A 288,358-nucleotide genomic window follows, 5' to 3' on the forward strand; every position below is an offset into this window, starting at 1 on the left:
TGATTCCAGCTTGTGTTTCATCCAGCCCAGCGTTTCTCATGATGTACTCTGCATATAAGTCAAATAAGCAGGGTGACAATATACAGCCTTGATGTATTCCTTTTCTTATTTGGAACCAGTCTGTCATTTCATGTCCAGTTCTAAATGTTGCTTCCTGACCTGCATACAGATTTCTCCAGAGGCAGGTCAGGTGGTCTGGTATTCCCATCTCTTGAAGAATTTTCCACAGTTTATTGTGATCCACACAGTCAAAGGCTTTGGCATAGTCAATAAAGCAGAAATAGATGTTTTTCTGGAACTCTCTTGCTTTTTCCATGATCCAGCGGATGTTGGCAATTTGATCTCTGGTTCCTCTGCCTTTTCTAAAACCAGCTTGAACATCAGGAAGTTCATGGTTCACGTATTGCTGAAGCCTGGCTTGGAGAATTTTGAGCATTACTTTACTAGCATGTGAGATGAGTGCAGTTGTTTGGTAGTTTGAGCATTCTTTGGCATTGCCTTTCTTTGGGATTGGAATGAAAACTGACCTTTTCCAGTCCTGTGGCCACTGCTGAGATTTCCAAATTTGCTGACATATTGAGTGCAGCACTTTCACAGCATCACCTTTTAGGATCTGAAATATCTCAACTGGAATTCCATCACCTCCACTAGCTTTGTTTGTAGTGATGCTTCCTAAGGCCCATTGACTTCACATTCCAAGATGTCTGGCTCTAGGTGAGTGATCACACCGTCGTGATTATCTGGGTCCTGAAGATCATTTTTGTACAGTTCTTCTGTGTATTCTTGCCACCTCTTCTTAATATCTTCTTCTGTTATGTCCCTACCATTTCTGTCCTTTATTGAACCCTTCTTTACATGAAATGTTGCCTTGGTATCTCTAATTTTCTTGCAGAGATCTATAGTCTTTCCCATTCTATTGTTTTCCTCTATTTCTTTGCATTGATCACCAAGGAAGGCTTTCTTATCTCTCCTTGCTATTCTTTCAAACTATGCATTCAAATTGGTATATCTTTCCTCTTCTCCTTTGCTTTTTGCTTCCCTTCTTTTCACAACTATTTGTAAGGCCTCAGACAGCCATTTTGCTTTTTTTGGCATTTCTTTTTCTTGGGGATAGTCTTGATTCCTGTCTCCTGTACAATGTCACAAACCTCCATCCATAGTTCATCAGGCACTCTATCAGATCTAGTCCCTTAAATCTATTTTTCACTTCCACTGTATAGTCATAAGGGATTTGATTTAGGTCATACCTGAATGGTCTAGTGGTTTTCCCCACTTTCTTCAATTTAAGTCTGAATTTGGCAATAAGGAGTTCATGATCTGAGCCACAGTCAGTTCCCGGTCATGTTTTTGCTGACTGTATAGAGCTTCTCCATCTTTGGCTGCAAAGAATATAATCAATCTGATTTTGGTGTTGACCATCTGGTGATGTCCATGTGTAGAGTCTTCTCTTGTGTTGTTGGAGGAGGGTGTTTGCTATGACCAGTGCATTCTCTTGGCAGAAGTCTATTAGCCTTTGCCCTGCTTTATTCCATACTCCAAGGCCATATTTGCCTGTTACTCCAGGTGTTGCAGATAATGGATAACATGAATTAAACACCATGTGTGTGTTGTCTTACATGTATCATTTAATCTTCCTAACCCTGAAGTCGGGACTCTTACCATGCCTGTTTGGCAGATAAAGAGATCAAAGCAGAAAGATTGAACACTGTGCCCAAGGCTGATGATAAGAGAACCAAGATTTGGACCCAGGCCCACTGTCTGCTTTGAAACCCTGCATTATGGCGTGTACCAGGAAGTCCTAATTTTCTTAGGAAAAAAAAAAATTCCAACCTACTTTTCAGAAAATCTTTTTGGGGAAGTGTTGTAACGTTGACTGTAACATTATACACACCCTTTAGACAGAGGGGATTGTAACCATTCACAGAATTGGTGCCTTGTTCCGGGAACATAAAATAGTAAAGAGCACAAAACAAAACACTAGCGGCAAACATCTCTCTCTTTACGCCTGAGAAACTGAGACCAGGGGGTGGTTTAGGTAAATCGTGGAGTCACAGTGTCTGGGTTAGTTTTCTGGGCGTGTTGCCCATAAGTTGAGAGACTTGGGGCTACTTTATGTCCCTACGTGTCTGTTTTCTCATTTGTAAAATGGAGATGTTAACTGCACCCTACTGCTGAGCGCTGTCTTAAGGAATCAGAAGTCAGAATCCTTGCCCCAGTGACTTGCACTGGGGAGGGCCTGGGGAGGGAGCAGTGTCATCAGTCCATGGTACATAACAGAAAGCAGATGAAATCTCACGTATAAAAGCAGGGCTGAGTACTGTGGAAGGGGAGAGGTAATGTGGATTGGAGGGCATGGAACAGGGGAAATGGCCCGGCGGTTTGATAGAATTAGTCCCTGGCAATCCATGGCCTCCTATCATACTTGGCCAACTTCTTATTGCTTGAGACAGAGCTAGCACCCTCCCACCCTGCTCTCAGAAAAACATATTTAATAAACTTGCTTTTATTCACTTCAAAGTGAACAGATTGTAATTTTAACTGTCCTAAATGCATAGATTTTTCCACCCTATTTTTCATTGATTTTTTTGTTTTGTTTTGTTTTGTTTTTTGGCTATTCCCCATGGAGGAGAATTTGCCAGATTGAGTTAAATTTATAGGAAAATTTCTTTCTAAAACCAGTTAACCAAAAAGGTTCCTGAGAATATGTACAATCACAATTATTTCACTGGGTCTGGATCAGTTTACTTATGCATAACCTAAAAGGCTTATTTAGTATATGTTCAGGAAAAATAAGGATTTACAAGCATGTTAAACTATTAAGGCAACACACACATATTTTTATATGTATAAGACTTTCAAAATTTCAGTTAAACAGTTGCTAATGAAGTTATTCTGACAAGAGTTTACATTTGAATTGCTGGTTACATAGTCTGTACTTGAAATAGAGACTGAATAGTAAAAAATATTACATTTTCCAACAATTTTTATTAGCTTACTAGTGAAATGATCCAGGTTAGAAAGATCTTTCTTCATTAAAATGAGTGGTTCTGTATACTGAAATAGAAGCTTTAGGTCTGAGATGCCTTAAGCACATAAAAACAATCTTTAAATGGGGATGATGTACTGGGTTTATGTATTTCAAGTCTGCTATTTCCTTATGGTGGTGTTACATGGTGGTGCTTATTTTAAGAGGGATGATGTTGAATGTGAAAATATTTGGCATAATTCACAGGTTACTTTTCTGAACATTGTTTTGCTGTGATTTTGCATGGGGGACCCATACTCAATTGTTGCCCCCAGGAAAAGGTTGTGGGGAGGGAAGCGGGGTCCCAGGCAGGGAAGCATACCCTGCCCCTCACTCTGATGAAACCAGAGGCTCTTCACGTTGCTTCCCCAATGGGTCTCTGTGAACTCATCCTGTTCTAACAGTTTTCCAAAATGCAGTTTCCCTTGTTCCTTTTACCAAATGGTGATTATTTTGATTGTCTTGTCCTCATTTCCAAGGTTTTGCTATATTTTGTCTCGTGTGGCAATTTGACTATTTTCTGGTTACTTCCTTCAAATTTTATTGGCCAAATGTGGCCACTCTCTCATAACACTTAAACAATTTCGGTGGGGTTTAGAAATCTTAAAAACTTCATCCTGTGTGAAAGAAGGAGCCATGAGTTAGTTGTTGACTTATAGGCTGATTTAAACCTGTAACAAGGACAATCTTGGAGGCTTTTCTGATTGAAGAGTCAAAATATAGTAATTTTATTTAGAATTATTTTTATTGTCATCATTTTGGCCACATTGTGCAGAATGTGGGGATCTTAGTTCCTGGACCAGGGATTGAACTCACACCCCTTGCATTGGAAGCTTGGAGTCTTAACCACGGGACCACCAGGGAAGTCCAAAAATTATTTTTTGATAATTATTGAACTACCAACTCTTACAAAATTAGAGTTAACATACCCCACTTTTATATTGCATTGAATGGGATTTACAATGCAGGGCTATTTTCAATTATCATTGGGGTTGTAGATAAAATGTTAACGTTGTTATTAAACAGATATATACCTTCTCAAACTATAGTTATAGCAGTTTTGAAGGTTTTATGAAGAAATGTAGTTTCTAAAACTAGCAATTAAAACGAACACTTTTCTTTATGTAATGGTACAGTTTATTTCATTTTTAATAAGAGGACAAAAATGTTTAAAATTTGCAGTTTAAAACATGCACATTCACAAAAGGCCAATGACATATAACACTGTGTGGAACTGAATATTACTCGACTTTAATAACTATTTATAAAACAGTGCATTGAACATCGAGATAAACACACCTGAGAAAACGACTCGAATCACAGGTTCGGTGCTCTCCACTCATGCAGCGTCACAATTTCTACAGCAGTTTCAGCAGGAATGGTTTTTCATGGAGCTGAAAATACTATTTTATTTTGAATACAAACTGCAATTTTCCATAGTAGCTGCCTTCCAAGGCTGCCTTTTTCTTTTTTCAACCTAATAAACTTGAAAATGTGAAAAATGAAGCTTGAAGGAGTAAAACAAACAACAAACAGTATTTACTGCATTTATGGCTTCTAGTCTAGAACTATGAAACAAAAACATGTACTTTTAAATATTCTGCTCACATCTTTGCAAGAGCAGATTTACCTATGGAAAGTTGCTGTTAATTCAAAGTAAGCAAGTATGAAATCTAGCTTTTTTTTTTTTTTTGTCCTACTTAAGGGAGATTTATTTGCTGAGAAATTTTGTGAGCTTTATTAAGAAAAGTTCTTAGAGGCAAGCTAAACAAAAGTTTCAATTAAATTAGTTCAAATTTGTTTGTAAAATAATTTACTTATTAAAAAAAAAGTTGTGTGGAGAACCAGTTAATTTGTCCATTGAATATTAAGTCTCAGGTAGGCCATGAGATAATTTTATAAGGCAGAAATAAACATCAAGATTTACAGCAATAGCCATGCGTTGGCCTAGACCACTTTAAATATTAATTCATGCAAACCATAAACCTATCAAAAACACAGCTGCTCTCATACAGAAAATAAATCAAGACGAAAAATGGAAAACATTTATTTCCCTTCCTTCAAAATTCAACTTACATTCCATTTTAATAGCTGTTGAAGGTTAATTAAAATGCAGCAAAGTATAACAGTTTCACAAGTGACTTCACTTATTTTAATGTGAGAAAAATCAGACTATGGTCTCTTTAAGAGGCATTATAGAAATGTTCATCATTAAAAAGCGTTTATTAGGCACCAGACTGCATGGTGTTTACATTAAATAATTTACAAAAAGAATTCCATGGGCCTGGTTCATATGATGTGAATAGGGTGGCAATTTGCTCAATAAATTTTGTACATGATTATAGATTTATCAGATGATATAAGTCTTAGAACCAGGACATATCAAAGGGCAAACTGCACAAAAATAAACACTAATGATTATTTAGCTTTGTAATAATGATGATTTTGTTATACATAAAAATTTGTGAATATGCAATCTAGTACATTCATATTAGAATTCATTTCCTGAAAGAACATTTTAAGTGACAGATAAGTGATACACAGCATACACAAAGGCAGAACAAATGATCACATGATTTTCACACTGGATATTTAGGATGCAGGACTGCAAAATTAAAATATAAAAATGTAATGACCAGAATAAATATAGATTTCTTGAATTCCTTTTTTTCCCCCTTGGAAATTAAGAGAGAATTGCTGATTCCATTCAGTGACCACACAATTCATGTAAATGGCTAATACTGAATATAATACACAGTCACCTGACTTGATTAGAAGAAGTTTTCCATTAACTTTGCCACATTGCCCAAGCGGGCTTATGTCAGCCAGAGTGTTGTATGGGAGGGTGGATGGCACTTATTCCATTTAAAATTTACTACATTCCTGAGAAACACCATTTTTCCTGCTCATACTTTCTACCATATAGCATCTTTCTGGGTGTGAGATACCAATATATTTTTATATGTATATATAAAACATTTAGAAAGTTCATGCTCAATATCACTGTGTACTAGTTGATGCTAAAGAAGCAACTTCCAACTTTTCAATGCAAAATAAATGAGGATTTTCTGCTGTGAGTAGTATTTTCTGAACTGTAAACGTTGTAAAGCAATGGTGTTAGCATTTGCCAGAGTCCCTATAAGGGACTTTTTAATTGAAGAATGTCCCTTATTTCAGAAAATACACATTAAAAGTCACTTCAACTATTTATTTTAATCCTGGTAAAACCTGTGTTACCCACCCCCGCCTCACCCTACTTAGGAAGGTTAAAAAAAGGAGGGTTTTCTCTAACACTACAGTCACTGCAGTTGCAGCGCTGTCTTTGAAGTTTTACCAAGGTGGTCACTCCCTGCTGCCTACCCCTCAACTCCCTACCGAGAAGCCAAGAGATTGACTTAATGTCGATAGCTCAAAAACAGGTCCATGGGACAAAAAGGCATAAATCAGTCATGTTTCAGATCATGCTCTTTCACATTTTTAACCATGAGTCCTCCACTCATGTTGAAGAGCTCCACAGAAACAAATCATGTTTCAAGGTAAAAATAAAGCTTCCAGTTTTCTTAAGTCAGAAAAGTCAGTTCTATTACACTCATCACATTTTTATATTAAAATTATGGAGAAGGATGTCACCTGTGAGGTGAGGGGAAATGGAAGCAGCCCTTTTCTGGAACTCCTATTAATTGTTTCTCCCGACGGATGTACTTCATTCTTCTTTTTAAAAAAAAAAAAAACAAACAACAAAACCTTTATTCCTTTCCCTTGATTCTTGTTTTCCATTTTTTTTGTGGTGTGACTTCACCTGCCATCAGGGAGGCCTGAATGTGCTGAATAGCCATTCAGTAAGAAACACTGTGACGTCTGAATTTTGAAGATGATCTTAGACTCTTAGGCCTGCAGTCTTGCATATTTGAATTCATGCTTTTCTTAATCTGAACTCCGAATGGAAAGGGTGTGGAGAGTGAAGTATGTCACATTCTTAACCCTTTTAAATTCAAATTATGTATGTCATAACCTCTCTTATTTGTAGAAAGTGTGGGAGGCATACGTGTAACTAAAGAGCTAAAAGTTCAGAGAAGGAAATAATATATAGACTAAAATTTTAAATCTAGATTGAGAAAAAGGGTGAAAAAGATGTGAAATTATTAAACTCAAGGGGGGATCTGAAAATCACCTCTCTCCTTAATTGTAACTGACTTATTTTTTTAAAGAGGAAGTTCTATCTGTTTTGCTGGTAAGTCCACTTAAAGGCAAACAGGCTTTTGAATACAAGGCAAAAAGTTTGCTTCAATCTCTGAAATGTATCTGAAAGCTAGAATTTTTTTTTATTTCTACATGAAAGCATTATGTTAAAAATAGTGTAGAAAACTGGTTGTGGTTTTTAAACAGCCCCTTCTCCATTAGTTGTTGGCATAGCAAAATAGGCATTTTCAGGAGATATCTTGGAAATGCTGAAACAATTAAATTGAATCTATATTTTAAAGAATATTAACAAAATCTACTCATGATGAACAGAGTTCTTTGTAAAGTTATAGGCTTGAATAAAATAGGTGTTTTTAAAATGGAAGGAACATACTACTTATTTGTTCCAATTAGCAGCATGTGACTAATTTTGGGAGCTGCTTGACAAGTGAACTGTTAAGCTATTCTTGGTTGTAAGTTCAGGGCAGTCACCTTAACCTGGGGCATGCCATCAAGGACAACAGGCATCTGGAATGGGCACTACTAGGGAAAATCAAAACACAGGACAAAAAGCTGAGCCTACAGATGTTACAAAAGCCCAGGCATTTATCTGACATGGTTTTTCAAACACCTCGACAGAAGTATTGGAAATCTCACATAAACACTTATGTACATTTTTCTTAAAAAAAAAAAAAAAAAAAAGAAAACTCAAAGACAAAATGACATCACTTAATCTACAGCAGAAGCCAGGTTGTAAGAAAAATCTCCACGATGATGAAACCTCATTAGAAAGGACGGAGACATAAGTACAGTTTTACAAATCAGTATTGTAACGACAGTCACATAACCACTTGTGCACTTCCACTTGAACAAATAGACAAGACAAACGAGAAAGAAGCATTTGTAAGGCCAAAGGTGCAACATCACAGATATTAGTAGCAAATGCCTTGAAATACTCATTTTTACAAATCACTCTTAGATTTGAAAAGTCAGGCATGCAGATCTTACAGCAGAACTGGAGGTAAACTTTCTTGTAAATTTCTGGGCAAATGACTACTGAAGGAGAAATAGTAATACATTTATTGGACTTCTTTGGCAGACATTTATCAAGACAATTTTTGACACAAACACTTATCATTAATGTCTTGTTTAGAAATTTTGCTCAGTAAGTTGCTTCCTTAAGAAGGCTGTTTCCGCCCCCCCTCCCCAGCATGTTCTGAAATCTAAATTTGGATATCAAGAGTCCCTCTAATTTACTACCATTTTACAGATTTTTAATGGTGAATAGCCTTGTGGTGTATCCAAGACACTGATAGTTACAGCTCCAGAGAAACAGCAAAAGAATACTGACCTTTTCTCAGTTGGAAAAAACACTCTGGCAAGATGCAAGGTCATTTTCAATGTCTGTTTACAAAGACTTAGCAAATACTTTAGAAAATCTGAAAGAGATGGTGTTACAGTATAGTTGCACAGTGCTTACGTCTATAATATACATGAATCTGAATGTCAGTCAATGAGATGAGCTCAGATCCATTTCCCCTCCTTGGACCAGACTGGAATTGGTCAGCAGATTCTGGTGAGGAGCTGGGACTCCCCTTAGAGATGTAGCTGAGCTGGCCTTGCAGCCCCTCGACCCGTCACCACTCATCAGGTCTCTGCTTTGTGGTATCATATGCTCTAATCACTTCAGACTGTGAGACGATTCCATTTTCATCTTGAGAGAAGGCATACCCATCTGTAAATTAAAATAGAAATGGTGGGCTTGAAGTCACAGGAAGTCTCTGTTATTCTGAGTTTTGAGTGTTCATTTTCTACCTTGGGGAGCTAATGCATCCTTCCCTGCCTTTAAAAGTATAAAGACACTAATTTTACAACCCAAAACCTGTGGGACACTATAAAAGCAGTGCTAAGGGGAAAGTTCATAGCATTACAGGCATACCTCAAGAAACAAGAAAAAAGTCAAATAAATAACCTAAGTACACCTAAAGCAATTGGAAAAGGAAGAAATGGAGAACCCTAGGGTTAGTAGAAGGAAAGAAATCTTAAAAATTAGGGCAGAAATAAATGCAAAAGAAACAAAAGAGACCATAGCAAAAATCAACAAAGCCAAAAGCTGGTTCTTTGAAAGGATAAATAAAATTGACAAACCATTAGCCAGACTCATCAAGAAACAAAGGGAGAAAAATCAAATCAATAAAATTAGAAATGAAAATGGAGAGATCACAACAGACAACACAGAAATACAAAGGATCATAAGAGACTACTATCAGCAATTATATGCCAATAAAATGGACAAATTCTTAGAAAAGTACAACTTTCCAAAACTGAACCAGGAAGAAATAGAAAATCTTAACAGACCCATCACAAGCACGGAAATTGAAACTGTAATCAGAACTCTTCCAGCAAACAAAAGCCCAGGTCCAGACAGCTTCACAGCTGAATTCTACCAAAAATTTAGAGAAGAGCTAACACCGATCCTACTCAAACTCTTCCAGAAAATTGCAGAGGAAGGTAAACTTCCAAACTCATTCTATGAGGCCACCATCACCCTAATACCAAAACCTGACAAAGATGCCACACACAAAAAAAAGACTAATTTTTAATGTCTGGAAATGATATGGATTCAACTGCAAAATGAAGAGTGAAACGATGGTGGCTTAGATCCTCGGCGTTCTGCTCCCTGCATGAACAGATGCTGTAGCCCTCCTCCATTCTTCCTTCAGCACATCATGTCCAAGTCCTCTAAGGTCTGCTTCCTGCTAGCAGAGGGGTGGGGGCGGTGCAGTCAAGTGGGAGCATGTATTCCAGATAGATTAGGCAGATGAGAGTGAAGGAAGAATAAGAGCGAGGAGATAAATACACACAGCTTCCCTTAGAAGACATGGTTCTGGACTCTCAGCACCTACAAATAAACTCACTCATGCCCTAGCCTGGTCACAGGGGGCCTGGGGATAAGAAATGACCCCCGAGGGGATCACATCTTTAGAAAAGGCCTCCTGAAGCATAAAGAGCAAAAGCATTAAACATGAGTATATATACATGGAAATAAATTACATGTGGAGACAACATGAAACAAAAGACATGTTACCAACAAAATGCATTTACTACAGGGCTTTATATATTATATTCTTTTTGAGATCCTTCAAATGTTAAGAGGGCATGATACCTAATAATTTCTTACAACTCTAAATATTCATAAATATTTTTGAAGGGGAAAATATTTCAGTGTGTGCTGTTTCACACACATGTCATTGTGTATGAAAGCTGAAAAGGCTCTTGCAAAGTTATTCAAGTAGAAAAGATAACAATACCGAGTAAGCTTTTAAGAGTTAAGATTTATTTCACTGGTTCTTTTTTAAGATTTAAGGAGGTAAGGGGCATGCAGAAATATTTTTTTGTGAAGTGAAAGCAGCAAGATTTTCAAATGCTCTATCTTTTCTGATGAAAGTGAGATGGCTGTGGTCAAAAGACTCTCTAAACATTTGTTATTAATATTTTTATAATGTGTTGCAAGTGCACAAAATTTGTTTTAGGTGTTAATTGTAATTAGTTAAATATCCTTCAAGTCAAAATACTGCTCTTACAAACGCTATGAGGTAATGGCGGAGAATGTGTTTAAAAATCAGAACTCAAATACTTACGGAGCAGGTTTTGTTGCAGTGATTCTGACCGGTACAAGTTCACGTGGTTTTTCTTAAAGACGTTCTTGAGCAGTTGCGCCCTCTCTGTGAGGCTGCAGAGCAGGTGCAAACGTGCGAAATGAATTATCAACTCCGCGGAGACCCCAGCGTGCCCACAAGACCACCAGAGAGAGTCAGACTTAAACAAAAGACTATTTGAGAAATCTGTAGTCTACTGATTCTTTCTTACCCTCTTTTCTCAGACAGCAAATGGGGTTTCAAGTATTTAGACAGATACTTTAGAGGCCATTTTCCCCTACAGCTCAGAAGAGTTCTGTCTCCCATAGTGCAGTCAAAAGATGTCCCCAACCCTAGTTTTTAAGTCAAACAGAGGTACAGAACCTGCACAATACAATTAACAAAAAACACAAAATCCACCAGTAGTGATAGTACCTTCTAAAATCTTAGCTGACTTACTACATATAGCAAGTATGGCATTTGAGAATTTAAAAAAAATGAACCATTACTATACCTTTTTCCTACTTTGCATATATTCTGGTATAAATTAATTTTTTATACAGAAAAATCCAAAAAATTATGTAAAGAAGAAATTTCATAGACTTTTTAGTTAGAAAAATTCCATTACCACTCTAATATGGCATGAAATGTGTTCCTTAATCTCATTTTAAAATAAAAAAACCATTTTCAGAAAATAATTTACTAGGTAAAGTGACAAGGAAAAACACTTATTTTTCAATAAACATTTAGAATAATCTTTTCTGTAGAAAGGAATCCATGTAATTATGTAACTTCTAATACTGCGTCTGTTTTTCTCTCCTGCTCATAGAACAGTGTTTCACACAGTGGGAAGTCAAATATCTGTCAAATAAATAAATTTGAATAATAATTCTGAAATGCACTTTAAACATCATCAATCCTCCTAGTCATGCCATTTCTCCACTGGTTGATTTATAAAACTTTGCTTTGATATTAAACCACATAACAAGCATGAAGAGCTAATAAGTAATCCACATGTGTTGCAGCAAATGTTTATGTAATTTTGTTTTAATCACTGGAACTGACTCAGTGGACAAATTTCCATCTTTTAGCTTCCCCATTTTAAGCTTTGGTTAAACTGTTGTAAGTTATGTTAGTTCTGTATATTGCCAATTTTTTTTAGACCTTGAAATGGAACAATATTTATCATACACACAAAAATAGGATCATCTGCAAAATGAACTCATCGTAATTACAGAAACATTTAGGCTTTTGCTGAAGTAAAATATTTGGAAATGTTGACATTTGTAGTAATCTTCCACAGATATTTTTTAAAAGTCTAGGGGTGTTAACTGGTACTTATTAGACATACTTTATTGTCATTGGGAATTAAGGCAAGAAAGCTAATTAATCTTAAAACTCCAGTGGTTTTGCAAAAACTTGTAACAACTTGTTTTCGCCAGTGAAATAAACAGATATGGGGAATGAGAAAGAGCCATTTTTACAGACTTTTCTTACTCTACTCTTAAAATGATCTACCATTACAGACCTGGGGACTCAGAGGGACACTAAAACATCTAACTGCTTTGAGGAAGTCAGCAGCTTTAGCAGCAGGTGGTCTGACTTTGTTAGCAGAGCACTGTGCATGGGGTGCTGGGAAGTCTCTCGTGTTTAAAATTGAAATGACTACAGAAGACAAGAGGACAGCAATGTATTATGACGGAGCTTCTTCTTCCTAAAATACGTTTTCCAGGTTTTAGGCTGGACTTCTTAAATGCATGATCCTTTAATATAGAAGTGCCCCTTTCATATTATGGCAACCAAAATATATGAGACAACGTAATTTTGTTTTGTAATGGCCATTTAAGGCTATATTTTCACTCAGCTGTCATGTCACATTAACGTCTAGTGTTTATTTAAAGAAAAAAGTTTCTTTAGAAAGAAGCACACTACTGTGGAAAGAGCCTGGGCTCTGCTGTCTTTGATTTAATTCTGTTATTTGTTAGCTGGATTGCCTTAGGCAGCCGTTCTCAGACATCTCATGGAGTTTAGGAGGACAGTCCCTAACCTCGGGCTGATGGAGGATTCAGGAAGACGGCAATTAGGAACCACTCAGCCACTTAGAAACACTAGTTCTTCCCACCCTTACCATCCCCTAGATCCTAAGAAAACAATAACCAACCAACTAGCACAGAGATCATCACAAGACAAATATACTTTGTGAGGATCATTTCTGATGCCTGGGTTTATATTCAACATGGACTCAACAAGAGAAGTCTATTGCTACACATGAGTTTTAATTTATAATGCCCCCCCCCATTCTTTAGGAAAGCTACTAGATTTTGTTTTTTGCCTTAGCTACATCAAACCTCTTGTTTCTCATTAAGATAAACAACACAGAGAAAAGCTAGGAGAGACCACCATCATTGTCTCCAAGACCAAATTATCTGACATCTATACTTCCCTACTTTAAAAAGTTCGGGCTTTGGGCCAGACAGTGGTGATGGACAAATTAAAGAGGACTGACCTGAAGATCCTGGGCTAAAATACTATTTAGTAGAGGCTGATGATGTTATACTGGCTAATGTCTATAGATATGTGTAAAAAATTATGACTCTGATTATTCATGGCCTTACCATAAGACGCATTGCTTCACACACACAGGAAAGATGTCCAGTAATAACTGCGTGTCTCCAATGAGCCCAGTGTCTGCAATCCATTACTTTAACACTTTGGGGTTCTCAATTCATATTTTTGTTTTGTTTTAGGAAAGTAATATGTTACACACAATTTATGTATGTAATACTCCCAAGTGAGACCTTAGAGACCAATATCCCCCAAATTAATATTTCTGCTATAAAACACAGACATATTTACACTGCAGAAAAATAAACACTATCAATGTTCTTATATTTCGAGAACAAATTGTTTTGAAAATCCAGCAAATTTCGCTATAAGCTTGTGGAAAAATGGAATTTCAAAGCTTTTTGGATTTTGGAAATGTAGATGCTTCTGCTCCCTAGTGTTGGAGCATGTCCATAGAAAGTAACAGCAAAGGACAGTTTCATAGCTTGTGAGTTAGTTTCTTTACCCAAAATAATCAGCCATGGCTACACAGTGATCTGGAGGAGGAAATGGCAACTCACTCCAGTATTTTCGCCTGGGAAATCCAGGATCTTCTTGACTCAGAGATTGAACCCGGGTCTCCTGCACTGCAGGCAGATATTTTTTTACCATCTGAGCCACCAGGGAAGTCAGGATGATAATATGATAAATGGCATACTTATTTCTATTAAAAAAAGACTAGTTCTTTTAACCAAGATGTTTTAATTTTTGAAAATGAGTAGAGATGAGAAATGAATTATTGTAAATGCTAATCTGGAGACAGTGCTTACACGTTAGTTTCTCTGACACAGAGAAGCTGTGTGTTTACACCTAGCTTGACTTCACAGTAGTGCTTAGTGAAGATTAAAAAATTGGGGTGATCCACTTATAAGGTCGTTCTTAAGAACTGCATCCTTCTATGACAAAAAAGTAAACAATCATTACACGGGAGCTTGCTAGTTTGGGAAGTGTAACCTAGATAGTTCTATGTTCTCGTGTATCACATTTTCCTTTACCACAGGTTAGCCCACTACTCAACTATCCTTTCACCTACCCTTCCATTAATGCATTTATTCTCTGGTTCATTCTCCTAACCATTCATTCATCCATTCAGTAAACATTAGCTGAGCGTTACTATGTTCCTGGCTCTGTGGTTGGTGCTGGGTTGCCATGAAGACTGAGACAGAGGCCTCTCTTACAAGGAGCTCCATCTAGTCGGGGACACGAGCAGACACAGGTTGAAGACACACACTCTGGAATACTCTGGTAAATGCAGAAGCAGGAGAACACACCAAATGCAGAGACAGCGGGTGGGAATTGGTTTCATCTGGGGAATGCTGAGGTGATCGCATTTGCACTGGGTTCTGAAGGCCAGGAACTGGATTACCCGTCTGTAAGAGGGTCTCAGCTTCTAGACAAGGGATCAGCACAGGCCGAGGCCAGGAAGCATAAAATAATGTGTGTGTTTCAGCCCTCAAGGAAGCCTGCTGTCACTCGAATACACAGAAATCACCATTTCTCCCTCTTTGAAAAATGCAGATGGAATCAGCTCATGTTTGAAAATTTGACATGAATCTCATTCTCCAAGGTTCCTGAAACAATTCTGTCAATAAAATCAATCTGACAATTGCTAAGCTGCCTTAGAATGAGATGTGAAGGCTTTGCCAACCAGTTGCTACTTTTCCCCTCTCAGATCTTCCTCTCTAGCTGCCACTCAGCAGGGAGACACCATGGCCAGGCTGACCATCACCATCATTTTGCTCAGCGATCAGCAGCAATGGCAACATGGGGTCCATACCAAACTAGAGGTTTTTGACTGGGCTATTCAGCTAACAACTAACTTAGTCCTGAGTCCCCGAAATAAACTGAACCACTATTTTAGGCAAATGAGCTGAGCAGCAGCAGGAAATTTATCAGATGCATTTTCTATGGAGAAGTTGGTGGTCATTTACATGGAATTCATTTCTTTCTTTTTAGGCTCTCTGATTTATTTAATGTAAGACTCATTGACTCTTTAGGACCCAGAGACCAGAGGTCATCACATCGAACCCTCAGTCTGACTTATGAATTGTTGAAGTCACTGATATACTACAAATGATGAAAAACAGTATTACATGAAGGGGCTTAATGTAAGTTTTATTAACATACAAACAGGAGAAATTTATTAAGGGCAGTAACAGTACTATCAGTGGACTTTCCCTAATAATTGTGAATATTTTTATTTATGATTCTGTGAACTATTAATAGAACTCTTTTTTAAAAAAAATAAACATTTTTATACTGGAGTACAGCTGATTAACCATGCTTTGATAGTTTCAGATGCACAGCAAAGGGACTTGGTCATACATATACATGCACCCATTCTTTCCTAAGAGCTAGAACTCTTGGTATATCCTTTTCATAGCTGAAGGGAAAGCGAGAGTAAACATTTACTGAGGGACGGTTTATGAAAAATAGTGGGGTTGGTGTAGAGTTGGAGGTGAAGGGAAGAGATGAGGGGAAAGCGCGGGGAAGAGGAGCTACTCCTGTCATCTGAAGGTAGGTGTCACCAACTCATCATGTGCACAGGGAAGCTGACACGGAAGGGTCAGAACTGTCGTGTTACAAGCAGGCTCTGTCTGGTGCCACGCCACTACACTCCTGAATAGCAGTGAAAGGAGGCAGCATAGTGCTTGCTTAGGGTTTCTAGACTCAACTGACATGGGCTCAAGGCCCAGGACGGTCACTTCTGACCTGGAGAGCTTGGGTCTCTCTAAGCCCCAGTTTCCTCATCTGGAAAAACCGGGGATGATGGATTTGTCCATGAATGTCATGGCGGTTCAATGCCACAGTTGCTATGAAGTGAGGGGTGCAGTGCCTTGCCCGCGGTGCCCGCCACACAGATAGATGCCAGCGCTGTTAATTTTAGGAGAGAGGCGCAGACTGGTGTATGACGTGCCCCTTTGGCCTAATGAGAGCAAGAGCAGGCTGGAAGCCAAGGTCTCAGCCCAAGTCCCCAGTCTGACACTTACTCCATTGTGTTAAACTGAGTAATGACAGTGAATCACGATGAAGGAGACAGAGACCAGGGCGAAACGTTTCCTAGGGTCGAGACAAAACGCTAACTGACTTTAGTGTGATGAGAGAGAGGGAGAATAAATTCCTGGTATTTTCATCATAATTGTGGATTATTATAGAGTGCTTTCGAATAATTTTAGTTTCTTTTTTGTAATGCTTTGTAAAGTTTAGTAAATAACATTGCTTTTTTTTTTCTGGGTTTGGGGGTGGGTAGGTGGTGGTGATGAAGAGGATTTGGAAGACATAACTCACTTCATATATGACCCTCAGCTCAGTTCCCAATAAAGTACTGAACCATGAAGGTAACTGAGGGAGAGTTGACTCTATGTCAGCCTCTGACTCTGATTGTATTCTATTGCATTATGAATACTGCAGTTTCTTTTTCTTTTTTTGAAGTCTCTTATATATGGAATCTTTATTTTTTTTATTTTTTAATTTTTTTAATTTTAAAATCTTTAATTCTTACATGCAGTTTCTTTTTCAGTTTAACAATAAACACTATTTGTAGCCACCATTTATTTAGTGCTCATGAAGCCCCAAGCCACCTGCTTTATTGACATTATTTTCAATTCTCATGACTGGCTGTGAGAGAGATACGTAGATAAGGAAATTGTTGGGAGGGATTGGGGGCAGGAGGAGAAGGGGACAACAGAGGATGAGATGGCTGGATGGCATCACGGACTCGATGGACGTGAGTCTGAGTGAACTCCGGGAGTTGGTGATGGACAGGGAGGCCTGGAGTGCTGCGATTCATGGGGTCGTAAAGAGTCGGACACGACTGAGCGACTGACCTGAACTGAACTGAACTGAGCACCAAGCAACCTGGCTGAGGTCGCAGGCAGCTCAGTGAAGAGAGATTTGATTTGAATCTGCATCTCTCTGATTCCAAAATCTGTCAGTGACACTGCCAGCTCCACGTTAACAGATAAATACAAGTTTAACTGCTTATTTCCAACCGCTAGCAAAAGAAAAATGTAAAGCTCACTGAGAAAAGAACATAGTGTGTATTTTACCTTTTTCCAAGCACAACTGCTCCTGGGTCTTGAGATTTTGCCTCCAGCTCCTGAACTTCATCTACTAATGTTTTAAATGCAGTCCTCTTGATACTGCAAAAACATAAAAGGGAAAGAAAAGAAAAAGTATAGAAGTATTTGTATGAAGATTTAAAACATTATAAAACAAGTTGTTACCATGCTGCTTCCAAGTACAATAGTAATCAGAGTACAAGGAATTTTTTCTTAGAATCTAAAAAATTATAGTAATTTTGGGCATTAATATAATTATAGAAACAATAGTCATAAATAGTTTAGGTTGATAGTAATAAAACTTTCATAGTTATTAAACAAGCATCACATTAACTAATGATATCTTTTTTGTGGGAAGAGAGAACATTTTAAAACTTACAGTCCTTGAGAAGGATTAATAAGATTGTGGACTCTTCTAGTCTCTATTTTATATATGTTTAGAATCAGGTGAGCAAAAATTTCCTTTCACAACTATTGTTCACTGAAAATTTATGTGTGTGTGTGTGTGTGTGTGTGTGTGTGTGCGCGCGCGCGTGCGTGTGTTTGGAGATAACAGAACTTTTTCTTCTACCTTGAAGGGGTTTTTCAGGCTGATTAATAAAAATGTTAATTGAAACTACCTGCTTTACTTCTGCTGGCTCTTTTAAACTAATATAGTTTTCTAGTTCCTCAGTTGGTCCTTTCTCCTTTATTTACATAGAATTAATTAATATTTCTAATTCCTATCTTGTAAGCTCTATATTAGAGTTGACGTTACAACTAGAGAAATCTGAGGATTAATACGCCATCTATGTTGTTATGTACATAACTGAGTATTATACTTACACCTTATACACCACATCAAGGAGCAAGGAGGCCACAGGGATAAATAACAGGCCCGTCCAAAAGACTCCAGAACTGAACAACATGGCTGCCTGAGTATCAGAAACAGTATAACTTTAAAAACCATAAAAATACATCAGTAAATACAAATTAAGTTTTTATATGATTTCAAGTAAAATAATTTTAAGAATCTCATTCGCAAGAGGGCATAAAATAACTCTGAATTCAAACTTGTGAAATATTTGGAATTAAAAGTCTAATTTATGAAAACATGCCTTTCTATTTTTCCCTCAGTAGCTAATACAGCAAAGTTTTATCATGAACCAAATCTTTTCATATTTTTATATTAATTTTTTATTATTGTGACCAAAACATGGAGTAATAAACTTTGACCTTCTTTTATGGTGGATTCATGTCAATGTATGGCAAAACCAATACAGTATTGTAAAGTAAAATAAAGTAAAAATAAAAATAAAAATAAAAAAAAAGGAAAAAAATAACTTAGAATATAAAAAATTATCTTTTTGAGCAAACTTCAAACATATACTGGATTAAATTCTCTTATAATACAATACATAAAATCAGTCCCAATTAGAAACTAAATTTACTACTTCTGGAAAATAAAAATTTACTTTTTCTAAAATAGTACACTATGCTAAAACATCATCCAGATACATCATGAATACAGTATAAACAAGTTAGGGTATCTATGAAAAATAACAATTTGATATTATATAGGAATAATACTAATTTTTGTTCAAAGATTTATATAACTTGTTTCAGTGTATTCTGAAAAATTATTTTAACACCCTTTCATTTGTATTAAATCCCAAATTGCTATATCAGAGCCTTTGGGGTTGCAAAGAAACTGATTCTATAATAAAAATTAATACACTGTTAGTTGTTTGTGATTATAATAAAAACCCCTTTATAATGTAATTAGATTACCTAGAGCTTAAAGTGGATAGTGTCATATAAATAAATAAAACCAAAAGTAACATTTTATTTCACTTTGAGTCTATTTGTTTATCAAGAACAAATTTGCAGTACCTATTTAAATCCATAAACGTATTGTTATAACTCCGTTATATAGTAGCCAACTAATGCACACCCATTTACATCCCACTAAGTATCACACAAGAAACTTGTTTTTAAATAGTTGTGGGTCAGGAATTAAAAATGATCTAGAGTTTAATTTATATAGGTGGTTTCACAATTATACATAAACAAACAGTCCTAATCAATCCATCCTTATCAAATATGAAGACTGCTAATTTTAAGTTGTGCTTCAGATTACCTATTCATTTTGACTCTCATTTGGAAACTGGGAGCTGCTATTTAAAATTTTTGTACATTAACAGAAGCTTATTGACACCGACTCTTGGTGCAGAATACTTCAGTATCTCAGATGAAAGAGCTCTGAACACATTAAAAACAAGAACATGCTATTACCCCAAATTTCAGAAAATAAACGTTGCCACGTGGATTCAGTGGAACAGCACCCACTTTCCGGACACCACCAAGACGAAAGATATTCACATAAAAGTCATTTTATTTTATAAGCAAAACATGATCTTCGACATGCTTGCTGACATCTTCAATAGTGAAAACCAACAATAACTGTGTAATAGGAAATGTCCATCAAGTCAGTGGGTTTTGTTTAGTTGGAAGGAAGCTTTTGAGTTAGGTAATGACTGCAAAATGCCACATTTCTTTTTCCTTTTGCAGGAAAAAGGTAAGATAAGTCTAAGTCATGTAACTGAAAATAACCTCGTTTCTTTGGTTTAATTTTAATCTCTTTTAATTTGGGGGGCAAGAGAAGAGAGGTTTATTCTTGCCTTTGCCACCTTGTATTAAATGTCCCCTGGTGGGGACAGAGGCTGCTAATTCTGACTATTGTGATGTTAACTATGACGGGGAGACTGGCGCCCACTATTCAGTCCACCAGCCTTTGGCTTTGCAAATGCATACCATGAATTGAGGGGAAAAAAGTTTTTCTGCGTCATATCTGAAAGCCTGTCAGATTTTTTTTTTCTTTTGCAGAGTTAATCCAAACCTAAGAGATTTAAAGCCGACATTCGCATTAAAGACAGAGAGTCTCTTTGTATTTTTTGGATGAAGAGGGGGGGAAAAATAAAATCCCACAGAGGTATTTCCTTCCTTTCTGTACAAGAAAGCTCTCTCTCACTCTGTAGAGACCATTTTTGTCTCTAACTTTTCACATCTCTCCACTTGCAGGCAGGTCAGCTGGGAAAAGACGCCTGGTCCGCAGACAATGGGGGAACAGGGGCAGCCTGTTTGGGGCTGGGCTGAGGCTCCCGCCAGGGCAGCTTGCAAGTCACTCTTAACGTGGGAGATTGGGGGGATCACGCCAAGTGGCCCCGCCACCCCTCTCAAGGCCCTTTGAAACCAAATGGAATCTGCCACAAAAGTGGCTCCCGGGGGACTTGAGAGGATCAGCCCAGGGAGCTGCAAAGCCGGCAAAGCGGAGGGCACAGGCCCTGCTCTGGGAACAAACAACTGCGTGTCTGCAGAGCAATGCTGCCTCGGCATCGGCCTCAGGCTTCAAAAGTGAACTGTCGCTGCCTGAAGACACAGAGGACCAGGGAATTGTTCTGAAATTTCCCTACGAACTTGCGGAGAAAGAACATTTGAGAAAAGCCTAGCTCCTGTGCAGGGAGCGGATGGGAAGGCTTACCTTCTGACCCACAGTGAGGTGACCCCTTGGTACCCATGTTCTCACACAGACAGGAACACTTACTCTTTCACCTGCAGGGTCCTCCAAGTTCAGGCTCGGAAGAGAGAGGATTTCGATGTGCTTACCTGCCTACAAACTTTCAGCAATGCACTTCTTAAGTCTGTCCCCCCCGTTTACCCTATAAATGTCGAATAGGATGCTGATTCTTTCCTAAAGTACAGATGCTATAAGAAGGCCCCTTGGGGAGTGCTAAAACTATATCCGCAGACCCCAACTGGACCAGGGCTGTTTATCACCAGCCCTGGAAGCGGTCCTGGCTCTGTCCCGGCTCTCAGGGCCAGAGGAAGTCACTTCTGGGTCTCTGCTTCCTCAGCTGTAAAGTGGATTATAAGAATTAAACCAATAATGTTTATTAAGTGGCTGCTTTTATTACTAACATTGATTATCAACAAACGTTTTTTTCTTTAATTTTCAAATTCCTCTAAGCTCTCTAGTCTTGTGTTCCTTTTAGTGATCTCTCCCATGAGCTTCAAGGAAGGAAGTGTTTTTTTATCACAACATCAAATTAAATGCAAGTTTATAAATGTCATAGTTTTCATCACATTAACATCTACTCCTCTCCAGACTGAAATTGGCCAAGTAACTGAATCTTAATAAATTGCCATTCATCTCAATTTGCTAATTTAATAAATGGAGATAAATGTTTTTTAATTCATAAAAATTATTCAAGATTGTATGGGTACTATATATTAATTTGGAAGGGAAAATTATTCAGAGAATAGTGCTGTAAAACTTGGTTAGTTTTCTGGGAGGGGGAAGGGTATAAGATAAATTAATATATTAATAAATACCAGAGGGGTTAAGAATTAATGTTAACAACAACAAAAAACAAGAAGTGATTACTAAGTGTCTAGATAAAACTTTATAAAAGGATTTTCTAAGCCTTAAAATGGTGAAAAAAACTATAGAAACCACTACAATATTGTAAAGTAATTAGCCTCCAATTAAGATGAATAAATTAAAAAAAAAGAAACCTATTCAAAAGAAAAAAAAACTATAGAAAGAAATGCTTTAAAGAACTGATTCATGAAAATGTAGAAGCACCACAGGTTCAAAAATAACCTAACTGAAAAATAAACGATACATAAGAACTTGGAAAATGGCTGTCAGAAGTATATGAGATTCTGCATTAATATCTGAGATAAAAATAGACCACTTATTTTCATAAGAGTAGCTAAGATCCCAATAGACAGGCAAAGGATCTGAGAAGGTATTCACAAAAGCAGCACCAAGTAATCAATAACATGGGAAAATGTTGAGCCTCTCTACAGTTGCAAAAACATTACCAAATTAGATCAGATTTGAACAATTCACAATCACACCTGGGGGAGTGGGAAGGCATGGTGAAACAGGTCTGAGTAGTAATTTACACTCCCATAAGCAACGCACTCACTTTGGGAAAGGCAACTGACATGTGTATCAAGAACAAAAACATTCATTCCTGTTAATTTGGTAATTCAATTTCTGAAACTATGTGTTGAAATTTGGTACACTTTTTGGGTAGAGGTTACTATCCCATTAAACTGTTTGTGGTTACTAGTCCTGAAAGCACTTTGTCCAAAAGCTTGTCATGGCTCAAACAAACCACAGCAGCCTCTAGTCCTGGTGAGTCACAGGATAGAGTAGCTTATTTAAGTCTTTGAGAAATCATAATAAAGAACCTACTAAATAGTGTTTTAAACCAAGGTTTCCAAGATGTATTTATTGACCAAGGGACACTTTTCCCCGTATATTGCTTACTAATATCCCAAGGAACTAATTTTGGGAATTGCAAATATTCACTGTGAGATTTTTAAAAACAGTAGAACACCAGTGAAACTCATAGGAAAAACTACATGGACATTCCACAAGAGGTGGTGACCAAACCCATTCACAAGAAAAAGAAATGCAAGAAGGCAAAGTGGTTGTCTGAGGAGGACTTACAAATAGCTGCGAAAAGAAGTAAAAGCAAAGGAGAAAGGGAAAGATATACCCATCTGAATGCAGAATTCCAGAATATAGCAAGGAGAAATAAGAAAGCCTTCTCAAGTGAACAATGCAAAGAAATAAAGGAAAACCAAAGAATGGGAAAGACCAGAGATCTCTTTAAGAAAATTGGAGATACCAAGGGAACATTTCATGCAGAGATAGGCACAATAAAGGACAAAAACGGCAAGGACATAACAGAAGTAGAAGAGAATAAGAGGACTTGGCAAGAATACACAGAATATACAAAAAAGTCTTAATGACCCAGATAACCAAGCGGTGTCATCACTCAGCTAGAGCCAGACATCCTGGAGTGTGAAGTCAACTGGGCCTTAGGAAGCATCACTACAAACAAAGCTAGTGAAGGTGATGGAATTCCACCTGAGCTATTTAAAATCCCCAGAGATGATGCTGTTAAAGTGCTGCACTCAATATGCCAGCAAATTTGGAAAAGGAAAAGTCAGCAGTGGCCACAGGACTGGAAAAGGTCAGTTTTCATTCCAATCCCAAAGAAAGGCAATGCCAAAGAACGCTCAAATTACTGTACAGTTGCATTCATTTCACATGATAGCAAAATTATGCCAAAATCCTTCAAGTTAGCTGAGAGCTTCCAGATGTACAAGCTAGATTTAGAAAAGGCAGTGGAACCAGAGATCAAATTGCCAACATTCGCTGGATCATAGATAAAGCAAGGGAATTCCAAAAAAAATCTACCTCTGCTTCACTGACTATACTAAAACCTTTGACTTTATGGATCACAAAAACTGTGGAATATTCCTAAAGAGATGGGAATTCTAGACTACCTTATCTGCCTCCTGAGAAATCCGTGTGCAGGTCAAGACGCAACAGTTAGAACTTGACATGGAACAACAGACTGATTTCCAAATCAGGAAAGGAGTATGTCAAGGCCGTATACTGCCACCCTGCTTATTTAACATTTATGCAGAGTACATCACGCGAAATGCTGGGCTTGATGAAGCACAAGCTGGAATCAAGATTCCTGGGAGAAATATCAACAACCTCATGTATGCAGATGATACCACTTTAATGGCAGAAAGTGAAGAGGAACTAAAGAGCCTCTTGATGAAAGTGAAAGAGGAGAGTGAAAAAGCTGGCTTGAAGCTCAACATTCAAAAAACTAAGATCATGGCATCTGATCCCATCACTTCATGCCAAATAGATGGGAAAAATGTGGAAACAGTGTTGGATTTCATTTTCTTGGGCTTCAAAATCACTGTGGACGGTGACTGCAGCCATGAAACTAAGACACTTATTCCTTGGAAGAAAAGCAATGACAAATCTAGACAGTACTAAAAAGCATAGTCACAGCTATGGTTTTTCCAGTGGTCATGTATGGATGCGAGGGATGGACCATAAAGAAGGCTGAGCACTGAACAATTGATGCTTCTGAACTGTGGTGCTGGAGAAGATTCTTGAGAGTCCGTTGGACTGCAAGGAGATCAAACCAGTCAGTCCTAAAGGAAATCAACCCTAAAATAGTCATTGGAAAGACTGATGCTGAAGCTGAAGCTCCAATACTTTGGGCACTTCCTGTGAAGAGCTAACTCATCAGAGAAGACCCTGATGCTGGGAAAGCTTGAGGGCAAGAGGAGAAGGGGGTGCCAGAGCATGAGATATTGCGTTGGATGGCATCACTGACTCAATGGATGTGAGTCTGAGCAAACTCAGGGAGATAGTGAAGGACAGGGAAGCCTAGTACATGTGTGACTGAACAACAAGATAATATTGTCCAAGCTATTCACAGAATGTAATTATTAGGAAGCTGACTGTTTGGATGATCCCTGAATAAACAGAGAAGTGGATTATCCTAGCATTCTCTCAGGAGTCTTCTGTTATCACATATATACTCTCCCTGGGATGGTTGACGGTTTCTATTATCTACAAAGGGATCAGTTATGGTCCCTCCCTGTGGCTCACATCTCTTGCTTCTGCTTCAAACACAGATTATCCAGTTCTGAACTTGAATGTTACATATGGTAGTTTATTCTCTAAGTTGTGTCTGACTCATGTGATCCCATGGGCTGGGGCCCTTCAGGCTCTTCTGTCCATGGGATTTTCCAGGCAAGAATACTGGAGTGGGTTGCCATTTCCTTCTCCAGAGGATCTCCCTGACCCAGGGATTGAACTGTGGTCTCCTGCACTGCAGGCAGACTCTTTACCGACCGCGCTACATAGGTACTTCAAACTTAATACATCCCCAGCACACACTGTCTACCTCCCAGACCTGCTCTTCCTTTGTGCAATCTCTTCAGAGAACAGCTTCATTGCCACCTACCTGAGACAGACACCTGGACTGTATTTGTGAACTGTCTCTTGGTACCACATCCATCATATAGCCTGGTTCTCTTGTGTTCTAGTAACTTTGGACCTGTCTACTTCTTTCTCACCCACTGCCATTATTCCAGTCCAAACTTTGCCTGTCCTTATAGACGCATGGGTGGACTTGTCGACTCCAGTCGTGCTCTGCTTCTAGTCACTCCCCACACTGTAGCCAAAGGGATGTTTCCACAGTGTAAATTAGATTTGAGCAGTTCTTGGATGAAACCCTTTCAGTGGCTTCACACCACCCCCAGGATGGCATACAAAATTCCATAATATGATTTCATGACCTTTCCTATTTGACTTCTGATTACTTCCCCCATATCATCTCTCAAGACAGCCCTCATTTCTAGCTACACCACGTGTTTCAGATCCTGGAAGCCACCCAAGCTGATTCTCGTCCTGAAGCCCCTGTGTCTATGATTCTTGTTGGCTTTTCAACTTTCACACTGGACGTCACTTCTATCCTTAGATTTGGGTTAGCTGACTCTACTTTGTGCTTCCAATTTGGGTAACTATTCCAAAATGGGTAACTATTATCCATTTTCTAATTACCAACTATGATCCTTGTAAGAAGAGGAATACACCTTGATGAATTCTTACAATCCAAGTGCTTAACCACCAATCAGGTGTTAATAAATAATTGTTGAAATAAGTAAGTTCTTACAACTTAGTGTTTAGAATGATTAAAAGCCAAACAACATCAGAGCTTTGGGACTATATTCCTGAGATGTTGCTTGGTTTTCTTGTTCTGGCATGGAGCTATTCTGGGAGCAATCATAACTAGATATTTATGTAATTTGGGGAGAGAGGAGTAGGGCTTGATCCATCTTTTTTCAGTGGAAGTCCCCTCCCTCCCTGTTGTGCTTTCACACTCTGGCCTCATCAGTGTTTGCTCCTCCTGTCTGTGACTCTCTTCGTCCAGGGAGCCATAGGTCCTGCCCACCCCGCTCTGGTCTTTGCTCAGAGGTCATCTTCAGAGCTCTCCCACGGCCACGCCACCTGAAACAGCACCCCACCCCGTCTGCAGGGCTTTCCATCCTCTTTCCTGCACTGGGGTTCTCCATAGCACTCACCATCCGTGTGCTGGAGAATAGACACTAAGTTCACTACATACAAACGAGTTCTGTTCTGCGAGCACATTTATAAGCCCAATTTGTTCATAAGTCCAATGAAATTAGCCTAGGTACTCAACTAACACAATCAGCTATATAGTACTATACTAGGATAGATTCACAATACTTTGAAAACTCCCAAAGCTTGTATTGCATACAGCTTATATATCCTATCATGTGCTTCTTAGGATTTGGTCGAGTGTGGCTTCAGATCCAAGAATTTAAGTGTTTTTTTTTCTGGCTACAGCTTCTCTGAAACAGTTGGGTAGAACATGATACGGTTTTGTGAGCCTCGAAGCCCATGACCTCCACTGTTCTCTTTTCAGAGCCATCTACCCAGTTAATAGATAATTAAACTCCTCTTATCTCCCTGGGTTGGGAAGATCTCCTGGAGAAGGAAATGGCAACTCACTGCATTACTCTTGCCTGGAGAATTCCACGGATGGGGGAGCCTGGTGGGCTACAGTCCATGGGGTCACAAATAGTCGGACACAACTGAGCGACTTCACTTTCACTTTTCCATCTCCTATGTCTCAGTTCACCCTTCCGATCTCCTCTGAAAGCATTTTCTCCATGAAATCATTTTCATTAAAAGAAAAAAAAGTCAGTGCTCAACTTCAGGTTTGCATTTATTGCTTCTTTTCATACAAACTTTCTAGATTTTTCCCACCGAGCTGTGGATCTTCCCTTCCTATTGCTCTTAAGTGTTTTGTCTCTGCTGTATGAGTTGAACGTTTCTTTGGAAAAGGTAGGTTTCTGTGGCTGTGTTTCACTTTCAGTCCCATCTCATTTAGCCTACCTGCACGGTTACATTCTCCTTGAGCTCCCTTTCTCAGGGGATGAGAGGAGCTGATTCACTGAACCTGAGATACAGTGATATCCTTTAGAGTCTTGAATGCTAAAGACCACACAGAAGAACTATACAAGAAAGATCTTAATGATCCAGATAACCACAGTGGTGTGATCACTCGCCTAGAGCCAGACATCCTGGAATGCGAAGTCAAGTGGACCTTAGAAAGCATCACTATGAACAATGCTAGTAAAGGTGATGGAATTCCAGTTGAGTTATTTCAAGTCCTAAAAGATCATGCTGTGAAAGTGCTGCACTCAATATGCCAGCAAATTTGGAAAACTCAGCAGTGGCCACAGGACTGGAAAAGGTCAGTTTTCACTCCAGTCCCAAAGAAAGGCAATGCCAAAGAATGTTCAAACTACTGCACAATTGCACTCATCTCATACACTAGCAAAGCAATGCTTAAAATTCTTCAAGCCAGGCTTCAACAGTATGTGAACCGTGAACTTCCAGATGTTCAAGTTGGATTTAGAAAAGGCAGAGGAACCAGAGATCAAATTGCCAACATCTATTGGATCAATGACAAAGCAAGAGAGTTCCAGTAAAACATCTACTTCTGCTTTATTGACTACACCAAAGCCTTTGACTGTGTGGATCACAACAAACCATGGAAAACTCTTCAAGAGATGGGAATACCAGACCACCTGACCTGCTTCCTGAGAAATCTGTATGCAGGTCAAGAAGTAATAGGGTATGGGGAGGGAGGTGGGAGGGGGGCTCAGGGAACATGTGTACACCCGTGGCGGATTCATGTTGATGTATGGCAAAACCAATACAGTATTGTAGAGTAAAATAAAGTAAAATTAAAAAAAAAAGCAATAGTTAGAATTGGACATGGAACAACTGACTGATTTCAAGTCAGGAAAGGAGTATGTCAAGGCTCTATATTGCCACCCTGCTTATTTAACTTTTATGCAGAGTATATCGTGTGAAATGCCGGGCTGGATGAAGCACAGGCTGGAATCAAGATTGCTGAGAGAAATATCAATAACCTCAGATATGCAGATGACACCATCCTCATGACAGAAAGCGAAGAACTTAGGAGCCACTTGATGAAAGTGAAAGAGGAGAGTGAGAAAGTTGGCTTAAAGCTCAACATTCAGAAAACTAAGATCATGGCACCCAGTCCCACCACTTCACTGTAAATAGATGGGAAAACAATGGAAACAGTGACAGACTCTTTTTGACTCCAAAATCACTGCAGATGGTGACTGCAGCCATGAAATTAAAAGACGCTTGCTCCTTGGAAGAAAAGCTAAGACCAACCTAGATAGCATATTGAAAAGCAGAGACATTACTTTGCCAACAAAGGTCCATCTAGTCAAAGATATGGTTTTTCCAGTAGTCATGTATGGATGTGAGAGTTGGACTATAAAGAAAGCTGAGCGCCAAAGGATTGATGCTTTTGAACTGTGGTGTTGGAGAAGACTCTTGAGAGTCCCTTGGACTGCAAGGAGATCTAACCAGTCCATCCTAAAGGAGATCAGTCCTGAATATTCATTGGAAGGACTGATGCTGTAGCTGAAACTCCAGTACTTTGGCCACCTGATGTGAAGATCTGACTCAATTGAGAAGACCTTGATGCTGGAAAAGATTGAAGGCAGGAGGAGAAGGGAACGACAGAGGATGAGATGGTTGGATGGCATCACTGACTCAATGGACATGAGTTTGAGCAAGCTCTGAGAGTTGGTGATGGACAACTCTCAGAGAGCTGGTGAAGCTGGTGTGCTATAGTGCATGGGGTCACGAAGAGTTGGACACGACTGAATGACTGAACTGAACACCTATATTTTTAATGCAAAATATAAATAGAATGCTTTTACTGCATTAAAATTGTGCCTTCTCCTGGCAACACTGCCCTTGATGTATGAAAACCTGATATGAGCTCATCAAAATCAAATCTGCTTTCAGGTAATACTGTGTTATTTGAATTTAAACTTGCAAAGGTTTCATATATAGGCCTGGGAAACACCATGGTGTGACAGAGGTCTCCAAGTTGTGGGAGCCTTTCTCTGAAACTTAACCCTTTCTGTCTGAATCTGTTATGGTACCTGGGCACGGGGTTGAACTCAGAGGTACATAACAAGCATCAATGGGTCAACACTAAATGGTGAGTTCATCACTCTGCACTTTAATCAGAGACAAATTTCAAGCTCATGTGGACTTTGGCTTGAAGAGATGAACTTCCATGGAAGGTTTTCTGCTCATGTTGGGTAGTGAGGCTTGAAACTTCCCTCTGATAAAACCTGAAGACAGAGGAATGCACATGCCAAGTTCTATGCTCTGGTGGTTATCATTGAGATAGGTCTTTGATGTTTTATTTTAGCACAACAGCATTCTTACACAATTTCAATTATGTGATACACATTCATGCCAAAATACAAAATTTTTAAATCACTCACTAGCTTATTACTAGCATTTATATGCCATAGCCTCTGACCCAATTTGTACTCTATGGCCTCGGGTACTTTCTAGAATACTATGAATTTCATAAAGAAAAACAATCTGCCATGGTTTAAGGGAATGATGTAAATGATAATCAGGTAATTTTCTGTGACCTAGTCTTTGCTAAACTTTTCAGTTCTAGTTCCAACCATCCCCTCCCTTGGCAACTCCAACCTCCCTCTTTGTTTCGGCTGCTGTCTACTTTGAACGGTTTCCTTGTTTGCTCAGGTGCTAAAGAATCTGCCTGCAATGCAGGAGACCCAGGTTTGATCCCAGGGTGGGGAAGATCTCCTGGAGATGGGAATGGCTACCTACTCTGGTATTCTTGCCTGGAGAATCCCATAGACAGAGGCGCTTGGTGGACTATAGTCCATGGGGTCACAGAGTTGGACATGACTAACCATACACTACTTTGAAAGTCCTTCTTTCTCTTGCCTTCCTGAACAGTGCAGGGAACAGTAGTTCCAAGAAACTGTTCTAAACTCTCCAAGCTATAGCGTGCAGAGTGGCTTCTCCTGGGCCAGCCCCTGTGCGTCCTGATCTTACATTCTAATGTTCTGTCAATTTGTTGGTTTGCTCACAACTCAGGCTCCATAGAAGGACTCTATTTTGTCAACTTTTGATCCACTGTCACCCAGTATAGGTTCTGATGCAGAGGCGCTCCATAAATGTCAGTTGCACTGAGCTGAATTGGGCTCTTATGCGGGATGAATTACTTTCTCCGTAAAAATAGACAGGGCAGAACACCCAGAAAATAACTAAGGAGAAGGGTGTTTCGGATAAACCTCAATATGTTTGCAATTATTACCAGAAGCTCTTGATTACTCTGAGACAAAGAAAGCCCTTCGCTTGGATTATCCCAAACAAACAAAAATTTTAGAAAATATGCAAATTGTTTCAAGCAAAGAAAATCTGAGAAAACATGCAAATGAGATGCCTGTTCACAGCGTTTCTGTGCTCCTTCCCCCTTGGACATTCCTGGGTGGCGGTGAGGAACTGAAGAAGGCATGATCACCCTGTGGGACTCAATATTCAATCCAGCTAAATAATGCGAGAAACAACCTTTGTATCTCCACTCTCTGCAAACAAATGATTAAAAAAGGTTATCAGAGGAATAGGAGGAAGAGCTACTTGGGACCTAGATCAATCAGAAGCTAAGTTTTTTTTAAGTAAAAGTTGACTGTGTGTCAATGTGCTGTGATTGTGCTTAGTCGCTCCGTTGGGTCTGACTCTGCTACTCATGGACTGTAGTCTCCAGGCCCTCTGTCCATGGGGATTCTCCAGGCAAGAATACTGGAGTGGGTTGCCATGTCCTCCTCCAGGGGATCTTCCCAACCCAGGGATCAAACCCAGGTCTCCTGCATTGTAGGGAGATTCTTTACCATCTGAGCCACCAGGATCAATCAGATCAATCAGAAGCCAACTTTATTTTTTTAAAGTAAAATTTGACTATGTATCAATATATACTGAGAAATGAACATGCAAAAATAGTCTTTTTTAAAAGAAATCAAGAGCATTAGAAACTGTACAGCTCTGAAACTTTTATAGGGGTGTAGTTCCCAGAACAGTAAAAGTAATTAAGAACAGAATTTGTTTTGCTTTATTTTAATCTTCTTCACTGTGCTATTTAAAAAACTTAAAAGTACCAGAAAAATGATGACAAAATTAGTAACAAAATATTCTTCTTGCTATGAGAAATACAATTTAAAAATGTTCTGATGCTACTGGAGAAGTTATATTAAAGATAAGGTACCATATCTCAGTGCTCTATATTTTACCTGCTTAAAAGCCATCTAAAAAAAAAAAAGGTAAAAAATCAATACCATGAGATAGGTACTATTTTATTCTCATTTTAAAGATGAAAAAATAAAGGAAAGTTCAAACAAGCAAAAAAAAAAATCTCATAAAACATCAATTCTTTGATTACTAGTAACTCAATCTGTGAAACATATATGGCCTATGTTGCAGATGGCAGGAATTTTTTTTCTTTAAAAAATTTATTTTCCTAATTTATTGAGATATAATTGACATATAACCTTATATAAGTTTAAGGAGTGCAAAGTGTTGATTTCATACATTTATATATTGCAAAATCACCACCATCTAACTAACATCTCCATTCATCTTCTAATTACCATCTGTTTTAGGAAATTATATTTTAAAAATTCAAAACTTCAAAAAAGATTTACCTATGGCAAGACATAAACTGACATATGGCTTATGTAGAAAAATTGTTGACTATCATGGCAGAGACTTCTAGTTGCCTCCTAATATGTTTCTGCTCACTTTCTTAGATGCAGCCACTTGAATCTTGAATCATCTTTTCCTCCAGCTCAGACTATATTCCTCTGGCTGTCTTATTGTAGCTAAGTATGACCACGTGACTAGCTTTGGTTAATGAGAGCTAAGTAGAAATACGGTGGGCAACGTCTAGGAAAGAACTTCAAAGAGAAAGGGTTAATTTTTTCATGTTGGCTGGAATGTTGATAAAATGGCTAGAGCTTAAGCAGCCATTTTGGACTATGAGGAAGTACACTAAGGTTTACTATGCAGCAAGATAGAAGAAGTCTGGTCTTTGATGACTGTGCAGCTACCACAACAGTCTTGAACTATCTGGCTCCATTGGACTTTTTTTTTTCCATATGAGAGAGAAATGTTTCTATCTTGTTTAATCCAGTTACTTTTTTTAACATCAAAAATATGCCATAAAATAACTTGCTTTGCATGATACACACTAGGGGGGCTAAGTGATAATTTGGAACCAACTAGCTTTCGAACTCATTGACTCATTCTTACCATATCACAGAATGCAAGAGTTGTGTCCAATTATGAGGTTTATTGAAGCAGATGGCACGGTGACATTCATGGTTTCTTTTATGAGCATTTCTGATTGTTCCCTGGCATGCAGCTCAAAAACAAGCTGTACCGGACTCATGAGCTAGAGCGCTAAGCTAGGAGTGGTGATCTACTTTCTGCCCCCTCACTGGCTCCTTTCATAGTGCTCTTTCCTACTTTTTCGACTCCAGTGACACTGACTTTTCAGTCTTCGAACACATTAGCCTCATTCCTGCCTCAGAGCCCGGGCATGAGTTGTTCTGTTAGCCCTGGAATGCTCTTCTTCACTTGAAGGTATCTCTGGGTCATTTAAACTTCAGCTTAATTGTCCCTTCTTCCAAAAGACCTTCTTGGAGCAGCCATTGCAATCCTGTCCCTTATCATATCACCCTGTTTTCTTCCTATCACTTTGTGAAATCATCTTTAATCATTCAACATTTAGCCATTTGTTAACTGATTTAGTGACTTTTCCCCTCTTATTCACTGGTCCCGTCAACCTGAACACTCATGGGAATCTTGCCTAATTAATCCACTATTCAGACACCATGCCTAGAACCAACTACATACTTGATGCATAATTATGGAATGAATGGATGCGAGAATGAAGTGACTCTAGAAAACAAACAGCCAAAGTTCTGCCATACTAAGAGCAGCTTTATTCTGCTTTCCATGCCTTGCTCACTATCATGGCACTTGGGGTGCACTGCCTCATCCCTCACATTTATGACATCCATATCCCATCATTAAAAACAAAATCCTTAAGGATCTTGACCAATTCTGTTCACCTGTGCATCCTCCACTGCTTAACACAGAGTAACACACATACCCTAGATGCTCAATACATATGTGCTCCGTATTGTAGGAAAAGGTGCTGTGCCTACAAAAAGCAATGCCAGCTCTCACAGCAACTCTAAAGAGAACTCTATGCCCATGTGTGTGCCCGTGTCCTGATCTGCCGTTGGTCACATTGATGTCTCTGCTTCTCAGCATTTCTTCAAGACTTCTCTTTACCAAATGGGCTCGGAAGTGGCCACGTGGCCAGCTTCTAAGATCCGTGACAGTCTGCCTGTCTCATTCACTGTCAGAGCTCTGAGGATGGTGACCAACGGCACGTTTTATTAGATGGGGCCCCAGCTGTTGGTTGGCTGAAGAACATTCGATAGAGTTTAGAGCAGTCGTTCTCCCCAGGCTACTTGGCTAAACCCAGTCATCTCGGACGAAACTCCTTCACATCAAAACACTGCCCCACCCTATCCACCAGGGCAGGTCTTGTGACCTATAAATTGTTACATGCTATCTAGGTAATTAAAAGCTGAGAGATGGATAAGGACTATTTGAAACCAGGAAATTCCTCGTACGTAAAGTGACTCACTGTGTTGGTAAAATGGGCAACAGCACAATTTAGGAAAATCTTATCACTAATGTGGTTGATTAATACCTTTCCTACAGGGGTGACAGTAAAGGGTTCAACAAAGATTTTTATTGTTTTTCAGAGAGACTTTACAAACCTCAGTCAAGAGATCTGAAATTCTGTAAAACACATGCTCGTTCCTTAACTCCAATTTCCTTCAGTAGTTTTATAGATCCCCCAGGCCAGGGAGAGCAGAACCAGATGGCGCTCGGGAAGACTTTACAGCGTGTGTCTGCGCGGCCGCGATGCGCTGGAAAGCTCTGCCGCTACTAACCTTCTGGTATGCGTCGTGATATGAAATGATCCTTGATGGAACTTGCTTTTTATTTTGTAATCTGGTGTACTAATCAGAGTGCCTAAAACATTTCCTTCTGAAACTTCAAGAAATACTCAGTAACATCACTGAGACACGTCAGAAAAAGCAGGCCAGCATATGTTTATATAACACAGCACTTCTCCCCAGGGTCTACCTTGCCCCATAAATTGTTGTACTGGTGTGAAAAAATACAAGTCAGGTCTGAAAAAAAAAAAAAAAGTCCTCCCCTTAAATCACAACCATATTTGTGAGAGGAGGGGAAGACAGTGACATATTTAAAGTCACAGTCAAACTTGTCATGCTATTTTTTTTCTTTCTTTTCCTTTTCTAAATAATTTCTTATTGTCTCATTCTCCACCTTTGCAGAACCCACTCTCCCCCTGCTGTGATGTCGTAATTCCTTCTTAATAGCTAAATATTTCAATATTTGTGGTACTGGAATGCTTGTTAATCATTATCATTTGAATCTTATTATGGGCAGAGATGTAGAATTACTGTAGTGGAAACAAAACTATAGGAAGGAATGTTTCCCAAATGGCAACACCCTGCCCACCAACTAAGAAGAGTCCTCTCTGGCCCTGGCTGGAGCGGCTCATGTCTGCCCTGAAGGCTCAGATATCTAGGGGATGGATTTCTGGTAAATTTCAAGCATGTAGAATGTGTTGAAGGAACGATGCCTGATTAGTGATACAGGCAGCTGAGCACAGCTGAAGATGGAAATATTATATGCAGATAATGGATGGCTTAGTTGACCAACCAGATGGAAGTAAGTACTTTGATTGGGGAACTGACATTTAAAGGCATTTATACTAACGGCCGGGAGAAAAATGTAGAGAAGTGAAAAGGCGAGAGAAAAAATGTTAAAGGGACTGAGAACAGTGTGTATAGTGGTAAAGGGGAAAGACTGGCTGCGTTCCAAAGGCAGCTCAGAGATAACTTACAAGCTGTGTGACCTTGAGAAAATTATTTAACCACTCTGTGTCAGTGAAATGTGTGACAGGAACTACCTTACAGTGTTGCGTTAAAGGTTCTCAGTGTTAAGCGAGTGAAGATATGAAATCTTCATACAATGTGTCATACTTGTGACAATGACTGACCCTCAGTAAATGAGGTCCTACTAGCATCTGAGTGGCAACTGTACATTCTCTGATGATGTGGGTTGATTGGGTTTTCAATTACATATATATTATATATATATATATATTTAACGAGTGGATATTAGACACGCTGATATTGCTAAGAGGACATGAGAAGTTGGGATACAAAGTGAGATAGAGTCTCTATATGTGTGTTGAGGGAGTTAGGTGGTGTTGAGAGGGGAGAATTATAAATCTAGGCACTTTTAAAGAGAGATGGGAATGCTTTTATATCTGACAAACTAAGGGAAATTGATCAGGGCTCTGGGTATCCTGGGAAATAGCAGATATATCAGGGAAATCAATAGAATGCAAGGAAAACGGTTGCAAGGAGAAAAGAAAGCGTCCCTATCTGAGAGTAAGGAACAGGAATGGGCATTAAAGAGAAGGTATTTAGTTCCTCAGGATGTTAGAGCAACTGAAGGGATTTGAGAGGAAAACCTGGGGTGAATTCTCTGGGTGACTTGTATTGCTCTGCTTACTCCATAGGTTTGTGATATGGATTTAAATGAAACAGCCAAGGCCTGGGATCAAAACCAGTGCCTGGAGAATAAAATGGGTGCACAATAAATGCTAGTTCTCTTCCCTCCCCTTCCTCGTGAACAAGGATTTTCTTTCAACATATTGAGAGAAATGGCTCTGTCTCCAGATGGCTGAAAAGACACATCAAGAACACAGATTGGAAACAACTATAAAGCCCTGATCAGTGTATGAGTATGTGTCCAAGCTGAATGTAGACGCCTGAGACCCATACCTGTAAGTGGTCTAACTTGTGTACAGTTAGTTGCCTAACGTGTATAATTTGCACCCTGTGCTCCAGTTAGTGCTAATCAGAGCAGAATAATCTGTGCTCTTCAACATGTACGATGTTTGTCTGAAGACAAAACACTGGAGAGAGGTCCACAGAGCACCCGAACCTTAGGAGCAGGAAGGAGCTTCACAGGCGCAGATGAGCGTGGCTCTGTGCTGATGAGTGGTTGGTTAAGAGAGGCCAGCATCCTGTTCTGCGGCCAGAAAATCTCTGGATGTCAGCACCAGGGTCTTATCTGAGCCGAGCTCTGTCTCTCTATCAACTCTATGCCACTGTTTCTCGTGTGTTTGTTCAAAACAAACAAGCATGGAAAAAAGGCAGTTTTACTTCGCAATCATTTACTGAACACTAATGGGGCACTCGACATCATTACGTCAGAGCAGATCAGTAAAGACAAGAAGGGGCAGTGGACGCGTGAGGAGGAGGGGGAGCACCGCAGCTGGGATGCGAGGGTGGATGGAGGAAGGCCAGGACGCCGCCATGCCCACAGGGAGAGAAGCACGGAGGAGCCACAGCTGTCAGGAAACCAGAACATAGAGATCTCCTCATCCACCCAGATCCTTGAAATAGCAACGAGGGGGAGTCCCCTCAGAATTCCTCTGAATAAACAGGATCAGAGCAGCAGCATGGGGCAGTGGGTAAGGCAGCTGACCATGGGCCACACGGTGAAGTCTGTCCTCTGTCGCTTCAGATTTGGGTATCAGACGAGGCACTTACTTAACTTCTCTAGGCCTCTGTGTTCTCATCTGTAAAATGGGTATGGTAACAGGTTTGCTGGGAGGAGTTGGTGAGTTGAGGACAAGCACGTTCTAATGGTCGCGACCAACACGATGGCGCCCGCCTCGACTTCTTTTCCTGTCACTTCTCACATCCAATCTGTCAGCAAATCCTACAGGGTCTACCTTCAGATCAGCTTCAGACTCTGACCCCTTGCACCACGGCCGCCCTCCTGGCCCAAACCACTGTTACTTTTGGCCTAGGTTCTTGCAACAATCTCCTAGGTGGTTCATAACACCGTGGTCACAGTCCTGGTGCGACAGCACACGTCAAGATCATGACACCCCCTCTCCCAAGCCCCTCAAGAGCCTGTGACTGGACCATGACTGAAAGCCACAAGGTATGGGAAACAATGGAGTCATGGTTCTCAGTTTCTCTTGCCTGCTGTGTTCTCTCCATAGCACTTATATCCATCTATATTTCACTTATTTTGTCTCCTTCCAGTAGAAACATTGAGAAGGGCATGGATTTTTATTTATTTTATTCACTAATGAATCCACAGTGCTTGACCCACAGTAGAAGCTCAACAAATAGCTGCTGAATCGATAGAATAAATGCATATAAAATACTCAAAGCATTCAACAGACCTTATGTATTTTTAGCATTGTTCTTCCCAGATCTTAGCTGTCTTTTTGAAGAACTTCTCTATTGTGTCAATTCCTTTTAAACCCCATAGTACCTCATCCTACAAAATACCACCTGAACCAGGATGGGGGGACTGGGGCTGCTGTTTTTAGTCTGCCTAACCATCTCTATTAACGCTTTACTATGCCGAATGGCCTTCTTATGCCTTTAAGACAACCCAAACATACACACGTATTTAATTATTTACTTTAGGGAGGAGCTGCCACCAAATCAAAACAGGAGAGATATGGAGTCCCAGGGGTAGGGTCCTTGGATTAGACACTCACGACCCTGTTGCTGGTGGTGACAGAAAGTTACCTTCATAGCACACCAGGAATCCTTTGGAACAGCATTATTATTTTCTGGAAAATGCCTGGGGTTGTGTTTCATTATATGGATTACGTAAAACATGTCAAGTCAGGGAATGCTAATATTTGTACTTATCCCCGTGTTATTTACAACACTATATTGCTACTTGCAATATACAAATAAAATATTTGTAATATACACTGTAATAGTATATTGCTGTGAAAGTTAAAGGATGAACAAGTAAGTTTTACTCAAGATAGTTGGCCAATGATATATGTGTGTGTGTATATATATGTGTGTATGTATATATATGTGTGTATATATATATATACATACACACAAGTATAACTCCTGGCACATAAATGAATTTTTCACATATATGCATTTGGCTACATTCTTGGTTGAAATATAGAATTTTAAGATTAAAAATGCAAATCTAAGGGTAGATATTTCTTTTTGAAATTAACTGGATTGTAATAGAATTAGTGACTGTATACAATAAAGAGATTCAAATGCAGAGTATTGCTATAACATTTTGGGTCCTAAAACCCTTGTGCCCAGGAAACTGTGAGCATAGACTCTCTCTCCCAGAGAATGTGAGTGCTGCTCTTGTCATCTTCCTTTTCTGGAGTGGCCGTGAAGCTCATTAACACACATATGCACACCAGGACACTCTGCAAGCACCAAGTACTGCATAATTTTAAAGTATTACTCTTTCCTTTAAACACATTAAACAAATTTACATCTTGGACAATTTAGCCAAGCCAACAGCTGAATTAATCCATTCTTTCTATTTTCCATAGGGCATTAGCTATTTAAACATTATATTCAAAGTATTAGTAGCAATAAAACAAGAAAAAGAAGCCCTGTTAGCACTTCCCACTGTATATGAAGTGAACAGAAATGTGATGGGGTACTGACATTCATTTCACTTTGAATTAAACACAGCATCACCGCAAATCTCAAGAGAAGATATTAAGTTTTGTGTTTGGGTAATACCAGGAATTCTATAGGCAAGGGTAGAATTATATTTGGTTGGCTAAAAGCCAGTCAAACTTCACACTTGTCCTAGAAGTAGGTGGTCAAAAACTCTGTTCTTGTCTTCAAAGCGACTGGCTACAGCTGCTCAAACTATCTCGATTTCAAAATCTTTTGTGTCATTCATTCTGAAAATAAAACATTCAGACATGAGGTAAAATGAGGTCTAATGAAAAAGGTATTAAGTTAGAATCGACCTTGGGGAAAAGCTGGTCCAATCAGACAGTGCACATCAAATAAAAACAGAGTAGGATTGGAATTTCCAGGTGGCATAAGTGGATATATGCAAGCTTTGATTTTATTCCTTCAAGGAAAAAGGATGCAAATCAAGGGAAGGAGACATATTCACAGTTTTCTTTCTGTTCTCCTTAAAATACATGCTTGAGTTCACAGTCCACGTTTCAGAAGGAGCCTTCCCTTTGGTGGAAGGAAGTACATACTCCTCAATACGTCTGGTTTTGCTGTAATAGTATATTAAGCCTCTCTCTAATAAATTTACCCACAAATTTTTTTTAATGTGTCTGCATTCTGCTAATTTATAAAAAGCAGGATGCTGTCAGATAAAATTTCATGAAAATGATCTATAAACCAGACTGTCAAAAGTGAAAGGTACTCAGGCAGTACTTAGGGAAACAAATAATAGAAGCCCCTGGAAAGGTTTCCTGTGACTGCGGGAAAACAATGTGCTTTAACGGAGCTCACGTTACCGCGATTTGCAAGTTACTGTGAGGTCACAGGAAATCCTGAAATGTTTTCCACATTTTCTTTTATACATTTTATGTCAAATTTCCTGCAATTGAAATAATACACTCTCCTACTGCTGGAATCCCTTCTGTACGAAAGGCGATCTTATGACACTCCCCCACGAACACCTAATAACTCAGTTCCTACCAGTATAATGAGAAAGTGACAGATGGAATTGAAAGTGGACCATGATAAGGCTAAAATGTCAGATAGCCTAACTCTTTCAAAATGAAAACCAAACTGATGTCATTAAGGCAACTCTAAAAGTGCATTTAATACAGGACAGTAGCCTTTTTCTTTAGAACGAAAGATAACAGAAGAAAAGACAGACTGTCCCAAGACAAACTCACCATTTCCCCAAACCTCTTATTCAAAAAGTATGTGTGGATTGATGGTCTAATTTTAAAATGGCATCTTCTGTAGGGATAGTCTTAACAGGATTCAAGCTCCTGACAACCATATTTTATTATCCCAGCAATGCTTATGAAAGGGTAAGTCAGATTTAAGTAAAATGTCCAAGTTTAAAATATTCTCTCAATTTTTATCACTCACAACTGTGGAGTTTTAAAATAGCTTTTTAAATTGGTCAATGCTGTTTTAATATAAACCTAAGCCAAGCAATTAAGGCTCATTAATGAATGACAATTTTTATGGTTTGCCAGATTATCTGTTATTAGGATACATTACCTCTCCTGACATATCAGGAGCCATCGGAACAGCAGGCCACAAAGATGAGTAGATTCCAAAAAACACCACCCAGAGTGCGATGCTGCCCCAGATGGCTATGTGGCTGAACTGTGGAGGGAGGGAATCTGTGTCAGAGACTTGCAGGTGGACAGAGGACTCACACACTAATGAAGCTTTCACAAATTTCCTTATTATTATTTTTACTGTATCCGTAAATATTATCTATGGCACTTATTAACTAAATATTTGCATGTTTTAACTGGATCTTGCATGAAATACATCTCTTCTATGATGATATAATACCTGTGGTATGTTCCTTTCCCACCTCCTTTGGTGGGTCTCACCTTTCACTCTTATCAGTTTTATCTGCTACCATCTTTAAGCCTCCCTAGTTTTTGTCTGTATGCTCTGCCTGAAAGATGCTGACACTTGTGCAAATACTAATCTCTGTGCTAAGGACTGTCAAATCCAGATTTCTTGTGCCCACCTTTCCCTCGAACATCTAACTTTCTTTTTGTTGACTGTGTCTCTTTACCTGGACATGAGTGTACTTCAACACTAATGCATCTAAAATGGAACTTCTTTTATTCAGGCTGGAAATCTGCAAGTGTCTGAGGACAAATCTTCCACTAATATTAGCGGTCTTCAGAATCATTTTCCAATGGCTTTTCCAATGAGCATGTCTTGTGACTTACTCTACCATGAAAAGATTCCTAGTCAATAGGTTTGAAGGACTCCCACTTTCAAGCGTATTTACAATGTACAACCATATATTAAGGGCTCTGAGAAGTCTTGTGATACATATGCTTATTTTTTACTCAGTGTTTCCAAACTAGAGTCCCCCATTTTCCTCCCTCCAGTCCCGAACCCCCATAGAACCACCTGTGGAACTGGGGTAAAGGGACACATCAAGTTATAATGAAAAAACAATGAATATTAATGATAATGTGTAAATAAATGTGATATTCCTTGGTTGTGATGGAAGATCCTCTTACCCAGGTCCAATATGATGTCTCCAATCCAGCTTTCAAGCACACAGTTATCACCACAAACTAGAACAGAAGGGAGACGTTATTTTACTTCACAAATATGATAGTTCATAAAATGGGCTGGTAGATTATTCACAGCTGGACTTGTACGTCCAACCAGCAAAGAAATGAGTGAGTTAGCTGATGGCTGAACATTGACTGTGGCCGGCTGGAACTGCCACGCACAGCCTTACATTCCTGCCTCTTTTCCCTGCCTCCTCCTCATCGTCGTTGTCCGACAGTCCAGCCACAAGCCTTCTGAGCATGGGCCTGCCTGCTTCTCGTAAAATTCATGAGTAGCGATCGACAGTCGTCTAAGGGGTACAGTAATCTTGGGTTCCTGAGATTGCTTTAAGTTTATTTTACATCATCTGTAGTAAAAGACTTCATTTTCTAAATTTTAAAGATGAATTATAAAAGTCATATAACTGGATATTTAGAAATCTGAACACTTATTCTGTAACTTGACTTATTAGAAACTCTGCGGAGTAGCATGTGGGAGCGTGTTTACATCTCCACGCTGTATACATCCACTGTCATCAGTGGCCATGCTATTAATCCTAAAGCAGGGGACCCAGATTTAATGAACTGCCCTGTGTCCTCCATAGGAGAGCATAACGTTTAAATGGAGTCAGACTACATTGCCCTGCAGTCAGACTATGTGTGCTCAAGACTCCATCACTTATTGGCTGTTCTGATAAGGAACAAGGCAGGTTACTTGAGCTCTCTGGGTCTCATCTCCTTCATCTATAAACTGGGATCTGATAAACTTACCACTTTATAGGTAAAATACCAAGAATGGTGCTTAGCACTGCAGCATTATCTATGATTATCTATTTGTGATAAAAAAAACATACTGAATGCTGCTAGTAGTCAAAGGAAATCGGGGCACTTCCAATAGTTTGCCAGGATGGAAGTGTGGTGCTTGCCTAGCACTGGTGATTAGTGAGTGCTTAAGTGCACAGTTCTATTTTTGCTTACGGTAGGGTTTATATGCAGTATTAGATGCTGCCCACTGGGTCATAAAGTCAGGATAAAGTGAAGCACTTGGGCTTTCTCAGCAGGATATCTAATAGCAATTCAGGATAAAGAGCTGCAGAAATAAAACATTTACTAAAATTTAAATATTTAATTTAACTACATAAAAAAATTCCAAAATAAGAGAGAGATTTTGACACAAAATGAAGGAAATACTCCCTATTAAGACTTGGATAGTTTAAAATGTCTCTGAGACATCCAATGACATCTTCTGATTTATATCTAAACTTAGTCCATCAAGTATTATTTGTTTTGCACTCATGTTGTACGAGAACAAACCACTAGGCTCCCAAATATGTTTTTCCTTTTTTTTTTTTTTTCTTTCTTTTACTACTTGAGTGGGTTGATGTCAATGGAAAGGAGAGCCTGGATTTACCAAAACCTTTATCTCTCTGTTACTAAGTAGTCTTAACTTCCTATTAATCAGTTATTTAAGCATCACATTATAGTTTTTCCACCAACGGAATCAGCTGTATCAATGCCCACTTAATATTTAGGACAGCACACGGTCCCCACTTGTGAAGCCATGGACGGGGACACAGGAGAGGAGAGGACATTGGCTTGAGAATTCAGAGTTGAAGGTTGGAGGGCACATCTTTTGGAGACTAACTATATGACCTTCAGCATTAGTATCCCAGTGGAGCTTTTGACTTTAGATGAAAAAATGGTTGTAAAACATTTTTTAGCTCTTGAATGGCAGGGTGGGACTCACACTCATCTGTGCATCCCTCACAAGTGTTTATACAGGGATTTCATACAGTGGAGTCCATGTCTTGTGTGGCTTAAATACCTCAAAAAAATGGAGATTTTTTATTTTTAATTTTTTTGGCATTTTAATGAGACTCTAGAATAATTAGCTATTAAACACCCAAGTCTAGTATGGCAGTATTTGCCATGAATTTAGGAAAGCAAGGAAATATGAACAAGGGCAATAAAACAAACCTGAGGAAAAAGGGACAAGGGAGACAAAAAGGGAAAGTGAGGCAATAAGAGTGAAGAAAGAATACAGAAAATAAGAACAACCAAAGGCCTATACAGTCAGTGAACCTAAATGACATTTTTATAACCTAATATAAGATAATCTCTTAGCAGTCAAAACATCTCATCTCATTTTAAAAGGGATGTGCGAACAACCCTTAAATACAGAAATGCACACATTTGAATTTGAAAATAAAATGAGCTCGTATGAAGTAATTCAATTTCATATGCAAACGAGGCAAATGTGCCGCACTCACTGTGTAAACAAAGTTTCCCAACAGCAGGTAATCAGAAGTCTTCCCATTTTCAAATACAGTGCCTACATGAAAAGAAGAGAGGTTTGTTGGGAAAGGAACTAAATTCAGAATCCATTCAAAGATTAATCAATTTAGGAGTGTTGAACAAAAGGTGGAGAACCAGGGGTTACACAATGGAGCCATTGGAGTGAGTTGCCATTTCCTTTTCCAGGGGATCTTCCCGACCCAGGGATTGAACCCGGGTCTCCCGCATTGTAGGCAGATGCTTTACCGTCTGAGCCACCAGGGAAGTCCTCACATATGAGGGAAATCCCACTTCACAGAGACATGGAGTTATAAAGGAGAGAAGTATTTGATAACCTTTTCTAGTAACTGTGGCTATTCCCTGATACTACTTAAAAACTCAAGTCATTTCTTAAAGATGTGGAGATAGTTTCCTAAAGGTTAGTTGCAGTGGAATCTGAAACCGTTCTGCTGGTGAACACGCTGCAGCACATGCAGAACTAGGAAACATACACCGCTGTACACACGAAACCTACACAGTGCTCTAAACCCATGTTACAAGAAAGAATACTCCTAACATCCCCACTCTTGCCTGAAGAATCCCACGGACAGAGAAGATTGGTGGCCTACAGTCCATAGGGTCACAAAGAGTCAGACATGACTAAAGTGACTTGACACACAACCTTAAAAAAAATTCATTGGAAAAATTCATTCTGAATGGATCTTTTACTTATGCATGATTCTGTAACCTCATGGATGTAGTTGGTTCAGCTGATAACTCAAACAAGCCCCCAGACACTCTAGTGGATAAAGCTGCTGCTTGTTGATGTACGGCTGAAGTACTTTATGCATACTTCCTATTTTGTCATGCAGAATATTAGCAAGATGTGTATCAAGTTTCAGGATTTAATAAAAGTATTAGGTTTACAGCTTCTTCAAGGGTATTCTTAAGGGAAACATTTTTTTTTTTTAAATGTGGGTGTGTGGTAGTGAAGAATATAATGATTTCTAGTACAATTGTACCACTGTTTGTGTCAAGGTACCAGTAATTTTGCCCACTGCTGCTTTTGGAGCAGCAATGAAAAGACAAATAATGTCTTCATAATATAAAAAATTTGAAACTATGAAATTTTGACCTCATTCATAGACCTCAAAAGGTCTTGAGTATTCTCAGGTGTCTATAGACCATACTTTGAGAAACACTGAAGCAAGTGAATGAATGTTTAGCCATATATTATACAACTATTTCTATCTCTTCTGTATCTCATCCTTTCAAAAGCTGAAGAAAACAAAAACTTCTTATTTAAAAACAAAAAAAAGGGCAAAAAAAGTAGAATGTTAAAACACAATTTATGCTATACGTCATTTATCTCTTGAAAAGAGGAAGCACATGTTCTCTGGACTTGGCTAGGTTTGGGTTCCCCAGGCAGCACCCCTTGTGAATTTATTCTTCTGAGGCTGGAGGGCTTGGCAGTTCCCCAGACAAATGCAGAGAGAATCCTGGGATCTGTTTTTCTGGGGCTGGAATTAATTGGGAATTCCTTTCAAACCTCTCATTGCTAAAGTGTTTTGAAATGGTAAGGTGTTTTGGATGCTGTCTGCTTCATGCTACTTTAAATTTTTTTTTCTAATTTAGAGTACCTAAATAGCTTCAGTGATGGACATTGCTAGTTTTTCATGCCTACACTGATTTTGCATTAGGAAAATAAACTACCTAGAAAACTTACTTAAGTCCTATATGGTACCCTGGATTTCAACACCCCATGGCTCCGCAAAGTGGGAGGAATCCAAATGTTCATCAATGAATGAATGAATAAACAAAATGTGGTCTATCCATACAATGAAATAGTATTCACCCATAAAAAGGAATGAAGTCCTGATTTACGCCACAATAAGGATCACTTAAATTCTTGTATCATGACTCCATTTTTATGAAATGCCCAGAATAGGCAAATCCACAGAGACAAAAATCAGTGGTTGCCAGGGGCTGGGGGAGAGGGATAGAAAAATGAGGAGTGACTGCTCACGCATAAGAGGTGATGAAACTGTTCTGGCATCAGAGAGTGGGGGCACTGGCACAGTTCTGTGACTATACTAGAAACACTGAATCATATAATTTAAAAGAGTGAATTTTATGGTATGTAAATTTTATCTAAAAAATGCTATTATGATTCTCCTGGCCCACTGGGTCAATATTTTATATTTAATTAGATTTTACTACAGCTATTTCCAGGGTCTAGTAATGAGAATCTATTCACTTTGTACTGGCAGAGCCGTGAATGTAGGAAGGAGATGAAAATCTCCGAGCAGGACACGAAGCTACTGCCTTGTCTGTGATACACATTCCCTGACTCAGGCCACAGGTTCTCATAAAGGCGTCTGTGATGGACTGGGTGCCCACAGTGAGCCAGGAGCTGTTCTAGGCACTACGGGAAACAACAGTGAACTGAACAGACAGTGCCCTGCCCTTCTGGAGCTTTGGTTCTAACAGAGGAGGATGGTAATAAAAAAAAAAAAGAAAAGCAAATATATCACACCCACTAGGCAAGCACCAAGATACAAGAGGAGAGGGAGGGAAGGTCAGGCGCAGAGGGCGTGGGGTTGGAGGGTCTCTGAGGCAGGGCGATCCGGGAGCGTTTCTCTAAGCACAGACCTGAGGGTGGGTGGAGGGAGCAGCTGGGACACCTGGTGAAGACGAGGAAGAGCGGATGGATGGCCTGTGGGCTGGAGCACAGCGAGGGTGGGAGCTGGCCGGGGTGGCAGAGGTGGGGCGGAAGGAGAGTCAGGTGGGGTTGGCCAAGGCTGGGGCTGTGGATTTGGTTCTAAATGTGACTGAGTCTGTGGGGTTCTGAGGAGGGAGGCACCTGGTCTGATTTACATTTTAAGAGGATGCCTCTGGCAGCTTGGAGAGGAGACTGTTGGTGGGACAGAAGAGCTGGCCCTGCATCTTACGGGCCAGTGTTAACTCAGCCGCGAGGACAGCTAGTACCTCTGAAGGGCGCGCAGACCTAGGGTGGCCTGTGTGTCTCGTTTGAGGTACAGGTCTGTGAGCTGAATGTTCAGCCGTCTTCCTCTGGATCCCAGGGCAAGGTCTGCTCCGGACATAGCAACGCCAGCTTAAGCATCCCAGGGACCTCTTCTCTAAAGTGACTACTTAATCATTTTTATGTGTATAGGAAATTCACCATGATCCCATCTCTCAAAACTGACACAATAACATCACCCCCTCAAAACAAGCAGAGATAAAAGCTTACACTCAAAGACGAACATAAAAACATACTGAAAATCTCATTCAAAGCTGCAGCTCAAGTACTTTAAAATACTAGCATGTCTGATTAGGTTCAGTATAAAGATCTGATACAAGTCTCACAGGTATAATAAGTAGACCACATAAAATATCAGCACTATTGTCTTCTAACTATACATCAACAGAGGGGAAAAAAAATCCTAAAATTTCACTCTCTGCAAGTTTGAAAAACATGAGAAGTAGAGAAGAAAGGCTTTGCATATATTAAATCACTTTGCTCCCAAAGGAATAGTAAAAATCTTTAAAGTTGTACAACTTTTAGATGCATGTATTTAGGTTAAGGAAAAAATATCATAAAATGAAACACCGCTATAATTTTTAACATACATTGACAATGAATTATTTTTCTAAAAAAGTAAAAAGTCACCTCTTAGCATTCATATCCTTCCTACTTACCATATTGAAGGGCTTTTAGTGGAAACCAAAACAGAATAACTGAGTGGAAGAGGCCATTTAAACAATGAACCCAGAAAACCTGAGGGAAAACAAAAATCCATGAGAACCATTTGCGATAAACTAGCTCTGTGAACTCTGACCTTTCTTTTTATCTGTGAGCTAGATTCACAAAACGTGTTTCTGTCGGGCCACCACTGTGAATTAATAGAACTGACAGACACTTTCTGCCTCTTAGACCTTCATGGGTCATTTATTTATTTTTATGTTTCTCTAAATGTTTTTTCAGCTTCACTGAAATTTTTTCTACTTTCTAAAAACCAAGGATTAAAAGTTTAAATTTCTGCCTGAAGAAGAAAATAAAATTTAAAATTACCGTTAGATCATGAAATTCTTTAAGTGGGACTATTTTCATAATTCCAGACGAAGAGACTTTTGAAAAGATTGTAATTTGGTGAGATCCCTACTTTTTCTTTTCCATGTGCAATAAAAGTGTAAACTTTTAAATGGTAAGGATATAGTGCATTCTCTTTTTCCATATACACCCACACGCACAACACTAAAAATAACAAGTGTAACATTTAAATTGCACAGTTCCTCAAAGCAAAGCCCTTTTACCAGGACTGACGTTATAAAAGACTTTCACAATTTGAAAACACCTATCAACATCAAACTTCATACAATTATAATATCATTTAATAGTTATTGCTTTCTCATCTATTGTACTTTATTAGCAAGAAAGCAAGTATCACTGGTCTTTCCTTTGTAACATGGATGTAAAAGATTAAGTTATAGAAAAACTGTTTAGAACTCTTACAGCCCTTTGAAGGGTTGCAGTTTTGTCATTCAGAAGTGCTTCTTGCAAACAAAATGTATGCTGAATAAAACTGGCATGTATTAAAATATTTTTAAGCTGTTCAAACAACAGAAATTAAGTTGCCTGCCTCCCAAAATTTTCCACTGTGATCTCAACCTCCTTTGTTAGTTCACCCAGCCACACTGGATTGTATGGTCCAATTTACGCTCCAATACATTACACATTTGAACTTATGTTACTCATTAACCTTTGTCTCTTCTCTTCACTATGTCATTACCGCAAGTTTTTATTTGACAGAAAGCACAGGTGGGTGCAAGAAAAATTAGTTCTACTTTTCCATTTTCCTGACCGATACTTATTGTCACATGTTAATCCTTTAACCCCTGTCACGACCTCAGCACCTCCGACCCTTTTTACCATAACAAACGTAATCGTCATCATTCAGGGCAACAATGCTTCTACACTGGGGACCTGGAGCAACTGCTGTGTATACAACTGTGCATTCTGTAACCATTTGTTCCTGAATTTTAAAATGTTTATATGGGATTTATTCAAACAATTTTCACTGAAATCATTAGAAAAATCCATAAACCCCTATAAAAATTGCTGGCAGCTTGTGTATCTATAAATATTTAAATGAATACAGAAGTTGTATACTCTATTTGGATTGATATGGTAACTTTTCTAAATGCCAGGGCTTTGCAGACTATGAGATACTTTGCATGCAAGAACAGCAAAAAATACAAGGAAGGCTGCTTTCACTTTAAAACTATATATGACCAGTTACACTTTCTTACTGGCCACAAAACTTTCCAAGTTGCCATATACAAAGGGTACAAAACGATGTGACTTTCTAGGAATGGTTTTGGGTAATCCTGTGACGATCGGTTTATAAGCAACAGGAGCAAGGTCAAGGCAGTGGCTGGGAAGCTAACTCTCAAGAGACACCATGGAGCCTCAGCAATGGGAGATAGGGATGTGTGGCTGAGGTTGATGTAACTCTGGGCTGGTGAGGGTTATTGTTAGCCTGCCAGAAAGTCTGGAACCTTCCTAGCTCTCAGATTACATTTTCAAGGAAACAAGAGCTCATGGTCCATTGTATCTGCCCCAATTGTGGCTTTCTGTCACTTGAAAATACTCACCATAGGTAATGAAAAACTTTTTAGCAAGGCAGTAGAATTTAATACAAATTGGACATCAAAGGTAAATTTTTAAAAAAGCAAAAAATAAAACATTAAGAAATTAAAGCACAGACATTGCGTATTATAAATAGCAACAGTTTTAAAAGACCACTAAAATACTTTATAGAACCAGTGGGTTCTATAAAAACCCACTTATTCTCCACTCTACAAAAAACCTTGTAGTTTTTTTATTTTTATTTTTAATTTAACCAAATTCAGTTATATCATCCCTCAAGTTGTATGCATCTGCACACTGGGACATGTATGCACAGTGCATTCATGAAGACCTCATCTCAGAAGATGAATAACATCCTGGCAATAAACTTAACACCACCATTTACTGTATGAGGTTAGAGGCGTTGACACACCTGTCTCACTCTATTCCCCTGGTATACTGAGAACAAATGTCATTTGACAGTTTTATGAAATAATAAAATTTAAAATATCCTACATTAGTTTCCTAAATTCAAAACACCAAATTAAGGTTACATATAATTATTGGTAATATAACATGCATGACATAACCAACATGTACCATAATAAATGAGAAAAAATTCTGTGAAGGTGTATTTGATACTTTTATTATAGTTTCAAAATTATATCTACCTTGACTGTTAAAAAACCTAAACAAACAAACAAACAAAACTCCTCAGTTACACTGGATAGAAACCTGAATTACTAACAAACACTAGTGGAAACACTTTAGAATACATAATTGCAGGAAAGTGAACCATGCAGGAAATAGGTATTTTTGTTGCTAGGATGAAGAAATACTGTGGATCACAAAGATGACAAAAGTCTGTGGCTTGCGATATAGGCTATAAACCCGGAATACGATTTTAGATAAAATGTTGGATATTTTATCTTATATTAAGTTTTGTGGCTCAGTAGTGATTGTAAATAATGATTATTATTGGTAAATGAGTTATCTACCAGAGATGGTATTTTTAATGCTTAATATAATCTAATATTCCAATGAAGATAAAGTTATTTCATAAAACAGAAAATAAGTAAAGAATGATATATCATCCCTCATCACTTTGTATGTGTAAAGACTGTCCATGCCAGTCCTGGATGACTGACTTCTGAGAAGAGGGAGCATTTCCCCACAAAACTGCAAAAACAGAAAGTCAGAGGGCCACTCCCTCCGCCTGCCAGGCCCACTTTACAGCTGCCTGGCAAACTCCAGTGAATTGTGGTTACAGTTTAAACTCACAGCAAAACCAAACACCTTCTCAGGTCATATCAGAACCTTAAGCAAATCTGGCCTGCCATGGTCAGGACCCTGGGGTTTCCTTGGCTTTAGAAGACCGATGCCCCAAGCAACTGGAGCAAAAAAGCAAGCCCCGCCCGGGCACTGGTTCCTACCTTGGTGTTGAAGTCCAGGGCATTCTGAGATGTTTTGTATAATTCAGGATACTTCAACATATTCTCCTTTCTGCATGATCTCTCAAATATTCCCAGAGTTAAGGGAGGCATTGCTGTAAACATCTAAGGTACACAAACTAGTCATTATACCAGGTAGCCAAACACAGGGTGAACTTCTATCTCAAAGTATTCAATAGAACAGGAGCAATTAAAAGTCCTAAACTTACCACATTATAAAGACCTATGCACCATCTCTCAAAGAGGATCTGTCCAGAAAAGCCATTCACGAAGGCAAACCAGATCTAGGAAGAAAACAATCCAAACCTCCCAAATTAGAATGCAGAAACCATAAACTAAATCTTTAAAATCTGCTGTTATTCAACCAGTGCATAAGAGCTTCACTGACATAGTAATTTCATGATTCTCTTGAAAATGGCGTTTCTTTGCTTTACTTTTTAATTTGAAGGGATTCTTTCATAAGGTCTTTGCTATTTAGGTCAGGATTGGTTTCACTTGTTGAATCAAAAAAGAACTATACCAATAGGCAATCATAGATTAAAAAAAAATTAGGTATAATCTTGTTTCCTAAAAGACACTTTAGACAATATATTTTATGCCATTACAATTTTAGACCTTGAATTCCCCTTTAAAATATCTATCTTCTGGTAGTTATTTACAGATTTTTTTTAAACCATAATTAAAAATTTTGTTTATTTAGAAAATAAAATAATTTCCTATACTAACACCATCACCATTTGTTGTCTTCTGCTTTGGTTATATTCATGTAGCTCATTTATATACATTCAATGATTTATCTTACTGGAACTCTATATGCAGCATCATGTCCTGTTCCTTTTCTTCTTAACATTATATAATACCTACTTTCTTAAGTTGTTACATACCCTTTAAAATGATGTTAATGGAAATGGATATATATATGCCCTACTATTTTGGATATTTAGCTTGCTTTTGGTTTTTTCTACTATACATAATTCAGAACTGGATATTCTTTCAGAAATCCTAAATATCTCAATTTCTTAGGATGAATTACTTTGAGTAAAACATAGCTTAACTGAGGTAAAATTGAATGCAAAAATGACACACATTTAATGTATACAGTTTGGTGAATTTGGACATATGCATGAAACCATCACCTAATCAAGGTAACAGACATATCCCATCATCTCCCAAAATTTCCTCCTGCTCTTTTTTGTTTTTCCTTTTAGAATGAATTCTTAGAAGTAGAATTAATGTGTCAATGCATTTAACCGTTTAAAAAATTAGTTCTTGATAATTATAGCCATCACAATGCAAAATTTGAATTTATAATATTAAAAATAATTTGTAACTTAAATTTATACTTTGATTAAAAAAATCTTTAACTAATAGAGTGACATGTTCTTATATATTTTGCAGTTTCTTAAAAGCAGAAAACTGAACTTTGCCTACAAAATTAAGGGACAATAAAGAGAAACTTTCTCCAGCATATTTAAGACAAATGGAAAATTTAAGTGAATGTTAGTAAATCAATAATCCCTATGTTATTTTAAAAAAAGCAAGACTAAAACATAATTAAAAATCATATTGATCTGGAAGAGAAAAATGTCTGGCCCAACATGACATAAACACAAACACAAAGCCAAACTATCACAACAACAACCAAAAACCCGTTAGGGGACAGCAGTCTGGACGTGCTGGTTAAGTGAATTTTTGAACTGGAGTTGCATGGACTTTGCTACACTTCACGTTTCATTTAACCTCATTATGGAAGCATGAATTGCTACAAATTCACCATTTATCAATATGTACCCAGGCTGGCCTCCCTATGAACAGTTTCTGTACACACATTGATCTTTTTCCTTTTTATAGGGAAAGGAATGACTGAGCATATATAAAAACCAATGTCGGCTTCATGAGATGGAAAAGAGAACAAAGCAGCAATAGCACATGAAAAATAAGTCCAGATTGTGTCAGGGTTGTAACATGCATTAACAACAACAAGAACAAAAGCATAGAAATGGGAGGCAAATCTCAAATTCTCACTTGCTTGCCACATATATTTACAGAAAAGATTTGAACTTGTGCTCTCAACTAGAAGTCAGATCTTTCACTGCTACATGCAAAAGTACTTAGCATCTTCATGCGAAGTTAAATTTATTCCTTGGAGACTTCCTTTATTCCTTGCAGACTTTAAACTTTTTTTTTTTTTTTTGGAAAGCCTTAAGTAGACACAAATTGACAGGACAGACTTCAACGCTATCTATTGTTTTCACATTTGGCCCTTTTGAGATGTGGATTCTGTAAATACATATTTGTGATACTCTGGGTGATGGTAATGTTTTCCCTGTAGGTGACTGTGAAGCTCACTCAGATTTCTTACGGAGTGATGGTAATATGAGGAATTTTTAAACACAAACTTTCAGTTGTGGCCTGAATAGTCTATGAGGATGCAGCCTAATCTTTGTTGGTCTGAAGAAAGCTGAAGCTGCATACATACCAAATTCCTTTAATGGACATGATTTGGCTCAAAGGTTAGTTATAAATGCATTTGCAAACATCAATACTATATAATAGGAGACATTTATGTTAATAAATTTGTGTGTGAATAAACATTTGTAAACGTGAATGGTCTCCTGGCTTCTTTGTATGTAAATTTGGTGATTAAAACACCACTAGGAACTTGAAATTGAGGAATCTAAAATTGAAATTTAGGAATCTAAATCAATGGATATTTATATTCAGTTTCCAATTCAAAATAACTTGCAAATAAGCTAACATACTCGCAGTCCAAGTTTATTTTAAAATGTACTACTTAACTAACTGCTTTGTGAGAAAAATGTAGACATTTTTAAGTTGAAAGCTAGCAAAGCATTTTTGCCTTATTTTTCCTACTGAAAGGTATGTGAACATGTTTCTAGAGATTCTCTTCCTGTGCTTTAAAAAGTTAATATTTTAATTTTTTTTAAAGGAGAAATGACTAGATAGGAATTGACTCTTCTAATATAGTACCCACATCTTCATATAAATATTTTGGCACTGAAGTTTACATATTTTAAAGGAAAGAGAGATTTTTAACAGTGAAGACATCTACCAGAAGGCTGATTCCAAGTTAGTCTGAGATTTGCAGTTTAAAGATACATTAGAAATGCATCCCATACTAAATAAAACACCACCTAAATTACTGTTAACACATAAAAGTCCCTCCCTTGACTCAACAAAACCGTGGATGCAGAAAGAAAACATGAGTCCCTCTGGGGAGGTATCTAAATTATTTAAATTCACAGGAATCCATATCTCAGCACAACTTGGTGGGAAAGTATCACCTCATTGACTTCAATCAAAGCTTCTGGAAATCAGAAACGCTACACTGCCTTGGGACCTTACCGGAAAACCTGGATGTGACCAACTGTTTGAGAGAAAAGGTCCTACTTTGCTAGCAAGGAGTCAGGTGTTGCAGAGAAACTAAAATCTCTATAGCGAATGCCAGTCATTCCAATGAACACCTAGAGTCGCAGTTGAGTGGCCACCACAAGCAAGTGCTTTATACAGCCACCTGCCAAATCTGTTTTTATTTGTTTGGCTATATGGCAATGGAGTAGCTAGATGGTGACATTCCTGGCAGTATAGCAATGGGAAAAGCAGTTTTTACAAATAGTCTATAAAACCCATAGTGTTCCATATTATTTCTTTATTAGCAAAGAAACGTCAGACCTGCCTGTCCTGTCCTGTATTATTTTCTAACTTTCGCGTCCCAGTAGAGGCGTGGCAGTTACAGCTTCACAGACATTTCCCTGACGGAGCATTTCTGCATATTAAACAGCAGCTTACAAACAGTCAATGAGCCCTCTGCTCCCACGCCCGATCAGCACAAAAAACTGAAAGGGGAGATTCGAGACTGGCAGTTGTCCTCACTAGAGACATTCAATGATGTGTTTTCTGTCTATTCATTCACAGTATTGACATGAGCCATTAACATCTGCAGAACTTGTTTTAGCTGGCAAAAGTTGGGTATCTGGGAATTGATTTAAAAGGTCAATTCATTTCCAAGATAGTTGAATTGTATTCAAAATACATTTCCATAAACTGCTAAAAGAAAAATAACTTAAGAATGAGATTTCCAGTAAAGTTTAGGACTGACTTCCTTTCCAGTGTGTAAAGAATTTGATCAGTGTTAGTTATCTCTCAGAGAGGCTTTAAATTCAAAGCCAAGTGAAATTTAGGGCTAATCAACCACAAATTGCATAACTCTGGATTTGAAACAGAGCGTGCAGATTTAGTTTTTCATTTGAGTTTGATATATTTTATGTCTCCCATTAGTATGTAATTTTGACCACTTCATTGTTGATTGTCAAATAATCTAGATTTAAAAAGTGGCAAGTTGAGTACTCATTTTATTTTACACAATTATATTTTTGCAAGCAGATTTATTGCTGCCAGTGGCTTTAAACTCCCAGATACTTCAAGAATATATGTAAATAAACTGTATAAATTGGTATTCTTTCTAATGTCGATAAATGTTGAGGGATGAGAAAAAAAAATCTAACTAGAAAAGTTAGGACTATAGAGGGGACTGAGAATTGAAAATAATTTTATTAGAAAAGAATAACAAATTTATATAAACAGAAAATATTTTGTATGATCTCATAAGCTATTTTGGAAGTGCATTTTGTTTCAAAACAGACTATTTCAGACCAAATTCAGCAGTAATGAACAATAACTAAATTCATAGATTATTCTGTTTATGTTTCCAAGTATTTAATTATAGTATTTGATTATTTTACCAAGTGGGTTGCAATCTAATTACAGATTTTTAGTGACCAATAAATAAAACTGCCTGCACACTTCGAAACTAAAAAACCCAGGGATCGAACCTGGGTCTCCTGGATTGCAGGTAGATTCCTTGCCGTCTGAACCACCAGGGAAGCCCTTAATTTTATTAATCTGACTCATAATAAGAACTATGCTCAGTCAACATTTTGATAAGAAGATAAGCATTCTGACGGGCATAAAGAACAGCTGAAGCAAACATACAGCAGTTTCCAACTAACATCTCAGCAGGGGAAATGTAAAGCCTACTGACTGTTTTGTTTATAGTGTTACTTTTGTGGCATGAAGTATGAGATATTATTTTCAGATGGCACATGGGAAGGTTCTGCCTCTTCTGATGGATGTGTAGAAGCAGTCAACTGAGTAGAGAGCAAGGTGGCATAAACAAGCATGTGTAAGGGAGCCCAGGGCAGATTTATGAAGGCGTAGGCAGGTCCTCTGACAGGAGCGGAAGATGGAGGGCTTTCTTAACAAGCTATGGAGCGCTCCTTGTCGGGCTCTGTGACGCTGCAAGAGGAGCAAGGAACTGGTAATGCCTAGGGTTCAAGTATTACGAATACAGCTTCTGATGATAAGATGGTCATATATATATATATATTTTAAATGTAAAGAACTTATTTATCACATCCTGAGTGTTCAGTTACTGGTGCTGTGCTACCCAGAGGAATAGCCGCTGGCCATGTGGTTCTTGAATACTTGAAATGTGATTAGTCCAAACTAAGATACGCTGTATGTGTAAAATACACACTAGACTGTGAACACTTAGTTATGAAGAAAAGAATGTGAAATATTGCTTTAATAATTTTTTATAGAGATTCCAAGCTGAAATAATATATTGAATATACACAGTTAAATGAAATATAATTTAAAATTAATTTGGGCTTTAATTTTTACTTGTTGTTGATGTGGTTCCCAGAAAATGTAAAATTACACATGTGGTTTGCTTTATATTTCTATTGGCAAGTTTTTGGAGGATAGAAACCTCGCACGATTTACTTCAGTTACTGAACTAACCCTGGTGCCTGGCAGCCTGTGGAGACTGCAAAACATGTTTGCAGAATAAAATGCATCCTTTCAGAAATGATATTCCTGACCCAAGTTAAGTTTACATGTTAAAAATGATGTTATATTTGCCATATGAAAAGGAATATAGAAATTCCTTGTGATCCAGACACAGTAACCAAATTATTCTGATAAATTTTAGACAAATTTCTCATTATCTGGACTCTTGTTTCCTACCAAATCCAGACACCAAAACTGATCTGAAGAGTAAGGAATACTTCTATCCAATTATGTAGGCCTGAAACATAATAAGAACTATAAGATGACCAATACTAGCAAAACTACCTATGTGTTTTTATCGATTAGATCCCTTAGTAAAACTGACATCCTCAGTTTTATGTCCACTATTCCTTTCCTTTTTTTAAAAAAATTGATTTTTATTGTAGTTGCTTTACAATGTTGTGTTATTTTCTACTGTACAGCAAAGTGAATCAGCTATATGTATATCCCTTTTTTTTGGATTTCCTTCCATTTTCCCTTCCTTTTCTCTTTAAACACAGTTTTCCTCATGTGAATCCCCAAACAATTTACTATTTTCTCTCGTATGTTTTTGAACTTTATAAAAAATGCTATGTAGATTGTAGTTTTTTAAGAACTGTATACATTACTTTATTAGCAATTATAATCCAACATTTCTTACCAAAGCAACATAATGTTTTTAGCCAGAATTTCAACATTATTCTCCACAGCTGACAAACTTTTTAACATATTCAGAAGTTAAAAAAGTGGGCTGATGAAGGATTCATTAAAATTATGCAGAAATGTCTTCCCCAAAACGTTTCAAATATATATGCAAATGACAAGGATTGTTAGACTTAGCTTGCAATTACCTCGATAATATAGAGGACTATATTCTTGTAGAAGCAGTATAAGATACACTTGGAGACTCTGTTATAGTTCCAGGCACCATGAACCATCAACAAATTCTTCAAATATTTGAACTAAAATAAGAATGGAAAAAAATTAACATTTTCCTCTTCATAGTGTCACTTGACAAAGATGAATGGTGTGTTTGGCAGAAATGATGGTTTACCTGAGCTATAGAGTAGTCAGAAGAATTAGCTGCCTGAAGGCCTTCATTGCCACTTATTCCTACTCCAACATGTGCTGTCTGTATCATACTGACGTCATTTGCTCCATCACCAATGGCGAGTGTTATGACTTTAACTTGTTTCTTAACCATCTCAACAACTTCAGATTTTTGAAGAGGAGAAACCCTTAAAGAACGACAAATTATCACTTTTTTTTCTGAAAAAAAGGAATTTTAAGATGTCATTGTCTTGAAGAATAAAAGCAGCAGAAGAGCTAAATGAATAGGTCTCTGAAGAATCATCATGGAAAAGTCTTACATATAAGTGTTTAAATCTCTGTTAGCCTGATTTGCCACTTTAAGGGAAAAATAAAGTCACAGAAGCAAAACTCTAGGTGACAGACAGAAGCTACAATGCCTTGTTAAATATTAGTTTCCCAGAATGTGTGCATAAATTTGTTAAAAGATGACATTTGTGTTCAGAAATCCCATTACTTCCTAACAAACAATATCAGGATTTCTGAGTCTTCACTTTTGAATGAGAAAGAAAGCCAGAAAGGCTGTTGAATGATAGTTCAAATACCAATTGTTTTACTATACTTTGAAAATAAAATTTTGGACCTCCATAAGCTGATCTTAGATGGTTCTTATACATTTAAACAATTTAAATAAACAATAAGGAACTGGGGAACTTCCCCACCTGTTCTCAGACACCCAGGTGAGTCAACTAAGGTAAATACCAAGTACTTGATTACATAGTTCATGTGCCTGTTTCTTTTCTAAAGCTGCTGACAATGGCCAAGTAGAATCAAGCATCCTTTTATATAAAGGTGGGTCAGGAATAGAGAACACCAGCATCCATACTAAAGTTGTATGGTATTAACATTAACTTTGGAGCAACTTATCATAGACTTAAAACCCCACAACAATTACAGTTCAATGACAAAATATTTATTTGCGTGATTAACTTAATCTAGTATCCATGCTATCTCGGTGAGTAGACAGAAGGAAAAGAAACTGAATAGTGACCTGGCTCAGTAAACTATTAAGAGAGTAATGAACTACTGAGAAACAACTAATATAGACAATGTTAGTGAGCAAAATAAATAACCCAGAGCTAAATTCTTTACCAAGGTTAAGTGTAGCAAATACCTGCTGGAACATCTGGTAAACCATTTATTAGCCTACTTAGAAATGAAGATCATGACTCTGAGTTTCAATACATCTTTGCACATCTTCCTGATTATTTCCTTAGGAAAAATTCCTAGCAGTGGGTATTTTGCACAAATAAGTGCCTTCAGGAGGCCCAGCTGTCCCTTCTTAAATGTTTTAGCCAAGAACAGATTCAGTCTTTATTTCAAGTTTGAGAATCATTGTGTTAGAGTGTGAGTTGCTTGCACAGTGAACAGGTCTCCTCATCTTTGTATCACTTGTGCTGATCCAGGATAAGTACTCAATAAATGCTTGCTATATGAAAGAATTATTTTTAATTCTTTCTTTGAATTTCCTTTCAGAGTCTGGCAACAGTACAAAATGACACAATTGTGAATACAGGAAAGGAATGGATGAGTATCACATTATTAACAGGCTTTTCCACTGTTAGCTCTCATTTTTCTTTGAAGCAATTTTCATTTCATTTTCATATTTTATTTAATTTTTCTTAACAGGCTATTATAAATTGGTCAGCCCACTGGCTCTAGGCCAATGTTTCAAATATGAACTATAGCTGACATTTAGTAAATGTCAAAAAAGAATGCTCACCAAGAAATGATCTAAAAAGCAAATGGGAAATGGGCGTAAAAAGAGCGAAGAATTTGAAAACATTTGTCAAATTCCCTTTACAACCTAACAGGCTCACAGTGCAAATACATTGTGAAGTCATACTATGGGATCAATGGAGCTGAAAAACACAGGTGTTTTTTTTTCATAAGCTGCATGTATAATAAAGGATAAATCTCTGCATGGTGAACTACTATTAATGATTTAGAGAATCATCAGAAAAAAGCTGGAGTAAACTTTGTTTTCTTTTCTTCATGACTATTACAACTAACCACTGCTTTCTCTGCTTGACATCACAATTTTTAATACCCCCAAATTAAAACTGGCTGAGGATTTTTACCAACATTATGGATGGAATTCTAGCCAAGCTATTTAAAATCCTAAAAGATGATGCTGTTAAAGTGCTGCACTCAATATGCCAGCAAATTTGGAAAACTCAGCAGTGGCCACAGGACTGGAAAAGGTCAGTTTTCATTCCAATCCCAAAGAAAGGCAATGTCAAAGAATGCTCAAACTACTGCACAATTGCACTCATTTCATACGCTAGCAAGGTAATGCTCAAAATCCTTCAAGCTAGACTTCAACAGTATGTGAACCAAGAACCTCCAGATGTCAAGCTGTATTTATAAATGGAAGAAGAACCAGAGATCAAACTGCCAATATACATTAGATTATAGACAAAGCAAGGGAATTTCAGAAAAACATCTACTTTTGCTTCATTGACTATGCTAAAGCCTTTGTGTGGATCACAACAAACTGTGGAAAACTCTTAAAGAGATGGGAGTATTGGACCACTTTACCTGTCTCCTGAGAAACCTGTATGCAGGTCAAGAAGCAACATTTAGAATGGCCATGGGACAACAGGCTGGTTCAAAATTGGGAAAGGAGTATATTAAGGCTGTATATTGTTAACGTGCTTATTTAACTTCTATGCAGAGTACATCAAGGGAAATATTGGGGTAGATGAATCACAAGCTGGAATCAAGATTGCTGGGAGAAATATCAACAAACTCAGATATGCAGGTGATACCACTCTAATGGCAGAAAGTGAAGAGGACCTAAAGAGCCTTTTGATGAGGGTGAAAGAGAGTGAAAAAGCTGGCTTAAAACTCAATTTCCTAAAAACTAAGATCACGACATCTGGTCCCATCACTTCATGGCAAATAGAAAGGGAAAAATGGAAGCAGTGTCAGACTTTATTTTTTTGGGCTCCAAAATCACTGCAGATGGTGACTGCAGCCATGAAATTAAAAGACGCTTACTTCCTGGAAGGAAAGCTATGACAAACCTGGACAGCATACTAAAAAGTACAGACATCACTTTGCTGACAAAGGTCTGTATTGGTTTTTCCAGTAGTTATATATGGATGTGAGAGTTAGACCATTAAGAAGGCTGAGTGTCAAAAAATTGATACTTTCAAGTTTTTGTGTTGGAGAAGACTCTTGAGAGTCCCTTGAACAGCAAGGAGATCAAACTAGTGAATCCAAAAGGAAGTCAATCCTGAATATTCATTGGAAGGACTGATGCCGAAGCGCCAATACTTTGGCCATCTGATGTTAAGAGCTGACTCATTGGAAAAGACCCTGATGCTGGGAAAGACTGATGGGGAGAGAAGGGGGTGATATAGGATGAGGTGCTTGGATAGCATCAATGATTCAACGGACATGAGTCGAAGCAAAATCTGGGATATAGTGAAGGACAGGTAAGCCTGGCGTGCTGCAGTCCATGGGACTGCAAAGAGTTGGACATGACTTAGAGACTGAACAAACAAAAAACCAAACATGGATGTGACTAACTCAGGTCTTAAATCAGAGTATGAATTCCCTAGGCAAGAACACTATCTGTTTTTCTTTAAGAAAAGGCAACGATGTAATAAGAGACAACCCAAATTACATTGCAAGTAGCACAAGCAAGGATATCTGCTTCCATTATCAAGATAAAAGAGGACAAATGGAAGGACAATCCTTGGAAGGATATTCAACAAACAGCAGAAGCTCTGGTATCTCATGGGTTTGAAATAGTAGTTGGTTGCTAAAGAAAGATATCAGGTTTAAGTAGATTTCATAAAACAAAATATACATACCTTATAAAATTTAACTCAGAATATAAATGTATAAGCTTGTGATGTAAGGCAAAGAACCATACTCTGCAAAGGAGTTTGTGTTTGAAATTCTGCATATTTTTCTTACAGAAACCTCACTTTGAGGCACAATCCATGTCTTGTTTCATTAAGTGGAAACTATAATGTCATGATGCCATCCACCCCAGTTTATTGTTATCTTGTCCCCAGCAATGTTTTCTGGGCAACTCAAAAAGTCTTTCTAGAACGCTATATTTGGTTTTCCTACCAACAATTTTGGCTAGACTATCTTTTGGTGGCTTATGAAACATCTAAGTGATGATTACTTTGAGAAGTACAATAAGAATAAATAGATTAAAGAAAGAACACCCATGGATTCCTAGTAAGCACCAAGTCAACTCATGGACGCAAAAGTATAGGCATGTACTAAAGACTGTCCTTCCAGCCCTGGGTATGCTGTGCTGTGGGCATCCTTCAGCATGTCTTAGGGAGGGAATGTGGTTTAACGGGACCCAGGTTAGTCAAGCTGAGATCAGTTAAACAATCTTCTACTATTTGTACAGCACTCATTTAAAAAATTATTTCTTGCTACAAGAGGTATTCAGTCAGATCAGTCGCTCAGTCATGTCCAATTCTTTGCGGTCCCATGGACTGCAGCACGCCAGGCTTCCCTGTCCATCACCAACTCCCGGAGCCTACTCAAACTCATGTCTATCATGTCAGTGATGCCATCCAGCCATCTTATCCTCTGTTGTCCCCTTCTCCTCCTGCCTTTACAAGATAGCAAAACCAAATTAGAAGACATTAAAAACAAGTGTTGCAGAAAGCTTTTTGATATACTTGTCAGTACTTAATAATTTCCGAGGATGTAGAAGTTAGCATGGGTTGCAAGAGCCTCCCTTGATAAGTCAGAATTTGACAAGGAGAGGAGAGTTCATGTCAGGTAAAAGAAACAGCATACATTAAATTTCACGTTAAAAATTCTCCAGAATACATTCCTTTCCACTGTGTGTTTCTACCATATAAGAAGTCCTCTCCTTCACTCATTAGTTTACCTTCTTAACTTTTATATACTTGCTTCTATATGTGTACAATTTTCTGAACAGTCTGGAACAAGCTTACCACACAAGTTAATCTTCCCAATATCTATCAGAAACCACGAATTCATGGTTGAGAATATATGAAACCTAAATTTTATAAATAGCAATAGTGATCCAAGGCATAACTCATAGACCTCATAAAAGTGCTCTGTTTTCTACCCTAGATGTATTTTTTACCACCCAAGGGTGTGCATCAGTGCTTAAATTATCCATGGTTCTCTTCTCTTCCACTGTTGCTCTTTCCTCTTTGGAAGAAGTCAGAGCCTCTGTGGGAAAGGACTGCACATCAAGCATGTGCTGTAAAGTCCAGTTTTCTTTCCTGTGGCTCCACAAACAGAGGGTGGTCCTTTGCGACACAACCTAGCAGTACACCGAGTGCAGAATGCTTTTCAGATATTATGTTGGCTGCAGTTTCTGCATGTGTTATTCATTATTTTTCTTACTTGCTATGTAGTAACTCTCCCTGCCCTGTGAACATTAGTTTGGAGTACTGGAAATTTTTACCATTTAAGCTAGAACATATATACGGTGGCCCTTACATGAGCCTCATTTTGCACCCTTTTAACGGGATTAGCTAAATGAATCACCTTTTCAAATGCAATATGGATAAGGATTATATGTACATGCATATATACACAGTCATGTATTAAAGAATATTTAAAGGACTTTTTATAGGTAGCTAAAAGTATAATAATTTATCTTACTGTATTGTATACTTAGGTTAATAACCTAGAAAAATCTCATATATACACTAAAAATTAGGCCAATAATACATTAACTTAAAAACTCATATTATAAACTTAAAAATTACTATAAAGTTGCTTTCAGAAAGTAAATTTAGAAAACACATTGAGAACATGGAGGAAATACAGTATTTCTTCATTATCCTGAAGCGTTTTGTATAATGACCTTGTATTTGTGGAGACTTTGCGTTTAGGAAGCTAGAGAGCTGCTCCTGGTGACTATTTAGAGGTCAGGGTCATTAGTGGGGAATATGCTGTACTTTCCTTTGCAACAAACTTCCTAAGTTTTCCCTTTGCAAATATCAGTCTATTCCCCATTGAGTCATATTCTGCTGACTAATAAAGAAATTACAAAAGGAGAAATACCTAAGAGAAAACCTTATGAGACTGAACTTAACTCTTCTTCGAACTAAAATTTGTAGGCTCATTTATAAAGTTTTGAATTGAGGAGGAGTTAAAACATGGCAAAAATAATTTGGGCTACACGTACTAAAATTATATAACCATTACAGTGCTTCCAGAAACTCGCCATCAATTTATTACTGGAATGAAAACAGCCATTTATATAGCAAATCCTAAAGACGATTCTTAGCATAGGGTACATAATGAAACATTCACCCATTACTAGGTAAGAAAGTTGTGTTATTCAAATGACTGATGAGTGAGTGCTTTCCTAGTCTCCAAAAGCAACATTTGCTGATACACTGTGAAGTCAGAGCCATCGAGGGCAACTTGTAATTCAAGGATTCAGTCTACAGAAACAAAATACAGACAGATCATATTGACAGTAATATATGTTTGCATATGCATGTATGTATGTGTGTATAGGCACACTGAACTACTGACTCGCAAATATACCTTATAAAAGGCACTAAGAAGAAGATACTTCCTAGTAGAAATATTTATTATAGTATTCACACCATAGAACAGTTTGTCCACAGTGGTACTGCTCATTAAAAAAAAAGAGAGAAATCCATCCATCCATCCATCCATCTATCCAGATATCTGGGACCTAACATTGTACTTAGCATATAGACTGCTGTAAGCAACAGGAATCAAAAAATAATATAGTAGTAGTGCCTTAAAATATTAATTTGGATCACTCAAAAGATATATACATATATACATGCCTTAATTAAAAATACTTTTCTTGCTAAAAAATGGTAACCATTATTAGACAACACAGCGTTATTACAAACCTTCAATTTGAGAAAGCATGAAGAATCCAGTATTCTTTACTAGTTCCTCTATACTCTAAATATACAACAGGCTGCCTCCTAACTGTGAACTGTCAAATATGAACAAGAGTTGTAATCTTAGCATCATGGATGAGATTATTTTCTCTTTTTTGGAAAAATGTCCATTTACTCAGTTCCTTTATTACATGGTGAAATTTCTATGGAAGAATATAAGGAGAAGAAAAGAGAGTAGATCTCAGAACCCTCCTTCTGCCCCTAAGAGATATTAGCTTAAGGACTTTGATTGAGCTACTGACCCAGGAGTTAAATGTTAAGAGCCTATAGACAGTGGTTTCTCTATGGACTCTTGCTACAAGGAGAAAGAAGTTTCTCCAACAAGGGACGGGCTCAGCCACCTCTGCGTAGGAGCCTCACATGATACCATGGGTGGGCTTTCAACTGGGGAGCACATCTACTCAAGAAGGATGAGTGCCCTTCCCCTTCGCGCTCTGCTCGATGGTGACCTTGCTTTCAAGAGTGGTAAGACCAATGGCCCCACCTCCCATTCACTAGATCTGTTTGGAGAACACGTGGGCACTGATTCTCTTCCCTTTTCCCATGACTCTGGGTAGGTAAGGAAAAGCTGAAGTGTCTTAGTTGTTGTTTAGTCACTAAGTCATGTCCAACTCTTGCGACCCCATGGAGTGTAGGCCATCAGGCTCCTCTGTCCATGGGATTCTCCAGGCAAGAATACTGGAGTGGGTTGCTGTTTCCTTCTCCAGGGGATCTCCCTGACCCAGAGACTGAACCTGCGTCTCCTATGTTGCAGGCAGATTCTTTACCACTGAGCCACCTGGGAAGCTAGAGCTTCTTTAAACTTAAATAAAACCAGCTTGCCCATCTTTCTTTCCTTCCTCCACCTCCCCACTCCCTTGTTTTTGAATTTTCTCCTATGTAGATGGGTTTCTCCAAGGAACCTTCTCTCAGAAAGACCTAGTGGAAGATGGAACACGTGGTAGCAGACACTACTGACAGACACTGAAATAAAATCCTGAAGATGCCATGAATTAAAGAAGGAATTCACTAGATTTCAGAGTCACAATTACCTGTCAACACAAAACCTGAGAGTCCTTTGGGGTAACAGGAAATGTTGGATGACTATCAGAAGATAAATGGCATGGAGAGAAAAAGTGGTGTGCCAGAGAACATAGAGGAACAATCAGGTGGGGAAAGCTCTCCACCCTCTCTATGGTGCCCTGTGCAAGCCTGGGGTAACCAGTGTGACAGGGCTGAGACTGGGCTGGATAGAGCTAAGCGGTTCCTCTCTCTTTGCAACTGTGAACTCTGGCTTAGGCTTAGAATCTCTGGAAACTCAAAGTCCACAAAATAATGTGAAAAACAAAACATGCCAATTTCAGGATTGTCTCCAAGGTTCTAAAGCTAAAACCTCAGGACAATTCTAAACTCTTGCCTAGGAAGAAGAAAGTCAGACCTTTCTGGTCAACCTCAGGGCGTGAAGCCAGGCAGGGACAGGTGCCAATATTATGAATGTGCTGAGAACCCTTGAATTTTACCTAATTAGGGTAATTCCATCAGAATGTGGCTGCCTCTAACAAGAGCAGTGCTTGGGTAAAGACACTGGGGTAAAATAGGGATTCCCTAAACCAAAGCCTTTGACTGTGGGGATCACAATAAACTGGAAAATTCTGAAAGAGATGGGAATACCAGACCACCTGACCTGCCTCTTGAGGAATCTGTATGCAGGTCAGGAAGCAACAGTTAGAACTGGACATGGAACAACAGACTGGTTCCAAATAGGAAAAGGAGTATGTCAAGGCTGTATATTGTCACCCTGCTTATTTAACTTATATGCAGAGTACATCATGAGAAACGCTGGACTGGAAGAAACACAAGCTGGAATCAAGATCGCCAGGAGAAATATCAATAACCTCAGATATGCAGATGACACCACTCTTATGGCAGAAAGTGAAGAGGAGCTAAAAAGCCTCTTGATGAAAGTGAAAGAGGAGAGTGAAAAAGTTGGCTTAAAGCTCAGCATTCAGAAAACGAAGATCATGGCATCCGGTCCCATCACTTCATGGCAAATAGATGGAGAAACAGTGGAAACAGTGTCAGACTTTATTTTTTTGGGCTACAAAATCACTGCAGATGGTGACTGCAGCCATGAAATTAAAAGACGCTTACTCCTTGGAAGAAAAGTTATGACCAACCTAGATAGTATATTCAAAACCAGAGATATTACTTTGCCGACTAAGGTCCGTCTAGTTAAGGCTATGGTTTTTCCTGTGGTCATGTATGGATGTGAGAGTTGGACTGTGAAGAAGGCTGAGCGCCAAAGAATTGATGCATTTGAACTGTGGTGTTGGAGAAGACTCTTGAGAGTCCCTTGGACTGCAAGGAGATCCAACCAGTCCATTCTGAAGATCAGCCCTGGGATTTCTTTGGAAGGAATGATGCTAAAGCTGAAGCTCCAGTACTTTGGACACCTCATGCAAAGAATTGACTCATTGGAAAAGACTCTGATGCTGGGAGGGATTGGGGGCAGGAGGAGAAGGGGACAACCCAGGATGAGATGGCTGGATGGCATCACAGACTCAACGGACCTGAGTCTGAGTGAACTCCAGGAGATGGTGGACAGGGAGGCCTGGCGTGCTGTGATTCATGGGTTTGCAAAGAGTTGGACATGACTGAGCGACTGAACTGAACTGAAGCTTTGGCCACCTCATGTGAAGAGTTGACTCATTGGGAAAGACTCTGATGCTGGGAGGGATTGGGGGCAGGAGGAGAAGGAGATGACAGAGGATGAGATGGCTGGATGGCATCACTGACTCGATGGATGTGAGTCTGAGGGAACTCCGGGAGTTGGTGATGGACAGGGAGGCCTGGCGTGCTGTGATTCATGGGGTCGCAAAGAGTTGGACATGACTGAGCGACTGAAATGAACTGAAATGAAGCTCAGACTGAACCCTATTTGAACCCTTCCAAATTTGCCTCAACTTAGGACCCAGCTTTCATCTTTCCTCCAAAAGGAATATTACTGCTCCATAGGGCAAATGGGGAAAAATAGTCTCACAGGGATATTTATAAGACAGGAGAAGCTCATGAACACAAAGAAATACAGTAACTTATAAGAGAACAGAACTTGTAAAAACAAACCTAACAAGAATTTAAAAGAAGTATGAGGGGGAAAAAAAACCCTGGAAAGATATGGGAAGATACGGGACATGTGAGACAGAAATAAGCAGTTATAAACAAGAACTAATTAAAAATATGTTACATAAAAATGTAATTGCTAAAATAAAGAAACCAATAGGAAAGTGATATAACCTGAAAGTGTAAATTAAAAATTTTCCCAAAAGATACCAGGAAATTAAAGGACAGATTGTGAGAAAAATTAAATGAAGGAAAAAAGGTGACTACACATATATAACGGGAATCCAAGAAGAGAACAAAAAAGGATAAATGAAAAGAATGATGAGTAACTTCAAAGAATTAAAGAAAGATCTATATCTCCTTAGACTGAAATGACTATATTAACATAGCACCAAAATGTAAGAAAAAGTTTCCTATCACCAGACATATTATGGTTAAACTAAGATTAAGAAATATTTCTATAGCCTCTAGAGAGAAAAAGTAGATCACTTACAAAATAAGTAACCTGACTAATCCCAGATGTATGCACAAAATTACTTTAATATCTTAAGTTTTGTCTCTGTGAGGGAGGGGAAGGAAAGACATTTTAATACATACAGACTATAAGCCAAGTATGGCTATCAGAACATTAGAGATAATCAGCACAGTATCAATATAGATTGTAAAGCTTACAAACCAGCTAAAAAAATTTTTATTTAACTTGTATGCAGAGTACATCATGTGAAATGCCAGGTTGGAAGATTCAGAAGCTGGAATCAAAATAATCTCAGATATGCAGATATCACTCCATGGCAGAAAGCAAAGGGGAAATTAAGAGCCTCTTGATGAGAGTGAAAGAGGAGAGTGAAAAAGCTGGCTTAAAACTGAACATTTAAAAAACTGACATAATGGCATCTGGTTGCATCACTGCATGGCACATAGATAGGGAAAAAGTGAAAACAGTGACACATTGTATTTTCTTGGGCTCCAAAATCACTGCAGACAGTGACTGCAGCCATGAAATTAAAAGAAACTTATTCCTTGAAAGAAAAGCTATGATAAACCTAGACAGAGTATTAAAAAGCAGAGACATCACTTTGCTGATAAAGGTCCATATAGTCAAAGCTATGGTTTTGCCAGTAGTCATGTACAGATGTGAGAACTGGACCATAATGAAGGCTGAGTGCCAAAGAATTGATGGTTTCAAACTGTGGTGCTGGAGAAGACTCTTGAGAGTCCCTTGGACAGCAAGGAGATCAAACCAGTCAATCCTAAAGGAAATCAGCTCTGAATATTCACTGGAAGGACTGATGCTGAAACTGAAGCTCTAATACGTTGGCTACCTGATGTAAAGAGCCAACTCACTGGAAAAGATGTTGCCACTGGGAAAGGCTGAAGGCAGGAGGAAATGAAGACAACAGAGCATGAAATGGTTGGACTGCATCACTGACTCAATGGACATGAATTTCAACAAATTCTGGGAGATAGTTAGGACAGGGAAGCCTGGCGTGCTGCAGTCCACGGGCTCACAGAGTCAGAAACAATTTAGTGACTGAACAACAACAATGAAAATCTGTTTCACACAGTGGAAGTTATGGGGAGAATAAAGAAATAAAAAGCACAATAAATGGAAAACACAAAATAAGACTAAAGAAATAAGGCTGAATATGGCAATAAATATAATATATATAAATGGGTTAAATTCACTGATCGACAACTTATTGACCAGAGATGTATCAATATATCTTATTTTGTTGTTGTTGATTCTTTTAAGATTCAAGGATGATTTCCTTTAAGCTTGACTGGTTGGATCTCCTTGCAGTCCAAGGGACTCTCAGGAGTCTTCTCCAGCACCACAGCTCAAAGGCATCAATTCTTTGGCACCCTGCCTTCTTCATAGTTCAACTCTCACATCCACACATGACCACTGGAAAAACCATAGCCTTAACTAGACAGACCTTTGTTGACAAAGTAATGTCTCTGCTTTTTAATATGCTGTCTAGGCTGGTCATAACTTTCCTTCTAAGGAGTAAGAGTCTTTTAATTTCACGGCTGCAGTCACCATCTGCAGTGATTTTGGAGCCCAGAAAAATAAAGTTAGCCACTGTTTCCACTGTTTCCCCACATATTTCCCATGAAGTAGTGGGACCGGATGCCATGATCTTTGTTTTCTGAATGTTGAGCTTTAAGCCAACTTTTTCACTCTCCACTTTCACTTTCATCAAGAGGCTTTTGAGTTCCTCTTCACTTTCTGCCATAAGGGTGGTGTCATCTGCATATCTGAGGTTATTGATATTTCTCCCGGCAATCTTGATTCCAGCTTGTGCTTCTTCCAGCCCAGCGTTTCTCATGATGTACTCTGCATATAAGCTAAATAAATCTTAATGTACTCCTTTTCCTATTTGGAACCAGTCTGTTATTCCATGTCCAGTTCTAACTGTTGCTTCCTGACCTGCATACAGGTTTCTCAAGAGGCAGGTCAGGTGGTCTGTTATTCCCATCTCTTTCAGAATTTTCCACAGTTTATTGTGATCCACACAGTCAAAGGCTTTGGCATAGTCAATAAAGCAGAAATAGCTGTTTTTCTGGAACTCTCTTGCTTTTTTGATGATCCAGCAGATGTTGGCAATTTGATCTCTGGTTCCTCTGCCTTTTCTAAAACCAACTTGAACATCTGGAAGTTCATGGTTCACGTATTGCTGAAGCCTGGCTTGGAGAATTTTAAGCACTAAGCAGTGTAAATTCAGACAGGACAGCATCCTTAGCCACTACATTATACAGAAAGATGGAGGATTTAGAGGGAAAATAAGACAAGGCCATATGAAACAAAAGAAGGCCAGGTTAGCAACTTTAGTATCAGTATAGAATTTAGTATAGTATAGAAGAGTCCATACTACTCAGAGAAAAATCTTTATATTCTTATCAGAAATGATGTAAAAGTAAATTTGATAGGATTTCTAAGAGAAACAATTTTAACAATAGATATCAATGCACTGAATATATATATTAACATTTATTCCTCAAAAATCTATCTATAAGAACAATTATTTTATCTCTATTTGTTTTCTCTTATTTATTTTATTGGAGTTTGATTGGTTTACAATGTTGTGTTAGTTCCTGCTGTGTGACAAAGTGAATCAGCTATATGTATCCATATATCCTCTCCCTCTTTATCTCTATTTCAAAGATACAGAAAACTGAACCAGAGAAGTGAAGCAGTGTGCTATTTAGCTAATAAGAGGTGGAGCCTGAACTTGAACCCTGGAAAGTTTGGCTCCAGAGCTTGAGTTCCAGATCATATGGCATGATAAATAGAAGGAAAAGGATGGACTGTTCGGTATTGGGACTGAACCCAAGACTGTTCAGGATTGGGTATTGTGAGAATTTGCTTCCTATGTAGAAATGAATAATATTGGATCCCTTCTCCTTCACACAACAAATATACATTAAAAATAAGCTTAAAGACCTATCCAAAAAACATAAATGTGTCAAGTTAACAGAAGGAAATATAGGAGAATATCTTTTTAATTGGGAAGTTCTTACTATCTCAAAACACAAATCATAAAGGGAAAAGCTAATGGAATTTAACTGTCTTAGGGTCAATTATTTATGCTTAAGGAAGAACCACAGACAGAAGTAAGAGGGAGCCAGATGAGAAAATATCTGCCATATCTAGACTCAACAAAGAATCAATATCCAGAACACACAAAGAATTCTTATATGAAAGCAGAAAGAAACATAGGAAACACAATAAAAAAATAATCTTCAACGAGAGAAGGAAATAGCAACCCACTCCAGTATTCTTGCCTGGAGATTTCCATGGACAGAGGAGCCTGGCGGGCTACAGTCCATGGGGTCTCAAAGAGTCGAAGATGACTGAGCGACTAACACACACACACACACACACACACACACACACACACACACCCTTTTCAATGTCTTACTTTTCTTCACAGCAAGTAGAATCACTGACTTTATGTCTAATATATAACAAATCATTACCATTCAGACACACAGTAGTTATTGCCTTTTGAATATGCATGTGTGTATTTATTTTATTAACAACTATAATGTGAAGGCAGGGAGCATTTTTTTTTCTTCTGTCATTCACTGCTCTGTTTATAGCACATATAAAGGTGTCTGGCACATAATGCGTTCTTTGAAAACATCCCTTGAATGAATGAAAGAAAAAAAGAAAGAATGAATTCACTTCAAAAGCAGAAATCCAGAGAGGTAAATAGTTAAATAAAGAGCTACTCAATCTCCCTAGCAATCACAGAAACAAAAATTGAGACGAAGTGCTACTTTTCAAACATCAAATTGGCAAAGTTATAAAATAAGGAAAGCCAAGTGCTGGTGTTAAGGTAGGGAAATAGCAGCCTTCCTACATGGACTGGGAGTACACACTAGTACGGCTGTTTTGGAGCAATGAGACAATTCTGACTGAACTGATATCACAGCCAAGCATTCCCATTGCAAGGTATTAAGCTATATCCTACTGTGTGGGTATTCATTCACACATTGGGTATTCATTTCAGCACTTTCCATGTTAGCAAAGATTTTGGGGCAACCCATGATCACTACGGGAACAGATAAAATGGTGTTTATACATTAGAGCAATAGTTAGCAGTGGTGCACAAAAATAAACTTGTTCAACATATGGTAAATGAAAAGGTCTTGGAAACAGGTAGAAAAATAGAAAAGGTAAAAAATTTTGCGGGTTGTCATTACAAATAAGTGTCTTCTTCAATTAAAATCACATATAACAATATCATATATTTTTCAAAGCTACTGCTGCTGCTGCTGTTGCTAAGTTGCTTCAGTCGTGTCTGACTCGGTGCGACCCCATAGATGGCAGCCCACCAGGCTCCCCCGTCCCTGGGATTCTCCAGGCAAGAGTACTGGAGTGAGGTGCCATTGCCTTCTCCGTTCATAGCTACACAGATACACAAATAAAGTATCACCGATAGATAGGCACATACTAAATGCGAATGTTTGTGTAAAGAGGAGTGAAAAGTGACTGGGAATGTTGGGCAAACACTAAAGTAATGTATGAAGATCCAGGAAGAACTTCCTTTAGTGTAAGACTCTACGATGCTTCCAGCTTAGGGAGAAGGTGGGAAGGAATTCAGCCTGATTCCTTTGTTGCTCTTTCCTCGCAGCACCTTGCTGGTGGTTTTCCTTAAAACAGAGGGAGGGCCCTGAGGTGACAGAGCAGGATGCACGTGTGGTCCTGGGTCCTTTCATTTCCTTCTCATGCTTTCAGCTGCGCCATGTCTTCGTTGCAGCATGCGGCTCTTTTCTAGTTGCAGGGAGTATGGACTGCTCTCCAGTTGCAGAGCACGCGCTCTAGGGTGTGCAGGCTTCGGCAGTTGCCACGCATGAGCTTAGCTGCTCTGTGGCGTGTGAAATCTTCCCAGGCCAGGGATTGAACCTGTGTCCCATGCGTTGGCAGGCAGATTCTTAACCAATGCACCACCAGGGAAGTCCCAGTCCTGGGTTCTTCATATATCTCTTGTCATTCACACTTCACTTTGAAACAGACTGACGTCAGGACACACCCAGTTTTTAAGGGGTTTGCTTCAATCCAAACACATGGAAAGATTGAATGGAGATGCCAGACTGTCACCACAGAAAGAACACCAGTCATTTTTGAGGAATCAGGGAGGAAGGGAAATAAGCCAGGTGAGGAGAGATGGGCAACGTCTCAGCTTTCAAGAAAAGAAAGAGCCTATAAATTACAGACTAGGGAGTCTGGGGTGAATTCCATCAAAATTACAGGAAAATTTCTGTCAGAATCAACTCTCTCTACTGCTCATTTATGAGCCACAGACACCCCCTACAGAGCTGGCTGACTATGGTCCCAGGGTCAAATCCAGGCAGCATCCTATTTTTGCTTAAATTCTTGAGAGAATATAGTTACACCCATTCATTTACATATTATTTAGAGTTCCTCCCAAGCTACAACGTCAGAGTTAAGTTGTTGTGACAGAGACTGCATGGCCAGCAAAGCCTAAAATACTATCTGGCTCTTTACAGAAAAAGTTTGCCCACTTTTGCTCCATAAAATATTGCCTTCTGGAAAATGCTACCTGGAACCATCCATCTTTCATGCTTCAATAAAAAGTCCGTTGTACGTTCACGTCTTTCTTCTCTCACTGCTCAATGCTTGGCAACATGCTTTTCGTTTTCCAGTAGGATGCTGTTTCTCTTTTATCTTCACTCCATGCCCCACAGCTTCTAGACTGCCACGACCTACTTACTATTCTACCTGATCTTGGCTCCTGGAACCCTAGTCTGGCTCGAAACACCAACCTTTAACTTGCCCTAAGTAGGGATCACTCACATAGGCTTATTCAGTTCAGTTCAGTAGCTCAGTCATGTCCGACTCTGCAACCCCATGAACTGCAGCATGCCAGGCCTCCCTGTCCACCACCAACTCTCAGAGTTCACTTATTACCAAAAAGATAATCACTAGAATCCATCAAAGGTTCAAGGAAAACCAGTTAAATCAAACTAACTCTGTCCCACATGGTGCGATCACTAGTTTGACAGAACAGAGAAATGCTGTAGGTTCCATATATCATGTCCTTCGTAATCTGGAAAATGAAATCCTTTCATTCTCCCATGGTAGACCTTAAGGAGAACTGCAAGTCATCTCTTTGGTGAATCTGTATTTGACTGAAGAACACGTTAGAGTACTGATTTACTGACTGATGCAAAGCTTTAGGGAGGCCTTTAGTGGAAGGCCTCAGAGCTCTGTACTTAAAACTGCTCAACAGAAAAAAGAATTTGAATATAGTTATGGAAGACATACATTTATTCCAAGTAAACAAGATACAAAACAGACTGAAATGAGTAAGATATAACTTAAGAGGGATGGTGACAGAAATCAAGATAGCAGTTATCCTTGGAAGGCTAATAACATAAAGGTAGCATGAAAGGTCATCTGGGGTGTGGGTTATGTTTATTGACATGGGAGTATGTTCACTGTGTAAAAATTCACTGAACTTTACACTTATGCTTGATGTACCTTCCAGGGCAGTCTAACTCTGTTTTATCAGAATTATACAACCTGTGGTTCTAGTTACTGTGTGTTTATGTATGTATATTGGTGTTGGTGGTTTGAGTAAATTGAGTCACATCTAAAACTATAAAATGCTGTATTACAGTGGGATGCTACAGCATTAGATTTCTCATAAATTTTTAGATATTTTACCATCTCATATGGACTTCTCTGATGACGTACATTATAATTGGCTACCAGGTTGTAATATGGTCATGTAGTTCCTTTAACATTACTCAGTAGAGGTAGAAAAGCAAATGAGATGATAATATTATGATAATATTATTATATTAAAGCAAAATATATGCAGTTATGAAGTTATAAAATTTATTCAGTGTGTCCTCTTTTAGCCATGTATGAAAGAAATTTTCTCTCAACATTTCCAACATTTATTCATATTTCCTTGGAAGCAAATATAGGGTTGACATTCATTAAGAATTTGTAAGTCTTCCCAAAGCCAGACATCTGCTTGGCATTCAACGTGTTCACAAACTTCTTTCTTTAAAGGAATGTCTGTTGAGCATTTAGTAGCTTCATTTGTGCTTTATGGCTACCCTTTAAGTAGAACATTTATTTAGAGAAATCCTTAAAGTTTAAGACAATCCCCAAAGATTCGAGAAGCAGATCTGTCTTGACCCTTTACTTAACATACTCAAGCAATGACAAAAAGTATTCAAGGTGTCCCTTTAGACCTCTTCTTGGAGGGCCCTTTGATCAGACTAAGGTGAAAGGTTTTGCCTGGAATGCCACTCCTGAGTGACGACACTCACTGAAGTCAAGTGTTTTTTTATGCACAATGGGGAAAATGGCCTAAAAGGGGGTTAAACTTTGATTAGAGATGTTGCAAGTAGGGAAAAATGCTTACTTCAATTTAACTTTTGCTTCTCAGAAGACATGAGTACATAAATTATGTAGGAGAACGGTGATTACTAGACAGTCTAAAAGCTTGGAGGCTCTAGGCCAATTTTCAACCAACTGTCACAGAACATAAGTTTCAAAATATGTTTAAACTAAACTGACAACTACAGAAAAAATGTAAGATTCTTTGAAAGGCTGACTTATGTGAACTGACGAGGATCTCAGAAACCACATGCCATTTAACACACAGCAATAACTCCACTGTAACGTTCCCACTCTCTTCTGGAGGGGATATTAAAAGAGGTTGACCAGATGCTTCCCTGAATTAAGCAGTTCCAAGCAGGAGACAGATTCTTCCTAGCATAGAAGTGGCCAACAGAGGTAGGGTTCATCCAAAGTCTGACAGGGCGAGAAGTCGCCTGGCTCAGTGGCTTTCATGTTGGAAGGAGCTGATCCAGGAAGGGAGCATGTGTGCAGGGACCTCACACCTTTCTATGCCAGAGAAGCTCCAGTCTTAACTGCTGCAGACATCTAGGGTCCCTGGAAGACTTCACTGCTATATGGCAAGTTCTCCATTTTACAAGTTACAAAACCAGAGAGAGGTTCCATCAGGTATCCAAAGTGCCAGAGAGGTAAAGTTGGAGTAAGTATTTCATGAATCCCCAACTATACAAGCTGTAAGACCCTAGGGCGTAAAATATTGGTCACTGAGACGAGAAATTATTACCTGGTACAGTTAGTTTGCAGAATACCTCTTGCTTTTAGCTGTGTACACACATCTCCGTGAGTCTTGGAGCAGGCTTTTTCCCTCTACCTATCCAAGGAGTTCCAGGGAGCCTGTGAAATCTCTAACATGGCAAATTCAATTTTACGTGTTTGTGTAAAATTGGTACAGACTTTTCATTTGTTCTCCAAAAGTATCTGTGATCACACTGAATGGAAAAAAAATCAATGTAGGGAACAGAAGGGAAGGACCACAAGAGGAGTAGTTTATAACCAGGAAAACTTACCTTAGCATAAGATGCACATTTCCTATTGAACTACTCAGGTTATATGGGTAAATGTGCACAGAGGTAAAAGCAAAAACTGCATGTGGCATCTAGGAAAATACAGTACTTGGTAGACTGATAAAAACAGATTTTATTGTACTTCTTGGGTTTTCCATAATTGAAAAAATTATCTGATGTAGAACATGCAACTTCATTCTGTAAACCAAAACCAGGACTCCAAAGCCCTGAATAATTTGGGGGCCAGGGGATTATTCCTGTCTCTGAGTATTCCCTTTAGAAAATGATGGTGAGTAAGAGATGTAATGACAGCTGACAGAGAACAACTGTTTCTTTCAATTCAGCTGTAGACTCTTCAGGGAAAATGCTCATCTTTATAACTGCGTCAATTAGGCAAACACTAAAAACTGCCTCCTGCCCTTCATGCTGATAATGTCAGGGAAGAAAGTGGCTGATGTAATCCTGAAGATGGAACTAATGGCCAGAGCCTCATTATCCATTAAGGGAGGCTTTTCCCTTATTTCACTCTAGCAAAGAGAAGATGGCAGAGGAAGAGCAGATTCTGAATTATCTTCACCTGTGGACTGACAAGAAATAAACTAGTTTAAGGGGAAAACCCAGAAAGCCATCATGAACGTAAACGAATTTGGGAAACAGTGGCCCACTATAGTTTGAAATAATATTCGGTATTTATGTGGAGGGTTTCTTATAATGGAGTGAAATAGAGAATTTCCTGAGGCAAGGAGATTACAATCATCTGAGAAACCAGGAGCCAGAATGCATGCATTCAATTTCAAAGAAGGATCTATAGAACCGCCTACCTACTACTCCTCCCAGTGAGGAATCATCACGGAAAGGATGCTTCAAGGTCAGTAAGCGAAATAACAAGAAGATGGTCTGTACCCATAGTTTAAATGCCAAGAGGCACCAGGCCAAGAAGGTGCGCCAACATAGATCGGGCAGTGGCACTGATGTATTGATAATTATGGGCTCAGAAGAATTCCCAAAGCCAGATGGGAAGCTGAACCACAGTCCTTATGGGAAAAGACAGAATATGGTGGTAAAGAGAAGAAAAAAGAGGAAAGCGATTTCACTTTTAAAACGTCCCCTAAAACTCTACATAAAACTCTTAGTGTCTGTCTACGGACCTTCAGAGTCCTCCAGCATGCATAAACCAGGACGGAGAGAGGAAGGGGTCACACACATCTTTATAAGTTCAGTGTCAGAGCTGAGCTGCACGTTCAGTGCAGAGTGCGAGTCCCTCCCAGGGGGCCTGGGACCTGGAGGAGCCCTGAGGTCCCTGCGACTTGTGAGCTTTCAGAATAAGGATCTCAGGAGGGAATTTCACAAGCACAGAACATATTTTTTTTTCCTCCCTTGATTCTGCTTTCTAGTTTTTCTCTCCCTCTGCTATTGTTTAATTTTGTGGTTCGACTTTTTGAAGAATGGTGGGAGGTGCCGAGTTAAGCAATACTCTAGGAATGAGGCTCAGCTGCGATGAAACTGGCCTCCCACATCTTTCAAACCGATTGTGAGTCTGTTTAAAACAAAAGGCAGACACAAACACGAAGGAGAGCAGGCAGGACGTCTTTTGCATCCTTGTACGTGTAGCATCCTCGCCCAGCACACAGTAGGCACAGAATGAATGCTGGCTCAAGGAAACTGGTCCTTTTATCTAAACAGCTCTGTGTTCTGTTTCTGAACAGAAGCCAACAGCCACATCACTTAATGTGTTTTTGAGCAATCTTTTGCTGATCCTTGTGATCCTATTAATGAAAGTGATTAAACAACCAAGTCTGGAACAAAATTATCCTGATGGGAGAGTGTCAGAGTTGAACATTACTGAGACGTTGTCAAGAGATCGGCAAGGAACCAAGAAAAGTCACTGGAAAAGCAGATTTAAGAAATCATGAGTATCTTCATGCTTTTAAAATGAGACAGGCAAGATAAAATAATTTCTATATTTTTTCTTCATGGTTAAGCTGAATCTGATTATTATTAATATTAAATACCTAATACAATATTGCCTAAAGCTTTAGAGTAATAAATAATATTTATTAATACATGCCATAGACATGTAAAAATTAAATGACTGATATAATTAGATTTCTAGGAATAATAAAGGCTTCCCAGGTGGCTAAATGGTAAAGAATCCACCTGTTAACGCAGGAGACTAGGGAGACTCGGGTTTGACCCCTTGGCTGGGAAGATCCTCTCTGGAGGAGGAAATGGCAACTTGCTCTAGTATTCTTGCCTGGAAAGTTCCATGGACAGAGGAGCCTGGTGGGCCATGGGGTCGCAGAGTTGGACATGACTTAGCAAAACTCCAATATTTCGGCCACCTCATGAGAAGAGTTGACTCATTGGAAAAGACCCTGATGCTGGAAGGGATTGGGGGCAGGAGGAGAAGGGGACGACAGAAGATGAGATGGCTGGATGGCATCACCAACTCGATGGACATGAACTCTGGGAGTTGGTGATGGACAGGGAGGCCTGGCATGCTGCGATTCATGGGGTCACAAAGAGTCGGGCACGACTGAGCGACTGAACTGAACTGAGCAACTGAGCACAACAACAGGGATAATAAGCAACTCTTAATGCTCTGAGTACAATTTTATAGGCTGAAATGATACTTATCAGGGAAACTTATTAAGTATGAGCTAAACTATATTTCACAAAAAAACCCCACTGAAATTTAGGAAATATCTATAAGGCATGGCTTGTAAGTTTGGTGACAATATCATATATAGGATATTTAAATAAAGAAACAAGTAAAGCCTGGACCAAAAAGAAAAGTTTCAAAGCAGAAGACTCTTTTATTAATAAATATATTTTAAAAGAAAAATAAAGGCCAATAGTACAGTTTTCAAGATAATGTTAAGAGCACAGATTCTGAGAAATTCTTTAGAAGTCTTGTGAATTTCCCCTTCCATTAAAAGAACGCAACTTGAGAAACTGCTACCCCAGACCTAGTCTGACCAGCTGGTTAGACTCAGCAAGTGGGTCCCAAAGAGGAAAATCTTTGCATTTCACGGTAACCAGCAAGGAAGAGACTGCACATGGGCATAGATTTACTTTACATTTTACGAAGACATGAGAGAGGTTCTTTGCCAAAAGTTCAGGAAGCACTGGAGCTAAACAGTTCACAGAAGCACAATTCTATGGAGTAGGCCTTGATAACTCAAAACAGACTTTAACTTAGGATATATGCAATATTACAAATTAGAGGGCAGAAGATTGTACGGTCAATAAATAGCCTTCAGAAAAATGCTTGGCTGTTTGGAAAATGACTCAGTTAGTGCCTCCCACCATGATTTCCCCACAAATAAGTCCAACTCACAGAATCAAAGATATAAGTGTAGAAAATAGAACCTTTAGAGAGACAACCCCGTACAGAAATGCAGATAGTCTTAAACACAGAATGGCAAGAAACCTGCTGATTCAAATTGTGAACACTTGTCATTAATGACGGGCTTCCAATCAGGACTCACTTTCAAAACAGCACCTTAGCTAAATCCATTCTCTCACAGCTCCAAGTCAGTGAATGAGCCTCACCATTTCTGCTCAATGAGGGATTCCTGCCAGACAATCCTGCAAATAGACCTGTCCATGGCTTGGTCACAATGTTCTTAAAGCTATCCCAGTTTGTGAACCCTGAGTCCTGAATGAATGAATTAACAAATAACTGACATTTACAAGTTCGAGATAAAATAACTTCAAGGAATGTTAAAAATCAAGAGCTCAGGATCTAGTTGCTCTTTACTGAAATCTGACAAATCCCAGAGAACTTACCTGCAGCAAATAACAGCTTTGCACGACAAAGCTAAGTCCAGGAAATACTGCCTTACTCCAAAAGTTAAGGCATATTTGAGGGTTTTCCCGTCAATTATAAGAGCAAAGTCATTCTCCTTCCGAAGAGCATCACCCAGGGTAGTGCAGTGACGACTGAGAGTTTCCCGTGTTCCCTGTAAAATTAAACAAGAAACGCCCTCAACACTTACTCCCATTTGTTCTTTCAAGATGTCTTAAGGTTGTTCGGCAACTACACTTAGTTATTTTTAGTGCTTTTTATGTTTCAAATTGCTTTTACATATCTCCATTCATTAGGTTCTCACAAAAGCCCCATCAGAGAATATTGGACAAACATTATCAGAAAAAGTAAGTGACGTCTTTAAAGTCATACCCTGTTCCTCCCAGGGTTGGGATCAGATTACACGTCATCCATTCCCCTGCCATTTTTGTACATTATTCCAACCACATAATCAAAATCTTGTGAAAATATTTTCAGTACAGTATCTTCTTAAAGCGCAACAACACTGAACTAGTCAAAAGTGCTTAGCTATGAATCAAGGACTGATGCTATAGCTGAAGTGCCAATACTTTGGCCACCTGATGCCCACTTATTAGAAAAGACTCTGATGCTGGGAAAGACTGAAAGCAGGAGAAGTGGACGACAGCGGATGAGATGGCATCACCGACTCAATGGACATGAGTTTGAGCAAGCTCCGGGAGCTGGTGATGGACAGGGAAGCTTGGTGTGCTGCAGTCCATGGGGTTGCAAAGAGTCAGACATGACTGAGCAACTGAACAACAATAAATGAATCAAGAGGAAAAGTTGGAGAATATAATTTAAATAATTAATGGGTTTTCTTCATAAGTATTCAATGCGATTGAAATTAATTCCCAGTAACTCAGAAGAGGAAGGGCAGTATCTATAATCTCTTGCCACTTCATGAATTGGCATCTGTAATTTCAGTCATGATTTCATGATGCTGTATTTCAGTTGGGGAGGGTGACATGTGGCCCTAGTAACCTTGGCAGATCCAATGAAAGAACCCATTCCATCAGTGAAGAGTTCACTTTCAGGCAAAATAAAAACCTTTAGTGTCAAGGAAGGCTTTGTTTACCTCAACCGTACAGAGGGGTTGTATCTCTCTCCCTCTGTTAAGAATTACTGCTTTCCCAGCTCTTCAAAGGCAAAAAGTTTTAAGATACTTCGTATTTCTTTCCAAATCCTGTCCTCTTCCTATAACCTAATAGGGACAGCTTATTTCAATAGAGCCCTAAACATGATTATTATTATTTCTAAAAAATTATCTATTTGTTTATTGCCCTGTCGCATGTGGATCTTAATTCCCTGGTTAGGGTTCAAACCCATGTCCCCTGCATTGGAAGCGTGGAGTCTTAACCACTGGATCACCAGGGAAGTCCCAAGCCTTGACAATACAAAGAAACAGGACACACACTCTGCACAAGGAGGTGTAAGAAACAATTGCCTTCCTATTAGAGTTTTGTTCTGAGTGCTACAGTTTTGTTCTGAGTGCTACAGTTTTGTTCTGACTGCTAACTGAGTCTGTAGTTATTTATATAACAAATTTAACAAATCCATATTTATAGAAATATACCTATAGTAAAAATAATACTTATAGAATAATTTTTGTTATACTCATGGGAGATATAATTATTGTTCCAATTTAAGACTGTGGTACAGTTATCTGAGTTATCTTCACAAAGAGGGAAGCAAAGGCAGAGGTAATTAAAATTTTATATTGCGGATTTCTGAAGGCGGTTTTGCATTCGTATTTCAAATGTGGTTCACACTCTGTTCTGGAATTTCAGAATCTGTTTATCAAAATAATAGAACTATGCTGTACTGTAAAGTAAGACTGCCCAATCCTCCCAACACTGGGACTTTGTTTAACACTTCCCCTGTTCCTTGTTATACACAGTGACATGAAGGACCACCATATAGCAGCATTCTTTGCAAAATTCTCTGTTCACACTTTACATCAGAGGTGAAAGAGCTGTTTTAATTTACAGACCTCACCCTCCTATTTCCTGCTGGAAATGTTTGGCCCAAGAGAATTTAAGAAAATGAGGCAAAAAAAAAAAAAAAAAAAAAAACCCAGTAAAATTTTGCAAGCAAAATTTACCAATGACTATCCATAGTTGATTATTCTGGATTGTCTTAAAAGCAAACTCCCATAGAAATGAACAACCAAGCAAATTAATGCACTGATAAAAAATGAAAATAAAATAATACTTAGCATGTATCACACACCAGTCATGATTCCAAGGCACATAGATACAACACTTCAGTTAACACTTATTACACACCTATGCAGGAGGTATAACTATTGCCCCATTCTGCAGATGATAAGCCTGAGATTTTAAAGTTCCTTGCCCCCAAACACATGGCTACTAAATGGTGAAACCCAACTGAGAGTTAAATTTCTGTGCTAGCTTGTCTTTCTCTACATTATCCAGCAAAAACAAAACCAACAGTACCAGGCATAGCAAATTATAAATGGAATCCCCAGACCATTCCCTCTGTCGTCTCCCCCGAGCCCTCATCATCTGTCTCTCATCTTGCCTTTACCGCCAACAGCGACTTCTCTCCACAAAACAAGCCTGAAACACGAATCATGCCTCTTTCTGCTCTCAAATTTTTCAATAGCTTGCTTCTACTTACATGATAAAGTCCCAAACCTAAGCCCAACTAACTTTCGCTGGCTTTTCTCTTTACAACCTTGACTCCTTTATCCCCTCTCTGGACCGCTCTTTTCTCCTGAGGATATCCCACTCTCTCTCAAACCCAGCTTACCTTCTCAAACCCTCCCAGATACACTCCATGCTACCAAGCGTAAGTCCCTCCATGCAAGACCTTCAGATCCTTGAGCGAACAGACAATGTCTAATCTCGTTCCCAGACACAAACACAGCTCCTGCAACTACAGATGCTCAGCAAAAGTCATGTTTATGGAATGAGCACTGATAAATTCTGATTTCACCCTACTCGCAGCAGTCCATTTCTCCTCTATTATCACTTCTGATTTGAGAGAAAGAGAGAGAGACTGACAGAGAGAGAGGTCAGACTTCTCTTTCATGCTTTTTTTCTGGAGAATAATCCCTATTACTTCAACTGTCTTTCAAACCAAGGCACTGCCCACTAAAATGCAGGTGTGTGTATTTGTGAATCTATTTGTCTGCCTGCCTATCTACCGACTTATCCATCCATCCATCTGCCACTCTGTGTGTGTGTTTTTTAAGCTTTTGCCCATGTCCCTCTTGATTTGAAAAGACAAATGAAGCCTGAGATGCACCTAAGGAGGGCTTCCAACTTCCTTACAGACCAGCTGCAAAGTGAGACTGCAAGGCAAGTGAACTCCTGAGTTGTGCAAGCTCCCTCATGAACCAGCCTGAGGGCCACAGTCCTGGGCGCCCAACCTTCCCTCCTTCCAGGGTGTTCTCTAACACCATAAGATGTGTTGAGAACTTATTTGTGGCGTCAGGACCCCTGGGTTTGCTGGGTGATTATCACAGATCTTCGGCAAAACCGAAAGGTGTCAGGAGATGTGCTAGAGGTCACAGTTCAGAAGGTGAGTCAACATCTTCACACAGTGAATTCTTTAGTCAGCCCACCTCGGGTGCAAGGTAACAACCACAGAAAAGCTGCAAACATTTTCTTATTTTAGTTTACAGTTTCCTTTTGTAAGCAGATCTGTCGTCGGCTGTGTGCTGCCAGTTACACGTTGCATTTGACCGTTATTTATACTGCCAGGAGTATTTTAAAATTCCTTTATTTATGAAAGTTTATTGCTTCTCCCTTAAGCCTAGGAGCCATACTTTATGGCCATATTGCATTGGAGCTTATCTCCTGTAGCTAGAAATAAATTTATTACTACATTAGCTGTTGCTTTGTTTTCTTTTTGGCTACTGAAGGGGGAAATGTTTAAACATTTAAACTTAGTGACATGTGAAAGTGAAAATATATAAATGAAAAGCTAACTCAGAAAAAGGATAAAAGACCACAGAGTACAACAAAATAAGAGCTCTGTCTCCCTTATGCTACAAAGTCTTATTTGTGGGTGGAAAGAAAAGGCGCATCTGTTGCTATAATCAGGGAGAGTCAGAAGCACAGGCAGTTTGGGGAGACAGGCAGGGGTCCAGGCGTCTCACCAGATGGGGATCCAGTACGGGAGGGAGCTGCAGGGAAGGTGAGATCTGCCCGCACCTCCTGCAGACTGCATCCCACGTGGACATGCATTTGAGCACTCAGCTATCTGCTCATCAAGGCCCTTAGGCGCTCCCTCCATGCCTTCCTGCTTTGGCAAGTCACAATCCAGTCCACCACCCACACTTCTCTGCTCTTAGTTCCGACCCCACAGAAAGAAAAGAAAATCACCTCCCTCAGAGGACAGGCTCTAACCAGCTCTCTTTTCTATGTGTGCTCATTGCTACCAATTGCTCCTTTCCCCCAGGTCTAGCCAATTCCACTGCTTCCTGAGGCTACCCCAGACTCCAAATTTGCCCCTTAATACTACAGCTAAAAACATTTACAGTTAAGAAATAATTCTCTTAACTTCAAAAACTTCCCTTTCCCTAATCTTTGCTGACTCCTGAGCCAGGTAGTCAGGTGGTGCGGGAGACTGACTTTGCTCATCTCTGTTCCTCCCTCTTCTCCCTTGTATCTTTATTTTCCCCCACTGTCACGCTCTAAGACTACAGACTGAAAACAATGAACAAATAAACAAACTGAGACAAGTCCTTCTGACTTTGTCCTTTGAGTCCTCCAGGTGACATGAATACCTCCAACTTTCAGACTTTCTAAATACTTGTTTATACTTACATAGGGCAGCATGATGTATAGTTGCTTATCTGTCTATATCTCTAGGTCTCTTTGGGACTGAGGCCCTTGATAAAGAGATGAAATACAATTAATATGAGCTTGGTGAAAATGGAATAACCAAATTATTAATGACTGGAGAATCCCATGTGGGAAGTTACAATCCTTTGTTGTGTGATTATTCTGAGGATTGTTTTTTGCTGCCCATAAAACTCCCGTGTAATCTTGGCTACTCTTAATTAGAACAGTAAATAAAACGTTAGTGTGTTTATTTTATGACAGAGGAAATGGAGAACAAAGTGATGGTTATGATTGAGCATCTCCTTCTATCTTATATAACATAAATTATCTAATGAATATAATGGAATCAACACCTAGACTAGCTACTTAGTGATCAAGCCAGGTTATATAACAGTAGATTGATGAGAAGAAAACAACTTGTATTTGGTTTATAAGAAACATCCTTGAAAAAGAAAAAAGAAAAGAATGATGCTTAGCAGATAATTAGATCAAGCAGAATTTTTCATAAAAGATAACTCTGACCAAAGGACCCTAATAAATTTCTATGTGAATCTTCAGGGTATTGCCTGGCCCAACAGATGGCATGTTCATATAATACCTACCACGATGGGGGAAATTTCCCACTCTCTCTTTCTTGAGTTCTTTTGGCTGGTTTAATAATTAAATTGGCACAAGAGAGATTAACGCGGGAGAAAACCCCTCAAATTAGTATATATGGAGGTCTCTAGAAATGGGACCTAATAAGTGTCTAAAGCATGCAGGTTTTATGCTTTTTAGAAAAAGAAACAATAAATTCATAAAGACTTGACAAGATAGAGAAGTTTAAACTTTGGTAGTAAATTAGTGAGGAAGTAACAAGTTTTGTTTAAACAGCCTTCTGGGCCCTAAATTTCCTATCTCTAGTGATAAGGATGTCTCTACCTCCTGAAGCAGAGAGGCTACCTTCCAAATGGGAGATTTATTTCTTGCTTTCTAAGACACAGGAGGGTCAGAATGTTTTTCTTGGATTGGATGGTTTTTCTAGAGTAACTTTAATTCAAAATATTTGATATGCCAGTCTGGAATATTTTGAGAGGGTCTACCCTGAGCCACAACATACCCTCCAATGAAATAAAATAATTTTTTAAGAAATCAGAGACTGGCAGCTTTATGATAATTTTTTTAAATGTTACTTTTACATGACCTTTGCCAAGGAAATTCTTGATAAAAATCACAGCGGGCACCCTAGACAATGAATACGATTTTACAGTGAAATAAACGGAAAGCCCTGACTTGTCTGGGAAGTATCCTAGCATGCAAGATGTCGTTTTCATTCTGGCAAAAACTCTGCTTGGAACAGCCTAAGGAACCCAGAGGCCAGATGTGCAAAGAACATTTTAGGCCACCTAAGAGCTATGTTTCTGATGGCCCCAAATGTAACGTTGCAGAAAGCACCTGCATAAAAATGGCCCTTTTCAGCTTCTGGCTTTTCTTTCTGATTCCTTTCAGGGGTTTATAGAACAGTTAGTCTTACTTAGGAACATATCCAGGAAACACCCTAGTAGAGAATGTGGCCAACATCCCTAAGCAGAGGAAAATGAAAGCCTCTTGTCTTTGACTGGAAGACTACTCTATTCCAGTCTATTTCCAGCAGAAATGAGGTGAAGATTACACACAGTCTAAGATGTAACACCTAAATGTCATGGCTCCCACACCCTGCTCCAAGGCTGCAGTTACTTACAGCGACAGAAGGAAATGTGTGATCACTCATCTTATCCCAGAGGTGTCATCAGCGAGGCTAAGCCAAACAGCTAAAGTTAAAAAAGTATACATACATACTTATTGAGTTCAAACTATATGTTGGTGTGTGGGTCTGAATACAAATAAGAACTCAGCACCTGTAGTTTTCCTGGGAATCTGTTAAATGTGTGCAGGTCAAATGGTAAACTTCTGCTTACCATCATTTTATCATAAATTCACCACCAGTTAAATGAAATAAGCATAGCGTTTTGGCTAATTTTGAATTACTTTTGGAAGACACGCAACTCTGACCCTTGTCGGAAAGGCTTGGTAAGTGTATGAAGCCTGTGCTTTTCACTTTAGTATTAGCACCTGTGGTTTCGGTTTTCACTTACTTTCCACCAAAAGGGCAAAAGTCAACATACTATTATAGGAAAGTATCTTTTTGAGCAAGATGGGGACTCTGATGAAATAAGACCATTTACCAGAGGTTGAGTCACTGTAAAATAACTTTTCAGAGCTTGTCAGCTGATGTGCACAAGTCATCAGTCAGTGTAGAGAAGGCAGCCATCAACATACAACAAATGAAGTGAAGGGAAGGGAAGTCACTCAGTCGTGTCCAACTCTCTGCGACCCCATGGACTGTAGCCTACAAGGCTCCTCTCTGTCCATATTCTCCAGGCAAGAGTACGGGCCTGGATTACCATTTCCTTCCCCAGGGGATCTTCCTGAGCCAGGGACAAATGTGTAACCATAAAGAATGGGGCTTCTTTAGTTAGAAAGTCAAGAATGGCCATGAGGGTTCAGATCATGCTTCTGGGCATTGATAACACTGACTCAAACAATGGAGCCACATTGCAAAGAACTTAAGTTTCAGAAGACGAAACATACATCATGGCTAAGAACTCAAGATATTCCTCAACTTTTGGTAGTTGCAGAGTATAAGGTGAAAACAAGGTAATCAAACATTTTTCATCTTCCTTGGAAAGGAAATATTTATTTTGAAAAAAGTTCCTTAATGATGCAAAAGGAAAAAAACCAAATGAAAAATAAGGAATAGTTTCAACCACTAACAAGTAAAAAATACCAAGAAGTCCAAAATACTTTCAGATAAGGTGGCTACATAGACGCAGTGTTCTAGAAAGGATTATATCCCACATCACATATCACAGGTAAGTTCATTTCATGGTGGTCAATGAACTTTTTGCCAGGAGTACATGTATATTCCAAACTACCTCCTTATTTATTTTTTCATTTGACTAACTCTAGAAGGCAATCAGGGGCTTCCCAGGTGGTATCAGTGGTAAAAAGCCCAACTTCCAATGCAGGAGACATAAGAGACACAGGTTTCATCCCTGGGTTGGGAATAGACCCTGGAGGAGGGCATGGAAACCCACTCCAGTATTCTTGCCTGGAGAATCCCATGAACGGAGGAGCCTGGAGGGTTACGCTCCATTGGGTCACAAACAGACATGACTGAAAAGACCTAGCATGCAGAAGGCAATGATATGGCATCAGAATGGCTTGGGTTGGATTGTTGCTGTCCCACTTTAGGCAAGTTACTTCTCTGAGTCTTTTTTTTTTTTTTTAATAAGATTGGGTTAATATCTCTTCCTAGGGTTATTGTTGTGACAAGATGTGCTAACTCAGGTGTCCTGTCCAGTGCTTGGCTCAGAGGTGACATCTGAGAAAGATTAGTTCTTTTCCTTCCTCTGACATCAGATCTAACTGTATTATGAACACATGATGAAGAATGAATGCTCTGCAACTTGTAAATCACCGCATAACATCAGTGCAAAGCAAGTGGTATATTACTGAGATGATTTTCAGTTTCCTTTTGAAATCTCCTAACAGCAATTTTTTTTCAATCTACTTTTTGATTACTAACACTCAATTTACTAGCTATGACTTCTTTTATGTAAAAACTATCTGGAAACCTGTCTTCCCTCAATCATAGAAAAGATAGCATTATCCCTTCCCATATGATACGTGGCTCTTGGTAGAGAGTAGGAGGACAAATATTTATCAGGTTAACCTAGACTGTTTTTCTTTATCTCTAAATTTCTGTCTCTAACCTGAGATAATTCTTGAGCAGAAAATAAATTGAAAGTTACAAACTGACTGGCATGTCTCTCTTACTATCTATGTTTTTTGCAGATGACCACATCAATATATGTTAGACTTTAAGCTCCCATAAAGAATATAGAGTTTTATATATATATATATGCGCAGAGTAAATAGCATTATATGTAAATGAGACCCTCAGAAATAGTAGGTTGAAAACAATGATAAAGAAAACAGTGAGGACTCACTTTGCTGGCATATTTTTCAGCAATCACACCATCACCTTAACTTCTTAGGTACTGATTATTTTTTAAACCAGATTTATAAATATTCATTGGCAGGGGGAAACCTTAGTTGACCTACTTAGTTTTAAAACCTATTATCAATTAACATAAGATGTCAAATAAGAGGATATATATATAAGAATCTTAAACTAACATATTTCATTAGCTGTTTTGGTGGTTTGTGGCCCTATCTCATCACCATTTACGACATGAGGTGTTTATAAATTTATGGCCAAATAATGTTTCATTCTTTCTCTATTTTTACACTCTCAGTATTCATAACCTAAAATTACAAATTAACAGAGTATTCCAAGGACATTCTTAATAATACATTATGACCATAACAAGTATGGATAACGTTAGCATGTTCTTAAAGAGTAAGTTATGACTCCCATAAGAACAATGTGGATAAATCATTGGGTATTATTTTTTGACAATGTGTTATTGATTCAGAGAACTACAGGACATTCCATATACCCCCATGCAACACATATATCAACTACTTCTTTACTGCAGGCTGTATGTTGTACGTTTAATGTACTGCAGGCTATATGTTGTACTGATCTGTACGTTGTGAAGATCATATACCTGGGAGTAAAGAGAAACTATATTTATATACAACTGGTCCATTTACTATTCATCCCAGTCAGGATCACTAGCTCTCTTGGACAATTTCTAACCAAAAACATGGTGTTCTAAACTCCTAGGCTATATCAGAACATAACCTTCAAAAAACATATTCATATAGAATCAAACCAACTTAAAGTAATTTTTCCAAAATGGGTAAAGGCAGATAGAAGGTGAAATCATGGACTATGTGGGAAAAGGGGAAGGTGGGATGATTTGAGAGAACAGCACTGAAAAAACATGTACATTACCAAACGTAAAACAGATGACCAGTGCAAGTTTGATGCATGAAGCAGGGCACTCACAGCCAGTGCTCTGGGACAACCCAGAGGGGTGAGGTGGGGAGGGAGGTGGGAGGGGGGTTCAGGATGGGGGGACACATGTACACACGTGGCTGATTCATGTCGATGTATGGCAAAACCCACCACAATTCTGTAAAGTAATTAGCCCCCAATTAAACAAATAAATTAATTTTAAAAACATATGGTCAATGAGGTCTTCTAAAACAGCTTAGTGGAAAACAGTCAAGTGAATGAATTTAATCAAAACATATTGCTAAACATAATGGAAAGGGAAACAAAAAGATCTTGCTCATGCTTTGCTGGTATGCAGATATGAGCTTTCCAGGGCAGGTGTCGATACAAAACACTATAATTGAGGAAATGGTCCAATCTCCCAATAGGGTCATGCCATGTGAAAAAGGTCAAAGGTTACAGGATGGAAGAAGGTAGGAAGAGGAAGTTGTAGAGGTGGGTAAATTGCTCTTGGCCCCTGGGCAGAGGTTTGGGATTTGGGGTTATGATAGGTTCCGTCAGGCAAATAACTCCTTGTGAGGCATCTAGTCTCATTTGGGGTACCCTAGAGAGAAAGGCTGAGAAGTGTCTAATCTGGGTCCAAGTCTGTCTTGCAGTGTAGGATGGAGGCACCAAGCAAAGAAAGACAAACCCCGGGAAAGGAAGGAAGAGTGAGGCAGGGGGTATAATTATATAATTTAAATAGTTTTGTGGATAAAGGCTTTTACCAAAGCCCTCATAGTAATTATTTGAAACCACGACTGAAAGCCTCCTAAACACTTATTTTGAGTTTGGTATTAAACATTCTCCAGCGGCGGCAGTGACTCAAGTGCAGGAGGAAGCATCCTGGAGGAACTGGGTGGGCAGACATCCAGTCTCTCATATGGCTTTCAATTCAGCCAGAAGAGACTGCTTAGAATATACAACCATTTTTTTGAAAATAAGCAAATTACCAAATCAACGGTTTGGAGAAAGTAACAACTGGTGTCTGTGAGAAGTTCTTACCAAGAACCACAAAGAAAGCTAAGGTTGGGTCTATTTTCCTAATGATTTGAATTAATTCATGTAGGAATACAGAGGAATCATTATCTACTGTGTTTTCTCACTGCAAATTCCAAAGGCACACCATATCCATTATTTTCAAGTATACTATCATGTAAGAATTGAATCGCCAGTCTATGTCTGATGCAGGATACAGCATGCTTGGAGCTGGTGCATGGGGATGACCCAGAGAGATGTTATGGGGAGGGAGGTGGGAGGGGGGTTCATGTTTGGGAATGCATGTAAGAATTAAAGATTTTAAAATTTAAAAAAAAATACATGTAAAACTGTCATAGTAAAATGGAATATAGGGTCTTTTGTAAATTTCATAAATACAAGATACCCAACATCCCCAATTCCCAGAAGAGTACTTCTTTCCCAGCTGCTCTGGAGCCTTGGTGGTGAGTAGGAAGGGAGGCAGAGACAAGTTGGAAAATCTGGTAGGGGGGCTCCCAGAAGGCTTTTTTCTGGGACTAAGGCCCTGTTATTTCTGGAGAAGGAAGGGTTGTTTAAAAACAAAAGGAAAAACAATTTTGGGATTAAAGTCATCTAGGTCAAAATTCAGGATCCCACATTTGCTAATCCTGTGAACGCACAGTCTCCATCTGTAATTGAGACAAACATCATCATTCATGTAGGAATGGAGACAAAAAGCAACTATGAGCCAATAAAAAAGTAAAAATGAAAAAAGGGACAGAGGCGAATGCATACAGACACACCTGGGACATAGCTTCCTGCAAACTGTCAATTTTATAACTCATCAAAAGATATGGGTGGCAGAGATGCAAAAAAGTCCCAAGGCACAGCAGTCTGTTCCCCTCAAAACTGCCCACAAGCTGTGAGGAAATGGCAAGACGGTAGACTGGTTAGAAAGGATTTATCGGTAATTCTAGGTCTCAGAGAGCTCTTGAAAGAGCTCAGATGTTTAGCCAAAAAGAGAGAGAGAGAGAGAGAGAGAGAGGGAGAGAGAGAGAGAGAAAGAGGGATTAAGACTATTCAAGCTTGCGGCAGGAAGAATTTCTCAAAACAGAAATACTATGAATTTGTGAACAACTTCACTTTGGGTTCTGCATACAAGCCAAGATTACTGAATTTTGTTTAAGAAAAGGGGACACATTTAGTTTTTCTGAGACCAAACAATGGACTTGATGGAACTTGTTCAACCACAAACTTTGGTTTGTGGCAGACACTATCTTAAATCAGAGGAAAAGAGAACAGATTATTTGTTCATACGTTATTTTCATTTTTTGTAATGTTTACATTTTTTTTTTTTAACTAACCTATTTCTCTCAAATGTAACAAAGTTCGCTTTCTTCACTGAGCGCTACTTGAAGCAAGCTGTGTGCCAGACAGTATTTGAACAATCATCCTGCAACGGGACATTACAAAAACATATCTTTGCTTCTGATAGGGACACATTAACACCTTGAAAGTTAAACTGAGCTCTTAAACATTTTCAGGCCAAAAAGCTGAAACAACTTTGCCAATGGTAACAGAGAATTCACAATCCTAAAGGTCCAAAGCTGGCAGTGGAAGAAAATTCACTGTGGTTTAAAACCTGCCTGAACTATTTTTCAAAGCAATACAAAATGTATTGTATTAGACTCATGGGACATATCAAGACAAAACCTGAAGTAGCCTCAATTCTCCTTTCTCCCCTTTTTCTGGAGCCAAGTCAATAAGTTGCTTATTCTGGATTTCTTTCAGAAGCCATTCAACAGTGATTGGTTTCCCAAACAGTAAGGTTTGTCTGCATAATACATGTAAGATGAGCTTAAAAGGGTACAGATGACAACGTCACCATTTATGTCATGAATGCTTGTAAGTTATATTTGAAGCTTACATGGTGTTATAAAACCAAATTTAGCTAGAAAAAAATGCACAACCCTATAAAGGGCTTTCTTTTACCATGGTGTTGAAAAATATATATTCTTATGCTTGTTAATATCAAATGTGGTTAACAATTCATTTTCTGCAAAATATACGGGTGAGAGAAAACACTGGTATCCATAATCAAACCTAGGCTGGCTTAAGTTCATATTTGCAAATTAAGCAGAGAAATTTAAGTAGTGAGGAGGACGGCTATTTAAAATCACCTCTTATAGCACTTGGGAAAATGAAACTCCCTCTACCCCCAGGAACAAAGATGTTAAAAGAAATAATAACGATGATCATGAGAATGGTTCACAGTTCTCACGTGCTTACTAAGTGCTAGGCATTGCATTTAAAATGTATTGTTTTGTTTAAGCCCCACAACACCCCAGAGATGGGTATTATTATCACTCTTGTTTTACAAGTGTCACTGGAAACTTAGGCTCCAGAAAATTCTATTCGCGTAGACTCCAGAATCCAGTGACTTACATACATCCTCCAGAGTTTGCTTAGCACTAGAGGTCAAGTTTCCTTTCAAGACTGGGCGTAATGGTGAAGTGAAGGTCACTCAGTCATGTCCAACTCTTTGTGACCCCATGGACTATACAGTCCATGGAATTCTCCAGGCCAGAATACTGGAGTGGGTAGCCTTGCCCTCCTCCAGGGAATCTTCCCAACTCAGGGATCAAACCTGGGTCTCCAGGTTTCCTTAACAGCTGAGCCACAAGGGAAGCTCGGGCATAATGGTATCTGCCTATTAATGTTTTCAGGTGTAAATGTGATTGTCCCTGTAAAATCTTTAGTCCAAATATAAGCTAGTGTTTTCTTATGACTCTGTCAGCCATGCATAGAACCCTGCAGGGGCAGCAGAGCTTCCTCTTCACACAGTCAGAAGCCTGCGTTTTTCTTTAGGATCCATACTCTGCACTTCCCATATATTGGGTACTGACTCCTCATCAGGCTAAATGTGAATATCAACAGAAGCAGAAACTGAAAAACAACTATGCCCAGATGATCAGAAGGAGAGGCAGGCAGGGTTTCTCAGGAGTTAAATTTTGGAAGACTGGAAGCCTTTTGACTCCAAGTAGAGGAAATTTATTTCTGCAAATTCCTCACATACATATTTAACCATCATTCCTGTTGATTCCATAAATATAATTTTCCTCTCTGCCCCTTTCTTTTTCCCAGGGAATCCAGACAGTAGAAAGGAGGAGAAGAAACAATAAGAACAAATTTAAGGTCCAGCGCTGCCTCCCAGGACAGATCCCACAGTTGTCTTAGGAGGTGCTAGAAGGAGGAGAGGTCAAGGTTACAAGTATATCATGCGAGACTCAAGAAAGATCATTTGGACACCTACAGAGTTAATGGCTTGAGAAATTATGGTTCCTTCCACTTACCCAGACTTGACAGATGAGGGTAGTGAAATCCTGAGCTATCTCAATGAAACAGTCTTCACTTTCTCTCTACCTTTTACAGAAAGTTAGATAATATCCATTAAAAAAATATTCTGGGTCACCTGAAATATTTTCAGAGATTCACAGAATTAGAATGCTATGGGGGAATTGAATACTATAATCATCACACTCCTTAATATAACATAAACCCATTATACTACATTTTAAAATATATTAATTAGACAATGGCAGCTAAAGATAGGTCACATGGGAGATTCCCTAGTTCTTAGCTCACATTTTTAGATGTTTCCAGTTTTAACAGATATATTTTGAACAAGTTACTTCATGGCAAACCAAAAGTATAAAAGAGATGCTGGAGGATAAATTGGGAAATTGGAATTGACATATATACATTACTATATATAAAACAGATAATTAATAAGGACCTACCTTATAGCACAGGGAAAGCTACTCACTACTCCCTAATGGCCTTTATGGGAAAGAATCCAAAAAAACAGTGGATCTATGTATACGAATAACTGATTTACTTTGCTGTACAGCAAAAACTAATACAACACTGTAAAAAAACTGTACTCCAATAGAAATTTTAAAAAAAGAGATACTAGAAGAATCTGGATCTAGGTCATCAAGCCAAAGGGGTTTCTGAGAATTTAATGGGATCATTTCTGGGCATTTCTGTAGACTTAGGGAAGAAGCACAAAATATTCTTTAAGCCAGTAATTTAAAATTCTTGCTTTAGCAGACCCTTAAGAAAACGTCTCATATCAATATCATAACCAGAACCCTTAATAAAACGGCTCAAAGTTACATGATAAAAAGTAACATGTAACCTAAATTATCTGCTTATTATAAATATCTAACAGATTTTGACCAACTTTACATGATTATTAAAGATGCTTACCCATAAAATTCTTACTTTCTAAATTAAAAGCAATATGATCAAGCTCCCTAAGAACCTCTTTTGCTGACACTGTCAGCATCTGGCAATAGTTGGGTAGGTGACTGAGTGAGAACCCCCAGCTCTGCACTCAGGCATCATGCTAGCGGGGAGTGCTGCTCTTTCCGGGAAAGGAGCTGGGAATGTACGGAGGCAGAAAAGTCAGATTTCCATATTAGGTCCGTAGAGCAGGATTTCAACATGGGCTATTTTTCTACAAAATTTTGTAACTTTCATTTTATATGTGCTGTGCCCTGTGCTAACCATACCGATCCTATGCCAAGGGTAACATTATCATTACCTCAGAGGCAGTACAAGCGGCTTAGAGAAGTTCTCTAATTTCCGTTTGTCCAGAGTCCGCCACTCAGGTGGGGCAGAACTGGGCCCTGAACCACTGTGCTGCTGAACAGAGTGATTTGAGTACATTCATCAAAATTGTGATTTAACAAAACTTTGCACACCTACAATTTATTTCCTATTATATTATTTCCCAAGGTGGTGTGTTTCTAAGTTCATTACCTGAATGTTAATTATTCTTTGTGCTGATGGAATGATAAATGTTTTATTATTATCAGTACAAATGTGAACACAGAGGATGCTTTTCTTTTCCATGGCAATGAAAAATAATCATTTCCCTAGACTCATTCTAATGATTTGCCTGAAATCTCAGCCGTGGGTTGTATCACACAAGACCTGGAGGAGCTATGATGCAAAGTGGGGTTTCCTTTCCTGCTGAGAAGCAAATGAGTTCACCGCAGCAGGTCTGACCCCAGACAGCCAGATCTGTTTAAAGTCACCACTTAACGGCCTGGGAGAAAAAGCCTCCTCCAGACACCAGTGCGAGAACCAGAGGCAGTCTGATGCTGGACGAATCAGTGTCAATCCGCTCAGCCATAGCGTCTGCCTGTGGTCTTTCACACCAAACTGACACAAATTGTTAAGGCCGTTTCCAATCACTTTGCTCTTTAAATATCTGCTGTGATCGACTATTACCACATTTAAAACTGATATACAAATTTTTAAAACACGGAGCCCTTAATTCAACATTATTCAGTAACTCATTTCTCAAATATTTGTGGCTCAGTGGTAAAGAATCCACCTGCCAGTGTAGGAGATGTGAGTTCGACCCCTGGGTCGGGAAGATCCCCTGGAGAAGGGAATGGCAACCCAAGCCAGTATTCTTGCCTGGAGAATTCCATGGACACAGGAGCCTGGTGGGCTACAGTCCAGGGAGTCACAAAGAGTCAGACACGACTGAGCAACTGAGCACGCCCACAACAATGTGCTAGGCAACTTGCTGGAGACCGACAGAGATCGCAAACCAAAACAGACAGAAGGGGTCCTTGCTTTCATTGAAACTGAGCATTCCCCTGAGACCATTTATGTTTGCTCTTGCAGCAACACAAAGTGCAAAAACCTTTGAAGTGTCTATTACTTTTGAGTTACCATCTTGGAAACTTCAAAATGAAAATAAATGCCTCTGTCTTAACAATACAGGATTCAGTGCACAGAATATTTTCGGTATTTCAGTTTTCTCTGTTTTTTTCTTTTTTCCTTGAGATTACTGTTTACATCATTTGACACTAAAAACAAGAACATTTGGATGTGTTTATCCAAGAGTTGGAGAAAAATGATGAAACAGATGGAAACAAAAGGAGCAATGCCAGCACGCTCTACATAAGGTGAAAGTCTAAATCCAGACAAAAAGGAAAGGATGTCAAATCAAGCATGTGATCAACCATGCTTTCACTTCAGTCTCACAGGTCCCACTTCTGATTTCCTTCAAGTGTCAGAAAGTCTGTTCATCACGTTTAACCTATGACGCTGACAAAGGCCTAAAGGTCTATAGGGATTATGGAAACGTTCACACTGAAGTTTTTGCAAGGTTGTGAACAAATGCAACCCAGTTCTGGAACCACCTTGGATGGCTCCTTTTCCAGGGACCCCCCCCACCCCCCCATGGGGATGAGTATCCTGAACTTTATATCACATCGCTGGCAGGGTCCCCATTTCCTCCTCCTGACTCTTATCCTGGTCCCTTGTTTGCACCCTTCCAACTTGCCAACTGCTTCTATACATCACACTTCTTTTAAGAGGCTGATGAAGTCACACTCCTGGCCTATGAAGGCAAACTCTCAAACCTGGCCTAGCTTTCCACAATTGACCTGAGACTACCTCTCCAGGTTTAACCCTCTCTGTCACTTTTTAATGGGTGCCTTATAAATACTGTGCCCACTGTTAAAATGAATTGGGTAGCTTCATACGGACCATTATAAAACAACTGCTAAGATATATTAAGTGAGAAAAACAAAGTGCAGTATCAAGGAGTATGGACAAGATGCTGTAATGTGTGTTTAACAACAAAGGATGTGCCAATTGACATGCACATAAATCCCTTCGATATGGCAGAACCTCTCTGGATGAACACACAAGACTGGAACTAGTGGCCACCCCTGGGGAGGTAAACTAGTAGCTTGGATATAAAGGTGGGAGATTCATAAACAACAAGGTCTTCGTGTATAGCACAGGGAACTATATTCAATATCCCATGATAAACCATAATGGAAAAGAATATGAAACAATATATATATATATACACACACACATTACATACATACATATATGTATATGTGCCTATACATATACATATATATATATAACTGAGTCATTTTGCTGTACAGTGGAAATTAACACAACATTGTAATCAACTATACTTCAATAAAATAAACAAATAAAGGTGAGAGATTCACTTTTTACCATCTATATTTTCTCTTTTCATAACTTCTAAGTTTTATATTCTGTGCTTATATTTATTCAAACAAAACATACTTAAAAAACTATAATCTTGTGTTCAAGTTTAATATTCCTCTTTCAGGCCCCCAAAGAGGAACTTAACTTGCACTAACTTTCTGCTTACTCTCCTTTTACTCAGTTACTCAAGTTTTACTCACCTTTATATAACTAAATGCCACTTATTTTGTAAATAGTTCCTTGAACTTCATGATATTTTCACAGCAAGTTATCTACCTTACTTACCTATTTGTTTTGCTTTATTACTTGTATGCAATTTACTTCGCTTAATATTTGTAAGCTTTTGGAGGGCTGGCTTTTTGTTTTTGTTTGTGTTTTTAGGATTAAAGCCTGGTTCACAAAAAGCACTTCTCCAATAATTAAAGGCATAAGCAGTTCCCATGATTGCAAAATCATATATTATTCCTCAGGCTACAAGGTGCTCAAAGACTTCACAAGAAAGGGAAGCGCATCACAAGGATGGTTTTAAGCACAATAATAAAGAAGAGATCATCATTCCAGTTTAAAAATCAGAAACAAAGTTCTTTTTACATGTAATTCCCTGTCTATACCCAACTTCTAAACATCTACCTCTTCACCATCCCTTCCACAGAGCTGGCCTCTCAGCTTCTCCAATGTCCCTAGTTACCAGGTTTCCTCTGTTCTGCTCTTTGCGTCACAATGGCTATTTCAAGCAGCTGTATATCACCTTTCCTGTTCTGTCTTCCACCTTAAATTGCAAACAGTCATCTTTCCTTTGAAATATTTACAGGTCATCACCTACATTTTGGGGGGTTAACTTTTATCTTTTATACTTCTAAAAACTCTTTCCCTCTTTTCCAAATATAACTTCATGCAATCATAGTCATGAAAAAAGACATCCTAGGAATTTCTATTTTAGCTCTGAATTTCCGACATTAAAAAAAAGTTGACTGTTGGCTATTTGGTGTTGTTCAATAGCTTTCACATTTTTAAAAAACAGAAGTAAAATATTAATACTGAAATATTACATATATAATATGTATGTAATACTGAAATATACAAAATACTCAGGCAGAAACAAAGAAGCTGTAGTCACTCAGCAATCTCTTGATATAATGCTTTTGTAAAGCACCTTTTTGGTCTCACAACGATTAGCAATTTCTTTTAGCTGTTAAAGACACAAAACTAGCATCTATTTACATCAGTGATTCAAAACAGTGTACATTTGTTCCAGCAGAATGATAGTAATAAGGCACCTTTCAACCCAGGAAAACAAAATATCTCAACAGTTAGCTGAATATAAAATACAAGGAAAGTTACTAAAAGTCTTTCAAAAAGATAATCTTACTTACATCAAGAGAACCTTCATTTATAACAATCATTCCCATGTTCTTCCTCAGAAGTTTGCAGGAGTGTCCTATGTCCAAAGAGAGTAAATTGGTTGACACAATTAATTTCTCTAGAGAAAGAAGATGAAGATGTTAAAATGCTAAAACTACAAAAATTCTGAATTTTATCTGTATTATTTGGTAAAATTAAAATGCTATCTATTTTAACAGGAAAGATGGCAGTCAGCTGTCTTCTAGATCTGTAGAAGTTTGAAAAAGAAATCTTCTTGCTTGCTATAAGAGAGGGATACAATACAAGGACATCACCTGCCAGGTTAAGGCTACCTTGATAGACGAACATGGAAAGAGAGTATAGTAAGGATTCTCAATGTTCTGAAAACTGATAAACGCATATGGCACACCCTTCATGGTGACCAACATGTAGAGCAGAAGATGGGCCAGTGGTTGTTTGGGAGAAGGATGCAGGAGGTCGTCTGGGTTTCTCTTGGACCATTGATCCCACCACTATCTCCCTGCCCTTGGACTGTTATCACGTTTTCTTTTCTTCCGCTCTCTCTTGCTTTGCTGTACTTGGTGCAGGGCAGACTCACCTGCTGATCAAACCAACTCTGCCCACTTGCACTTGTGTGCCTATAGCTGAATGTGGCTAGACAAAACCAGGCAACCTTTTTGGCCCAGCTCACATTTAAAACAGTACCATCTACACTTACTCTTTTTGTGATCTCATTCCTCAGTTTTCATTCCAATCCCAGAGAAAGGCAATGCCAAAGAATGTTCAAACTACCGCAAAACTGCACTCATCTCACACGCTAGCAAAGTAATGCTCAAAATTCTCCAAGCCAGACTTCAACAGTACATGAGCTGTGAATGTTCAGATATTCAAGCTGGATTTAGAAAAGGCAGAGGAACCAGAGATCAAATCGCCAACATCCGATGGATCATCGAAAGAGCAAAAGAGTTCCAGAAAAACATCTACTTCTGCTTTATTGATTATGCCAAAGCCTTTGTCTCTGTGGATCACAGCAAACTGTGGGAAATTCTTCAAGAGATGGGAACACCAGAGCAAATTACCTGCCTCCTGAGAAATCTGTATGCAGGTCAAGAAGCAACCGTTAGAACTGGACATGGAATTACAGACTGATTTCAAATAGGAAAAGGAGTATGTCAAGGCTGTATATTGTCACCCTGCTTATTTAACTTCTATGCAGAGTATATCATGAGAAATGCTGGGCTGGAGGAAGCACAAGCTGGAATCAAGATTGCTGGGAGAAATATCAATAACCTCAGATATGGAGATGATACCACCCTTATGGCAGAAAGTGAAGAAGAACTAAAGAGCCTCTTGATGAAAGTGAAAGAGGAAAGTGAAAAAGTTGGCTTAAAGCTCAACATTCATAAAACTAAGATCATGGCATCTGGTCCCATCACTTCATGGCAAACAGATGGAAAAACAGTGGAAACAGTGTCAGACTTTATTTTTCTGGGCTCCAAAATCACTGCAGATGGTGATTGCAGCCATGAAATGAAAAGACGCTTACTCCTTGGAAGGAAAGTTATGACCAACCTAGACAGCATATTAAAAAGCAGAGCCATTACTTTGCCAACAAAGGTCCATCTAGTCAAAGCTATGGTTTTTCCAGTAGTCATGTATGGATGTGAGAGTTGGACTATAAAGAAAGCTGAGCACCAAAGAATTGATGCTTTTGAACTGTGGTGTTGGAGAAGACTCTCGAGAGTCCCTTGGACTGCAAGAGGATCAAACCAGTCCATAAAGGAAATCAGTCCTAATATTCTTTGGAAGGACTGATGCTAAAGCTGAAACTCCAATACTCTGAGTTTCCAGCACTGTGAATAAACTCCAATAATGTGAAGAACTGACTCACTGGAATAGACCCTGATGCTGGGAAAGATTGAAGGCAGGAGGAGAAGGGGATGACAGAGATTGAGATGGTTGGATGGCATCACTGACTTGATGGACATTATTTGAGCAATCTCTGAGAGTTGGTGATGGAAAACTAAAGGAGGAACATGTTTTCTGGAGGGAAAATTTCCTTCCTTATAAAGGGAGATTAAGAGCCTGATTTTAGATGTGTTAAGTTGGAGATGTTTATTTTACACCTAAGTGTCTGTTATTAAGTAGGCACTGCCATGTGAGAGTCCAGAGTTCAGGAAAGAGGGATTTATGAGTTCTAGAATGGTCAACATTTCAGTCCAGTTCAGTCGCTCAGTTGTGTCCGACTCTTTGCGACCCCATGGACTGCAGCACGCCAGGCTTCCCTATCCATCACTTTGAAGTTACCTGGGATTCCTTCCTTTCTCCCGTACTGTGCCTAATCTATCAATCAATCCTGTTGGCTGTACCTTCAAAAATACATCCAGAATCCAACCATTCCTCACCACCTCTGTTTTACCACCCAGGTTCAAGCATCATCATGTCCTACTTGGATTATTACTTCAATAGCCTCTGGCCTTCCTGCTTCAATACTTACTTCCCTTTGAGTCTACTCTGAGTCTAGCAGCCAGACAAATACATATAGTTTTTTTCTTTTTTTAATAGGAAAGTCAGATCAAGTGTTTCCTCCGCTTTGTTCAGTACCATGCAGTGGTTTTTCCATCTCACTCAGAGTAAATGCCAAGACTGGACAACAGTGTAGGTGGCTCCATCCAACCTGAGCTCTGTTACACCGCTCACCTCTTCTCCTCCTCTAGCCCTGGGCATATCCGCTCTTTCTGTAGACAGAAGATAGCTCTCCCCAATCATTCGAGTGACAAGCTCCCTTTCTTCTCATAGGTTGTTTCTGGGTTTTCACTTTTCCAATACTTCTTCCTGACTTCCTGATTTAAAATTGAACCCCTCTGTGTAATGCCCTATTCTCCCTTCCCTGCTTTATTTTTCTTTAGAACAATTATTGCCATCAAGTATATTATGTGTTTTTCTCATTTATTTTACTGTCTGTTTCCCTGACCAGAATCTGAGTTCCGATGGCAGAGGTTCTGACACGTTTTGTTCTGTGTTCTTAACTGATACCTGGTACCACATGCACCATAATCATTTGCTGAATGAATGAATCTTACTTTCCTTTTTCTAGGAACAACTTTTAGGATTCTAGAAGTTAAGGGTTACTAGAAACCACCACCCTTCTCTCCTTTCCATAGGTATTTTCACACTGGCTACATATCCAGGACCATCCTGAGGACTGTTCATCTTCTCCACAGCTCACTCTTAACCACCATACATTCCCCCTCTATCTGTAGTTACACTGCTTTATCATATTTGCATTTTCCAGGTCTCCTGATTCTGAAGAATTCTGTATTCTCATACATCTTCTTTTCATTTTGTCTCTAACACCAGTGATAATCTTTATAATCAAAATTAACAACTTGCGTGGCTTGTAGGTTTAAATTTTATTGGCTAGGTTTCTTTTCTTTTTTTCCCTGTTTTTGGCTGTTCCCTGTGCCCTGCAGGATCCTAGTTCCTTGGCTAGGGATCAAATCTATGCTCCCACAGTGGAAGTGTGGAGTCTTAACCACTGGATGACCAGGGAAGTCCTAGTTTTCTTTCAAAAATTAATTTTCCCCTATTAACATCAACTTACTATGAATTTATAGTATTCATACTATTTAATATAAATATTGTATTTATAAGTACAGTGTTTATCACAGAATATACTCTTTGATTACTCACATTTCTAAAAGGAATATTAGCTAAAATCTTTTATTGCTTCTCGGCCTTTTGGCCGAGATCGCAGATGGTAAAGCATCTGTCTACGATGTGGGAGATGCGGGTTCGATCCCTGGGTTGGGAAGATTCCTTGGAGAAGGAAATGGCAATCCACTCCAGCACTATTGCCTGGAAAATCCCATAGACAGAGGAGCCTGGTAGGCTACAGTCCATGGGATCGCAGAGAGTCGGACACGACTGAGCGACTTCATGTTCACTTTTTTTTTTTTACATAGATGATACTTAATGACTTTCAAAAAATGTGGTTTTAGTTTGTGAATACTCCTGAAGTGGTTTCTTTAATTTTGAGAGAGTTTTGTGTGTAATTTGTATCATCAGTATCATCCAGAGGTTGATGTCAGGGTTCACAGTGTCAGGCAACATACTACTGCTGAATATGGGGGGAAAATGACTATATTTTTGCACATTATTGGTACTACAGGCCTCTACCAGCAAACATGACCTTTCTCCTCTGTTACAGACTGACTTGTGCCCCCACCTACCAGTTCATACGTTGAAGCCCCAACCACCAATGCGACAGCATTTGGAGACAGGGTCTTCAAAGAGGTAAAGTTAGATGAGATCATAAGGGTGATCCCTCATCCAACAGGACTGGTGTCCTTATAGAAGAGGACAGAACACCAGACGCTCTGAGCATCCACAGAGAGGTCAGGCGAGGACACACAGGGATGTGACCATCTGCAAGCAAGAGGGGGGCCTTGGGAGAAACCAACTTGCTGACATCTTGATTTGGGACTCTAGCTCCTAGGACTGTGAAGAGATAACTTTCTGATGCTTAAGTCACCTATGTGCCATATTCTATTATGGCAGCCCGAGCTGACGAATATAACCTCTTTCTGTAAAATCAGAATTAATTGTTAGATCAATGAAAACTGGCAAAACCTTACTTCCTATCTCAGAAATAATCTTTGGTCACATAAACAAGTGTCAGTATACAAGCTTGCCATAATCCTAGTCTCCAGACTATGGCAGACAACTGCAGAAAGTTCATCCCCGTGTGTCAATTATGGAGGTGAATTAGGGGCAGGCAGAGTTCAAAGGTGAGAGAGGGCACTATGTGGCTGCAAGAGCTAAAGTTTGGCTGTATACATAATCACTGCATCTTTAAAGGGGGCTCTGGGGCCATAAGTAAATAGATAAGCTGAGTGGAACCACAAATAAGGAAATCTCAAAATACTAAATCTTCCAGATCTTGAAATATCTCAAATCTATCTTCTAAAATGTATCAAAACATGTTAAAAAGCACCATGACAAACAGTTTAAACTGGGTGAGTTACCAATGTTAATGGCAGTTTCCTGCTTGTCTCCTGTAAGGATCCAGATTTTGATGTCTGCTTTCATTAGCGTTTCTATGGTTTCAGGCACTTGATCTTGTAATTTATCCTCAATGGCTGTAGCTCCCAGTAGTTGAAGATTCTGAAGAAAAAGAGCAGCAACATTTTTAAGATTAAGAAAATGGTTTCGAGTCGTTAAGAACAAAACACTAAAGTGTTTTAAAATCAGAGACTAAATGATTATCCATGAATTCAGTGTGAATTCCAACTATCCCATGGAGTTTTTTTCTCTCAAGGATCCCTAAATCTCATCCAGTACTTCTGACAGAAGACTGAAGCTACCTTCCTCCCCTCTAAGGTAAGGAACTGATTCTAAACACACACACACACACACACACACACACACACACACACACACACACGTAGAAGGAGGGAATCAAAAACAGTTAAATAGGAGCAGGCAGCTACCAAGAAAAAATAACACAAACTATGGAAAGTCACCACAGTGAAGAATAAGCCAAGTGACCTGGTTGAAAAAGAGTAAAGTTACATGCTGACATTATTAAATGACAATTGGATACAGTGTCAGGAAATGTAGACACACAATACAGTTAGGATGAATAAAGGCGCAATAAACAAAGTGACAGCATTAGTCTCTGACAGAAAGAACAGGCTGAGTGTTTTCCACATGGTTCCATGTTTGTGTGGTGGAAGGTCGGAGTCCATTAAAGATCTCCTGCTTGTTTGATGGTATCTTTAAGACTGAACACAACCAAAACACTCTGTGGAAAGCTGTTCCAATCTCGGACAAAGAAGACTGGTTTCTTCTCTCAACTTCCTAAACGGAGGGAAACGGAGAACAGTCTCCTGGCTGCTAGGGAACCCTGGCTTGCCAAATGGAAACAGGTAATGGGGTTTTTGGTCCTAAATACATAGGTATGTGCAACGACAGACTAGGATTTAAACCTATCTATCACGTGACCAGGCACTGTCACCAGTTGGGAACCCTTCCCAAGGGTGTTCTGCAAGCCACAACAAACTAATTCTTAGTCTTAGGCATTTTCCCCATAACCTAACCTCCACAATGAACTACTTCGGCGTTTATCTCTCTTCTCAACCTTTCTCTTCCTGCTTGCCTTCATGTTTCATTCCCACTATCAGATAAGGACAGAACAGATACAAGGGAAATGATTGCAAAGGATAGTGTCTGGGTTGGTAATAACGAAGAAGGCATTCCACTTTCTATTTTTTCTCTAACATTAAGTCCTTATTTACTTTTCATCAAAACCCAAGTCTAAAAATAGCCCCAAGTCTTGGTAGGTATGGAAAATAAAGTTAAATATATATACAAACATGTAAAATTGAGAGAGTGTGTGTGGGTATAGTTGCTGAGTCTATTACTTAGGAATGTTTTTGGCTATAAATAATAGGAAAATCTGACTAAAAGTAGCTTAAGTAAAGTTCCATATTTCTTACATCATTGGTACTGAAGTGGGTATTTTGGGCAAAAGATGGTTGGCTTGACTATACTTCCACTCATTCTCTAGATCGCTCTCAATGTCTCAGTGTAACTGTCACAGCTACAACCACCACTGTGAAGACAACAATGAGGTGAAACCAAATGTATTCATCTGTTATTTGAAGAGCAAAAGGGTTTATAACATTCCTCAGCATATTTCCAAATATAGCAACTGGCCAGATGGTGCTACATGGCCATCCCTAACTATTAACATTTAACTTTTCTAGACTTAGTGGAGGTGGCAAGGCAGAATGGGGATGGGAATAGGTAGTAAATTAGCCAGTTAACAGTCTCTCCCACAATGCTCAAACATAGATGTGTGCATATGCATTCAGTTCAGTTGCTCAGTTGTGTCCAACTCTTTGCGACCCCATGGACTGCAGCACATCAGACTTCCCTGTCCATCACCAACTCTCAGAGCTTACGCAAACTCATGACCATCAAGTCAGTGATGCCATCCAATCATCTCATCCTCTGTTGTCCCCTTTTCCTCCCGCCTTCAATCTTTCCCAGCATCAGGGTCTTTTCCAATGAGTTAGTTCTTTCCATCAGGTGACTAAAGTACTGGAGTTTCAGCTTCAGCATCAGTCATTCCAATGAATATTCAGGACTGATTTCCTTTAGGATTGATTGATTGGATCTCCTTGCAGTCCAAGGGACTCTCAAGAGTCTTCTCCAATACCACAGTTAAAGGCATCAATTCTTTGGCACTCAGCTTTCTTTACAGTCCAACACTCACATCCATTCATGACCACAGGAAAAACCATAGCCTTGACTAGACAGACCTTTGTTGACAAAGTAACATCTCTGCTTTCTAATATGCTGTCCAGGTTGGTCATAACTTTCCTTCCAAGGAGTAAGCGTCTTTTTATTTCATGGCTGCAGTCACCATCTGCAGTGATTTCGGAGCCCCCAAAAATAAAGTCTGACACTGTTTCTACTGTTTCCCCATCTATTTCCCATGAAGTGATGGGACCGGATGCCATGATCTTCGTTTTCTGAATGTTGAGCTTTAAGCCAACTTTTTCACTCTCCTCTTTCACTTTCATCAAGAGGCTTTTTAGTTACTCTTCACTTTCTGCCATAAGGGTGGTGTCATCTGCATATCTGAGGTTATTGATATTTTTCCCAGCAATCTTGATTCCAGCTTGTGCTTCCTCCAGCCCAGCATTTCTCACAATGTATTCTGCATATAAGTTAAATAAGCAGGGTGATAACATACAGCCTTGATGTACTCCTTTTCCTGTTTGGAACCATCTGTTGTTCCATGTCCAGTTCTAACTGTTGCTTCCTGACCTACATACAGACTTCTCATGAGGCAGGTCAAGTGGTCTGGTATTCTTATCTCTTTCCGAATTTTCCAGTTTATTGTGATCCACACAGTCAAAGGCTTTGGCATAGTCAATAAAGCAGAAATAGATGTTTTTCTGGGACTCTCTTACTTTCTGGATGATCCATCGGATGTTGGCAATTTGATATCTGGTTCCTCTGCCTTTTCTAAAACCAGCTTGAACATCTGGAAGTTCACGGTTCACGTATTGCTGAAACCTGGCTTGGAGAATTTTGAGCATGACTTTACTAGCATGTGAGATGAGTGCAATTGTGTGGTAGTTTGAGCATTCTTTGGCATTGCCTTTCTTTGGGATTGGAATGAAAACTGACATTTTCCAGTCCTGTGGCCACTGCTGAGTTTTCCAAATTTGCTGACATATTGAGTGCAGCACTTTCACAGCATCATCTCTTAGGATTTGAAATAGCTCAACTGAAATTCCATCACCTCCACTAGCTTTGTTTGTAGTGATGCTTTCTAAGGCCCACTTGACTTCACATTCCAGGATGTCTGGCTCTATGTGAGTGATCACACCATCATGGTTATCTGGGTCATGAAGATCTTTTTTTGTATCGTTGTTCTGTGTATTCTTGCCACCTCTTAATATCTTCTGCTTCTGTTCTGTTTGTCTATTCAGTTCAGTTCAGTCGCTCAGTCATGTCCGACTCTTTGTGACCCCATGAATCGCAGCACGCCAGGGCTCCCTGTTCATCACCATCTCCCAGAGTTCACTCAGACTCACGTCCATCGAGTCAGTGATGCCATCCAGCCATCTCATCCTTGGTCGTCCCCTTCTCCTCCTGCCCCCAATCCCTCCCACCATCAGAGTCTTTTCCAATGAGTCAACTCTTCTCATGAGGTGGCCAAAGTACTGGGGTTTCAGCTTTAGCATCATTCCTTCCAAAGAGATCCCAGGGTTGATCTCCTTCAGAATGGACTGGTTGGATCTCCTTGCAGTCCAAGGGACTCTCAAGAGTCTTCTCCAACACCACAGTTCAAAAGCATCAATTCTTCGGCACTCAGCCTTCTTCACAGTCCAACTCTCACATCCATACATGACCACTGGAAAAACCATAGCCTTGACTAGACGGACCTTAGCCGGCAAAGTAATGTCTCTGATTTTGAATATGCTATCTAGGTTGGTCATACACGCATGTATTTATATGTATACTTATGGACATAGATACAAACATATCCCCCACTGTCCTGCTCTGGCTCACCCTATAAGTCCAAATTCAAAAGCTACTGCTTTTTTGAAGTTTTCATTTACTTCTTAACTCAAGTTTTTCCCTCTGCTGTGCTCTGATAGAGCTTTGCCATTTTTACACATCTTGTAAGTAAAAGTGTGAGTTGCTGAGTTGTATCTGACTCTTTGCAACCTCATGGACTACAGCCTGCCAGTCTCCTCTGTCAATGGAATTCTCTAATCAAGAATACTGGAGTGGATTGCTATTCCCTTCTCCAGAGGAGCTTCTAACCCAGGGGTTGAACCTGGGTCTCCTGCATTGAAGGCAGATTCTTAACCATCTGAGCTACCAGGGAAGGCCTTAATTTATCATATTAAGGTTAGCTGCTTAAATGTATGACTCTGGTAGTTTTGTTCAAAAGTAGGGACCATGTCTCCAAGCTCCTTGTTTTACAAATGAGGTGGCAGAAGCCCAGATAGGGGCAATGATAAACAACAGTGACATACTGGGGTAAGATTATGGAAGGGCAGGGCTTGAACCAAGACTGCCTGTATTGCCCATCCCATTCTTGTCCCTTCGGTCAACGATGGTGCCCAGAACAACAGTCAGCTCTCAGTCTCATAAATGTTGGCTGAAGTAAATGAAATGGGCATTAGTGTGTTAAGGGCTAGTACTGACTTCTTTATTCAAGTACTTCTCTACTTAAGTAATATTAAGGAGAGGACCAAATGGAGCTGTCGCTCTGGTTGCAGGCTGATGTCTCAATTTGGCAACAGGGAGGGTAGGGCCCTGTCTTGGGCATATTCCTTGTAAGAATGCTGGCCTGAGCACTAAGTGCTGACTCAAGGGAGACCCTGTAAGCCCAAATACTGAGGTGATGCTGAAGAAGGGCTCTGGGGAGTCTTTTATAAAGAAAGTGAAGTTTTAAATTGAAAGAAAAAGCATGGACCATGTCTTATTCATCCTTATATTGTATCCTCAGAACCCTGATAGTCAGAGTTTGATATATTTGCAGAGAGTGAATGACAAAGGAAAAAAAACAAAAACAAAAACACCCAGATCCAAATGTTCTAAAGTACTGTTGCACTCTAGACCATTTTCCCTTCAATATACTCCAAATAACTTACGCAGCTATTAGATGAACTTGATGCATGACTTCTTAGTATATAATATATACGACAGGAAGGCAAATTTCCTTCTTTAAAAACATGGCATTACTTTATTATCTTTAATGGGAAGCAGATTTGAAATCTATCAAAACCTGATGAATAATTATCATCAAGAAGTTCAAGAATGAAAAGGAAGACCAGTTCAGCATCAACTATGCTAGCCTCACAATTGATGAATTTCAACGCTGAGACAATGATTTCATCAATTCTTTCAGCTACTCTTAGGGCATTAGTAGCTAAATCATTCTGGCCCACATCCCAGCAAAGACCAGGACAGAGCTGTTTTCAAATGTTAGATATTCTACAGAAGGCATGATAAGATTTTTAAAGGATCCCATGAAGATAGTTGAGTAATACATGCTCTCAAAAATTTTATTTTATTTTTTTATTTTTTTAGTTTTATTTAAAAGGATTTATTTAAATTATTATTATTATTTTTTTTTCAGTTTTTTATTTTTTAAATTTTAAAATCTTTAATTCTTACATGCGTTCCCAAACATGAACCCCCCTCCCACTTCCCTCCCCATAACATGTCTCTGGGTCATCCCCATGCACCAGCCCCAAGCATGCTATATCCTGCATCAGACAAGACTGGCGATTCACTTCTTACATGATAGTATACATGTTAGAATGCCATTCTCCCAAATTAAACCGAAAAATTAAATTTTTGGGGGTAATATTTTACAAAACCCTGGGGTAGATAATATGAAAGCCAAGATGTGAATACATTAATTAGAAATAAATAAACAAATATATTTGTATATTTTCTAGTTCTACTCTAAGGGGATAAATGAGCACAGGAAGTACATGGGTATCCACTGCTGTGAACAAGCCTAATAAAAATAAAATGACTGCACGGGGGAGGAGATTATACGGAAAGCACATTTGAAAGAAGGAAAGCAGCTGGTTTTGTACAGGTAGAAAGGAAACATTTTTCAAACCAGGCAAAAATAAAGTACCAAAGATGTAGGGCCAGCAATGTACATGTTGAGAAATGTCATAAGCAGGCTAATGTGCAGTGTGTTGGTGGCTATGAGAACAGGAATTTCTAATGAAACATTTCTGAATATTCAGCAAAACTGCAGTGGTTTACTTTGCTGCCTGTAAATGAGACATTGCATCTGAAAGCCTGTTCATTTCCCCTATATCCTGAGAGCTCCTCGAGCAGGGCACTTACTAATTTTAGTGGACGGCTCTGCGGCTTCCTTTCCTTTGGCTTCGATGCCATTTGTTGTGAGATTAGATCTTGAGTGATAGACTGTTCAGTCTCTGGGAATTAATATCTTTAGCTACATAACGATCATTAGGAAAAAAGATTTGAACTTTGCGTGCTTTTCCTGATCTTAACACAAGAGTGTTTAGGCCGTAATCAATTTCATCCCAAACATGTATTACCTTACACAGATGGCCACTAATGGTCACTATGGGAATTACATATTCAGCAAGTGTTGAAACGTGATAAAATTCCCATGGCATTTACGGAATTAAAAAAAAAGCCTAAAACACTAATTTTACTTTCAAAATGTAACTGTGCCAAAAGTTATAAAGGTTTCAGTTGATACTTATTTGACATAGATTTAGTTATCACTGAAAAATTATGAAATAATATTTATTTACCCAGTAAAGTCCTCAACAATCTTATTTTCTCTTTTAGATGTTTCTGATGTAATTTTTTTAAAAAAGATACAAATATAAAAGTTCTACCCTAGTAAAAATAAAAAGCTTCATGCAGAGTACTTAAAAACTATGGTAAAATGTATTATGACAGATTTAGAAATTATATTTTGTCCTCAATACATGTATATTTTACTATATAACAGAACCTCAAAGTGATTTTTTCCACATTAACAAATATTGTCTCAGGGTTTAGATCTATTTTGAATTTTTTTTTTAAAAGTTTGTGATATGTTCCTAAATGAGAAAAAGCATAGTAACTTAGGCTTCAGATTATAACACGGGCTATTTGGCAGAAGTTTCTTTGAAGACAAATAAAAAGAAATAATACTGACAAATAAATGTTATCACTGGAGTAAATATGGATAAATACTAGTAACATTTGGTAACCTTTATTACAACAGAAAATAAGACTGTGATTCAGAGAAAGAAGGAACATTTCCATAGCTAAGAAATATCAGATACTGGTAAGTGTTTACACTGATTCCTTCAGTTAGTGGGGAGGGTGAGTAAACTATGCAAGACTGAATCAGGGTACAGCTGAGCTGGGAGGGTAAGAACAAGATACCAAGAATAATACACATCCCAGGGCAGGGAATGAGGAGTGAGACTGAGATTAAATGAAAGTTAGAATCTTATATTACTCGTCACACTCTGAAATATCTGTCTCTGTTGCTCAGTTCTTAGTACTAATCTGTTTCTATGAAGGGGTTTCAGCCTCAGTCCTGTTTTCTACCTGTATGCCCCAGACTCACACTCTGGGACGGACTCCCTTCCAAGCACGCACACATGCCTGCATTCACACACCCACTCACCCATGCATGCCTGCAACGTCTCTCTCTCACACACCTACACACCCTTGCCATTCTGGGCAAGACAGTGGGACACAACCAGAGTCCCTTTCTTCCTGGGGTTTGTGCTTCAGAATCTGTTCTTTGGGTTGCTCCCTGCCTTGTCTTCTGACTGTACCCTCCTTGCTTTACAATGGTATCTGTTTCTCCTAGCTTCTGCTGCCCGGCAGTCATCAAGCCCCAAGTACTTAGCCACAGGAGTAGGAATGGAGAGCAGGGGTCTTCATATTTTACCTGAAGGGCTTATTACACAGATCAGCGGACTCTATACCCAGAGCTTTTCTCTGAGTTCGTCTGGTGAAACCTGGAAATGTGCGCTGGTAACTAAGCTGCTGGTTTGAGGACCTAACTGCTCATCTCCAGCAAGGCTGACAAAACTCCTTCTATCACGTGACAGATGGTAAATATTTTCAGGTTTGAGGGTCATACACTCTGTGCTGCAATGACTCAATTCTGTCATTGTAGAGACAATTTGTAAGCACATGGGTGGAGCTGTGTTCTAACGAAACTTTATTTACAAAAACAGGTGGTGGGTGGAAGTGGTTCTTGGGCTGGAGTTTGCAGACCCTTGATGTGGAATAGTGGCGAGCAGCCCATCTCTGCATTGGCCTCCATTCTGACTGATCAGCTCCAACCCTTCTTCCTTAGCCTGGCCTTAGGTCCTCTGGTCCCATTTCTCTCCTCTCCTTCCAATCCCAAACTACAGACAAAGCCTCTCAACTGTAATATATGATTACCGTCAGAGAAAAACAGTACTCTCCCTAAACAATCACATGACTATATGCTATATACGATCTTAAAAGTAAACACAAAATTTTCTGTGAGTACAAAAGATAAACACAGGAAATAAGTATTTTCTTAGTCTGGGTGGCTCAAAAAACCCATCCAACATCAGTTAACATCTGACCTTAAATCCTAAAGAAGAATTAAGACTTAGCCAAGCACTAGGGAGAGGTGGGGAGGGATGGATGAAGAAATTCCAAACAGAAGACATCACATGTGCTAAAGCATATTGTGTTTGAGAAGCTGCCATTTAGTCAATATGGAACCGATAAATGAAGGGAGGCATGTGATGATTTAAATAACGTTAATTTAATAGGGTTGTTCTGATGATAAAATTGAATCAGTCATCTCAAACTCTGAATAGTAAGTTAGGAAAACGATGAGCCTGGAAGAGCTGGCAGGGAATGAGAATCAAAGTGGTTATTTTTTTATGTTGGGGATTCCAAAGGCACAGGGCATCTGGAGAAGAATTTCAGAAGGGGAGGGACAGGATCAGATTTATATCTCAGAAAGTTCACTGGTGGCCAACTGGGGATGGAATGGGAAGAACGGAGGGTGCAAGACCAGTTCAGAGGTTAAGGCAGTCATCACACTTGTTAGCTTTAAAATATGGAAGCTCTGGAATACAGAGTCCCTGATGGCCATGGGCCTCTCAGAGGCATTCCATAATGCTGGCTCTTCAAGAATGCTGCATTCCACTGGACATCATTCACTCTTGGGCTTCCCTTCTTAAAATCACTTTGCATGCAACAAAGTGGTTGCATTTAAGAGAAGAGAATCTTGTACCTCTGTCCTTTCAGCTAAAGCTGGGTTAGACTAAGAGGGTTAAATCATTGGCATGCCTCATTGACCTGGTTCTGGAGAAATCGTGCCACCCAGGCCAAGAAGGAGTTTTTATCTTGGTGCTTTTTAAACCACAGTAATCATATTTGAACTCTCACACAGCCAAGGGCTTGCCAAATAAGGTCAGAATTCACACACCCAGCTGAAAAGAATCAGGATTTGAGAGGCCATTGGGTGTAGCCAGCAAAAACACCACATCCATCTTATCTGAGTGAGAAGACAGCAAAACCCATTGTGGAAAGTCTACCGCGAAGCATTCATAATAAGGGTTTGATCGCCAGAAAGGAGGAGCATGGGATTAGAGATCTAAGGGAACACTAAGTACTTTCAGTAAGAAGACTCCAAAAGACGAGTTGAGGGAAAATCATGACAAGCAAATCCCCACCTTCACCTTGGAGGAGGATAGAGTATATTACATCACACAGGGCACACACAGCTTGTATCATTTCCTAAGCGGACGGGTCCTGAACACACCATGTCTCCCAATTTCAAGAGCTGATTTCATGATGACTTAACTATATGAGTGGTTGCATTTTATTTTTCAAGATGCCAGTGTTTTACATACATTCTTGCTTTCTTTTAAACCACTAGCAGAATAACATATGGATTAGGAACATACAATTTGGAATTAAGACCGAACTGCGATTTGAATCCCTGCTCAGCCAACTACTGGATATGCTGCCGCTGCTGCTGCTTAGTCACTCAGTCGTGCCCGACTCTTGGCAACCCCATGGAATGCAGCCCGCCAGGCTCCTCTGTCCATGGAATTCTCCAAGCAAGAATACTGGAGTGGGTTGCCATGCCCTCCTCCAGGGGATCTTCCCAACCCAGGGATTGAACCCTGGTCTCCTGCATTGGGCTTCCCTGGTAGCTCAGTCAGTAAAGAATCTGCCTGCAGTGCGGGAGACCCAGGTTTGATCCCTGGGTTGGGAAGATCCCCTGGAGAAGGAAATGGCAACCCACTCCAGTATTCCTGCCTGAGAATTCCATGGACAGAGGAGGCTGGTGGGCTACAGTCCATGGGGTTGCAACAGTTGGACATGACTTAGTGACTCACTTCAACTCAACTCACTTCCATATTCCAGGCAGATTCTATACCACTGAGCCTCGAGGGAAGCCCACTTAGCAAGACAAGGTTAATAAGATGGCTGTACTAGAGTTAGTATAAGGATGAAAACTGACTGTTTATCTCAACTTTCTCTCTTTTTTTTTTTTATTTGAGCAGTCAGGTAGGAAAAAATGTTGAGTACTTATTTAAGACCTAGGGATGTCTATACTTTTTGTATAACCCAATTGTTTTGTTAATATTAACAAATTATATGTATTGCAAAATGTAACAACAAATTGTAAAAAAAAAAAAAAAAAGGTGAGATAAAACATAAGTAGAAACACAGGTTATAACATTTTCTTGCTTACCCCAGTGGCTCATTTTGCACACCCTATGTTAGAAGCCCTGGAACTAAATAATCAAGTTAAGGAGCAGAGGAGCAGGGGACGTGGAGCTTAGTAAAGTCTCTAAAACTGGCAGGTCCCCTTAGTAGATAAGCTGACAGACTGCAAATGTTCTTAAGCAAACAGTAAAACAGGAAACTACTGGAATTTGAAACCACGAAATCACCAGTACATCATGTAAATTTTCATCTAGTACTTTTCAGTTTTTAGTACAAATGAAAGTGATATTGGCAGCTACTAAGAATAGAACTGGGTAGTTTTATCTGAAAAAGCATTCAATGCGAATACAGAAGTTACTGTGAATTTGGCAGTCATAAATGTTCAGGAAAAGTTCTGTTTTTCATTAAGCTTTATATTTCTCTAGGAATCCTCTACACCACTCGCCGCCACACGTTGGGAAGGGTGCTGGACTGCTGTTAGTCACCAGAGTGTAATGGTTGATCTATATTACGCCACATCAAGGCAGGCTTAAAAAAAAAAAAATCCCAGAAACGTCAACCATACGTGGGGGGAGGAATCAAGGAAATAAAGTAAAAAGGTCACTAACTACCTCGCTGTTCTAGCTCAGTGCCTGTCACAGCACCCAGGGTCCTAGGTCCTGTCTGCCATGACATCTTCCAGTGTTCAACACTTACCTCACTCTCAGCATTGAAACGAAGACAAGGATTTTTCCATCCTTGTCCCTTTCTATGCCCCCAGAGCCCACAACAGCACCTGACAAGCGCTGGGGCATGGGGCATTTGTTGTTGAATCTTTCCAACCATGTGCTTCCCACATTTATATGTTAAATAACTTGGAAAACAGGGTGTTTAGTTTTTTTTTTTTTTATGACTGAGTCTAAATTTGTAATGAATGGATTCTTTTAAATCCTTATCTATCTTTTCTAACACATTCTTAAAGTCCCATCCTTAGTGACAACACATTTGAAATCAACATATTCCACGTGCAGAAAGCACACACTATGTGGGTAATAGAAGGCAGGCTTTCGTTAAGCAAACACTAAGTAAACTTAGCCTTTGAATTAATTATTTAATTGACTCATTCATTTATTCATCAAATATTTATTCAGTGATTAATACCAGCCAGACGGGCAGTTCTTGGAGCCACAGAGACAAATAAGATAAAACAACCCTGCTCTCATGAAGCTTCAGTCTAGTGGAGGATAGATATTAATTGTGAATTATAAAATTTGTACATATAATACACAATATAGCTTGATTCAAAGGGGAGCTAAATGCTGCCAAAACTGTAGTTTCCTGATTACTATTAAGTTCAAAAATGATCATCTCTGATCCATAATTAACCCCCCCCCAAAAAAAACTTTGGCAGAAGCATAGCATAAATTTTCATTTTTCAAGAAGCATATTTTGCAATTTATGCCTCAAAATATGAGAAGAAAACAAGAACAATGTCATCATCAGGGAAATACTGTTTTGATCATTGCCCAATCTAGACATGCATTATATAATATATCTCACTATTTTCTGCAATGCTCAAGATAAATAAGTTGCTTTTGTAAGCATCTCAAATGACTACAAGGCAATTCACATAATGCTAAAGATATAATTGCATTTTCTATTGAAGCAAATAAATACAAAATTTTTTTCAAAAACTCTATTTACCATGAAGGAATACCTTCATGTTTCAAACAACGGTTTAATTATAAAATATTCCCCATAAGTAAGATCAGACCCCTCTGTACTACTAGTTTTCAAAGGAACTCATCAGCACACTGAGTATGAGGCAAATAAATTTTGTCTTAGAAATACATGTGAAGCAGCAGATCAATCAGGAAGGTGAGACATTTCAGAGAAACCATTGCTAAGGAAGCATAAGGCTTGCTAATTATCCTGTTGTTTATTTGCAATTTCTCCATGACAAAATACAAATAAATAAATTCTTAACTTAAAAAATAATCTAATATTTAAAGACACAGACCAACACTATAAGTGGTTTCATAATCTAAATTATAAATCCAAATACACTGCTCTTCAAAAGAAAGAGGCTAAAGAAGGTAAAGCAGGTCAAGCGTGTTGTCTGAAAAATGAAACAACTGTAAATTTTCTCAAGTGGTGATAACCAGAGAGGAAGGTGTTTCCTGTCCACAAAACCCAAGTGATGCTACAATTATCCTCAAACTGGGTCAAGACAGCTCAAGTATATGATGTGATTCTCATAATCCCTTCTGCATTTTAACTATGTGAGCCTTCTTATTCCTGAATGTCTTGGGTTTCCCGGTAATAAATGTCACCTTCTTGACCTTTAGTTAGTAATAGAAAAAAATGTTTCAGGAACATCTTGAAACAACTCGTAGCATTAGAAATGATCTCTTTTTAATCCTGAAAAGTCTAACATCTGAATGAAAGTGCTGGAGTCCAAACTATCCAACCGTGTAGCAGAGATGTTGACGACATTATACAGATGGATGTAAAAGTCCTAAATCCTCTAACTATGACTGTCACTAGGGAAAAGTCCATCAGGAGCATTTTGTCCAGCCTCCCACATTCTCTCTCCTTTACTGTACCCTGGAGGTGAAGGGGGACCTTCCAGAGCTCACATGCGCTGGGGAGAAATGTCACAAAGCACTGCCACAGGACAGATGGCATTATCTCCTGGGAGGCTCTTGGCCTATTTGGACATATTTTTTCAGATTATGCTAGGAGTCAAAGCCCCCAAGGGAAAAAAGGCTTTAACTAAAATTTGAAAATGGAATTACTTGTTTGGACAAACACTGGAGGGATAACATAGAAAGCAGGATGTAACCTTAAAGATATTATAAAATTGTCATTTATTTTGTAACATTAAAATACATTCTTGTTTTCAGGAAGAGCTCTACAAATCTTTTGTATTTTGAATGTCTTTAATATAATGCCATAATACCATTAATTGGTCATCACTATTTCAAATATGTCCAGCAATGTCATATGTCTGACCACAGGATGACCTGATCTTTTGTTGAAAAGTGAGAGAAAGTATCTATACCAATTTTGAGAAGCATGTTTCCTAAAAAAATTTCAGACAAGAGGACTATCATCTGGTTTCCAAACTGTGCTCCACAGTCTCAAAGTCCTGAAAAGCCCCTCATGGACCATGATGAGGGCAAGGTAGGGTTGTCAGGGGCGAGCCTGTGAGGGGCTTCTCCCCACTCCTCCACTTGTTAACCAGCACAGCTCTGCTTTTATATATTCTATGTATTAAAAATATGTAAGTATATTCAGGCACTATTTACTTTGGGAAAGAGGTTCTACTCTTTAAAAAAAGAGAGACTTGAAAATAATTTGAAAGTCACTAGCTTACATGCTAAAGTCCAATATTATGGTCGATATAAAAAAATAGATCCTAATCACAAGAAAAACAGATTACATAATAAACAAGTCTCATTTAAAGTAGCCAAAGAAGAAGCCCAGATGGATGAAACTAGGGCTTCCCTGGTGGCTCAGAAGGTAAAGAATCTACTGGCAATGCAGGAGACCCAGGTTCGATCCCTGGATCAGAAGATCCCCGTGGAGAAGGAAATGGCTACCCACCCTAGTATTCTTGCCTGGAGCATTCCAAGGACAGAGAAGCCTGGTGGGCTGCGGTCCATGAGGTCACAAACATTCAGGCACAACTGAGCAATGAACACTTTCACTTTCAGGACTGACAGCTAAATTTATAGTTAGTGACACAGCAGCACAATCTGCTCTGATATGTTGGAACCTGCCTCATTACCACGTGTGACAGCAGCTCCCCACAGCTTCCACTGAATACTAACCCCAGCTGATTTTAATAAAGAATGGAAGCTCAAAAGGGAGACATGCTAGCACCCTGACTACCTACAGTTCCCAAATGATTAGGGTTGGGAAAGTCATTTTTTTCAGAAAAGCTTTTACTTGCAGGGACCCCTCTGTGTTCTTGTTCCTATTCATTTTCTTCTAAAAGACTTCTGCTCATCTTCAGTGGATAAAATAATCTTTTGAGGCTGATTTAAAAAACTACTACCTTCCTGAAAGCTTGTGGGTCACTCCTGGATTTCCTGGAGGAATTAGTTCAGACCATGACACTCAGAGTGTTCCTTATTTGGTTGGGCGTCCCTGATATCTAGCATTTATCAATCACCTAATGAAAGTTAATTAAGTTAATTACTGAAAGAAACTATAGATTCAGGGGATATAGTCCTTATTCAAAACAAGCTGGCTGAACCAATCTCTATCTTTCTGATTTTTCAATAAAAATTAAGAGAGCATGACTTATCACAAAGTAAAAAAGGAATTAGATATAAATTTTCTTTTCATTTATTTTAGGTAAGAGGTATTAAGAGAGACTTCTGTATCTGTAAACTAAAAATATGTAAATATATGTAATGGATTTCCCCAGGCAGCTTAAATTTCAATGTGACTCACGATCGCCATCTGCTGGAAGAAAGGTTGAATATCTGTTTTAGTTAAAAGAGGGAAGTCAAAATTTAGTAACAGATATTAAACACACACACAACTGTTAAATCTATAAAATTCAACCTATAAATTCTAGGACATTCTCAGTAAAAACATTATTCACATTAAACATTCAACTCCAGAATTTGCTCCAGAGTGTTTCAAGTAGAAACAAAATTTAATGGTTAGAATCCACTTCAAATATATTTATTGTTAGTTGTTATATATTAATTCTATCATTCCACGTGAGAAAAGTCTAAATTATATTCAGGCTGTGTATGAAAGGAGACAGAAGGAAAAGAATCATCTCCAAGCAGAGTAATTTTATTAATTTCTCAAAAGATTATGTGTGTGTGAGTCACTCAGTTGTGTGACCTAATGGACTGTACCCGGCTGGCCAGGCGGCTCTGTCCATAGAATTCTCCTGGCAAGAATACTGGAGTGGGTTGTCATTCCCTTCTCCTGGGAATCTTCCCAACCCGGGGATAGAACCCCAGTCTCCTGCATTGCAGGCAGACTCTTTGCTGTCTGAGCCACCAGGGAAACCCTCTCAAAGAGTAAGAAAAGCCAAGATTAAAAATCAGTAATACTATTAGTGCTTTTAAACAATTTGTGACTTTGGAAACAATGAAAGAGATTATGGTCATGGTCTCATATATAAAATATTATTTTATTTCACTACATGATATTCCAAAGACGTAGCAGATATACAATATTAGAAAAGAAAGAAATTCAGTAAGTGGATTGGTAACAAGTCTCCTGGTGGGTGTACACATCTAAAATTGGTGGTGGAGGTGGGGTTTATCAACTTGGAAGGTTTCATACATACATTCTATCCCAAGTCTTCTGAGGAATAAGGATGATACAAAATAAGTTCAAATATAAGGGAGGGGCGAGGAACAAACTAGCTTCCAGAGGGATCTCAGTCTACTGAGGAGACAGGAGGGCAGTATTGAGAGTCATAGGTAACCACATAGCAGAGAACACCAGCTCCAGCTGGAGCATTCCAGGCCTGGGGTTGCACAGAACAGAGGGCATGTGGGGAGAGAGGGGCCTGTGGGGAGAGCCCAGGGACGCATCCATAGTGCTGGCTACCACTCGGGACAGGAAGGACCAGGAAGCGCATTGACAGAGGAAGAAAAAAAACATGTCAGCCACGACTCACCTGAAGCTGAGATCAACTGTGGCTAACAGGCAAAGCCTGAGTCTACGCCTCACAAGCAGGAGTACAGCTGGAGGAATTATGTAAGTAGCAAGTTATTTAATGGAAACTTATAGAGCCTGAACTTCAGCCAGAGTAAGAATTCTGACTTACATTCTTATGTGCCGAGGAATGTCCTCTCCGGTGCCTTGATTTCTCCATTTATACAGTTGCGATAATTAACACTACCTACCTCAAAGGAATGCTATGAAGATTAAGCAGGTATTTAATTAAGTAGGTTGAAGATTCAAGTGCTCCAAATAGCACCTGGCACACAGTCAGTACAACATAAAAATGTTTGCTGTTCCGAATCCAGGAAGCAAGCTTTCTTGCTGTTTATGAAGCATCAATCACAGTGTATCCATGGCTTTTTGGCTGAATAGCCTTGGTTTCTTTATCAGTAAAGAGAGGATATTTATAGTTGTGGTACAAATGATGGATGTATCTAAGTGAACAATGACAGGCCAGGTATAAGCACTGGATTGTTCACCTGTACATTCTTTATTATTGGTTATGGAGTAACACAGCTGTATACTTATTACATTATTTTATATTATATATTATGTGTTTAGTTGCTCAACTTTGCAACCTCATGGACTGTAGCCCGGCAGCTCCTCTGTCCATGGGGATTCTCCAGGCAAGAATACTGGAGAGGGTTGCCATGTCTTCCTTCAGGGGATCTTCCTGACACAGGGATCGAACCTGAGTGTCATGCATTGCAGGTGGATTCTTTACCCTCTGAGCCAGCAGGGAAGCCCACTGCATCTATACACACTTATATGCAGCTTTTATGCATGTTTGTGTGTGGGGAGAGGGCGTGCGATGAAGGTGCAATGGAAGATGTTGGCAAGCAGCTTGCTAGACTGGATCAACCTCAATTTGATCCAAAACTGTGAAAAGAGCTAAAATCTATACCAAATAAGTCCAGAGAATTTTTGGAAAACACTGAGTTGTCAGTGCTTAGACCAGAGGAGATTCAACAGTGGTGTGGCAAGACACTTTGATTTTTATTTTACTGGCCCCCTGAAACAAGGCTGGAGTTTTCTGGAAATCAAACTTTCCTCACAAGAAGGGTTGTACCTTTTCGATTAACTCGTAGCTCTCTTCGAGTTTGAGCAGCCTGTTCTGCACAGATGTGGATGCACGCTGATAGACGGCTCGCCACTCCTGAAAGTCGCTCTCTGAAATCTCAGCCACGGCAAAACACAAGGTTCTTAACCCTGAAAAAAGGGAGCATGCCCCCCGCAACATCAGATAAGATTTTGTTCAGAAATCTGACACTTGCATTTGTTTTGAACAAACTCTCACTTCAAAAACACTGATTCAGGATGCTGAAGTCTGACTCGAGTTTGATGGAACCTTAGTGCCAACTGTGTATCAACAATAGTCCTCTGGCCTTTCCACCAGCACCTGGCTTTTAATCCCCCAGCTCTTTCAATCCCCCCTTCATGCCTCGAGTAACTTTTCTAAAATCCTAAACTGTTAAGGTTATTCCTTTGCTTGAAGTCTATTAATCATTCTCCAGGATGAAGTTCAAACCCTAAACTCTGGCTCAGTCACCACATATCAGTTGCCTTCAACCTCACTCTCTGCCGTCCACTTCCCATGGTAGGGTCTTTGCACAAATTGATCTTTTTTTTTCCTCCTCCATTCCACCCTCCCCCATCCCCCTCCACTGCCTGCCTTGCATCTACTTTAAGACTCAGTTCTGAAAATCATCTCTTTGAAGCCTTCTCCTCTCACCCAGACCCCAACACTTCTGTGGTGTGAAGGACAATGTTTGGTGTTTTTTCTGTGATCTCCTACATAAGCTTGAAGCTTCTGGAGTTCCAGGGTCCTAGAGTTCTTCACACCTGTAACTCCAGCACTGAGCACAGTGGTCGGCTCATTAATGCTGGCTTCACAGATGCTTATGAAGGAAGGAATAGAGGGACCCCAATGGGGTGTGCTGGGAGAGCCACCTTCCTCCAACTGTATTTATTACAGTGGATTTGTAGTAGAAGGAGTCTAAAAAATTGAGGGACAGTGACCAAAAAAAGAATACCCATCAGCAACACCTGGGCAAACAATCGCAGCTGATGTCTGAAGTGACCTGCTTCCTATACTCAGAGCCTGTCAGTTTTCTAACTCATTTGGAGGTGACCCTGAGCCAGAAAAAAGTTTACAGACTAGAAAAACGAAGAACAGAAGATTTGCCAGCCATGATAAAAGCAGTTAACTAAGTTACCAAGAAGACAACGTTCTCACTCAAGGCCGTTTAGCTCTCAGAATAATTAGGTGTTAGTGATCAAGTCAAATCAAATACGGCCAGGACCACATCAGAAAAAGAAGCAGAGGACACAGGACATAAAATGCCCAGAAGACTCCAAGAAAGGAGTACACTGTCGCTGCCACACCACGGCAAGTAGAACTTAACTCTTTGGGCCATATTAGGGATGTGCGTTTCTCTTCTTGACACTTGGCTGGGGACTTGAAAGTCAAAGTGAAAGTCACTCAGTTGTGTCTGACTCTTTGCGACCCCATGGACGGTAGCCCACCAGGCTCCTCTGTCCATGGGATTCTCCAGGCAAGAATACTGGAGTGGGTTGCCATTTCCTTCTCAAGGGGATCTTCCCGACAAGGAACTGAACCCAAGTCTCCCGCATTGCAGGCAGATTCTTTACCGACTGAGCTATGGGGGAAGCCCGCCAGCTGGAGACTTAGTCTGGGGTAGCCATGGTTCACGAGTGCTGCTTACCCAGGGCCAGAGAGAAAGGGGTGGCGGTGGAGGCCAAGCCAGCTGGAACTGGTCTGGGAGCTAGAATATCCTTAACATCAGAACGAAAGAAAAGGAAGATGCTCCTCCAACCTGCTCCTTCCTCAATAAAGGAACCTGCAATCTGTGCTAGCTTACGCTGTACCCGCCGTCCCCTAGGAAGTTGTACCCCATGGAATCTGAACTCAACAGATGTGTGGGTCTCCAGGCGCTTCCATTTTTGGAGGAGAAATGGTAGAAGGTTCATTATGTCCTCGCTTTTCAAAGCCTAGTGCTTTAAAAGAACATTCCTATCATTTTGCTGCTTGGATTAAGAGGAAAAGGTTTGGCTCAGAGGTCAGGCTTGGTGCCACCAGCCACAGTTCCGGCAGAAGCAGACCAGAGTGAAAACTTAGATGGGAAATGCAGATCCAGTACTGGTGACTTTTGTTAAGTTTAGAGATAAGATTCTACAAATTCCTGTAGTAACTGACCCTGATGCTCAACAACTCTCATTTCCTTTCATCTCCCTAGACTACATTTAGGTACAAATACAGCGTCAGGACTATTATGTTTACCATGGATTCTCAGGCCTCACATAGAGCCTGCCATGAGGCATGGGCTTAATAAAAAGTCCTGAGTTAATGCTAAATTGAAGAACTATTTCAGTAGTTATAGAGGTTTATTGATTTCTTCTCCTCTTTCTTACTCAGATTAGACTATCCAGTTCTTTAACTCTTGTTTCTTTCCTTCTACATTGCTGGAGATGTAAAGTATTTAAACTGTAAATGGTATCCATTCTAAAAAGCAAACAGATTTATAAGCTCTACATCTCCTTAAATGTGCGGACAAAGTCTTTCAAAATGTTAATAAATACAGGAGAGCAAAATAAAAATAACAGCTAGGGACACCATATAGTAAGATCTAAATGATCAACATTTATTGTTATCTTACATTATGAATCTCCAAGTAAAATAATAAGAATAATCCTATATGATAGTAGTAATATATGATTTCATTTTATTTGAGTCATGTTTACTATTGTATTACACTCACCTTCTGTAGCAAACTGCTCCAAATGTTTTAGGGTAATTTCTTTGTATTTTGAAGTTTCTGCCAGTCGGTCATAAATTACAGTGTCCTGGAAAACAAACAGAAGGTATGATACACTTAAACTAAGCATTCTGAATTGACTAAAGTTGATGTTGGCAACATTATTAGCAGCGAATGAGTATTTAAAAAATCAGTTTAGCTGCTGGAGAGGGTGTGGAGAAAAGGGAACTCTCTTACACTGTTGGTGGGAATGCAAACTAGTATAGCCACTATGGAGAACAGTGTGGAGATTCCTTAAAAAACTGGAAATAGAACTGCCATATGACCCAGCAATCCCACTGTTGGGCATACACACTGAGGAAACCAGAACTGAAAGAGATATGTGCACCCTGATGTTCATCGCAGTACTGTTTATAATAGCCAGGACGTGGAAACAATCTAGATGTTCATCAGCAGATGAATGGATAAGAAAGCTGCGGTACATATACACAATGGAGTATTACTTAGCCATTAAAAAGAATACATTTGAATCAGTTCTAATGAGGTGGATGAAACTGGAGCTTATTATACAGAGAGAAGCCAGAAAGAAAAACACCAATACAGTATACTAAGGCATATATATGGAATTTAGAAAGATGGTAACAATAACCCTATATGAGAGACAGCAAAAGAGACACAGATGTATAGAACAGTCTTTTGGATTCTGTGGGAGAGGGTGAGGGTGGGATGGTTGGGGAGAATGGCATTGAAACATGTATATTATCATATGTGAAATGAGTCGCCAGTCCCGGTTTGATTCATGAAACAAGGTGCTTGGGGCTGGTGCACTGGGATGACCCAGATGGATGGTACAGGAAGGGAGGTGGGAGGGGGGTTCAGGATGGGGAACACGTGTGCACCCGCTGGATTCATGTCAATGCATGGCAAAACCAATGCAATATTGTAAAGCAATTAGCCTCCAATTAACATAAATAAATTTATTTAAAAAATCAATTTAGCATCAGTGTTGAAGCACAAAATATTTTTCCTTAATAATACTGCTTTCCTGTGGCACTAAGAAAGATGGTCTAGTCCTATATTTTCATCTTTTCCTTGAGTAAATCCAGTTACTCCAATGTTCAAAATCTCATATTCTATCAATACTTCACTTACCTGTCATGTGCTGTTAGATCTCCCCTCACTGCCCCCCAAAGATTTTGCAGAATGCTTCAGCGTTCATCCATGCTTTGAGGAAGAATGGTCCGGAATTCAAACAGCATGGGAAATGTCAGAACAAAGCTAAAGAGCACGTCCTGCTGCAGCGCCTCAGAGCCTTCAAAACGCTAATGCACACAGTGGCTCCAAGGGAGTGGGCTGATAGATGCCCAGACCTAACTACTGAACCTTTTAGGACTTAGGGCATCTAATGGGGTTGGTGTCCACAAAGGAACAGACTCTGAGAAACACATGTTAAATGCATGGAGCAAGCTGGTGGCTATGGCAGGGAGGACATTGGACAAACTAAGCAATGCCTTACAGCCGAATATTTCTGATTGTGTCACTTTAGCTTTAAAAGTCAGTTTACTTGGTCTGTAAAATTAAATTACTGGATTATCTTTAAAGTCCCTTTCAGCTTTAACTTGAGGCATCACTGCATGTCTCTAATTTTTGCCCCGTTATAAATGGCCTATTGTTCCTTTAGTTATTCTTTAGCTTGGGTTTAATGTTTTAAGAATTTTAGTATTTGGCCTTCATGGTTTTATTAGACCAGGAAAAAATAAATCATTTACCTGCAATTACTTTCTCAGTGGTATTACCCATTTTGGGGTCTCGAGTCTCAGGGCTGAGTTGGAAGCAGACTAGTGAGGTATGATTTAGAACCCTTGAGAGAAACAGAGCTTAGTGACCTCAGAACAGATGCAATATTCCAGGCTCCAATTATGAATTTCTTTTCATTTCTCAGTGGTGAAATGGGAAGCGGGCAAAGCAAAAGGAAATGATAATTTCCCCTCATGGGTCCTTTCTGAGAATGAGAGTTCTGTGTAACTTACAAACTCTATTTTTTCCCAGAGGTTAGTGAAATTTTCAGTGAAATTAAAATAGGCCATTTAAACACTAAGAAAATACTAAAAAATTAAAATCATGAAAACAAAAGTGATGAGTAATAAATAAGGCTAGGGAGATTAAACTCTCAAGGTAATTAAGCATTCTAGTGGAAGAAACTGACGGTCAGACTAGGGGAATTTTCTACCTTCTCTGCAGTATCAAGGAAAGCAGGGGGCAGAATGCGGCCTTCTGCGTGGACTATAACGTATTAGTCTCTCAGCCATGTCTGACTCTTTGCAACCTGATGGACAGGCTGCTAGAGCTTATTTCATTGGTTGATATTTTCCCCTAAATGTATTTATGATTTCTAATTTATCTTACATGTAACCCATTCTCCCCTCCCTCAAATTTCTTTTTGATTAAAAATAACTGTAATTTTTTATCATGTTGAGCTCTAACATCCTCAGAACAGTTTATCCAAATGATTTCACCTGGAGTGAGTTAACCCTACAGTTGTTTACGTGCTTGTTCAATAACCAAAGAAACTCTAAAACTAAATTCATGAGACGTCATGAAATTATTCTCTTCCAATCTTTTAAAACCAAGGCATTAAAACATTATGTTCTGAAGCATTAAAACCAAGGTACTGAAAAACATTCTCAACAGGAATTTAAATAATAAGCTTGGGCTTCTAAACAAGTTCATCTTTCAAGTTCCATGTAAGAAAGCAAGACTGTTGACTATATTCAAAATTGGAAAGTTCTAAGTTCGTAAGTTACCTGATTGCTCCAAGTATACACTATGTAGACTGAAAGGATAAATCTGAAGGGAAATATTAACTAATTTCAAGAATAAAAAAAGGCCCTGGAGAGCAGACTTCTTATTTTTCCATGAGCGTAAACATATTTTAACTAGGGAAATTCAGTTAGAATGACAAATTACTGTCCTGTCAATAAAACCTGCCAAATACAAAAGCCAACCAATAGTTAGAAATGCTGTTATAATTAAAACAATGCAAACACAGTACAAATGGTAATCACCACATGATGAAATTACAGCAATAACTGCAATCCATTCCCCCCCATTTCTATGGCCTTTAAAAAATCAGATTCAAATTGGTATAGGTTGCTACATTTCTAATTTAATTTTAAAATATTTTCTATATTATTGTCTTCTAAAATATTTATAATATATAAACCTCAAAAAACTGAATTATATAAATAACCTCAGCCAAACTTTTTCAAAGCACCCAAGTTACCCAGAAGGAATTCTGAATTTCACCAGAAGAGGCTGAACACTATTACTATAAAACACCTCCAAAAGTGGATGTCAGCAACTTCAGGCTAAACATCTGTGTTACATTTCCATAGCAGAATGTTTAACATATACATTATAAACCATCATAAATCAAAATCATAAAAGACAAAAATACAAACTTACAGCTCCTTTGCAGTAAAGTCGTAACTTCCCGGACGGAGTGCGAACGATCACTGACATTCTTTTTCTAGCGCTGAAAGAAAGGTTTTCCACAATGCGTCACCATAGTGAGAAGATGCATCTATATGTTTGTCATGTCTCACATATTTTAATGCTCACACTGAAAAAATAAATTTGACCAAGTTATGAGGCTGATCCCTCCACATACACAAACCATTGCCTGAGTGTGTAGCTGAGTGCCTTTGAAAGTCACATTATGTTTTTTAAGATATGTGGGTACCATTTGCTGCCCTAAAGGAATAATTTACCAAGTAGCTCCCAAGAAACCTGCAAGAGTTAATACCCACCAGGGCAGAGAGAGAAGAGTTCTGGTTCAATGTTTTCAGATTTAGAAAATATTTAAGCCAGAACCTTTTATGATGAATTATTAAAAAGAGAAATGATAATCAATCTTAAGTATACACCCAATAAAAAGGCATATACTAGCACTTTAAAAACTTAAGCCTTCACAACTATCATTTTTGAATTACTAGCAAACCACTGGCATCATTTTAAAAACCTAATTCATATTACAAACTCTAGTTAATGAGCACAAACAACATTGTGTTGGCGATACAGACTGATAAAAGTTCTTAGTCAAACATACACATCTTTCAACGGATTAGCAAAGAGACTACAAGTTAACAAGGAACAGAATAAGCACGTATGGCATTGCACAGGATAAGCCTCACTTGGAATCAAGTATGCATAAGCATTCTCTCCAGAAATAAGGGGTAAAAAAGACTTCTCTAGTGTCAGTGCCTATTCATGTTACCTTATAACGTTCTGCAGCTAAAAAACTGAGATGAATCCAATACAGTAGTTAGATATAGTGTAGTTGCCTTTAGAAATGTCTTGGACTGTTTAGTCCTCTCTTTCTCCATCTTTTATTTCCGCTGCACTAGTGTCTCTGCTCATCCCTGTGCTCTAGGATTGGGCCCCCTTTGTAACGTCTCTGTAGTCTACCTCAGCCCTTCCTAATTCATGTCTCTCCTAATCCAGCTTCGATGGCCTGGTCCCTGGTTCATCAACTTCCTTGCTCTTTTCTTTTCCTGACAAAACTCCCAAATCACGGGTGAACAGGAATGCCTTCTGTGGTCCAGCAGAGTAAGTGGACACTGCTGGAGAAAAGCCGCCCTGTCACAGGTTAGTAAATACCTGGTCCCAGGGTCACAGAGTGCTCCACACTGCCTCATCACCTACATTTCTCTAATGACCCTGCTCCCATCTCCTCACAGGACTATGAGCATTCTCTTATAGTCTCCCCATTCCTCGAGTCTCCAATATGAACGTCACTCCAGATGCAGGATTTTTGCAATCACTTAGATGGAAGCTTCCAACAAGAAATTCCTATTCATTTGGCCATGAACAGCTGCACATTTATCCACTGTGGACCATCCCTTCTGTTTCTATTCCTACTATATGGAAACTAGTTTTATACCTAACAAAGAGATGAATATGAGTTTCTGAAATCCCTATGACAATTAGATGTTATAATGAGCACATAATTACAATGGCAAGTTCCTGACTCTGATTCATTTTAATTCTACATAAATCTTGGTGCCCCTAAGTATAATGTTTTCTGATCACTACCCGGGCTTGAACCCTACAGTTGTGATGCAGATTGTTATGTTCAGAAATATTATTACACTGCCTCCAGAAGACATGCCTTACAAGTCTCTGAAGAGAACAGTTTATGATTTTCTTACAAATGACAATTAAAAATTGTATTGAATATTTTAACTTAATATTGGGTCTAAATAAATTTATTTAAATAAAATAAATCACACTTTCTTCTTATTTAAAAGGGAAAAAGTTTAAATGGAGGGAAATGTATGACATGCACACAAACCACAGAGCAGATGTTTTACCTGGTAAACTCCAAGACATTGAGCAATTCATATCTTTCTTCCTGCCCCAGCTATGAAGAAAAGGAAAATATGATTATATACAGTAAGAAGTAGCTTTGGCTCCTTGGAAATAAACTCCAGTCATGAAGTTTTAATGTAAAAAATGTCACCACTAATTGTCCTTTCTAAAATACATCACCCTTAATTGAATTAATTAACTTTTCAGGTTAAGATGGAAGATTGAACAAACGCAATTACTATTCATCATTCCCAAAGCCCCATCAAAACTACAAAAAAAAAAAAATTAGAAAGAAACTTACAATGGCAGGAAAATATGAAAAGAGAAAATGGCATTAAAAATTTGGAAGCTAGAAAACAGATAAGTGAGATATGCTTGCTTAGCAGATGCAAGAAGTAGCAAATGCTATTATATACACAGTGGTAATGGGGAAAAGGTGAGAACCAGCCTGACCAGTATTGAATAATCCCTAAAAGGCCTAGGGAAGAGGAATAACAGGTAGTTCTAGAACTGGAAGGTAAAGGAGTGCCCTAAATGGGATGACTAGGGAAAGAGCTGCTGTTCTGGGTACTGGCTCTTCCTGCATACTGGCGGAAGACCAGAGGCTCTGCTCTATAAAGTTTCTTTTTTCTAGAAGTTGGCACACTTGAAGATACAGTATTATTGTATTTGTACTAAAGCCTAGGCCCCAATACCCACAACCCACTTGGCCCCCTACATTCTGGCAACCAGATCTTTCCTGGCAGAAGGGTGGAAGACTGTTCTCTCAGGAATCTATAAGCCCATGTTGAGTCCTAAAGGTACAGACAACCATGATTTCCCAAACGAATCCCATCAGACCACTGCACAGTGAAGCCCAATGTTGACAAATACCCTCTTAGAACTGCCATATCAGGTTGCAAATTCTTTACTCTTAACCATAAGAAAACCAAAGATGAACAGATATCCAAGGACAGCTATTATCATGGATCACAGATACCCAAAACAGATAAGAGCAATTTGGAAGAAAGAGAATTCCAAAAGAAAACACTGGTGTCGGCCTGGGCTTCCTGACAGGCACAAAGGGCTGGTCGACAGGTCCCGGAAGCCTCTTCACTCCATTTCCACACCAGGATGAGGTGGTCTGTCATATGCTTTCTTGTGGGGCATTTTCTGTTGTATCATTGGAACTGGATGGGTGTGGATTCCTGGAGGCATAAAACCTTCTGCAGTGTTTTACACCCTTGGAAATATTGCTAGATCCACCAGTAAATGCTTGTTAATGGGACCCATGGAAAAACAAAGACAATGTCTGAGACGAAAAGCTGCCTGTAACAATGGTTATGCTTCTGTGAGTAACATTCACGTACTGTGCTCTCTTTGGTGGCACAGGAGGAGACTGGCCTTATTTCTCTGCATATTGCAGCTCTCATCAAAGATCGTGCATAGCCTATTACGCATCCCATATGCAAGCGGTGCAGTAATTAAATGCTCTTTTCTCCTAAGTAGAGAATGAGAAACTCCAGAAAAGAATATATGAAAGTTGATGTTTAATTTTTGGTGAAGTATGCTTCTCCCAGTGCAATAATCAAAACAACTATAATGACAGCTTAATACTATTTTATGTTCCAATAAAATGATATGCTTATTTAAACTCTCTATAACTTTTTTAAAAAAGAAAACATAAAAAAGAAAACTATCATTTTTCCTTTCAGAGAAGTAACATAAGTACACCTATGAAGGAAAAACAGGATACTATTAAAAAAAGAAATATTGAGAAAACAATAAAAGCTTCTGGAAGCTAAAACATGTAATATCAGAAACAAAAAGAAAATCAATTGAAGTCTAAGAAGAGAAAAGAGGAAAACTTCCAAAAAGTAGAATAAGAAGGCAAGAACACAAAAAGCAGGACAGAAAAGTTAAAAGATGTGCTCAGGAATTCTAAAAAGAGAGAGCAGAGAAAAAAGCAGAAGAAAAATGAACAGACTCATTCAAGAAAAATTTCCAGAATGGAAGGATGTAGATTTCCAAATGGAAAAGTGTCCACTCAGTGCTCAGTACAGTGAGTTAAAATATTCTCACTGTGGTATATGGTTGTGAAATTTCAGAATTCTTGGGATAAAGGAGATCTCACAAACTTCTTGAGGGAGGCCGTGGGCAAGTCACAAAAACTAGAGTCCCAGTGGCTTCTGACTTCTCAATTAGGCATACAGGAAGCCAGGCAATAAAAATTTCTCAGGAAACTGATTCCCACCCTGGAATTCTCTATTCAGCAGGGCCACCAATTAAGTATAAAGGTCAGATAAAAATGTTTATGCTTAAAAGGGCTAAACAACAAGTAATTTCCCATGCGCCTTTTCTCAAGAAGCCAATAAAGAAAGTTCTCCATGAAAACAAGCATAGGCCAAGAACAAGGAAGACACGGGACTCAGGAAACAGAAGATCTAACACAGGAGAGAGTTAAGGAAAGTCCCCAGGGAGACAGGAAAGCGCTTCCTCTTGAGAACCACGAGCGAGACTGAGCTGTGCACCAGGGCAGCGTGGAGCCCTGAGTCAGGAGCTGGGCGTGCTGAGGGCTCTCACTACTGTGACTTCTGCTTCTGTGACACCTTTTCTGAAATGGACAGAAAATATGTTCTATCAATGTCAGGTTCTAAGAAAGAAGTTTTGACTTACAGGAAATAGCAAGCCCCAAACAGGAGACAATCAAAAGGCATTCCAAGTGCCACAGAAGCTGACCTCTGAACAAAACTGGCCCAGAGTACGGAGAACAGGGGCGGGGTGGGGCGGCGGGTGTTTCAGGACGAACGTCTCAAGGGAAAGACTGCGACTGCCCACTGGCCAGATTATCTGGTGTAACTGTACTGATAAAAGTGCACTAAGAAGTTATGAAACAATTGGAACAATTAGTAATAGATAGAAAGAAAATGCTGCACTTGGAAAAAACATAAGAGATTTATTTTTAAGAATTAAAGAAAAAAATTATTTTCAGGAGATAATTTTGTATCTGAAAACACAAAATTAAAAACAAAGAAAATACTGAATAAAACAATGTTTTGCTAGGGATATCAATACAGGCATAATAACATAAACACTAAATAAAAATGCTTAATGAGATATAATTTATATACAACACTGTACATAGAGCTAAAATATGTAGTTCAATGAAAATTCTATGGTGTGATAAAGGTATACTTGGTGTAACCACCACCCCAATCAAGACACAGAACATTTCCACTGTCCTATAAATTCCTTTGCCCCCTTTCCCAATCTCCCCCCTGATGTGGAGACAACCACTGCTCTGAATTCTAAGACCATAAGTCACTTTTTCCTGCTCTCAACCTCGATATAAATGCAGAGTATGCAGCTGTCTGTGTCTGGCTTTTTTTTCTTTTTTCTCAGCCTGTTCCTGAGACTTATCAATGCTGGTAATGAATCAATCATTTTCCTCTTTTTTTATTGTTCAGCTATTCCACTGTGTATCACAATTTGTCGATCCATCCTCCTAGTGATGGACATTTGGTTTGTTTCTAGCTTTTGGCCACTCTGAATACAGCTGCTATGAACATACCACGAAACGTCTCTCTGCAGACATATGCTTTGACTTCTTCTGGGCAAGTATAAACACAACTGCTCCATCAGGTACATGTTCACCTGAACTGGAAAACTCTAAAAGGTTTTCCAAAGGGGTTGCACCATCTTACACATCTACTAGCAACATATAGGTGAGCCCCTTGCTCTGCAGTTTCATTAACATTAGGTGCTGCCATAATGTTTTTAATTCTACTTTTCTTGGTGGGTATGTTGCAGTGTCTCACTGAGACTTTAATTTGCATTTCCCTGATGATTAATGATGTGTTTTCATGTGTGCACTGGCCATCTGTCTATCTTCTTTCATGAAATGTTTGTTTCAATCTTTTGCCCATACAACATCTGGGTCCAAATACTTGTTTAACCAAGCATTGTAATATAATTATACTACTACTGGAAAGGGATGGTGAGTCAAGAGAAATAATCCCTCATTTAACATAACTGAATAGAAAGTCAGTAGATATGTCTAAAATTGAAGAATTGAAATATATTTCATTCATCAACACATTAAAAAAGGATGCATAAATGTCTGAAGAAACAGCTAAAAGAATAGAAAAGTCGTTGCTTCTGGAGAGCACTAGAGTAGGGAACCTCTGTTTTTATTATGAGCTTTTTGGTATTATTTTATCTTTGAAGCTTGCATAAGCATTGCTCTGATAAAAAAGAGAATTAAATAACTTACTGAATCTATAATCACTGAGTCAGGCGTTCTTCCAGTGAAAACAAAATTCAGCTGCTTGGCTGCTCTGACCAAGGCTCCCTCATCTGTTTTAGGCAAACAGAAAAAAGCAAATACATGGTGAAAAAATTTATCCCAAATATGAGAGTGAAAGAAAAGTGAAAGTGAAGTCTCTCAGTCATGTCTGACTCTGTGACCCCATGGACTGTAGCCTACCAAGCTCCTCCACCCATGCGATTTTCCAGGCAAGAATACTGGAGTGGGTTGCCATTTCCTTCTCCAGGAGATCTCCCTGACCCAGGGATTGAACCTGGGTGTCCCGCACTGTAGGCAAACACTTTACCATCTGAGAGTAAGATATCCCAAAATATGAGACTAAGACTGCAATACAATAGTCTGCTTAATTTTAAAATGAATTAAAGTTCTTTTTATTCTGACTCCTGTTATTGAAATCCATTTCTTTTAAAATCATATGACAACGCCCAGGGTTTAAGTAGAATGATTGTCAGAATTTGAGACATGTATAGATCCCAGAGGCATATTCTTGAGGGCTAAGTCTCACTGTTAGCCAAGCAGACCTAAAAAGGATAACTTCAAAGTAGGTCTTGGTCCAGCATATTCTCCACAAAACTTTTCTTAAAATAAATGATGTGTATAAATGAGGAAACCCCATAATAGCAACAACATGGATAGACCATGAAGGCATCATGCTAAGAGAAAAAGTCAGACAGACAAAGAAAAATACTGTATGATCTCACTTATATGTGGAATCTAAAGAAAAAAGAGAAGAGAAACCCACCCCCCACAAACTCATATAAAAAGAGATCAGATGTGGTTATCAGAGGAGGAAGGGTGGTAAAGGGAAAGTGGAGAAAGGTGATCAAAAGCTACAAATTTCCATTATAACATAAATAAACAGTAGGGATACAGTGATGTATATCAATTATTTCTTAAATTGGAAAAAAACGAGTGGCACAAAAGTGCCTTCTTAAGTTTTATCCTTTTCCTCCTAAAATGCTGAATATAGGAAAATTATTAATAACACCATGAATATTGAGGGGTCAGATGGTAAAGCATCTACCTACAATGTGGGAGACCCAGGTTCGAACCCTGGGTTGGGAAGATCCCCTGGAGAAGGAAATGGCAACCCACTCTAGTACTCTTGCCTGGAAAATCCCGTGGACGGAAGAGCCTGGTAGGCTACAGTCCATTGGATCGCAAAGAGTTAGACACGACTGAGCGACTTCACTTGAACTGGTGTTTCATTGTATTACATATTACTTACTCTTATCACCATGTTATATCAAAACTTTTTTGTTTTTGAGGGAAGGGTGTGGGATAAAACATCCATACAGTGTCTATCTTAATGATAAAGAGTGTATCTCATGGTTTTTAGGAATCTGGTATATTCTACAAGGTTGCAGGTGCTGGTTTGTAAGACAGTTTAAAACAGGGGGAGGTGCTAGTTAGGAAATTTGAGACTGGTCTGTACACACTACTGTGTTAAAAATGATAACCAACAGGGACCTAGTGAATAGCACATGGAACTCTGCTCAAAGTTATGTGGCAGCCTGGATGGCAGGAGAGTTTGGGGGAGAATGGATACATGTATATGCATGGCTGAGTCCTGCTGTCCGCCTGAAACTATCACAACATTGTTAATTGACTATACTCCAATACAAAATAAAAAGTTTTTTTTTTTTTTAAGGAAACTTATAAAAAAGTTCCCTAAAGTGTGTTCCTTCTTTCCTGAAATCTTAGTCATCAAATTGGCTATTTACCCAATTTTACACTGAAAATAAGTCTAAGTATGGCATCTCTTCTCTAAGTGTAAAGCTCTTCTCATTCAAGTAAATACACAGCAAATTCCTTGATTATCATTTCCAAAAGAAGAAAAGTTTATATTCTAAAATCAACACTATTCAGGGAAACGGATCTTCCTTTTCCTGCCAGCTTACATGAAAAAGCAGCTTATGACCAATAGTTTTTTCTTAATTATTTATAAAGAAGGGAAAACTTACTATGCACATAGATACCATTTTTTTTAACTTGTATGAATTTTGTTATTCAAATTTCCATGTAACATGTTATATAACAAATATTGTAGATTTTAAAATATATACAATTTTGAAAGCCAACGTTTCTAATTAGTAAATAACATTTTTAATCTGAAACTAAAGTGACTTGGTTGTTTTACTTCTTCAAATTAAAATTTTCTGAACAATCTCGTATTTCAGAACAATTTTCAACCAAGAAATACATCACAATTGCTTCATTTGTACCTGGAGATGCTGCCTGGTAAATAATCTTATCACCTTCCCGCTCTGGTACTGCTGTGTGACACACGGCCATCATTGTAAGAAATTCACATATTATTGGTGCAGTGGGCTGTAAGAAATAAACACATAATTTAGCCCCTTTCATTTAACCATTATGACACAATGATAGTAGTATTACTTCATGTATATTTATTGAGTGCAACTGTTAAACATTGAGGGTGAAAGCCAAGAAATCAACACTATGAAGAAAAAATATTTTTCACTAAAATCCTTCATTTTTGGAACCTCTTCATTCCTTTTCTAAACATTTCTATAAGGCCACTTTGTCTTGTTAAATGGAACAGGCACAGTGAAAAAGGCAGATGCGGTTGAATCCTGTTATCAGAGGACAAGAGAGGAATTCTAAAATGTTCATTTACCTAGTTCTAATTCCTGATCGGATTTAAATCTTAGGCATCTAATCTTACTGCGGTTCCACTACTTTGGGTCGCGGTGATGATGGCAGAGGATTCCTATAGATGCTTTGGCCTCTCTTTCCAAAAACAACAACCATAAGCTGACTAGTGTTCTACTAAATAAAAAAGGATGGACTGAGCAAGTCCTGTGTAGTTATGGCCTGAGGAAGACAGGATCCTTTCTGCAAGGAGTTTTTGAGTTTATAGAAGAATAGCAACCAGATTTTTGAAATTAAACATCTTTTCTGGTTCCTGATGAAGAAAAGTGTCACTCGAATTAATAAAGGAAAAAAATTCCTCCATGCTCTTGGAACAAAAAACTAAAATGACTGGAAAGGTACATCAAAACATTATTTGAAAAAACAAAACAAAACTGGTGTTCAGGCTAGAACAGCAGACAAATCAGACAAGGTCCCTGCTTCATGATGCTTTGACTTGTGGGAAAACAGAACATAGATAAACAGTACACAAGTATCATTTATTTATGGGCTTCCCTTGTGGCTCAGCTGGTAAAGAACCTGCCTGCAATGCAAAAGACCTGGGTTTGATCCCTGGGTTGGGAAGGTCCCCTGAAGAAGGGAAAAGCTACCCACTCCAGTATTCTGGCCTGGAGAATTCCATGGACTGATAGTCCATGGGGTGTTGCCAAGAGTTGGACACGACTGAGCAAATTTCACACCATTTATTTATACTGTGAAGAGGGTTACAAAGGATAAAATGTGTGAAAATCACACAATATTATTTGGGTCAGTTTGTGGTTATTCTCAAGACAATGTGATCTTTAAGCTGATGAGGTTTTAGCCTCATGAAGTACTGAGCACAGAGTTTTCCATCAAGCAGGAATAACACATGACTGAAAAGGTCCTAAAGGAGGAAAGAATGAAGCATGTATGAGAAAATAAGAGAAAGTCAGTATAGTCGGAGGAAAAAGAAAGGGAGGGTAGGTCCAAGTGAGGCTGGTGACTTAGGCAGAGGTTGGATCACGCAGCTTTGTAAGTTGAGAGGGAAGCCAGAGAGTGGTTTTCAGCAGGGGTGTGTTGGCACTTAATTTCCACTGGCGTCATTCTAGCTGCCATGTGCAACAAGGATGGGAAGGGGTGAAAATGGAAACCAGGAGAGTGGTTAGGAGGCTGTTGTGGCATTTTACCTGGAGGATGCTGGTAGTCTTGACTGGGGTAGAGAAAGTGAGAATGAGGTGAAGAAGACATTTAGGACATGTTCTAGAAAGTCATGGGCTTCCCAGTGGTGCAGTAGTAAAGAATCTGCCTGTCAATTCAGGAGGCGCAGGAGATGCAGCTTTGATCCTGGATGGGGAAGATCCCCTGGAGGAGGAAGTGGCAACCCACTGCAGTGTTCTTGCCTGGGAAATCCCATGGACAGAGGAACCAGACAGGCTACAGTCCATGGGGTCGCAAAGAGTTGGCCACAACTGTGCGACTGAGCACATGCACGCGTACACAAACACAAGAAAGTTGTATTGACAAGGGCTTAGTGAATGGACTGTGAAGAAGGCTGAGCACCGAAGAATTGATGCTTTTGACCTGTGGTGTTGGAGAAGACTCTTGAGAGTCCCTTGGACTCCAAGGAGATCCAACCAGTCCATTCTGAAGGAGATCAACCCTGGGATTTCTTTGGAAGGAATGATGCTAAAGCTGAAACTCCAGTACTTTGCCCACCTCATACAAAGAGTTGACTCATTGGAAAAAGCTTTGATGCTGGGAGGGATTGGGGGCAGGAGGAGAAGGGGATGACCGAGGATGAGATGGCTGGATGGCATCACTGACTGGATGAATGCGAGTTTGAGTGAACTCCGGGAGTTGGTGATGGACAGGGAGGCCTGGCGTGCTGCGATTCATGGGGTCGCAAAGAGTCGGACACGACTGAGCGACTGAACTGAACTGAACTAGTGGTTCATTACAGATCTGGAGATGGAGAGAATAGAGGTAACAAAGCAACCCTAAGCTCCTAGATGGAGTTATAAGATAGTTGATTGTGTAACTGAACCTGAGAACACAGGAAGGAAGAGGTCTAGGTCTAGATTTTGTGGATTTGAAGCTCATGTTTTGTTGAAAGCAAAAATATCCACATGAATGCACTGCTAGGGCCCTGCCCAGGGGCAGGGGTGGCAAGGCCACCAGTGCTAGGAAGGGACTAGTTTTGGGGTGATGAGCGTGAGTTCAAGTTTTGACGCACTGAGCTTGAAGTGATTGTGAGAAAAAGTTGCGGATTTAAACCTAGGTGTGCTCAGTTGCATCTGACTCTTTACAGCGCCATGGAACTGCAGCCCTCCAGGCTTCTCTGCCCATGGAATTTTCCAGGCAAGAATACTGGAGAGTGTTGTCATTTCCTCCTCCAGGGGATGTTTCCGACCCAGGGATCGAACCCGAGTCTCTTATGTCTGCTGCAATGGCAGGCAGATTCTTTACCACTAGTGCCACTTGGGAAGCTCTTAAACTCCAGAAATCATATCCTTTGATCAGATGGAATTTTAGTAAGTATCAGTAACTTTATAAGTGGAATACTCACATTGGGTGGCAGATGTTTAAAGTTCTTATTGTATAGATTTAGCACTGGCCTATAATTTTGAGCAAGTAATTAACTTCTATAGATATTTTGAAATCGTTAACAATGAGTTCTTTCATATAAATAGAGCTCTAAATTACATAATATTTTTAAAAAGTAGAGTATCGATAAATAACAGTGTTAAAAGTAAATTTCTAAAAATCACAGATTCGCATTGGCCAAGCAAAAATAATTTAGAGACAACAGATTTTTATAATTATTAAAAATGATCATGAAAGTAAAAAATGGAATATATAAGCATGGAAGGTAATTCAGAGAAACACTCATTAGTCTTCATTTATTAATGAAAAGATAATGGTACTATGTTTCTTACATGATTATTTTGGAGGTTTTCCAGCAATGATGAATCACTAAATGTTTTTTCATCTCCAAACTGTGAGTTCTGCCTAAAGGGGAAAAAATGGAGCATATTTGATTCATTTATACAAGCCTGCGGATCTATCTGTAAGTTACTTTTAAAATAAATCATTATGCCTACAAACTCTTAATAAATTAAATCTAATAAATTAAGTATAATTTAGTCCACATTTCAAATGAGATATCACATATTTCATGATTGAATCATAAGATATTTTCAAACATTATAAAATGTAAAAGCCTTTTTCTGTGTTAATAAAAAATAGCATTTTACCGTTCATTTTCCTGGAGTAAAATTATGTTGTAGCCATATGAAGTTAAAAAAAATTTAATTAAAAAATGTAACAAAACTGCTAATATACATGGAATTGAATTTTTCTACTTTCATAATTTTTCCAAGGTTTAAAAATTGTGAGAATTAATGGAGTTATTATAAAAATAATACTGTTTTACTTTAGCCATGAAAATTTATTTGAAGTGAGTAATATTATATGATTACCATATGAGACAAAATATGAATAAACTGATTACACATTACATTAACATTTATCACTAACACATATCTTATATATTATGTACATGTTACTCTGTAAAGGAGAAAAAAGCCAGAAAAGTATATATGTGGTTTTGTGTTGTGGCTGTCTTCAGATCAGCAAACTTGAACTCCATATGAAACAAATCAAATGAGAACTGCCTCTATAATCTAGCTATTACTAATCTCATAGCCATGCAATTTAATATCAAAATGTTGAGATTCAAAGGAAGGACAAGGAACATTTAAGTGGAAATGTCAAACCCCAAGAGTATACTTATTACCGTTCAGTGAAAATATATAGATCTAAAGCTTTTGTGCACAGAAGGAAATTTCAGAAGTCGTTGAGGGAAAAATAATGTGTTCAGTATTAAACAGCTGTAATCCAGAAAGCTTTCAATCATAATTTTTACAGGTTACAAAGAGAATTATCAGTGCCAATGTGCCAAATATCAAGAGTTTCATATTTTAAAGCCAGCTGTTTGAAAGGAAGGAGAAATCATGGAAGAAAACAAAAGAATGTAAAATAATTTAACCTAAACCAGATCATCAATATATGTAAATATCTTTTTAACCATACACCATAAAAGGAAGTTACAATTTTACAGTAAAATACATTGTTATTAATGTGCAACACTTTAATCTATTAATTCTCAATATTACAATGCACCTTTATTAGCACATAGATTAGAATTCTCAAAAATCATCATCACTAGGAAACAGAATGAACACCTTTTATTATTTTAATAAATTATTTATAAAATAACAAATTAATATTTATTAATTAAAATGCCTCTTCTTCTTAGTTTTAAAGAAGAAAAGTCCAAGAACTTTTAAACAACTTATCAACTGGCAGGCAGAAAAAATTAACATACATTTCTCCTCTAAATATTATCATTCTCAAAAAGTTTATTATTCAGGGCTCTATAAAATCTCCCTATTATTTATAAAATGTATTCATTATTGGTTCTTAGTTATATTTTCCCACTTATTTGTTAGATAAATTGAAATGTCAAGGAATATTCACAGTAACATCTTGCATGTGGAGGTCTATCTTCCTTCTAAAGAATTCTGGACTAAACGCTTTTACAAATTTGAAGATGTGTCTTATTAATCTCACCAGTAATTCTTTCACTTCATAAATCACAGTTACCACAATTGATAAAACTTTCAAAATGTATTTATAACAAATAACACTAGATATGCAACTGAAATGTTTACACGGACACATCCTGCCCTTCATTCACCAGTGAAACCTTCTGACGTGGAAAATGCTAACTCTTCTCCCAGAAAGGAGCTTCCTTTCCAAGATCATAAAACCATTGGCATTTCATCTGCTAATTACACAGCTTGGTCTGGATAACTCAGACATGGTGTTCTCATCACCCTTGTCTGAAATCTCACAAAATGTTCACTTTTAGTAAAAGTAAACAGATAAAATTGGAAGCTCGAAAGTCATTTCAAAATAAGAACCAATAAATTCTGACAAAGCTATTTGAATTTGCAAACATCTACATTCTGTTAAAACTTTCCATAGAAGTTTTCAAGTGACACTTTGCCTTATAAGGAGACAAAGAAATTATGGTGTTTTGCAAAAAGCAATAAGGCAGGGTGTGTAACAGTAAGATAAAGTGAAAAACGAGCAGTTAACCCACAGTGTCATATAATTTACTGCTTCTTGTAGGCTGATTTAAAGACTATGATACATTGCAAATAATTATTTCCTAATCATCCAAAAATGAAGAATCCTAATAGCAATAAAAAATGAGAAGATTCAGAATTTTATGGATAAACATAAATTACAAAAAGTGTGGCCTGATCAGTATTAGGAACCAGAGAAGATCAAATTGCTAACATCCTTTGGATTATAGAAAAAGCAAGAGAGTTCCAGAAAAACATCTATTTCTGCTTTATTGACTATGCCAAAGCTTTTGACTGTGTGGATCACAATAAAATGTGGAAAATTCTGAAAGAGATGGGCATACCAGACCACCTGACCTGCCTCTTGAGAAACCTGTATGCAGGTCAGGAAGAAACAGTTAGAACTGGACATGGAACAACAGACTGGTTCCAAATAGGAAAAGGAGTACGACAAGGCTGTATCTTGTCACCCTGCTTATTTAACTTACATGCAGGGTACATCATGAGAAACGCTGGGCTGGAAGAAGCACAAGCTGCAATCAAGATTGCCGGGAGAAATCTCAATAACCTCAGATATGCAGATGATAGCCCCTTTATGGCAGACAGCAAAGAACCTAAAGGGCCTCTTGATGAAAGTGAAAGAGGAGAGTGAAAAAGCTGGCTTAAAGCTCAACATTCAGAAAACTAAGATCATGGCATCCGGTCCCATCACTTCACGGAAAATAGATGGGGAAACAGTGGAAACAGTGACAGACTATCTTTTTGGGCTCCAAAATCACTGCAGATGGTGACTGCAGCCATGAAATTAAAAAATGCTTGCTCCTTGGAAGCAAAGTTATGACTAACCTAGACAGCATATTGAAAAGCAGAGACATTACTTTGTCAACAAAGGTCTGTCTAGTCAAGGCTATGGTTTTTCCAGTAGTCATGTACGGATGTGAGAGTTGGACTATAAAGAAAGCTGAGTGCCAAAGAATTGAGGCTTTTGAACTGTGGTGCTGGAGAAGACTCTTGAGAGTTCCTTGGACTGGAAGGAGATTCATCCAGTCCATCCTAAAGGAAATCATTCCTGAATATTCATTAGAAGGACTGATGGCTGAAGCTGAAATTCCAATACTTTGGCCACCTGATGCAAAGAGCTGATTCATTTGAAAAGACCATGATGCTGGGAAAGATTGAAGGCAGGAAGAGAAGGGGATGACAGAAGATGAGATGGTTGGATGGCATCACCGACTCAATGGACACAAATCTGAGTAAACACCGGGTGTTGGTGACGGACAGGGAGACCTGGCATGCTGCAGTCCATGGGGTCACAAAGAGTCGGCCATGACTGAGCAACTGAACTGAACTGAACTGAATCATGAAAGTGTGGACTATGAAATCGTGTCAAATGAAGAGATAAGTAACAATTTTTATTTAACTTAAAAAAGAATTTAGGAGTAGAAAGGCCTAGTATTCAGAAAACAAATAGAAAATATGGTCTGCACAAAGCTAAAATACTTCTGCATAGCAAACACTATTACAAGCAAGTCAAAAGCGAAATGACAAACTGGGAAGAAAACTATTTCCAACACATAAAATGGTTACTTTATTCAAAATGAAACGTTAATTCACTCAAAATAAAAAGGGCTTATAGAAACTAACACTAAAAAGATCAACAATGCAATAGAACAATGAGCAGAGGATATAAACACTCAGTTCACAAAGAAGAAAGAGAAGTGGTTTTAAATATACATTCAATCTTATTGCATGATGAGAGAAATGAGATTTAAATTTATCAATGTGGCAGAAATAGTTTGACAACTCTGCTGCTATAATCTTGGAAAAACAGTGAAACCATCTATCACTGATGAGAATAAAAATTGATACAATTTCTAAAAAGGAATATTGGCAATGAAAGTGAAAGTCGCTCAGTCATGTCTGACTCTTTGAGAGCCCATGGATACAGTCCATGGGATTCTCCAGGCCAGAATACTGGAGTGGGTAGCCGTTCCCTTCTCCAGGGGGAATCTGCCGAATCCAGGGGTAGAATCCAGGTGTCCCACATTGAAGGCGGATTCCTTACCAGCTGAGCCACAAGGGAAGCCCAAGAATACTGGGGTGGGTAGCCTGTCCCTTCTCTAGCTGATCTTCCCGACCCAGGAATTGAACTGGAGTCTCCTGCATTGCAGGTAGATTCTTTACCAACCGAGCTATCAGGGAAGACCTTGATATTGGCAATATCTAACAAAATTTAAAATCAATATAATCCTTTGAGATCCAGAAATACCAGTTTTTGGAATTTCAGTCTATTCTATACTTACACTGTCTGGTGCAAAATGCTGTATGTACAAATTCATTCTTTGCAGCACATTTTTAACAGCAAAAGGTTAGAACTAACCCACAGTCTAGGACGGTTGCTTAAAAAGACTGTGGTACATCCATATAATAATAATGGAACACTATACAAAAAACAGGAGGCTGTCCACGGAATATGGACAAATCTTAAAGATGTATAGTCAAATGAAAAGCTGGTACCAAAGTGTGTACAATTGGTTTCACTTTTGGTAAAAATGAGAAAGAAAATATATGCACACATAGTAGAACAGATTTGGAGAAATAAACCGGGAATGGGTTACATTGACTGCCTTCAGGTGGGGAAATGGGGGGTCAGAGATAGGGAAGAGATGTGTTACTGCATTACGAACTTAAATAAATCAAATTTAAAGATGAAAAACCAGAACAAATCCAATTATGAGCTGAAACATACATTCTACAAACAAACTCAATGTATAGATTATGTACACACAGATGCTGCACACGTGCATATATGGGAAGACAAAGGCAGTGTGACTGGAAACACTGCTTTCTGAATGGATTTGTACCTTCTGGTTTTGAAGAGTGCTACTGTTCCAAAGCAAACTTCCTAAAAGGGTGATTTAATTTTAAAAAACGAAATTGTTGTTCAGCATCAGGTCAAGTCCAAGAACATAAACAAGTGGTTGAGTTCAATAATAATACTTTTTTCTTAGACACTAGTTTTGATCAATGTGGTCTGCTTGTCTGTGTGGTTCTAAAGTATTTCTAAAGCAATTACCAAAGAGGAGCTCCAAAAACATTCTGTGAAATGGTCACTTGACTGGAATAAATAAATTACTTGTCAAAGTGACTACTCTGAAGACTAGCTAATTTGGATGTGTTAGATTTCGTTACTATACAGTCACACCTGGAAGAATGTTTTAGTGAGCCCAGTGATGGCAGCAGAATAAATAAATACCACTCATTTCATACATAAATACAGACCAAAATGAAATGAGAAAAGAAGACCAGAAAATGGTACTATCCAGTGATACTGTGCTAATACTAAAAACCACAGTATAATGACTAAGCACAGAATACTTACTCAGGGGTTTTCCTCAAAATAAGTGGGGGAAAATACAGATGAACTGAAATTGGCTTTGAGTACATATTATTGAAGTGAGTGAATGAATACATCTGTTTTCTACTGTTATTTATGCTTGAGATTTCCACCAAAAAAATCGGAAAAAGAAAAAAATGTAACAAAATATATAGCTTTGGAATATAATCATATCTTAGGGCTACACAGATGCTTATAATAAGCAAATATTTTTGTGCAATTCTCCAAATATTGATACTGTCTAAAGAATGGTAAATTTTAATAGAAATGAATTAACCTTCAAGGTTATACGTCAGCTGATGGTACTTGGCAATAACAAGAAAACCATCCCAGTTCTGGAAGAAGTGGCTACTGGTTGGGAGATGATTTCATCTCTGTAAACTATATTTATAGATTTAAGCGAGTAGAGTTACAGCCATTATCCAATTATTTTTAATGTCAAGAAAGTGTTTTTGAAACTGTCACTGTAATAGTTTGCCATCAAATTGACTAAATGTAAATAATCTACATATTCCTGTTTAGTTGCTGAGTTGTGTCCAATTCTAAAAATCTACATACAGTTATGTGTTAAATAATATGTATTTTTTAACTTGGTATTTTTGTGACAAATATGGTTGGAGAATGATAGTAAAATACATGGTATAGGTCACAGATTTTATCTATGGAATCAATGAGCTTCACATTGAAAGGTGAAGCTCCTGACAGTCAGACAAGAATCAACTTTCAGATTTTGGATTTACAGTCAGCTGTACTCTCCAGTGTACCCCTGAGGACCAGCAGCAAGAAGATAAAGCCAGGTTCTTGAAGCATACATTCAGTCAGGCCCATGCTTTCAATCTTGGTTTCACTGGCAATATGAAATCAAGTGGGTCAGACCTGGCAAATGCCAGATTTAGGATCGGGCCAATTTGTGTCCCCCCGCCCCCCACCCCCTGCCGCCGAGGCTAACTTTTCTTGTCAGTCAAACTATACTTGCTCTTGCTACCTTAACAAAATGAGAAAGAAAAAATGAAATAACAAATAGTAAGGATATCTTTTCTCTAAATGCAGATATTTCTGAAGCTCTTTAAAGTCTACTGGATGTGATATAACCAGCACCTACTTAATATCCAGGTTGAGCAAAGTTTTAACTTTGTCTCCCATGTTTACTGGTTGTATACTTTGAGGGAAGTTACCTATTGGCTTCTCTGCCTAAATTTCACCAGTTTTAGAAGGCTCATGTCAATTACAACTCCTCAAATATGTCTTGAGGATTAAGTGAGAGACATTAGAGCTAACACTCAGATATTCTTCTAAGCACTTTAAAAACAGAATTCATTTAATCTTTGCAACCTCCCTATGATGTCTACATTCTACCCAAAGAGGACCCACAGGCAAAGAGATTAGGTACGTGGCTCAACAGCAGCATTAGGACCTGGATGTGAACCTGAGTGGTCAGAATCGAAGTTTGCCTCCTTGACAACTGCTCAGGACCCAGGACACAACTAAAGTTCAAATAGTAGTGTTCCTTCATCTTTGTTGCATATAGGTAACCACGTCATAGATGAGGAAATCCAAGTAGATATTTAAAATAAAGCTTACTTTATTAAAACAGTTGGCAAAAACCTTCCCTAGGGTTTATTCCTTAAAATATCATTAATATCTAAGTTTATATGTAACTGCAAGTGGAACTATACAAATATTTATGAAAAAGTTGACATTTTAAAATTTGGAATTACTCAGTTTAGAATATCAAGTTTCGAGAAAGGGTGTTTTACATAAAAAACTTAAACAGATAAAATAACGTCTCTTCCCAATAGTGATAAAAATCATGAAACAACCTCTACTGAAAGTAGAATATTTTAAACGACCCAGGCAAACAACTGTTAACATTTTCATCCAATCTTAATAAGAATATGGTGAAGGTAATTTCCTTCTCAAGAAAAGGTGATTTATCTTAGAAAAAACATACATTCTAAAAATAAACATATATATTCAATTCTATTGAAAAGCAACAAGTAAAAAGATATTAATCAAAATTTTAACTACATTCTCAAAAGATTATGTAGAAGAGAATATCTACATCATCACACTTGAATTATCTACCAACAGTAAGACGTTTTGGCACATTTAAAAGACAATTATTCAGTTGTGGATAGGTGTAGAAATGCATGCCACTCCAAGCAATGAGCTTAAGTGCAATGAATCATCAGTTATCACATGAACCAAACAGCTGCCTCTGTCATTAACTCCAGGTAGTGTGAGGCTTATTGCAAATTGTTACCAAATCTCCACTTTACTGAAATAAAATCCAAGTTGAAAACTAAGGCTTAATCATAAAATACCCTGTGTCATCTGAAAATAGAAATGTAATCACATATAAAGCCATACTGTTTTTTTACAGTTACGAGCATTAAAGAAATCTGCTTTCTGAAATTTCATTTGCCACCAGATTGCAATGAATTATTGAAATAAACTCGTCGTTCTAAATGAAAATGTAAACCATGGCGAGGATTTTAAAGTAAGACAAAAAACCCAATAGGTACTGAAATTAAGCTTATAAAATGTTATTCAATAATTCTAAAATTAATTATATTCCTATTAACCCTAGTTCTTGGTAGCATACTTTCCCAACATCTGTTCCAGATATTTCACTAAAAAATGTTTATGTTATAGCCTCCAAACAGATTTAGCAAATTAATGAAAATAAATGTAAAGGAAATTTACACTGTGTGGTTATGTTTCAGTAGCATTTTTCTGTAGCTCTGTAGAGTATACAAACAGTGGCAGAAGGTGGCAGTGCTGAGCTAAAAAAAATAAAATTTATGGAGCTGTCCCTGAAATCTTAGGTAGTCCACAGACCAAGGACTCTAAGTTGATTGTTATAGATTTTATTATAGATACATAGCTGCATAAAATCAGCAAGCCTAAACTTTGAACTAAATGTTCATAAAATGATTAAAGGTTATTCAATAGGACATCAGGGCTATTCAACGGATTTGTCTGTTTTTATTCAGCAGATTTTAAGAAATATTTTACAGCATTGTTATCCTGCCTGATTAGTAAATTTTTTTCAAAGTAGTGAAATGCATCTAACAAAACAATAAAATGCAAACTTTTTAAATGGATCAACGAGACAGAAAGATCCATGCAGCTTACCATTCATCAGGAGAGCAGCCATAATCCTCAGGTTCAGGGACATGGCTTCAGAAAGCAAGAGGAGGGACACAAAGAAAGGAGAAAATAATCAAAGAAAGGCTGGAAACACAAAAGCATGAATAAGGGAAGAACTGAGAGATGGGTCAGTTAAGGAAATAAACTTTTAGCTGATTTGGAAAGAATGGCAGTTAGTATAGAAAGTATAATTTATGGTAACTAAGCAGATTTACTAAGTTGTTCTTTCGTTGGATAGCCAACTTGCCTCTTCACCATGAAATTTCCCAATTTTATGCACAGAAATCAGTATTCAGTAGAAAATATTAAACTTAAGAGTTCAAACACAGGCTAAAGCCAATGGAAAATTCATCACACAATGCATAATGAGAATAAAGTGTTTTAATAAAAAAAAAGCGTGTTACTAAGAACAAACTGTCACACTGACAAAATCTGCCAAGTGCATTTCAGAAACGTATTTGATTGCCATGCAGGGGTGGCTCTTTACACAGGTATAGTAAAGTAAAAGTTACTCACACTGCTACAGCTAAAGAGCACCACAGTGTGAAAGATAAGCATTTTAAAAGAAACTAAAAAATGCTCACTTAAACCATAACTCAGCCGTTAAAACAACTTATTACGTCAAAAAGAAAACACAGTCATCAATACTTCATTTTCATCCATCAGCTCATCGGAGCACTGGATCTATGAATAGCTTCCATTTCAACCAACCAGTGATGTGACAGAAGGGGTCCGTAATACATGACAGAGCAGATTTTATTTTACTTATTTATATGTTTATTTACTAAAATTTTCTTTTTATTGTTTAGATTTTTTTTCTCACTGTCTTGAGACATACAACGCTGTGCAAGGTGTACAGTGTGATTTGATACTAATATATATCGCAAAGTGATTACCATTACGTGCATGTGGGCTAAGTTGCTTCAGTTGTGTCTGACTCTTTGTGGCCCTATGGACTGTAACCCCCCAGGCTCCTCTGTCCATGGGATTTTCCAGGCAAGAATACTGGAGTTCGCTGCCATGCCCTCCTCCAGCAGATCTTCTCGACCTAGTGACTGAACCTGCGTCTCTTACGTCTCCTGCAAATCATAGTTTTAGCTAACACTCCCACCCATCACCTATTTACCATTTCTTTTTTTTTTATGGTGAGAACACTTAAAATCTACCTTCTCAGCAGCTAAAACAGATTTCCTTATCTCTCATTTATTTCATTATACAAGGTCATTCAATAGTTTTCCTTTAAATTAAATATATTAGATGTAGGTAGAGTTTAAAGATGCAAAGTTCAGTATAACATCACTGTTTTTGATAAATAAACAATGTTCGCTGAAAACTGGGGAAAATCCTCCCACTTCCTAAATGGCCTCTGTTTCTTACCCTTCCACCAAACTGGCCATGCACAGACCTCATCACTCTAAGGGACCTCCAAAGCATCAACTGTCTCTAGTGCAGGCTCCATCCACCACCTTCACTCCAATCACAGTTGGGGCAGTCTCCTTACTCACTGTCCTCTCTTCTACCAAAGGATGTTTTTAGATGCTTGAGGGGAAGGACTAAATGAGCCCTCAGTGAGCCCAGAAAAAGCCATGGCCTCCTGCCAAGCTCTGAAAACTAGCTGCAGCCCAGTGCTCTAGGCAATCACTTCTCATCAATCTCAAGGCTTAGATGAGCCCCTGAACTACAGCAAGGGAGGGTCTGATGCTACCCAAGCAAAAACACGGCACCAAGGTTCTGCCAAGTTGCCCTGGTGGTGTACAGCAGCCCTGGATCTCCTACTGGGAGAGGGGCTGGAGCCTCAGAGCTCAAGGCTCAGGGCTGCACTCCCCGGGTGTGGTTCAACCTTGGCAGATGTTCAGGGCTATTCTGAATGAGACGAGCAGCGGGTGATCCATACATCTGTTACTTTATTCTGTCTGCATGAGTTTCCCCAAGATCACGGCTCTAGTAGCTCTGATATGTACCTTCTGTCTGGTTATTTGCCATGGGAGGTCAGTGCTGTTACATCTGCTTGGGAAGTTCTTACACTCATTCTTGATCTCAGCGTTAAGCATCCCAGTGCCTGGTCTCAGTGATGAGATCACACCCCTCTACCCTGTCCCCAGTCACAGCCTCAATAGACCTTTGTACTGCATTCTGATTTTATAATTGTCTGCATGGTGATTTAATTACATCCATTAACCTCCAGTTAGACTATAAACTTCAGGGGGGTGGAAGCCAGGTGAACTTTGGCTTATCATTAAATCCCCAACATCTAACAAAGTACTACATGTTGTACATAGAGATGAACACTTGTTGAGGCATGAGAATAAATGAATGGTTTTTACCCAGCTTTATCCACCAGTCACAGTGAGAAGTGAGATATATTTATTGGTTATAATATAGACCTTGGGGCAATTTTGATAATTGTGAGGCTTCTCATGGTGAATTTCCTCTCAGACTTAAAGAAGTTGCCCACTCTTTCCGCAAACATTGCTAAACAAAATATTGTCAAGTAAAACTACTCACATGCTATTTTCACATGTAAATAAAGATTATTATTAGGAGCATTTGGTTTTCACTTAAAGGGAAAACATCAATGAAATGTTTTTAATACTGATTAAAACGACTTGCCCATATGAAAATATAATATTAATCTGCTTTACAGTCTTAAAAAAACAAAACAAAAAAATTTTCCCCGTTCATCAGCTCATTCTAATAGTAAGATTTTAAATTATCAACAAAGACAGTACTTAGGACTGTAGCCAAGAATAGTCAGTGTTGAGAATTCTACCCACTGAACATAAAAACCTCATTACCTATTTCTGGCTTTCAAGTAACTGTGATAAAACTGAATTAGTATAAGAAGTAATTTGTTGAAATTATGCTTTAGTAAATGTTTAACAGCAGAATTTCTAGTTTGTAATAAGTTAAATTTATAAATATGATATCACAATTTATTTACATTTAACTAAAATCTAATGAAACAGTCTAACAAGTTTAATTACGGTGGTACTTCTGACAAAGTTAATCTTTACAAAATAAACATCATTGCTAAGTGTGTACTAGGTGTGTACAAATCTTTAATTTCATTGACTATCATGAATCCAACTTAGGGCCAAAGTTAAAAGAAATGAGGGAAAACTTACTAAGACTAAATTTTGGAGCTTTGTTTTAAGTGTTAAATATCTTCTTCCTACAAATCTATAAAATGCACTGAATGAGGTAAAGATTATACTACCAAGAGACTTCAAGTCTTGTCTTTCAAACTGATAAAAGCCAATAGAACTCATCTTGGACTCTAAGGTAGAAAGAGATTTTATTTTCTTAAAAAGTGCTTAAGAAGCATCAGCTCTGAAATCATAACCCCAAAGGCATTTGTTAGTATATAAAACTATGTGTTATTTTCCTTTGTTTGGCTAAATTCTGAGGAGACAATCTCTATGTTTTCTTCTTCTGGAGGTGAAAGTACATATGTGTATTAATAAGAGCTTCCCGTGTTAAACAATGCAAAACACTTCCATGGGCAGACGGGACAGTATAACCATGTCATGGTTCCTTTAACCCAACAGCGTCCAGAGGAAATGCCCACAGAAAGGTGGTTTTCAGTCATTACTTTTTCCTGTGGAGTTTGACAGAATTAAGCAATAGCTGTGTGTCTCTCCTATCGTAGTCAACTGAGTAGCCTAAAGTCTCTGTTTCTCTAAAGCTTTCATGTATCAACAACTCTCTGCAATGCTGACATCCCAACTGTCCATCAGAAATGCTTAGGGGAGGGGATGGGACAATTACTTCTGGTGTCCATAACTTTATGAGTTTTCTAGTATTGTTTCTTAAAGAAAAGGAGCCTTTGTACTTTTAAGTATTATATAAATTTATCATATTGGATGACAGTCTGAGGTTTCTGAACTGGAAATTTCCAGAACATCTATATCTCTATGCAGGTACCATAAGTATAAAGTAGTAAAAGGAAAAAAAAAAATTCAATCAGGGTTAAGGATCCTATAAGCACATATATGATTTACTGGAAGTAGTTTAACAAGTTTCACTCAATAAGGCTCTTGGTATTCTTGAAAATATGATACATTATTCAAAGAGAAACCCATTTTTATTTCACAGTTAAAAACTGCAAATAAAGGAATCACTATTTTTAAATTTCTAAACATCACAGAATTTCAGATCTGAAAAGAATCTTGGAGATCATCTGGTCTCACCATTCTCATTTTAAAGAGTTCGGAATATTTGAATGGAACTGTCTAAGGTCATACAGTGAATTAATGACAAAGCTAGGACTATGACTGCAGCTCAATGTTAAGAGATGTGGATTTTCCGAAGAGGAAATTTGTTTCATTGGAAACAATCTAAATCATGACAATACTTAACTCTCTTTAACATGTACCAGTCTCAAACCCATTCTATCATAATACATAATACATGTGTTCATGACAGTATCACCTAGACACATAAAGAACATTGCTCTTTAGAACTACTGCCTATAAGTGCTTAAGAACTTGTTCCAGGAATAAGAAAAACCTTGTAAAATGCAAAAGAACACCTAGCTGTTATTCTGGTTCTCTGTTCTGATAGGTTCACAATCAATAATTACTAATTTGAAGAACTTGCTTATTCAACTGAACAAAATAAAAAACGGATGTCAATTCCCAAAACAGAACCCTCTAAGAATAACATTTTTGAACGCAAGCAGAATGTGCATAAAAACAAACATCGCCATAAATTCGTCACCCGGTTTAATACGACAAACTCTAGAATAGGCTCTTCCTTCTCTCATCAGGGATAACTGTGGGTCAAATACTTCAGTGCAAAATGTCAGAGAGTGTGGCACACCTCTTCTACACCAGCATCAAAACAAAGAGGCCTGAAGCAACTGGGGGAGGAGAGAGGAAGGTCTCTTTTGTCTAAAGGAACTGGGAGATCATCAGATAAAGAGGGAAGATGCAAAAGGGTATCCCGCCCTAGAAATAGATAGTAAGCCTGCTTCTTAAATTAGCAGCTTGTCCTTACAGTGTAAAAATGCCATTGGGTCAAATGTATTTTTAGCTTCACTTACCCACAAAGTTTGAAGTTACTTTCAGTCATCCTTTCTACTAACCCAAAGAACAGGGATAGCTGCCTCCTTCTATTCCTCTTTACAGACCATGTAGGGGAGTAATCACATGCTGTTAGAATTTTTTACCAAGTGGTTATTTATTTATGCTTTTACCTAAGGGCATTTTCATAATTCAGTACACTATTTTTATACTAGTTTATTGCTTAGAGACAGAGCAGGAGTGGGGAAGGGGTGGGTACAAGCCAGAAAAACCCCAAAGCAAGTGTCCTTGCTTGCGTGATTAAGATACCAGTCTTTCGCTGGGAAATTTGATAAAAGGCCAAGATCAACCAACCAGAAGGATGTTTCATCTTTGATCATGACTTTTCAGGAGATATAGAAATTAATTTTCTCACATTACCCTATAAAATGTTTCAAAAAGGAAGCTTTTGAAGTTTAGGCAAGCATACCTAGAAGTAAGGAAAAAAATGGGTACTCAACAAGCACATTCTAAAGGATAGATTCTATGACTGCAAAGAGGAGAGGTGATAAGAAGAAACTGAAGGGCTAACTTTCTCAGAGAAACAATGTGCTTTAACACAGGCAGGCCACATGGTAAGTTTATGGCAGTGGAGAGGGAGTGTATTTATACCTTATTACCAGCATCAGATAGAGATCTGCAGGGCAGCTCTAAATACTAAAAGATTATTGGGTAGGGAGCCTACCTCATAGTAATTCCAAATGAAAAACAATACCAAGCTATAAAATGTACATGTATGCTGAAGTCAAAATAGCTGCTTTCTAGATTAAAAAAAAAAAAAAAAGAAAAACACCTTCCCTAAAAAGAACTCCCCTAATTGTACCAAACTGTTAACACTAATTAAATGTGTACATCATAACTCTGATTAAAGGGAAAAAACTCACCCATAAGCCACTCCGGCTATGGTGCACTTCTTAAACTGCATTACATTGCACGTCAAAGTACCAGTTTTGTCAGAAAATATGTATTTTACCTAAAAAAATTAAAAATTTCTCATTAAAATTTCAGAGATCATTTTAAGCCAGTCTTTTATTGAAGGGCTTTAAAAAAAAACACCCTTTCATTATTATTCTTTAATCAATTTTGTTACACTGCAGGGTCACAACGTACTGTGCTGTGCTTAGTCACTCAGTCATGTCTGACGCTTTGCGATCCCATGGAATGTAGCCTGCCAGGTTCCTCTGTCCATGAAATTCTCCAGGCAAGAATACTGGAGTAGGCTGCCATGTCCTCCCCCAGGGGATCTGCCAGATCCAAGGACTGAACCCAGGTCTCAAGCATTGTAGACAGATTCTTGAATGGTATTAATTGAATACTTTCTGCACATCATCAAGGAATATTTTCAACTATTTCTTCTAGTTTTTTAGCAGTGAATCATATATGAAACGAAATTCTCTCAAGCTAGTAGAGAAACTGTAGCCGTACAGAAATCTGCCTTAACAGTCTGGATTCGCACTAGTAACTAGTAACTGAATTTGCATCGTTACTTAACATGTGCTTGCCTGCCTGCTTAGTTGCTTCAGTTCTATTTGCCTCTGTGACCCCATCGACTGTAGCCCTCCAACTTCCTCGGTCCACGGGATCCAGAGCACTAAAGTCTCTTTCAACACTTCTCAACAAAACAATTATGGGATTGGTGATGGCTTGCTTGATTAAAAATAACTTCATACAACATCTGAATTGGTAAGGAAAAAAAAACAGCTTTGGTTTAAACGCTACCTTAAGAGTAAGACTTAGCAAATGGCAATGGCACAAGAAAAGTAGAATCTTTTCTTAGCTAACACATATAAATGAATTACAAATATATGCATATATGTGAATATAGTATGAATTATAAATTTGAAATTCCTGTTTGACTTGTACAACTTCATTGATAAACTTCCTTTTCTTCCCCCCTTCCTTTCTGATCAAAAGCTATGAACAATTTTAATACTGGGAGTTTATAACTCAAAAGCAGCCAATACTCTACATACTAATCAGATTATATACTAAAGGACATCTCTCTGTGAAATACCTTATCCTGAGAACAGAATATTCACTAAAAATGAAAATTGACAGTTAGGTACTAACATGCACTTATTTATGCCAATCATTCAAAAAATGGAAATCAGGAGCTGTCAGTTCATCTAAAGTTGTCACATACAGCAGAAATTACACCAAATCTGACTTCCAATACAACATACCAGTAAGAAATTTAGTTTACCTGGCCAAGTTCCTCATTCAGATTAGATGTTCGAGCCATAGCAGCAGTGTCGGTGGGTTCATAGCGCATGTCAAGATCCTTAAAAACAGAGAGAGAGGTATCATCAAATACAACTCATAATAAGAGATTTGAATACACTTTTATTTAACTGGTGAGCTATGGATGTAACACTCATCTCTTGCCATCTCTAACCATTTCATTATTTTCTAAAAAAAACACTCAATACAGAATACCATATTTCTCAGTAAGGGCAGACCAGATGGTAGTCAGAGCATGTCTCTGGAATCAGGCAATCTTGGCTTACTATCATTCCACCATTTCCTAGATAAGCGACCCACGATAAGAATTAAATTAGATAATGGAGGTAAGGTGCCTCCTCTAGTGTCTGACACAATGCTTTATGTAAGCTAAAATAACAGTAACTAAACACTGCTCAAATAATTAAGACTCCAAATCCCTGAAAAAATTACCAAAGGAATTCCATCTTGATGTACTGTCTTAACCAAGTTTCTTCTTACACTGTATATACTTGAAAATAAAGTATATACAAGCCAGGGTTTTTATTGACAAAGCCAGGGTTTACTGATTCATATGTCAAATGAAAGGACCAAATCTGATCTTCCCTACCTGTACTTCAGGCTAATCAACATCAGTTCTGGAATAGGCACCTCGTTTAAAGAAGGATAGTAAACAAATATGGGCAATGTTTAGAGAGTGGTGACCACAACAGGGATTGAGATGGAAATCATGTCAAATGAAGAACTGCAAGGAGACAGAGAATCTTTAGTTGGGGGTGGGGATGATAGAACAGGCATGGTAGCCAAGTTCAAATATGTTGTAAGCCTGTCATCTAGAAACGAGATTAGCCATTTTCATAAAAGATCGATTGGGAAGAACCAGACGAAAAGGAAGGCAGTTACTCATCTCATTTCCACCCAAGGAAGAAGCTGCTTGGCAAGAGAATATCTGTCAGGAATGTAAGAAAAATCTCTGTATATCAGAAAAGCAGCTGAAAAACGTAAGCCTTTTAGGTTCATTCAAAACTAAAATTATGTAATTATTTGAAACAAATATTACTTTTGAAAGTCCAAATTTAAAAAAGTGACTAGTTATTTGATTTTCATAATGAGCTACTTAATTGTTTCTATATGTGGAAGACCTTCAATAAGTTTTAATTGTACTTATACAAATTTTATTGTATAATTTTTTCAGCAACAAATTGAGCTATGCCTCCAACTCACTTCAGATTTCTAAATTAAGCTGATCTTTTACCAATGAATTAGAGATGAAAGGTTGAAGTGGATCATTCACCATTGGAAAGACAATGAACTGTTGCAAAAGTAGCATATTTTAAAAATCCTAATATTGTTCATATTGAAAGACTTTCAAATGATTGAAAAATCAAGACACTAAAATTTCTCAGAATAAAAAATTATACTTTCTGGTAGATTATGTTTAAAGGCTTAAGTTACACAAATTTATTAATATTAACTTTGGTGAAAATAACTGAACTTTAGTTGAAGAAGAGTAACATTTCATAAACAAAATACTTAGGAAACAGATGCCCAGAACACTTCTCTAAGATTAGAAAAAAATAAGAAAAAAAATTAAGAATACAAATTCAAGCACAGCTGAAACTGTTTATAGTGTGGAAAAATAAACTACAAAGATGAATTAAAACATGATACACAACCTGGTTGCTGTGAGAAGTTAGTAACAACATTTTTTCTGTAGTGCTCAATTGTTTATAATAATGTTGTCTGCTATGTGACAAGAGTCCCTTGATCTATATAAATATTGTGAGATGCAAGTAAAGCTTGTTTTACTGTTCCCATGTGATTGGCCAAGAAAACAAGTCTCAAAGAGGTCAAGCAGCTTGGCAAAGTTCATACAGCTAGTGTATTACAGAATTAGAACTAAAATCTAGTGTTTTAACTCTAAACCCTATGGGTTTTCTCAACCACAGATCTATTTTCCTGAGCATGTCTGGTCTGTAAACTTGTGTAATTCTGAAATGAGAGATTTTTGTTACAATTTTCACACATCAAACAAAATTTGTTATTGTTAGATTATAATTAGGCTTAAAAATATTTTGAAATGTAGTCAATAAAAAGAAGGTATAATTAAGATATTTTTTCTGAAAGATCAAAAGATCCTATCAAGAAAGAAAAGATAAAAATATACGTTGAGCATAACGAAGAACAATAGTAATTAATATTTACCCAATTTATGAAGTATGCCTGGGTAAATTTCACCACTTCTAATGTCACCAGCAAGCTGATAGGAATGAGGTTATTGAAAAGGATGATGAAGGTCAAGAAATTCAGTCCAAAATTATTAGCACCACCGTCTATTGGGGGAGGTAGAAAAAAGGTCATTTACAGTTTTATATTTTATTTGTATTAACCAGAATTTTAGCATAATAAGAATTTTTCATATTATATATCTAGAAAGTTGGAGAGGGATGCCATACTGATAACATATTTGTATTATCAAATACAGTCTTCAAGATGGAATAGCATTATTTATATTCAAGATGTTGTGAACCCTATTAAGAACTGCATAATGGTACTAAAAAGAGAAAGTACTACCAAATATTTCAAACTCATTCCAAACATGAAGTTTAGAGGTATTAGGGACGTAGAAATTTAGGGATTTTAGTTGAGGTAGAATCTCAACTGGGTAGAACAAATTTTTGAAAAGCATTTCTAACTTGAAAGATGTCTTAAAAGCAAACAAACAAAATAACAGCAGCAAAACCAACCCAAATAGCAAAAACAGTGTAGGTCTGAACCCTAGGTAAATTATATTCTTATTCTTTAATAATGTAAATAAAACAGTTATCCCAGATAAATTGTAAAGTATATGAAGAAACAAAATGATGGTAGTCTTAGCAGTTCTAATGTTGAAATAGCAAACCAATGACATTAAAAATCAAGACCCTTGAAATAACTACAAGGCTAAATCAATATAATAAAGAAAAAAAACAGAAAAAATCTCTTTTGACATAAAATTTTACTCGAATCTGTTTACACAGTCTCGGAAATTAAGTATTTATTGGTTAAGTGCTCACCAAAAGGAAATGTAAACTTATTTCCCAGAAATATTCAGTAAAAAGATAAATGCTAGAAAAGGAAACTATTTAATAGTATTTTCCCTAAAAAAAGATGATTATCAACACAGAACTCACTGCAATTATGAGTTCAAATGAAAGCACATTAAACATTTAAAAACATGTAAAATACTTTTTGATGATTTAAATAGATTCATCAATCTACTTTCTTTACCAGATAGCTATATAACCATTTGTCTTAAAAATAAAAGAAATCAATAAATTTAAAATAACATTAATAATAAGGATTATGAAATTTTAGAGATTGTAACATTTCACTTAACTTTTACTGGAAAGTGCACTGAAAAATAAAGATTAAATGTCCAGTTATCTTGGCAACAAAGTTTTCTTTTTAGAAGCAGAAAATTCCAATATCAGTTGTGAGACAAACACATGTTTTCATGAAAGAAAAAATAAGTACAATAAACACTTCAGTGCTCACAGTTTAGATTGAGATACCAGTCCTTTCCAGAATGCCTTCGATTCCAAATGGCTGAGCCCACAGAACAGACAAGAGACATGGCAATCAAGATACAAAATAAAATCAAAATTTGTACATTTGTAATCCTTTCGACATTTGAGAGTTTAAGTGGTGGACTTGTTGAATTCTGGAAAAAGAAAACAAAGATGAGTAGTAATGAATGTGTACAAAGAACCTAGTAACGTGTATCTAGTATTTTGGTGAGCATGACAAAGTCACAGCTCAAAATGCACCTACGGTTCAACACATGAGATTTATACGGAAAACAATCAGATGTAATCAGCTGTCAAAAGTTAACCACCTCTTTTCCTATACTACATCATGCAGTCCTTTTTCTATGACATAAAACAAGAAAGAGGAGAAGGAATAGCATGCCTTGTGAAGACATAGCTTTTGCATTGTAGCAGGTAAGATGCAACAACGCATCACTTGACTACCTAAGCCAACAGGGTAGACGAAGACATCTAGCATTTCAGCTCCCAGAGAGAGGCAGAGAAGGGGACCTATGAACCATAGCCAGAGATGCGGAAATTCCAAACTATGGAGACACTCTGGTGTCCAGGTTTTTTGATGGCATTTAGTAATTGTTTTACTTAGCACAGCAGTAATCTAAGTAGTGCTGGCTATCAAGAATCATTAACAGCAGTCCTGGCTTGCCTGTGGATAACATCTTTGTGCCTTTACAAGGAAGCAGATTTTCATTTAGTATCTTAAGAATGAATTTTCCACACCCATGTAACTACTGAACACTCATGCTGTCTTAATGTAGAGAAGGAGCACCCACAGTCCTGTGTAAACATTATAAGTGCCAGGATTAAAGCTGATTAAAAATGGTTTCACATAAAAATGCTGTGAAAAAATAGTCAACATCTGACTCATAAGTTTTTCTTTCAATTCTATTTTAAAAAATAAATTCTAAAATTTGATCATTGTAATAAAATTGTAAGATAAACGCTTTAATGCAGAGCACTCATCACTAAACAGACAACTTTTGCCAATCACTGCAATTGTTAGTAAATGCTGCCAATGGACTGGTATACAAAATCATTAGGTGTTCATGCATTGAACTTTCTAGTCTTCTTGCATAGAGTAAGCCATTTCACAGCCCCACCCATTGAAGAATGAGATCTGGATGCAGAGTGTAGGGCTCAGGTATCGATAACAGATGGTCCACTACATTTATTAGGACTATAGCATGGAAAGCTACAGACAGTAATTTTGAAAACACCTAGGTCCTTAAGCTTTTCATAGATAAAAACCTCACCTGCATTAGCTTGGTGTCATGTCCAGTGTAGACAACTATTCCATGAACCCACTGTGTATTTCTCAATTGAGCACCTCGCAGAAGAATCTGGTCTGCTCCCAGGGGAACCGTGCTATGACAGATTATGTTGACATTAGAAATGACATTTCCCAAAATGCTTAAGAACTCTACAGCCACTATATAGTTCCAAGAAAGTTTCTGTTATGACAATAACCCTTTTCATTCTTACTTTATTTTTAGAACAGAAGTAATTTTTCTACCAATAAGAATCATTTTCTGTATGGAGTTCAGAGGCTCATTCTCAAGCCTGTTGAAGACTTTTCCTGATTTAGCAAGTCCATTTAGGTTTCTGAGATATTTAGGAGTGGCAAGATTAGGGGATCTGTTTCCGTTCCCTCACCTTCCTTCAAGTTAAAATTGGCTTTGTGCAAAATAAAGGTACAAAAAAAATACACAAGGTAAGAAAATGCATGGATCTCATCAGATACTTTGTATTGCCATCCACACCCCCTCATCCAGAGATGAAGTGTGTATTAAAATCTCTAGACCATTCATTTACTGTATTTGAAGATCAGTCTTCTGAGAACTATGAACACATTTTCAATAAATGGTAGCATCTGAAAGTTTTAAACACTCCTTTGAAACGACAGCAAATTGAGAGTCTTCATTCCATAGGACTTAAGCCACATTTTTTTGTGAATAAGGGTCAAGCTGGGTCTTTTGAGGATTTTTTGCAAGGTACCTACTATGGTAAGTTGTGGGTTAATCAATACAACCTCTCACAGAGCTATCACAAGGATACAAGCTATCACAAATACAGTGGGATTCTCAATGGAAATGTACTGCATAAAATTTAATGATTCAAAGATTCCTGTTATTTTTCTTCATTTTACTGATTAAAAAAAATTTAAAAAGGTCAAATATAATGAATAATTCATTAAAAAAGACTTCCAGAAAAAAAAGGAAGCCATTTCCCCAAGAAAAATCTCCAGAAACAAAGAATTTGTTTGTCAGAGAAGCAAAGTGAGACTGAAGCTTTCATTTCTGGTGAGATTTTATAATCCTGTAGGGGATCCAGTTGTAGTTTGGGGCTGGGACCTACACAAATGTCACTGGCTCAGTTGAAATCAACCCAGATGGGTGGGTAATAACAGCCCCTGAAGCCATCTATTTAAGTGAGCACATCCTTAGGAATTTGTATTCCAACTTAAGAAAAGAACACAGCAACTATAACTCTCATTCCTTATGCAAAACAACATGGCTTTCAGACCCATTTCAAAGGTTGGGGTGCACTTCAGAGGTGGGAGGGCCCTTCAGGCAGGTCTCCATGAAGCTCTTGGGAAGCTGCTGGATTATGCGCTAGGGCACATAAATGCTACTGTTTCTCACGTATCTAGGGGTATGACCTGGCAACTGTCAGCTCAGCATTTGTGGTATAGACTGGAATGAGAGACAAACTCTACAAAAGCAAAAACCACTTTTCAATTATAAGGACTCAACAAGAATTAGTTATTAGTTTTCATCAGAGCTGGAATTCTGAAGTTCCTAGCAATAGACAATGACCTTTATCCTTAATATGATCAAAATACATTCATTCCAAACTAAAGGGGCTCTGAGAACACTAGGTAATTACTGTTAAAGTCAAATGTGCTACAAACACAAAGATGTAGAAAATCTATGTCCATATTTCATGTAAATTGAAGCATATTATATAAATTCTATCTGCACTCCAAATCTTGGCACCATCATATAGTTTCTCCTTTGCTGTATGCATTTGCTTGGCATCAATTTGCTGGGAAACAGATAAGCTGGCCAGTTAGGAACATCAGACTACAGAAACTTTACTTGCATAAACGGCCAAATCTATTATTAGTCTATAACCATATATTCATGGAAAGATCACTCTGTGAAAAATTTAGAACAATATATAATTACCTCAAAACTTACAGGAAGACTGGGGGATCTATTCAGGGTATTCAATTGTCCTTTATATTTCAAACACTGTAATACTGGAACTACAAAATCCTGAAAGCACTGATAATCTCTCAGGCTGGCGGGGTGAGCTAGAGCATTTAGCTACATTTAGTTGGCCACTCCAAATGCCTACTAGAAAAGAAGGGAGGCAGAGGAGACCCCACCCTTCCTGCTAAGTTCTGCCTCATTTCTTTGCTCCCCTTCGTAACAAAACTCCTTGAAAAAGTTGTTTTATTTTTTAACTCCTTCCATTATCTCAAACTAACTCTCATCAGGATCTACCAGTCCTAACAGAGCTCAAGGATTTTCACTTGCTAAATCCAGATGTAGGTTCTCAGACTCACTGTACTTGATTTCACTGTCTTCAGTCACCCGTCTGCCTTGAGATGGGTTTCTTCACTCTCTTGGTTTCTATGCTACCAGTTTGATCACAGTCTGTTTTGCCAGTCCCTCCTCTCAGTCTTAATGCTGTCCTAAGACAGCCCTCCCCACGTTTCTAACTGTACCCGTTCATCCTCAGTGATTTCTTCCAATCCCATGGCTTTAAATATCTATGCCAAATACTCTTAGATTTATCTCATGAATCTGGAACTCTATCCAAAATTTCAGGCATATGTGTTTTAACTGCCTCCTGATATCCCTGTTTGGACATTACAAACTTTTTAAGTCCACGACCAAACAGCTGATATTGCCCCTCAAAAAATGCCAACTGTTTCCCATTTCACTCAGTACAACACCCTTACAATGACATACAAAGCCTAGTATGACCTGGCCCACTATTACCTCTCAGTTCTTCTATTACCCTCTTGCTCAGTCATTCCACTGCAACCACACTGCCATCGATGACATACCATAATCAATCCAGGTACTTTCCCTCTTTCCAATGATGTAACCATACAGAGGATAATTTGTAGTTTCTATTCCTTCTATCTAGAATCATCTCCCTTCAGATATTCAAGTGCTGACTTCCTTATGTCCTACTCACCTTTGCCCCAGTGTTACCTTTCCAGTGAAGCAATATTTGCCTTCCTGCAGCCATATTAACTAAAAGTGATTCCCTCCCAAGAACTCCTTTGCCCTTCCCTTACTGCAAGAAAGTTGTTTCTCAAGGTCAGGCAGATTTGTCTGCTTTTTCCATTGTGTCTCCTTAAAATCTGCAACTGACCTGGCCTCCTGGATACAGGGTGACTGGATGAGGGAAGAGGCAGGAAACAGGAGGGGAAAGAAAGAGACGGAGAAGGGCAGGAAGCAGGTATAAAAGTGACTACAGATAAAATGGCCTAGAAAAGGGCATATGCAGTTACTCAGAGAAGACAAGAACCTATCCAGCACACTGAACCCCTGAGGGCAGAGTCTGAACTCCTTGAGGCATTAGAGATTACAGGAAGGGACCCAGGTTATAGAGAATGACAGCCAAGTCTATAAGTATTCTGGCCAAAGAAGAAACCACTGAACAACGTGCCAGAAGCCTGGCATAGCCAGGAAAATATCCAACTCCTTGGCTGACAGGAACCCTGGGAAGCCTTCAGCTATATGAGGTGTACAGGGTTAAGAGCACGTTCACAAAAGAACTCTGGGTAGAAGTAATACAAAATGTTTTAGAAAGAGAGTTTGAGTTGTCAAACTTAGAGAATAAGAAAATATGTACCTAGGTCAGTAATACCCTACAACAGAGTGACTTGTGTGTTTTCATGAAGACCAATTTACATACCTGTGTCCATCAAGCCTGATGTTTCCAACAAAATCATAGAGATGTCTGTTTGGACTTTCACACTCAATTCTGCCAGAGAGTCTCATCAAACTGTCAATGTCTTTTATATCTGATGTTGCTGGTAAGCCCTGTTTAGAAATTTGTAAATTAGCATAGAGTATATTAAATAAGTTGTATGTGGCAGGGAGCAGGGAATTCTGAATTTATCCACATCTTAAAATCTAGAGATCCCACTATTTTAGAACAATTATTCCCCCCTCTCTTTGTCAGATCAAAACTAGTGGATATCTTCCTCTCAACTTGCATGTAGATTTTTTTTTTTTTTGAACGTAGGTATTTAGGGGAACAGGGCAGATTTTGCGAAAATTCTAAAATATCTTAAAGATATTATAAACTAGTCTGCAAGGATATTTTGAATTAAACTCTTCAAAGAACTGTTTGCTTACAAAAATAAGATATTTAGCATTATGTAGTCTAAATCTGTCTGCTGAATCTCATAAAGGGAATGCAAAACAACGAGAATCTATGCTAAGAGAGTAGTTGTGTTTTTATTCTTTCAGTCCATGGAGAAGGAAAACTCATAAACAGTTTCTCCCTCTGTCCACCAAGCATTGGCGGGCACTGAGCAGCCTTCACTTCCCGTGGCAGGTCAAGTTCAGGTGCTGTGATGAGCCTCTGCCTCGACCACAACCCAGCGTTCCCACATCATTTTCACCATTTGCCCAGAACCCAAGAGGATACTTTCTTTAATGTCCCTTTTAAAACTTTAAAAACCTTACAGTGACTTTCTATTAGGAAAGGTATGAGAAATAAATACAGAAATCCAACCAATTCTCTGAGATTAGGGAGCCTTTAGGAATCTTTTACATATGGCAAAACCAAATATGGGCCAGATAAAGGGGAAAAATAAACAAGCTAACACATGTAAAAGCACTTAGAACTACTAATATTATCATCAGAGTATTGGTTTTTACATAAAATATTACAAAATCGTTCCTATCTGATGAATCATATTTAATTAGGCAAGTAAAACTGAATTTTCCATAATACTTAACTCTTACAGTTTATAAAACCACTTCATTGAGGCTCAATGAGAAAAGACTTGCAAGTGAACAGAACTGCCTCAACTCGAGACAACAATATTAAGAAATAAAGCTATAGGGGTTCAGAACAAAACTCAAAAATGTTTCACTTTTGCATGAATTATTTTGAGCTAAAGGTGGCGGAGATCCTGAGGGTTCAAGAGAAACTACTGTCCCTCCCTTAACTATCCAGAAGAACTTAAATTATGGGTTTTTCCCAGAGAAGAGTTATTGCCAGAGATAAACTTTACTTAAAGTGGGCCCATCCATCTGGCAGGACACACATCTAATTACCAAACATCTGCTCTTCTTATCATCCTGTAAATGACCCTCAGGGTTGAGCCTCTCATGTATGTGGGATTCCATTATGTATGAAATTAAATTTGATTTTTCTCCTGTTAATATGTCTCATGTCAATTTCATTCTTAGACCAGCCAGAAGAACCTAGAAGAGTAAAGTTTTCTTCCTCTCCAAAAATGTTCTCAATTCCATGTAAGAGAACAGTAATAATTCCATAAACCTATATTTGCTCTTACCTGTCTAATTTTCAGGTTTGTTTCACCATCTAAGTTGGATGTTTCAATGTAGCACATGGCCTGGGGCTCACTGTTTGTTTTTTGTTTTTTTAATGGAAAAGCACAAAGAGTTAGTTGGGGAAGGAAACCATAATAATAACTTATTTAAAATGCTTAGACTCACTGAAGCCTTTCATTCTAAACAAAGGTTTAGTTACCTAGTCTCCTGATGTCTTTCATTCTAACCACAAAATGCTGCGAGGCAGAACCCATGCATGACAACCCATGGATCAGATGTTCAGCCAGAGGACCCCAAAGCAATATCCTGACAACAATCAGTACTGACCTTCAAGATCATATAAACAATTAGATTTGTTGCACTATACTTAAATCTTTCCTCATATAGACACAACACAGACTGTATCTGAAATGTAAAGCAGCTTTGTGTCATATCTTTAGCTCAAAAATACCAAGTGAGATTTCATGCTCATAGCCCACATGTAAATTAAGAGATGGATTAGGAAATTCCAGATTGTTGCTTCTATAAACTTGCATTTGCATGTTTAGATTGTATTATACTGCATCTTTAGAAAAGATGAATAGGCTTATGTGGACCATATCTTCAAATTTTAAGGCTACTTTAAAAAACTGTATGAACATATTTTACAATGAAAGTAGATATACACTTTCTTTCCCTTATTTTTTCTGTTCTATTTCTTAGAGTTGCTTCAGAGACTAGTGAGGCAGCAAAAAATCAGCCAACCTGGCCATGACCTGAACCTAGAAGGTTCACGCTACGGGTCCCCACATAGTCTAGTTGCAGCGGCTGGTGTTAGGGGCCCCTGTTCTCTAGTGTTGTCACAGGTACACGCCCCTGAACGTCCTGACATCTGCCCCTTCATGTGCTAATCTTACTTGCTCAGCAACTACAGCAGGTGAGTCTGCAGCCCCATTATATAATCTGATCCTCAACTATAAGGAAAAGCATTTTGAAGTTAAATCAATCTTAACAGCACTTGCTTATATGAAAAGCCAATCAGTTAACATCATATAGTAACTATGAATGTAATTTCTGATAAGTATGTATACTCACAGAAATTTCTAAGTCACAAACACCTGGAATTTTCTAATCAACTTCCAATTTGTACATGTGTAAAGCAGAAGATTCTGAGTTTCAGACATGAGCACACTGCTTAGTTTTACGGCTTGAAGACTTGTGAAAAGTACTGAAATTTGTGGTCATTAATCAAATATTTTACAGATTCATTTTAAAGTAAACTCACAAGTCCTTTAATTTCTCTACGGGCTTTTTTTTTTCTTCTTCCATAAAGCTGATACTTTTTTTCCCAACTGGATAAGTTTTTCAATATCTATATTTTAACTTTATCAATTAAGGTTTTATTTTTTATGACTGTCACAATAGTAATTTAGTTCTATCACTTGCTCCCAATTTGTAATTTACTTAGGTATACATTCAAAATAAAAATGGTTTATAAAATTTTATAAAACATATCTTCTGATAATACAGAAGGATGACAAATGCTAAATGACCATTGCCAATTCCATATTTTAACAGTGAAAAGCATTAAATTTCTATTGATCAATATAGCCAAGGCCATTCTCACATCAAATGAGAATAATGGTCTATCTTTTTTTTCCTCCCATGAAACCACTTTTCTAGAACCTTAAATGGCAAGCAAGTTAGAAAGTTAAATGGCTGGTTTCTCTGTGAAATGGGGTAAATAAAATATATATTCAAATTCAGAACATTCTTAATCTCTTAAAACTACTGTTTTTGCAGGAGTTCTTGACAATGTTATGAAAAGGCAGCAAGAAGTGTCAGATAAGGAATCATGCTAGATAATTATTATTTCAGCAGATTATGATGACACTCAAAACACAGACTACCAAAAGGCAAAGCAGGCTTTTAGATTAGTAAGTGGAAAGATGAAACAAGATGCTTATCACAATACAGACACTAGTAGACAGCTGAAGTTGATCAGAGTAACGTGCACTTTGTCACGAGTTACAAGTGGGATAAATACTGATCCCAAAGCATGCAGTATCAACTGTACAACATCCAGCTTTGTGCAGGGGGTCCTCTGTAAGCCCTATAAGCCCAAATTATAGCCACAACTGCTATGGGATTCTAATGAACTTGTAGAAAATCTCAAATATATGACAAATGTTTAAAATTATAAAAATTTCTCAATAACAGTTTTTCATGTAAATCTTAACATTGTTCAGAACAGTATCCTGGAGAGCTACTAAATGAAGCCTTAGTATTTGGGCCAGTTGTTAAAATGAATATATAGTAATGATGCATAGGAGATTAAAATCTACCTTTAGTGGCATGCCTCATGGACTCCGACTCCTGTTGATAACAACAGGAGCTGAATTTGCCCACTGGAGGGATGAACATCATTCAACAATGTATTCATAAAAGGACTTTGAAACATCTGTGAAATATCCATCACCAAGAAGTATAAAATGTTTGTGTTTTCAAGGAAGAGATACAAAGCTCAACCATCTTTGGGTGCAAGCTGCTTTCTGGTGAAGGGTGAGGATCCACGTACACACATCCTGTACAACTCAGTGGTTCTAACCTTGAGGACAGGCTGATGAGATCTGCTGGGAGATGCTCCCCATTGGTCACTTTCACTATCTCCCCTACTGCCACCTACAGGTCCCAGTTTAAAATAATTAAAACAAAAAAATGAATAACAGAGGGGGGAAAAAAAAACAAACAAATGGACAAAAGAGACAGAAAGTTTGAAATTATTATAGAAAATAATACATGTTAATAAAAATGTCTAATGCCAATTTTTTCAAAACTTATTTTGATCAGGTCGAAAGGCACAAGAAAATGGAATATTTCAGAATCACTTATTTGCTTGTATGCCCAATTTTCAATTTTTAATACAGAAACTTTTGATATCTAAAATTTTACTCATAAGCATATCTGAGCAAACTAAATAAAAACATGTTTTTATATACAGAGCTACTTTATCTAATAGATTTTCCTTTCTTCAATTCCTCACTCTCTTGCCATCTATTGTATATCCACTCCTATTCAAGAAGAAAAGAAATAATGGTGAAAACTACTTTTAGGCTTTTGAAAAACAAAGCATACTGTACTATCTCTCCCCCTACACACATACTAAAAAAATCTTCATTAAAATGTTCCGATTCCAAAACATTTTAAAGGTTAATTGCATAAACAGCTTAATATATTTAATGTAAACCTACAAAGGCATGGATCTGGGAAGTTATAATTGTAGACTTTTGAATTATTTACTAATAACGTTTTGGTAATGAACAGTTTGGGAGAACAAGTCTTCGAATCTAGGAGAAATTTTTCAGAGAAGGTATGAAATTGATATGGCAAGAATCTGTCAGAATTTGGATTAATAGCTTGGTTTATTTTAATGTATTTTATACTTTGTGAACCCATGTATGTGTTTTTGTTATATGCTAAAATTTCAGTTTCTTCATTTCAAAATGAAAATCAATGAAACACAGGAACTTTCAACCATGTTCATACTTTAATTTCAAATTGCCTCTAAGAAGATGTACTAATAATATTAGTACTAAATTAAAAATTTAGAAATTAGAATATTACAAGCTCTTGTTTTGCTTTTTGCTAAATGGTGCTCACTTGCTGATGAAAACCAGTATGTCCTTATTTTGATAGGGGACAGGGTAGTATAATGAGATGCTAGATTAGGAGTTAGGTATTCCAACCCTGACCCAGTCAGTGGATGAAGCGAAATGACTGAAAACAAGACAAAGTCAAAATTCATCTTTCTGTTAATGGTGGCCAAAGCTACCTACTTATTGAGGCTAATGTAGGTTCACAAGAGCCAAGTAATGCAAAAACAGTTTGAGGAAAAAAGATTTAAAAAGCAATAAACCCCCCTAGAAAGGTGGTATTTTGTTACTAGGTAAAAATATTTAATAGCACAAGCTTTATACTTTACTTTGATTCCATTCAATAACAAACAGCAGTGAATCAGATAATCTTTTTAGAAGTAATCATCTGAAGGAAGTTAATCATAGTAGATGTATATTAAGATACAGAAACCATTTTGATCTACCAATATTGATAGCCACCAATAAATGCTTTTAGTGCTGAGGGAAGAAACCCTGTAAAAATGTCCTCAAGTTAAAGAAACACAAGCATATAGCTTATTAGGAGTTTGGATTGGATAGAGACAGATGAAAAATATTTTAAAAACTTTCAACTTAGAATTAAATATAAACTCGAGGTAGCACAGTCAATTATCTTCATAGTTCTGAGCATATAAAAATGAAAATCGTACTTAACGTTTCAGCACATGATGGTTTCTATGATGTTATGTCTCTATAATAAGCTTTATCAGGAAAATATCAGAAGTTTCCTAAAGTGCTGGAATGCTTCACGATCCTTTTGAACTTTGTTGTATGACACTCAGATGGTCCATCATTCATTACATCTATCAAACTTTTACTTAGTACCACCAAGTGTGCATCATTCTGCTGGTTAGCCATTCTTAAAAGACTATCAGCTTAAACTGAAAGCGGAATCTGGGAATATTAAAGAGTCTGATCATTTAATCCATCTTCCTCACTTTGAAAGATGTGAAGTCAAGGTTTGAGACAGTAAGTTTCTGGTTCAAAATCACCACGCCAAGATAAGAACCCTGGGATTTGTTTTCTAAGCAAAGCTCACTAAGACTGACAATGACAGTTCGTGTACTGTTGACTCATTCTCCAGGGACTGTTACCAGCCTCCTTCAGTTTTAGAAACTTGCCCTGATAAAGCTAGAAGCAAAGGGAACTAAAAGCATACACGTTGATTTTAAAAGCTATTAATTTTAATCTTTCTGGAAAAAAAAAAAAAAAAGCAAACCACACCAATAGGTATGTGGCACCAAAAGCTCCCAGATATAAAATACAAAAAAAAAAAAAAAAAAATTACTATAGTTACTTCAACTACCTGTAGACTTCTATAAATATCTAGAAAACTCTTATTGCTCAATTAAGTTTTCCTAATTTGTCATAAATTCAATCAGTTTAAATAATGACCTGATTAAACAGATTTTGAAAAAAGGACACTGTCTGTATTTATATGTGGATTTTACAAATAAAACTGTCCAAGGAAATGATGATAAACAACCTCTAAAATAGTAAAAACATTTTTCTTAATTTATATTAGGACTAGCTTTACAGTTTTTAAGCCTAAAAGCCATTTGAAAGTCACATTCTTTAAAGGGTTAACAGTGCCATATGACCAACTTATGACTATCTTAAATACGAGCAAAACAAAAATTATCTAAACTCAGTAAGAAAGAACTTGAAAGAAAAAAGTGCTTTAATTTTTATTGGAAGAGTATAATGTTTCAAAAGACATGATGACAAAAAAGAAATCATTTATCCATTTTCTTGTACCAATGCACCATAAAGATCAAGAAACTTTGGAGGGATACATGGATGCATCATAAAGGAATTTATCATGAACAAAGATTGCAAGATAAATCAACAGTACCCAATCCATGTATTATATAAAATAAGTGATAGGAAATCTTACAAGAGTTAGTAGTCTATACAAACAGGTCTGAACACATTCAGAGGGAGAGTAGACTCTTAACTGTAATAATAATTTCTGAATTTTAAAGCATAGTACCTATCACTTATTCTATATGGCAAACATGAAAGAGTCCTTTAAGTCCAATCAATCTTTTCAATGTTTAGTTCAAAATCATTAGAGAGGCTTAAAATTCTTCGTTTATTCCTTATTTCCTTGGAGAAATCACAAGGTCAATGCAGGGTAGAGAAACCATCCTCTACACTGTTTGAGCATCAGTAGGTATCTCTACCTTGATGAGAGAAGTACAGTGTCAGCAGGTATATACTCTTTGCCTTTTATTATAACTATATCTCCAACATTTACCTGAAAGAAAACTGGGAATTGGTTAATTATCTGCATTGAAAATAGTTACAAATACACAACCCATTTGTATTTAAGCAGAGAATACAGTAAAAAATGCTTTTGGCAAACAAGAACCACTTATCTTCACAAAATGGCATAAAATTATCTAGAAGTGAGGCCAAGGATGGCACAATCCTTTAAAAAGAAAAAACAAATACGGAATCTGTACTGTACCACCTAAGTAACATAGCTTAATAAAAATAAATTTCATCCACTCTGGTCACTTAATTGACATCTCATCTTCTCATGATTCTCTCCCTATGACATAAAAATAAAAAGGAGGAATTTTCCAAATGAAATCATTACCCTGTTTAAGGGAATCTCAATATAACTGGAAAAACTATGTATGTATATATCACTACTCCTCAGATGATCTTAGTTAAAACTCACAATTTAGAGAGGGAAAAAAAGAGTTTTAGATTTTTAGTTATTTCCCAGGATCATAGAGGAAGAGCTTAGACTCAAACCCACATTGAGCTGTCTGCAAAGTCTGATTTTGCATAAGCAAATATAATGAAATGATCACTGCATTTTAAATTAAAAAAGAAAAACCATTTTAAGTCTCTTTCTTATTTTACTACCTGTTAGCATTAGTGTGAGCACCATCTGAAGACAAATTAAAGATATACTGTGTCCAGAAACTTAGAAGTAATTTAAAGGGTAGGTTTGTCACAGAGCTTTTGGCAAACAGAGTAACTCCAACTAAGTAGCAACTTGGTGTGCTGGCCAAGTTGAGCAAATTATACTGATAGCCATGAAATTAGACCTCACTCTTAGCAGCCAAGAAAACCTAAAAGTTTTACTATTTAATCATGAGAAGAAAAGCCCTTTTTCTTGCTGGGGGTGGCGTTAAAGCCTTTTTGTTCTCTCCCCTCTCTACTTTTCCTTGAATCCCAAAATAATACTTTTCTGCACAGGCCGGGGGGAGGTGGTGGTGTGGGAGAGAGACTGATGTCCTTAGTGGGAATCACAATAAGAGACAGCCCACTGTGGTCTAGTATATACCGCGGGGGAGACAAGTTAGGGAAGGCTGGAGGAGACCTTCTCATCTATGGTAGGTATGCTGGTTATCCAGGTAGGGGAACTCTGAATACCTTGATTCCAAAGAGATTTGTTTCAAATGAAATCTGGACTATCTGAGATTGACAAACTGTCAGGGACCTTGGAATCAAGCATCCCCTTCCTTAAAAAAATGGGGAAACTGGGAAAATAAAAAATAGCATGCATAGGTATATACTGGCCCTTAAAGTAATGTGTTGTGACAGTACTCTGATAGCACTCACTAAAAGCAAGATAAACAGAACAAAGATCTCTGCAGCCAGAGCACCAAAAAAAAATTCTACACAGGTAATCATTTAACTGCTGCTTAATTATCTCCTGTGTGTTAACATTTGCTCTTCAATCAAACTATATTCTTCATAAAGTCAGAATCACATTTGCCTATACTACAGTGTTAGGAATTTTTGTAAGTCTGTTAGACACTACCAAATTGCACTATTTTCCAAAATCTTCATTCATCGTAAGACCAATGAAAGGCTTATAGTTAGTAAACTGAAAACTAAAAGAAAGTATCAGCATCTTACATGGTCTAACCCCACGTAAGCATCTTACCCCAAAGGTTTAGGAAGACCAAGGGCTCAGTGAATGCTAAGGTCGTTTTCACTGCATTGTGAAGGGACTTCCTTCCTTCTGATGTCTAGGTTTTAGCTCACTTTCTCAAACACCTCTTTCCTAATGTGCCATTCATTTCTGTTTTCCGTCTGGTATGTGCATAGGAATAGACAGAACAGAAAGTCAAGATGCCAAAAATTCTTTGATCACATTGTTCTAGTGAAAGTTATCATGACAAAACAGTTTTAGTCCCCAAAATACTTAAGTTTAAAAAAATACTTAGGGCTTCTGGCCACTACCTTGAGCCTTCTCATGGGATTAACATTAGAGATTATAATTGAGGATTATGAAAAAGGTTATCAGACTATAATAGACTAACTGAAGATCTGATATGTTCAATTGCAGGCTCCAGCATATTTATATTTTTACTAAGGAATTTTTGAAGATATGAATTCTTAATCCAAAGAACTAGATTTCATGGTGGAAACTTCAGGCATTAAAGCAGCTGTAGAGAGTGATTTTGCAGGGGCATATGGCCCACTACTTCATGCTTTTCTTTAAAGTCTGAAAAATATGTTGATTCTAAGATTCTTCACTTAATTTTTCCGCCTGCTACTATTTCAAAAACATGTGAACAGTCTCAACTGCATCTTAACCTTAAGAACTGATCTCTATGGTTGAGAGTAAAGAAGACAGCTGTTGACTTTCAAGAGTGGGGATGCAACACCTTTTTCAGGGCTTTGTGACTGTAATATTTTCTTAGAAAACCAGATACTGGCAATTTAACCTTGTGCAACAAAGAGAAGGTTTCCAAACAAAAACTGGAGGGATAAACTGCGAGTGTTTAAGAGCTGAAATCTGCCCATCTATGAATGACAGGGTGGACACTGTGCAAATTTGTAGGTCCTCTGAGAAACATTAAAAAGCAACCGCAGCAGCCACACACTCAGAAAGGCCAAGAAAGAAAGAACCCTGAACTTAAAGCCCATTTGCACTAAAGTTTATCATATTACGCTGGCAAATGGATTAGACTCTTGGTTTTGCTTTATTGATTTTATTTTTAATTGCACAAAATATCACATAAGCTAAAGAAAAGACTTGCCTTCCAATCTGGCTAACACAACAGCCAGCCTGTTTTCACACCAGTTCACTTAGTGTTCAATAAATCATTTCTGCATCACCAGCATCTTGGTGTACACCATCCCATTCCTTTCGCCTCTGATTACTCTATGACACAGTGACTCTATTGTAAGCCTACTGCTTAGCAGATATTTTCAATAAGTATTTGCTGAGTGATGCTATAAAATTTTTGTGTGTTGACACAATATTTGAAATTACAGCTTTTACTTGTCACAAAATATACCAGAGTATAGAATGTCATAATTTATTTATAAAATGCTTTCACTATTTTTGGATATCCATATATTGTTAACTTTTTGCTATTATAAATAATGTTAAATGATAACATTTTCTTGGGATAAATTCCCAGAAATCTTTTTTTTCCCCTTTTTTTGTGGTTGTCAATATGAAGACCTAAATTGCTAAATCTACAATATTATGTGAATAAGACTTCATAAAAATTCTGAAATATAAAAATTTCTCCTTGATAGCAAATGAGACCTCAATATTGTTTAGATTTGCAACTTGTATTATTAGGTTGAATATTATACTGAGTCTGGTTGCTTATTATATATTTCTTGTTAGTTTTTGCCAACTTTTATTTCCTATCTAGATAACAACAATTTCAATCTTTTGTTATATTTGGTGCAAATATTTCCATAATTTCTCGGTTTATTTGTGTGTTGCATACTAGATTCAAATTTTATGTAATCAAATTCCATAAATCCTTGAGATGATGATCTTGTTCTTCTCCAAATATTAAGATTTTTCATTCTATTTCTATGTTTTACAAAAACAATATTTTAAGATTTTTTCTAGTCAGTCGAAATTTATTTTAGCCTAGGCTATGACTTGGACATAAATTGTACTATTCTTGAAACTGCTAATCTGTGGTCCCGACATGATTTATTAAATAATCCTTTTATAGGTGATTTTCCCCCTTTTTTATTAAATAGGCTTTAGTTCAAGGCATTGTTTTTTTTTGGTTTTATGCTATTCATCAAAGTATATATGTGCAACAGATCCACACTATTTTAATAACTTTTCATTTTATTTATATTTAGTCCTCACACACTGTTAATTTTCCAAAATAGTCTTCTATTTTCTCAACTGTTTGTTTTTGAAGTTACAATGAATAATTTAGTAAACTCTTGAGTAAAAGGAATGATAATTTCCCTGAGGTTATGATATATCATTACTTTTGAAGAAGTGGGGCTTTGATTTTCTAGGAATATGACACATTTGCCTATTTATGTGAAACTTTAACATTTAAAGTTTCAAGGTTTTCTTTACAGCGGTCATATATATATTTCAAGCTTATTTGTAAGCATCCCACATGCCACTAGGAATGAGATCTCGTTTTTCATTGTATTTTTCTAAATTGTTATTGCTGAAAAAAGTCATGTCAATTTCTGAATATTTATCTTGAATTCATCACTGAGCCAACTTTAATTAACTCTAGTTAACTAAGTGTCTACTTCCAGTTATTAAGTAATATCAGTTCATTTTGGCTGGATGACTTTTTGCAACATGTTAAATTCTATCCCTCTGTTTCTCAAAGTGGGATATCCAGGGAAGGTGTGGCTCTGAACTCCAAGACAACTGAGAATGCTATTAATCATGGGCTGGTAAGTTAATTTTCTGTCTGTGAAAAATTGGAAAAGATAAAATAATCCACTCAGTCTTGGAATAATGACTGCCCAATAGGAGACTAAAACATTAAAATGAATTAAAATTAACTTTAGGGTGAGGTAGTGGATGGTTATCTCCTGACTTTACAACTAATTTATTTTCTAAGCAAGCACTTGAGGTAAGAAGAAATTGTTATCAATTTCTTTGGATATGCATTTATGTTAATTACCCTGACAATCCTAGTAAATGAAATATATTTATAATAAAAATCAATGTATCGTACTTGACTACATTCTACTTGGCTTCTCTCTAGTGTCTAAATCCATAAGTACTATACAAGAGCATAAAGGAAACTTCTTTTGAAACAGTAAATTGAGCTTTTTAATTTTTTCTATCTTGTGCCTCTGAAAAAGAGGTAACCGATACAGAAATAAGGAAAAAACAAAGTATTTTCCTCTTTGTTACTTTCATGTCAAAAGCCAAAGACAGGGAGACTTTTCAAATAGTCAGAAAAGGAGATGTCAATCTTTATTCAGGCCACTGATTTACAATCAAAATGCAATTAGTTCAGAGGGATTCCTGTTACCTGGGAGGATGCAAGGTGACTGTGAATGTCACAGGGCAGAATCAAGGGCATGGCCTTTAACTGGGAAATGCTGGAGTGCAAATAAACTGAGTGTGGTTACACATCTGTTGTCCTAGCAATATCAGAAAACAAGTTCCCTGGGTGGAGTGGCCTTGCTCCGAAAAGTCTCTTACAAAGTTAGGAAGGTTATTCACTTGTGGATGACTGGAGGTTAAATGGTCTTTCAGAACTAAAGGAGAACTAACAATCATAGCTTACCTTTTGAAACTGGGGTCTGAAAAGCATATGAACATTTGGATAACACTTGCTAAATTGTGACTCAACTCATTAACTGTCGTGTTAGAGGTCCTATGAGCAAATTAACTTCTTGATGTTATGGAACTGATTTTTAGCTAGTTAAGAAGATGATATTTAGTTAGTAAGACTTAGAAAAAAATGAGTTAGCAATGTGTAAGTGTGATTAGCCACAATAAATGAATTTGAAGTAAGATATACAAATGTGAACTATCAGAATCTAATTTTTGTTTTACTTGGACAGTAGATGATTAAAGCAAAAAAATTACAACACAAAACAGTCCATGGTTAAATGAAATCTATGAAAACAGTACTCAAAATATACTATGAAAGAAACAAAAAAGTTCTAAATATAACTTTAAGATAATAGTCTTTCTAATATATTGCAGAATTATTAAATGGAAATGACTAACTGAAGAAGATTCCATGTATGTATACATTACTTACTAAACAGCTTTCACATCACTGGAATCCTTGACATTTGGTTATACCATACATAAAAATTACATCTACTAGAGTACACCTCTATGCATGTCTCCTCCTGTAACAAAATAAAAACCAATGCATACCTTTTCCCAGTGCACAATTTCCCAAGCACCATTTCTCAAAACTGGAAAGAGAAAAGGTGATAGTTTTAAGAACATTTTTATTACTCATCAAAAACCTACCTCTGATGAAATGCTCATTTTTAAATGAATAGCTTCAAATAAATGAACTGGTAACAATTTTTTACAGGTTTAAAAACTAATTGTGACAGCAAAGATACATAAAATTATACAAAGAAACAACCAATGTACCTTTTATATCTCACAGTAAAATATTACTAACAAGGTAATCTTTCACCAAGGGCTTTCTTTAGCACACAGAAGAATTAAGGGCTTGGCTGGAGGAGAAAGCCACAAAAACGCTTGAAAAAGGGAGTGACAAACTTAAAACATTTCAGAAGCCAGAATAGTAGCAATGCTAAAAAAAAAAAATGATTTACAAGCAGAGAGGAATGGATTTCAAACTAGGCAGTAAAAATTTAATACATAAACCAGTAGATTAAAAAAATCTGTACTTTTAGCTTTAAAATAATGGAAAATAGCAAATATTTGTATATTTGGTTTACTGAGAAGAAACAAAAGAGGGCTAAAATTAAATTATGATTGAGGGATTGAAATTTCTCAGTTTTATTACTGGTTTGCAACAGTCAATTTACTCGGTTTACTTTTCTTTTATTCCTACAATGCATCTGTGGCATAATACTGAATATACCCAGAGATACTAACAGATAAAACAGAAAAGAGAATAAAGTGAAGCAGATAGCACAGCATGGAGTTAAGAAAAAGAGTAAGTCAAGGTCAGTCAACAAATTATCCTTACAGTAAATTCCATGAGGGCAAAGCTAACATTTGCTTTGTTTAATACAATATTCTCTGGAAGCAGTACAGTCCTGGTGCTAAGTAGCTGCTGGGTAAATATTTGCAAGATGAATAACTTAAAGGCATGAAAACATTAGATTCAGTTTCTTTTGATGTTAGAAGCGATGAAGGCTGAACCTTCTTAAGTAAATCACAATGATAATCTCTAAAATGTGCAATAGCAAACCTAACATTAATTACATACTCACAGGTCTGAAAACCAGTGCTATAATATAAAATATTCTAATCTAAATATAATCTTTTAGTATTTCAAAATTTTCTGAACCCAGGGACTATGTCTTATTCATTTCTTTATCTCTAGCACTTCGCAGCATTCCTGGCACGTAAGACACTCCAGTGTGAAACAGATGAGTAAGTGCAAGGAGGAGTATCTTACAGTGAATTTTGGTGAATCAACTTCATTAATTTAAATAATTCCAAGATGAAGAGCTAACACTAAAGAATTTCCAGTAACTATATGAATAAGTTTCAGTGTTTACAGTTGGGAGTGAAGGATCTGAGCCCCAGCATCTAAAACTGATCCCTATGCCCTAAAACACAAGACTCTAAGGCCTGCAGAGTTCACCCACACTGGTGGCGCTAGTGGTAAAGAACCCTTCTGCCAATGGAGAGACATAAGGGACACAGGTTTGATCCCTGGGTCAGGTAGATGCCCTGGAGGCAGGAATGGAAACCCACTCCAGTATTCTTGCCTGGAGAATCCCACGGACAGAAAAGACTGGCGGGCTACAGTTCACAGGGTTGCAAAGAGTTGGACACGACTCAAGTGACTTAGTAAAATGGGTTCAAGGGGTTCAGAGCACAATGCTTAAGAGTAAAAAAGTCCTGAGTTTAGATGCCATCTCCATCAGTGTCAAGCAATATCTTCCTCAAAATCAGTTGTTACAAAGGATAAACAAATGAGAGCATTTTGCCCTTAATCACAGTGGCAATATTACAATATTAAGTACTCAACAAGGAGAGCTGGGAAAGTGCTGTTCAAATGCACATAACTGAATGATGGGGCTAAAATCTGCATAGATTTAAATTAGAAAAAAAAATCCTGTTCAATAATACTATTGTCATTTATTTTCTTCTAACCCTATCTCATATAAGTAAACATTCTCCCACTGCAATACCCCACTGTTTAAAAACCAGCATCCAGCATTTTTAAAATTAAGAGGTTTGACATGAAAATGAAGACTTCAGGCTCATCTAGAAGCCTGGTCAATCCCTGCACTGTGACCTGTGGCTGGGACAGCAGGGGTCACCACTTTCGATGAGGCTCACCACTCTATCACCATGCTTGTGGTGTCCCACTGCTGGACATACAGCCTACTTCCCTTATTTAGGAGACCTGCCTGGCTCACACACATGAGGTTTTTCTATCCTTCACTGAGGTAAAACTTACAACCAGCTATATAGACCTTACGTGTTCCGTTCAATGAGTTTTAAAAACTGTAAACATCTATGAACCCACTACTTAGAACGAGATATAGAACTCCAGAAAGACTCCTTGTACGCCTTTACCATCCACCTATCCTCCCATCCCCAGAGGCAAATATTAACTATTCACCATAAGCTAGTTTTGCATGTCACATGCAAAGAATTACACAATATTTTTGTATTGAAGTTTCAAACAATGTATCTGAGATTCTGTTAAAAAAAAGTTTATTTCCACCATTAAATTGACATGGTACTATGGGGGACTGATTTTTGGATTCTGTATTTATGCCACTGATCAATTTACACATTTTTCATACCAATATATACCATGCCTTGATCACTGTAACTCTACAGTAAGCCCTGGATTTAGGTAGTCTTCCCACATTGTTCTTTTCCAATATTGTTTGGCTATTTTGAGTTCTTTGCATTTCCATGTAAATTTTAAAACTGAATTGTCAATTCTGAAAAAAACAAAAACTCTAAACCCACTTAAGACTTTGATTTAGGGCTCAAGCGTTTCAATTCATGGGAAGCCCGGACAAACTATACCTTTCTATTAATTTATGTCTTCATAAATTTTCTCCAATATGTTTTTGTAGTGTACAGTGCATGGGTCTTTTATTAGATTTACTTCTTGATATTGGATGACTTTTTTCCTTATACTGTAAGTTGTCTTTTCTTTTTTTTTTTTTACTACATTTTCCAATTAGTCATTGGTGGTATACAGAAATGCATTAAACTTTCATACAATGACCCTGTCACCATTAATTCTGTTAAATTCACTTATTAGTTCTGGTAGGATTTTTTTCTGTTTGTTTCATAGCAATACTTTCTAAGAAAATTAATTTCAGTTTGTTAACAATGCTGTATTATTTTTGGCAGTTTTATTATCCTCATATGCCTCATTGTTCATCTTATTTTTAAACTTCTGCTCTTATGCAAAAAAAAAAAAAAAGAATTTCTTCCCCTAGACTCCAAGATCTGGGACTCAAGAATGTTCTCTTTCCGTTCACTGCTGTATTCCCAGTGTTTCCATGCAGCAACACAAAGGTGCTCAGTCAATACTCACTGGATGGAAAGTGGATGCACTGATGTTCTTACGTGTTTGGGGCCACATAAAGCCATAGTATTAGATTTACTAAAGATACAACCCTGCTCCCCAGTAGATTTCCTGTTAAAAATACACACACAATGTTTAAAAAACAGCTGCAAAGGAAAACACTTTGGCATCTCCTCAGAGCTATCACGAGATACAGAAATTTCATACCTAAGTGTATATCCAAGAGAACTGAAAACATATTCATACAAGAACTTGTGCACAACTGTTTACCATATCACTGTTCATAATTAGAAAGTGGAAACAACTGAAAGCCCATACACCAATGAATGGTTAAACAAGAGGGGTATATCCACACAATGGAAGATTATTCAGTCGTATAAAAGGAATGGAGTGTTGATACACGTGACAACTGGATGACTCCTGAAGATAAGCCAGACACAAAAGGCTACCTATTGTATGGTCCCCTTTATGTAAAATGCCCAGAGTAGAGAAATCCATAGAGATAGATAGTAGATTAGTGGTTGTCAGGGGCTCATAGAAGAGGGCAGTGGGGACTGACTGTTTATAAGTCTGGGGTTTCTTTTTGAGGTGATGGAAATACTCTGGAATCAGATAGTGGTGATGGATGCATAATGCTGTGAATATATTAAAAACACTGAACTGTAAACTTGAAAATAATAAGTTTTACAGTATATGAATTATAACTCAATAACAAACAGCTACATAAAATGATGCCAATGAACTATTTAAACATTCACTCAAAATAACCTTCTCAGCTTCAGAAGTTCCTAAAATGATTCCAACGCGAGCAGCTGGAAATGGTTAGGCAACCAGTAGATGCACTAATGCTCCTGTGTGTTTGGGAAAGGAACGTCCTCTGATGTCAGCTTTGCGCCACCCCTCAGCTCTGTAACTTAACTAACCCTCCTTGAAGTGCTGCCACTTGGAAGAGGTTTGTCAGCTCACATCCCGAAATAGCTCTGAACCACTCCACTGGGTTCCCCTTACAGGCTGGAAGAGTCACAACAGGCTCGCCAAACTCAGCAGACCATGCCAGGGAGTCTGCTCCATCAGGGAGGTTAGAAGCGTGGCCACTTTCATGGAAACCTGGAAAACCATGTGAATCTGCTTCAGTTCTCCATCCTCCCCAAATACTCATCCCCTTCAACCTTGCTTGGATGGTTTCTCCATGTACATTTGAACCCATCTACATCCTTGACCCCTCTACCTGACCCTTCTGCAGCACCTTCCCTCTATAAACCAGCCAGTTCTACCATCTCATAGGGAATGCCTGCCTCTACCAGAACTGTACATCCGCCTACCCTCTTCCTTCCTCCTCTCCATCCAAATGGTTCCTCTCTATTCATCACTGGAGACACACTGGAAAATATGTCTTACTACAAAAACTGACACACCTGAGAAACTTTTAAATACAAATTCAGCTGATAATGTTTTCTACCAAATCACAGAATCAATGTATTACTATCCAAGCCAACTGGAGTTATATAAAATGAAAAGTTGAACTTCTCTCCTCATCTCATGCCACTTTCTCAAGGTAAAGAACGCTAACTGATGCATCCTCAAGTACTTTCCTCTAGACAAGCATAGCCATATGCATGTTTATTTTCTTTCTTTTCAGAAAATGTATTTCTCTGCAACCTGGTTTTCCACTTAACATATACTTTCAGAACAAAGCACGGAGACAGTCTATTTTTTGAAAAATAATCCCTTGTATCTTTGCATCTGTTACAAATGGACTGATAATTTGAACAGACTCACAAGACTCCACAGGGTGCATTTAAGAAAAGTTTTAATCAAACTATAGGATGTGGTACAGCTGGAAAAAGAATGGTAGCTTAAAAGCCCAGGCAAGCATCAGGAGCCTAAGATACTTCTAGGCACAGGGTTTTTTCTCATTCACTGAGGACATGGATTTAAGCTCCATGATATGTAGGATAAATCTTAACTTCAGGGAAGCCTGGGAAGATGTTTCTAGGGGATCTTTTATACCTCCTGGTGGCTCAGAGGTTAAAGCATCTGCCTGCAATGTGGGAGACCTGGGTTTGATCCCTGGGTCGGGAAGATTCCCTGGAGAAGGAAATGGCAACCCACTCCAGTATTCTTACCTGGAGAATCCCATGGACGGAGGAGCCTGGTGGGCTACAGTCCACAGGGTCGCAAAGAGTTGGACGCGACTGAGTGACTTCATTTCGCTTCATCAATTAGACAAGTCAGATTATGTTACAGGTTAAACCAATAAGTTACAACTCAGTTAAGCTACCACTCTATATACATCCTTAAACCCAGCAGAGAAGCAAGTTTTGGGTACCCCAAGGAGTTTCAAACCCTGCAAAGCACCTTATAATTCACCAATTAGTCCATCTTGTCCATCTCTAGGCCAAGTTTCAGCATCACAATTCCAGGTATCCTTGAGATAAGCAGAGAGCTATTTCAGCCCAGCTGTGAAACAACTCTTTTACATAACAACTATATCATAGTGTATTCAACTATCCTCCTCTCAATGGAAACTCTGACTTTTGCTTTTTCTGCCACCTCAAACAACACTGAAATACCTTTACATGATTGTATCCTATAGGATTCCCAAAGGAGCACTACTGGCTCTAGGGTATTTATGTTTGTACTTTTTTATCAGATGCAACCAGATTCATTCCTACTGCAATCTACACCATCATTAGCAATATAGAAAGTTCCACTGACAATCAACTTAGACAAGCACAAATTGTTATCAGTCATTTGAATTTTGTCAATCTGATGAGCATTTGGTATTTATTCTGAAAGTTACAGTGGACTGGATTAATACAACTGTAAATTACCTTAATGTCCTACACTGACTTAGAATTCTAACTAGGTAGAGAAACACATCTTTGGGTGTAGTACAGAACCTGGGTACTCAACAACTGGTCCAGAGACCTATATCATCAGCATCACCTGGAGGCTTTTTAGACCCTGGGATGTTTCTACCCTTTCTATATTTTACCCCCAATTTCATTTGTTCTTGCATACAAAACTGGAATACAGAAATAAAGGCTGGATGCACAGTTTCTTCAAACTTGAGGCTAGACCCATTTTAGGATATAGAGAACAACACAGAATTCTGGTGAAGTTAAAAATCACAGCTCACAATATAGCAAAGGTTTCTGTACAATTTAAGGCTTGAATACTGGCTGAGTATAAAAGTCAGTCACAATTCATTACTGTCTTTACTTCTGAACTGGTTCCTAAAATCCAACCACAGAACAATGAAAATAAACCATATCACATGTATAGGCTGGTGACTGAAACAGCAGCCTAGTTATTTTTAATCACTGACCTCCTCTGACCCAGCTCTAGGCAGGTTTAGGGGAAGCAAGAAGTGATGCTGGGTCCTTGCTGAGCTTTCAGCTTTCCTGAGCCCAGAGTAAACTTACTTTATAACTCTAGAGACAGTGAGTCGTGGAGATGACCAGTGACGGCTGGTGAAGGGGACTGCGAACAAGCTAGGACAGAATTATGCCAATGGCCTGTCTCATGATGCTACAACAACTCATTCTTTTAAATGCAAACCTCTTCCACCTCTCAGTAGTTCCCCAAACACACCTGCTATAATTTCCACATGGGCTAATTAATTAGTCTGACAATATGCATGGCAGAGCTCAGATTTTAAACAAACACCTCAAATGTCACCTGATTTTACTGAGCAGGATGCTACTTAACAGCTTTTGTTGTAATGGGCTGTCTTTTCTGAAATGAAAACATTCTGTTACAGTCCCTTGGGCATTCTCTAATCAAAGGCTCTGGAGGAACTGTCCATCTTTCAGGACTTGATCAACATGTTGTGCAGGTACAGGTGCCGGCTCACCTAACTGGTGAGAGAAGCCATTACCGCAGCCATCTAACTGGTCTACCACTAGGACTGTTGGAGAAAGGGTCACCGGGGTATCGTGGGGTGCCTGCTATTCCTGGGCAATCAAGCCACTTCTTGAAGCAGGTAACAAAAGGCAAGTTATCCAAGGGGACAATGGGCACTACCACTGTCACAGAAAATAGAGGAACCACAGCAAAGGCAGCATGTTGCAACTCCTATTCGGGAGTTACCACTGAGGAGGAGCTTTAATGCACTGAGAAGGGGAAGAGTGCTGCTGAGCTGATGGTTTTGAACTGGGCAGAGAAGGAAAACCAACATACACAAATTAAAGCATCAATTCATTCACTGCGTAGACCCTTACTTACAAAGATGACTTGAGGGCAAAAACCTCTCGTGGCACAACCTGGCAAATGCACAGAAGTCTCCTGCATAAACTTGCCTAGAAAGGTCAAAGGAAGCAACAACCTGCTTGGGGTGTATTGACACAAAGGACAAAGGGAACTTTTTGAGTTCCACTCTCATCCATATTCTTTTTAGAGAAACTAATTGATATGACTTTTATCAACTTGCTTATAGATAAGGAAAAAGCGGAAACAGTGGCAGATTTTATTTTCTTGGGCTCCAAAATCACGGCAGAGGGTGACAGCAGCCATTAAATTAAAAGACACTTGCTCCTTGGAAGAAAACCTATGAGAAACCTAGACGGTATATTAAAAAGCAAAGACATCACTTTGCCGACAAAGTCTGTATAATCAAAGCTATGGTTTCTCCAGTAGTCATGAATGGATGTGAGAGCTAGACCATAAAGAAGGCTGAGAGCCAAAGAACTGATGCTTTGAACTGTGGTATTGGAGAAGACTCTTGAGAGTCCCTTGGACAGTAAAGAGATCAAATCAGTCAATCCTAAAGGAAATCAACCCTGAATATTCATTGGAAGGACTGAAGCTGAAGCCAAAGCTCTAATACTTTGGCCACCAGATGTGGAGAACTGACTCACTGGAACCTCCTTTGCTCAAAATGTTTTCCCCAATCCTGCCTAGAGTTATGAATCATTTGCATTTTCCTTCACATAACTGAGAAATTCCTTGAAAGAAAAATCTCCCTTCACTGCTTTGCCAATCATTCATTCCACCCTTCCCTGTAGCCAGGCTTCGGTTCTCACGGACTCCCTGGTTACTCTCCAGTTTAGAACTAGAACTCCAGTTAAGAACTGTGACTTTTTTTTAACTCAAGTATATCTGACTTACAATACTGCATTAGTTTCAGGTATACAGTACAGTGATTCAGTTTTTTTTTTTTTCAGATTATATTTCATTATATGTTACTATAAGATATTGACTGTAATTCCCTGTGCTACACAGTAAATTCTTGTTGTTTACCTATCTTCGGACTTCTTAAATGCTCGTTTTAGTGGGTATCACTGTCCCAGTCCGCTACTAATTCAGCAGCACTTGGTGTTTGATGGGGTTTCCCCTCTGGTGGCAAGTCCAGTTGGACCTATCCATTGTGTATTTCCCTTTGACTTCTCATCAACACCTCTTTATTCCTCTTCCCTAATTAATTAAAAGTTAGTCTCCTTTTGTGTCTCACACCGCCCCTCCCCATACAGCTGTCTGTCACCTTCTTTGTTCAAAAGTATGACTGGGAACCTAGCCATCCCTTTCAGTAATTCTCTTTAAGTTCTTCACTCTGGTTTTCAAAAGCCTCCAAATTATGATTCTATCCTGTCTTCCCATTCCTGTCCCCCCATTCCTGTCCCCACTGCTCCCTGTCATGTATCCTATGCTAAAGAGATTACATTCAGCCCTGCCCACTGCCATTTCCTTGGGTTCTGCATCTGAGACTCACCATGTCATTTTGTATAAGGGACTTGAGCATTGGATATGGTATCGTGGGGGTCCTGGAACCAATCCCCAATGGATACTGAAGGACAACTCTATTTGCTGTTCCCAGAATATAACTCACGCCTCCCCATTTTCTCCTGGATCACCCCCGCAACCATCCCAACAGCTCTGCTTACTGAAAGGCCACTTGTCTTTATGAACCTTGCATGTGACATTTCTAAATCTCCACCTCTTTCATTTGGCCTTTATTAGTTTTTCTATCTTGTATTGTAATATCTGTGAGCATCTTACCTTCCCTACCAGATTCTAATTTCCTGTAGGGCAGGCACAAAGCCTGATTTCTTTCTGCATTTTCTGCACTGGGTCTTACACAAGGCAGATATTCAGTAAGACTTACTGAAGTGAAATAATAAATAGTCTAACCTGGAGTCACACCTGTTTTTTTCCTTTCACTTTATCTATGGCCCTCAATTTCCTCAGTGGGTTTTTTGTTTCTTGGTGTGCAACTTTTATTTCTGGGACAAATGAAAGCCAATCTAGGGCTGTACTTCTCCCCAAATAAATACATCCTTTTCAACCAGAGCTTCTGTTGAAAATATCTAACAAGTTCAATTTATAAAATCCTAAAATGTTTAAATTTTAATTTGAAGATATTAATAATCTTAGAGATATCTGAAAACATTCTTTGGAAAATAGCGCTCAATTTTTAAGTCCACATTTTAAGCTCATGGAAACGATATCATCTGTGAACTATTTATAGGTAACTTATGTACACATGGCGGATTACAGGTCCAGACTTAGGGATGGATCAGACACGCAGATGCCTCCAGCGAGACAAAAAAGCTGCACACTGGCTTTTTGCAGAAACCAGGAAAATGGTGCTATTTTAAATCCCTTAGCACGAAGTTGAACTCAACCAGATGGATTTAGCCCTGGTAGTAGGTCACCACAGCCGTAACAACCTAAAACAAATTCAACCCACACCAACTCAATGTCTTTTTCATAACGGACTATAAAGATGAAATAGCTTCCAGTAGGAGAAAAGCAACTATGTGCTCTGCAGGGATGTAGCCTGCTAGGGGTTATCAGCTGCCACCTGCTCAACTCCACTTCTGAAGAGGCAGATGTGTCTCCAGGGAAGAATGCAGCAGCTGGAGATGAAATCTAATTTTTAGCTATGTGCCTAGTTAAAAAGAAATTGCTGTTGTCTTTTTCTCCATTAAATTAAAATAAAGCAAAACTGCTTTATTAAAGATTTATTCTAATCCAATAGCTATTAATACCTACTAATAAAATGAGGTATGAAAACAAACTAACAGTAGTAATGGTGACCCTCATTCAAAAGCAGCATCCAATCAGGTGACTGATAGGCTGACACCAGATGTCACAGGCATCTCCCAGACATTCTCGCCTGCAGACTGTATGCACACCATCCTTCAGGGAAGATATCCAAACCTGGGATTTTAAAAAAGCAAATCTACTTCCTTAAGAGGCTTATTTCATTTTAATTATTTAGATCTCCATCCCTTCCCAGGCCTCTTTCTTGTGATTTTATGTGAAACTGTCATTCCACTTGAAATACTGGCATGCCAGCTATAGTAGTTTCCCACAAAAAAATAAAAGCATATGCTTACAGTTTAAAAAGAGAACTGGCTCAACCACCAGAGCAAATTCTTATAGGGACTGGTTTCAATATACAGATTATGATGATAATTACAAATGTATCATTTACAAATTTCTGCAGCACTAAATTTGGCCAAGAAAATCCAATTAAGGATGTACAATGAGAGACTGGCTCCCAAGTGTATGTAAACATGGAATAGGGTACATCAGGTACTGTGAGTTCAAATACTGAGGAAGAAATCAGAGAAAACAAAGGTAAGTGTAGATGTCAGGGAAACTGGGTAATCCCGAATAAGGCAGTGCTCTGGGGCTTTGGGCAACGGAAGTGATAAGTGGAAACAGCACTGTGCTCACAGGAGACTGAGCAGAGTGAAATAATGGCATAACGACTTCAACAGACAAAGTAAAGAGACAGCAAGAACTTCCACCAGAGTAGTTTTTCATCAGTGCCTGCGAAACAGTCTGGGACACAGTGTTTTGAAAATATGGCTTTCCACTTTGCTCACAGCCTAGATAATGAATTTTCAAGGAGGCTCCTTCCATTCCTAGTTTCTTCTTGCTTCCTTATCTGTACGAAGTATCTAAAGAGAGAGTGGTTCCTTTACTCACACAGAGCACCTTTTAAGGATGGGCCCCTGGGCTAGAGATGTGGGGACACAAAGATGAAGAAGACCTGCCCTCTGCAGAATCTAGAATTTAATCCCTGCTTGAGTTCATTCACTGGTGAAAATGAGGCATCAGATAGGTATCAGGCCACAGTTAAACGGCTGAAAATGTTGTAAATGAAATCATGGATTTGTGTTTCTGAAGTCACTAGGGAATGACAGAGGGAAACTGTCACCTCTGTTGCCTCAATGCAAACTAAGGAGAGAAAATACTGATTTTGCTAAGAATATATAGAGATTAATATTTGGATCTGAGGGAAAGATGTCCTCTTATACATTACATGGTAGTGGTAACACTGAGAAAATGAAATTAAATACTTCAAATGTCTGTCAAAAATTATCTGTAAAAAATAACTCCCTTCCCACTCCTACATCCATTCCTGCCTTTCAACTCAGGAAGGCAAATCGAATTTCAGTCTGGCCTAATAACAGATGGCTTTCATATAAAGTAATTTGAGTCCTTTGACAGCAAGTGGTATCCTACTCAAACATTTCTGTTAACTCTGATCAATTTCAAAATCAAAGATGACCAATATTCAAACTGGGCAAAGAAAAAAAAAAATGGAGACAATTCTCTTAGAAAATATTCAAGTCAAATTAAAGACCATAATTTCTTGGATATGGGCTTTCCAAGTACTCTGCTGACTTAAAATGGTTTTTATATGTAAGCCCTGAGTACATGCTAAGTCACTTCAGCCGTGTCTGACTCTTTGCAACCCTATGGACTGTAGCCTGCCAGGCTCCTCTGTCCATTCTCCAGGCAAGAATACTGGAGTGGGTTGCCAGGCCCTACTCCAAGGGAATCTTCTTGACCCAGGGATCAAACCCACGTCTCTTATGTCTTCTGCGTTGCAGGCGGTTTCTTTACCACTGGCACCACCTGGGAAGCCCATATGTAAGCCTTAATATTTTCTTTTTGACACAAAGGGGCTACTATAGAAGCCTTTCCTCTCACTTTTAACCTACAGAGTTAATCCTATTAATCCAGAATGAATAGGTGAACCAAGAATATTAACTAAGACAGAGTATTTTTCCTGATTAGTAGGCAAAAGGGAATTTTTTTGGTAGTAGGCAAGTACCTGGAAAATCAGAGAACTGATCAGTACAGGGTGTGGTAGCCTAAAGCAGCAGCTATGATAGCTACTCTCCAACTGTACAATGTTGAATTCTTGGGCCAAGGCTTGAAAATAATTAACTGAGATTATGACCCCTCTGCCATAGGATACATTATGCACTGGAAAAAACAGTTAAATATTTCTGGTTTAAAAGCTGTTGCTGAACTTTCTGAGTAACATGACAACAAATGCAAAAACTGCACATTGCAAAAAATACCCACACCTGAAACATGTGAGCTTTTTCCCCTTTTCAATATCTATGGCTGTCCTTCTTTGACTAAACTCCTAGAGTAGCTTAATCCTCAGGCTTCTAACAGCCCCCTATTGAATGAAATTCTGCTCTCCAACTTTAATCTGCATATTTATCTTTTCTCTTCTTGGCTTGTAAACTTTCTCCAGCTACTCAGTATACATAAGAAAAGTTGGAATCCCCTGGCTTTGCACTCAAGGCCCTGTAAATTTAACCTACTTTTCTCAATATGTTGGCCACCTGATGAGAAGATCCAACTCACTGGAAAAGACCCTGGTGATTAGAAAGACTGAAGGGAAAAGAAGGGGATGGCAGAGGATGACGTGGTCAGACAGCATCACCAACCAAATGGATGTGAATTTGAGCAAACCCCAGGAGATAGTGGAGAACGGGGGAGCCTAGCATGCTATAGTCCATGGGGTCACAAAGAATCTGACAGGATTTAATGACTGAAGAACAACAACCTTTCTGATCATGTCTTTGCTTCCCTTTGCTATGAATGTTCTTTCTCCATCTGGCACTCTAGCAGTGGTTCCACAAAGCAACCCAACAGCTATCTTCATCTCTGTTCAGAACACCTCTCTTCTTCCTTCCTCACTCAGCACAACAGGCAATGCCCTTCCCAAGTGCCTCTGTTTATCCAAACTTTTCCCCAAATTCAAGATCTAGCTCAAGTTACCCCACAATTCTCTCTCCTGCTTTTGAATCCGTAAAGCATTTGACACAGAAATCATTATTTGTTACAAAAATCTAGGGATCACGTAATGCGAACCCTTCATTTTCCACACAAGATCATTTTTCACCTTTACAGAGTTCCCATCTTATAGTTTTTCATGTGTCCAATAATAAGTATAATCTCAATAAATGTTTAACTTCTTAGGCAATGCTTTAATAAATGTATCATCTTCGAATGCACCAACTATAAGCAGATAATTCCTTTGGCAGGTGGTGAGAAGAGAAATAAGGCATTTTGACAGAAATCTACAAAAAATCACAGCTGTATAAAAATACTATTTTTAATTACCAGCTAATTTTGGCAGACATGGCTGATCCTCACCACAACAGGGAACTTCAGAGAGAGATGATATTCTCAGATGGGGAAAGCTCAGGGATGGGGTAAGATGTCTGTTTCATACGTCCCTGGGTATTTTTTTTTAATTGAAAGCAACAGTGATCTATTTGCTTCTGTTAAAGGTCATCTGGGTTTCGACTCCATCAAAATGAGACCCACAGTACAGAGCCACATCAGTATGCCATGTGCTTCCCAGAAGCTGGCTTGGTTCTACTTATTTCTGAAGCATTTATCACCTGTAAGTACAGGATAACTCAAAGTGCTTCCAACATGCCTTTTAGCCAAGTAACATCACACCTGACTATTTTATATAAATCTTCTCTAAAGTAACATCTATAGATCTTATACACACACGCACACACACACATTTTGTAGCATTTAACACTGATAAAACAACTGCAGATTTTATGGACAGGACTTATGAGTACATTTCTCTGAGGCACTTAAATGTATTAAAAACTTTACTTTTCAAAAATATTACATTACCCCTGTAAATCACTCTAAGGTGAATTTAAATGTCAAGCTAATAAACACTACAAAGCAAAACTTAAGAGATACACAGTGTTCTCAGTTGAATTATATTTAATTGAAGTGATTGGTAGGTATCACCATGAGTGTTTTTGACAGATACGAGAAACAAAATGTAAAATTCCTACCTTGCGTCTGCTTCTTGTTCACCGCATTATCAGCTTTATGTCGTTTCTAAAGTTTAAAACCAAAAACAAAAACTGTGAAAAAGTGGATAAGATTAACAAAACAAGATAGCACCTGTAACAAAAGTCAGATCTTTTCCCTTTAAACTTACGTTTCTCAAGGCTTTTATCCTTTCACACCCATATCAATTTTATAAGTAAGCCCAGAGTATGGTGATGGGAACAATCAGAGTATGTGGGGATTTGAAAATGGAAAGTGTAATCCATAGTATCTTTATTCCCTTTCTAGGAGTACAGGTATGTGACCTCAACAAGACCTTACATTATTGCACAAGTAAGATTAAAATTTTAATGTATTAGAAAAGACAGAGCTAAAAGACTGATTTAGACTTTTGCTTAAATAACTGACTTAAAAGGAAGACTGCCCAAGAGAATTATCTGTAATAACTACCACTGAACAATGATACCAAAATATTTTCAGTTTCTTATGAAATTCATTATCTAATTACGCTGAGCACATCCTCTATAATTTAATGATGTGCCAATGTCTGTCAACAACGAGAACCAACACATCTACCATTGGCACAACACTGCCTCTACCCACTGGTCCCAACAGCCCCTCCCCCACCTTTCAGAAGTCACTGAATCTCCTTTTCTTTCCTCCCAAAGCACAAAAAAATTGAGCATTAAACGAGTGAGTTAGTCTACATCTAGGTGGGTGAATCTGAAGAGCCACTGAAGGCAAGACTGTATAGCAGTAAGAGAAAAGGAAGGTCAGAGGAAAGGTGAGAATCTGAGTGGTCAGGGAGGCTAACTTCTCTACAGTTCAACAAGAGTTTTTCCAGGGCTTCTGTCTAAACTTATAGCACTGAGTATAACACAGATGCCTCTGCTGATGCTGCAGAAGTGTTAAGCGTAACTGACTCTGAGCTCAAAGATTCGATCATATAAAGCCCAACAGTCAGGTTTAGCTACCCATATTTGATCACAAGGTGGGTTGGCATGAAAGCAAAACAAATGAGTTAAGAAAAAACATGATTTTTGGACTCACAGGGCACAAATGAAAACATTTTTCCAGAGAAAAGCCTGGGCCTGTAAATGAGCACTGCTAGACCCAGCAATGCTCACGAGGAGCAGCATAATAGCTGGCAGTGTGAGCTCAGTTCATCCAAACAATCAGCCACTGAACTGCGCAAAATGCAAATTGGGCATTCAGAACGCCTCTGCGGAAGGCTTGCTGAAAATGATTCTTGCCACATCCACATGTGGGAACACACTACAATTCTCTCCCATAATAAAACACTCGCTAATCAGTGTCATAAAGCAGACTTTAAATAGACGAGTTACTGCTTCCAAAAGTAAGCGCATGATTTGACAACAAAGGTTCTCAAATAAATTTTTAAAGTTCTGTTAATGTTACACCATCAGTGAAGAATATTTTATGATTGATAAAACTCTAAAATACTTACTCTTTTCTGTTGTTGTTAAAAATGATCTTAGAAAATTAGGAAGCAACCCAAAATAAATTTTGGCCCAAAATAATAGTCCAAGGGAAATTTAGATATTTGAAGGTGGTGCCAATATTTTCAAAACAACGCACATCTATGACAGACAATGGTTAGATTTCCAACTGAGGGAGACAAATAAAAGCTAATTAATGAAACATTCCACTTAAACTGGAAATTTAATCTTAGTGAAACTTAAGGAGATCCTGAATATTACTTTCCATCTGCAGAGAATTCTTATACATGAGCCTCTCCTTCCTCAACCTTCCAACCACACAATAAATTAGGTTACTTGTCGAGACATAGTTGTGTTGAATACACGTAAGGATCCAACCCAGATAGATTCTAATCATATTACTACAAAAAGAAAGTATCTTTGTTTCCAAAGAAGATCCTATTCCTTTTAAAACTTAGTTTGGAAGAAATGTATATAGCTATTCCTTAAATTAAAATACCTCTATTGTGTTGTAATCAGAATTCATTTAATATCACTAAGAACTAGTGAATGATTTAATATTATCAATATTTGATTGGCAGTGCTCCTATAAGCTGTACTGTATAAACCATGTCATGAACTTTACGGTACCTAAGTATGCAGTGCTGACCACCCCTGCATTCTGGGAACGCTTCCTTCACAAGGCATGTCTTTAGACATCAAGCCCAGGTCCTCTACTTGCACCTTGGCCCTTTCTTCTTTTTTATTTTTATTTATTATTAATATTTTTTCCTTACTTTACAATATTGTATTGGTTTTGCTTTCTTCTTTAGCTCTCAGTGATGGATTTCCTCAAGGCTTACTCCCTGCCTTCTCTGCTTCTCCCTCAATACTCTCTCAGCTCATTTATAACTATAATTTCAATGATAATCATTATCAAACATCAGTCAAGACTCTTATCTGAGCTCCAGAAGGTTAGATTCAGTGGCTTCCTTGATAGTTTCCTTTAAGACAGTCTTAAGTGCATCTCAAACTACATCTAAAGGGCAATCTCTGATTTTATCCCAAGCAGCAAAACAAGACTTGCTACTTGTCTCAGATATGGAACCATATAGCAGCCACTTACACAAACCAGGAACTTGTGATTCATAAGTACTTTCTCTGCTTTTCATTCCCATGCAATCTATTTCTTCATTCAATAAATGTTGGCAAAGCACTGTGTCAGATGCTATCACTACTGCTGATATGGCAATGAAGAAAAGACAAAACTCTTGCACTCAGGGAGCTTACACACTAGTGGTTGGAGATGAAGCATAATAAAACAAGTAGGATATGCAGAATGTCAGATGGTAATATCTTGTCAATTTTATTCTTAAATATATATTGAGTTCATTTTTCTATATTTCTTTATCTTTACAACACCACTTAACCTAAGATACTTTGTTTTCATACTAACTGTTAACAAAAGCGTTAATTGCCAGTCATTTCCAACTTCTTGGGAACTCATAAACTGCAGGCTGCCAGGCTTCTCTGTCCATGGAGTTTTCTAGGCAAGAATGCTGGAGTGCATAGCCATTCCCTTCTCCAGGGGATCTTCCGGAATCGAACTGGAGTCTCTTGCATGGCAGGTGGATTCTTTATCAGCTGAGCTACCAGGGAAGCCCAATATCTAGTTCTCCTCTGTCTCCATGGGCAGGGCTTACCTGGTGGCTCAGCGGTAAAGAATCCACCTGCAATGCAGAATATGCGGGTTTGAGATGTGGGCTGGATCCCTGGGTTGGGACGATCCTCTGGAAGAGGAAATGGCAACCCACTACAGTATTCTTGCTTGAAAAATCCCATGGACAGAGGAGCCTGGCAGGCTGCAGTCCATGGGGTCTCAAAAGTCGAAAATGACTTAGTGACTAAACAACCACAAATATCTACGGACACTGAAATTACAGCTCCCTTTTGCCGTATATTGTTCTAATATCATGCTGTAAGCAGACGAGATATGTACCATTTCTGGGCCAAAATGTACAAGAAGTGAGGCCCTCTGTTCTCTGTCCTCCTCTGCTCTGGTGACCACTGATATCCCCCAAAGCAGAGCCCTGATTCAGCTGCATTCCTAAGTGGCTACATGAACAGTGGGCTTCCCTCCCTGCCTTCCTCCTGGACAAAAACCTGCAGTGTCTTCAAGTACATGAAAAATCAACTTATGTTAAAGACACTGACATTTGGGACATGATTTATCACTGCAGCAAAAGTTTAACACATCCAAATACAAATCCTAATGAATGCCTGGCATCTAAGCACTGCTTCATACATTTTTGCTGAATGAATGAACAAATGAATGTATTAATAATTACTGATAAAGATACTCTGTCCAACTATCTAGACTATTATTTGATTGCTTTTCCCTCTCTAGAAAGTAACACTTCAATCTTCCTATTACTTTACAGGTTGATATAAACTTATTAAACCACTCCTACAGAACATTTTTAGTCAATTTCTTAAAAATGCTTTTACTGGAAAACTACTTCACATGAGGCTCTTTTTGCCCACAAAACTATTATTACACCCTTCAGGAATTGCCTGGTTAGCTGCTTCCCAAGAGTACCCAATTATTATGCTACGCCAATAAGAGTTCTGTTAAAAACAAGCAAACAGATTTCTTGCCTACCATTTTATTTACCATATATTTTCATAGACAGGGATACTAGAAACAATAGCTAGAGAACTTGCAGTTTTTCTAGAGAAAAGAGGGGGGAAAAAAAAGGAAAAGTAGCTTGTAGCAGTGATTATAAGGAAGACCTCGTTGGAACCAAACTGTCTTATTTGATTTCTGACAGTCTCAGTTGTTAGCCCTGTGACCATGAGCAAGTTACCCTAACCCTCTGTGCCTCCTCTCCCTAATCTATAAAATAGCGTTAATCTTTCGAAGGAGGTAATGTCTGTAGTGTGGGCTCTGTCATGCTAGACTCTCTGTGATCCCCTGGACCATCACCTGCCAGGCTCCTCTGTCCATGGCATTCTTCAGGCAAGAATACTGGAGTGGATTGCCATTTCCTCCTCCAGGAGATCTTCCCAGCTTAGGGACTGAACCCATGTCTCCTCCATCTCCCTGAAGCTAAATAAATGTTATTATTATTGTTGGTGACTCACCACACTAATACAGAGGAAAGGCATAGGATAGGATGGAATTCCGATTTTAACAGTTTCTTGCACAAGTTACACACCCTCTCTAAGCTTTGGCTTTTTGAACTTTAAAATGAAGCTAAAATCTAGCTTTCAAAGTCACTGAAGGAATTAAATGAAAAAAAAATGCAAAAACAACAGCACAATACCTAGCAAATAAGAGGTACTCAATGAAAATTAGGCTAAACAGAGGAAGAAAGGGGAGGGCAAAGAAAGACAACTGTATTAAAGACCAATTCTCAAGGACCGCCAAGTGCAAGTCAAGGAGTGTAGGACTGCACAGAATGATACAGGCAAGAAGAGAGTCTCATGAATCTTCAGCTAGTGGTCACAGTAAGTAAGCCATTTTCAACTAGAGATCATGATGGTTTATACGCAGGCGCACGCACACATACAACCTCTGTTTGTACCCCTAGATACTTGGACGTTTTTGAGGCTGCTGATCTCTGTGGTCAGTTGACCCATTTCTAATTGGCCTAACAATGCTACAGCTCATGTGTTCTTCATGAGATCCCAATTTGATTCTTTACAAAATAATATCAATATTTGTACAACTTTACATTGGAGCTTTCTAAAGAATGTCTCAGCCTTTCCTCATTTTACCATCTGACTTGCCTAAGGCTTGACAGATGGTCATTTCAGACAGCCAATGTATTTAAAGGGCATAGGAAAAAAAAAAAAAACAAAAACACTAGCTTCCTCAACTGAAGTAGCTAAAATAATGGTGAAACAGAGGAAAAAGAAAAGCCTAATTTTATCTTGGGCAACTTATTTTATCAAGGGGAAACTGACTTACTTCCCCTTTTCTTTACTACTACAAAATAATAAAAATAGCAAATTTGCTGTTACTTTCCTTTAATAAAAGGAAACTGAGAACTAGTTAAAAAAAAAGATAAAAAAGAATCAAAGGTGATTAATGAGGTGAAAACTATGGAAAATGGAAAAATAAAAAAATATAAAACACTTTTTACCTTTAGATGACTTAGAGGTTATGGTGTTTTAACTTGAAATAACCTTCAAATTGAAACTGAGCATACTTGAAAATAATGTTCAAATATAATTTTCTCTCCAAGCTAATTACTACATTCAAATTAATTTATTTCATCACAAAGGCACAAACTTAAGAGATCACTGTAACAAGCATTCTGTAGTATTAATCCTATAGAAATCAAGAGGAATTAACTCCAGGAATGGGAGCATTATCTTAAACACTTTTAAGATGAATGACTATTTTAAACAGCCTGTATCAAGAATAAAACACTTAGGAAGAAATTGATATTTTAAAATATGTACATAAAATAACAGTGTTACATTTATGAAAAAAACAAGTACTTACAATATCTTCTATTATCTCTTTGATAGCTGCCACAGCCAAAATAAATAAGAGAGGAACCAGTGTTGTATAGCGACCTGTTGGTGATACATCAGGTATTTGCTATTTGAAGGAAAAAAATAAATAAAAATGGAAGAGAAATTCAGTAAAACTAGCAAGTTTATAATACATTTGAAAACAAAAAAGTCTTAATGCTTCTTAAAATACGCTTCATCGATTTTACTAACTTGGCAGACTAACATCAGGTGAGGCAATCTGCTCGAATTGAATAAGCAGCTGGAAGAGAGTATATTAGTTTCATGGAAGCAGTCGTGTGTAGGACTAACACCTCCTAAGGGGGACTGGTTAACTAAATTACAGCATATGCATTCAATATTCAGTTCAGTTCAGTCGCTCAGTCATGTCCGACTCTTTGCGACACCATGAATTGCAGCATGCCAGGCCTCCCTGTCCATCACCAACTCCTGGAGTTTACCCAAACTCATGGCCATAGAGGCAGTGATGCCATCCAGCCATCTCATCCTCTGTTGTCCCCTTCTCTTCCTGCCGCCAATCCCTCCCAGCATCAGGGTCTTTTCCAATGAGTCAACTCTTTGCATGAGGTGGTCAAAGTATTGGAGTTTCAGCCTCAGCATCAGTCCTTCCAATGAACACCCAGGACTAGTTTCCTTTAGGATGGACTGGTTGGATCTCCTTGCAGTCCAAGGGACTCTCAAGCATCTTCTCCAGCTAGGTTGGCCAAAAAGTTTGTTCGGATTTTTCCATAACACCTTATGGAAAACCCTGAACGAACTTTTTGACCAAGCCAATAAAATTTCATAAACCATTAACAATGGTATTTTAGAAATACAATGAATTATATGGGAAAAAATATCCATATATTACTATATGGGTAAGCAGATAATAAAATAGATATACTTTACAATCCCCCTTTTGTAAGTCAATTAACAATGCTTGGGATAGGAAAAAAAAAAAAGACCAGAAGGATACACACCCAAATTTTAAGAGAGTAGCTTTGTTTTCTTGGTGATGAAATAATAGAGGTTCAATTTTTTCTTTATGCTTTGTTGTATTTTCTTACTCTTTTTACATGAACATACAGTACTTTTTAATAAAATAAACCTTTCTTTCTGATTACAACTAACCCAAGTTCAAAACAAAAAAAGCTTTAAAATGGAACTTTTGCATTCTAAAGTTCTTAATTGACAATATTGCTGTTCCTAAAATAAATTACTATTTTGAGAAAAAATCCTATCCCTCTTCACCATCCAAAATGAAAAGTCCTTGCCGTACTACTTTACTTTACTTCACTTTAAAATAAGCTGATGACAATGAATCAAAAGGCTTGAAGAGGTAGCAGCAGTATTCTGACTTGGCTTACAGCAGGAGCCAGAAACGCCCACCCAAACCAGCTTATCTCTCTGCATTTGGATAAGCTTCAGAAGACTGGTCATGGGCTTAAGAAACACATTTATTAATATCTGACACATTATTCTGAGCTAAGGTTTTACAACATGACTTTACCTGGAGCAGTGCAATAAAGAGAAAAAATGAATTAGCGGCTCTTCTGAACTGAGAGTAGAGAAATCTTGGAAGGAATGTGATTATGTTGTATTTTGCAGTGCTAGAAAACAAAAATGAAAAGTAGCATAAAACTTTACTCCACAAATAGCACCCACATTTACAAAATTCTATTATCACCACATAAAAAATTAGATGATGAATAACTGCCCTTTGTTTTAAACCAGAAGACTACTGCAAATGGTCATTAACCTCAGTGAAAAGGAGTGAAAGTGTAATAAGAAAGAATCTTTTGTTTTCAATTACAATATTACAAGTTAATCACTAAAGGGATGTTTCCTACAAGCTTAAATGATGCATAATGGCCTGTCTCTTTGAACCCTACCTCCTAGGTAATGAGCACTAAGCTAAAATACCCTTGTTTAGCTCACAGTAAACATCCTGACCATGCCCACTTGTAAATGCCTGCAAGAAGAAATTAACACATCCTCTCTGAGGATGATGGGAACCAGGAAGTGTCTGACTTAACTCCCTCCACTTTCAGTATAAAAGCCTCCTGAATTCTAACTCAGGCAAGATGGTTCTCTGTGAGGGCATGAGCCTACCATTTCAGTTGCTGATTTTCTGAATAAAGTCATTATTTCTTTTTCAACCACCTGTCTTTCTGTTACTGGCTTGTCCTGAGGCAAGCAGCACAAGCTGAGACTCAGTAACAAAAGGAATTGTCTAAGTAGTAAGAGTTTAATTTTCTGCATAGCTTCTTTTGTTCTCTTTGGCCAATCCCCTTGTTATCATTACTAGCAATGGCTTACAAAGAAGAGCAACTTTAACTAAGATAGTGTATAATGTGTTAATAGAAAATAAAATCTTGCCCTCCAAAATCAACAATTTGAGCAGGACCAGAAATATAACATCGAGATGGCTTCCCTGGACCGCTTCAGTGAAATAGGGAGTTTTCTGGGAGTCTGTTTGAATTTTCTTCACTGCTGCTCTAGAAACTTAAATAGGACTCCACACTAAACACATCAGATGTGTCCATAATCAGGAAGATACCATCATTTAGGCCTCAGAAACATCCAATCTTCCTCTTGTTAATTAAATAGAAGATTAACCACATAACACAAGCTCAGAAAAGTTACTCTAGAATTTGAAGGTGTAAACATTAATTTTAAATGGTTATTTCACAAATCTAGGAGTTCTGTCACCAGGAAACCACTGGGCTGGCATGTGGTGGTGATGGGGGTTGGCGTTCACTTGGTTCCAGGAGCTACTCAGTGAACAGTGCTTCTAAGAGGTATACTTTTACATATTGTTGGAAGGAAAATAGAACAGTGAAGGAATTCTCACACCCTCCGCTCCTGGACACCACACTAAATTTTGTGAGCATCAAAAGTCAATATTTAAAGACTATTTAACCCAAAGGAGATCTAAGAGAATTGCAAAGACTTATTTTAAAAGGTAAAAACCTGTTCATCAAAAACAATAGTTCACAGGTCTATTAACAGGTTTAAGACAAACACACCTACCCATGAACTGCTTCCATTACTCAGATACTATAAATAGAATCGGCAGCATATGGCTGCTTAGCCTTTATGCTCCTTCCTGCTTCTAGATTCTTATTAACATCTCTTTATTGGCTAGAAGATAGAGAAACACTGAATTGCACTCCTTCAAGAAGCTCTTAAATATTAAACTGATTTAATGAAAGCTCCTTGCAAGTATTTCCATTTCAGCTGAGCCAGGGAGATGCCCACCCAAGTTCTGTTGTGGTAGCTGGTCCCAATCATTCTCTGGTAGTTCCTACCTGACATGGTTATTGCAGAATTTTGTCAGCTGGGGCTGGTTGATGAATATAGTCCTTATTTCCTCCTGGTCAGCCAGTGACGTCTTCTCCGAAACATCATCAGTCTTCTCATAACCTTAGAGAGAGAGAGACTCTTCTTATTTGATAAGAAATGCTTCATTGTATTATCCAGACCAAAACCACATTTCCTAACTATCATAGAGCCTAAAATCTGTTAAAAGCTATATGAAAGTGTAAGTCACTCAGTCATGTCCAACTCTTTGCAACACCATGGGCTATACCATCCATGGAATTCTCCAGGCCAGAATACTGGAGTGGGTAGCCTTTCCCTTCTCCAGTGGATCTTCCCAACCCAGGGGTCAAACCCATGTCTCCTGCATTACAGGCAGATTCTTTACCAGCTGAGCCACAAGGGAAGCCCAAGAATACTGGAGTGGGTAGCCTATCCCTTCTCCAAAGGATCTTCCTGACCCAGGAATCAAACCAGGGTCTCCTGCATTGCGGTGGATTCTTTACCATCTAAGCTATTGGGGAAGCCCATATGCTCCCCCTTTATTGATGTGTTTCTGTTTTAATAAAAAGAAATCCCCCTCCCACATTGAACATTTCTACTACATTTATTAATAAAAGGCAGCATTTAAGAGTCATGTCAAAGCTGACCCAATTCAAAAACAGTAACATCCATTTTTAATTTGTACTCTTCCCCAGAAATGTTCAACTTAGTTCTTTCATTACATATAAACATGTCCAAAACAGCACAAAATTCTAAAATGGTTTATAGTTTTAGACAAGACTAACAACACAGAGGTAATGACAATACATTCTGAAATTTTAAACATACCATTTAATGCATTTCTGGTTTTTGTTCTATCTTTGTGGATAAAGATAGAGAAAAAGATGAACAGTAAGGCTTAAACAGGTAACCACCACAATGATCTAACTCACTATGATCATCTTAATCTTTCCAGTAATTAGAATTTATGTTCACAGATGAATTTAAGTTTCTTAAGATTATCTCCAGTTACCCCACAGTCACTAAAACAATGTAAATAGATACAGGCAATTTCAACTGGGTAACATCTTGCTGCAGTGTTGACAACACTTTTACATACAGCTAAGAGAAGAGCAGAAAAAAAATTAAAACTACTTATTTTACTCTCTAGTGAGAAATAAATAAGACTGAATTAAATCCGTCCCTTACTCCTTTCCTAGAAAGAGTTGCCAACAATACTTTATCTCAAAAACCCACTTTTCTTCTCTCTTCTGCCTCGCCAGTGCCAACTCCTCCCAAAAGCCCTGCCAATGGGAGGTCTCTTCTGAAGTATTGTGTTAAAGGCAGCGAGCCCTCCCTGTGTTCCCACAGGCCTCTGTACCTCCCTGTCCCTTGAGGCCGCCTCCTCTTTCAGAATGCAACTCCCCAGGGCAATTACTGGCTTGTCACTCATCTTCTAACACCAGTACCAACAAACAGCAAGTACCTAATAATTGTTTGCTGAATAAAAACCTAAGAACAAAGGAGTGGTTAGGAGGCCGTTTTGAGAGCAAGTCAATTCCTCTCCACCCACTGATAAAGTACCAATCACAGTTAAGTGCTGGTAACTACTCGGCAATAAACGCTTGCCAGGGGGGCTTTGTTACTCTAGTGTTATCGCTCAGCTGTGTCGCACTCTTTGTGACCACATGGACCGTAGCTCCCAGGCTCCTCTGTCCATGGGATTCTCCAGGCAAGAATACTGGAGTGGGTAGTCTTTCCCTTCTCCAGGGGACCTTTCCAACTCAGGGTTCGAACCTGGGTCTTCCACATTGCAAGCAGATTCTTTACCATCTGAACTACCAGGGAAGACTTTGTTACTCTGTGAAACCAGAAAACATTTTGGGCTTCCTACAAAGTGGAGGGAACGTAGCATAAGGACCAGGAGGGAGAGAAACAGCGTCATGTGTGTAGATCAGTGCAAACAGGACAAAGCTGCTGAAGAATACACAAAGGGCAAAGTAAAGACGGGTGAGATATGGTGCTGAAGAAGCACGGAGGCCAGGTTTCAAAGGACCTCTCAGGCTTGTCAAGAAGTGTGGGTGGCATCCTCTGGTTGGCAGTGAGCCACTGAAAGCTTTCTACATAGAGAGATACAATATGACAATTACATTGTATACTCATCACTCTGGAGGTCACATGGTTCCAAATCAGATACTGTCATGCTCATGGTACAGTTTTAGACTTATTAGTAGCTTTGCCCATCCATGGTCACACAGTTAATAATTATCAGTCACTATGCCAGGTTTTAAACATAATGGATTTTTCTCCCTAGTGTATACAATCAAAATTTCATATAGGGATTCTCTTCTCCAAACACTCATAGTTTGAAACCCTAACCCTGGATGTGATGTTATCAGGAGGAGAAACTTTTTCAAGATGATGGTGGGACCATAATAAGAGTTAAAAGTTCCCCTTGTAAAAGAAGCCCAGAGAGATCCCTTACCCCTCCACTTGTGAGGACACAGCAAGAAGATGATTCTGTATTAACCAGAAGGTGGGCCCTCACCAGACACCAGATCTGCTAGTGCCTTGATTTTCGATTTCCCAGCCTCCATAAAGGGCTTCCCTACTGGCTCAGATGGTAGAAAATCTGCCTGCAGTGCAGGAGATCCAGGTTCGATCCCAGGGTCGGGAAGATTCTCTGAAGTAGGAAATGACAACCCACTCCAGTATTCTTGTCTGGAGAATTCCATGGACAGGGGAACCTGGTGGGCTATAGTCATGGGATCGCAATGAGTCAGACATGTCTGAATGACTAACACACACACACACAGCCTCCAGAATTGTGAGAAATAAATTTGTTATTCACAAACTAGCTAGTCTATGGTATTGTGTTATAGCAGCCGGAACAGACCAAGTTATGGGTTATCAAATAGAGACATAGCAATATAAAAAGTTTTAAAAATCTTTCATTAGATTTTCCCCAAAGACAGCACAAAGACCATAGTGTACAGTTGATGGTACCTTGCTAGACAAAGAGCCTCAGAAAACTAGCTCTCCACTCTGTCCTGAACTGATATTCTCTAGTTGTACTTACTTTACATAACTGGATATTCTCAGCTGAGGAGTTAGGTATCACTCCTTACTCTGTAATTGTTATTGCATCTGCTTCCCCTGTTTCACTGAGAGTTTTCTAAATAGCATATCCATGGCTTAGAGTAAGTACTCAGTATCTGAAGAACTAACAGATGAGCAAACAACGTATTTAACAATATATCAAAAACAGATCTTTATCTTAGATGTAGACACAGGTTATCCAAGCCTGTAAGACTGACTCATAAATTCAAAATGACAATTAGTAAGTTTATGATGAGAAATAATTGCCATAGGAACGAGAGTAATTGAAGTCCCACAATCAGTTGAACTCTCCCCTGTTGGCCTATGTAGAAAGTCCAATGACCAAGTGATGGTGTCTGGTGAGTACATGAAGCAACCTACTGGTAGCTAGATGACATGAGCCAAATGGCGTTCAGCCAGCACGGCTTGATGCGCTCAACTCCACAACGGGGGTCAATGCACTGTAGGACCAAAAAATTCACAGCCTGTCACAATACCTTGGCAGTGGGGCTAGGATACCAAATCTGTCGGCCAACACGTCTCCTCCCCTCCACAGAGCTAAGGAGAGTACTGCCAGTTTTTTAACTCCATGACTCACTCTTCCAGACCACCTCCATCTCCAAATTCAAACTGACATTTAATCTGCCAGTGGGATTACCATCAAAACCTGCAGGCCTAGGAACAAATGTGCCCCTCGTGCAGAGAACTCTGCTCCTAGCAAGTGTCGATCTTACACAGAAAAAAGAAGGCGAGCTCATTTTCCCCTTTGCAAGTTCTCCATGTCTATCACCCCTTTGCAAGTTGGGAGCAACTCAACACGGCCCCCATGTACACAAGCCAATGATGACCATGCCACCAAATACACAGTCCTTTTTCACATTTTGGATTCTCCAGGAGAATCACTCAGGCGTTTGCCCCACTGTCCTCAGTGTCAGTCAGGCATGGGACATCCACTAAAGCATCATTACTCTTCTGACACTAACAGTTCTACAGGGCAAACCTCTGCAGCCACCTTCACATAGCTAACTCTTTAAGGATTACAAATGAGCAAGGGCTCGATAGTGGCTTCTGAAATACCTCAGCTTATTTTGATGTGATCCTCCCCAAAGTTTACAATGTCTTTTTGTTTTCCTTTAGTTTTACTATTTAAAACGATTTTTACTTTATATTGGTGCAAAGCTGATTAACAATTCAGGCGTATAGTGAAGTTATTCAGTTATACATATATTATACACACATATATTCTTTTTCAAATTCTCTTCCCATTTAAGACCAGCAAGAATCAAACCAGTCTCCCCAAATAAACTACTCTGGGCCAGCTTTTACTGAAATAAAGGAAAGGCCAAACAGTATAGACAATGATTCTCTAGTTCAGAATTCTGGATATGCTGAACATTTCATATTTTGTGTTTTCAATATCCTAACTGATTATTTCCCCCAGCAGAAAAGCAGTTGTTTTCTGAATTATAGTTTATTTCAATTAATGATAAAATTACTTAGTATTTCCTAAGCACATATCAACCTGGGGATTTTACTAGACCAAATTCCGCATTCTTGGTTATAAAATGACCAAATGCTACTTCAAGACTTTTGAAGGATCAGTAATTTCAGTATAAGGAAACAGAGTCACACATGATTTTTAGTTACTTAAATGTACTAGATATTACTTTGTATTACTAAATAAGGACATAGAAGCAACAACCTCCTGCAGACTACTTCAATTTTGAAGAATAATTTTCATTATCAAGAAAACATAAGATGATTGTGGGACAGCATCTCAATCATGGCCCTGAAGTGAACGCTTGGTTCATCCTCCCCTGACAGCATTTATTATTAAACTCACTCAGTAGTTGTGAGGTGAGCTCTAGTTCCTCCACTAAGGACTTACGTGATCCTGTGCACATAATCCCTAGGGGCTATTGCCTTTCCTTGTAAAATGAGAAATGTAAGCAAATACAGTAAGTCCCCTACATATGAACCCTCAAGTTGCAAAATTTCAAAGATGTGAATGTATTATAAACCTATTACAGTACAGTACTGTATGCCCGACTACCTTCTTCAGCCCTATGAGCAAACTGAACTTACGAGCACTCTCTCCAAACAGAATTTGTTCCTATGTAGGGACTCACTGTAATCTGACATTCTCTTTCGGCGTTAAAATCCTGTGAAATTAGAATCTGCTGAGCACCAAGAAGAATACAGTGAATACCTCATTTGTTCAGATGAACAGGGAAATTAAAAAAACAATCTCCCTACTTGAGCCAGATGTTTTAGAGTAACAGCTGCTTTACATAATCAGCAGCCGAAACACAGGCAGAGTCAAATGGTGCTTTGTACTCCGAGGTGAGTCTCCACATTTGAAAAGATAAGTAGTGACTACTGTCTGTTGCCAGCACCCACCCGGCACCCACCCACTGACCAGTGTCTACTGCGTGACCAAGTATGTCGACATGTAGTTTTCCTTTCTTCCTCTGCCCAGATACACGGTCATGTGCTTAAATGCACACAGTATAATGAGTAGAGAAGGAGAATGCTTAACAGCTAAGGTGGAAGACTTTGCACCCTCTCACACAACTACAGCAGAAGCACATCTCTGAAAAGTTCCATTTCTTGTCATAAACATCATGACCCAATTTGTTCATTCATTCATTCTACATAGTTAAGGGCCTACGATGAGCCAGGCACTTTTTTTTTTTTTTAAGCTGAAGAAACAGCTTAAAAGAAGGTTCCCTTCTCTTAGGAACTTACTTTCAAGAAGAAAACAAAATAACTATAGATCATGATATGGAGGATGAAGGAAGTAAAACAGGTGATTGACAAATGATGGACAGAACTCTCTGTGCCTCAGTTTCACCATCAATATAATGGACTTGATAATAATACCCACCTCAAAGGAGGGTTGTGAAGGACATGGCAGTTAATAGGTATAGAGAGCAATGCTTTGCACTCAATAAGAAGAGCTCAGTAACTACTAGCTGTTCTCACTGTTGTTGCTGTTGTCATTACTGCTACTGGAGCTTTCTACTGAGCAGCAAGGGAAGGCCTCTCCAAGGAGAGGCTGAGATGAGCCCTCAATGAGAAAAGATAAAAGACAGTGTGAACCAAACCAGGGGAGAGCAGGAACAAAGCCAAGGAGGCAAGCATAGCCTTGGCATTTCCAGAAACAGGAGGACCAGTGGTTGTGGATGGGGGGAGCCATCAAACACAAAGGGACAGAGCCAGACTGGCAGAAACAATAAGGAACTTGAATTTATATCCTTCGTGTGGTAGGAAACCACAGAAAAGTTTTAGGTAGGAAGATCGTTTTGAGGCCAAGTTAATTCAGTAAGACGATGAGGAGTGGGTGAGACCGTGATGACAGGGATGAAGTGGATTATACTTGGCACTTTTTGTGCGGTGGAGCTGGTCTGCCCCTCACAGCCTCTCCATGTCTATCATCCTTTCATCCTGTTTAATGTCACATGTACCCACTGTCTGATGCTCCAAACCAAAGCCCAAGACTTGAAAGAAATTTAGGACTTTAAATACACCAAGTGATTAACCACTTCATAGAATTCTCTTTGCAGTCAGAAAACTCTAGCCTTAGATAGCACACATCTTTTTCTAATTATATCAAGTTCAGCAATAATAACAGAAACAGTCTAATCAAGGAAGGCATTATAGTGCTTGGAGGCACACACCGTGGAGTCAGAGAGATGGTTTAGGTCCCTAGTTGTGAGATATGGTTACCTTGGATGGATTACTTAGCTCTGACTGCCTACCTTCTTTCACAGGATTTTGTGCAGACTAAATGAGATAATGGATATGTAAAAAGCACTCCAGACAATAAGTGCCTGGCTCTTCATGCACAAATAAATAGTCCAGCCACTACTTTTCCTGTTAAAATAAAAAAGGCAGGCTGTGGGGAGAAGGAACAGGTTTTCTAGTTAAGATCTGTGTTCAGATTTAGATTACGACACTTCTATATAGCACTGGGCAAATTATTTTATATCTGAGCCACAGCCTCCTCACATAAAATAGGGTTCATATGAGGATTAAATGATAATGTTAGCAATGTAGCACAATACTATCATCCAATCAGTCCCTGTCACCCTATCCTCTATCCAGAGATCATAAAGATACTCTCTCCTTCAAAACGTTTGAGATGAGAAAAACGAAAGTCTTAGGGACCTACTGAGGTAGGTACTAATGTTTAAAATTTGGGAGGATAACATTTAGTTAAAGTTGGGACCAGTGAATAAATCTAGAGAGTAAAATAACAGATTTTACCCTAGGATTTTATAAATTAATATCAAATAAGTACATGTTTTCCTAAAATTGTCATCTGTATGGGGTTATGCAACAGAAGCAGGGGTGGGTAGGTGGGAGGGAGAAGAGAACAAGACACAAAACCATTCTGTTGCCTGGTAATATGGTTCTGAACCAGTATGCTTTTGCAGGCTTGACTTTATCACAATTATAAGTAAGGCTGTAAATGGAATCAGAACATATATATGGCCTCCTAAACATATTCAGGAGAGACCAACTATTAATATATATCCTTTTACTCAGTGGCTTCTAATATTAGACACCAAAGAGACCATATTGATTGCTTTCATTTCTTTAGCTAGAATGAAATCTTTGGATAACAGTCTAATATAAAAATACTAACTAGAAAACTAGCCAGAGACATTAAAGGCACAGCTGCAGAATTTAGGTGTGACTAAAGTTAGGTGCTACTCAGTAGGAAGTTATGAGTGCCACCCATGGTCCTTTCCAAGGTTTAATAGGTTTTTATTTTGTTCGCTGGGGAAAATAAAAATAAATTAAAAGTTCTCATTTAATAATTTTTTGTTTTTGGTTCAAGCGTCTGGAGTAAAACAATCTTTGGTTGAAGAATTTAGACATTTGTATTTTAGTTATTGTGTTTTTAGTGGTTACCATATATATTGTTTATACGATTAGAAATACAGAAGCAGTTACTAGAGCTACAAAAGAGACTTGAAGTCCCATATTCTGCATTGTTGGGGTGGAACAGTCGTTTCAAACATTCGATTGTGAGCCTGACTGCAGCTGTTTCCAGACAGAGAGGGAACAAAAGGAAAGGAACCACTACTCTGGCAGCAATGAACTGGGTGCTTTAAAGGTTAAAATGTACATACTACAATTTCAAATATGGCATTGAAAAAATAAACACCTTTGAAAGCATGGAAATTAAATAGAAGCTACTCAGCAATGCGTCTCTAATTTCTATACCATGACTACAACAGCCAGAGGGGAAATGAAATTTTCAACTGCATCAATACACCTTCTTGTTCTGAAGATTGATTCAGGCTCTATGCAGTGAACATCTGCTGATCATTCCAGTTCAGCGCCTGCTTCTCCTGAAAAGAGCTCTTGGTTTTCCTTGGAGAACTCCCTTCCCCCTACCGTAGGCAGTGGGACTGGTCCTTCAACATACAATTCCCCTTTTTGACTTAAAGGTGGGCACCTGACCCATGCTAAACGAATCACAGGCAATTTGCCATCTTGACATATGAAAAGGCTAATAAGCATGGATAAGACGGATTCTGAGGCCTGTCCTTTAGTCCAGCTCTTTGCATGCTCCTTGATCTTCCTGGTAAAGCTTTTCACTTGATTCTGGGAACTATTCTACCTACTTGAATATTATGCTTAGCTTCCATAGTATGAATTTAAGCAGAGGCATTTCAGTCCTCTGCTAGAAGCCAAGTCCTGTCCCAATGTCCATTTAATTATGTAGGTGGGCATTGACACTGGACCCAAACCTGGCCTCTCTTCTTCAAGGAGCTGAATCCTATTCTCTGTTCCCCAGTCAAGTTGCCTTTTCTGCTCTGCATGGAACAATGACCTGGAACCACAAGCAATTACCCTGCCCCCCTCAAATATCATGAAGCTGCCTGGAACCCTTCCCAACACACCCTGCTTGATGGATCAGATCTCCTCTGATCTTAAGAGCTGCCCTATCCAAGTCCTGAGTCCAGTACATTCTATAGGTCTTTCCACCCTAAGGAACTTGCACAACAGTCAAAAAGCTTCCCACATACCCAGCTTCTTCTCATTTACCCTCGTGCTCATGCAATTGTGAATTTAGCTCATTATCTTCAAGCCCATTTAAGTTATAACAAAATGTCATAACAAAGAATATCCATTTACCCAGATGATGTAAAATACGGTTATCAGCTTCAAAAAATTGTTTTTCATGTTACAAAAGAGTTCACTCCCCACTGCCAACAATTCTTCTCAAAATGATGAAGAAACTTTGCCTCTCATATGGAGAACTGCTGATGGTCAGAGGGCCAGTGAATTGAGAAGCCAGGATAACATCTGGAAATGGGTTAAGTCCAAGTCACTTCTAGAGCTTTAACACTGATGGATGCATTTATTCATTCAATAGTAAGGCTTGACCTAACCTCTCCCTCTGACCCCATTTCTCCTCTACTGGCCCTATTCCACCTCAACATAGTTTTCCCAACCATGACTTTCTCCTACCTCGTGGGTACTATTAGATGTCAAAGCAGTCTCCCTAACCAATCTTCCTTGAAGTATCATCTGAAAAAGCTTTGAATATACAGTGGTCTTTTGACCACTCCAATATTAATTGGTTCACCTATATCCTGAGGTATACGTCAACTGAGAATAATAATACCAGATATTACAGGTGTACCTGACTTAAACACTGAGGACAGCACAGGCATGAGGGCACATGTCTATCAGGCATGCTATTCTAATATGGAGAAGTAGCATAAATAACACTTCAAGACAGTCCCTTGCATGCAATGAATGTTTACTAAATTTTCTATATTATTATCAAGCATCTAAAAATTCCCAGAATTTTATAGTCTTATCTCCATCCTGATACCCATGAATATATCTTCCTATCGGGACCTATCATTACCATACATGGTTAAGTGATATTTTTCTTTAAGTGTATTTTTGGGAACTGATCTAAAAACAAACAAGTGTGAAAATCGACATTATTTCTTGTTTAAAGCAGGAAAAAAAAAAAAGTGGTTTAACACTCCCTGTATTCATGCTGAACTGCAACAAGCTCCAAAATAGCACAACAAATTCTGAGTGATAGACATTGAAAAAAGTATTCCTGACGTTCAGAGGAAAGGCTAATCTTAAGCAGTATTACACGGCAACCTACCTATGCACGCCTAGTGTTGGGCCTCACACATAGTAAGCACTCAATTTCTGTGGCTCCCAGCTTTGGATACTAACCTAGTAAAGCAATCATCTTGGGCATGCTGAGTTATGGCAAATACTAAAGAAAACACAAATGCCAAATCATACTTAATAGGAAAAGGAGAACAATGAAAGATAAAAGAAATGTAATGATATCCCCTTAGGGATATTCCACAGATCCTTCGGTCAGACAGAAGAATAAGTGGTATATTCCCAATATAGATTAAGCATTGGCACAGAAACGGACTGAACTAGCAATGAAGGGTTTCAACCACCAGATACACATCCGGCATCTCCTAGAAGCCTCAATTAGCTAAAAGCATCATTGACTCGTCTTGGCAGTAAACTCATCACTTGAGAAGGTACAGGAAATAAGATGAGGAATTGTTACCATGGACTGGATTCCAATCCATGCAGAAGTGATAAGGTTTAGAAAGCCTAACTGTACCAAGGAACTTTTGGTAGTTGGAGGGGAATACCAGGCTAAGCCAGACATATCTTCTAGATTAAGAGGATGTATTTCAAATTAGCATCAAAACCCAAAAGGGGCAGAAGTCCGGAAAGCTGAAGTAACATGCTAATTGTGAAAGGTCTTGGGGAAAAGAGAGGTGTGGTCAGAGACCACTGTTGCAGCATAACATGGCCTTGGACAAGGAGAAGTAGATTAAAAGATCACGGGAAAGGTTGGAAATGGGCTCACATGTTCAACAGCAAAGAACAGATGCACAGACACCTAAGAATGGAGGAAAAGTGTTTTAAAAAATGGTAGGAGACTACAAAAGCATTTCCTTGCTTCCTTTGCAATACAGTAAATTCATGGGATAGGTCCACTGCCTGAAATGGATGGTGTGATGTTAACAGATCATAAGAAGCAGAACTCCTCAATTCCTACTTCTCCTCCTTCACTTCATTTCACATCAAGGATAATTATCCTAAAACTGGGAAGGTTAGAATGAATAGTAGTTGGAGGAACTAATGCAAAAGAGATGGTAGGGAATTATTTTAAAAAGAAAAAAAGACAAGGCAGTACCTAGCTGCTCTAAATATCGATAGATTCATATTTTGTAGCATGTGTGTGTATACACATATACAATATTTTTAAATCTATAAAACTGTGAGAACTTGCAGCATAGTTAAATAAAGTGTTACTAATCACAGAAGAACCATGGGAAAGGGCAAAGTGTTTTCAAAAGGAAAGTAGATGGATTCTGTACATTATAAACTACTGCTCATGAAAAGTGTAGTCTACAGTCATGCTTTCAAAGTTCACAGATTTTAATAATGGGATCTACAGCTTCTGAAGGATTTATGGTAATTTCTAAAAATAGTTAATTTGCAAGTCAAAAGGAATACTTTCCTTTTGCATTGAGAATTCAGCTACCATTGAGTAGAGGGTCATTGTTTTTAAAGTGGTGTTTCTCATACCCAAAATGTATAGTCAGAGACTGAAGGCAATTTTTTCCCTATATAAAAGGTCCTTTGTGCTTGTGTGCTAAGTCACTTAAGTCTTGTCCAACTCTTTGAGACCTTTACGTGCTGTAGCCCGCCAGGCTCCTCTGTCCATAGGATTCTCCAGGCAAGAATACTGGAGTGGGTTGCGGGACCTTCCTCTATGAAAAAGGTCCTTTACACTACCTAAACCTGAATAATAATGTTATTGGCCAAATCCTTAGCATTCTGTACTTCAACAAGACTAGACTGTCCTTAAAAAACTGAAACACTGGATCGCAAGATTAGGTAATGATGTAGATTTGCTACTGGTTGACAAACATCCATGAAGGGACTTCTACTGGAGCTTTCCTTTGGTTCCCCACTTCTTTCAAGCCCTCCTGATGGAGCCTTTCCTGGGTCACCCTTGGCTCCTGCCCCTACTCCCCGCTCCTGGCTTAGTTCTCTGACCCGGGGTATCAGGGTCAACAGGGGCACCTGACCGCCAGGGCCAACTGGACTTCTTTCTGGGAAAGTGGACTTGTGGTCCGGAGATACTAGCAGACAGACTCGGCACTGGGCAGGGACCAGGCTGGGCATGGAGAGTCAGGGAGTCAGGCTGCAGGGGGTGACGGTCCTCCCCACACCCCCACCCCCATGAAGCCACACGGATGGCAAAGATACGAAGACAATGGAGTAGATGTACAGAGAACAAACAAGGGCAACTCTGGACAGAAGAAGAAACCCCAAAGCCTGAGTCCCATGAGGCTCTTCTATGATCCAAGGGGATCCCTGGATAGTTCAAGTAGATGCATAACTTCCTGAGGGATCTGGAGCCAGACTGCCTGGGTTCCAATGAGACAGGATAATATACTGGTATGATTAGTAAATATGCAAATGGCATGAAAGAATCAATTCAGGAAGATTTGGGGAGATTGAGCAAATTGAAGATCCTACACTAACACCTAAAAGAATCAACTGTGTAAATATAATATGGAGCATATTTGGCCCAGCAAGACATGTAGGAGACAAACGGTTTAATCGCTTTTATTGCTTTCTTAGCAAGAAAGAACTTGCTAAGAATTAGAACTGTCTGAGAGTGGAAAGGGCTGTTTGACAAGGGGGTGTGACTCCTGTCACTGAGGGCTTTTCGAGCCAGAGCTGGATAACCAAACGCCAGCAGGCTATCTTAGGGACAGTGCACACAGCTCCCTCCAACTCCAGAATTCCATGATGTCATCTTTTAAAAAAAAGTTTTTTTTTAAAAGACAGTTATGAAGTCATCAGAGAACCACTAAGATAGTGTCAATGCACAAGCAAGTTTTAACCATTTTGTACATGGAAAAAAGTTTGTTGAATTAGTTGGTAAAAATGCTTGCAGAAAGGTAACCCCATTAATTTCACCACAACACAATCATAGGAAGACAGAACTGAATTAAAGTTCTGAATAAGTCAGTCTTTGAAGCATATTGGAAAAAGGAATAATAAGCAATCAGGAAGTTATCTGAATTATTACAACTTTTATTTCTAGAGCTACTGATGCATTTTACAATAGAAAAACAGGTGGACAGGCTAATAGTCTTCTGATTCCAAGGCTAGCTCTCATTTTACAAAAAGAAACAAAAACACCCATGTACCTCATTTTGCTGCTGCACTGTTCTCAGAACAAGTCAGTGGAATTTGATGGGCACCTGCTTATCTCCATTGTGCTTTTGCAAGAGAGAAAAATACAATTCACCTTTATTTTTTAAACATTGTCTCAAGTGTCAGAAACACCCAGTGAAGAAACTAGAGCCTACCTGCTAATTTGTGGTTTGGGAGCAGTCAGCACAGCACGCCCGGCACCATGAATCACCATGAGCAAGAACAGCTTTTTACGCTATAGAACTGGATACTACCCAGCATTAGGAAAGAAGTGAACCTTTCCTCTGCCTGTTGATGACAAGCTGTGTCACAATCGGGCATGTGAAATGTCCAACAAGTCTAGGAACCCAGCTGGAAAAACAGGGCATCCCTAAGGGGGCACCGGGGAGCTCCAGCATGACCCCGAGAGCACGGTGTCTGTCTGACAGTGGAGTGGACCCACAAGTGGCTGGGGGTGGCTCGGCTGCTGTGAGCGCCGTGGGGGTGGTGTTAAAGAACCCGCCAAGACTGGTTAGGCAAGACAGGCTCAGGGAAACCAGAGTCAGCACCACAAAAGTGCGGAAGGCACAGCTGCCTTCGGTTTGTCAGGATGTGGCTCAAACAGGAGAGAGAAACCTCCACTAAGCAGATTATACCGCGATGTATGAATGCCAGCAGGTGGGCTGCAAAGACTTCAAAGACCAAACTCAGTGCTGGTTGACATTAAAGGATACCTACATATGTGTGCAGCTACCATCAGCCCTACTCAACTCACAGGCAGAACAGGAACGATGAGAGGCCAGACTGCTTCAGGATGCTTCAAGAACCTCCCGACACCATAAATAAAAACCACCCAGTGCAGAAAGAGCCTCTAATGCAGTTCCTGTGCCTCCACATGCTACCACCACTAACTACAAATATGAAATCAGCCCCTTAGGACTTCCCTGGTGGCTCAGGGGTGGAGAATCCACCTTCCAAAGCAGGGGATACAGGTTTGATGCCTAGTCAGGGAACTAAGATCCCATGTGCTGTGGGGCAACTAAGCCCATACGCCGTAACTAATGAGCGCTTGTGCTCTAGAGCTGGCACTCCTCAACAAGAGAAAGGGTATGTGCTACAACAAAGAGCCAGCAGTCAAAATAATGAATAAATTAATAAACATGAAAAGCAAATTTCCCCCATGTCTTTAAAAAAGAAAGAAATCAGCCCCTTAGATCTTCTGGAGTACCTGCGGCCATTGCTGAGCAAAGTGCAATGGGCCTAGACATGATAATAAGAAACTCCATGAGATTTCAAAACCATGCCAGCATGTTAAAAGCTCAGCTTCCAAAATCTGAACAGCTTGATCTTATCCCTATCACTCACCAGATGCAGATTCAAGTAACATTTGCTTAGCATCTACTTTATAGCAGGTGTTTTAATTTTGCGCTCTGAAAGATGTTCCTGCAGTGTGGAATACCTCGAGAGCCAAAAGAACACAATGATGACATAAAGACTATTCTCATCAACTCTGATTATGGTGTGAAAAGTCTTTGCACAGAATGATCAGTTCCAGAGAGATGAATCCATAGAGTTCCTAGGTGTCCAAAAAAACAATAGAGTGATCAGTTACAAAGAGATGAATCCATACTGCTCCCAGATGTCAAAAATGCATAGAAACAAGGAATAGGCCCTGATAGCTCAGCTGGTAAAGAATCCATCTGCAATGCAGGAGACCCTGGTTTGATTCCTGAGTCAGGAAGTTCCCCTGGAAAAGGGATAGGCTACCCACTCCAGTATTCATGGGCTTCCCTGGTGGCTCAGCTGGTAAAGAATGTGCCTGCGATGTGGGAGAACTGGGTTCAATCCCTGGGTTGGGAAGATCCCCTGGAGGAGGGCATGGCAACACATTCCAGTATTCTTGCCTGGAGAATTCCATGGACAGAGGAGCCTGGAGGGCTACTGTCCATGGCGTTACAGAGTCAGACACAACTGAACAACTAAGCATAGCACACAGCACAAGATAGCTATGTTTACTGAATTTCTAAAGAAAACTAAAAGAAAGGAAGATGGAGGAAGGAGATTGAATTTAGGATAAAAGCAATCCTTTTTCCAAGAAGAAAAAAGAATGTACTGAAACATACCTATTTTGGCACACATAGATCAGTCCACTCTTTTCTAAGATGCAAGGAGGTTTTTAGTCCTTTATCCCAGAGTTTTCTATTTTAATAAATGGTGCCATCATTTTGGGTTTACAGCCCCAAGCCTGCAACATCCTTAACACTCTACTTCCTACCCACCAATAATCTCTTAGATCTGCGTTCAAACTATACTATAAATCTGACCGCATCTGACCACAGATACCTAGTAGTTCAAGCCACAATCACCATTCTTTGATCAGCTTCTACTGCCAAGATGAAATCAGAATCTCTTGGGGCAAAATCCAAGGCTCAGCTATTGTGAAGCTCCTCAGAAGATTCCAATGTGCAATCGGGCTTGCTCTACTCTCTAGCCAGGAGACAGATGATTTATGGGTAGGTTTTATTGTATTTGGGGAAAGCGAAACAGGAGTCTTAGAGGGGTTATATGACTTGTCCAAGGCCACAGAGCTCAGAAGACCCCAAAGTCAGATATCACTCCAGGCCCTTTGGGAGCCCTGGGTGCCTTATTTCCTTTTCTGTCAGGTCAATTATTTACAGAGCAGTACCTTAAGATACTTAGGGAAGTGGGACAGCACTAAGTGAGTTAGTCTCCAGTTTTGTTTGCATCACACAACAGATGCACTCTATTCTTTAAGTGGCTACTATGTCAAATAGTAGGGTACCAAACGGGCTAAAGACATATGAGGTATAAACAGTAAAGATGATGATTCTATTGGTTTGAGTCAATAGAATTATTTTAAAAAGATAATTCCAGCTGAATATATGGGGAAATGTCTGACATCTTATAAAGAAAACTATCAAACTATCAATTCAAACTGAAGACCTTGGTATTCAGACTTAGTTAAAATTAAAACATAGGAGAACAGTTCACTCACCTGAAAGCCACTTAATAAGATTAAGAGGAATTCAGCACAGTACTGGGGGAAATTAAGAGGACCTTCTTCCTTCTTTGCTAATTACATTCACTTAGAAGTCAATAAAAGGCCAACCCCATGTAATGATTCTTCCACTGAACTTTAAACCAAAATACACGAATGAGCTGCCATCTGGGGTTAAACTGAGCCAGTGATTCAGAACTCCATCCTCCAATCAAATTCTGGCTTCTTTTTAAAAAAAGATTTCCATCTGTGGAGTACAAGTAACATTATCACCTAAAAAAGAAAAGTCTAAATGCAGAAACGATAAGGATAGAAGAGAATTAAAAAAAAAAAAAATCCCACAAAGGTTGGACACAATACACTTCCAGGCAGACGCTTTAACCTGAGCCACCAAGTTAACCTGACCTAAGGCACAATAGGGGCTTAATTGGTGGCTTGGGGGTAAAGAAGCCAACTCCCAATGCAGGAGATGCAGGTTCAGTCCCTGGTTGGGAAGATACTGTGCAGAAGGAAATGTCAACCCACTCCAGTATTCTTCCTGGGAAATCTCATGGACGGAGGAGCCTGGCAGGCTACAGTCCATGGGGTTGCAGGAGTCAGACACAAATTAGTGACTAAATAACAAAACAAGGGACTATGGAGTTTGTTTTTCTACTCCTAGAAGTTTGAAATCATCACCATCACATCCTGAAGCCAGACCCCAGCACCCATCCAGGAGGCCACAGAGAAATCATACTGGCTACATTAAGAGTTTCAAAATGAGTTTCATTTTAGAAACCAGGGAAGGCATGTAAATTGAGGTTTGTGGTAACTTTCTGTTTTCTTTACACTAACCTGTGAAAGATCTATTAACACCGGAGTGAGATAAATTAATAATTGTAGACTAAAGAAAATAAACCCCTTGAAAAGAAAATAGCCATAGAAGTTTTGGAAACTTTTACTGATTTGTTAAGGTATTTCTTCCAGGTGCAAATAACTACACACATGTAGGCTATAAATATAGGGTGAATGAAGAGATGAAGTACAACAACATACTAAAAGTAAGTAGGTTAGCAAAAACCAGAAATATCATTGCAGAGAGGCTCATATTCATCAAGCTCCCAGAGTAGATATAGAACCAGCTAAAAATAAACGGGATGTGTTTACTCTTCATTTGGTAGTACTGAATTGACTGTTTAATCCAGAATTTTAAAGAAATTCTTCAAAACCAAATAACTGAGTATCATCATACAAGCTTTATCATTTCTGACAGGTGAAATTTAGAGAAGTGCAATTAGACCCATTAAGTAACTGGGCAATAGACAAATTTACCCACAAAAATATCCATATGCTCTAGGTTTCTTGGCTGGCAATCTATATGACTTTATATAATCTATTCTTCTCTCCACAAGCAAGGAAATTCAAAGATCTACATCAGTATTTTTCAACACTGTTGGACATCATAATTATCTGGAAGATACAATATCAATGCTCAGTCCATATGCCCGATGGCCCAGACTTGATTCCATTGGTCTGGGGTGAGTCCAGGCATCCAATCCCCATTTGATTCACTGTGCAGCCAGGATTGAACACCACCGACGTACACTTGACGGTAAACCTGCTGACATTACACAAGCCTCCCACTGCCCTGACCACACTGGACACACTCTACATTAAAGATGGCACAGTCACTCTTCCTCAAGTCTTTTCTCTAACCCTTAGTCACAACTGTGGGGAAAAAGTTATGAAAGTTGAGTGAGTCCACCTGAGAACATTCATCACATCCATTCTGGCATCAGAGTGGACTGAATCCAACTTAAGCTTAAGGTATAAAACAGCACATCAAATTTGGGTAAAATCTGTAGAGAGAGATTGGTTTCATTTCTTTGGTCAGGGAGAGGACAGGGCTTGAATTTAAAAATGAAAGTAGAATGAGACAGACTAGAAGGGGACTGGGAAGGGTCAGCTAGTCGTTAGAATGGCAGTGTGGTGCTAAGAAAAATGGTCCTGGACTACAGGTGCGCTTAGAAACAAAGCACTCCAGCATGGGGCAACAAGCTTGTCCAGAAGTGCTGGCCAAGAGCACCGAGGGGGAAAGTGAAAGCAAATGATACTCAGAGCCCCCGGAAGCTGGCTTGGCATCCAAACTCCTCACCCGGGCAGATGAGGGCAGAGTGAGGGCAGACTCCTCCCCCAGAGTCCAGGGTCTCTTCCCTCAGACAGGCAGGGCCCCGAGTACTGGAGCTTTAGTTGCTGCAACAAACAGTCAGGGTCAAGGAAATGGTGACAGGGTGGTTCAAGCCACATCCTCAAAGTGGTAAATTAGAGCTCCCTGAATGTCTCCTACTGCTAAGGTTTTCTAGACTGGGGTAGGGCTAAATCTACATGGGGGTAAGGGAGGGACAAGGGGAAAAGACGGGCTGCAGATGCTCAAAGGAGATTTCCTCTACAAGTTGGCTTTAAGACCAGAGTTAGCCACAGAGATCGACGCTAATTAGAGAAGCTCAATTATTCTAAACTGGTGTCAGAGCAAACCATCTCTCTGATTCACCCTTGCAAACAAGTTTGCTTGCTTCATTCATGAAGATTTATCTTGTATTCTAAATAGGTCTGGCCCACTAAAGTGGTTTCCTGGTTCAAAGCCTCCATTGCCTTTGACCTTCTTAGCAACAGTCTCCACCTAAGCTGCCACATGACTAACCCAGTCTCCTGAAGTACAACCCTGAATGGATCAAGACAAGTCATCTTCAAAGATGGGCTTACGCAAAACAATGAAGAGCCTCAATTCAAAACAGCCAGTTACCTTTGCCCAGTTCATTCAATGTGTAAATAACCCAGTAAACCAAATTCCTTAGCCCCTTAGATTAACAAAATTGATGGCAACAATGTATATAAAGGCAAACTACCCAAAGTTACTATCCTATGTTCACACATTTCATATTAACATTTAAAAGAAAACTAACAGGAAGGTTCTGTACAGTGGTCTTATCAAATCTTTTCAAAAAGAATTACATTTAATGGGTCCAAAACAACAGGCTTTAAAAGATGCCATGATGAATTTACATGAAACCTCTAAATTGCAGTGAGGGCTGTCACAAGCAGTATTATTTAAGCACTAACACATTTTGTGAGGTTTTACGAGGACATTTGAGAAGGCCTTCTGTTGGAAGGAAGTAAGGCTTAATCTCTACTTAAGAGAGAAGTATATCTACACATGCACTTTTAATAAGCTTACTTTGAGCCATCATTTCTGTTATAAAATTTTATATTCTGAAAAACTCTGCTGTTGCTAAGTCGTTTCAGTCATGTCCGACTCTGTGCAACCCCATAGACAGCGGCCCACCAGGCTCCCCCGGCCCTGGGATTCTCCAGGCAAGAACACTGGAGTGGGTTGCCATTTCCTTCTCTAGTTAATCCTTAAGTCCAAGCTAGAGATATAATCTACAGCTGTGCTGACTGGCACAGCAACCACAAGCCACACGTGGAAACTGAGCATGTGAAAGGGGACTAGTTTAATTGGGACGTACGGTAAATACAAAATGCATAGCAGAGTTAGAAACTAGTACAAATAGAATGCAAACTATTTCATTATTGATTTTTATATCATAGTGAAATGAGATTTTGGATCTATTAAAGAAAATATATTATTAAAATTAATTTCACTTATTTATTTTTTATAGTGTAGCTACTAGAGTATTTACAAGGACATATGTGTCTAGCGCTTGTTGATCACTTTATTTCTCTCAGTGCTGATCTAAGATCTGAATGTCAATTTGATAGGAGTAGATTTTACAAAACCATTAGTTAAATCTTCAGTTCAGTCAGTTCAGTTGCTCAGTCGTGTCCGACTCTTACCTGGTCTAAATTCTGACCTCTAACCCTAACAAAAAGGATAAAAAAGATCAGTATTGTGGCTATTGTGTAAGGGTTACGTGAAACCTTAGAAGCAGTAAGTTGGAACCCAAGTACATAAAACTTCAGCACATAAAAATGAACAAATCTTACTGGAAAAATAATGTAATCAAGATATACCTGATCAAATCTAATTATAATTGAAAACCTTGTTTAAAAACACCTTATGATGTATAATTTTAAAACCTATGGAGATGAAAATTAACTGAAAAACTATTTAAAATGAAAGAATTCAGACTGATGGTTAGTTTCAAAATCAACAGCTTCTACTTTACATATTCTGACAGCCACGAGCAAAAACATGATTTTAGGAAGGATTTCATTTACAATGTCTTCATAAAACATATGTTATCAGAAGAATGGATAAGAAAGCTGTGGTATATATACACAATGGAGTATTACTCAACCATTAAAAAGAATACATTTGAATCAGTTCTAATGAGGTGGATGAAACTGGAGCCAATTATATACACAGTGAAGTACGCCAGAAAGAAAAACACCAATACAGTATACTAATGCATATATATGGAATTTAGGAAGACGGTAATGATAACCCTGTATGTGAGACAGCAAAAGAGACACAGATATATAGAACAGTCTTTTGGACTCTGTGGGAGAGGAAGAGGGTGGGATGATTTGGGAGAATGGCATTGAAACATGTATAATATCATATAAGAAACGAATCGCCAGTCCAGGTTCAATGCATGATACTGGATGCTTGGGGCTGGTGCACTGGGACGACCCAGAGGGATGGTACAGGGAGGGAGGAGAGAGTGGTGGTTCAGGATCGGGGACACGTGTACACCTGTGGCAGATTCATGTTGATGCATGGCAAAACCAATACAATATTGTAAAGTAATTAACCTCCAATTAAAATAAATACATTTAAATTTTAAAGAAATCACTTAGTTTTGTAGTTTTTTGTAATTCTTTTTCTCTGCTTTGGTTATGTTTCTTCTGAGTACATCTATTGAAATTTTATGTAATTTTATATGTTCATTGAACCTGATGATAATAAATTAAGCTTGTCTTTAAAAGAGAAAAAAAAATAAGCTATTTAAAGAACAAATCATTAAAATGGATAGGATTTATTTAAGAAAACTCTCCCCAGTATATAAAAGAAAAACCAATAAATGAGAGTAAAACTAAGCTTAAATGACTCAGTATATAAAAGGTATGAGTTCTCTCAATATAAATTTATAAAATTAATGCAATATCAATAAATATTCCAACACATTAACTGTATTCGATGATGCACTCATTAGTTCAAGCAGAAAAATAAGCATGAAAGAAGTCAGAGAAAAAGTTAGAGGAAAGAACAGTGATTAATTGTAATAAAGGAATTTGATAGAAGGGGCCAAAACAGACCAAAATACAGAAGAGAGGGAAAGAAGAAGGGGAGAGACTGACTCCAACCATGACTCCACTATTTATGTGAATTTAGCATATAAAAGAAACATCTCAAATCAGTGAGGGGAGAACAGATTATAAAATATATGGTTATCATGTCAGATAGATAACAAATTGAGAAAAAAACAAAATTAGACCCCTACCTTACATCTCACAACAAAATAAATCCCATAGGAATTACACGTGTAACTGTTTAAAGGTGAAATCTAAAAGTATTAATACTAAAAGAAGAGCATAAGTGAAAAATTATCATCATCTTGACATAAGAAACATGACATTAAGCCAGAAATTTTAAGAAACTGAAAGATTATACTTTACAAAAATTAACCATGTACATGAGACAACATCAAAAAAGTTAAAAGATAAACTATGAGCAAGGAAAACAGTTCATGTCAGGAGCATATGATAAGCTCTTAAAATTCAATACAAGATAATCTTCATAAAGGAACTTACAATGAGTAAACAATTCAGACAAAAATAAAAATAATTACTAAAACCAATCAAGCTGTATTCAATCTTATAAGTAACAGCAATGTAAACTTCAAGTTTTTTTTCTGCACTGTATATTCAAAAGGATTAAGAAGACTATCCATTGGCGGAAAAGGAGTAGCGGAGTAGGACCTCTGGTTTATTTTCAGTGAGGGTGCAAATGTGAATAATCTTTAAGCATTTTTTTGCCATTGTAAAAAAAAAAGATACATACTTTTGCCCCAGAAATCCCTTTTCTCAAAGAATTTTCAAAGAAATAATCAGAAAAGTGTACAAAGATATATAAAGATGCTTATTTGTGTTTTTTTTGAAAATACATACTGGAAATGATCTACATGCCTACCCACAGAAGATTCCTTAGTTAATTATTATGCAATAACATGTATAATGCTAAGCTGCCATAAAATACATGATCTGTGCATTCAACAAATAATTATGGAGACTTCCCTGGTGGCTCAGATGGTAAAAGCATCTGCCTACAATGCAGGAGACTTGGGTTCGATCCCTGGGTTGGGACGATCCCCTGGAGAAGGAAATGGCAACCCACTCCAGTATTCTTGCCTCAAAAATCCCATGGACAGAGACCCCTGGTAGGCTACAGTCCCTGGGGTTGCAAAGAGTCGGACACGACTGAGCGACTTCACTTTCACTTACTAAGTGTCAGGCAGTGCTCTAGGCACTGAGGATTTAAATAGTGACAGTAGATAAAAAAATTTCTTTCCATGGGTGAAGGTGGTCAAAGGTACAAACTTTCAGCAACCTAGACGTCCATCAACAGATGAATGGATAAAGAATTTGTGGTACATATATAATGGAATATTACTCAGCCATAAAAAGGAACACACTTGAGTCAGTTGAACTGAGGTGGATGAACATAGAGTCTACTATACAGAGTGAAGTATTCTTTCATTCTGTATAACAGAATGACAAAACAAATATTGTATATCAACATATATATATGGAGTCTAGAAAAATGGCACTGATGCACCTATTTTCAGGGCAGGAATAGAGATTTACACACAGAACAAAGTAGTGGACACAGCAGGGGAGGGAGAGGGTGGGGTAAACGGACAGTGTGACATGGAAAGGTATCCATTGCCATATATAAAATAGATAGCTAGTGGGAAGTTACTGCCTAACACAGGGTGCCCTATGGCAACCTTAAAGCAGTGGGGTGGTGAGATGGGATGGGAGGCGGGAGGGGGTATGGAGAGGGAGGGGCCTTATGTATACTTACAGCTGATTCATGTTGCTGTTTGAGGGGCTTTCCTGGTGGCTTAGAGAGTAAAAAAATCTGCCAACACTGTGGGAGACCTGGGTTCGATACCTTGGTAGGGAAGATCCTCCTGGAGAAGGGAATGGCAACCCACTCCAGCATTCTTGCCTGGAGAATTCCATGGACAGACACGCCTGGTGGGCTACATTACAGTCCATGGGGTCGCAAAGAGTCAAGACAACGACTGAGCAATTTACACTCTCACGTTGTTGTATGGCAGAAACCAACACAACATTGTAAAATAATTCTTCTCCAATTAAAAATAAAATAACCTTTTAAAACAGAATTACAAGCCAAATTCTGAAGATGTCATCACAGCATGGTAGCTATAGCTAACAAGTGTTCTATACATTTGAAGTTACTAAGAGAGTAGATTTTAAAAGTCCTTATCACTACAGAAGACATCTGTAACTATGTGAGGTGATGAATATTAACTAAAATTTTTATGGTAATCATTTTGCAATATAGTATATACAAATATGTTTCACACAAATATAATTCAGTTCAGTTGCTCAGTCGTGTCCGACTCTTTGTGACCCCATGAATTGCAGCACGCCAGGCCTCCCTGTCCATCACCAACTCCCAGAGTTCACTCAAACTCAGGTCCATCGAGTCGGTGATGCCATCCAGCCATCTCATCCTCTGTGGTCCCCTTCTCCTCCTGCCCCCCAGTCCCTCCCAGCATCAGAGTCTTTTCCAATGAGTCAATTCTTTGCATGAGGTGGCCAAAGTATTGGAGTTTCAGCTTTAGCATCATATCTCAATAAAACTAGAAAAATTAAAATTTAAAATCCCATCCTTTCTGGAAGAAAGTTAGTTGCTCAGTCATGTCTGACTCTTTGTGACCCCAGGGACAGTAGCCTGCCAGGCTCCTCTGTCCAAGGAATTCTCCAAGGAAGAATACTGGAGTGGGCAGCCATACCCTTACCATGAGATCTTCTCGACTTAGGAATTGAACCTGGGTCTCCTGCACTGCACACAGATTCTTCACTATCTGAGCCACTGGGGAAATCTTTATGGCGTTTACATAAATTTACAATATATTTCTCTTCTGGAAAATTGTTGGAATGGATATCTATTAAATGATAATGTATATTAAATGTACTAAATTATATTAAATGTATATTAAATTATATTTCATGTATATATTAAATGGTTATATTTAGATGGCTTAGTTTGGGGTGATTTTTACTGTCCTCTTAACATCTCTGCACTATTGAGTTTTTTTCCAATGAGAAGCTGTTATTTCTACAATCAAGAGAACAAAACTAAGTTCTGTCATTAAAAATAAAGTTGAGTTATCTGTTCATCTGACAAAAGCTGTAAGTGCAAGAATACAGCAGTGAACAGGTAACGCAAAAAATCGCTCCCTTTTCAACGGTCAGATTCCAAAAAGGAGAGTGTCAAGTAGGTCTGATTATAAGGCATCTATAGGTCATTTCATCTTTATTTAGGTCACAAGATTCATTTAAGTCAATCCTACTATGCCCTAGGCAATGTCCTCAGTATATCAGTAAACAAAACAGACAAAAAAAATCCCTGCCTTTAGGGAGCTTACTACCCAGAGGATGAGAACATTGAAAGATGTGGGTTCCGGGGAGTAGTGAAGAATGAATCTGCTGCCTTTACAACGTTTACATTGTTGTGAAATTATGTGATTAGAAATCCAACATAGCAGCAAATATTTCACTAACTTCAAAAGCACAGTCTTTATCTATGCAAACTTTCCTTAAGCCGGGAAGGTCGGTATGAACTGATTCAGTTCTCATTGTTTTTGAAATTATATAAGTGAAATAAAAGAATAATGTACTATAGATTAAAAAGACTAAAATAATTTAGTTTTGCCACACTTCATAGCTCCAGTATTACACTAGGCAAAACAACATGTTTCGGGAATTCCCAAATATTGACCATATGAAGCATCACTATACTCACATACCCACTCTGTGAAAGAATGTCATGTCAGTTATAAATCTATAACTCATTTTCATGATTTCTTTGGGGAATCCTTCATTCGCTATACCTTTCTATTCCACCATCCAATTAGCTGGCACACAGCAGGCGCATAATACATGCTTGTTAAAGGAAGAAGGCTCTTAGCCTTCTTATACCTGGACAAATGAAATAGCCTCTTAAAATTTTCCTTTTAACACTTTTTATACAAATTACCTCCATGCTCCTTTTGTTGCATTTTAAGTAAATAAAATGTAGTATTTTTTATAATTACAAATACTTTAAAGGTGCCATTTACACAGGTCAGTTTAGGAAAACAATCCCTAGGACAACTTCTAAATTTATCACTTAGTACATGTTTTACATAATCAAATGAATGCCTTACATTTTAGCATCATAATATTCAACAGTGTAAAACACAAACCATTGGATTGTGGTTGTAGTTGTTCAGTTGCTAAGTCAAGTCTGACTCTTTGTGACCCTACTGGTCAGGTATGTAGTGGTTTTCTTTCTTGGTGTGTATTTCCTTAGTTTTGAACAATGGTCATTATTTTGTAACTCATGAGCTCTAGAACACCTCTTTTAATCAAGCAAAACCTCTGACAATCTGACAGTGACAATGCCTGTCAGCTGCCTATCCAATAACAATTTTTCCTTTTTCTTTTAATAATAAAGCACGCCAACTAGAAAACTCCAGCTTTCCTTGCAGAAGCGAGCCAATGCAAAATAACCATTAGTCTTTGAGTGGTACTTTCAAGAAAAACCTTTGGTCTCACACTCTTCTTCATTTTTCTTCTGATCTGGAACTCCTATACACTGGCTGGTACCCCAGCAACCAGATTATGACTTTAAGGAAGTTATACACTTAGGATGATGAGGCAGAACGGCATAAGCAGCCCATGTCCCTTATGACTTTATTTGGTGGGCACAGGTGACCTGGACTGTCTTCATGCTAGTTTTACAACTTCTAGAAAAATTCTGTTTTGTGTAGACCACTGTTATTTCAGTCCCTGTTTCTAGCATTTTTAATGCTGTATTTAGAGGCTTATTTGATTTAGGTGCAGTAAAAGTGAAGGGACATATGATTCTTAGTCTTCTGCATTATTTAGTCTTGCTTTCTGGCAAACTTATCTACCAGGATTTCAACGATTATCTCTGAACCAGAGATTCCGATTTGCTTTTCCCTACATCTAACCTCTCAATTTCAAAGTATCTCAAAACATGTCCATTTGGATGTCCCTCAATTACTTCAGAATTTGAATTTATCTTCTCTTACTATATTGAAACTCCTTCTCAATTTCCTTATGTTTTAATATCTTTTCCCAATCAATCAGCTTGAAGACTGTAAAGCAGAGATCCTTAAAATGTGTTTCACCTACAGTGGAACATTCCAGCAGGTTGTGAAGAATGCAGTCCCATGGCAGATCCACTGAACAGACCTTCATGACGCAGCTCAAGAAATAGCAGTCTTGATGAGATACCTGGGATCTTGTAAACATTAAAGTCTGAGAATCTCCTTTTATTTTAATGTTTTTTGTGGTGTATTCACTATATCACAATGTTCTATGACACGACCTTAGTCACCTCATTTCCTACTATGTTCCCCTTCTCCCCTGACCCGCCCGCCACCGCATTCCTCTAACACTCCTAACTCTCTCCTGCCTTGGGGCCTCTGCCTGGAATCTTCTTCCCCCAGATTCCCAGCAGGCTTAATCCACCTTCTTCACATCCACTTTCCAATGAAGGCTAGCCTAACCAACCCATTTAAAGTTGCAATTCATCCACCAACCTTATGCATCTTACCTTCTCTTTATCTGTCCCATAGCACTTATCACATAATAAAGTCTGTAACTTGCTGACTTTTTGTGTTTGTTTTGTCTCTTGCCTCACTAGAATGTTAGCACCTCCAGGGCAGGGCTTTTTCTAAATTCTGTTTGCTCACTGATTTATTTCAAGTATGGTACTTGAAAGTTCTTGAAATTTCAAGAATGGTACTTATAGGAGTTCAATAGATTATCTGTTAAACAAGATAATGATTTATTGAGAAATAGCTCTAATTCCTCCCTTTCCAGTCTCACTTCTCCACTCCAATACTAATCCTGGTCTTTGTCATTTATAGACCTTAAAACACACACACACGTCTATTTACATTTCCTACAAACCATCCAACATACTCTGGGGATGTCACTTCCCTACAGTGATTTGGCTCCTAACTGGCCCTTTTGGAGGTATTTTACTTTGACCTCATGCTTGAATGAGAACTGGATTAGAAGAACTCTAAGGTCCTTTTAAAATATTTCATTCAAACTCCAAATGACTCATCCTGGTATTTAAAATACTCTATAATCTAGAAGTATTTATTTATCCAAATGTATGCTCTATTTCTTCTCAGTTTCCCTCTGTTCCTGGCCAGTTTAAGAACTCTCAAGTAAGCCATAGTCATGTTCAGCAGTTTTTCAGTTGGTTACTCTCTAACCTCAGCGCCCTCCTGACTACTGAAATCGATGGCATTATCTTAGAACCTTGGTATTCACACCGTGACTTGCAGGCCATCACCCAGCATCACCCGCGAGCTTGTCAGAAACGCATCTCCAGCCCTACTCATCTAGAAGCTGCATCTAACAATATCCCCAGGTGATTGGTGCACACCTTAAAGTTTGAGAAGCATTGCGTGAGGACTCATTTCGAAATATTTCTCAAGGAATGTTTCCTCACAGGCTTCATGTTCTTATGTCTGATCTTTCACAGCTCTTTGTTACCCACAGTAAGCACACTGTTCAATTAATAACATTCCCCAAAGCAAGCACACTGTTCAAATAATAACATCCCCTCCTAGACTATTTCTTATTTCATGGACGTTCTTTCTCCTCGATTTGGTTGTAAACAACCTGCACACACAGCAGCCATGCATCTGGCCAATCTGGATGCAGGGACTAGAAACCCATTCAAATTGCTTAAAGTAAAAATAAGAGCCTGTTCTAAGGCTACTTGTTGAATTGGGACAAAAAGAGTCAGGGGCGGGGTGGAGGGGGGGAGGTGCTCTAGAGTGGGGGGGGAGGAGGTGCTCTAGAGTGGAGGGGGAGGTGCTCTAGAGTGGGGGGGAGAGGGGAGGTGCTCTAGAGTGGAGGGGGAGGTGCTCTAGAGTTGGGGGGAGGGGGTTGGAGGTGCGCTAGGGACGGGCCGCCCTCTTTCAGCACCTGTGTCTCTCTGCCTCATTCCTTCCATCCAGGCCACTCTCTCCTATCTTTCTGTGTTCACGTGCACACTTTCTGCTTCCTCATACCAGCAGCATCCGCACAACCTAAGACAGACAGCCATTCACTCCTCCACTCGCCTATTCTCCTCTGCCCCTTTCTGCTTCAACCTTCACTCTAAGTCTCTAAGCTCAACTTTTCCCATGGGAGAGATGATCACCACAAAGCCTTGGCTTTTAGATCCAAAACCCAAGGTTACAAGTGTTGAGCCACCTATGGATTGTCTGCTCTTTGTCAGAAGCCTACCCTGGTCCAACCCACTGAAGCTAAGGAGGCTGCAGTTCAGAACAATGCCATCAGGCAGCAGGAGCTGTCAAAAGAGATTATTCTTTAGGAAAGAAAAGTGTGGGTGGAGCAGGCAATGAGCCACATCGCCAGCCCACAGCGTCATTATCAATGTCCTCACCACAGTCCCAAGCAAAATGCTGAGCACATAATAAACTGACCAACCAATATGGGGGAGGGGTCATTCAGTGACTGCCACTATGCCTCTGACAATGTACCAAGCACCTCAATCACTTGGGACACAGTTTCATCAACTATCAGATGGGACCATCTTCACCAAACTTCAGGAGTGCTGTAAGGTCCTATACGGCAATCTTTGTAAAAATGCTTTGAAAAATATACATGTCAATCAAAAACAATACTGTTGCCTCTCAGATAAAATCCTCTCATACAGTAGAAGTTTCACATAGTTTTCTAGTCCTTTCTCTTTTCCCATTTCACACAATATGGAATCCAGCAACTGCTATTATTTGAAAGCACAATCCCAACTATTACCACTATACTTTCATACCTTCATGGCTCACTCAAATGATGATTAAGAAAATTCATTCATTATTACCAAAAAGACAACAGATAACAACTGTTGGTGAGGGTGAAGAGAAAAGGGAAACGTCATGCATTTGTTGGGTGGAAATGTAAATTTATGCAGCCACTACCGAATACAGTACAGAGGTTCTCCAAAAAATTAAAAACAGAGCTACCATATGATCCAGCAATTTCACTCCTAGGTATTTATCCAAAGAAAACAAAAACACTAATTAGAAAAGATATATGCATCACTGTGTTCATTGCAGCAGTTTTTATAATAGCCAAGATACGGAAGCAAGCTAAGTGCAATCAATAGACGAATGAATGAAGACGATGCAGTGTGTGTGTGTGTATGTGTGTGTGTATATGAATATTACTCAGTCATAAACAAAGAATGAAATCTTGCCATTTGACAACATGGGTGGATCTAGAGGGTATTATGCTAAGTGAAATAAGTCAGGGAAAGACAAGTGCTGCATGATTTCACCTATATGTGGAATCTATAAAACAAGTGAAGAAACATAAAAAAACAGAAACAGTGTCATAAATACACAGAACAAACAGGTGGTTGCCAGTGGGAATTGGTGTGGGGAGGGTAGAGAAATAGGTGATGAAGATTAAAAGGTACAAACTTTCAGTTGCAAAATACATGAGTCTTGTATATGAAATGTACAGTGAGGCAAATATAGTCAATAATTATGCAATAACTTTGTATGTGGACAGAGGGTAACTAGACATTATGCTGATCATTTTGAAGTGTTTAGAAATATCAAATCACCATGTTCTGTAACAGAAACTAACATATTCTTATAGGTTAATTATACTTGAAAACACACAAACTCAGAAAGAAGATGAGATTGGTGGTTACCAGAGAGGGAGTGTGGGGGAGAGGGTGAAGGTAATCAAAACATACAAATGTCCAGTTATAAGATAAACAAATACTAGGGATGTAATGCACAACATGATAAATATAATTATGTTTATATATGAAATGTTAGAAGAGTAAGTCTCAACAGTTCTCATCATAAGGAAAAAAAATTTTTCTGTTTCTTTAATTTTGTATCTATATGAGTTGATGAATGTTGACTAAACTTAAATGGTAATTTTTCATGATGTATGGAAGTCAAATCATTGTCATATATCATAATGCCACATGTCAATTACAGCTCAATAAAACTGGAAGAAAAAATAAGAGAAAATGTATTTCACTCAGAAGTGTAAAAAAAAAAAAGAATGCACACATTTTTTACTGTGTACATTTAAAGACAGTGTGCATCTAAAAGGTGCCCTGTATAATTTTCATTACATTACAAATGACAAGAAGTATGTATGAAATTCCTAAGCAGGACACAGGTTTTCTGACTCTTGTGTGGCCTTCTCCCCAGAGACATGCCACTGAGAATTTCCGAAGTGCTGTAATCAGAAAATCAGGTCTATGAGGGCCCCACTCTTTGTGACCTATGTACTACAAGTCCTCCAGGCTCCTCTGTCCATGAAGTTCTCTGGGCAAGAACACTGCAGTGGGTAGCCATTCCCTTCTCCATGGGATCTTCCTGACCTAGGGACTAAACCCAGGTCTCCTGCATTGCAGGCAGATTCTTTACTGTCAGAGCCACCTTGGAAGCCCATTAAAGCCCAGAGGCCCCATTTTTAAAATCAAGGCTCAGAGGGAGGAAAATAATAAAATGGCCCGTCTCAAACCCCTGCAATCCAATTCTCCTAACTTCTATAGCTTTTTTCCTAAAATCATTTTACCAGTTGCCAAACATTAAAGGGTGGAAGGGGTGGGGGTGAAGGATTGACACCAGTGACCACAGCCAAGTTCTCCAAAACAAGTTATGAGAACCTAAGCCACCCTTTTGCAGGATTCAAGTATGGGTTTATGGGAGAGAAAAAAGAAAACAAAGCTCAAGATCTGTACAGTCTTGGCTTCATCATGAACAAAACAAAACAAACAAAAAAATATTTACGAATTGACGGCCATATGCCGGGCAGGATGCTGAGGGCTCCTCAGAGGATGGAGTCTCAGCCCTCCAAAAGTGTATTTGCCTTTACCCTCCGGCATCTGTTGCTCATTGCTGACAAGTGTAGCCATTCAACAACTGGCCCTGGGTGGAGCAAGAAAATAGCTTCCACCTTGCTAAAAAGTCAACGCAGCTGGGCCAAAGTGCAAGTATCAGGTAAACGGAAAAACAAAAACAAAACCTCGGAATGGAGCTGGGTGAGACACCGCTGCAAGAGGCAGAACTGCAGAGACTGTAACGCACAGCACCCGCTGAGCGCCCAACCCCAATCAGGCTCCTCCCGCTCCGAGTGGCGAGGGGCTGCGGATCAAACGATCCTGCATCCTGGGAAAGGCAATTTCAGTTCTCGGGGTGTCGTGATGTGGGGGCTGCACAAAGGTGGGCGGCGGGCTGGGGATCTGCAGTCCTAGAATGGAGAAGCAGAGTGGAGACCTAGAGGTTTGTGCGATAGTGAGGAGAGAGGTGGGCAGGGCGAGAGCGCAGAGACCGAATAGTCACGCTGCGGCGTATAAAGAGCCGTGGGGATCCCACCGAGGACACCAATATCCGGGCTCTGCAGCCGCGAAGGGGTCTGCGAGGGCGCCGAAGACAGTGCAGGGAGAAGGTTTCGCCAGGGACCAGGCACAACAGCCAGACATCCCTGGGGGAAGGGGTGGGACGGGCATCTCTTCCCCGACATACACAGACACACACTCACACCGCCCCACTCCCGGCTGGCTCCGAGTCGCCTCCGCTCGCGCTCCGCACCCAGCCCGGCGCTGCGGCGGCCACTTACCCTCGGCGCGGGACCGGATCTCCGACACGGTCCTCCGCATGGTGGGCATCGCAGCAGCCGCCGCAGGTGCGTCCTTAAACCAGACCCTGCACCTGTCACGGCGCCGCGCGGGCGGGGAATCTGCCTTCCCTGAGCCGAGCGATCAGCAGCCGCGCGGGCCCTGCCGGCCACCCAGGGCAGCGCCTCGGCCGGGAGAGGCCCTCGCACACCTGCGGAAGGAGGAAGAGACCACGAAGGTGTCCGCAGAGCCCAGCGAGATCTGCCAGCAGCCGCGCAGGGGGCGGCTCGGCGAGGGGCGGAGCTCGGGCCCCGGCGCTGGCGCCGGGGGAGGGATCGTCGGGGCGCGCGCTCACTCGCTCCGGCTGCGGCGCGGCGGGGAAGGCGGGAGAGGGGCAGGGTGAGACCTGGCGGAGCCTCTTGTCGCCCCGCCCCGCTTTGGACTGTACCACCTGCGGGGGACGGACCGGGGAGCTGCTGGCTTACTCCACCCCGGGCGCCCTCTTTCCACCCCGTGACTTCGGCTCTTCCGGTCCTTCCTCAGTAGCTTTCAGATTTTTCCAAGACTTGGCCAAAGACAAAGGCTGCTCTGGCTCCTTCATCCTTGCAAATCTTCTGCCACCCTCTGCTTTTAATAACAGTGGGGTCGCCCGTGGTCCGGAGAGTGGGTTTGGGTCTGAGTCCGCAGGAGAAAGGCTAAAGGGGAGAAAGGGCTTGGGCGCACATTGGCTAAGTTCCACCCTGAGCGTTGGAGGGGGTCTGCGTGCTCGCCGCCTGGGTGGAGTTCTAGCCTCCCTCACAGCCAGCAGCCCTCGCGGCCCGAGTCGCACCTGCTCTGTCGTCTGGTTCGCAAGCAACAGGCTCTGAGGCCGGGGTCCCTGGGCGCTGATGGCTCCTCCTCCCTCCGGTGCTCCGGGCCGGCCTGCCAGTGGCCCGGTGCCTCTCGCTAATGCGTGTTCTGCAGCCTGACAAAGCTCTGGACTTGGCATAAAATCCAACTATTGGGCCAGGTGCTTCAAAAAAGGACTTTTTTGGTTTGAGGGTTTTTTTTTTTTTTTTAGTCAAACCTTCAGGAAGTTGGGAGCAGTCGTTTTACCCAAAAAAGGGAAGAGGCATCCAAGTATACAATCCATGAGTACATTAAATTTTATTTTGCTCCATATTCTAGAAATCACCGACTCAGTGGACATGAGTTTGAGTAAGCTCCAGGAGATAGTGAAGGACAGGAAAGCCTGGCATGCTGCAGTCTATGGGGTTGCAAATAGTCAGACACGACTTAGCAATTGAACAAATCTTAGAAATAATCGTAACCTCATTACCTTTTATTTTGTATACAGAGATCTATATTAACAAGTTATCAAAACAAGTACGATATTTATTGCTGATTTCATCTTTTGGATGTAAGGTTTTGTATAGATCCTGGTGAGCGGCTAGAATAGCAAGAAGGGAATAAATTGTTAGAAGCTCCTTGCCCTCTTCCTCCAGCACTGGGTGGAAGAGGGCTTTACATGGAGTGAAAAAAGAAAAAAAGTGAAGTCGCTCAGTCGTGTCCGACTCTTTGCGACCCCATGGGCTGTAGCCTACCAGGCTCCTCTGTCCATGGGATTTTCCAGGCAAGAGTACTGGAGTAGGTTGCCGTTTCCTTCCCCAGAGTACTCTGGAAAGGTCTAAACAGAGATATAAGTGATTATTCCCAAGCCTCAAGAAAAAATAAAACTGGTAATAGTATCATATCTCCATTTGTGGTATTTTTTCTGCCTCCTGCAGGTAGCATTTGCTAATCAGCCCTACCTTTCATTAATTCTGGATCAGGCAGTCGATGCATATTTATGAAGAACTCACTCTAGTTGGCTCTGATTCAGAGGCTGGGGTTAGAACAAAGAAAATATAATTCCAGTGTTCATGAAACATTGCAGGACTCAAAGGTGTTTTTTTCAGTGATGGTGTTGATCTCTAAGTATGGTCTTCTAAAAGTAAGAAATGAGCCACAGCCTTTTTAGGACAGTCATCACTGGCCCTTCTTACTCCTTCCAGGTCCAAGATCTTGTATAAAGGCGACTCTCCCTGGCTCAGTGAACACAAATCTGAAAAAAATTGAAAAGGTAAGTACAACAAGGAAATAGTTGAAAGAAAGAAAGAAAAATCAGAAAAATCAGTTCTAGAAGTTAGTGAACAGAAACCTGAGAAAAGGCAGTGCTTTTGTGATTACTGATTTAGGTGTAATTTTATATAAAGCCAGAACCGGTTTTTAGTCAAAAATAATGCACAGCAACATAACAGTATTTGATTTATGAGCAATAACCTTTGTAATTCCTGTGGACCACCAAATGAAATTCAGTTCTTATTTGTAAATAAGTTCCAGAGATTACCTCTGTTTTCTGTAGAACAATCTTTTTATATATGTCTGTGTGTATGTGTGCTTCCTATTAACAACCCATAAGCAAAGTCGATACCGGAAATAAGTCTTTCATACAAAGAGGAACATTGCATGACCTGGTCAATAACTTACCGTGTCTTTTCCCAAGTTATGCTATCACTTTACCCATAATAGCAAGATTACCCTACCTAACTCATTTCTGAACAACAACTCGTTTCTGATTACTAGACATTACACGTGTTTTTATTGGTTCAGAACCCTGATTGAAGTTCAGTATTGTACTGATGACATATTTGTGTATGTGCATTCAGCCATTCAGTCATGTCCAACTCTTTGTGACCCCATGGATTGTAGCATGACAGGCTTCCCTGTCCCTCACCATCTCCTGGAGTTTGCCTAAGTTTGTGTCCATTGCATTGGTGATGCCATCCAGCCATCTCATCCTCTGTTGTCCCCTTCTCCTGCCTTCAATCTTTCACAGGATCAGGGTCTTTTCAAATGAGTCAGTTCTTCACATCAGGTGGCCAAAATATTGGCGCTTCAGCTTCAGCATCAGTCCTTCCAATGAATTGATTTTCTTTAGGATTGACTGGTTTGATCTCCTTGCTGTCCAAGGAACTCTCAAGAGTCTTCTCCAACACCACAGTTCAAAAGCATCAATTCTTCGGCACTCAGCTTTCTTTATAGTCCAACTCTCACATCCATACATGACTACTGGAAAAACCATAGCTTTGACTAGACAGACCTTTGTGGTAAAGTAATGTCTCTGCTTTTTAGTATGTGTGTAGGTTGGTCATAACTTTTCTTCCAAGGAGCAAGCATCTTTTAATTTCATGGCTGCAATCACCATCTGCAGTGATTTTAGAACCCAAGAAAAGAAAATCTGTCACTGTTTCCATTGTTTCCCCATCTATTTACCATGAAGTGATGGGACCAGATGCCATGATCTTAGTTTTTGAATGTTGAGTTTTAAGCCAGCCTTTACACTCTCCTCTTTTACCTTCAACAAGAGGCTCCTTAGTGCCTCTTCACTTTTTGCCATAAAGGTAGTGTCATCTGCATATCTGAGGTTATTGATATTTCTCCCAGCAATCTTGATTCCAGATTGTGCTTCATCCAGTCTGGCATTTCATATGATATACTCTGCATAAAAGTTAAATAAGCAAAGTGACAGTAGACAGCCTTGACTGCCAATTTGGATCCAGTCTGTTGTTCTACGTCCGGTACTAACTGTTGCTTCTTGACCTGCATGCAGATTGTTCAGGAGGCAGGTCAGGTGGTGTATTCCCATCTCTTTAAGAATTTTCCACTTTGTTGTGATCCACACAGTCAAAGACTTTGGCGTACTCAATAAAGCAGAAGTAGATGTTTTTCTGAAACTCTCTTGCTTTTTCTTTGATCCAATGGATGTTGTCAATTTGATCTCTGATTCCTCTGCCTTTTCTAAATCCAGCTTGAACATCTGGAAGTTCTCCATTCATGTACTGTTCAAGACTAGTTTGGAGAATTTTGAGCATTACTTGGCTAGTGTGTGAGATGAATGCAATTGTGCAGTAGTTTGAACATTCTTTGGCATTGCCTTTCTTTGGAATTGGAATGAAACTGGATCTTCAGCTTCAGCATCAGTCCTTGTATTCAGGGTTGATTTCCTTTAAGATTGACCGGTTTGATCTCCTTGCTGCCAAAGGGACTCTCAGGAGTCTTTTCCAGCACCACAGTTCGAAGGCATGAATTCTTTGACGCTCTACCTTCTTTGTAGTCCGCCTCTCACAACGGTAAATCACCACTAGGAAGACCATAGCCTTGACTGTGTGGATCTTTGTCAGCAGAGTGATGTCCCTGCTTTTCAACATACTGTCTAGGTTTGTCATAGCTTTCCCGCCAAAAAGATGTTCTTAGGTACACCAAGAATTAAGAATTTGCCCTACTTGGGAGGAACTCATAACTAACTAGGTGACAGAGGCATGCTCACTAATTTACTACTTTATGATATACCTAAAAGTGCTTTGGGAACTCATGGCCTGAAGGTAGTTGGAGATGTTCCTGTGAACCCTGCTTCAGATTGAGAAGGAGAAATGCAAAGTTGAATATGATACTATCATGGAACACAAATGCTGGACAGGGCTGGCTGTTATACTCCAAATCCTTTTGCAAAAATACAAAATAATTGGGTAAATTAGACTTAACATTTAGATAATTATTTCTTTTTTTAGGGTGTTAGTTCTAGAAGATCTTGTAGGTCTTCACAGAACTGTTCATTTTCAGCTTATTCAGCGTTACTGGTTGGGGCATAGACTTGGATTACCATGATATTGAATGGTTTGCCTTGGAAATGAACAGAGATCATTCTGTTGTTTTTTTGAGATTGCATCCAAGTACTGCATTTTGGAGTCTTATGTTGACTATGATGGCTACTCCATTTCTTCTAAGGGATTCTTGCCCACAGTAGTAGATGTAATGGTCATCTGAGTTAAAGTCACCCATTCCAGTCCATTTTAGTTTGCTGATTCCTAAAATGTTGATGATCACTCTCGCCATCTCCTGTTCAACCACTTCCAATTTGCCTTGATTCATGGACCTAACATTCCAGGTTCTATGCAATATTGCTCTTTACAGCATCAGACTTTGCTTCTATCACCAGTCACATCCACAACTGGGTGTTGTTTTTGCTTTGGCTCCATCTCTTCATTCTTGAAGACTCTTAAGAGTCCCTTGGACAGCAAGGAGATCTGACCAGTCCATCCTAAAGGAAATCAGTCCTGAATATTCATTGGAAGGACTGATGTTGAAGCTGAAACTCCAATACTTTGGCCACTTGATGCAAAGAACTGACACGTTGGAAAATACCCTGATGCTAGGAAAGATTGAAGGCGGGAAAAGAAGGGGACGACAGAGGATGAGATGATTGGATGGCATCACTGACTCAATGGACATGAGTTTGAGTAAACTCTGGGAGTTGGTGTGGACAGGGAAGCCTGGTGTGCTACAGTCCATAGGGTTGCAAAGAGTCAGACATGACTGAGAGACTGAACTGAATTATTTCTTTTACTTTAAAATGGAGGTTAAGATATATCGCAAAATTCTGTCTAGTCACAAACCAGCTGATTATTTTAAGAAAATATCTTGTTACCTTTGGTACATAGTTGATATATTGATTCACTGGATGGTGAAGATATTATTATGGTTAAGATATTATTATAATATTATTATGGCATGGTTAAGATATTGTGTTAATTGGAATTTATGTTATTGGACTTGTAAGCCCTTTTTCTCAAATCTTCCCATCTTGATTGCTGTTTTTCTGTCATCATCCCTTACATGCACCAATACCCCTCCAATGCACTAATATGTTCTTTAACACAGTTTTAAAAATAGGTCTTACTTCAAGCCATGTTTCGTCTCCATCTCTGTTGCCCTTGTACAGGCCACCATCATCACGCACTTATAGTAGTCTCCTACTGATTTCCTTGCTTTTACTTGTCACCCATTCATAGTTATTATTTTAAAACAAATGAATTAAAAATTTAATTCCTTTGAAACACAAATGAGTTTATGTCATTTCTTCAGACTTCAGTGGCTTCCAATAGCACTTGGAATGAAACCCAGGCCCTTTCTGATCTTGCCCTTGCCTGCCTCTCAGGCTCATCTCCTTCTACCTCTTATTTGGTCATTTGGGCTCAGGTTATTCAGTTCCCACCTCCGCTCCCTCTAGCCCCACCGTAGCTGGTATTGAACATGTTCCCCAGTGCCGGCCACCGCCACATTGCCTTAGTCTGTTTTCCTCATAGCACTTATCTCTGAAGTTGCCTTGTTTGTTGGTTTCCCTGCTTATGATAAATAGGTGTTGCTCTATTGTCTTATTTATCACAGTTTGTCTACCTCTAAGAACACTGCCTGTTATGTGGCTTGGGATCAATAAATACTTGTGGAATGAATGAATGTGCTAAAAAAAATGTGTGTACTGTGAATGATCTGGTTCCCTAACATTGGAGACTGGAAATAAGTAAAAGAATAGGTAGTATTTTATTTGAATAGGTAATAAATCATACCCTTCATAAGCATATATACTAGAATATATTACTTTGTCATGAAATGATTTAGAACATATTTGCTCTGACGTACTTGATACCAGAAAACGCTTCTGAATACTGTATTGACTTGTTAAAATCAAGTGATCAAAATTTTAAAACAGTAGACTGAGTGGAGTAGCTTGTTCTTGCTGGACTGAGTAACAAAACACATATAACACTAAGATGTACATTACTCCTGTTTAAATGAAATAAATTTTAAAATGTAAATTTGTTTTATATAAAAAGACTCAATAGAAAAACATTTTTGAATATTCTCTGGTACATTTAAATTGGTGTTTGATTCACACATAATTTTTTGGAAAAAAAATTTATTGAATTTTTTCTCAAAAAGTAAATGAGCATTCAAGACAAAACAGGCCTTGTATTGAGATCTTGAATTCAAACTTATTTCAAACTGATAAGAGGTTGAGTAAATGGCCTGATTTTTACTTTAAAAATTTCCATCTTGCAAGAGCCAGGAAGTGAAAATTAATGTTTAATTTAAGAGTAGTGTTTCTTTTCCAAAAGTTAACAAACAAATTTCCAATAATGCTGAGCCTTTATAAAATATTATTGTCAAATATACTTCATTGATAATACATTTAGTGTGGCATTTTCATGAATTCTGACATTTTAAAAAAGCAGCTTTATTGAAGTGTAATTGACACACAATAAGCTTAGTATGTCTAAAGTGTAGAATTTGACAAGTTTGAGCATACATATGGACACCTATGAAGCCATCACCACATTCAAGTTAATAAACATATCCATTACTTCCAGAATTTCCTATTGCCCCTTGGTATGGTTGTTATGTATAACTAGAGATATGTGCATGCTTTCTCTTCATGCATTCAGTGCAGTTAATTGAGTGCCCACCATGTTCTAGATACTGAGCTGGGTATTTAAGATTGAATGGTCAGCTAAACCAATAGGTTCTGGATCCAAACAAAATTATGATCAAATAATTATGTTCAGTTCAGCTCAGTCGCTCAGTCGTGTCCAACTCTTTGCAACCCCATGAACCGCAGCACGCCAGGCCTCCCTGTCCATCACCAACTCCTGGAGTCAATCCAAACCGTGTCCATTGAGTCGGTGATGCCATCCAACCATCTCATCCTTTGTTGTCCCCTTCTCCTCCTGCCTTCAATCTTTCCCAGCATCAGGGTCTTTTCAAATGAGTCAGCTCTTTGCATCAGGTGGCCAAACATCAGTCCTTCCAATGAACACCCAAACTGAATTCCTTTAGGATGGACTGGTTGGATCTCCTTGCAGCCCAAGGGACTCTCAAGAGTCTTCTCCAACACCACAGTTCAAAAGCATCAATTTTTCAGCACTCAGCTTTCTTTATAGTCCAACTCTCACATCCATACATGACCACTGGAAAAACCATAGCCTTGACTAGACGGACCTTTGTTGACAAAGTAATGTCTCTGCTTTTTAATATGCTATCTAGGTTGGTCATAACTTTCCTTCCAAGGAGTAAGCGTCTTTTAATTTCATGGCTGCAATCACCATCTGCAGTGATTTTGGAGCCCCCCAAAATAAAGTCAGCCACTGTTTCCACTGCTTCCCCATCTATGTACCTTTGTAATATATCTGAAAATGTACATAAAATTTTTGTTTCTACTTGATGTTATGGTTTTTATCTTGAAAATGGTATCATATTTCTTATATGAAAAGGATAGCCAGTGAAGACAAGAAGTTTTATTATAATTTATTTCTTTGATATTTACCAGAAAGTCAATATCAGAAATGAAAACACTCCTAGGAAAATCTCAATTTCTTTTTCTTGCCATGTCATATTAGGTGTTATTTCAAGGGAGGCAAGGTGATAATAATGAAGTAAAAGTATTGAAAGATAGGAATGTTTACTAAAAATTGAATATAGCTATAAATGAGAGAAATAATTATGGTTATGTAATGTAATTTTTCCATCACTTTTAATTTGGAAAGAATGCCAGCCTTAAATAAGATGGTTTCCTGATGAATTGAAATAAGCCATAGCTTTCAAATATGACATATTATATTTGCCAATTGTACTTGGGCTTCTTGGATAATATATCCTGTGCTCAGGTTCATAACTCACTGCAGTGTTTAGCAGATGTATTGGAAAATCACAATGTTGTTGTTGTTTTCCCTCTGACCCTAAAAATTCTCAGAAACAACATTTGCTGGAAAGAGGAATCATTTATCACTGTAGATTCTTGCCAACTCTGAACTGTGAGGAAATCTACCAAATGGTGAAAGAATCAATAGTTAACCTAGTATTATATTTTGGTATTCATCCCAAAGGAAGAAGCCGGGGTCGGGGGCGGGGGAAACACTGTAAAGAAAAGGCATAAAGAAGGCAAACCAACTGTAGATTCAGGGCTTGTGGCAGCTGAACACATCAGAGGCAAGAGCATAGTGAGACTGTGCCAAGGCTGAGAGCAGAGACTTGGACCGCTTGGGGAAATCTGCTTGCTTCTTCCAGTCCAGAAATGTCAGCCCCTCTTCTCTGCCTGTGTTCTCTTATCTATTTTTCATTTCGTCTGACCTCTTGAAAGTTGACCTTTGCCTGTTAAATGGAACCTCTTTCTTCCTGCTCCTAAGCCATTCTATTCTAACCCCTGCTTGCCTCCTAGGCTTTCAGCAGCTTTATATCCTCTAATTGAAGCAGCTGCAATCTGTTGCCTGCATAGCCCCTCACAGTCTGCAGTGCTTGTTGCTTTGATCCTGTGGCTAGATCTGGCATCTTTTGGCTTCTCCTCAGTTGCTCTTGTGTGTGTGTGTGTATGTGTGTGTGTGAATTTCTGTTGTACAGAAAAGTGATTCTGTTATATATATATATGTTTATATATATATATATATATAATATTTTTTCATTATGGCTTATCACAGGATATTGATTGTAGTTCCCTGTACTAAATAGTACAGGTAGGACCTTGTGGTTTACCTGTTCTATACATAATAGCTTATATCAGCTAATCCTAGCCTCTCACTCCATCCCTCCCCAACCTCCTCCCGCTTGGCAACCTCCAATTTGTTCTCTCTCTCCCTGAGTCTCCTGACTCACTCCTGATCTGATCTAAAATAACAGTGAAAGAGGAAAAGGGAAACCTGTAGGTTGAGAAATACTGAGAAGTAAATTTGGATTTGAGGGAGAAATATCAGTAACTTCAGATATGCAGATGACACCACCCTTTTAATGGCAGAAAGTGAAGAGGAACTAAGGAGCCTCTTGAAGATGAAAGAGGAGAGAGGAAAAGCTGGCTTAAAACTCAACATTCAAAAAACAAAAGATCATGGCATCCAGTCCCATCACTTCTTGGCAAATAGATGGGGAATAATGGAAACAGTGACATATTTTCTTTTCTTGGGCTCCAAAATTAGTGCAGATGGTGAGTGCATCCATGAAATTAAAAGACGCTTGCTTGCTCCTTGGAAGAAAAGCTATGACCAACCTAGATAGCATATTAAGAAGCAGAGACATTACTTTGCCAACAAAGGTCCATCTAGTCAAGGTTATGGTTTTTCCAGTAGTCACGTATGGATGTGAGTGTTAGACTATAAAGAAAGATGAGTGCCAAAGAACTGATGCTTTTGAACTGTGGTGTTGGAGAAGACTCTTGAGAGTCCCTTGGACTGCAAGGAGATCAAACCAGTCAACTCTAAAGGAAATCAACCCTGAATATTCATTGGGGGGACTGATAATGAGGCTGAAACTCCAATACTTTAGCCACGTGATGCGAAGAGCCAACTCATTGGAAAAGATCCTAATCCTGGGAAAGGTTGAGTGCAGGAGAAGAAGGGGATGACAGAGAATGAGATAGTTGGATGGCATCACCAACTCAATGGAGATGAGTTTGAGCAAGCTCTGAGAACTGGTGATGGACAGGGAAGCCTGGTGTGCTACACTCCTTGGTGTTGCAAAGAGTCAGACACGACTGAGCTACTGAGCAACAGCAAATGGAAACCAAAATTATGGAGGACCATGCAAATAAACAGAGGTGTTGGAATGAATCATGTGTTCATGCTCAGTTGCTAGTCATGCCCAACTCTTTGCAACCCCCTGGGACTGTAGTTATCCAGACCTCTGTCCATGGGATTTTCAAAGCAAGAATACTGGAGTGGGTGCCCATTTCCTCCTGCAGGGGATCATCCCAACCCAGAATTGAGCATGCGTCTCCTGCATTGGCAGATGGATTCTTTACCACTGAGCCACCTGGAAAGCCCCATCAAGCCGAAGGGGAGGCAGGTAAATTTAGTTTCTATTTAGGAAGCAGTGAACCTATGTTTTTTTCAAATTGTGTTTTTAAATATTTATAAGGAAAAAGAAAAAGAGTTTGCTTCATTTTAGAAATAGTCTTGATGAAGTAGGTTTTAAATTCTGGGGCTTGGCAAAGAATTTAATAAATACTAATTGAACTTATATTGAATTGAGTACAGTAGAAAATAGATTAATTTGATAATGTAGAAACAGGTATTAAGCTGACTTTTTGTTTGAAAGAAATAAAATGTAAACATTTATATACAAACATATTGGACAACCTAGGAGAAGTGGATAAATTCATAATATAAATACCACTTACTAAGACTGAATCATAATAAAATAGAAATCTGAACAAACTGATTATTAGCAAGAAAGATTGAATCAGTAATCAAAAACCTCCAAAAGTTCAGTACCAAACAGCAAGGCTGGTGAATTTTACCAAACATTTGAAAAAGAATTGATACCAATTCTTCTCAAACTCTTGCAAAATATAAAAGAGGGAGACTCTTCTATACATATTTTAGGAAGCCAAAGTTCAGTTCATTTCAGTCGCTCAGTCGTGTCCAGCTGTTTGTGACCCCATGCACTGCAGCACGCCAGGCCTCCCTGTGCATCACCAACTCCCAGAGTTTACCCAAACTCATGTCCATTGAGTCGGTGATGGCAGGCAACTGTCTCATCCTCTGTCGTCCCCTTCTCCTCCTGCCTTCAATCTTTCACAGCATCAGGGTCTTTTTAAATGAGTCAGCTGTTTGTATCAGGTGGCCAAAGTATTGGAGTTTCATCTTCAGGATCATTCCTTCCAATGAACACTCAGGACTGAGCTCCTTTAGAATGGACTGGTTGGATCTCCTTGTAGTCCAAGGGACTTTCAGGAGTCTTCTCCAACACTGCAGTACAAAAGCGTCAATTCTTTGGCACTCAGCTTTCTTTATAGTCCAAGTCTCACATCCATACATGACCACTGGAAAAACCATAGCCTTGACTCGATGGACCTTTGTTGGCAAAGTAATGTCTCTGCTTTTTAATATGCCGTCTAGGTTGGGTCATAACTTTTCTTCCAAGGAGTAAGCGTCTTTTAATTTCATGGCTGCAATCACCATCTGCAGTGATTTTGGAGCCCCCAAAAATAAAGTCAGCCACTGTTTCCACTGTGTCCCCATCTATTTGCCATGAGTGATGGTACTGGATACCACGATCTTCGTTTTCTGAATGTTGAGTTTTAAGCCAACTTTTTCACTCTTCTCTTTCACTTTCATCAAGAGGCTTTATAGTTCCTCTTCACTTTCTGCCATAAGGGTGGTATCATCTGCATCTCTGAGGTTATTGATATTTCTCCCGGCAGTCTTGACTCCAGCTTGTGCTTCATCCAGCCCAGGGTTAATCAAGATATACTCTGCATATAAGTTAAATAAGCAGGGTGGCAATATACAGCCTTGACATACTCCTATTTATTTGGAACCAGTCTGTTGTTCCATGTCAAGTTCTAACTTGCTTCCTGACCTGCATACAGATTTCTCAAGAGGCAGGTCAGGTGGTCTGGTATTCCCATCTCTTTCAGAATTTTCCACAGTTTCTTGTGATCCACACAGTCAAAGGCTTTGGCGTGGTCAATAAAGCAGAAATAGATGTTTTTCTGGAACTCTTGATTTTTTGATGATCCAGTGGATGTTAGCAATTTGATCTCTGATTCCTTTGCCTTGTTTAAAACCAGCTTGCTGCTGCTGCTAAGTCGCTTCAGTCATGTCCGACTCTGTGTGACCTCATAGACAGCAGCCCACCAGGCTCCGCCGTCCCTGAGATTCTCCAGGCAAGAACACTGGAGTGGGTTGCCATTTCCTTCTCCAATGCATGAAACTGAAAAGTGAAAGTGAAGTTGCTCAGTCATGTCTGACTCTTCGCAACCCCATGGATGGCAGCCCACCAGGCTCCTCCGTCCATGGGATTTTCCAGGCAAGAGTACTGGAGTGGGGTGCCAAAATTCACACTTCATGTATTGCTGAAAACTGGCTTGAAGAATTTTGAGCATTACTTTGCTAGCATGTGAGATGAGTGCAATTGTGCGGTAGTTTGAGCATTCTTTGTCATTGCCTTTCTTTGTGATTGGAATGAAAACTGACCTTTTCCAGTCCTGTGACCAGTGCTGAGTTTTCTAAACTCACTGACATATTGAGTACAGCACTTTCACAACATCATCTTTTAGGATTAGAAATAGCTCAACTGGAATTCCATAACCTCCACTAGCTTTGTTCATAGTGATGTTTCCTAAGGCCCACTTGACTTCACATTCCAGAATGTCTGGCTCTAGGTGAGTGGTCACACCATCGTGATTATTTGGGTAATGAAGATCTTTTTTGTACAGTTCTTCTGTGTATTCTTGCCACCTCTTCTTAATATCTTCTGCTTCTGTTAGGTCCATACCATTTCTGTCCTTTATTGAGCCCATCTTTGCATGAAATGTTCCCTTGGTATCTCCAATTTTCTTGAAGAGATCTCTAGTCTTTCCCATTCTACTGTTTTTCTCTGTTTCTTTGCACTGGTCACTGAGGAAGGCTTTCTTATCTCTCCTTGCTATTCTTTGGAACTCTGCATTCAAATGGGTATCTCTTTCCTTTTCTCCTTTGCCTTTTGTGTCTTTTCTTTCCTTAGCTATTTGTAAGGCCTCCTCAGATAACCATTTTGCTTATTTGCGTTTCTTTTTCTTGGGGATGGTCTTGATCTCTGTCTCTTATAAAATGTCATGAATCTCTGTCCATAGATCAGGCACTCTGTCTAGATCTAGTCCCTTAAATCTATTTCTAGTCCCTTAAATCTATTTCTCACTTCCACTGTATAATCGTAAGGGATTTGATTTAGGTCATACCTGAATGGTCTAATGGTTTTCTTGTTCAATTTAAGTCTGAATTTGGCAGTAAGGAGTTCATGATCTGAGCCACAGTAGCTCCCCATCTTGTTTTTGCTGACTGTATAGAGCTTCTCCATCTTTGGCTGCAAAGAATATAATCAATCTGATTTCAGTGTTGACCATCTGGTGATGTCCATGTGTAGAATCTTCTCTGGTGTTGTTGGAAGGGGGTGTTTGCTATGACCAGTGCATTCTCTTGGCAAAAGTCTATTAGCCTTTGCTCTGCTTCATTCTGTACTCCAAGGCCTAATTTGCCTGTTACTCCAGGTGTTTCTTGACTTCCTACTTTTGCATTCCAGTCCCCTGTAATGAAAAAGATGTCTTTTTGGGGTGTTAGTTCTAAAAGTTCTTGTAGGTCTTCATAGAACTGTTCAACTTCAGCTTCTTCAGCATTACTGGTCGCTCGTAGACTTGGATTACCTTGATATTGAATGGTTTGCCTTGGAAATGAACAGAGATCATTCTGTTGTTTTTGAGATTGCATCCAAGTACTGCATTTTGGAGTCTTTTGTTGAGTATGATGGCTACTCCATTTCTTCTAAGGGATTCTTGCCCACAGTTGTAGATATAATGGTCATCTGATTACCCATCATTCACCCATTCCAGTCCGTTTTAGTTCACTGATTCCTAAAATGTCAATGTTCAGTCTTGCCGTTTACTGTTCAATGACTTCCAATTTGCCTTGATTCATGGACCTAACATTCCAGGTTCCTATGCAATATTGCTCTTTACAGCATTGGACCTTGCTTCTATTACCAGTCACATCCACAGCTGGTTGTTGTTTCTTCTTTGGCTCCATCCCTTCATTCTTTCTGGAGTTATTTCTCCACTGATCTCCTGTAGCATATTGGGCACCTACTGACCTGGGGAGTTCATCTTTCCGTGTCATATCTTTTTGGCTTTTCATACTGTTCATGGGGTTCTCAAGGCAAGAATACTGAAGTGGTTTGCCATTCCCTTCTCCAGTGGACCACATTCTGTCAGACCTCTCCACCATGACCCATCCATCTTTGGTGGCCCCACACGGCATGTCTTAGTTTCATTGAGTTAGACAAGGCTGTGGTCCATGTGATCAGATTGGCCTGTTGTCTGTGATTGTGGTTTCAGTCTCATGGGGCTTCTCTCAGTGCCTACCGTCTTGCTGGAGTTTCTTTTCCCTTCGACATGGGGTCTCTCTTCATGGCTGCTCCAGCAAAGTGCAGCTGCTGCTCCTTACCTTGGACGTGGGGTATCTCATGATGGCCACTGCTACTGACCTTGGACATGGGGTATCTCCTCTCAGCTGCTCCCCACTGTAGCTCCGTGCAGCCCCTGCTCCCCGCTACAGCACTGCATAGCCAAAGTTACCCTGATAACAAATCTGAACAAGGATGCCACAGAAAAGAAAATCATAGGTCAATATATTTGCTGAACACATATGCAGAAATCCTCAGCAAAATATTAGCATAAAAATGTTAGCATTCTGAATTCAGTAATATATTAAAAGGATGATACATCACGATCAAATGGGATTTATTCCACTGATGTAAAATGCTTTAACAACTGAAAATCAATGTGGTATACCGTATCAACAAAATGAAGGCTAAAAAGCATATGATCACTCAATAGATTCACAAAAAGCATTTGACAAAATTTAACCTCCATTTATGATAAAAACTTTCAACAAACTGGGTAGAGAGAACATACCTCAACATGATAAAGACCATATATGACAGTCAACAGCTGACAACATACTCAACAGTGAAAAGCTGAGAGTTTTCCAGCTAAGATCTGGAACAAAACAATGCTGTCCACTCTCAACACTTTTATTCAAGATAGTGTTCGAAGCCAGAGCAGTTAAGCAAGAAAAAGAACTAAAAGGCATCCAAATAGGAAAGGAAGAAGTAAAACTGTCAATATTTGCAGACAACATGATATCATATATGGGAACCCCTGAAGACTCCATCAAAAAGTGTTAGATCTAGTAAATGAATTCATTAATAATAATGTGTCAGAAAGAGAAGTTAAGAAAACAATTAGCATTCCATCAAAGAAAATAAAAGTCCTAGGAGTAAATTTCATCAAGGAGGTGAGATACCTGTGAATTAAAAACTGCTGCTGCTGCTTAGTTGCGCTAGTCATGTCAGACTCTGTGTGACTGCGTGGACTGCAGCCTGCCGGGCTTCTCTGTCCATGGCATTCTCTAGGCAAGAGTACTGGAATGGGTATTGAAAACTACAAGTTATTAAGGAAAGATACTGAAGAAGACCGATATAAATAGAAAAGCATTTCATTCTCTTGGAAGGACTAATATTGTTAAATTGTCTGCAATATTCAAAGCAAAATACAGATTCAGTGCAGTCTCTATCAAAATCCAATTGTACATTTCAAAGAAATAGAACAAATGAGCCTAGTATTTGTATGGAACCTCAAAAGACCCTGGATAGCCAAACAATCTCGAAAAGGAAGAACAAAACTGGACTGCCTTCAAACTGAATTATAGTAATTAAAACAGTATGGTGTCGGCATAAAAACAGATAGGTCAACAGAGCAAAATAGAGAACCTAGAAATAAGCCCACACATATATGGTCAACTTATGACAAAGGAACCAAGAATATACCATAAGGAAAGAATCTCTTTAATAAATGATGTTTAAAAATTGGACAGCCACTTTTAAAAGAGTGAAACTGGATCAGTGTCTTATACCATACACAAAATTTAACTCAAAATGAATTGAGCATAAGACCTGGACTGATAAAACTCATAGAAGAAATTACAGGCAGTAAGCTCCTTGATGCAGGTCTTGGCAATAATTTTTTTTGAATCTGATTTCAAAAGCAAAAGCAAAAATAAATAAGTGGGACTACATCAAACTGAAAATCTTCTGCACAGCAAAGGAAACCACCAACAAAATGAAAAGGCAACCCATTGAATGGGAGAAAATAGTTGTAAATCATGTATCCAATAAGGATATCCAAAATATCCAAAATACAAACGAATACTCAGTACCAAGAAAACAAACAGCCCAATTAAAAAGTGGGCAGAGAATCTAAGTAGTTTTTTTTTTTTTTTGATCATGGGATCAAAGGAGTCGGACATGACTTAGTGCTATCTTCTTTTGAAACTATCACAACATTGTTAATGGGTTATATTCCAATATAAAATAAAAAGTTAAAAAATTTTAAAGAAGCTCATAGATTCCGAGATCAGACTGCTGGTTGCAAGAGACGGGGTGTTGTAGGGGTGGGAGAAATGGGTGAACATTTTCTTTTGTTTGTTTGCTTAAATAAATTTAATAAAAAAATTGTTTTTACTATTTCAATTTTTTCTTGTTTAAATCAGGAAAGGGAAAAATCAGAGAACAGGTTTCTGAAGAGAATTGCTACTTAATAGGATTTTAGAAGCATCCCTGTCTGAGTTGTGTCCAGACTGTGTCCAGGCTATGAGGGAAGAGGTCCAGATTACATTAAGGGGCTACTGTGGGCATCTGGTTGATGGTTATTTTAAGACTAACCAAAGCAAACTTTATTTTTAATATTTAATATTCAGTATATTAAATTTATGTATTAAAAATAGTTTTTTTGAGCTTTGAAATTCAACTTAATCATTTTATTCTACTTAAAAAGGTAGCAAATTTTAAGAATTACTTTTAAGGAGGTGTTAATGTTTGATTCTATTTCTAAACTAAGACTCCCTTAAACATTTTAAACTACTCTATGAAATCAGTGCATTTTGTTTTCAAGTCCTTTACTCACCTGGAAGAACCTTCCAAGTACTTAAGTAACCATTGTAATAGGACAAATTTAACTTATAAAAATGAGTCTTAGGCTTTCTTAAATTTTCTATTACTGATGTATTGTGGGGCCCTAAATGGGAAACCTTGAAAAAAGGGCTAGCTTTGCCCTTTAGAGCTAAGATGGCGCCTGGTGGAAAAGATGAGGGCGTGGTGTAAGTTGTTTGTTAAAACTTTTGATTGGCTCTCTTGATTTCCATGCACGTGGACAGCATGTGATCACCATAGACTCTTGTTACAATGAAGCGCATGACGACTTGACCTTTAATGTGATTGGTGCAACTATGGTATATTAAGATTTGACCTTTAACGTGATTGGTGCAACTATGGCATATTACAATTTGACCTTTAATGTGATTGGTGCAACCCTTGCAAACCCCTCCCCCTTGCTTGCCTATATAAACCAAGAGTTTGTGGCAATAAAGCGGAACTGCTTAGATGGAACCCTTGTTGCCTTTGGTTGTCTCTGTGTTGCCGAGGGGCTGGGTTGGCAGACAGCAGGCTCACCTCTCCTCGGGACCCCTCGGCTTTGTTGAGGGAAGTTCCACTGCCTCTCTCTTTCTGTGGAGCGCCCCCCGCAATGTATTGCAACATAATTCTTTAACTAAATCAAGTACTCAGTCCTGTCAATGTTTTTTTGAATCACAAGGTTGAAATATTTTTATCATAGGCAAATTTATTTTAAATACATCATTTCTAAACTTTGCTGAAGAATATTAGTACTATAGAGGTTTGATTTACTTTATCATATATATACTTAATTCCCCAGGTTTAAAACTAATAATTTTCTTGGAAACAATTATGTCATCCAAACAATCTTAGGATTAGCATTACAAGCACTGATGGAGGTTACATTTCCAGTTGGCTGAGGTTGAATATTAACTAGAGATGTCATTTAGGACATCCGAGCTGCAGAACTGCAGATACCCTTGAAATTTTTCTCACATCTATCACTATCAATGGGACTCCTCCAAATTCAAGTCCTCCATTACCTAATACTTTTTTTCATATACAGCAGTCCACATTTCATTCATTTGATTAGTTTCAACTGATCTATTGCAATGTTACTCTATTTTACATTGTTTTCATACTTTTCCTTACCTGTTAGCATTAATGTGTACTTAATGGGATTGGATTGGATTTCATTTATTTTCCAATGCATTTTCTGATTGGTTCCTTTCAGTTTTAAGGTCTGAGCTTATAGTCAAGTTCCCCTAAATGAGGTTGGTGAATTGGAATGGAAACAAACAAATGGAGAAATGGAGAGTTATCCTGAAGAGAGAGTAGAGAGTAGATAGTAGATGTTAAGGTGGATTCTTAGAAAAGAAAACCCTGAATAAAGACCCCAGAGATGATGTGGAGCCCCCAATTCTGATACTTCTTCATCCCTCCAATTCCCATGACTCAGCTGTCAAAACTACATGAGAGGTATTTTGTTAAGAGTTTTGGGGTTACTGAAAGGGATTATATAAAATGAAAAATAGGATGTTTCTTCTTAGGTTTATGTCATTTAAGAAAGCCTTTTCTGCTAAGTGATTGACCTAATGACTTTCTTAAAAAAGACATTGAGGCAGTTTGTCCCGTAGACCTTACAGATTCTTTCCCTTTTGTTATGTGGGAAGCTTAGCTCCTGCAGGAGGTCAAAGTCCCTAATCTTAACAAATTCTATTATCACACCTAAAAACTAATATTGATTTCTTAATATTATTGCCCATCTAGCAAAACTCAAAGTTATTTAACTTTCAGCAATTCTTTGTAGATAAGTTGAATAGAAAATTAGGGGAAACAGTCTCATTAAGAAAAACTCTGTGTTAGAACAAATGAACAATCATAGTGAAAGGGCTTCCCAGGTGGTGCAGTTGTAAATAATCTACCTGCCAATGCAGGAGGTGCAGGAGATGTGGGTTTGAGCCCTGGGTCGGGAAAATCCCCTGGAGTAGGCAATGGCAACCCACTCCAGTACTCTTGCCTGGACATTTCCATGGGCAGAGGAGCTTGTTGAGCTATATAGTCCATGGGGTTGCAAAGAGTCAGACCAGACGAAATGATTGCACACCCAGGCAGTGAAAGGAAACATTTTACTCATCCTGTGAGAAATCTTGTTTCTTCTAGTATTTCTTTGTAGTTAGTGGAAAATTTTATAGAGTAAACCGTAGGTATTTCTTTTTCAATGTCTGTTTCCATAACATATTAGACATTCAGAGAGAGTGTTGATAATTAGTTACCACTTTCAGCAAGAGGGAACGGGAGGTATAGCACACTTACTGAAATTTCCATTCTGCCAAAAACCTGGCCCAATGCATGTTTGACCCTCAAAAATAAGGGGGAAAGCTCATCTCACATTCTCTCAATTTCATTGCAGCTTGTTTTCTGGCATTGGGAAGTAAATAGGGAGTTTTGCTTTTGTTTCTGTTTTTCCTTATCATAGCACAGTATTTCTTAGAACAGTGGGCAACTGAGAATGTTGAAACTGAGTGAATTTTTTGGATTGGTCATCTTGAAGAAGCCTACAGGATTTGGCAGGCATTCAAAAACCAGACTCTGAAGGAGTTAAGGGTAAAATTGATCTGTTTTTCAGCTTTCTGTCCAAAGAACTACTTCCTTTTGTTGCAGCTTTGGAGTCTGAATTCTCTTGTTTAGAACACGAAGAAAATTTGAAAGCCCTGACAAAATCTATCAAGCAAGGTTGAGGAAACTGCTTCATCCCTTCCATACGCAGGCATCCAGGCAGCTTGCTAAGGCATGCAGAGAGCAACTTAGAGCAATCAGCCTGTTTCCCTTGAGCTCTGTTCTCTTGTTTCCTCTTAGCACATTCAGCCATCTGAGCATCTGACTCAGACATAGCAGAGATACTGTTGCTGCTGGAGGGTAATAGTTTGTTCTGTTATCCTGAAATGCCCTTGCCCTGAGAACATTAGAAGCTGGGGAACTGGATGAATTTTCCCACCATGTGCATTTCACTGGCTCTCCCTGCCTCTTATTTCTTCCTACCATCTTAGTGGAAACAGCCATCCCATTTTTCAGGCCACCTGCTTATCTATGGAATCAGTCAGGTGCATTTAATGAATACGGAAGAGACGATTACAGAGCAGGTAGCAGAAATGAGAATAGAGTTTCATTTTTCCAGTGCCTTGGAGAATGAGATATTTCATGTAAGTGTATTTTCCTAGACAGCTGAAACTTCTGCCCTAAACATCAAAGTTTGTTTTTAACTTAGGGGAATGGTATAGGGTAGGGTTAAGTACATACTCGAAGACTCTGAGACAGATTGTCTGTATTTAAATGCTGACTCTCCCCCTTTCTAACTTGGTAACTTTGGACATTGTACTTAGCCTCTCTGGGTCAGTCTCCTCATCTGTAAAGTGGGAGCAATAATAGGCTCTATCTCAGATTTGTGAGGATTAAATAATTGAAAGTGAAAGAGGAGAGTGAAAAAGTTGGCTTAAAGCTCAACATTCAGAAAACGAAGATCATGGCATCCGGTCCCATCACTTCATGGGAAATAGACGGGGAAACAGTGGAAACAGTGGCTGACTTTCTCTTTTTGGGCTCCAAAATCACTGCAGATGGTGACTGCAGCCATGAAATTAAAAGACGCTTACTCCTTGGAAGAAAAGTTATGACCAACCTAGATTGCATGTCGAAGAGCAGAGACAGTACTTTTCCAACAAAGGTCCGTCTAGTCAAGGCTATTGTTTTCCCAGCAGTCATGTACGGATGTGAAAGCTGGACTGTGAAGAAAGCTGAGTGCCAAAGAATTGATGTGTTTGAACTGTGGTGTTGGAGAAGACTCTTGAGAGTCCCTTGAACTGCAAGGAGATCCAACCAGTCCATTCTGAAGGAGATCAGCCCTGGGATTTCTTTGGAAGGAATGATGCTAAAGCTGAAACTCCAGTACTTTGGCCACCTCATGCAAAGAATTGACTCATTGGAAAAGACTCTGATGGTGGGAGGGATTGGGGGCAGGAGGAGAAGGGGATGACAGAGGATGAAATGGCTGGATGGCATCACTGACTCGATGGACGTGAGTCTGAGTGAACTCTGGGAGTTGGTGATGGACAGGGAGGCCTGGCGTGCTGCGATTCATGGGGTCGCAAAGAGTCAGACAGGACTGAGCGACTGAACTGAACTGAACTGAACTAATGTATGTAAAGCACTTAAAGCAATGCCAAATATGTTGTCATAGAAGAGTTGTTACTATTAATTCAACCATTCATACACAACTATTGCCACAAGATGGTACTCACCTTGTTATTTTATTTTACAGACTATATTGAACATTGAGTACTCAGTACCTTCTGCACACAGAGAAATAGTATAGTCATGCCTTCAGACAGTTTTGTGAAGATGATGATGAAATAATAGTTATTATTGTTTATTGAGGAGGTTTCATGAATGGTATTGGTAATCCTTGCAGTGAACCTCTAAGATAGGTATACTTATAAATAGGTGTGGAGTGTTTACGTACTTGCTGAATTTCATGCATCTAGAAGCAGACAATTTGAAATACAAACTCAGAGCTGGTGCTTTTAGTCACCTAGCCACACTATCTGGTGGCTAGGACTCCTTGCTCCTGTACCGGTGTTTCTTAAACTTGAATGTGCTTTAGAATCACGTGGAGACCTTGTTAGAACACTCGCTAGAGGGCTGGTTTCCACCTCAGAGGCGGAGAATTGGCATATTAAGTTGCTACATGATGTTGATGCTGCTGGTCACAGATCAGTCATACTCTGAGAACTGCTGTCCTACCCTGACTCTAGACTATTTTTAATGCCATTTTTAAAAATTGTCTTTTTACCATCAGTTGCCCCTTGAGGCTAGTAATGTGTTCTTTTGCTTTCAAATACTATAACACACATTCAGCTGTTTTAAAACCCTCTGTGACCCATTGCCTGTGGTATTTGAATTTGTAAATTTTACGCAGCAGCTGCCCTTTGAAAGTTTCTTTCACTTGCTGCTCAGTTCCCTGCGGCATTTGGTTCTTCAGCTTTGCTAGGAGCTTGGTTTATTTCCTTGCATGTTAGTTCTTTATATTTTAATGTAGGAAAAGTGTTGAATGTTTAATGGATTTTCCCATCACATGTCACTTTCTCTCCTTTTCGATGCTGAGGGCTTTACACCATCAGAAGTGAAAGTGAAAGTGAAAATGAAGTCACCCAGTCGTGTCCGACTTTTTGTGACCCCATGGACTGTAGCCGACAAGGCTCCTCTGTCCATGGGATTTTCCAGGCAATAGTACTGGAGTGGATTGCCATTTCCTTTTCCAGGGGATCTTCCCAACCCAGGGATTGAACCCGGGTCTCCCGCATTGTAGACAGACGCTTTATCGTCTGAGCCACCAGGGAAGCAAGAGAGATTATTCTATAATACAGCTTAGTAAAATCTAACACACCTGACTTGGGTTTTTTAGCCTACTTAACAGGAATCCCAAGGACAAAATGCTTTGTATTTATTTCTCCATATCTAGTCCTGTCTTTTATCAATACAGTTCTAAATTCTCGTGTGAGCCATGAAATCATCACAGAATTTGGTCTAGCAAGGTTTTTTTTTTTTCCCTTTGATAAATTGTTTTTCCTCTTATGATAAAAGGACACGTAGATCCTTGATTCCTGAGCTGTCCCTCTATAACTTAACAGTATAAGACAGAAAGCTTACAATTCTGGTTTCCTCCAATGGGATTCCTCCCTTTATTAAAGCATACGTAACTTTGAGTGTACATCTAAGACAAACTGCATCACAGGAGGGAGCTATAGTGACTCACTTGTTCCCTTAATCTCATATTTATCTTTTGCATTGCTTTTTTGGCTGTTCAATGGTAAATTGAAGTAAACAACCGTAAACATAGCTCATGTCATCATTCTAGATCAAACTTTGTGGCCTGGCTAATTCATGTGCTCTCCCAGTTTCCTATTATAAACACATATTTTTATTTCTAGATTGCTTCATACTTTAAACATAGGCTTTTCTGTATTACCATGTGTTGGTCATCTTCCAACCTCACTATGTACCTACCTCTGGACTTCATGTTGAAAGAGAAAAATAAAAATGTATTAGTTTAAACCCCTGTATTGAGGTTTCTTTTACTTTTAACTGAATACATCCCTTAGCTAATTCTCTTAGCAGAATTCTGGACTGTTTTATGTGCTAAGTTGATTCAGTCATGTCTGACTCTTTATGACCTGATGGACCGTAGACTGCCGGGCTCCTCTGTGCAGCGTTAGCTAATGCAGTGGCTCAACAAAATCATTAGAAACCATGACACTTGCCATCTTTCTACTTTTCTGTTTCCTGTGCTATGCAGATTCCTCACTGTTGCTTGATGACTGCAGCAGTGCCAGACATTGCAAACGCTGATATGTCAAGAGGAAGGGGGAAAAGGCAATCTTTATCTTAGATCTCTTTTTAAGAGATGGAAGCTATCCCTCCAAAGCCTCAACAGACTTCTCATGTCTCATTGGACAGAATTGGGTCACATGTACAGGCAAACCAAAGCTTTGTAAAGGGATGAGACAACCATGCTGGGGAGGGAGATGGATTTTGTCTTCCCTTAAAAGGAGTGGCTACATGGTAGACAATGAATAAAAGCAAAGTTCGGTTAGGAAGAAGTGCAGGTGCTGAGGTAGCAACGGACTGTCACAGAAATACAACTGATGTCTTTATAGACCACTACAACTGAGGGGTGATCCTTAGAAAGATACAGAACATTCTGGTAACCTGACATAAGGGAACTAAGACGAGTTTTTATCTGGACAAGTTAATTTAGTTAGAAAATGGATGTTATCATATGATCTTATAGAATAGTGCAGGGTGATGAACTCCTATCTAAGAGAGAGAGTTACACTTAGAGGAGGTATTTTGTATCAAAAGCAATCATTAAAGACATGCTACAAAATAGTCCATAGGGCAGACTTACTTTCACTTTGTTTTTTGAATGGCTTTAGCTTCTTGGAGAGTAATTCCATTCTAAGGCAGGTACATTAATACAAATACCTGAAAAATGAGAGGCTGCAAGGAATGAGAAGAAACTATGATGCGACTTCCTAGCCATGGTTTACTTCTGAGGTGAAGGTTTGAACTGATTCTTAATTAAGTTTTGCAGAACCTTGCTGAGAAATTTGATCTCAGCACCTGAGATTTGTTCCCAGCAGGGGCTCATTAGCTTCAGTGGTTTTGTAAGGATGACTGAAGAGTCTAGCAACCTAAGAACAATGAGGACTTGGTTCAGAAGAACACAGAGAAGGACCCTGGGGTTTTCTCATTAGAAGATAATTAAAAAGAAAAAATTTACAAGTTAGATAGCCAATGGGAAGTTGCTATATAATACAGCGAGCTCAACCCGGTACTCTGTGACAATCTAGAGGGTTGAGGTAGGGTGGGAGGTGGGTGGGACATATATATATACTTATGACTGATACATATTGTTATGGCAGAAACCAACAATACTGTAAAGCAGTTATCTTCCAATTAAAAATAAATTAAAAACATTAAAAGTGAATAGAAATAGGTAAGTATATCATGAATATGTAGGTCAATCTAAGCAAAATTACAAAACAGATGGTAATAAACTATATGTGTGTTTTTGAAGATATCCACTCAAAAAGATGGGCATATTGAGTCCAGCTATTGCTCAAGGCAGAATTAACAATAATTAATTTTTGCCTCATTAAAAGATCATATTCCTCCTTCTCTGTGGTTCTTGGTAACAGCTTGTATAATGTTCTTAACGATCTGCATTGGCATGTTTAGTATAAAATGTGCCCTGTCCCTTTTGTACATAGCTATGGAACATTAGGAATGGGTTCTCCTTTTCAAAAATCATTTTCTTATTCTTCAGTATTTATTGTTTGGCCAAATAGCTACAAAATGATTTTATAGTCTAGACCAACACAGCTCTTAAAGCATTTATCTGTTTATTTCTTCACATTTTATAATTTTATTTATCTGCTGCCGGGCTGCTAGGTCACTTCAGTCATGTCCGACTCTGTGCGACCCCATAGATGGCAGCCCACCAGGCTCCGCCATCCCGGGGATTCTCCAGGCAAGAACACTGGAGTGGGTTGCCATTTGCTTCTCCAATGCATAAAAGTGAAAAGTGAAAGTGAAGTCGCTCAGTCGTGTCCGACTCCTAGCGACCGCATGGACTGCAGCTCACCAGGCTCCTCTGTCCATTTAATATAAATATTAAATATTTATAAAATGTTTAATATGAGCTTGAAGTCTAACCAATAACACTGAAAAAGCAGATAAAATTTGATTTTGTCAGAGTATGTGGACAAGAAATGGATTTGTTACTGGCCCCTGTTATAGCCCCAGTTACTCTAAATATTTAGTTCTCCCTGAGACCTTCTACCAGGTGTTGTACTTCCTGGCAACCTAATGCTAGGGCACCATAATTTTCTTCCAATGTTAAACTATAATCTGTATATGAATCTTGGGCTCAAATTCCAGGTCTGCCACTTATTAGATGACTAAATTTGTAACTTGGGGCAAGATACTTAGTCTCTCTGTGCATCAGTTTCCTCACTTATAAAATGGGAGCTGCTGCTGCTGCTAAGTTGCTTCAGTCGTGTCTGACTCTGTGCGACCCCATAGATGGCAGCCCACCAGGCTCCGCCATCCCTGGGATTCTCCAGGCAAGAACACTGGAGTGGGTTGCCATTTCCTTCTCCAATGCATGCAAGTGAAAAATGAAAGTGATGACGCTCAGTCATGTCCGACTCTTCGTGATCCCATGGACTGCAGCCTACCAGGCTCCTCCATCCATGGGATTTTCCAGGCAAGAGTACTGGAGTGGGGTGCCATTGCCTTCTCCAAAAATGGGAGCTAATAATATTAAATATATATACACACCCACACGTATATATGTGTATATATCTTAGAGTTGTTATGAGGACTGAATTAGTTAACACAGGTAAAGTCATTTAGAACAGTGTCTGGTCTAATAAGCATGCAATAACATTAGTTAATATTATTCCAATATTTATTTAGAAAATACTTAAAAAATTCTTAATCCTTGAGAGATACCAAGAGTCTTTCAAAGATTTTTATGGAGAAAATTATAAAACATTTTAATAAAATATGCAGTTCAGTCACTCAGTTGTGTCTGACTCTTTGCGACCCCATGAATCGCAGCACACCAGGCCTCCCTGTCCATCACCAACTCCCGGAGTTCACTCAGACTCACGTCCATCGAGTCAGTGATGCCATCCAGCCATCTCATCCTTGGTTGTCCCCTTCTCCTCCTGCCCCCAATCCCTCCCAGCATCAGAGTCTTTTCCAATGAGTCAGCTCTTCTCATGAGGTGGCCAAAGTACTGGAGTTTCAGCTTTAGCATCATTCCCTCCAAAGAAATCCCAGGGCTGATCTCCTTCAGAATGGACTTGTTGGATCTCCTTGCAGTCCAAGGCACTCTCAAGAGTCTTCTCCAACACCACAGTTCAAAAGCATCAATTCTTTGGTGCTCAGCCTTCTTCACAGTCCAACTCTCACATCCATACATGACCACAGGAAAAACCATAGCCTTGACTAGACAGACCTTAGTCAGCAAAGTAATGTCTCTGCTCTTCAACATGCTATCTAGGTTGATCATAACTTTTCTTCCAAGGAGTAAGCGTCTTTTAATTTCATGGCTGCAATCACCATCTGCAGTGATTCTGGAGCCCCCCAAAATAAAGTCTGACACTGTTTCCACTGTCTCCCCATCTATTTCCCATGAAGTGATGGGACCAGATGCCATGATCTTCGTTTTCTGAATGTTGAGCTTTAGGCCAAATTTTTCACTCTCCTCTTTCACTTTCATCATGAGGCTTTTTAGCTCCTCTTCACTTTCTGCCATAACGGTGGTGTCATCTGCATATCTGAGGTTATTGATATTTCTCCCAGCAATCTTGATTCCAGCTTGTGTTTCTTCTAGTGCAGCGTTTCTCATGATGTACTCTGCATATAAGTTAAATAAGCAGGGTGACAATATACAGCCTTGACATACTCCTTTTCCTATTTGGAACCAGTCTGTTGTTCCATGTCCAGTTCTAACTGTTGCTTCCTGACCTGCATACAGATTTCTCAAGAGGCAGGTCAGGTGGTCCTGTATTCCCATCTCTTTCAGAATTTTCCACAGTTTATTGTGATCCACACAGTCAAAGGCTTTGGCATAGTCAATAAAGCAGAAATAGATGTTTTTCTGGAACTCTATTGCTTTTTCGATGATCCAGGAGATGTTGGCAATTTGATCTCTGGTTCCTCTGCCTTTTCTAAAACTAGCTTGAACGTCAGGGAGTTCACGGTTCACGTATTGCTGAAGCCTGGCTTGGAGAATTTTGAGCATTACTTTACTAGCATGTGAGACAAGTACGATTGTGCGGCAATTTGAGCATTCTTTGGCATTGCCTTTCTTTGGGATTGGAATGAAAACTGACCTTTTCCAGTCCTGTGGCCACTGCTGAGTTTTCCAAATTTGCTGGCATATTGAGTGCAGCACTTTCACAGCATCATCTTTCAGGATTTGAAACAGCTCAATTGGATTTAATGAAATAAAAATTTAAAATATTTTATGTTAATTATTTTATATATGTAAAATTTAAGACCTGAAAATGGACAGATGCCATGTTCATAGATTCAAGGAATCCCATATCATAATGATGTAAATAAAATTATAAATAAATTAATTTCCAGGCAAAATGCCAATTAGGTGTTTTGCCATGAAATTTGATGTTGATCCAAAATTTATATGGAAGAAGTAAGATCCAAGATTAATGGACAGAGAAAAATATTGGGAAATTGCCTCATTTTGGGTATCTAGTCTCATTATAAAAAGCTGCAGTAATTAAAATAATGTGCTAGAAGTTAACTAGAAATAAACTAAAATTTACCTTACTAAGAATAGACTAAAAAGCTAGAACAGAATAGAGAATTCAAGAGGCACTAAATAACATAAATGGGAATTTTCATTTTTAAAAAAAGTAACATTATAGATTAAAGAATGAAGAATAAACACTGTAGGGACCATTTACTATCTATATTTAAAAATTAAAGTTTTTCTCTACTCAAATTGTGTAAGAAAGAATAAAGATGAATGGAAGATCTAAATGTAAACATATATTTAGAAAGAACTGAAAGTATCCAGCTGAAAGCCATGATTATGGAGAGAGAGAGTGGGGGTAGAGAGTTAGCATAGACTTCAGTTATCTCTAGATTGATTTCTATTTATAAGACTGGAATCAGTTACGAATAGCAAGAATAGGGATGTTTGCTATCTCAGTAATTATATTTTTATGTTTCTAAAATTTATCAGAAAAATGTAAAAAATACGGAAAATGACATCTTGTAATTGATGAAGAAAATTTTCCTGTTTTTTTGGACTGAATTTTTGGAGACTTTAACACAGAAAGATGTGGAGTACTCTGCACATAGCATATCAACATTTATACCAGAAAAAGCTAGACCGTCATGGATTTGAAATGTCTACCATAAAAGTAGAGAGTTAGATAATAAGAGCAGAGTGGTGAAGTAGGGCCAAGATAAAAGCATTAACATAGTCATTCTTAGCTAAGAATTTCATCTTTGATATTATAAGAGGAATTCATGCAAATCCTATCATCATCTTGTATGCTTTCATGTATTCAGTCTCTTGAACACATATTTGTCGAAAATCTTTTCTGTATTAGACATGAAAGTAAATGTTGAGGATTCAACAGTGCAGGACAAGATCCTGCCCTCAAGGTTAATCTGTAGTGAGAAAGACATGTTTAAAATAATAATTACTCAGAGGAATATGTCATTATAAAATTTGATCTTGTTATGAAAGAAAACTAATGACAATTGTGTGTTATCTGGAATTCATCATCAAATTTACTGAAGAAACACTTTATAGTTAAAATCAATTCTTTGTCAGTTATCAATTTATTGCCTATCATCTCTAGTTTCATGCATCACAATCCTGTATACTATTGTGAATAAAAGTCATTATATCTTTTCATAGTTTTTGATTCATTAAAAAAAAAAACAGTATGATTCTTGGTTTAAAACTTTATTTCAGAGTTAAAACAATGTCTGTGTGGTAGGTTGAATAATGGCCCCCAAAGATATCCAGGTCCTACTCCTTGGGAGTATACTACTCACAGGAGTATAACATTATTTGGAAATAATGTCTTCACAGATGTAATTAAATTAAAACAAGATTATACTACCTTAGAGTAGGCACTAAATTCCTTAAAAGAAGAGAGAAATTTGCAAAAGGAAATTTCAAAACACTTGCAAACTAAACAGCACACTATAAATAAACCCATATTCTAAATATTCATAGAGGAAGTCTCAAAATGAAACGAAAAAATGGAAATGAAAAATTGCATTCCTCCAAAAGGAAATGAAAAAATACATTGAACTGAATGAAAATGAAAATGTACCGTATTAATATTTGTGGGACATTACTAAAGCACCTAGAGGGAAGCTTATAGCACTCAATGTGGAGCTTACAGCACTCAATGCATTAGAAAAGAGGAAAAGCCTCAGATCAATAGCCTGAAACCCTCACCTCAAGAACCTAGAAAAAAGAGCAAAATAAACTGAAACCAAACAGAAGGAAGAAAATAGTAAAGATAAAAGCAGAAGTCAATGAATTGAAAATAAGAAAATCAATGAAACAAGGTGCTGAATCTCTGAAAGGGTCCATAAAACCGACTGTCTTCTAGAAAGACAGAAGCAAAAGAAGAAAGAGCATAGATCACCAATATCAGGAAGAAAAGGGGATTATCTCTAAAACCAATGCAGGCATCAAAATGATGATGAGGGAATACTGCAAAAGTTCTACAAGCAGAAAGTTTTCATTTTGATATTTTTATTTATTTGGCCGTGCCAGGTCTTAGTTGAGGCATGCAAGATCTTTAGCTGTGGCGTGCGAACTCTTAGTTGTGGCATGTGGGATCTAGTTCCCTGACCAGGGAGAGAACCTGGGCCCCCTGCCTTGGACGCACAGAGTCAGCTCCTGGATCACCAGGAAGTCCTGATGCACAGAAATTTGACAGCTTAAATGAAATGAACCAATTGCTCAAAAAACACAAACTACTGCATCTCACCTAATATGAAATAATTAATTTGAACTGTCCTATGAATATTACTTAAACTGAATTTGTAATAAAAAACCCTCAAAAGAAATCTCCAAGTCCAGATTGTTTCACTAGAGAACCCTACAAACCACTTGAAGAAGAATTAATACCAATTCTACACTATCTCTTCTAGAAGAAAGAGGCGATTATTTTATGAAGCTCATATTACTCTGATACCAAAACCAAAGACAGTACAAAAAAATAATAAAACCATAGACAATGTTTCCTATGAATATAGATGCAGAAGTCCTTAACAAAATATTAATAGAATTCTTAAATATATATTAAAAATGACATTCCACGACCAAGTGATTTTGTACCAGGGATACAATAAGAAATCTAGAAATCCAATGAATGGTTTTATTTTTTGAAAATGCTTGAGCAAAGAATGAAATATAAAACTGTGGAAAAATTTTTTATTTACTTATTTTTGTTCTTTAAACACAGAGTATGCTCCATAGCTCTGTGAAGTACACTATGCTATTTAGTTATGTGAGCTGCATACAACCAATAATATGATCTATACCATTGATTCCATTATCTTCTACTAGTTACACATTTTCCTTTAAGGCAAATTTATAACAATTTTGTATGTTTTCATAGACAGCATTTATAAGACTATAACATTTTAAAGAGGACTATAGCTATAAAATTGTTTTAAAAATGAATATCTAAAAACTGCATTGCTTTATTAATAATATGTATATTTGGCTTGTTAAAAATCATTTCTTAGTAAATGATTACACTTACAAATATAAAGTTAGGTGAATCATTGGCTCTACTGAACAGTGATCAAGCATTGTCAATTTCAAAAGGCTCTTAAAAGCAGTCTTTTTCCTACTCTCTCTTAGAAACAAGTTATGAAAATTAAAGGACATACAATATATTTTTATCAAATATGAAATGAACAAATCTCTAGAAAATTATTTTTAATATTTTACAGAGCATCTTATGAGATCCAGGCCAGAGCACCTTAATGGCTATATTAGGGTGCAATGGGCCAGTACCAAGCATCAACTTTATTTTCCTGTGTATCTGTGTAGATATTATTTCTAGATGTTTGGATTTTTTTTGTAGTAAGATTACTAGAATACGTCCCAGTGATGAAACCATAATAAAGACAGTTTATATAGCTGAGTATTATCATTTTTCAGTGGTGGGAAATATAAAGCAGAATAGAATAACAAAAGCAAACAAAAATGACAAAGGCAACAACTAAAAACATTTTTTAAACCTTAAAAATTACATTTATGAAGCCAATAATTATTCTTCATAATTTTATCTGGCAATAAATATAATATTGGTAGGTACTAATGTGTAGTAGTTTATTATTGAGTTTAATACTCCTTTGTATAAAACAGTATTATCATTCATTTTCATAGGACCACAGTGGTTTTTATTTTTATGAAGACCAAGTAGCAAGCACATTTGTAACATGGAAGATTTGGATTCAGTGCATTTAAATAAATACAACCTCATACACAGAGCTCATTAATTTATCCTCAACTGATGTATAAATTTTTGAACCAATCTTAATTTGCCAGCTGAGTGGCATATGAGATCTCAATAGGAAATTTTTATTAATTTTGATGAGGACTTCATATATTTCTACCCTGCTTCTGAAAGATACAAAAAGGAAATTGCAGTTTTTGTAGTTAGTTAAGGAATGAACACAATCCAGTTTACCCTAAACTTCAGAGCAGGAGTTGAACTTTAGGATTTCTTTTGTTGGCTTACCTCCAGCTGCCTCATAAGAACATGATTTTTGGTTCATATTTATATTTTCATATGTTGACTCATTCCCTTCTTTGAAATTGTCTTTTTCTTTAAGAAAATACCCTTTATGAATGATTGGATTTAAGCCTCATGCATCTATTTGCTCTGTCTCCTGATTTTACAAAGACTTTTTCTAGAAAATGACATTAGGAGATTCCTGGCATATGATTGGATTGGCAAATAATTCAGGTACATGTGAAAAAATATCAATGAGAAATCAGGAAAATTCAACATATATAGATATATAAACCATACCAAGCGCTCATAAGAATGTAGGGGAAGATGAAACCATACTGAATGTTGGTTGGAGTGTAAGTTGTTTGATGACTTTGGAGAGCAATTTGTGAATACCTTGTAGAGATGAATTTGCACCTGCCTCTCCATCCTACCATTATACATCTTTACCCTAAAAAACCCCAGGCATTTGTGTACTGGGAGAGTCTTTGAGCAGGTTTGTAACAAGGAAGATAATCCACGTAACAAAGAATAAATGTATAAGCCATTGTTTAGCCAAACAATTACTAAGCAACATTTAAAATAAATCTTCCAGATCTACAAGAGGAAGTATGGTTAACTTCAAAAATGCAATGCTGAGTAAAAAGCAGTAAGTTGCAAATTATACTTAAGTATAATTCATTTATGTAGACTTTAAAAAATAGCACTATTTATGGATGCTGCATATGTAATAAAGTAGAAAAACATCATAAATATAATACACACCATCGTTAGAACAGTGGTTACTTCCGGGCATGAAGATGGCAGCTTGAGGATAGAGATGAAGGTGTAACACTTCATTCCTTAGTAAACAAAGTGAGAGAGTTGAAGTAAAGAGAGCGAAATATTAGCATCTCTTCAATCTTGGTATTTTAGCACTGTTAGGCTAATTTTACACTTTGCCTTTTGTACTCTTACATGTTTAAATGGTTTTATAGTGAAGGGAAAAAATCCTGATCATCAATTGCAGAGGCTAATTAGATGAATTCAGGTGAGTTCAACCAGGTGAATGTAACTCTCATGAGGTCAAACCAACAAAGCAGGGAATTGAAGTTTTTCTCCAAAACTGGCCCAAGGGAATAGCAAGAGGAATCAATTTGTCAAGGAATGAACTTTGAAAATAGATTAGGATAAATTGCTATTCTCATGGGAACTTAATCTTCTCTGAAGTATTCTTTAAAGAAACTTTGAGATGTTAACTTCTCCAATGCTTGTATTTTCTCAATAATAAAAAGAATGATAATATGTTCAAGCTGGTTTTAGAAAAGGCAGAGGAACCAGACATCAAATTGCCAACATCCCCTGGATGATCGGAAAAGAAAGGAGTTCCAGAAAAACATCCATTTCTGCCTTATTGACTATGTCAAAGCCTTTCACTGTGTGGAAAACAATAAACTGTGGAAAATTCTGAAAGAGATGGGAATACAGGACCACCTGACCTGCCTCTTGAGAAACCTTTATACAGGTAGGAAGCAACAGTTAGAACTGGACATGGAACAACAGACTGGTTCCAAATAGGAAAAGGAGTATGTCAAGGCTGTATATTGTCACCCTGCTTATTTAACTTCTATGCAGAGTACATCATGAGAAACGCGGGGCTGGAAGAAGCACAAGCTTGAATCAAGATTGCCAGGAGAAATTTCAATAACCTCAGATATGCAGATGACACCACCCTTATGGCAGAAAGTGAAGAGGAACTAAAAAGCCTCTTGATGAAAGTGAAAGTGGAGAGTGAAAAAGTTGGCTTAAAGCTCAACATTCAGAAAACAAAGATCATGGCATCTGGTCCCATCACTTCATGGGAAATAGATGGGGAAACAGTAGAAACAGTGTCAGACTTTATTTTTTTGGGCTCCAAAATCACTGCAGATGGTGACTGCAGCCATAAAATAAAAAGACTCCTTGGAAGAAAAGTTATGACCAACACAGATAGCATATTCAAAAGCAGAGACATTACTTTGCCAACAAAGGTCCATCTAGTCAGTTCTGTTCAGTTCAGTCGCTCAGTCGTGTCCAACTCTTTGCGACCCCATGAATTGCAGCACGCCAGGCCTCGCTGTCCATCACCAACTCCTGGAGTTCACTCAGACTCATGTCCATTGAGTCAGTGATGCTATCCAGCCATCTCATTGTCTGTCGTACCCTTCTCCTCCTGCCCCCAATCCCTCCCAGCATCAGAGTATTTTCCAATGAGTCAACTCTTTGCAAGGGGTGGCGAAAAGACTGGAGTTTCAGCTTTAGCATCATTCCTTCCAAAGAAATCTCAGGGCTGATCTCCTTTAGGATGGACTGGTTGGATCTCCTTGCAGTCCAAGGGACTCTCAAGAGTCTTCTCCAACACCACAGTTCAAAAGCATCAATTCTTCGGCACTCAGCCTCCTTCACAGTCCAACTCTCACATCCATACATGACTACTGGAAAAACCATAGCCTTGACTAGACAGACCTTAGTTGGCAAAGTAATATCTCTGCTCTTCAATATGCTATCTAGGTTGATCATAACTTTAATTCCAAGGAGTAAGCGTCTTTTAATTTCGTGGCTGCAGTCACCATCTGCAGTGATTTTGGAGCTCAAAATAATAAAGTCTGACACTGTTTCCACTGTTTCCCCATCTGTTTCCCATGAAGTGATGGGACCAGATGCCATGATCTTTGTTTTCTGAATGTTGAACTTTAAGCCAACTTTTTCACTCTCCACTTTCACTTTCATCAAGAGGCTTTTTAGTTCCTCTTCACTTTCTGCTATAACGGTGGTGTCATCTGCATATCTGAGGTTATTGAGATTTCTCCCAGCAATCTTGATTCCAGCTTGAGTTTCTTCCAGTCCAGCGTTTCTCATGATGTACTCTGCATAGAAGTTAAATAAGCAGGGTGACAATATACAGCCTTGACATACTCCTTTTCCTATTTGGAACCAGTCTGTTGTTTCATGTCCAGTTCTAACTGTTGCTTCCTGACCTGCCTATACGTTTCTCAAGAGGCAGGTCAGGTGGTCTGATATTCCCATCTCTTTTAGAATTTTCCACAGTTTATTATGATCCACACAGTCAAAGGCTTTGGCATAATCAATAAAGTAGAAATAGATGTTTTTCTGGCACTCTCTTGCTTTTTCCATGATCCAGGGGATGTTTGCAATTTGATCTCTGGTTCCTCTGCCTTTTTGAAAACCAGCTTGAACATCAGGAAGTTCACGGTTCACATATTGCTGAAGCCTGGCTTGGAGAATTTTGAGCATTACTTTACTAGCATGTGAGACAAGTGCAATTGTGCGGTAGTTTGAGCATTCTTTGGCATTGCCTTTCTTTGCGATTCAAATGAAAACTGACCTTTTCTCATCCTGCGGCCACTGCTGAGTTTTCCAAATTTGCTGGCATATTGAGTGCAGCACTTTCACAGCATCATCTTTCAGGATTTGAAATAGCTCCACTGGAATTCCATCTCCTCCACTAGCTTTGTTTGTAGTGATGCTTCCTAAGGCCCACTTGATTTCACATTCCAGGATGTCTGGCTCTAGATGGGTGATCATACCATCGTGATTATCTGGGTCGTGAAGATCTTTTTTGTATAGTTCTTTTGTGTATTCTTGCCACCTCTTCTTAATATCTTCTGCTTCTTCTAGGTCCATACCATTTCTGTACTTTATCGAGCCCATCTTTGCATGAAATGTTCCCTTGGTATCTCTAATTTTCTTGAAGAGATCTCTGGTCTTTCCCATTCTGTTGTTTTCCTCTATTTCTTTGTATTGATTGCTGAAGAAGGCTTTCTTATCTCTTCTTGCTATTCTTTGGAACTCTGCATTCAGATGCTGATATCTTTCCTTTTCTCCTTTGCTTTTTGCTTCTCTTCTTTTCACAGCTGTTTGTAAGGCCTCCCCAGGCAGCCATTTGCTGTTTTGCATTTCTTTTCCATGGGGATGGTCTTGATCCCTGTCTCCTGTACACTGTCACGAACCTCATTCCATAGTTCATCAGGCACTCTATCTATCAGATCTAGGCCCTTAAATCTATTTCTCACTTCCATTGTATAATCATAAGGGATTTGATTTAGGTTATACCCAAAGGGTCTAGCGGTTTTCCCTACTTTCTTCAATTTAAGTCTGAATTTGGCAATAAGGAGTTCATGATCTGAGCCACAGTCAGCTCCTGGTCTTGTTTTTGTTGACTGTATAGAGCTTCTCCATCTTTTGCTGCAAAGAATATAATCAGTCTGATTTCAGTGTTGACCATCTGGTGATGTCCATGTGTAGAGTTTTCTCTTGTGTTGTTGAAAAAGGATGTTTGCTATGACCAGTGCATTTTCTTGGCAAAACTCTATTAGTCTTTGCCCTGCTTCATTCCACATTCCAAGGCCAAATTTGCCTATCACTGCGGGTGTTTCTTGACTTCCTACTTTTGCATTCCAGTCCCCTATAATGAAAAGGACATCTTTTTTGGGTGTTAGTTCTAAAAGGTCTTGTAGGTCTTTATAGAACCATTTGACTTGAGCTTCTTCAGTCTTACTGGTTGGGGCATAGACTTGGATTACCATGATATTGAATGGTTTGCCTTGGAAACAAACAGAGATCATTCTGTCGTTTTTGAGATTGCATCCAAGTACTGCATTTCGGACTCTTTTGTTGACCATGATGGCTACTCCATTTCTTCTGAGGGATTCCTGCCCGCAGTAGTAGATAACAGTCATCTGAGTTAAATTCACCCATTCCGGTCCATTTTAGATTGCTGATTCCTAGAATGTCGACGTTCACTCTTGCCATCTCTTCTTTGACCACTTCCAATTTGCCTTGATTCATGGACCTGACATTCCAGGTTCTTAAGCAATATTGCTCTTTACAGCATCGGACCTTGCTTCTATCACCAGTCACATCACAGCTGTGTATTGTTTTTGCTTTGGCTCCATCTCTTCATTCTTTCTAGAGTTATTTCTCCACTGATCTCCAGGAGCATATTGGGCACCTACTGACCTGGGGAGTTCCTCTTTCAGTATCCCATCATTTTGCCTTTTCATACTATTCATGGGGTTCTCAAGGCAAGAATACTGAAGTGGTTTGCCATTCCCTTCTCCAGTGGACCGCATTCTGTCAGACCTCTCCACCGTGACCCGCCTGTCTTGGGTTGCCCCGCGGGCATGTCTTAGTTTCATTGAGTTAGACAAGGCTGTGGTCCTAGTGTGATTAGATTGACTACTTTTCTGTGAGTATGGTTTCAGTGTGTCTGCCCTCTGATGCCCTCTTGCAACACCTACCATCTTACTTGGGTTTCTCTTACCTTGGGCGTAGGGTATCTCTTCACAGCTGCTCCGTCTAGTCAAGGCTGTGGTTTTTCCAGTGGTCATGTATGGATGTGAGAGTTGGACTGTGAAGAAAGCTGAGTGCCTAAGAATTGATGCTTTTGAACTGTGGTGTTGGAGAAGACTCTTGAGAGTCCCTTGGACTGCAAGTAGATCCACCAGTCCATTCTGAAGGAGATCAGCCCTGGGATTTCTTTGGAAGGAATGATGCTGAAGCTGAAACTCCAGCACTTTGGCCACTTCATGTGAAGAGTTGACTCATTGGAGAAGACTCTGATGGTGGGAGGGATTAGGGGCAGGAGGAGAAGGAAATGACAGAGGATGAGATGGCTGGATGGCATCACTGACTCGATGGATGTGAGTTTGAGTGAACTCCGGGAGTTGGTGATGGACAGGAAGGCCTGGTGTGCTGCGATTCATGGGGTCGCAAAGAGTCGGACATGACTGAGCGACTGAACTGACTGAACTGATATAGTCCATGTAATTCTCCAGGCCAGAATACTGGAGTGGGTAGCTTTTCCCTTCTCCAGGGGATCTTCTCAATCCAGGGATCAAAGTCAGGTCTCCCACATTGCAGGCAGATTCTTTACCATCTGAGCTACCAAGGAAGCCCACTTGAGCATTAAAAGATTTTAAAATTGAGAAATTGAGTAGGTAGAGTTTTGATAGAATAAAATCAAGGCAGAAAAATTGTCTGAAATAGTCCTTAAGTATATTTATTTCTCTCAGAAATGGGAGAAAGCTGATGATGACAGGATGAGATTTTGTACTGGATAAAAAAAGCTAAGTTTCTGAAGTTATTTTGGTAGAGATCTACATCATATTTTAGAATTAATTATTGAGGCGTCAGATGTTCTAGTAAGTAATTACTATTTTCCATGAACTGAACTGTGCTGTTTTATGAGTAGGATCTCATGCAGTCCTGACAACCTTATATACTCATTTTGCAGATAAGAAAACTGAGGAGGTGAGAGAAGGAGTAAAGGACTCAAGGTCACACAGTTTGGAAACAGTAGAGTCATGGTTCAACCTAGAGTAGGATTCAGATGCACTTAGGGAACTCTGCTTTTCTTCCATCTTTAGGTTGTTAAGGGGTCCCAGTGCAAAAATTCCCATAACTGACTAGCTTTTGGGAAAAGCAGGTGAATCTGAACTCTCAAACCTACAACCCACGCTGCCCCCCTTTTTATGGCAGCCTGAGCATTTTCTGCTTGTTTATGAGAAACAGTCAGTAATAAGGGGAGTAACCTAAGACACCTCAATAAGGGAATTCTTAAAGATAGGATAAAGTTTAATGGAAACAGGTGTTCTGCTTGGAAGACATGCTAGGGAACCATGGATAGTATTTCTTCTCCTTTTTAGCCATAATATGATTAGAAGTCTAGTAATCCCCTCAGATATGCAGATGACACCACCCTTATGGCAGAAAGTGAAGAGGAACTAAAAAGCCTCATGATGAAAGTGAAAGAGGAGAGCGAAAAAGTTGGCCTAAAGCTTCAGTTGAAAACGAAGATCATGGCATCTGGTCCCATCACTTCATGGGAAATAGATGGGGAAACAGTAGAAACAGTGTCAGACTTTATTTTGGGGGGCTCCAAAATCACTGCAGATGGTGACTGCAGCCATGAAATTAAAAGACGCTTACTCCTTGGAAGGGAAGTTATGATTAACCTAGATAGCACATTGTAAAGCAGAGACATTGCTTTACCAACAAAGGTCCGTCTAGTCAAGGCTGTGGTTTTTCCAGTGGTCATGTATGGATACGAGAGTTGGACTCTGAAGAAAGCTGAGCACCGAAGAATTGGTGTGTTTGAACTGTGGTGTTGAAGAAGACTCTTGAGAGTCCCTTGAACTGCAAGGAGATCCAACCAGTCCATTCTAAAGGAGATCATCCCTGGGTGTTCTTTGGAAGGAACGATGCTAAAGCTGAAACTCCAGTACTTTGGCCACCTCATGTGAAGAGTTGACTCATTGGAAAAGACTCTGCTGCTGGGAGGGATTGGGGGCAGGAGGAGAAGGGGATGACAGAGGATGAGATGGCTGGATGGCATCACTGACTCGATGGACGTGAGTTTGAGTGAACTCTGGGAGTTGGTGATGGACAGGGAGGCCTGGCGTGCTGTGATTCATGGGGTCGCAAAGAGTCGGACATGACTGAGCGACTGAACTGAACTGAAGTGACTGACCTGAATCTGAATTACTTTGCAGGCAGAGAAACTGTAAAAGACTTTGAAAGAGAAACAGAATTCAGAATGTTGTATTTTGTCTTTTATTACAAAAGAAATACAAGCACACGGTAGAAGATTAGAAAATGCTTGTAATCAAAGAAAAGAGAAAATTTTACGTACGAAATCTGTATCATTGGGTGATATACATCACTATTACCTTGGGGTGCAGAACTGTATATATGTTCTTTAAGAATCAAATTATGTTGTGAAACCTGTTTTGTTACTTGATTATAGCTTTGTAAAAGTTTAAAAGCATTTACTTTCATTCTTTAGGGCATAAATGGAGCCACAGAAATGTGAATGCAATAAGTGTGTATTCATGAGACCTTGAACTACTTTTCATAAGTCTGGCTTGAATGCAGTGTTAGTTCCTTCTGTGTTTTTACTCAAGGTGATTCATCGCAATTATGATATAGTTCTTGAGGCCAGCTATTGGGTGACTCTCGGGACCTTCATGAATTAAGCTGTGAAACTGACAAACCTATATGTCAACTATGATTCTTCTTCCAGGTTGGAAGAGTAATCCAGGGCCAAAATTAAGACAGAGGTAGCCATAATTTTTGAAACGTAAAAGAGATCCTACAGAATATGTGTGTATTTCACACATGAGGAAAGAGAGAATTCTGAAACACTATCCAAAGTCATACAACTAGTTATTGGTGAGAGATTGCAACTGAAATCCAGCTGTTCTAACTTCCAGTCTGTTGTATTTTCATCTATTGTACGTGTCTCTCACTAAGGATCCCATCTATATATAACACTGCAGAATAGAGCACTGTGTTGTTGTTCAGTCACTAAGTCATGTCTGACTCTTTGAGACCTCATGGGCTGCAGCATGCCAGACTTCCCATCCTTCACTATCTCCCGGTGGTTGCTCAAACTCATGTCCATTGAGTTGGTGATGCTGTCCAACCATCTCATCCTCTGTTGCCCCATTCTCCTCCTGCCCTCAATCTTTCCCAGAATCAGGGTCTTTTCCAATGAAGAGCACTGTATGGTCTGGTTTATTAGGGGCAATATTTCCAACCCCCAGACTCATAACCATATGTAAGGAGAGGGTCCCTGGGAACATCTCTACCATTAAGAAATTCCAGGAAGCAGAGTAATTGTACCCATTAACTCTTTAAGTCCTTTCTATCAAGGGAAGAACATAATGTCCATTCTCAGATCTTAGGATTTAGGACAGCCATTGGAAAGAGTTTTTAAATTTAGCTTTTCAGTCCTATGAGCTATGAGGCGTGGTGGGATTTAAGGTGGAGGGATAAACGTGTGAAAGAAGCTAGCCAGGAAATAGCCACAGATTTAGCTTCACCAGTAGGAATATTTTTCTTTTTTGTCCTCCCTTTGTCAGTTGTCATCACTTCTTCATCATCACTATGACTTTAAAAAAATCTATCTCACGCATACAATAGTCAGATACTGAATTCAGTGTTTTCATATGCATTATCTCATTTAATTTTATAAATCAAGTTATGTTATTTCCATTGTATAAATTAGAAAACTGAGGCCCAAGAGACCTTAAGTAATTTGGTCAAGGGCTTTCTACCTAGTAATCAAGCTAGGATTCTAACTTAAATATTCGAATCTCTAGAACCCATGCTCTTTGCAATCTATCATACTGTTCTTCTGATAAACAGATCAAATTGCCAACATTCATGGAATCACAGACAAAGCAAGAGAATTCTAGAAAAACATCTACTGCTTCATGGAATATGCTAAAGCCTTTGACTGTGTGGATCACAATAAACTGTGGAAAATTCTGAAAGAGATGGGAATACCAGACCACCTGACTTTGCCTCCTGAGAAACCTGTATGCAGGTCAAGAAGCAACAGTTAGAATCAAACATGAAACAATGAACTGGTTCAAAGTTGGGAAAGGAATACATTAAGGCTGTGTTTTGTCACTCTGCTTATTTAACTTCTATGCATAGTACATCATGTAAAATGCTGGGCTGGATGAAGCTCAAACTGGAATCAAGATCTCTGGGAGAATTATCAATAAGCTCAGATATGCAGATGACACCACCCTAAAGGCAGAAAGTGAAAAAGAACTAAAGAGCCTCTTGGTGAAGGTAAAAGAGGAAAGTGAAAAAGCTAGCTTAATACTCAGCATTCAGAAAACTAAGATCATGGCATGCAGTCCCATCACTTCATGGCAAATAGATGGGGAAGCAACAAGAAACAGTGACAGACTTTATTTTCTTGGGCTCCAAAATCACTGTGAACAGTGACTGCAGCCATGACATTAAAAGACCCTTGCTCCTTGGAAGAAAAGCTACGACAAACCTAGACACATATTAAAAAGCTGAGACATCAGCATTGCTGACAAAAGTACATATAGTCAAAGCTATGGTCTTTCTAGTAATCATGTACGGGTGTGAAAGTTGGACCATAAAGAAGGCTAAGAGCCAAAGAATTGATGTTTTCAAACTGTGGTGTTGGAGAAGATAATCCTAAAGAAAATCAACCCTTAATATTCATTGGAAGGACTGATGCTGAAGCTGAAGCTCCAATATTTTGGCCACCTAATGTGAAGCGTCAACTCATTGGAAAAAATCCTGATGCCTGAAAAGACTGAGGGTAAGAAGAGAAGGAGGAGGCATAGGATGAGACGATTGGATGGCACATCAGTTTGAGCAAATTCCAGGAGATGGAGAAGGACAGGGAAGCCTGGTGTGCTGCAGTCCATGGAGCTGCAAAGAGTCAGACATGACTGAGCCACTGAACAACAACCGATAAACTTCCGCGAGTGTTGAGATCCAAAAACCCCAGTCAGAGTGCAGAATAAGCTTGAACATGATCTGAAGAGTGGCAAAAATGAGGTCTAAGCTGGGGCACATAAGGTCTGTGGTGGTGAGCTTTCTGGTTTGTACAGTTTAGTACTAGAAATTAGATTTCTCTGTCTATCCTTGAGGTCATGTTGGGAGCCTAGGGGTTAGAAAGATCTAACAAGATCAGGCTGAAGGCCACGGGTGAGAAAGATCTAACAAGATCAGGCCAAAGTCCACAACTGTACTATTTGTGTAACAGGAAACATATATAAAAATTAGGAATCAGGGCAGACCTCCAGCTGGGTAGAATGGCTCTGGGATTTATGCTAGATGCTCATGAAGGTACCACGGGGGCACAATTCACTCTAAACATCCTACATCAGGCACTGATATAGCATGCTAATTCCAGAATAAGCCTAAATTTTTTACATATGGCACTTGTTACTCAAAAAGAAACTTTAGTGGAACTAAGTGCAGCTTATGTGTTATTTTCAGTTTTTGGCTAATGAGACACTTACGTGTGCTCTGGCTGAAGACCAGGATGGGAATGGTGAGGATCTCCAGCTAGAGAAAATGAAATACAGATGATCGTGGATTGGTGAAGGAGCCAACTCAGGGTAATAGATGTCACTCTGAGAGGTAGAGGGACGGATCTCTCTATTAGAGGGTGTGCACATTTTCCAATGTGAATATCTATAGCAGTAATTCTCAAAGTGTGGTCCCTCGTAGGTAGGACAACAGCATCAGACTCACACGGAAACTCACATGAAATGTGCATTCTTAGGCTCCATCTGAAACCTAGTTAATTAGACATTCTGGGGGTAGAGACAAACCTTCTGGGTGAGTAGGATCCAACTGAAGTTTGAGACCCACTGACTTGCAGCATTACAGCATTTATTTATCAGAGCAACCACATGAGTTAAGTATTACCATCTCTGTTTTGCACAAGATAAATCCAGGAGATGTCAATTAATGTGAAGTATCATACCCAAGATTACATAACTAGTAAATAGTAAAATTGAGATTAAACTTGACTGTTGCATGGCTAAAGTTATGTGTGCTTCCCGATATTTTAAACTGTTAACTGAATTTAATCTTTTGGTTAATATATTTGGATATTTTCTTCAGAGGTGATTATTGTATCATGAATATCATAGATCATATCATGACATGTCATGTATCATGACATATGTAATGGGTTGTATTATATCAAACTCTATATATTTTGCCTCTAACATAGCATTTAGATGATATAAGAGGAGCTACAGTCTACATGGAATTATACTGAAGAGCTTCCATATTAACCAGCTTCTCCTCCTCTTCCCTTTAGCTCTTTTTCTTCCACAATTTATTTTGAATTTCAGTGCTATGAAAGTTGAGAATAGTCCAATAAGCAACAGTATATCTTTATTTAGAATTACCAGTTAACATCTTGCCACATATGCTTTTTCTTTCTGTGTGTGTATAATCACGTGTATCTCACATACATATATTTTCCTGAATTATTCAACGTAAATTGCAGATAGTTTTAACAGTTCACCTTTAAATAATTTAACATATAAGCCAAGGACAGAGGCTTTCTCTAACACAACCACAAAACTGCTAGACACCAAATAAGTTTAGCATTTGTTCTGTAATACAATAAAAATATATGGTATATTCAAATTTCTCCAATTATTAAAGAAAAGGTTCCATACGTTTTTAAAGTTCAAGATTCAATCAAAATTATGTAATGCATTTTGCTGCCATGTCTTTTTCATCTTGTTTGTCTAGAGCCATGCCTCTTTTTGTTTGCTTTTATGCCACTGGCATTTTTGGAGTGTGGGCTAGTTGTCTAAAAAATATCCCACTTCCCACTTGTGTACTTCCTGTTGCGTCACACTAGGAAGCACATGATGTCTGTTTGTGCCATTCTTGATGAGCAGTTTGGTTATTCAGTTAGGTGATGTCTGCTAGATCTCTGCAACAGGGAGATACTCCTTCCTCTTATAAATCAAAAGTGGTATGTGGGATGGGATCATAGGATGGATTATCCTGCTCTTCAACAATTTTTCACTCAATGGGTTTAGCGTCTATGTGGATCCTTGTCTAAATCATATATCACACAAAGGGTTGCAAAATGGTGATTTTTTTGGAAGGCAGCTATGCTCACCACTGTATGACCAACGCTGCACAAAATGGTGATTTTTTAAAAAAATTCTATTACTTCTACATTTATTTTCTAGCATTCTTCTAAAAGGAAGAATCCCTTTCTCCATCATTTTCTCATTTTCCTCTCTTATTTTTGTATGTACTAAATATTATGTATGTATGTGTTATCACTATTTACTTTATGTTTTCTTAATAATGTCTTTAAATTCATGTTTCAGGTTGATAGATCTATTATTTTTAATGCAGAAATACAGCATAAGTTTTTTTTTTTTTAGAGATTCTTTATTTTTTTTTAAATTTTTTATTTTTTTTAAATTTTAAAATCTTTAATTCTTACATGCGTTCCCAAACATGAACCCCCCTCCCACCTCCCTCCCCACAACATCTCTCTGGGTCATCCCCATGCACCAGCCCCAAGCAAGCTACACCCTACGTCAGACATGGACTGGCGATTCAATTCTTACATGACAGTATACGTGTTAGAATTCCCATTCTCCCAAATCATCCCACCCTCTCCCTCTCCCTCTGAGTCCAAAGTCCGGTATACACATCTGTGTCTTTTTTCCTGTCTTGCATACAGGGTCGTCATTGCCATCTTCCTAAATTCCATATATATGTGTTAGTATACTGTATTGGTGTTTTTCTTTCTGGCTTACTTCATTCTGTATAATTGGCTCCAGTTTCATCCATCTCATCAGAACTGATTCAAATGAATTCTTTTTAACGGCTGAGTAATACTCCATTGTGTATATGTACCACAGCTTTCTTATCCATTCATCTGCTGATGGACAGCTAGGTTGTTTCCATGTCCTGGCTATTATAAACAGTGCTGCGATGAACATTGGGGTACATATGTCTCTTTCAATTCTGGTTTCCTCGGTGTGTATGCCCAGAAGTGGGATTGCTGGGTCATAAGGTAGTTCTATTTGCAATTTTTTAAGGAATCTCCACACTGTTCTCCATAGTGGCTGTACTAGTTTGCATTCCCACCAACAGTGTAGGAGGGTTCCCTTTTCTCCACACCCTCTCCAGCATTTATTGCTTGCAGATTTTTGGATCGCAGCCATTCTGACTGGTGTGAAGTGGTACCTCATTGTGGTTTTGATTTGCATTTCTCTAATAATGAGTGATGTTGAGCATCTTTTCATGTGTTTGTTAGCCATCCGTATGTCTTCTTTGGAGAAATGTCTATTTAGTTCTTTGGCCCATTTTTTGATTGGGTCGTTTATTTTTCTGGAATTGAGCTGCAGAAGTTGCTTGTATATTTTGATTTATGATGCTAACTGTATGGTCACTGGATTTATACCTAGATAGAATAAATAGAAAAGAGATTAGATAATTTGTGTATCAAATGGGTTGGTTCAGCCCTTTACTGTTCTAGTTGTTATTACTCCTTAGGACTTCTTTGATGTATTTTGGGCAAGAGGGATGGCCAGAGAGAATCAATTATATTTGATTTTTTAAAAAATTCCCATAATTATATCATACCTTTAAGGGAAATATGCTTTGAATTTGGGTCATAGACTTGGTTTCTGATGGGTTTTTACATCTCTGTGAGTTCAGTAGTCTTTTCGAAGTATTTTATATACTTGTTAATGTGACATATTAACATGTTTTATATATATACATATATATTTAATTTTTATAAGAAGAGGTTATTTATATTTCCTCTGGTGATATAAGCCATTAATTTTTTAAAATCATTTTGGAACTTTCTAGATTTTTTTAAACTCAATTTTTTAATTGAAATCCAATTGACTTACAATATTGTGTTCATTTTTACTATACAGCAAAGTGGTTCTGTTATACATACATATATATACATATGGATATATTATTTTTCTTTTTAAAATTTACTTTAATTTTTTTATTGGCATATAATTGCTTTATTGTGTTAGTTTATGCTCTACAACAAAGTGAATCAACTGTATACATATACATATATCCCTTCCCTCTTGAACCTGTCTCCCACTAGCCTCCATCTCACCCCCTAGGTCATCTCAGAGCACCGAGCTGAGTTCCCTGTGCTAAATAGCAGCTTACCACTAGTTATCTATCTTAACATGGTAGTGTATATATGTCAATCCTACTTTTCCAATCTGTCCCAAATTCTTTTCCATTATGGTTATCACAGGCTATTGAATATAGTTCCCTGTGATATACACGAGGACCTTGTTGTTTTCCCATCCTATATATAATAGTTCAAATCTGATAATTCCAAACGTCTAGTCTTTCCCTCCTCTATCCCTGGTTTCCCCCTTAGCAACCACAAATCTGTTTTCTATGTTTGTGAGTCTGATTCTGAATGTTTCACAGATAAGTTCCTTTGTGTCATATTTCATATTTCACATATAAGTGATATCACATGATATTTGTCTCTCTTTCTGACCTACTTCACTTAGTACGATAATCTCTAGGTCCATTTATGTGACTATACATGCCATTATTTCATTTTTTATGATTAAGTAGTCTTGATGAAAGTGAAAGAGGAGAGTGGAAAAGTTGGCTTAAAGCTCAACATTCAGAAAACAAAGATCATGGTATTTGGTCCCATTACTTCATGGGAAATAAATGGGGAAACAGTGGAAACAGTGTCAGACTTTATTTTTTTGGGCTCCAAAATCACTGCAGATGGTGATTGCAGCCATGAAATTAAAAGACGCTTACTTCTTGAAAGGAAAGTTATGACCAACCTAGATATCATATTCAAAAGCAGAGACATTGCCAACAAAGGTCCATCAAGTCAAGGCTATGGTTTTTTCCAGTAGCCATGTATGGATGTGAGAGTTGGACTGTGAAGAAGGCTGAGCGCTGAAGAATTGATGCTTTTGAACTGTGGTGTTGGAGAAGACTCTTGAGAGTCCCTTGAACTGCAAGGAGATCCAACCCGTCCATTCTGAAGGAGATGAGCCCTGGGATTTCTTTGGAAGGACTGATGCTAAAGCTGAAACTCCAGTACTTGGCCACCTCATGAGAAGAGTTGACTCATTGGAAAAGACTCTGATGGTGGGAGGGATTGGGGGTAGGAGGAGAAGGGGACGAGTGAGGATGAGATGGCTGGATGGCATCACGGACTCGATGGATGTGAGTCTGAGTGAACTCCGGGAGTTGATGATGGACAGGGAGGCTTGGCGTGCTGCGATTCATGGGGTCGCAAAGAGTTGGACATGACTGAGCGACTGAACTGAGTGTTCCTTTGTACATAGACCAAGTACCACATCTTTTTTTGTCAGTTCCTCTGTCAAAGGACATTTAGGTTATTTACATGTCTTGGCTATTGTAAATAGTGCTGCTTTGAACATAGGGGTGCATGTATCTTTTTGAATTATAGTTTTGTCTGCATATACCCAGGAATGGAATTGCTAGATCATATGGCAACTCTATTTTTAGTTTTTTTGGGAATCTCCATACTGTTTAATAGGGGCTGTATCAACTTAGATTCCACCAACAGTGTAAGAGGGTTCCCTTTTCCCCACACCCTTTCCAGCTTTTGTTATTTGTAGACTTTTTATGATGGTCATTCTGACTGGTGTGAAGTGGTACCTTATTGTAGTTTTGATTTGCGTTTCTCTAACAATTAGTGATGTTTTTGGCCATCTGTATGTGTTCTTTGGAGAAACGTCTGTTTAGGTCTTCTGCCCATTTTTCGATTGGGTTGTTTGTTTCTGTTGTTGTTGTTGAGTTTTTATTGAGCTGTTCATATATTTTGAATATTAATACCTTGTCAGTCACATCACTTGCAATATTTTCTCCCATTCTGTAGGTTGTTTTTTCATTTTGTTTATGGTTTCATTTGCTGGGCAAAAACTTGAAACTTTGATTAGGTCTCATTTGTTTATTTTTCCTTTTATTTCTATTGCCTTAGGAGACTGACCTAAGAAAACATTGGTATGACTTAAGTCAGAGAATATTTTGCTTATGTTCTCTTCAGAGATTTTTATGATGTCATGTCTTATATTTAAGTTTTAAGCCATTTTGAGTTTATTTTTATGTGTGGTGTGAAGGTGTGTTCTAACTTCATTGATTAGAATGTGGCTGTCCAACATCTCCAGTACCACTTGCTGAAAAGACTGTCTTTTTTTGCATTGTATATTCTTGCCTCCTTTGTCACAGATTAATTGACTGCAGGTATATAGATTTATTTCTAGGCTATCTGAGTCATCAAGTTTTAATATTGCTAAAAGGAAAAAAGAAATGACTAAGATTTAGAAAATCTGTTCAGTTTCTTGAATAAAAATTACTAAATAGATCACAAAGTTTGGCAAAAACTTTTAGAATGCATGCAAAATATAAGCATGATGAATTGTGATAAAATAAAATTCAATTTGTGATATAGTGGATGAAAAGGTCATAGATTACATTCACTAAGTTAAAAAGACTGAACCCATTATTTAAAATGTAATGTTTTAGATTTTAAAATGCCGTCTTAAAATTTAAAAAAATAGACTTATAATCATTTAGACCTAGTCCTATGCATTAATATTATATGTACTTTTAAAAGTATGTATAGGAAAAGAAAAAAAACACCTTAGGAAAAATGATGTAGGATTTTCTTTAAAGTGGAGATTTAGAAAAATGAAACTAACTGATGTATTGATTTTCCAGCTGTGCTTCTTCTGTTTTTCTGGTAAATTGTGCCCTCTCAGTGCTGGGAAAACTCAGAAAGTACCCAAATTAGTGGTTGGATAAGTGAGTCAAATATTAGAAGTGCATTTGTAAAAGTTCTAAACAAATCACCTATTCCTTCAAATAAAGCTGCTTGGAACTTACTTCTTCAATCTCCCCCTCATTCTTCCATTGAAGTATACATACCTCTGGGAACATCTGTCCTGTGCAGTTCAGTTAGGGGGAAGAAATTTCCCAGAGTTTTCGCTTCAAAAGAATTTGCGACAAACCATCTTAATCCTTTAGGCAGACAGGGCTACCAAGGACTGTTGGACTAGTTTGTCCTGCTACAGGGCTACTGTCCAAGAGGAAACTGGGGCCATACTCTGATTGCTAAGCCGTGTGCCCTGATAAGGATCAAGAGGCTTCAGTCCAGAAGAAAGAGTGCCTTTGTGTAAGTTGCACAAAGAATACGTCTGTCTAGGTTCCCTAACCCTGGCGACAATGTTGATGTGATTTGGAGCTTTTCTCCTTTAAGTGCTGTTCGCACATGATTGTATGAGAAATGGGAAGGCCTAAAGGGTACTCTCCTTGATTAAAATGACAGATATTGATTATCATCTTTTAATCTTGCTTGATCTCTCAGAACAGGAAAATGATCTTTCATGTCTCTTTATGATTAAAAAAAACCTGCTTAAGTTTTAAGAACTATTTCCAGTATTTGAAGTGAGCAACCCGTTATTAATGACCTCTTAGCTCGGGGAATTTCTACTTGATCTTTAGTTTTAGCAATTAAAATTTTGAAGAGAACCATGAAAATATTCTTTATGGTAGGTTTTAGCTACCTTAAAATTCTCATTCTTTGTACTTACTTTCTGAAATCATGGTAATTTTTTCCTGAGAGTTTTTGAAAACTATTGCTTTTGGAAGGAAGCAAGGCAAGACAACAGTTAACTAGTCTCTTTTGTTATCAGACTTATCTTAGTAATTCAGCAATTATCATATAAATTTATATTACTATTATTGTTCTGCTCCAGTGAGCATTGATATATTAGTAATTTAACTAATAGTGCATGGAAGTCAGTTGTCTTTATATCACTTATGGAGGAATCTGGGAAATGATGGTGGTGATTCACTGAAAATAGTAATTGCCTTATTTCTTTAGATATGTCTGTTGAACTAGGTTTTTTGCTTATGCATGTATGTGTGGCAATATTTTAGATATAGGTCATACATAGTGAACCAAGTTCCTTCCATCTCTCGAAATCTTTGTGCCCTTCACTAGCTCTGTGTTTCACTTCCACTCTCTCTCACTGTATGCCTCATTACCACACCAGCTGTGGCAGATGGCTTGTTTTGCTTTGATTCTTAACATGCTACTCTGGAGACTTGCCTAAGTAATATCATTGTTTGTAATAGTTTCCCATGGTTCATTCACCTGAGGTAGACACATACATGTATATATTCTTTTTTTCTTTTTTGCATTCTCTTCCATTGTAGGTTGTCATAAGATATTGGGTGTAGTTCCCTGTACATTAAAATACGTTCTTGTTGATTATCTCTTTGATATATAATAGTGTGTATATTTTAATCCCAAACTCCTATTTTCCCCCCCTCTCAAGTGTAGAGTCTAGGACATGTATACACAGCAGCTCCTTCTCACACTGTCCGGCTGGGGCACGGTTTCCAGGTGACAGAAGAATATTCAATACATTTCAGTTCAGTTCAATACAGTCACTCAGTCGTGTCCGACTCTTTGTGACCCCATGAATCGCAGCACGCCAGGCCTCCCTGTCCATCACCAACTCCCGGAGTTCACTCAGACTCATGTCCATCGAGTCAGTGATGCCATCCAGCCATCTCATCCTCTGTCATCTCCTTCTCCTCCTGCCCCGAATCCCTCCCAGCATCAGAGTCTTTTCCAATGAGTCAACCAATGAGGTGGCCAAAGTACTGGAGTTTCAGCTTCAGCAACATTCCTTCCAAAGAAATCCCAGGGCTGATCTCCTTCAGAATGGACTGGTTGGATCTCCTTGCAGTCCAAGGGACTCTCAAGAGTCTTCTCCAACACCACAGTTCAAAAGCATCAATTCTTCGGTGCTCAGCTTTCTCACATCCATACATGACTACTGGAAAAACCATAGCCTTGACTAGATGGACCTTAGTCGGCAAAGTAATGTCTCTGCTTTTGAATATGCTATCTAGGTTGGTCATAACTTTTCTTCCAAGGAGTAAGTGTCTTTTAATTTCATGGCTGCAGTCACCATCTGCAGTGATTTTGGAGCCCCCCAAAATAAAGTCTGACACTGTTTCCACTGTTTCCCCATCTATTTCCCATGAAGTGATGGGACCGGATGCTATGATCTTCGTTTTCTGAATGTTGAACTTTAAGCCAGCTTTTTCACTCTCCTCTTTCACTTTCATCAAGAGGCTTTTGAGTTCCTCTTCACTTTCTGCCATAAGGGTGGTGTCATCTGCATATCTGAGGTTATTGACATTTCTCCCGGCAATCCTGATTCCAGCTTGTGCTTCTTCCAGTCCAGCGTTTCTCATGATGTACTCTGCATATAAGTTAAATAAGCAGGGTGACAATACACAGCCTTGACGTACTCCTTTTCCTATTTGGGACCCGTCTGTTGTTCCACATTTCAGTCTGGGCCAATTGCTGGATTTGGTATGGTACTGTGAAAGTGAAAGTGGTACTCACTTGATTGTGTCTGATTCTTTTTGCAATCGCATGGACTGTAGCCCACCAGGCTCTTTTGTCCATTTCCCAGGCAAGAAGACTGGAGTGGGTAGCCATTCCCTTCTCCAGGGGATCTTCCTAACCCAGGAAGTGAACCTGAGCCTTTTACACTGCAGGCAGATTCTCTGGTCTGAGCCACCAGGGACGCCTATAAAGTTTTACAATTGGATTTTTGAAAGTAGCTATATTTAAAATTTTCTCATAACGTAAGAGGCTAAGTAAATTCTTCAAAGTATACTATAAAATAACAAACACTGCTTTCTTAATGAGTCAGCAGAGAGCCTATGACTGAGAAACTTTCATGGATCACAGGATTTACAATTCAGATATCTAAAAGAGGAGACAAAAAACTGGCATTTTTGGGGTACTGTGAATGTTGCTGACCTGTGAGACTGACTCCTGTGTTAAAATTTTTTAGTTATGCATTTATTTTTCCAGAGTAGTAGATTTTATATTGCTTATATTCTCTTCTGATACTGTTGGGAACATAAAACAATGTTATGGTTTTGATCTTTTTAACATTTAAGCTTGACAGGAGGCCTGAGGTAAAAGTGGGTTAAGTAAGATAGGAGTCTGTTTCTCTTTCTCACGAACAGAAAGAAGAAGTAGGAAATCCATTACTAATAATGAGACTCAGCAGTCATGAGGAACTCAGGCTCCTTCTCTTAGGTCGGTCCCTCTGCTATCTTTTATTGTGGGTTTTCCTGTTTAAAAATTCTTTGAAATACAGTTGACTTATAATGTTGTGTTAGTTTCAGGTATGTAGTAAAGTGATTCAGTTATATATATATATACACACGCATATATATTCTTTTTTTACATTCTCTTCCATCATAGTTTCTTATAAGATATTGAGTATAGTTCCCTGTGCTTTAAAGTATGTTCTTATTGGTTATATATTTGTGTATATTCTGGGCTTCCCAATTTTTACTGGCGGTAAAGAACCTGCCTGCCAATGCAGGACATATAAGAGATGCAGGTTCAATCCCTGAGTCGGGAAGATCCCCTGGAGGAGGGCACGGCAACCCACTCCAGTATTCTTTCCTGGAGAATTCCATGGACAGAAGAGCCTAACAACTATGGTTCATAGTGTCACAAAGAGTCAGACATGACTGAAGTGACTTAGCACACATGCAGTGTGTATATTTTAATCCAAAACTCCTATTTTCTCTCCCTCTCCCTTCCCCTTTGGTAGCCATGAGTTTGTTTTCTATGTCTGTCAGTCTATTTAAGTTTTGTGAAGAAGTTCATTTGTATCATTTTTTTTTTAGATTCCACATATAAGTGATATCATGTGATAGTTGTATTTGTCTGGCTTACTTCTTTTGGTATCATGATCTCTAGGTCCAACCGTGTTGCTGCAAATGGTGTTATTTCACTCTTTTTTATGACTAAGAAGCAAAAGATATTAAGAAGAGGTGGCAAGAATACACAAAAGAACTGTACAAAAAAGATCTTCACGACCCAGATAATCACGATGGTGTGATCACTCATCTAGAGCCAGACATCCTGGAATGTGAAGTCAAGTGGGCCTTAGAAAGCGTCACTACGATCAAAGCTAGTGGAGGTGATGGAATTCCAGTTGAGCTATTTCAAATCCTGAAAGATGATGCTGTGAAAGTGCTGCACTCAATATGCCAGCAAATTTGGAAAACTCAGCAGTGGCCACAGCACTGGAAAATGTCAGTTTTCATTCCAATCCCAAAGAAAGGCAAGGCCAAAGAATGCTCAAACTACTGCACAATTGCATTCGTCTCAAATGCTAGTAAAGTAGTGCTCAAAATTCTTGAAGACAGGCTTCAGCAATACGTGAACTGTGAACTTCCAGATGTTCAAGCTGGTTTTAGAAAAGGCAGAGAGAGGAACCAGAGATCAAATAGCCAACATCCGCTGGATCATGGAAAAAGCAAGAGAGTTCCAGAAAAACATCTATTTCTGTTTTATTGACTATGCCAAAGCCTTTGACTGTGTGGATCACAATAAACTGTGGAAAATTCTTCAAGAGATGGGAATACCAGACCACCAGACCTGCCTCTTGAGAAACCTGTATGCAGGTCAGGAAGCAACAGTTAGAACTGGACATGGAACAACAGACTGGTTCAAAATAGGAAAAGGAGTACGTCGAGGCTGTATATTGTCACCCTGCTTATTTAACTTATATGTAGAGTATATCATGAGGAACGCTGGGCTGGAAGAAACA

General features: G+C 38.7%; 1 protein-coding gene across 4 annotated transcripts; it reads right to left on the bottom strand.

The window, feature by feature from the left end:
* Nucleotides 4,145-234,523, bottom strand: ATP8A1 (ATPase phospholipid transporting 8A1). 4 transcript variants are annotated; one of them, XM_018049411.1, is made up of 37 exons: nucleotides 234,129-234,523; nucleotides 201,895-202,009; nucleotides 200,094-200,193; nucleotides 198,573-198,671; nucleotides 192,623-192,668; nucleotides 178,193-178,233; nucleotides 169,017-169,090; nucleotides 166,432-166,501; nucleotides 164,814-164,941; nucleotides 161,129-161,240; nucleotides 159,826-159,991; nucleotides 158,494-158,621; nucleotides 156,272-156,349; nucleotides 154,953-155,041; nucleotides 148,991-149,035; nucleotides 140,239-140,311; nucleotides 136,891-136,996; nucleotides 134,612-134,694; nucleotides 130,362-130,411; nucleotides 128,455-128,524; nucleotides 124,993-125,077; nucleotides 122,283-122,422; nucleotides 104,785-104,923; nucleotides 99,769-99,833; nucleotides 80,539-80,711; nucleotides 57,786-57,969; nucleotides 57,583-57,693; nucleotides 51,091-51,165; nucleotides 50,864-50,986; nucleotides 47,501-47,579; nucleotides 43,795-43,856; nucleotides 41,489-41,545; nucleotides 40,494-40,601; nucleotides 18,333-18,421; nucleotides 17,496-17,588; nucleotides 10,846-10,937; nucleotides 4,145-8,939 (listed from the first exon to the last, which is right to left on the bottom strand). In XM_018049411.1, the coding sequence occupies exons 1-37, from the start codon at nucleotides 234,175-234,177 to the stop codon at nucleotides 8,842-8,844; spliced, it is 3,495 nt and encodes a 1,164-aa protein (XP_017904900.1). In that variant the 5' UTR covers nucleotides 234,178-234,523; the 3' UTR covers nucleotides 4,145-8,841. The 4 variants fall into 4 exon arrangements, with proteins under 4 accessions (XP_017904900.1, XP_017904899.1, XP_017904901.1 ...); XM_018049410.1 differs by lacking the exon at nucleotides 169,017-169,090 and adding an exon at nucleotides 172,269-172,342; XM_018049412.1 differs by lacking the exons at nucleotides 148,991-149,035; nucleotides 169,017-169,090 and adding an exon at nucleotides 172,269-172,342 and having other exon boundaries at nucleotides 234,129-234,522.

Source organism: Capra hircus, chromosome 6 (genome assembly GCF_001704415.2).
Source record: "Capra hircus breed San Clemente chromosome 6, ASM170441v1, whole genome shotgun sequence".
NCBI lineage: Eukaryota > Metazoa > Chordata > Mammalia > Artiodactyla > Bovidae > Capra > Capra hircus.

Bases quoted from the DNA above. Each gene is read 5' to 3' on its own strand.
- ATP8A1 (XM_018049411.1), bottom strand. From the start codon at position 234,177: ATGCCCACCATGCGGAGGACCGTGTCGGAGATCCGGTCCCGCGCCGAG. The intron at 202,010-234,128 runs GTAAGTGGCCGC...TCTCTCTCTAAG, and splicing joins GATCCGGTCCCGCGCCGAGG to GTTATGAGAAGACTGATGAT. The intron at 178,234-192,622 runs GTAGGAATTTTA...TTCTCTTTCCAG, and splicing joins GAACAAGAAGCAGACGCAAG to TTTTGAGAAATGGTGCTTGG.